Source organism: Lagenorhynchus albirostris, chromosome 4 (genome assembly GCF_949774975.1).
Source record: "Lagenorhynchus albirostris chromosome 4, mLagAlb1.1, whole genome shotgun sequence".
NCBI classification, from domain to species: Eukaryota; Metazoa; Chordata; class Mammalia; order Artiodactyla; family Delphinidae; genus Lagenorhynchus; species Lagenorhynchus albirostris.
The window spans coordinates 45390780-45679137 of record NC_083098.1 but is presented as its reverse complement, the minus strand read 5'-3'; the positions used below and the strand labels follow the sequence as shown (position 1 = coordinate 45679137).

Sequence of the window (288358 nt, the reverse complement as noted above, 5' to 3'; positions counted from 1 at the left end):
ATGGTATACAGCACTGGGACACTTTAGAAAAAGTGTCTAGCCATTCAACTTTAAACAAAACAAAACAAAACAGCCCATAAGCTTTTCTTCTTGGAAAAAAATTAACATTTGTTTTTTAAATTTTCAATTAATTTTTCCAACATGTAAAGCCAATTCGAACAAAAGGTCATTTTCCTTACTTTGGCATCATTTCTATCCTTCCACAGCCTGTTAGAAGAAGCTTTAGAAAAAGTGTGACAACTAAGCAGCCCTGTGTGGAGAGAGGCTATTTATTTAATATCCACAAGGAAGTGACCCCAGTAAAAACTGAATCTAAGGAAATAAAGCATCTGAGATCATTCTTAACCTCAATTTCCCTAAAATAGCAATTCATAAAATCTTAGAGGGGTTAATACCCTGGAGTTAAGGACTCTATCAAGCTTCATGACAAATATATACTGTTATTCCACTTTGCTTTGTTTTATTATTGCTGTTTTCCTGTCTCCCTGGACCCTAAAGAACTGTTTTGAAATCTCAACTGCTGTCAAATGTTGTCCAAAATGGTTGTATACACCAAAAGCACAAGCAACAAAAGCAAAGGTAAACAAGTGGAACTACACCAAACTAAAAAGCTTCTGCACAGCAGAAGAAACAGTCAACAAAATGAAAAGGCAGCCTACAGAATGGGAGAAAATATTTGCAAGTCATACATCTGATAAAGGGTAAATATTCAAAATATGTAAAAAACCCATGCAACTCAATAGCCCCCCAAAAATATGATTAAAAAATAGGCAGAGGAATTGAACAGACATTTTTCCAAAGAAGATACACCAATGGCCAATAGTACCTAAAAAGATGCTCAACATCACTAATTAGGGAAATTCAAATCAAAATCACAATATCGCCTCACACCTTTCAGAATGGCTATCATCAAAAAGACAAGAGATAAAAAGTGTAAGCAAGGGCATAGAGGAAAGGGAACCCCTGTACACTGCTGGTAGGAATGTAAATTGGTACAGCCACTGTGGAAAGCAGTATGGAGGTTCCTCAAGAAATTAAAAATAGAACTACCATATGATCCAGCAATCTTACTTCTGGGTATATAACTGAAGGAAGTGAAAACAGGATCTTGAAGAGATATCTGCACCCCCATATTTACTGCAGCATTATTCACAATAGCCAAGATATGGAAACTACCCAAATGTCCATCAACAGATAAATGGATAAAGATGTGAGATACAGCCATAGAGAAGAGACATGTAGTTGCTAAGGGGGTGGGGGAGGGAAGGATTGGGAGTTTGGGGTTAGCAGATGCAAACAATTACATATAGAATGGATAAAAACAAGGTCCTACTGTATAGGGAACTATATTCAATATCCTGTGACAAACCATAATGGATAAGAATATATACTTTACTGTATAGCCGAAATTAATACAACATTGTAAATCAACCATACATCAATAAAAATTTTAAAAAAGAAGATGTGAGATACATATAAAATTATTAATATTATTATTATTATATGAAATATTATTCAGCCATGAAAAAGGGAAATCCTGCCATTTGTGACAATATGGATGAACATAGAGGACATTGTGCTAAGTGAAATAAGTCAGACAGAGAAAGACAAATACTATATGACATCACTTATATGTGCAATCTGAAAAAAGCTTAACTCATAGAAACAGAGAATCGAGTAATGGTTACCCAGGGCCTGGGGGATGGGGAAATGGAAAGGTATTAGTTAAAAGGCACATATTTCTAGCTATACGATTAACAAGTTCTGGGAACAGCTTGGTGACTGTAGCTAATAATACTGTACTATATACCAGAAAGTTGCTGAGCGAGTACATCTTAAATGTTCTTACCACAAAAAAGAAATGGTAATTATGTGATGGGATGGAGGTGTTAGCTAATGTTATGGTGGTAATCATTTTGCAACATAAGTCAAACAAATCAATACATTGTACACCTTAAACTTATACAATGTTATATGTCAATTATATCTCAATAAAGTTGGAAAAAAATAAATGCAAATATTAAAGTCTAAAAAAAGGGGTCTTATAAACAACGTGTGGCAAAGACGATAATGCTTACCAAATAGTACATTAGCTTCCTCCATACTCAGCCCCCTAGTCCTTCAGTTCACTCCATGTTCAACACTCTGGTCTGTTGGTTCCACATGTGCTCAGTCCCCTTGTAGTCAGGGAGGGGCAGGTGACTAGTTCTGACCAATGGGCTGTGAAGGAAGTGAATGTGCATTACTTCTGGGCTATGGCAGTGAAAGTCCACTTGAACTCTCCAGTGCTCTTCTCCATTCCTCTATGGATGCAGAAGAAGCTCTTTATTCAGAGAGAAAAACAAGAGGGTCAAAGCAGCTTAGATAGCTGAACCATTGCTGGAAAACAGGTGCCCTGAAGAGCCGTCTAGATTTACAGATGACTTTGCATTAGCAAGAAATAAACCTTTGTCTCCTAAAAAAACTTCTGTTTTGCAGTTGTTCATTGCTATAAACTTAGCTTATCCTAACATGCAACCCAACAGAGCAATACAAATGTTCAATAATAGGGAGATGGTAGGTATAGTATTCCACAACTATTTGATGAAGTATTATGTAGCCATTGAAAAGAACTGTCACAAAACTATTAACAACATTAAGAATTATTATATTATTAATTGGAAAAAAACACAAAAAACAAAAATATGATTAGAAAGGTAGATGGGAATAAAAGGCAGGGCTTTCCCAGTAAAATTGACAGAATGGATGAAATTGTGATTCAGAATTCTCCACAAAATGTTTTCCAGAAAACTACTGACATATCAGAATATGTGTATTTACTGGGGAGGGGGAGTGAGGATGAAGAACGGGGTGGTCCCAGCTGAGACGAAACCCATATTCAGGCTTGTTCAGATATATGTTGACCTTCTGCTAAAGAAGGAGCTTCTAGGAAAAAACCCATTTTAAAGACGGACAGAATAAAGACACACATTTTGTTCAATAACAATTTATCAGTCTTTGGCGTGAAGGGGAACTCATGCCTGAGCCCTTGAATTTGTTCTCTGACCCAGATTCCTTGGACTCATGTCAACACTTGAGAGCTGTTTGTCACATGTCTCGATGTGCAATGTTAGAAGCCCAAGGCTGTGTTACTTTGGAAACAGGGTAGGGGTGGGAGTCAGAAATTCACTTGGATTCAGTGAAGGACAGCACTGATCCAGCATAACCTGGAGTCGGGGTGTAACAGAAGGTCGCCAAAGTCAAGGGCACTGCAATGACACCAGCAAGCCAAATTCCGGGGACAGCAGGAGGGCTATACATGATAGGCTCAGCATGATCCCAAGGGTACCTGTGGCTGAGAGGTGCCAGCTAACTCAGCAGCAGTGGGAAGCAGCTTTTGAGCAAGGGGCAGCACTCCTAGTGCAGACATCAGTGCTGTGGATGGCCACCCTTAGTTCCGGGACGGTAGTGACCTCAGAGGTCAGTGGAAGCTGCAAGAATTTATTCATGAGCTTTTGTGAGTGGTATCCTGGGAACTCTCAGAAGACAGAGCAGGAAATTTGCAATAAGTCAGAGAGACACAGAAGAGGGCAGGAGATCCCACAGTAAGTGGGGAGAGCTAAGCCTAGCAACCTTGTTTATTATTGCAGTGACCCCCATTTTCTGCCCAGACCGAACAGCTTAGGACATGTATGTTTCCAAATGACAGACACTTTAACAGAAGAAAAGAGATTAACCTGGAAACGGACAAATGAGAGTCAGGGAGGCAGCATTTCCTAGAACTTATCCCTCCAGCACCGTCCACAGGAGAGAAACTGATCTGGGGAAAAGGCTTTAGATCACCAGAGAAGGGTTTGCCAGGTCTATATGGAATCCCCCTCTACTAACACCCATTTTGACATTCCAGGTTCGCTGATACTTGAAATATGCTGCTCAGGAGAGTAACATGAATATTTCAATCACTGCAAACGAATCCACTGGTATGGACAGTGAATGATCAATGATAGTACAAAGTACATGGTCCCTTTCATAATCTTTAAAAAATAAAGAGGCATTCTGGTTATCAGGTCAGTCTCTTGGTTAAAAAGAACCTGTTCTCAAAAGACTGAATGCCCTTGGGTTACACTGATCAGATCATTTTTGAACCTACAAAGCTGAGATTTGTGACTCCAAAGTAATGTCACTAGGAGAGATCTGATCAGAGCTGCTGTCTAAATTGCTGATATCATTGGCATACTCTATAGCTGCCACAAAAATTGTGAAAAAAAAAAAAAGCAAAATCATCATTATTCAAATTTCTATAATAAATTAAATCGACATATATATGTACACATATATAAGAGAACAAAGGAAAATGCAGGAAAGAGGTGTGTTGGATACTGTTCCTCCACATTTAATCTCCACCCTTCCCCACCCTTGGTGGATGGCTTCCACTGACTATATGAACCCAATCTTTTCTCTGTGAACTTTGTCTGTGATGTCCTTCCAGGAACAGTTGATAGGGTCAGTTCCATCAACATTTTACCCTACAGTTTATGCTTTTAGGCCCTCGTTTTAAAAGGCCTTTCCTATTCCAAAAATTACAAAAATATTCTCCTGTGCCTTCAACTATTAGCTCTATGGTTTTATTTCACATTTATGTCACTTTCATTTATTTGTTTGTTTTGGCAGCACTGCGTGGCTTGTGGGATCTTAGTTCCCCAACCAGGGATTGAACCTGGGCCATGGCAGTGAAAGTGCCAAGTCCTAACCACTGGACCACCAGGGAAATCCCATATTTATGTTTTTAATCCTTCTGGGGTTCACCTTTATGTGGTGTAAGGCAGATATCCAACTTTTTCTCTACATAGTGAGCTACATATATAATATTTCTGGACTTTATTCTTTCATTATATTCTTTCCTCTCTATTTTTTTTTTTTTTTTTTTTTTTTTTTTGCGGTACGCGGGCCTCTCACTGCCGTGGCCTCTCCCGTTGCGGAGCACAGGCTCCGGACGCACAGGCTCAGCGACCATGGCTCACGGGCCCAGCCGCTCTGCGGCATGTGGGATCTTCCCGGACCGGGGCACGAACCCGTGTCCCCTGCATCGGCAGGCGGACTCTCAAGCACCGCGCCACCAGGGAAGCCCCTTTCCTCTCTATTTTGTTTCATTAGACTCTTTCACTGTTTTTATGAATACAGATTTAAGTATTCCTACTATCTGTCATATTTTCCAGAGTTGGCTTAGCAACTTTCATGGACCTTGATTTTTCCAAATTTTAGGATAAATTTGTTAAGTTTCTCAAATAAACTTGCTAGACTTTTCATTGGAATTGCACTGGGTTTATCAATCACTTTAGAGAGAATTAAATCTTTATAATACATACTAAATGAAGTAAGTCAGACAGAGAAAGACAAATATCATATGATATCACTGATATGTAGAATCTAAAAATATGATACAAATGAACTTATTTACAAAACAGAAACAGACTCAGAGACATAGAAAGCAAACTTATGGTTACCAAAGGGGAAATAGGGTTGGGGGGGGAGGAGAGATAAATTAGGAGTTTGAGATTAACAGATACACATTACTATATATAAAAAAGAAAAACAACAAGGACCTACTGTATAGCATAGGGAACTATATTCAATATCTTGTAGTAACCTATAATGGAATAGAATCTGAAAAAGAATATAATTTTGAATCACTTTGCTATACACCTGAAACTAACACAACATTGTATATCAACTATACTTCAATTTTTTTTTTTTTTTTTTTTTTTTTTTTTTTTTTTTTGCAGTACGTGGGCCTCTCACTGTTGTGGCCTCTCCCATTGCGGAGCACAGGCTCCGGACGTGCAGGCTCAGCAGCCATGACTCACGGGCCCAGCCGCTCCGCGGCATGTGGGATCTTCCCGGACCGGGGCACGAACCCATGTCCCCTGCATCGGCAGGCGGACTCCCAACCACTGCGCCACCAGGGAAGCCCAACTATACTTCAATTTTTAAAAATCTTTACAATATTATCTTGCCCTATCCAAGAATATGGAATGCTTCTGCATTTATGCCAGTATTCCTCTTTGTCACCTAAATGATTTTTAATTGCTCTTTTTAAAGGTATTGCGCATTTTTGTCAGGTTAACTCAATAATTTACATGTTTCTTGCTATAGGTAACAGTAAACCCTCTAAAACTGTTATAAAGAGGGTAAACTTTGGAAGTACATGTATACTTGAGAATTCTTTATTTCACTCTAAACTTAAATGATAGATTAGCTGGTTATAAAATTGTGGCTTCAGCATTCTTTTCATTTACTAATTTGAAATATTTTTTTCTCTCCAATATGTGTTTGGTATAATTCTTATTCATGGTTCTTAGTAGGAGGTCTTTATCTCTTGAGGTTTTGAGAATTTTTTTTTTATCTTTGATTTTTTAAATTTCATGGGAATTCCCTGGCAGTCCAATGGTTAGGACTCCATGCTTTCACTGCCGTGGCCTGGGTTCAATCCCTGGTTGGGAAACTAAGGTCCCATAAGTCATGTGGTGTGGCTGAAAAATAAAAAATTTCACAATATAATGTACCTAAGGACTTCTAGGAAAAAACACTCAATCTGAGGTCTTTCACTTTCTTTAAATCTGGAGAAATTTTGGTCATTATCTCCTCAGATATTTTCTCTTCTTTGTATATATATATATTTTACTCTTTTTCTAGCTCTACAATAAAACAGATGTTTACATAACTACTATGATCTTCTTAATTTTTTCTCTCATATTTTCTAACTCTTTATCTCTGTCTGATACTTTATGGAAGAATTTCTTGGTTTCATCACCCAGCTCATTCATTTATTTTTCAAATTGCATGCATTTTGGGATTCATCTCTATTACTGTTTTCTATTTCAATCATTTAATTTGTATATACATTATATGAATAGGCTGTCTCTAATAAGCATCTTTCACCCCACATGGTCTCAGGATATAGAAGGTGAGGTCAGGGTGAGGAAATGTCCAGAGGCTGAGGGTCTGTGGTATCTTTGCTATCGCGTTTTCCTTCCAATCAAACTAGAATACTGTTCTGATATCACCCTATCATTGAGTTTGCTCTTCCTTTCAAGACCAAGTTGGTAGAAAAAAAAGGGCATGGATTATAAAGATTTTCCCTGGCCTTTCTGCATCAAAGGCACTAGATCCTCTTCCATTCTGGGGTACCATTATCTTCTACACCAGGACTCAACTACCTTTATAGTTTTACCTTAATTTTTCAGCTTTGTTGACTTTCTTCTACTTCTGTGGCTTCCACAGGGCTAAGTTTGAGTGAGGGGGTAACCCTTCTGGTTAGTTTGCCATCTTTGTTGAAGTGGAATGGGGAAATCCTTTCTACGTTTAAATGCAGAATAAAAGCTGTTTTATATATATGAATCTGGCAACATTTTGTAGACATTCCTTGGGAATTCGCTGGTTAGCAGACCTAAGTCCATTCACAAAGAGACATGTTAGCACTACTTAAAAAAAATAAAGTTATCTTCAGGGACATTCAATACAATTAGGAGTGTTGACTTTGGTAGTAGAACTCATCACTAAAAATGCTCTATTATAAAACTTCCAAAGAAAAGCTTTGAGAGTAAATGGGAGAAGAGGAATGTCAAGGGGTTCTCCTTACATCCCGTAGAGAACAACGGAAACAAAGGACTGGAGCTTCTGTGTTCTACTGTGCCCCACAGAGGAATAGTATAGCGAGCAGGTGGGGACTGAAGCCTTGGCAGTCACTACTAGCTGGAAGGTGGGTTGAAAAAGAGTGGGAGTGAAGAAGGAAGAAGACAGGATTGAGCAGCAATATGGTGGAAAAAACATGTATATGAATAGAACAGGAGAGATATTTAATGGCTGGATGAATGTAGACATTTAGGGAATGGAAAGATTGATTAGAGGAAATCATTAGGAAGCCGTCTATGAGGTATGCTGTATAAACCCCCATAGGAAAGTCTATATTATTCCTCAAGACACCTGGAGTCTTATTTGTGTTTTCATTTCCTGTGACTCTATGTAGAGGCTAGGCTGCTAGATCCTTGGCTTTTATTAAAAATATTGATAAATAAAACCCTTGTCCAGGTGCAAATTTGTTTTACTTTGCTTTTCCAAGTCATCAGATCCTGAGTATCTCGTGTGTATACTTTAACACAGCACTTGCCAAAGTGAGTCCAGCAATTATAAATAAAGAGGGTTCTAGAGTCAAATAAGTTTGGGATGTGTAGGGTTATACAGTATTAACATGAGTTCTTTGCTTGCAAGATTTCTCAGAGCCATTAATATGCAAATATTACTATCATTTTCCAAGAAGGAGACATGGTATGCCCTATTTCTCAAATTTGACCATAGAATCATTTTTCTCAAGGCATCTTAAGATGCTACTGTTCCATGGACCAAACTACTTTGATGGATTGCCTACCTTTGCTTGAGTTATAATGTGGATTTAGCAGATGTAGTCAAGGGCAATTTTTTTGCAGCTGTTATGAAATAGCACCTTGCAAGATGCATTCTTCATGGTATTACAATCTAGCAATTGCTTTAACCATGAAAGTGTTATCTGTCATTTCCATCAATATGCATGATTATATTCAATTAGGTAATTTATTTCAAAGCCACTTGTATTGTTCTCTCTTTGTGGCACCTCATGTGGTTAGTCTTATTTTCCTAAGAGCGTGTAAGCTCTATAAAGGTAAGAATCATGCCTATTCCTTTACTGTATTATGCATAGCACTTGGCGCAGTGCTAGATGCAAGATCAAGATTCAGTAAGTACACTTTGACTGGAAAAAATAAAACTTAAAATGCAGCAGAAGCAAACTATTATAAACTTCCTATGTATTTGGTAACATATCATCTAAATACTTTTGTGCTTTAATTATCACTCACCACTTCTTTTTTCTCTCTGTTCCTTTTCAGCACTAAATACACCCTGGAAGGAAAATGGGGACAATAAATCTAAGCAAAGCAGCCCTGAAAAGTTTTTTTCTATTTGTTCCAATATTAAGAATAAATCTTTGGCTAACAACTTCAAACTATTCTGACTCATCTTTTTGCTTGATTCCCTCCCAGTTTATTCATTAATTGTTCAACATTTTTGCTCCTACTTTTCCATGGCTGTGTTCTCCTTTAAATATAAAATTCAGTATCTTTCAGAACACTTTCTTTGCTTTGCAAATCAGGAAAAATTTCCCTACCACCTCATTCTGAAAGCACTTGGCAGGTAAACTTCTATTATCATATCACTGTATCTGAAGGTCCTTAGCTTAGTCTAATGATGATTTGCCAAGTAAACAATTTATAGTCTATTATTTCCACTGGAAAGTCCCCTTTTCAAATTGAAGAATTTCACAATTAAAAAAAAAAACACTGGTCAAAGAAACCCCAAGTTCATCTTAGCAATGATATTTGGGGTCATCATTCATAAGACCAGGTTGATGACACCAATATATCAAATTTACAATGGAAATTTAGGACCAAACAGTTCTCTCAACAGCTCCATTGTTCCCAGTTCCCTTGTCTGCCTGCTCCCTCCCACATCTCCTTCATCGATGGACTCATTGGCCCCTCCATGGGAACCTCTCCAGATCCTGCCCTTGCTATCCCCTCAGCCTTACCCAGCCCGGAACTTGTCTCTTACCCTTGCTTCTTCCCATTATTGACCCTTGCTGGCTTCTTTCATTGTTCCTTCCCTTAACTCCATTAACTGTCCACATACTTCCTCTTTCTTCTCAAGTCTCTCAATTAGTGAGAGACTGTCTCCAACCCCAATCTAAACCCAAGCCAAGAGATGTGGCTGACATACTCCTCACTGGCGTTTCCAGACCATAGCACCAAACATTTTATCAATAATCCCACTTACTCTGCTCATGGATTCTTCCAACATTCCTACCACTGTCATTTCAGCCTCCAGGGCCAACCCTCAGCTTCGTTGATGCCAAGCTCACAGTTTTCATTCCTACTGCATTTCCTACCAGAGATGGAGTAGAGTATCAAAGTTGACTGTCCAACCAACATCCTGGCCTCCCAGCTTCAGACTTTTCCTCTTCTCTGACTTCCCAATCCACTCCAGCATGGTACCTCCCTACCACACATGCAAACACAGTCATGCCTTAGAGGTTTATATTGGGTGCTGACTAGGTCAAAGATCTTGTAATTGGCCTATCAAACAAGCTGGACTCAGTAGGGGTGACATTATAAACTAGCTTAATGTTTATTTTCACACAGCTGTCTTTGACTCCATTGCGCTTTTTCAGTCTTTGCCCTCCTGAATGAAATTTCAGGCAGATTCCACGTTTTCTCTGATTACTCTATTCCCAGCTATTAATAAATAGCTCCATCTTTGAGTTAGTAAAAAAATTCAATTAAATCTAAATCAAAACTTCAGTCTCTCAGTCCGTTCAAGTGTTTCCCTTCCCCTCTGTCAAGTTACTCTCCCTATTAATCTCCATCACATTAATCTCCATCACTCATTCTGATCCCTTGGGAAAATGAAGGGGATAGAAGGGAAAGATTTAAGGAAAAGGAGAAATATGACACTGATGCCACTGAAATCTCTGTGTTGCATGCCCCAATTCTGGCTCTTTTTCTTTTTAGTGTTTTATGAGTTTTTAGGAGACTCATTTACATTCTTTGAGCAAGGCTGATGTCTCCCCCTGGACTGTCACACATGGCATAGCTCTGCTCCTAACTTCTTGTGATCTTTGCTGGTCTGACCTTCCCACTCTTCCTAGGAGGCCTGTATGGCAGAGATTCTTTAAGACAACTCAGAAACAGCTACCCATAGCTCCACAATAACAAGACAAATGATCTATTTTTTAAAATGGACAAAGGGATTTGAATAAATTTCTTTAAAGAAAATATATAAATGGTCAGTCAACACGTGAAAAGATGCTCAACATCAATAATATTAGTGTAATGAAAATCAAAACCACAACCATATGTCACTTTATACTAAGGATAAAGCCACTAGGGTGGCTATAATTTTAAAAAGGTAGAAAATAACGAGCGTTGGCAAAGATGTAGAGAAGTTGGAGCTCTCATACACTACTTTCTCATTGTTGGTAGAATGTATAACGGTACAGAAGAACAGTCTGGAAGCTCCCCAAAAAGATGAACATAGAATTACATATAACTCAGCAATTTCACCCCCGGGTATATACTCAAGAGAATTGAAAACAGGCATTTAAACAAAAACTTGTAACACAAATGTTCCTAGCAACATTACTGATGATGTCAAAAAAGTAGAAATAACCCAAATGTCCCTCAACTGATGAATGGATTAAAAATGGTATATCCGTACAATGGAATATTATTTGGCCATAAAAGGTCATGAAGCACTGATTCATGCTATGACATAGATGAAACTTAAAAATATTATGCTAAGTAAAAGAAGCCATACCCCCTCAAAAAAGCAATATATTGTATAATCCAGGGGTCCCCCAGGCTGTAGACCACTACTGGTCCTCAGCCTGTTAGGAACCGGGCCGCACAGCAGGAGGCGAGCAGCGGGTGAGCAAGTGAAGCTTCATCCGCCGCTCCCCGTCGCTCGCATTACCACCTGAACTACCCCCTCCCCTCACCTCCCCATCCGTGGAAAAATTGTCTTCCATGAAACCAGTCCCTGGTGCCAAAAAGGTTGGGGACCGCTGGTGTAATCTCACTTATATGAAATGCCCCAAATAGGCATATCTATAGAGGCAGAAAGTAGGTTAGATATTGACTAGGGCAGTGGGGTAGGAGGAATGGGGAGTGACTCTTAATGGGTACAGGGTCTCTTTTAGTGGAAATGAAAATATTCCACAATTAGAAAATGATGATAGTTCCACGACTCTGTAAATATATTAAAATACACTGAGTTACACACTTTAAAAGGGTGACTTTTCTGCTAAAATAAAGCTGTGAAGAAGGAGGATAAGGAAGAGAAGGGGAGAGCAGTGGCTATATCAGGTCCATATCATCACTGCTGTGGTCCTCTCCTCACTTTAATGCCATTCACTCTCTAACAAGGCTTTCTCTTCTAGACTTTTTTTTCAGGAATGACTCAGGAACCAGTCACTGTGTTATCCCAATTTCAGGAAGCATATGTTAAGCTCTCAAGTGATTCTTTTGATGTCTCCCTCTCTTGGCTTCAGTTTGAGAATGAGGATGGGGAAAGCATCGCTTTGCTTTGCCCCACGGAGATGTAGCACACTAATTCTCCAAAGGAATCCTTACTGTGTCTGAGTGATTGTGAATTCTTAGCCTCCTCTTAAGAAGCTGTTAATGGGCTACTGGTGGGAGAGTCGGATTAGAACCACCCTCTTTGCAAGTCCTTCATAGATGGTGTAGCGCATGGCTAAATCAGGGGTCGGCAAACTTTGTGTCAAGAAGCAGACAGTAAAGGTTTCAGGCTTTGTAGTCTCTGCTGCAACTCCTCAACTCAGCCACTGTAGTACGAAAGCAGTCATAGACAAAACGTAAATGAATGAGCATGGCTGTGTTCCAACAAAACTTTCATTACAAAAACAAGTGGTGGCCAGATTTGGTCCATGAGCCTTAGTTTGCTGACCTCTGTTCTAGGGTCACTTGGAGGAGTTTAGATAGTGAAAGGGGATACTTGACGCCTTTTGTTTTGACTGAAGCAGAAGAGCCCATTTTAACATCCTGTTGTAGCATCAGATGATGAAAATCCTCTCTCCAACCATATTCTCTGGTCCAGCACGCTCAATGTTTTCCCAACCCTGAGCTTACACTGTGCTCTCCTTACCCGTCTTACAAGATGGCTCTCCTTACCCGTCTTGTCCCTTCACACTCTCCCATTTAGCTGATTGATGAGGTAACTGCCTCATTTCAGTCAATTCCTCACATCCTGGTCTATGATCTCAACTTTGCTATACCTTCCTCCTAGATTCACTTAGCCCCTTGACCTCCTACCAAACCTTAAGAATTCCCAACTTTTAGAAAATCCAGCTATGTGCTATTTTTCCTGCTCCTGGACTGCCCAGAGCTGCCAGGGTAATCTCACAACCACAGTAGTAAATTCTAGCACATGGTTAACCCTCTAGCTACATCAAGGCCTTGTCATAAACCAGCAGACTTTTCTCTAACTCTCAATCAGGATGTTTTTTAATTGAAGTATAGTAGATATACAATATCATATTAGTTTCAGGTGTACAGCATAGTGATTGAGGATTTTTGTGGATTATATTCCATTAAAAGTTATTACAAGATAATGGCTATAATTCTCTGTGCTATACAATATATCCTTATTGTTTATCTATTTTTTACGTAGTAGTTTGCATCTGTTAATACCATACCACGAATGTGTCCCTCCCTCCTTCCCTTTCCCCTTAGGTAACCACTAGTCTGTTTTCTCTGTGAGTCTGTTTTGCTTATACATTCATTTGTATTATTTTTTAGATTCCGTATATAAGTAAGATCCATATAGTATTTCTCTTACTCTGTCTGGCTTATTTCACTAAGCATAATATTCTGTAGGTCCATCCATGTTGTTGCAAATGGTGAAATTTCATTCGTTTCTATGGCTAATATTCCATTGTATGTATGTGTGTGTGTATATGTGTGTGTGTGTATTTATATGTTGGATATTAACCCCTTGTTGGTCACACCATTTGAAAATATTTTCTCCCATTCCATAGGTTGTCTTTTTGTTTTGTCGATGGTTTTCTTTGGTGTGCAAAAGTTTTTAAGTTTACATAGGCCCTCAACCACGACTTTTGATCTCTGTTTTGCATTGATGGTAGAGACCACCTTTATGAACTCTCATCCTCCGATTTAAAAGTGCTCTGTATCTTAATCTATACCTGCATGTGTACCAATATGGTGGCCACAAGCTACTTGTGGTTACTGAGTACTTGAAAAACATCTAGCTTAACTGAGGAGCTAAATTTTAAATTTTTATTTACTTTTAATTCATTTAAATGTAAAAACTAAAGCAGTGTAAGATATTTTCTGCTAAACACATGTATTTGTTTTAGTTGGACGGTTTCACTTTAACCACTGAAAATGTAGCATCTGAATTAAGATGTGCTGTAAGTGTAAAATACAGTTAATCCTTGAAGAACACGGGGCTAGGGGCGCCAGTTCTCCACACAGTCAAAAATCTGGATATAACTTATAATGGGCCCTCTGCATATGTAAGTTTCCTCCCTATGCACAGTTTGGCAACTGCAGATTCAACCGACCGTGATCATGCAGCACTATGGTATTTACTACTGAAAAAAAAATCCACATATAAGTGACCCACACAGTTCAAACCCATGTTGTTCAAGGGCCAACTTACACTGAATTTCAAAGACTTAGAAAGAAAAAAAGAATGTAAAATAATTCATTAACAGTTTTATATTGATTACCTTTTGAAATGATCATTTTTTGGATATTATTTCTATTGGACAGTGCTATGCTATACTCTTCTCAGTTCTTCCTGTATCAGAAGAATAAGTCACTTCATTTTTTTCCTTCAGGGCTATCCCCCACAAAATTTATGAATCCTGAATCCATTTGTCCTATAGAATGTCACATAGAATTCCTTTTCTCAATTATCATCAACCATTTGCTCTCTACTAGTTCATTTTTATCAACAAAATATCAAAAAAGAAGGAAGGATGTTTAGTAGCAAGTTCTGCTGAGACTTCCAGGAGGCATGAAGAAAATGACTTGGAATCAACTCAAAGAGCCCAAAGCTAAGGGCTGAAAGTCCAAATCAAATTTCTTTCTTTACCCAAGTGATTAGATATCAAAAACTGAAGGGCCCATTCCCAAAGACAAAATTGAAGAGACCCTCAGTACATGTGCATTACTACTGCATCTAGTTATACTGAGCTAAGTAATAAGGAGCTTGAATCAGAACTTAATCCAGAGTAGATTCTTAAAAATGGACTAATACTGTCTGCTAATTGGAATTTTGGAAAGGTGGCTACAAAAGGACATAACTACCTCCATTTCAGTGAAGGCCAACAACTATTAGTTTTTTGGGGCAATTTTTCACTGCTATTTCTTTTTTAATTTAATTTAATTTATTTTTAAAATCTATATTAGAGTATAATTGCATTACAATGGTGTGTCAATTTCTGCTTTACAACAAAGTGAATCAGTTATACATATACATATGTCCCCATATCTCTTCCCTCTTGCATCTCCCGCCATCCCACCCTCCCTATCCCACCCCTCAAGGTGATCACAAAGCACCAAGCTGATCTCCCTGTGCTATGCTGCTGCTTCCCACTAGCTATCGATTTTACGTTTGGTAGTATAGATATGTCCATGCCACTCTCTAACGTTGTTCCAGCTTACCCCCCCTCCCCGTATCCTCAAGTCCATTCTCTAGTAGACCTGCATCTTTATTCCCATTTTGCCCCTAGGTTCTTCTGACCATTTTTATTTTTATTTTAGATCCCATATATATGTGTCAGCAAATGGTATTTGTTTTTCTCTTTCTGACTTACTTCACTCTGTATGACAGTCTCTAGATCCATCCACCTCACTACAAATAACTCAGTTTCGTTCCTTTGTATGGCTGAGTAATATTCCATTGTATATATGTGCCACATCTTCTTTATCCATTCATCTGTTGATGTACACTTAGGTTGCTTCCATGTCCTGGCTATTGTAAATAGAGCTGCAATGAACATGGTGGTACATGACTCTTTTTGAATTATGGTTTTCTCAGGGTATATGCCCAGAAGTGGGATTGCTGGGTCGTATGGTAGTTCTATTTTTAGTTTTTTATGGAACCTCCATACTTTTCTCCTTAGTGGATGTATCAATTTACATTCTCACCAACAGTGCAAGAGGGTTCCCTTTTCTCCACACACTCTCCAGCATTTACTGTTTGTAGAATTTTTGATGATGGCCATTCTGACCAGTGTGAGATGATATCACACTGTAGTTTTGATTTGCATTTCTCTAATGATTAATGATATTGAGCATTCTTTCATGTGTTTGTTGGCAATCTGTATATCTTCTTTGGGGAAAGGTCTATTTAGGTCTTCTGCCCATTTATGGATTGGGTTGTTTTTTTGATGTTGAGCTGCATGAGCTGCTTGTATGCTTTGGAGATTAATCCTTTGTCAGTTGCTTCATTTGCAAATATTTTCTCCCATTCTGAGGGTTGCCTTTTCGACTTGTTTATGGTTTCTTTTGCTGTGCAAAAACTTTGAAGTTTCATTAGGTCCCATTTGTTTATTTTTGTTTTTATTTCCATTTCTCTTGGAGGTGGGTCAAAAAGGATCTTGCTGTGATTTATGTCACAGAGTGTTCTGCCTATGTTTTCCTCTAAGAGTTTGAATGGTGTCTGGCCTTACATTTAGGTCTATAATCCATTTTGAGTTTATTTTTCTGTATGGTATTAGGGAGTGTTTAATTTCATTCTTTTACATGTAGCTGTCCAGTTTTCCCAGCACCACTTACTGAAGAGGCTGTCTTTTCTCCATTGTATATTCTTGCCTCCTTTATCAAAGTTAAGGTGACCATATGTGCATGGGTTTATCTCTGGGCTTTCTATCCTGTTCCATTCATCTATATTTCTCCTTTTGTGCCAGTACCATACCGTCTGGATTACTGTAGCTTTGTAGTATAGTCTGAAGTCAGGGAGCCTCATTCCTCCAGCTCCGTTTTTCTTTCTCAAGGTTGCTTTGGCTATTCGGGGTCTTTTGTGTTTCCATACACATTGTGAAATTTTTTTGTTCTAGTTCTGTGAAAAATTCCATTGGTAGTTTGATAGGGATTGCAATGAATCTGTAGATTGCTTTGGGTAGTAGAGTCATTTTCACAATGTTGATTCTTCCAATCCAAGAACATGGTATATCTTTCAATCTGTATCATCTTAATTTCTTTCATCAGTGTCTTATAATTTTCTGCATACAGGTCTTTTGTCTCCTTAGGTAGCTTTATTCCTAGATATTTTATTCTTTTTGTTGCAATGGTAAATGGGAGTGTTTCCTTAATTTCCCTTTCAGATTTTTCATCATTAGTGTATAGGAATGCAAGAGATTTCTGTGCATTAATTTTGTATCCTGCTACTTTACCAAATTCATTGATTAGCTCTAGTAGTTTTCTGGTAGCATCTTTAGGATTCTCTATGTATAGTATCATGTCATCTGCAAACAGTGACAGCTTTACTTCTTCTTTTCCAATTTTGATTCCTTTTATTTCTTTCTCTTCTCTGATTGCTGTGGCTAAAACTTCCAAAACTATGTTGAATGAGAGTGGTGAGAGTTGGCAACCTTGCCTTGTTCCTGATCTTAGTGGAAATGATTTCAGCTTTTCACCACTGAGGACGATGTTGGCTGTGGGTTTGTCATATATGGCCTTTATTATGTTGAGGAAAGTTCCCTCTATGCCTACTTTCTTGAGGGTTTCTATCATAAATGGGTGTTGAATTTTGTTGAAAGCTTTCTCTGCATCTATTGAGATGATCATATGGTTTTTCTCCTTCAATTTGTTAATATGGTGTATCACGTTGATTGATTTGCGTATACTGAAGAATCATTGCATTCCTGGGATAAACCCCACTTGATCATAGTGTATGATTGTTTTAATGTGCTACTGGATTCTGTTTGCTATTATTTTGTTGAGGATTTTTGCATCTATGTTCACCAGTGATATTGGCCTGTAGTTTTCTATTTTCATGACATCTTTGTCTGGTTTTGGTATCAGAATGATGGTGGCCTCGTAAAATGAGTTGGGGAGTGTTCCTCCTTCTGTTATAATTTGGAAGAGTTTGAGAAGGATAGGTGTTAGCTCGTCTCTAAATGTTTGATAGAATTTGCCTGTGAAGCCATCTGGTTGTGGGCTTTTATTTATTGGAAGATTTTTAATCACAGTTTCAATTTCTGTGCTTGGAATTGGTCTGTTCATATTTTCAATTTCTTCCTGGTTCAGTCTCAGAAGGTTGTGCTCTTCTAAGAATTTGTCCATTTCTTCCAGGTTGTCCATTTTATTGGAATATAGTTTGCTTGCAGTAATCTCTCATGATACTTGGTATTTCTGCAGTGTCAGTTTTTACTTCTTCCTATTCATTTCTGCTTTTATTGATTTGAGTCTTCCCCCTTTTTTTCATGATGAGTCTGGCTAATGGTTTATCAATTTTGTTGATCTTCTCAAAGAACCAGCTTTTAGTTTTATTGATCTTTGCTATCATTTCCTTCATTTCTTTTTCATTTATTTCTGATCTGATCTTTATGATTTCTTTCCCTTTGCTAACTTTGGGGTTTTTTTGTTCTTCTTTCTCTAATTGCTTTAGGTGTAAGGTTAAGTTGTTTATTTAAGATATTTCTTGTTTCTTAAGGTAGGCTTGTATAGCTATAAACTTCCCTCTTAGAACTGCTTTTGCTGCATCCCATAGGTTTTGGGTCGTTGTGTTTTCATTGTCATTTGTTTCTAGGTATTTTTTGCTTTCCTCTTTGATTTCTTCAGTGATCTCTTGGTTATTAAGTAGTGTTTGGTTTAGCCTCCATGTGTTTCTATTTTTTAGAGATCTTTTCCTGTAATTGATATCTAGTCTCACAGCGTTGTGGTCAGAAAAGATACTTGATACGATTTCAATTTTCTTAAATTTACCAAGGCTTGATTTGTGACCCAAGATATGATCTATCCTGGAGAATGTTCCATATGCACTTGAGGGGAATGTGTATTCTGTTGTTTTGGGGTGGAATGTCCTATAAATATCAATTAAGTCCATCTTGTTTAATGTGTCATTTAAAGCTTGTGTTTCCTTATTTATTTTCATTTTGGATGATCTGTCCATTGGTGAAAGTGGGGTGTTAATGTCCCCTACTGTGATTGTGTTACTGTCGATTTCCCCTTTTACAGCTGTTACTGTTGCCTTATGTATTGAGGTGCTCCTATGTTGGGTGCATAAATAGTTACATTTGTTATATCTTCTTCTTGGATCAATCCCTTGATCATTATGTAGTGTTCTTCTTTGTCTCTTCTAATAGTCTTTGTTTTAAAGCCCATTTTGTCTGATATGAGAATTGCTACTCCAGCTTTCTTTTGATTTCCATTTGCATGGAATATCTTTTTCCACCCCCTCACTTTCAGTGTGTATGTGTCCCTAGGTCTGAAGTGGGTCTCTTGTAGACAGCATATATACAGGTCTTGTTTTTGTATCCATTCTGCTAGTCTATGTCTTTTGGTTGGAGCATTTAATCCATTTACATTTAAGGTAATTATCGATACGTATGCTCCTATTACCATTTTCTTAATTGTTTTGCATTTATTTTGTAGGTCTTTTCCTTCTCTTGTGTTTCCTGCCTAGAGAAGTTCCTTTAGCATTTGTTGTAAAGCTGGTTTGGTGGTGCTGAATTCTCTTAGCTCTTGCTTGTCTGTAATGCTTTTAATTTCTCCAAAAAATCTGAATGAGATCCTTGCTGGGTAGAGTAATCTTGGTTGCAGGTTATTCTCTTTCATCACTTTAAATATGTCCTGCCACTCTCTTCTGGCTTGCAGAGTTTCTGCTGAAAGATCAGCTGTTAACCTTATGGGGATTCCCTTATGTGTTATTTGTTGTTTTTCCCTTGCTGCTTTTAATATTTGTTCTTTGTATTTAATTTTTGAGAGTTTTATTAATATGTGTCTTGGCCTGTTTCTCCTTGGATTTACCCTGTATGGGACTCTCTGTGCTTCCTGGACTTGATTAACTATTTCCTTTCCCATATTAGGGAAGTTTTCAACTATAATCTCTTCAAATATTTTCTCAGTCCCTTTTATTTTCTCTTCTTCTTCTGGGACCACTATACTTCAAATGTTAGTGTGTTTAATGTTGTCCCAGAGGTCTCTGAGACTGTCCTCAATTCTTTTCATTCTTTTTTCTTTATTCTGCTCTGCAGTAGTTATTTCCATTATTTTATCTTCCAGGTCACTTATCCGTTCTTCTGCCTCAGTTATTCTGCTATTGATCCCTTCTAGAGAATTTTTAGTTTCATCTATTGTGTTGTTCATCTCTGTTTTTTGCTCTTTGGTTCTTCTAGGTCCTTATTAAACATTTCTTGTATTTTCTCCATTCTATTTCCAAGATTTTGGATCATCTTTACTATCATTATTCTAAATTCTTTTTCAGGTAGACTGCCTATATCCTCTTCATTTGTTAAGTCTGGTGGATTTTTGCCTTGCTTCTTCATCTGCTGTGTATTTCTCTGTCTTCTCATTTTGCTCAACTTACTGTGTTTGGGGTCTCCTTTTCGCAGGCTGCATGTTCGTAGTTTCCGTTGTTTTTGGTGTCTCTCCCCAGTGGCTAAGGTTGCTTCAGTGGCTTGTATAGGCTTCCTGATGGAGGGGACTAGTGCCTGTGTTCTGGTGGATGAGGGTGGATCTTGTCTTTCTGGTGGGCAAGTCCATGTCTGGTGGTGTGTTTTGGGGTTTCTGTGGCCTTATTATGATTTTAGGTAGCCTCTGTGCTAATGGATGGGGTTGTGTTCCTGTCTTGCTAGTTATTTTGCATAGGGTGTCCTCACCTGTAGTTTGCTGGTCATTGAGTGGAGCTGGGTCTTGGCGTTGAGATGGAGATCTCTGGGAGATTTTTGCCATTTGATATTACATGGAGCTGGGAGGTCTCTTGTGGATCAGTGTCCGGAAGTTGGCTCTCCCACCTCAATGGCACAGCCTTGATGCCTGGCTGGAGCACCAAGAGCCTGTCCTCCACATGGCTCAGAATAAAAGGGAGAAAAAAAAGAAAGAAAGAAGATGATAAAATAAAATAAAGTTATTAAAATAAAAATAATTATTAAGAAAAAAATTTTTAAGTAAAAAAACAAAAAAGAAAGAAAAAACGCCAGACAGAACCCTAGGAAAAATGGTAAAAACAAAGCTCTACAGACAAAATCACACACAGAAGCATACACATACACACTCACAAGAAGAGAAAAAGGGGAAAAAAACATATATATCATTGCTCCCTAAGTCCACCTCCTCAATTTGGGATGATTCGTTGTCTATTCATATATTTCACAGATGCAGCGTACATAAAGTTGATTGTGGAGATTTAATCTGCTGCCCCTGAGGCTGCTGGGAGAGATTTCCCTTTCTCTTCTTTGTTCGCACGCTCCCGGGGCTCAGCTTTGGATTTGGACCCGCCTCTGCTTGTAGGTCGCCTGAAGGCATCTGTTCTTCGTTCAGACAGGACGGGGTTAAAGGAGCAGCTGATTCAGGGGCTCTGGCTCACTCAGGCTGGGGGGAGGGAGGGGAATGGATGCAGGGCGAGCCTGCAGCAGCAGAGGCCGACATGACGTTGCACCAGCCTGAGGCTCGCCATGCGTTCTCCCGGGGGAGTTGTCCCTGGATCACGGGACCCTGGCAGTGGCGGGCTGCACAGGCTCCCGGGAGGGTGTATGTGGATAGTGACCTGTGCTCGCACACAGGCTTCTTGGTGGCTGCAGCAGCAGTCTTAGCGTCTCATGCCTGTCTCTGGGGTCCGCGCTGATAGCCGCGGCTTGCGCCCATCTCTGGAGCTCCTTTAAGCAGCGCTCTGAATTCCCTCTCCTCGCGCACCAGGAAACAAAGAGGCAAGAAACAGTCTCTTGCCTCTTCGGCAGTTCCAGACCTTTTCCCAGACTCCCTCCCGGCCAGCCGTGGCGCACCAGCCCCCTTCAGGCTGTGTGCCGCCAGTCCTCTCCCTTAGATCGACCGAAGCCCGAACCTCAGCTCGCAGCCCCACCCGCCCCGGCGGGTGAGCAGACAAGCCTCTCGGGCTGGTGAGTGCCGTTTGGCACTGATCTTTTGTGCGGGAATCTCTCCGCTTTGCCCTCCGCACCCCTGTTGCTGTGCTCTCCTCCGCGGCTTCGAAGCTCCCCCCCTCCGCCACCATCAGTCTCCGCCAGCGACAGGGCTTCCTAGTGTGTGGAAACCGTTCCTCCTTCACAGCTCCCTCCCACTGGTGCAGGTCCCGTCCCTATTCTTTTGTCTCTGTTTATTCTTTTTTCTTTTGCCCTACCCAGGTACATGGGGAGTTTCTTGCCTTTTGGGAGGTCTGAGGTCTTCTGCCAGCGTTCAGTAGGTGTTCTGTAGGAGTTGTTCCACATGTAGATGTATTTGTGATGTATTTGTGGGGAGGAAGGTGATCTCCATGTCTTACTCCTCCGCCATCTTGAAGCTCCTCCCCCCACTGCTATTTCTTATTGTTAATACTATTATTTTTTATCGTCCTTTGAGGATGTACGATGGGAGGAAATTATTGATATATTTCTCTCCCCCTGAGACTGACTGGGAGCTTAACCCAGCTTCCAAATGGAAGTAGAGGCCAACAGGTCAAATACCTGGGACTACCATAAAAAAGGAACTGCTAATCTTTACAGAGATCCAAGCTGAGCTCTTGCAGGTCCCTGATTCCTTTACAAAAAGGAGTACTGGATCCATATTTTGCTAGCATCTTATCGAAAGTCTATCAAAAAAAGGGCTAATAAAAATTAAAAAATAAAGCGCTAGCAGATTGTTTCATCTCTGAGTTTCATCTTTGAATGTACCCGAATTTTAAACAATTTCTTTTCAAATCTATGGTTTCAATCTATAGTCCCTGATAAACTTCTGGTATAGAGAAAAGGTCTTGTTGTTGGCAGCCTGGATTTTGAATTTTGAGACCTCTTTGTGTAGACCTTTTTGGATTTCTTTATGTAGAAATAAGAGAGAAGAGTGAATTTGTGTATTTACACATGTGCCTTCATGCATACCTATGTATGACACAGTACAGAAACTAATGCCAGAATAAAATTAAAATAGAACTGGCATTTCAGAGAAGTTTGAGCTGCTCTCAAAAGTAGTTCATCTGACTTCCTTCCAAAGAGAACAGTATGGAAAGGGGGAGAAGGAGTGTCTTTACAGTAAAGAAACGTGATAAACACTATCACCAAGCAGGTAGTCCAGTCAACATCAACAGTGATAAGCCATGTTGATAGTATGTACCCTTGATATGATGTAATGAGAATGGCCCTTTATCTCTGGGGCCTTCTTCCCCAAAACACATAACTCCAGTCTAGCCATGATTAAAAAAAAAAAAATCAGAAAAATCCCAAATGGGGGACATTCTGCAAAGTATCTGATGAATACTCCTCAGAAGTGTCAAGGTCATCAAAAACAAGGAGAGTTTGAGAAACTGTCACAGCCAAGAGAAGCCTAAGTAGAATGACAACTATACGTAATGTGGTGTCCTGAATGTCATTTTGGAAAAGAAAAAGGATATTAGGTAAAAAAACTAAGGAAGTCTGAGTCAATTACAGATTTAAGCTAGTAATAATGCATCAATATTGATTCATTCATTATAGCAAATGTACCATACTAATACAAGATATTAACAATAGGGAAACTGAGTGCGGGGTGTATGGGAACTCTCTATACCCATATTGTTCTAAAATGAAGTTTATTAAAAATTAAAAAAGAGAAATGCTGCTTGTTTGTTCCAGTGTAAATGCTGCTTGTTTGTTCCAGCTGCTTGTTTGTTCCAGTGTATTTTTTTTAAAAAATTAAAAAAGAGAAATGCTGCTTGTTTGTTCCAGTGTAAATTATTAAAAATTATTTAATAAAAATTATTTATTAATATTTATTAAATAAATAAAATATTATTTATTTAATAATCCCTAGTAGATTATTAAATAAAATGAATATAAATGACTTGTTATGAACCTTGCTGTAATAATGTCCTTGAGTTCATGCCATAGAACTACCTTATAAATATGATCATTGTAGGACAAGCTTCTGTTAGTGCCTTAGTAATTAAAAGTCCCAAATAGTATTACTCACCCCCAAGAAAAAGTGATGGATCCCTGGGTCACACAGGACTTAAACAGATAATAGCATCACCCTGGCCCATTGTATTGCCATTCTGCTGCTGGCTGAAACCTACTGTTATTCATGACATTAATAATTGGATTTTCTTGGAAAAAATATTTCTCAGTGTAATAAAAATACCATGAAATTCAACTCTGTGTAGTAACTCTTAATAACCCAATCTGCTCTCCATTGCAAAGTGAGCAAATTTGGAAAGAAGCTTGTAGACATACAGAATAAAGTATTTGTTTAATTTGCTAACCACAATTTTCTGTTCAGTTTTTCTCAATTTAGCTAATAAATTAAAGTTGCAGATTGACTAATACTACTTTCCAACTAAAAAGCAGAATCTCTATAATTTTAACCATTTCTCTTTTTTTTTTTTTTTTTGCGGTACGCGGGCCTCTCACTGTTGTGGTCTCTCCCGTTGCAGAGCACAGGCTCCGGACGCGCAGGCTCAGCGGCCATGGCTCACGGACCCGGCCGTTCCGCGGCATGTGGGGTCTTCCCGGACCGGGGCACGAACCCGTGTCCCCTGCATTGGCAGGCAGACTCTCAACCACTGAGCCACCAGGGAAGCCCCTTAACCACTTCTTTGATTTTAGAAAACAAAGCTAGATTTTTTTCAAAAGATGTTGCAAATTGAATAATTTGGTATTATGCTTTCATGGAAGATTGCTTTCAGAAAGAGTTTAATTATCATTAGGAGTGTGTGCAGTTTTTTTAATTTAGAGCGCAAAAATATGGTAATGAGAAAAACAGATCATTCATGCTGCTTATTCAGCAAATACTGAAACAATATCTGCTATGTCCCAGGCCCTGTGCTGAGCACATGAACATAACGGGGGCCAAAACAGATGCAGGCCATGCCTCTTGGTGCAGGATGACATTAACCAAGTAATTTATGTCAGACTATGTAACTAATTTGACTGAGCAGTCTCAACAACTTGGGTATAAACACAGAACTTTTATTTTTCCAGTAAATGTTTTCAATTCTGCTTTGTTAGTCCTCCTTTTTACTGGGTAGCAGGACCCCTAATATCATCTCAGTTCTGTCCCTTTCAGTTGTTAAAACAGGATGTCTTTGGTTATTAGGACTCAGTTCTCTTTCTTTTTAAATTTCAATCACGTTTGATAGAGGCTCCCCTTTCCTACCTTGCAAGCTGACTTACAGCTTAGGTGGGTAGAGGTGGAATGTGATTGGACCTTTCACACCACACCCCTCCTTCCTTGAAGTTTCCCTCCTTCCAAGCCCAGAGTGATAAGAGAAAAAGACATCTGCTTATGGGACAGACCAGGTGATGCTGATGTTCCCTTTCTCCCAGTCATCTGTACTGATCATGCTTGCTGCCCATAGACATGGTATTGACAACCAGTGCCCAACAAGTTCACTGATGAGGAATTTATCCCAAGTAACCTGCCTAGGTTTAGTGGTCCCTTGGGAGATTCAGCCATATCTTCCAGCTGGTGGCCTCAAACTGTACTCCTCTGATGTGCATGCCCCTGGAACAGCAAGCCTGCCACTCCAACTCTGATCCATGGTCCCAATTCTGGAGTGTATAGGAATGGGCAAAATTCATTTTCTGTACCTATCTGGAAACACAAATTTTCTACCTGGCTTGACATGACCAAACCTTATTTCCTCTCAGACCTCTTTCCTGATCTTTACCCTTCTTGGGCAGGAACAGGTCAACAAGTCTAGTAGCGAGAGTACATCCAAATAGGAAAGGAAATGTCAGTCTCCAGATGCCCTTTTAATTACCAGCAATTCTCTTGCCCACCACTCCCCACTTCCTGAGTTTCAGTGGAAACTAATCAAGCTTACCCCTTCCCTACAGAGAGATGAAAGAAAGGAAATATTCCACGCTGAGGCTTTCAATGGTCACTTAGTATATCAGCTAATTATGCAGTGGCCCATGCCCAGCCTGTGAGATGCCTGAAGCTTCTGGGCCTCCAGAGAGGAAATGTGGGAAATTACAGATGAAACGTATGTGAAATGTGCGCAGGAAACAGAGCCTGAGCAATCCAGATGCAAAGCATCTGTTTTTCAGTATCTATTAGAGCTGAACACATGCCCACCATATGACACAGTGATTTTACTCCGAGGTGTATACTCAACAAAAATGAGTACATAAGCACCCCAAAGGCACAACAGTGTTCATAAAAGCATTTTTCATAATAGCCAACACTGAAAATAAATAGTAGAAATTTATTAGAAAGGCTAAACAAATTGTGGCATTCTTTGAAGCAAAGAAAAGAGACAAACTCCTGCTATATGCAACATGGATAAATTTCACAAATTATAATACGGAGAGAAAGAAACCAGAAGCAAAAGAAAAATACATAATGTATGATACCATTTATATGAAGTTCAAAAGTAGACAACACTAAATGATAGTGCTAGGTGTCAGGATAATGATTACCCCTGGGGAGGAAAAGTGTATTAAAGTAGAAGAATGGGTGCTTCAGATGCTCTATTTCTTTTTTTGTTTGTTTGTTTTTTTGTTTTTGCGGTACGTGGGCCTCTCACTGTCATGGCCTCTACCGTTGCGGAGCACAGGGTCTGGACGCGCAGGCTCAGTGACCATGGCTCATGGGCCCAGCCGCTCCGCGGCATGTGGGATCCTCCCGGACCAGGGTACGAACCCGTGTCCCCTGCATCGGCAGGCGGACTCTCAACCACTGTGCCACCAGGGAAGCTCCAAATGTTCTATTTCTTGATCCAAAGTGTTCACTGACCTCTACACTTATAATCTGTGCAGGCTCTTATGAAGTGCATGAATTACACTTCAACAGAATGATTGTTAAAAAAAAAAAGACAATTTAATTCCTTCTCAAAAAAGTTAGTAGCTGCTATATAAAAACTATGCCCAAAAAAGCTGATTTAACACACGCAGCCTCAGAAGTTAGTATTGATACTTATATATCTTCAGGTGAAGCATGACTTTTCATTTCATTTCATTTATGAGCAAACTCATAAATTATCTTGTTCTTTTTCAATTCTAAGTGTTCTTTGCATGTACCAAAGTGAAGTGAGAATGTGTTGACTCCAACAGCAGAAAAAGTGTTCAATTATGTCAGTTTTATATCAAAGACTCCAGATGCTTCAGAGAGAAAGTCAGTTAGGATAAGTCCAAGAATAGTTCATTGTTTTCCTCCACTGCAGGGGATCAAGGCTGTAAGTTCATTACAATAAGTTCATTCACAATTGTGAAGTTCATTCACAATTGTGAATGCTATTGTAAATTCAGTTTAAAATTTCAACATTGAAGATAAATTTACTTGGTTTATACAGTTACAATATTTTGGTTTAATGCACATATATTTTTATTGTAAGTATTTTAAAATAGGACAATTTTATAGGCCTATCAATATAACAAAACCAATATGTTACATGGTTAATAAATTCAAAAAAATTATATAATTTTAATGATTTTAACCATCCCCTCTCAATAGTGTACCAGTTATCTTATATGTTATATATAAAGTTCACTTTCAAAAGTGTCCCAAGGGCTTCCCTGGTGGCGCAGTGGTTGAGAGTCCACCTGCCGATGCAGGGGACATGGGTTCGTGCCCCAGTCTGGGAAGATCCCACATGTTGTGGAGCGGCTGGGCCCGTGAGCCATGGCCGCTGAGCCTGCGCGTCTGGAGCCTGTGCTCCGCAACGGGAGAGGCCACAGCAGTGAGAGGCCTGCCTACAGCCAAAAAAAAAAGTGTCCCAAATAAGGAGTGACATGAACAAGATAACAGAATAAGAAGCCCCAAACCTCATTCCCCCACAGAGACAATTAACAACAATGTATGGTACAAAGGCTTTTTGAGAACTCCAGAAAATTGTTAAGAAGTCACAATATCCCAGGCAAGTGCAAAGCAAGAACAGCTGTATTGAAATGAGTGAAAAAAGCCGTTGCTTTTCACCTAAGATAAGCTTTCCTCCAAGCTAGCACACCTCAGTCTGATCAGGAGAAACTGCTCAGCTCATGGCTTCTCCCTCAGGAGGGAAAGACTAGTACATTCATCCAACATTCCAGCTTTTCAGGGGCTACCAAGGACTATTATCTGTCTAGCCTGATTTGGAACGCTGATGAAGAACTGACATACTTTGGGTGCCTGAGGGCCACTGAAAATGAAAGAGAGCTCAGTGGCTTGGTGCTGCACCAGAGAACCTGAGGTCCAGAGAGACATCAGAGGGAGCAAGAGATTATGAGTGCCAGAAAAAGAAACAGGCAAACCTCTCTACCTGGGAAATTACATGTACAAGGCCAGAGAAGACAAATCCTCAGAAAGTTTGAGAGGGCTCCTGAATCTCCACCCAGGCTGATTGGTGAAAGTGTTCCCCTGTACAAAGGCAGTCTGTAAAGAATGGGAGAGGTGGCTGTTCTTTCAAATACCCAAATCCCAGCAAAATATAACAAGGCATATGAAGCAACAGAGAAACATGACACAGTCAATGGAACCAAATAAATCTCCAGAAACTGACCCTAAGAAATGGAAATCAGTTAATTACGTGGTAAAGAATTTAAGATAACCATCTTAAAGAAGCTCAGTGGGCTACAAGATAACACAGACAACTAAAAAAAAAAAAAAAGAAAAAATCAGGAAATGATATACGACCCAAAATCAGAATATCAACAAAGAGAAAGAAACTATTAAAAAGAACCAAAGAGAAAGTCTGGAGCTGAAGAATACAAAAATTGAATTGAACGATTCAGTAGAGGGTTTCAAAAGCAGACTTGATCAAGCAGAAGAAAGTATCAGTGAACTCAAAGAATCTATAGGAAAGGAAACATTCCACTAGCAAAGGTAAACTCATAATAAAAACTGTGGATTAACCACTTAAATAAGATAGTACAAAGATTAAAAGACAAAAAAATTGTAAAATCAACTATAACTACAATAAATAGTGAAGGGATAAACATGAAGATATAAAATATGACCTCAGAAACACAAAAGCGGGGACATCCCTGGTGGTCCAGTGGTTAAAACTTTGCCTTCCACTGCAGGGCGTGTGGGTTCGATCCCAGGTCGGGGAGCTAAGATCCCACATGCCTCATGGCCAATAAACCAAAACATAAAGCAGAAGCAATATTGTAACAAATTCAATAAAAGACTAAAACTGGTCCACATCAAAAAAAAAAAAAAGCTTAAAAAAACCCCACAAAAGTGGGGGAGGTGAGTAAAAAAATGTAAATCTTTTAGAATGTACTTGAACTTAAAGGACTACCAGTTTAAAACAAATAGATATAGTTATAGGTCAACACACGTGAACCCCGTGGTAACCAAAAACCAAAAACCTACCATAGATACACAAAAACAAGACATAAAGGAACACAAGTATATCACTAAGGGATCCATCAAACCACAAGGGAAGAAACTAAGGGAAGAAGAAATGAACAGAAAAGAACTAAAAAAACACCCAGAAAATAAGTAACAAAATGGCAATAAAAACATACCTATCAATAATCACTTTAAATGTCAGTGGACTAAATGCTCCAATCAAAAGACATAGGGTGACTGACTGGATTAACAAACAAGACCCATCTATATGCTGCTTACAAGAGACTCCCTTCAGAGCTAAAACACAGACTGAAAGTGAGGGAATGGAAAAAGATATTTCATGCATATGGAAATGACAAGAAAGTTGGGGTAGCAGTTCCCTCATATCAGACAAAATTGACTTTAAAACAAAGTCTATAACAGAAGACAAAGAAGGGCATTATATAATGACAAAAGGATTAATACAAGAAGAGGATATAACGCTTGTTAACATATATGCACCTAATACAGGAGTCCCTAAATATATAAAGCAAATATTAACAGACATAAAAGGAGGAATTGACAGTAATAAAGTAATAGTAGGGGACTTTACCCCTCCACTTACATCAATGAATAGTTCTTCCAGATAGAATCCAGACAGAAAATCAATAAGGAAACAGTGAACATAAATGACACATTAGACCAGTTGGACTTAATAGATATCTACAGGACAGTCCATCCCAAAACAGCAGAATACACATTCTTTCAAATGAACATGGAATGATCTCTAGGGTAGATCACAAAAGAAGTCTCAACAAATTTAAGAGGATAGAAACTATATCAAGCATTTCTTCTGACCACAGCATCATAAAACTAGAAATCAATTACAGGAAGAAAAATGAGAAAAACACAAACACATGGAAACTAAAAAACATACTACTAAAAAAACCCACAATGGATCAATGAAGAAATCAAAGAGGAAATCAGAAAATACCCTGGGATAAATAAAAATGAAAACAAAACTTTTCAGATCTATGGGATGCAACAAAAATAGTTCTAAGAAGGAAGCATATAGCAATACAGGCCTACCTGAAGAAACAAGAAAAATCTCAAATGAACAACCTAACCCACCAACTAAAGGAATTAGAAAAAAAAAGAACAAACAAAGCCCAAAGTCAGCAGAAGGCAGGAAATAAAAAAGATCACAGAGGAAATAAATAAAATAGAGACCAATAAAACAATAGAAAAGGTCAATGAAACCAAGATATAGTTTATTGAAAAGATAAACAAAATTGGTAAGTCTCTAGCCAGGCTCATCAAGAAAAAAAGAGAGAGAAAATAAAATAAAGAATAAAATAAATAAATAAAATAAATAAATAAAATAAAGAAAATAAAAAATGAAAGAGGAGACATAACAATCAATACCACAGAGATTCAAAAAATCATTAAAGAATACTACAAACAGTTACATGACAACAAACTGGACAACCTAGAAGAAATGGACAAATTTCTACAAACACACAACCTTCCAAAACTGAATCATGAAGAAATAGACAAACTGAAAAGACCGCTCACTAGCAGTAAAATTGAATTTTTAATAAAAAAAAAAAACCTCCCAGCACACAGAAGTCCAGGACCAACAGCTTCACAGAGGAATTCTACCAAAAATATAAAGAAGAGGTAATACCTGCCCTTCTCAAACTATTCCAAAAAACATTAAAGAGCACAGAACATTCCCAAATTCATTATACAAGACCTCCATTACCCTGATACCAAAAGCAGACAAAGATACTTTTTAAAAAAGAGGGTTTCCCTGGTGGTGCAGTGGTTGAGAGTTCGCCTGCCGATGCAGGGGACGCAGGTTCGTGCCCCGGTCCAGGAAGATCTCACATGCCGTGGAGCAGCTGGGCCCGTGAGCCATGGCTGCTGAGCCTGCAAGTCTGGAGCCTGTTTCTCCACAACAGGAGAGGCCACAACAGTGAGAGGCCCGTGTACCGCAAAAAAAAAAAAAGAAAGAAAAGAAAATTACAGGCCAATATCTCTGATGAGTAAAGATGCAAAATCCTCAACAAATTATTAGCAAACCAAATTCAACAATATATAAAAAGGGTCACACACCATAATCAAGTGGGATTTGTTCCAGAGATGTGACATTGGTTCAATATTCTCAAATCAATCAATGTGATACATCATAATAACAAAGGAAGGATAAAAATCACATGATCAACTCAATAGATGCCAAAAAAGCATTTGACAAAATTCAACATCCATTCATTATAAAAACTCTCATCAATGTTTGTACAGAGGGAACATATTTCAACATAACAAAGGCCATTTATGACAAACCCACAGTTAACATCATACTCAAAAGTAAAAAAAGCTGAAAGCTTTTCCTCTAAAATCAGGAACAAGATAGGGATGCTCACTCTCACCACTTCTATTTAACATAGTATTGGCATTCCTAGCCACAGCAATCAGATAAGAAAAAGAAACAAAAGGCATCTAAATTGAAAGGGAAGTTAACTGTCACTATTTGCAGGTGACATGATTATATATATATATAGAGAGAGAGAGAGAAAACCCTATAGTCTCACACACAAAAAAACTATTATAACTAATAAATTCAGTAAAGTTGCAGGATACAAGATTAATATACAGAATCTGTTGCTTTTCTATACAGTAATAATGAACCATCAGAAAGAGAATTCGAGAAAACAATCCCATGTATAATTGCATCAAAGAAAATAATATACCTAGGAATAAACTTAACCAAGGAGGTGAAAGACTTATACTCTGAAAACTATAAGACTGATAAAGGGAACTGAAAATGGCAGAAATAAATGTAAAGATATGCCATGTTCATGGATTGGAAGGATTAATATTGTTAAAATGTCCATACTACCCAAATGTAAACCCACATAAAAATACCCATGATTTTTTTCACAGAACTAGAACAAATAACCCAAAAATTTATATGGAACCACAAAAGACCCCAAATTGCCAAAGCAATCTTGAGAAAAAAGGACAAAGCTGAAGGTATCACACTCCCTGACTTCAGACTATACTCCAAAGCTCCAGTTATCAAAGCAATATGGTACTGGCACAAAAAACAGACGTAGAGATCAATGGAACAGGATAGAAAGCCCAGCAATAAACCTACACATCTATGATCAACTAACCTACAACAAAGGAGGCAAGGATATACAATGGAGAAAAGACAGTCTCTTCAATAAGTGGTGCTGGGAAAACTGGACAGCTACATGTAAAAGAATGAAATTAGAACCTTTGCTCACACCATATACAAAAATAAAATCAAAATGGTTTAAAGACCAAGTGTAAGACCAGAAACTGCAAAACTCCTAGAAGAAAATATAGGCAGAACACTCTTTGATGTAAATCATAGCAATATTTTTTGCACCTGTTTCTTAAGGCAAAGGAAACAAAAGCAAAAATAAACAAATGGGACCTAACTAAATGTAAATGCTTTTGCACAGGAAAGGAAACCATCAACAAAACAAAAAGTCAACCTACTCAATGAGAGGAAAAAGTTTGCAAATGATATGATTAATAAGGGTTTAATATCCAAAATATATAAACAGCTCATATAACTCAACATCAAAAACACAAACAATCTGATTTTTTTTAATGGGCAGAAGACCTGAATAGACATTTTTTCCAAAGAAGACACACAGCTGGCCAACAAGCACATGAAAAGATGCTCAACATCACTAATCATCAGAGAAATGCAAATCAAATCCACAGTGAGATTATCACCTCACACTTGTCAGAATGGCTATCATCAAAAAGTCTACAAATAACAAATGTTGGTGAGGGTGTGGAGAAAAGGGAACACTTGTACACTGCTGGTGGGAATGTGAATTGGTACAGTCACCATGGAAAACAGCATGGGGTTTCCTCAAAATAATGAAAATAGAACTACCATATGACCCAGCAACTCCACCCCTGGGTATATATTCAAAGAAAACAACAACACTAATTCGAAAAGATACATGCACCCCGATGTTCATAGCAGTGTTATTTACAATAGCCAAGGTATGGTAGCAACATAAGTGCCCATCACCAGGTGAGTGAATAAAGAAGACGTGGTATATATATACAATGAAATATTACTCAGTCTTAAAAAATAATGAAATTCTGCCATTTGCAACAATGTAGATGGACCTAGAGGGTATTTTGCTTTGTGAAATAAGTCAGAGAAGACAAATACTGTGTGTTATCTTATATGTGGAATCTAAGAAATAACATGAATGAATATAACAAAAGAGAAACAGACTCACAGATACAGAGAACAAACTTGTGGTTACCAGTGGGGAGAGGAAAGGGGGAAGGGGCTAGATAGTGGTAAGGGATTTAGAGGTACAAACTACTATGTACAGAATAAATAAGTTACAAGAACATATTGTACATTACAGGGAATATAGTATTTTAATTTTAAATATAATGTATAAAAATTTTGAATCACTATGTTGTACACCTGAAACTAATATAATATTATAAATCAACTATATTTCAATTTAAAAAATAGATTGTTATACTATAAAATGTTTCAGATAATCTCCATGGTAGGAAAATACCTAGAGAATGAGAACAGAATCACAGTCTGCACTGTAAAAAACCAACCAAACACAAAGGAAGACACTGAGAGAGAAATAAGACATAAAGAAAAAATTGACAAAATGGCAATAGTAAGTCCTTCCCTATCAGTACTTTACATATAAATGGATTAAACGTCCCAAATCAAAAGACATCAAATGACTAAAATGGATTTTAAAAAAAGATTCAACTATATGCTGTCTACAAGAGACTCACTTTAGATGTAAGGACACACATAGGCTGAAAGTGAAAGAAGAGAAAAAGATAGTCCATGCAAATGGTAACCAGAAGAGAGCCGGGGTGGTAATAATTATGTCAGCAGAGACTTTAAGTCAAAAACTGTCACAAGAGATAAAGAAGGACATTATGTAATTATAAAAGGTCAATTCATGAGGAAGATTTAATAATTATAAATATATAGGCACTAACATCAGAGCACTCCAATATGTGAAGCAAACATTGACAGAAACGAAGGAAGAAATAGGCAGTAACACAATAATAATAGTAGATTCCACACCCCACTTTCAATAATGGATAGACCAACCAGACAGAAGATCAGTAAGGGGAAACAGAGGACTTACACAATACTAGAGACCAACTGGACCTAACAGATATACACAAAATTCTGTTCAATAGCAGAACACAAATTCTTCTCAAGGATATATGGAACATTCTACAGGATAGAGCACATGTTAGGCCACAAAAAAGTCTTAACAAATTTAAGAAGATTGAAATCATACTAAGTATCTTTTCCTTTCACAATGGAATAATATTAGAATTCAATAGCAAAATAAAAACTGGAAAATTCGCAAATATTTGGTAATTAAACAACACACTCTTGAACAACAAATGGGTTAAAGAAGAAGTCTCGAGGGAAATTAGAAAATATCATGTGATGAATGGAAATGATAATACAACATATCAAAACTTCCAGGATGCAGCAATAGCAGCACTAAGTTTATCGTTAGTAAATGCCTACATTAAAGAAGAAAGATCTCCACTCAATAACCTTACTTTATATTTCAAGGAAATAGAAAAAGTAGAACAAACTAAGCCCACACTTAGCAAAAGGAAGGAAATAATAAAGATTAGAGCCAAAATAAGTGAAATAAAGAATAGAAAAAAAGTCAATAAAACTAAGAGCTGGTTTTTGAAAATATAAACAAAATTGACAGACTCTTAGCTAGATTAAGAAAAAAGAGAGAAGGCAACACAAATAAGAAATGGGAGAGGAGATGTTTCAACTGATGCCACAAAAATAAAAAGGATTATAAAAGACTACTATGAACAATTATATGTCAGCAAATTGAATAATCTAGGAAAAATGAATAAATTCCTAGAAACATACAATCTACTGAGACTGAATCAGGAAGAAATAAAAAATCTGAACAGACTTATAACTAGTAGGGAGACTGAATCATTAATCAAAAACCTCCCAACAAAGAAAAGCCCTGGACTTGACAGCTTTACTGGAGAAGTCTACCAAACATTTAAAGAAGAATTAAACTAATCCTTCTCAAATTCTTCTAAATATTAAAAAGAAGGGAGCACTTCTAAACACATCTTATGAGGCCAACATACCAAGGCCAGACAAAGATACTATAAGAAAAGACAAATTCAGACCAATACCCCTGATGAATATTGATGTGAAAATCCTCAACAAAATACTAGCAAACTGAACTCAACAGCACATTAAAAGGATTATACACTACAACAGAATGAGATTTATTACGATCCTGGAATGAGATGAGATTTATTACTACAGTCCTGGAATGCAAGGATGCTTCAATATACAAAAGTCAATCAATGTAATATACTACATTAATAGAATGAAGAGGGAAAGGCCACGTGATCATCTCAATTGAAGCAAAAAAGCACTTACGAAATGTAACACCCTTTCATGATAAAAACACTCAACAAAGTAGAAGGAAACTACCTCAACAGAATAAAAGCCATATATGAAAAACCCACAGCAAACCTCTTATTTTTCTTATTTTGTGAAATAAGCCAGTCATATGAAGACAGATATTACATAATTCCCTACGAGGTATGTAAAATAGTTGAACTTTTAGAAACAAAACAATAGAATTGTGGTTGCCAGGGACTAGGGGGAGGAAGAAAAGGGGAGTTTCTGTTCAGTGAGTACAGAGTTTTTGGTTTTGCATAGAGTTTATACTATTGTATCGTACACTTAAAAATGGTTAAGAGAGTAAATTTTGTTATATTTTTTTACCACAATTTAAAAAAAAGTGTCCCAGTTAAGTTATATGTTATACCTAGGTTAAGTTATGTTATGTTATATGGTCTCCCTACCAATGACACATAGCTGAGCCATTCAAGTAATCTGAAGCAAGCCATCTCCAACACTCCTCCCCAACTTACTCCAGAGAATGAATCATTCAGATCTGTGTTTTATGATAAATCTGCCTGAGGTGGGGGAAATATTCAAACTTCCATGACTTTCCGTGCTCTTTGCGTGTGCTCTTCCCCAGTTTGAAAAGGGCATGGCTTATCTGGGGAACTAGTCCATCTGCTGTGGCAGGGAAATAAGGGCTGAAGGGTTAGGAAGAAGGTGAGTTTGGAAAGGTCCAACGTTGTGCAAGTCCTTTCAAAATCTGACCCCATCCAAAAAGTGGGAAGTTTATCCTCTAGTCAATGGAAAAATCTCTAAAAAGTTTCCACAGCAGTGAGTGACAAGATCCCATTTGTGTTTTTAGAAAAATAATTCTGACAACTGCAAAGGATGGATTGGCAAGGGCAGAGTTGGTATGACTCAGCTGGTGTCATCTATACTTTTGCAAAAACTTCTTAAAGAAATTGTGGAAGGGATGAATTTAGGAGATGTTTTTGAGGTAGGATTAAGAGGATATGGTGACTGACAGTAATGGAATGAACTGAAAAGCATTTGAAGGAATAAATGTAATTCACCTGGCATAGGGCCTGACACATAGTAGCAACTAATACATATTAATTTCCCCATTACTTAGAAGTACATATGCTTTACAAGTAGCATAATTGTTCTGTTACTTGGTTGCTGGAATAACTAGGATTCTTCTTTTAAAAATAAATACACGCATACCACATTTTATTGCACTTTGCTTTATTGTACTTGGCAGATATTGCATTTTTTAGAAATGGAAGGTTTGTGGCAACTTTGTGTTGTCAGATGACGGTTAGCATTTTTTATCAATAAACTATTTTTTAATTAAGGTATGTACATTGTTTCTTTTTTTTAGATACAATGTTATTGCACACTTAATAGACTATAGTATAGTGTAAATATCACTTTTTATATGCACTGGGAAACCAAAAAACTTGGGTGCCTTGCATTATTGTGATATTTGTGGTATGGAATCAAACCTGAATTACCGCCGAGGTATGCCTGTAATATATTTTCATCTGGGAAAAAAATTTTAATACAGTGGAAATAGAAACAACCAGTCAGGAAAACTTTTTGTAATCTTTGGCAAAATTGAGTCAAATTGAATATACTCATATCCTAAGACCATGCAACTCCACTGCTGTTTATAATCCCTGCAGAAAGTCTCATGTATGTGAAAACTGAGAACCAAGAACCAACCAAAATGTCCATAAAGAGGAAAATGGATAATGAACTGTAGACTATTCATATAATGGTATGCTATATAGTACTTATGAGCATGGATAAATCCCAAAAGTATATTAGGCAAAACAAAAAAGTTGCAACGAGATATGTATGATACCACTTAAGGTTTAAAACCTGTTAAATAATACTATGTAATAAATAAGAGAAGAGGCTTGTATAAAGGAGGAGTGCATAGAAGGTCTTAATTACAATTATGACATTTAACGTCTTTGAAAGAAGGGCTTGCACAGATAGAGCATAATGTTAAGATTTGATAGAGGTACATACACTGGTGTTCATTACCAGATTCTCTATACTTTTTTTTTTAACATCTTTATTGGAGTATAATTGCTTTACAATGTTGTGTTAGTTTCTGCTGTATAACAAAGTGAATCAGCTTCACTGATGTATACATGTATCTCTATATCCCCTCCCTCTTGCATCTCCCTCCCATCCTGCCTATTTCACCCCTCTAGGTGATCAAAAAGCACCGAGCTGATCTGCCCGTGCAATGCAGCTGCTTCCCACTAGCTATCTATTTTACATTTGGTAGTGTATATATGTCAATGCTACTCTTTCACTTCATCCCAGCTTACCCTTCCTCCTCCCCGTGTCCTCAAGTCCATTCTCTACATCTGCGTCTTTATTCCTGTCCTGCCCTTAGGTTCATCAGAACCATTTCTTTTTTTTTTTTTAATTCTATATATATATGTGTTAGCATACGGTATTTGTTTTTCTCTAACTTACTTCACTCTGTGTGACAGACTCTAGGTCCATCCACCTCACTACAAATAACTCAATTGCATTTCTTTATATGGCTGAGTAATATTCCATTGTATATATGTGCCACATCTTCTTTATCCATTCATCTGTCAATGGACACTTAGGTTGCTTCCATGTCCTGGCTATTATAAATAGAGCTGCAATGAACATGGTGGTACATGACTCTTTTTGAATTATGGTTTTCTCAGGGTATATGCCCAGAAGTGGGATTGCTGGGTCGTATGGTAGTTCTATTTTTAGTTTTTTATGGAACCTCCATACTGTTCTCCATAGTGGCTGTATCAATTTACATTCCCACCAACAGTGCAAGAGGGTTCCCTTTTCTCCACACTCTCTCCAGCATTTATTGTTTGTGGATTTTTTGATGATGGCCATTCTGACCAGTGTGAGGTGATACCTCATTGTAGTTCTGATTTGCATTTCTCTAGTGATTAGTGATTATGAGCATCCTTTCATGTGTTTGTTGGCAATCTATATATCTTCTTTGGAGAAATGTCTATTTAGGTCTTCTGCCCATTTTTGGATTGGGTTGTTTGTTTTTTTGATGTTGAGCTGCATGAGCTGCTTGTAAATTTTGGAGATTAATCCTTTGTCAGTTGCAAATATTTTCTCCCATTCTGAGGTTTGTCTTTTCGTCTTGTTTATGTTTTCCTTTGCTGTACAAAAGCTTTTAAGTTTTGTTAGGTCCCATTTGTTTATTTTTGTTTTTATTTCTATTTCTCTAAGAGGTGGGTCAAAAAGGATCTTGCTGTGATTTATGTCAAAGAGTGTTCTTCCTATGTTTTCCTCTAAGAGTGTTTTATAGTGTCTGGCCTTATATTTAGGTCTTTAATCCATTCTGAGTTTATTTTTGTGTATGGTGTTGGGAAGTGTTCTAATTTAATTCTTTTACATGTAGCTGTCCAGTTTTCCCAGCACCACTTATTGAAGAGGCTGTCTTTTCTCCATTGTATATTCTTGCTTCCTTTATCAAATATAAGGTGACCATATGTGCGTGGGTTTATCTCTGGGCTTTCTATCCTGTTCCATTCATCTATCTTTCTGTTTTTGTGCCAGTACCATACTGTCTTGATTACTGTAGCTTTGTAGTATAGTCTGAAGTCAGGGAGCCTCATTCCTCCAGCTCCGTTTTTCTTTCTCAAGATTGCTTTGGCTATTCGGGGTCTTTTGTGTTTCCATACACATTGTGAAATTTTTTGTTCTAGTTCTGTGAAAAATGCCATTGGTAGTTTGATAGGGATTGCACTGAATCTGTAGATTGCTTTGGGTAGTATAGTCATTTTTACAATGTTGATTCTTCCAATCCAAGAACATGGTATATCTGTGTTTGGATCATCTTTCTTTCATCAGTGTCTTATAGTTTTCTGCATACAGGTCTTTTGTCTCTCTAGGTAGGTTTTTTCCTAGGTAGTTCATTCGTTTTGTTGCGATGGTAAATGGAAGTGTTACCTTAATTTCTCTTTCAGATTTTTCATCATTAGTGTATAGGAATGCAAGAGATTTCTGTGCCTTAATTTTGTATCCTGCTACTTACCAAATTCATTGATTAGCTCTAGTAGTTTTCTGGTAGCATCTTTAGGATTCTCTATGTATAGTATCATATAGTGAAACTTAATGTCTTTTCTGATTTCTATTCATTTTATTTCTTTTTCTTCTCTGATTGCTGTGGCTAAAACTTCCACAACTATGTTGAATAATAGTGGTGAGAGTGGGCATCCTTGTCCTGTTCCTGATTTTAGAGGAAATGGTTTCAGTTTTTCACCATTGAGAATGATGTTGGCTGTGGGTTTGTCATATATGGCCTTTATTATGTTGAGGTAAGTTCCCTCAATGCCTACTTTCTGGAGAGTTTTTATAGATTCTCTATTCTTATTCATATGTTTGAGACATTTGCAGTAAGAATTTTAAAATGAAGTACAGTAGTCAAATGTCTACTGTCCTCTAAGCTGCAGAATAATATTGTGTCCAGTATTTGCTAAAGCTGCAGGACAGAAACTAGGTCACATTTTTAACCTTGAATGGTCTCTGTAGATACAGCAAACACCTTGGTGCACCGGACATGGAGTTCTGAGAAACTAGTGCTCATCTGGCTCTGATCTTGGGCAACTCAATAATTCTCTTGTGACCTTGAGCAATTCATTTAACTCTGGTCATCAATTTCCTCCTCTTCTTCAACCAGTACAGCTTAAATCCCCTTGAATTCAGAAGAGAGCCTGAATGTTACAGTGAATCTTAAAAATAATAACAAGGATAGCTTACCATTATTGCTACATGCCAGAGATTCTGGTAAGCACTTTAATTAGGAGGATTAAAAGGTACAATGCATTTGTGTCCTGTTATTATCTCTAATCTATACATCAGAAAACTGAGGCTTAGAAAGGTTAAATAACTTGCCAGTGACACACAGACAAAGCAGGAATTTTAACCCAGATGTATCTGTCACTTTCTCACTCTAATGCCCATGCATGGCCTTAACCAGACCAGAGGATCTTTGCTTGGTCAGACCCACACTATTAGTAAGTACCCCTCCTAATATTCGGAGTAGGGTGGCCACGTAACTTATTTGCCAAACTGCGACACTGAGAGTAAAAGGGGCACTATTAATAATTATGCCAGGCATAAACCAGGACTGTCCCAAGCAAACTAGAACACATGGTCAACACAGTTCTTACTCTCCAGCAAACAAGTTCCAGCAGGCTTTTTAGAGATTCCATACAAGCACAGTGGTTTTCTAGTAGCAATCAAACAGGTCATTTAGATGCCCAGTCTAAGCGTCTGCTGCTCTAGTAGCACCAGAAGTCCTCCCAACCCAGCTGACAGAAATAGATGCTGGAATGGTGCCTTCTGATGATGTCTTCATACACAGGTGTTGCCCACAGAGGGACCCAGCAGCTGTCCTTCCACAGTTTCTCTCTTACTGCCCTATTCATATTCTAGAACACAGTTTCTGCTTCCTCATTTGCTGAGGCATTTAGAAAAATCCTGTCTGCTGAGCAGGCTCTCACTCCTGGAAGCCTTGGATGGGATAATGTCGCCCTCTAGTGCAATCAAGGAGGCAGGGAGCACAGACCTGGCCAGGAGGAGGGTGCCTTACAGAAGTGAAGGCGAGGAAAGCAGTTTTTTTCAAGCAAGTATATTAACAAGTTTTCCTATTTAATTCTTACAACAACTTTGCAAAGTCCATTCTTATGTTATCCATTTTTAGAGATAATAGCAGTGCTCAGAGAGACTGAGTAACTTATTCCAGCTCACACTACTAGAAAATGGATAGAAATGTAAACCCCAGTCTCTCTAGTATTAAAGCCCATGGTCTTTCCTTGTAACATTCTGTAGGCCATATAAAAACTGGGTCTTCAAATATTCAAAATACATTTTGGAACACTATTTAATGCCAGAAATTGAAGTTGAGAATAGATTTATTTATTCCATAAAGAGACCTCAGAGTACTTTAAGATGAAGTATGTGTACCCATCTGTGTGTGTGGGGGGGGGGGAGGACCGGGGTCGGGGAGGAAGTGGAAACAGTCCCTAGGTGCCTTTCTTTATGTGATTCTTTCACTTATAATGGCCTTCTACATCTTTGTCAATATTTTCCTATATCATTCATAAAAATTCAGCGTTCCTTGCCAATCCTGTCTCTCACTTCTGAAGCACCTACCACTTTCTCTGTACCAGTTTTCTTAGTGAACTCAGTATTACAATCATCATCACATCGAATTCCTCCATCCACCATCCCTGTATTACTTAGTAGACTACCTGAGAGCCGAGACTGTCTTACTTCTTTTCCACTTCAAACCCTTAAACTTCTATCACAGTGCTCCACAAAGAACAGACCCTCAAGGCATTTGCAGAATTTGGACTGCAATAGATGTTAGTCACTGTCCTTGACGAGATCTTAATTCCAAGACATTAATAGCTTCTTCCAACTTGATAACATCCCACTGTGTCCTCTTACAGAGCAAATTAGCCAAGTTAAATGTCTAACAGTCTGGCAAGATCAAAGCTCTGCTAACTCACATCCACATACTGGTGAAATGGGCTGGAGCATGGAGGATGTGGGCCAGTGTTCCGCCATGCCTGTCTCAGTCTTCTTTCATTTCCTCGTCCTCCTCCCTCGGTATATGGTGGTTCTGTTCTACCCTAGCACCATCTACCCTCTCATTCAATTGCTCCCTTAAATAGAACCCCTCTGCTTTTTCCTTTCCCTAAATTGCTTTCACTGATCCTGACTGGTTTGTCCTCTATGTTTAGGGAAATGTGACTAACCTCCCGACCTCTAATTCTGCCACAGACCAGCTGTCTTCCATGTATTAACCCTGTTTAAGCAAGTATTTAAATTCCTGGGATGCTCAGTCAGCAGCATCAACATCAGCAGCACCATCTGCTGGGAGTTTTAACCCCTGGCTCCCTGGGTTGTAATGGTGGAGGTGGATTAGATACCCAAGTTTCACATGGGGCTAGGTCTGAGCCACATAATATCTTAATGCTCCTCTGCAATTCCAATCATTCTAAATGTTGGCAAAGTAAGTTTTGATACTGAAAATGTAAAATTTTAGTACATCTATGTTAGTCTCAGCGATATATATTAGCAAAATATTAGAAGCAATTTATATGTTCATTAAATATAAAATTCAACCGTATGAAAGCACAACCAAAACATTTTGAATGGCTTTATAATATTCTGTGGTTTTGAAGTTATATTTATTAACCTGGAGAAATGCTTAAGTTATAATGTTAAGTGGAAAAGAAGTAGGATATAAAAATGAATTAAAATCTAGTAACCATTTTGATGTATTTTCATCCATTTTTTCCTGCACCAATATTCTTAAAAATATAAAAAGAGAACTTCTGTTAGTTTAAAAAGCACTTTTACATATTCACAGTAATAAATCAATGCAATACGATAGCTCTGCTATAGGTATAGCATGTTAACCAGCATAAACCCACAGCTAACAGGCGAGCTAAACCATTTTTATTGTTTCCTCCAGTTCCTAGAACTCTTTTTTCTACTACCAATTTTTCAACACTACCACCATAAAAAAAAAAAAAATCAACCCTTTCAATTCTCTTCTTTCTTCTTTTTCTTCCCAAAGTCATCCCAGGCCCTCTTTTTTGCACCTGAGTCTCAGATAAGGGGAATAGAAAAGCGGATCACAGCAAACATTTCTCCCATTTCATCTTTTCACCAAGACGCTCCTCCTTGCATCCCTGAAAATACACAGGGCACTGTCACTAGAGAAAAACTGGTGGCCCATGAGTTCACAATTCCACTAGAGATGACAGTCCCACCACTGCAGTTTCAGACAAGATCAGAATTTTGTATAGTAATTGTGTAATTGCCTAATTCTGGCAAAAAGACAAATATTATACATGCTTTTAACAACTGTACTATAATAAGGCACTCTCAGACCTTTGGCATGTATGCTGAAAGGATTTCTTATTCCTTTCTCCTGTGTTTGTTTTCAGGATAGGAAGAGACACTGAGAGCTCATATGACATAACACTTGTCCCTCCAGACAGCTGAGTATTTTCCACAGATAGACAACGACATTTACTTGGAGAAGCTTCTTTAATATGCATTTAGACAGCAGATGTTTAAAACACAGTTCAGCCCTGTCAAACAAAGAGCCATTTCCAGTTGTTTCACTTGTATTCAGAATGTAATCAGGTCAGAGGAATACCCCTAGATAACATTAGAGTAAAAAAGACGTTCCATATAGGCCAGTAACAAAGCCCACCCAATGTGGCTTGGATTTGAGGAGGAAGTATGCAGAGAAGAGGGACAAGGAGGTATAGATTTAATCAATTCTTTGATAAGTTTTCCATTTTTATGAAACCCCACACTTGATTATTTTTTCATTGCTCATAATCTATTATAGCACGCACACATATACACCACCTCCCAACTGTGGAGATTAAGTTCCCAAATATCTACAAAATGGGAGCAGTTGAATTTGAGAAACTTAAAAGCCTAAAGCACTAAGAGTTGGCAGACCAAGTTTAGTATTGAACTTTTAGAAGTCCTTTACAAATAAAACTATAAAACAGCACAGTAAAAAAAGACTATCAATGACTTTTTGTACAATTTAAATTAGTAATAATAGATTTGTACTTAATAAAATAGAGAAGAGAAAGATAGTACTTATCAAGTCCTACTGGTCTTACATCTGTAATGTTGCTGACTGACCTCTTGCTTTCCATGGCTCCCCAAACCTTGGCCTACTCCTGACTGGAATCTTTTACTCACCCTACCTAAGAAACTAAGAGGAGGAACAGGACAAGTGATGGAAAGATTCATTTCATTTGGAATATAGTGAAATTCGTGTGCCCAAGAATTTCACAGAGGCAGTCAGAAATAGAGGACTAAAAATAAAGAAAGAGGGCTTCCCTGGTGGCGCAGTGGTTGGGAGTCTGCCTGCCGATGCAGGGGACACAGGTTCGTGCCCCGGTCTGGGAGGTTCCCGCGTGCCGCGGGGCGGCTGGGCCCGTGAGCCATGGCTGCTGGGTCTGCGCGTCCAGAGCCTGTGCTCCGCAACGGGAGAGGCCACAGCAGTGAGAGGCCCGCGTACCGCAAAAAAAAAAAGAAAAAGAAAGAAAGAGGTTGGGGTAGAGTTAGACGTTAGGGAGTCATCTATGGATGGAATAATGAAAAGGAAAGGAAGCACTAGGGCTGATGCTTGGAATAAGTCGAAGGTAGTGAAGAGAGAAAGAAAAGGAACAAACAGGGAAGAAATAATTTTTCCTGAGTCTTTTTCAACTCTTCTGAAGGTTCACAAAGGCCAAGAGAATGGAATTTTTAAGAAGTAATGGATGCTTATCATGAGTGAATGTGACACAAAGGTTGAGGGAAATAAGGACCAGGGTCATTGATTTGATGTCTGGGAGTTGGCTGACCACCTCTGGGTTTCTGGACCCACTACTCCACTAAGCTGCTTCTCTCCAGGTCCAGAGGGTCTAAAGAGTGAGTGAGAGAGGAGGGAAGCAACAAGAATTTTCCTTTCCTTCACTGTCAAATTTGTTATTTCCCTTTCTTTTGTCTTCTCTTTCAAGATGAGAAGGTAATGGAATCAAATGAACATTCTACAGAATGAAAGAGGCTTAATTACGTCCAGTTAAGAGTTGAACTACTTATTCAATTACTCATATACATAAATAAATTGGCCATTACATTTCCTTCAGTCCCAGTTATATTTTAATTCTTTGCATACTTCAAAGACATTTTTATTAATGACTATGAACATAACTATCTGAATGATAATGAAAATTGAAGATTCTATGAGTCTAAATGCCAGAGTTGGGAGGCCAATTAGTGGTCATCTAGACTTACTGTCTACAGAAACCATATTTTCTTCTATGGTGTTTCCAGAAGTAGTAGCAAGGAAATCTCTATGTGGTCTGTTTTTAAATACTTCTAATAATTTTAAAACTCTCCCATTTATTGTTCTGTGTGTCTTTAAAGGGAAGAAAACTAAGAACAGAGGGTGGCTATTAAAGAGAGGCTCAATAATTCCTCTCCCATATGATAACAGTTTTCAAACATTTGAAGGGCTGTCATATTTCTACGTCTTCTTGAATGAATTCATTCAATAAACATTTTATTGAGGGCACTGTGCAAAGATGATAAAAGCTGCTCCACCCTTTAAAAATGGGAAGTTGCAAAAGGAACCTAATTTTTTGTATCCTCTCACATCCCTCACTTAGCCTACACATTTCCTAATGGCTCCATGCCTTTTTTTTTTTTTTCCCCCCGGAAGTATGCCTACAAGCTGGCCTGCATCAGGACAGGAGAAGAAACATTTGTCTTTTGCCATCTTCACATTGAATCCAGTATTCAGTGTCATGTAGTTTGTACACGGTGAGTTTGTCAAGTCAGATGTTTGTGGTGATGGCCAAAGATATCCCCTTGATTCTAATGGAAGGCATTACTATATACAACTGAAAACCTGGTCATGTGGAGAGCATCCAAGACTGTTCAGAAACAACTGCTTGGCCAGTTGTGTTGAGGAGAAACCCAATCTGGAGGGTTAAAAGAAGTAGCACATTCTCATGCTGTCAGCCTCTCTAGCAAATCTTTCCTCCCTCCTATGGGGGAAAAAAATGGAAGCTGTTACATGGATCATTGGGTCAGTGCCTGAATCTAACATCCTGATCACAGTGTAGAGAATTCACATAGTCAAAACACAAAGTCCTTCTTTTTTAAACCTGGATAGAATGTAAACTTTCCAAACTTATCTGATTTTTGGTAGATACAGTTGACAAACCATCAAGGGTATAAGCAAAAATTTGGCAAGAGTATTTTTGGCTTAGAATAAGACTCTTAAAACAAAGAGTTCCCTTTTTTCCCCTCATAGAATATTTCATAGATGTGGAAATAATAAAGATTAAAGTTTCCACAGAAATAAATATCTCACAGCAGGATTCTCCATACTATTACCTCTCCATATGTTTAGTACCTCATTTTGACACATCATTTGTGGTCTACTAGATTTAGACAAATCACCTTGGCTATGTAGTTGCAAATTACTAAAGAAAGCCAAGCTCATGGAAGGGAAGGTGTGTGTTGTTCTTTGGGTTTTCTTAATTTTCTCTATTAACAGGTAAAATATTGAATAAAGTTGTCAAAATAAGGAAAGTACTTAGAATCGTATTTAAAAGCTTGCTACTTCAAGTAATTTCATGCCTCTCATAAGATGCTATTTATGGTGATTTCTTCTATATATAAAAAATATGTAGGTAGCCCTACCAGAAAATTAATGCTAGGATGACATAAGATTCATCTGGCATTCATGCTGTTACTACTAATGACATACAAATATAGCCATATGTTTGCAAGCTTTTCTGAAGCAAAGTCTGTACTGTATCGTCTCTATGACTCCACCTAGAGCACCAAGCGTGTACATAATTACAAAAAAGGGATATACTTCTTGTGTTGGTCATTTGCCTGCTTGCTCTCAGATTCATTCCCATTCTTCCTTAGTTCTGCCTGTATCTCAGGATCTACATTTCCCAGAGTCCCTTCACAAGTGGTTTCTCGGTAGGTTTGGCAAATGGGAAGCCTTGTTGGATTACTTAGGGGTAGGAGAGAGAAGTAGTCAGGGTATTTTACCCTCTCCTTCTCTGCTTTGGTGGCATCTCTGGCATTGGCTATGTTCCCTCCATAACACCAGTTCTCATGGGATAATCATTCCAATATATTTCAGATCTCACAAGATAGCCACTGAGGGGTTCCGGCTCTCAGTAGATGGCTCAGCTTCTGAGCCCTGGTAGCACTCTGTCCTCCCTACATTCCATCCACCCGAGTGGTGGTAGCAGTATCCTGCTTTTCCAAATTTTTTAGGATTGTCTCAATACCTTCTTATTTGGCTTCCCAGTTCTTCCATTTCCTGTAACCAATCCCCTGCACGAAATTTCTTCTGTTTGCAATGCCCAAAGTGGTTTCTGTTTTTCTGAATGGCTCCTTACTGATACAGCTCTTGGTATCAGGAATGGTGGCAGGAAACTGATATTCAACACGGAACCCTGAGATTGGGCTGTTATCTGTTTGACCAGGAATACAGTGAAGACCTCTTTATAGGCGATAAATGAACACCAGTAAGTTGTGGCGTGCAGTAGCATCATGATGACTTAATAAGCTGTGGTTTCTTGAGACTAGTACAGGGTTAAGACAATGCTTTGGCCAAGTAACTGATGCACTTGACCATTATGATAATAATCATGATTAACAAGAATTATTAGATGGTCTGGATGCTTCTGATTGCTCTGAAGAGTATACACAAAGAAAAAGATAAACCTAACACCTTAAAGTTTTAACATAAAACCTTAGGCTTCGCAGCCACATTCCATTGCTCTGGAGTCACAGGGCAGACATGGCTGATAATATAGATTGAAAAAGTTGCAACATTACTTAAATGTATGGTCCTATTAGTTATTTTATGCTAAGATAAGGGCTCTGGATGCAAAGGAGCATTTCACTGAGACTTTGGATGGTAACATTTGCACAGAGATGAGGCTGCAAACTCTGAACTTTCCAACTTCCTGAATCTTCCTAGCTAGCAGAAATAGTTCTCCCCTTGTCAATTTGTCAACTTAACATCCCACCCAAGGCAACCAACCTTCACTTGCATTAAACCTTTGCATGACTTCACTTGTGGCATTTGCCGGAGAAGAGGTTGCTTATTCCCCACAGAACCCATTCTAATCACCCCTCATTGTCTCTAGCCTCATAACAAAAGTTCTATCCCAACATAGCCCAGATGGAAAAGCTGGTACAGGACCTGCTCCAGTGATAGACAGCAAATACACCAAAGGAGCTGCAGAATTTTGTCAGTTTGTATTGAAAGAAGTCTTGAAAACATGTATAGGAATATGTCTTAATCCATTCAGGCTGGTATAACAAAATACCACAGACTGGCAGCTTATAAACTACAGAAATTTCTGACAGTTCTAGAGACTGGAAATCCAAGATCAAGGCACCAGGAACTTTCCCTGGTCGTCCAGTGGTTGGGCCTCCGTGCTTCCACTGCAGGGAACACGAGTTCGACCCCTAGTCAGGGAACTAACATCCTGCAAGCCACGTGGCGTGGCCTAAAAAGACAAACAAACAAAACCAAGATCAAGGCGCCAGCGTGGTCACCCTCTGGTGAGGGCCCTCTTCCTAGTTCACAGATGGCACCTTCTTGCTGTGTTGTCACATGGTGAAGAGACAAAGGATCTCTCTGGAGCCTCTTTTATAACGCACTAATCCCATTCATGAGGCATCCAACCTCATGGCTTAAGCCCCTTCCAAAGGTGCCACCTCCTAATATCACGAACCTTGCGGGTTAAGATTCAAACAGTTCTAGGTGACACGATCATTCAGACCACAGCAGAATATATTCTAAGGCTATTCAGAAGAACGAAATTCAGAAGACTGAATCGGTGTGAACGTATATGACATGGGTACACCTGCCTGGGATTCAGGATTAAATGTGTTGATTGAAGCACCAGGGGGTGGGACTAACCCTGTTAGGTTAGTAAAATAATGCCAAAAACATGTGAGGCAAAGATGGCAGAACGTGTTTGGCACATTGAAGAACTATCAGACAGAAATATGAGCCACGTATGTAATTCCTAGCTTTCTAGGATCCATATTTTAATCTAATATATTTTTTAAACTATCATTTCAAGTGCTCAACAACCACATGAGGCTACCTCAGTGGGTAGCACAGGCACAGGCAAAGGCATCTGGAGAATCCTAGAGATGAGACTCTGGAACGGGTTCAAAATGTACAAACTGCTTAGCCGCTCCCAACCATACCCTCACCTTGAAGGGCCCAGAAGGCATTCTTTTGCCAAAATATTAAGAAATACATCTGTGACAGGAGCATATTCGTGTAAAGGACACTGGCGTCCTGTTACATAGCAGCATTAGGTTGTGGTTGTATTGACACTAAAAATGCTTAGACATGAAGGAGGGTTCTAGGAAGATGGCAGAGTAGAAAGCACCAGGAATCCGCCTCCCCACCTGGACAACAATTACACTGGCACAATCTATCTGCGAACTCTGGAGTCTACTGAAGACTTGAAACTTCCAGGGGAAGGCTTGGAAGGTAAATCGGGGTGAATTTTGGTCAGTGTCAGCTCTTAGCATAGTAGCAGCTACCCCACCCCCAGCCTCGTGGCAGGCAGCTGTGCACCTGTTCCTGGAGCAGCCAGCACACAGCTTGCAGGAGGCAGGGTGAGCAAACAGAACCCAGTTCTCCAAATATTGGGGCTCTGTGCTCTGAATGCCAACTGCTGCCTCTGATCACAAAGGTGCAAACACAGGGAGATCAGCTGGGTGCTTTGTGACCACCTAGAAGGGTGGGATAAGGAGGGTGGGAGGGAGATGCAAGAGGGAGGAGACATGGGGATATATGTACACATATAGCTGATTCACTTTGTTATACAGCAGAAACACAACACTGTAAAGCAATTACACTCCAATAAAGATGTTAAAAAAAAAACAAACAAAGGTGCAAACAAAGTAAGAGGCAGCCAGTGCTGTTGCACCTCCCCTCATTATTGCAAGCCCCTCCCCCTCGGGCTGAAGTGACTTCCAGAAAATGTAAAGGGTTGGTGCCCTTCCCCCTGGAAACATCACAGCACAGCCTGTGCAGAGGAATACACCAGAAGAAAACCACTTTCCCAATGAATTATAAGACCTGGGCTAACATTATGACCAGGAACTGGAGAAACATGTGGAAGTGGATTTTGAAAGCGCTGGGCCAGAGAGACCTCAGTAAGAGTACATAAGAAACAATTTATTGACACAGTGGCACTCTCTAATGATTCAAAATTTAAAGTCTTAGCAGGGAGTCCTGGAGGCAGTCCTAATATGCTTCTGGAATGACTCCTTAAAACTTGGTGTGGCAGGTCCTGTCCCTTGGGAAGCATACTCTGAGACGGAGAGTAGTGTTCAGGAAACTTACTACTTTAGGAAGTGCTCTCAGAATCACACCCCGTGAAAGGAATTAGAACTGGACCAAGGGAGAAGTTGGGTTACAGTGAAGTCTCAACAGAGGCACCATGGGGAACTCTGAACATCTGGTGGGTTGGCCCTTCAGAGTTGCTGAGGTGTGGACTGAGACCAGGCCCTCATGCCCACACTGCCCAGGCACTGGATGTAGGTTGCCCCCAGGAAGGGGCCATGTGGGGCTCACCATGCTAGTGTTAAACTGCCATGAGAAAATACGGGTGCTACTACTACAAAATGGGAGACAGGAAGCAGCATGTCTGGAATCCACGGGATTCGCTGGGCAGCTCTTGGTAATTTCATGCCCAGGTATGGGTTAGCAGACTGTTTACCAATGGCCCAACAAGCACAATACACCTTGTTGGGATGAAGGTCTGGGTCACCCAACGTTAGGGAAGCAACCTAGACTACTGATGTGGTGGTGCAAAGCTAGATGTGGAATGCATGATGGAAGAGGGAGGATGACATTAATCATATATTAATTGTAGCCTCAGCTCCACCAAATGTTTCTCGCTTTCTGCACCATCTCCCACCCCATTTCTCCACTATTATTGTATGGGATACCTGCAGGAACCTGCTTAGTGGATTTGATAGGTGTACAAACATGGATAGGAAAAGGAATGAACACCCATGGAGCAACCCTTGCCTCATGGGAGATGAGACTCCAAAACACATCCTCTCCTCTCCTACCCCTCATGAAGACAATTTTGAGGTGCATTCCATTCAGCTCTTCAGAAGGTCAGTGGCACGTTTACGCCCCAGTTGCCCAGAGGATTAGCTCAACGGTGCATCCTTGACTTGGCTTTCCCTCCTTCCCTGTTTCATTCTTCCTAGTGCCCTGCTCTGTTTTCTTGGGATCCCTTCTTCAAATAGACCCCCTGCCTGCAAGCCCACGTCTTGGTGTCTGCTTTTTGAGAGAACCATTTCATGGGATTTAGTTTCTTATATTCATTTTACCAATGAGGATGTGTTTTGCCCAAGATCACATGGTGGAATGCAAGGTCACCTGGTGAATGTCTTGATTGCCCTGTATGTCTTCTTAGTAAGGCAGTATCCTGAAACCTGGTCCCTTCAAGATCCACTTCAGAGGTGAGTGATTCTACTTTTGGAGGACTTCCAAAATGCTGGCCAACATCAAGGCCTCTGTAAAGAGATGGTCCTCAGGGTCAGTGACAGGCTCACAATGGGTCCTTAGTAGAAAAGACAAATCAGTAGGCACTGAGCTTTCAGCCTAGAGATTTGATGTTCTTAGCAATCTGTTCCAAAATAATCTGTCAGTATCTTCCCTAAACACTTGTTAAACTGGGCAGTTCAGTTTTTTATTATGTTTCACTCAATAATAATATTGAATTATTCATTTAAAAATAATCTGGTCCCAATCACACCATGTGTTAATATCATTTTTCTACTGAATATCCTTAAACATAGTTTTCAGAATTCCTAATTATTTCACTGTGTGCCTTTCCCGCTCCTCTTCCAAGATTCTAAGATTTAAGATACCTTTAGCAAAAACACTTCATTATTTTCTCCTTAATCATAAATAGAAGAGGATTTGGAAAGTGAATTCTTGGAGGATGGGGAACCTGTCCATCTTGTTCACAGCAGATACTTAAATGTCTGTTGAATGAATTTACTCTAAGTCTTGGCAGGTTCACCTGCTGAGATTGGTCAATACTGGTAACTCGGCAGATCTGTCTGATAGTTGTCTATCAGTCAGGACCGGCTAGATTATGCTGTAATAACAAACGTTTATTGAATTAAGACACTGAGATTTGGCGGTTGTTTTTCACTCACACTACATGTCCTATGTAGTTCAGCAGGGGAGCTCTGTTCATCATTACTCAAGGATCTAGGATGAGAGGTTTGATCTCAACATAGGTTTCTATGATCATCAAGGCAAGAAAAGGGAACATGACAAATTGCACACTGGCTCTTAGAGCCCCACTCAGAAGTGACACATGGCCCTCTGCTCAGATTTCTTCAGCCAAAGTAAGTCTCATAACTACGACTATCTTCCAAATCTATTCTAAACAAAGTGTCACTTAAGTAGTAATGTAGTTTTCACCAGGAAAAAAAAAATGTAGTATGAATTTGAAATTTTTGCCTGACCTTGACGCCCAACTTCACTTTAGAAGAGATATGCTGACCTTAAAGCAGACCCTTAAACTGCACACATAGAGAGTAAAAAACCAAGACAAAAGTATGCAGTTGCAAAATGGCCATTTATTGCCTACAGGGGAAGGAATGGGAGGGAGAGAAGGGGAAGTACACAGGTGCGAGGAAACAAGCATATATTTAGCCCTATACATCATGTGTGAGCAGTACCCAATCTCCAAAATGGAAAAAAGTATTTTGTCATCTGACATAGTAGTTAAGGTTCTTAAGCACCTCCCTCCTGAGCTGCCACAAGATTTAAAAGGCAGGACTGCTTTGTTTAGTCAATGTTCACATTAATGAAAAAATACTACCACCCAACTGTGTCCTTTTGCACGCATATTTTGTACAGTGTCTATTGTGAAAAACATCTCAGCTGAGCAGTTTGGTCAAGATACAGACCTCATCAACTGTTTAACCGTAATAAATAGAAAAATAAAGCAGCTGGTGATTTTGTCAGAGAGAATGTGTTCCGTAAGAGTAGAACCACTTTCTCCGGGGATGACAGAGTGTTAAATGATTAGGACACCACAGAACCAGGCTATCAAACATTAAACACTAGTAACCCACGATTACATGGCACTTCATTAAATCTTCTGATTAAAAGAGAAGGAAGAAAATCTCAGATTTTAAATTGATTATTAGAACACGTTAACAAATTGATTTAGGGCTTGGCTTTTTCTTAGGACAAAAGCAAAGTAAATACACAACCTAAAACAGTAGAATCTGTCTTGGAATAGCATCAATAGAAACTACCAAGTTTGCAAGGAAACTTACCAAAACTTCTTGCTCAGTTTTAAACTCATGTGCTTTGCTTTCCAACCATGAAATTAGTTACAAAAACACTTTAGAGGCCACAGAATGACTCAAATGTATGCAAAACAATGGAGATTCATTTAATGCCAAGAAATTAAAATAAATGAGCCCTTCCCTATTCAAATGGTAAACTGAGTGGAAGAGTCAGTCATCTCACGGACAATTAGTTGGCACTTGTTTTATGGTTGAAAGAAATCACAATAGAAAAAAATATATAAATTAATCCACGGTGAATTTGACCAACACCCTGGCCCTTTCAGAGAGAAAAGGTACATACACACTCTCCAAAAAACCCCAAACAAAACCCACCTCCCTCCATGCCGCCCCACTCCACTCAGACAACAAAACCCAAAGGTGAAACATTCATCCCTCTCAAAATATACTAAGTACTCCAACGAATCCTACCCTTCAGCTTCTCCTAGATGAAAGAATTGCTTGCATGTGGACAACTGTACGAATGCCCATAGTGCACTTCTCAGTGCTGCTGGTGTTTAAGAAATTTGCCACTCACAACACTGAACAATTCCACACCCAGTGTGCAGCAACACAGCCATCCAAGTCATACCCCCAAAACCTGGCAGAGCACCGCTCAAGAATTTCAAAGGTAAGGAAATATATTTTAAGCAAATTAAGCACAGAGAAAGGACAGTACAGTTTCTGAATAAATACACACCCAGACTACTGCATCACTTACTGCGTCAAGATTTAAACAAGTAGCGGGAAACTAAGCCTGTTCGGTGAGAAGCAAAGCCATTGTTTGACACATCAACGCTGAGCCAATTGTGTGAGTTAACTCATTAAACAAATGTGGTACATATAACCATTGATAACTTGAAAGGAAACAGTCATATATCAGTAATTAGGAACTAACACAAAACTGAAATGAGCAAGAAAGGACCACTTCTGAGAGGGCTACCGTGATTCTTATGCTTTCGAGTTAAAAGTGACAGACATACGAATAGGGAAATTATCTAAATTTGGGGAGACTGTTGTAACAAAAACAACAACTAGTAGGCGCCAAACTATGCCTTCTGAAAGTTTCTGGAAGCTGAATACACCCAATGCTACTGTGCCAAAAGACTCGTATCACTTGGCATTTGCAAACACTCTTCATAATGTGATTTATTTCTGATGACACAATTTCTCGTGTCAGTACAATGCTACTAAATTTTATACCACTGCCATAGAAAATTAACATTTAATATGCAGAAATGTCCTTATTTCACATGCTTTGAAAGTGAAAATTATTTTACTTAAAATTCCATTACTTCGATGTCATAATGTTTGTTGAATAAAACCTCAACATGCTTGTTTTCCTTTGGTTCCAAGAATAACCAAGTCTAACCAAACAAACTTATGCCAAAAGAAATTACTAACTAGGCTAATAAAGCTTGCTTTTCCTGGTATTTCCCTATTTCTTATAGAACTTGTGATTTAACAGAGAAACTTACACAAGGCATCTGGTTAAAAACGAGAAACATGCACGTTCTCCCTTACCACCTTCCTGAAAAGAACTACCTTTTTCTTTCTGTGGATCTTGTTCAGAACACCCTGCAGTATAGGTATAAGAACCTTCTTTTTTCTTTTAAGCTTTAAGGTGACACACAATGAAGATGTATCATGTTGTAAAACACAAGATGTTCTTGGCATCCTGTTCTTAAACAGATTACAACTTTGGTAAGTAAACCAGGTTAAGATGAACTAATTTACTTAGGTTTGAATTCAAATTTAGTAATCATGATGCTGTTAAAAAATTACAATCACTCAAAGCAACCATAAGTATAAAAGTTCTCATCTGTCTACAAATTCAAAACTCTAAAGCTCCTAAATTAGAAAAATATTCTAATTTCCCTAGTTAATTTGTGTACCAATAATTCACAGAGTTCTACAAACAGGATACAGTTCAGAAGGAAAAGGTTAAACAAATCTTCTACACCTTAGAAAGGTGTTTTTTTTTTTTAAGGGGGAGGACAGGTAGAAGAGAAAGACTACCTTACAAATGTGAGAACTCACACTTCTGTGAGTGCTATTTTGAAAATGTGCACTAAAGTCTTTGCTTGCTAGGAAACCATTATTCTCAGGGCCTGCCAAATTTATCAGAAACTGATGACGTTTTCCGTGACTGAAGCTACTGATCAGTCAGTGCATTTTACAAAGCTATTAAAATCCCTCAGAAACTTAGAATACAAGACCTTAGAAACAAAGAACTAAGTACTGGGGACACAGTCAATTTTTATTGCTAGAAAATCTAGCCTTGGATTGGGAATGAAGAACCATATGCCTCTGGTTCCATCGAAGAACACATTTAACCTTTTTTTTTTTTCTTGTGCTTTCTCTATGCTTTGCTATTTGATTTGAAATTATACATGGCACTAGTGATTTTTAGAAACTCTTGGAAATGCAAATACAAACTTAATCTTTCACCCATTTAATGGTATATACTTAGGAGATACAATTTTAAAATGGAACACCATATGATTGCCCGTGTTCCAGTTTTAATGTGTCACATCCTCAATTCTAATACAACCCACCGTAGAATCAAGTGATATGAGCCTTCAGGATCTTTCAACTTTCTCCCTTGCTTCTCTGTGATTTAATAAGTAACTTTAAAACACCAAATAGGGACAAATAAGAAATGAAGCTTTATATTTCTGCAAACTACAACACTAAAACACAGTGGCTTCTGTAATACATTCACACAGGATGCTTATTAGTAAAATTAAATATTTGCCTATGAATAGCAGAAAAGTAATTTGAAAAGAAAGAGCTTGGAACAAGGCAAATGGGAGGGAGGAAAAGCTGGTCTCAGAACCCATTGTGCCATACCTGACTTTAACATGTGATATTCAAACGAACGTTCACACGCCTTACATCAAAGAAATGAAACAAAAATATTCAGCTACGTTGTACAAAAATTTTTTTACATAAAACATCATAAATCTTGAACAGATTTACTATATTTGAATTCTAAAAAGTTGCCTATAGAATGGTGCTGGGATTCTGTTCTCTGCTTGCTTTTAGGCAGTGCTGTTGCTTAAAAGTTGACACCAGGCACAATATTTTAAAACAAAGTCAACAAGCAAGGAGCAGTACGTGGATTTGAGCCTTTCCCAGATGTCAGTCCTGAGGATGCTGCAAGACTCCCCATCAAAATGTGTAAAGCTATGAGGCGGATACTGATGCCTGAGAGAGTGAGTGACGACATGCACTGTATGACTGCTGTAATGCCAAACAGTGCAGTTTTCCCCTCCTCAAACAGCACGGTTTCAATAAATTTAAAGAACACTCCAGTTCTTAGAAAAATATCAGAAATCATATTTAACAGTTAAAAAAAAACATTATCACAATCTAAAAATGCCCAAATTTTCTCTTATCTTCAGATAAAATATGCAGCAGCCCCACGGCATAAAGCTTATTAACTTATTCTGAGAACCAGAAAGTATATGAGCATAAATATTTTACTTTCACTGAATATATACCATATGTCATTCACCTCTTCCTTTTGGCTTTTCATGCCAAAGGTCCAAATGGCATGTGTTTTTAACAAGACAATACTGAGGAGAGCAGCATTTCTGATCATCTGAATTGGCAGCTCAAAACAGATACCACTCCTTTTACAAAGGGAACAAAGGGTGAAGGGTGTGTGAAATTTGGGCAGTGGGCTGAAGGGAAACCGTGCACATGAAATTTGGGTTACCATGCCCCAAGTGTGTTTGCCACCCAAAACAGAACACAATTACCTACTTTAACAGAGCTACTACCAACATTTACTAAAACCACATTAAAAATACACAGGATAATGAATGGTTTGAAAGAGTGCATTTGGAAGCAGAGAGAACCCAATTACACACCTTCCTGCAACAGAGTGCCTCAATCATACACAAAATAAACTTAAGCTGTTTACAATGTTTCCCAATTTTTTTTATTTTTCCCTCTACATTTAACTATTAAAAAAGGTTTTTTTATTAATAAATGGGCTCCTCTGTGGTTCATATACAATCATAAGTGAACTTTAAATTCCATTTTATACAAACATCTCAAAAAATATTGGGAGTGAAGTATGGTAAGAAATATTGCTCACATTGCTAATTAACATGCGTAGATGAAAGGAGGAAAATGTTTTGTTAGTGCATATACCTCCAGAGCAGAAAACCCACCCAAAACAAAAGATTTAAAATAAAACATACAGTAGCTGATTACAAAAAAAGGTAATGTCCACAAAATTAAGTTTTTCATGCTATTCTACTTTCCAGTACTATGTAATCAATTTGCATGGCTAGATGTTGAATGCTTGAGGTATATAAGAAGGGATACCTGCACATTGAGGAAAATCTGTCATCTTAAGGGTTGTTTCTTTGTTTATTTTGTTTATTCTGATATCTTGACATTTTTAAAAGAATATTTTATTTACATCAAACTTCACTCAACTACAATGACATTCCAATTATAATAGATGACAAACAACGCCTCTATCACTAGGCACTTTTAAAAGGGAGTTTAGGCTTTACAGAACCCTTCTGATGCAATCCCATATATGACATTACATCAACCCACCTCCCTCGTCGCACTAAAATTACCCTTCAGGGGAAATATCATATTATGTAGCCTGATTAATTTACTATGGAAGAAATTAGTATAAAATGACCACAGGAAATGCATCATTTAAGACTAATAAAACAGCCTAAGATGTCAGGTTTGAAAGAGGAAACAAATTGTATATATTTAAAACTAATTAAATAATTTAAATTTGACCTGTACTTTATATATTAGTGAAACACAAATATAGGCTATTTTCTTTTAAAATTTCATTCACATAATGGAAAGTTTCTTGTTTATTAAAAATATCACATTTTGAGACTAGAAACAGTAAAGTGCATGAAAAGTTTAAAATATAAATTTCAGAAAACTCTTATAGCAGCAAAAAAGCAGAATAAAGAAAAACTTAAAAACACAGACACAACCTTTTCCTGTTACTGTGCCATAATTAACATCAAGTAGCCAACCAATTTTTCCCCCATTAAATGGTATTTCAACCACTGCCTCTTGAGTCACAGATTTTTCAACTGGCCCCTCCTGGGCGAAAAAAGGATTCTAACATATCTAAAGAGCATCAACAGTTGGGAATAAACCAGTAGCTTCTTAATTCAACCCTGACAGACAACGGAAACAAAGATTAAAAGCATATAATGGCCATTTGGCAACTAGAGTCAGGAAAAATGATCCAAGGTTTTCAACTACTCCCTGTTCTCTCTCCCAAATCCTTTCCACTGTCACCTCAAAAAGCCAAAACCATCAGCCACTTGACCTACTCTGGGAAACACATGGAATATTTGTAGCTTTCTTCTTCTAAAACTTTGATCAGGGCCTTTTCATTCGGTAGTTATTTTTTAAACATTTGACCATAACAGCAAAAATGATACAGATCATATAATATCTGTTTTTTCCAGCACAACCAGGCAGAAAAGGGTGGATGGAAACAATAAAAAATACTGGACACTAATTTTGTGGGCACCCTAAATAGACCAAATTCTATTTTCAAGATGTGTGGCAGTAGAAATTACCCGTTGTTTTCCTATAAAGAAACTGAACAGACAGGCTTAGAATTAACACTTCTAGTAAGGTTATAACTAATAGGGGAACAAAATACAGAACGATTCCTCAAAAAACAAAACAAACAAATAAAAAAAACCAACCAGCACTTCCCCAACAAATTGTTGTGTGCTGTTAAATGCTTGATTTTGAAACCATATTGTGCAATCACCTTTCATTTCTCAGTTTTTCTCATTATGGCTAGTTTATGTACAGATCTAGCAAATTTAAGTGCTTTGTTAATGTGCAAATGACTGGGGAGCCAAAAATCAGTTTGTTATCATGGAAAACAGAAATTCAAGGCAGTTTCCTGCAAGGCATGCCATCATTCAGTTTAAAATCTTTTATTTATAGTTTTTAAAAACTGCCTTTCACAAAAATGAAAAATGGTTGGCTCACTTGAAACCATTCAAAAGAAAGTATTTGTTCTGGAAAAACAAATACCCTGTTGTTGGGCCTTGAATTGGTGATTTATCAATTATGAATGCTGACTCCTAATATAATATGAAGAAGGTCCAACTTAAAAACATGTTAAATTAAAAATCTGGAAAGAGAGTGATAATACTTTGGTTCCAGCCCTAGTGCCAAATGATACCAATATGCACAAAATTGTACAAAATCTTATAGCAAACACATAATGAAAGGAACCTGAAGAAGCAGCTTAAGGATGGCCATACTTCACTCCTACATACTTTGATTTACAACTGTACAGGTCCATAGTAACAGATCCCCGTCTTTGCGGGGCAGTACTCCACTACCTCCGATTAGGCAAGTGAACACCATTGACAAGAGGCAGGAGTGGAGGGTGGAGTTCAAGTTGTGTTAACAGTGAGAAGTGGTCTGAAGGGATGTGAGGGTGTGGACACCCAGTGATGTTGTTCTCAACCAGCCATTGAGGATCTAAAGGCCCCAGGACACCAAGCACGTTCATATGAGTCTTGGAATAGAAAATGTAGTCAATCACGCCCTGAAAAGAGATTGGGAGTTGGGAAAAAAAGAAAAATATATGCTTAGATAAAAGAAAAACTTAAGATATATAAAAGAACAATTCATAATTTGTAAAAGCCAAATACCTGAGTAACCTGTATTTCTGGTACACCTGCTGTCTTCACAATGGCTCAAATAGAGCTCAAATCTTGAATGGGTATTACATGAAATAAAGGTGGCTGGACAGGGAAACACAGTACCCTAGTGGAATCATAAAGTCTTGCACATGTGCATAAGTGGTAAGCAAATTGAGAAGCTAAGCACACCAAATCATGTCTAGGCATCTTTAGAACTGGCCTGCTTGGGTCAGTGAAATCTAATTTATCAGTATAAACAATATGGAAACTGCACTGACTCTGTTACAATAAACAGAAAATCAGAATATTTATACAAACATATACAAAGTTAATGAAAAGTTATGACAAGAATAATTCTTGTAATGATAACTGGTATGATATTCAGTTATTTGTACATCAATCAAACACATCTGAATGAAGCCACTGTAAAGCATCTTTTCAGATTTGCTAATCCTAGTTCAGCTTTCCCAAATTTTATACATATATACAAAATACTGCACACATTTAATCATTCTAATCTGTTCTTAAGTTTAGAATATTCATTTTCACAAATCCTGGTGTACTATAAATTCTGGATTCCTTGCTGCACAACAGTACCTCAGCAAAAAACATTCAGTAAAGACCTATCTATGTATTCAGTTGTATCTCTCAGAGCTAGATGATTCGGTTTATCTGATCAGTAAGTTTCAAAACTAGTGTGCTTTTTTTGCCCCAGGCTATGTATGCAAGAGTGTGAAGTCAGATTTCTTCCTTCCCACATCAAGAGAGCCTGAGCCCGAGTATGAAGAAAGAGTTCCACACCTGGAAATACCTATTCATAAATACTATACACAGGGAGTTCTAGCTAATATTTTTAAATGGTATCACGGTGAAATGGGCTACTTTATTAAAAGAAAAAAAAAGAATTCAATGAAAAAAATTATACTGTGAAATTTCGGAAACAATTACCTTAGTTTGCTGATTTTGACATGACCAAGACCAAAACAACAAAACAGTTCTTTTGAGGGAGAGGGCCTTATTCAACATTAGATACTATAACCTTACTTTACCACAGATTAAGGAACCTATGTGAATCCAGGGGAGTACTTTCTGCCATTAATGCTCCAAATCCAAATAGTCAAGAAATATTAGCGCAATGTATTTTTATCCCTTCATTTTGGCTAATGCCTAGTTTTGCAGTGACATTTTAGGAAAAGGTTTGACAAGAGTTTCAGTGGTTTTACTTTCTTTTATGAGACCACCCTTTGCTTCAGCAAACACATTTAAAACATTTGTGTTTTAAACAAAACACAAACAAAACATTTTCAGTTAGTTATGTTGAATAAAACCTCTTATATCTTATCACTTTATTATAAAGTAGCATTATGCACATTAGCTACTAGAGTCAGAGAATCCTTTGCAAACATAGGCCCCAATAAAGATGTTAAACATTCCAGAAAGTAAGAACTGGAGATATCACTTGTAACTGTTTTCTTGGTTTGAAACATCCAGAGTAAAAGCTCTTATCAAAATCCTTAGCAAGTTCATGTCTGAACTCGCCCAAGTATTTATACATATATACACCTGGTACACTGTATCATATTCACAAAGAAGGTTATAGACTAACGATTCTTAACCTTTTCTGATTCAAACTGTTTCTTTTTTTTAAAAGATCATAAAAAGGTGGGAAAAGTCTTTATATTAGTAAAGTCTATAGGTAAGTCTATAGAAGTGTATATGAGAAAAAAGTAAAAACAATGAAAATAGTTTGAGGTAACGTTATGCTAAGTTTTGTTTTGTAAAAGAATGCGAGAAAATTATACACTATAAATTTCACAATGTGTAACAGAAAGATTTACTACTTGACATAATAGGAAAACTGTCCTTCCTCTTCTCTTTAAATGGTTCAGACACACCCTTAGATTGGCGCGGGGCAGGAGGGGGGGCAGGTGATGGTGAAAGCAGCGGCAAGTTTGAATTAGGCTGTTTATTCAACTTATCTGATGTTACGAACTGAATGTTTGTGTTCCCCCCAAATTTCTATGTTGAAATCCTAACCCCTAACCTGATGGTATAAGAGGGTGGGGCTTTTGGCAGGTGATTAGGTCATAAAGATGGAACCTTCATGAATGGGATTAGTGCTCTATAAAAAGAGACCCCAGAGAGCTCTCACTCCGCCATGTGAGGATGCAATGAGAAAACAGCTGTCTGCAACCCAGAAGAGGACCCTCATTAGAACGTGACCATGCTGGCACCTGATCTTACACTTCAAGCCTCCAGAACTGTGAGAAATAAATTTCTGTTGTTTTATAAGCCACACAGTTTATGGTATTCTGTTATGGCAACCTAAACTCACTAAGATACCTTGTGTACAAGTAATTCTCCTAACTGCTTACCCTTCAAGTCATTCCAAATCAGTTCTAGATTAAATGACTCTGAGTTCTAAATACCACGTTTCTACATTTCTAATTTATTTGAGAACCAAGTAAGTAAAAAATGCTAAGTCAAGTAAACAAAGTTTAACAGTACTCCATTGATGCAATGGCAGAATACTATACTTCGATCTGTATTTAATGCTAATCACATGACATTTTTACATTTGATGTTACCTATCCCTTTTTACCAACTGCCTTCAATATTGGCACAGCACTAATTACATAAAATGCTTTGTAAGAAGTTGAAAAGTTTATTGTCTACTACTTGGACCAAAAGCTTAATTCTCTCTAGTCAGGTATGCCCTTAGTTTGTTCTCTGATCATCCTTCTTTTCCATCCTATTCCACCCTCCCATCCATCTACCCAGCCAGCCAGCGTTATTTATCCTCCCCATTCATGCCTCTCTCGCACGGATTTACAGTTCTGCCATTTCTCATCCTATCCTACATATGCTAACATCAAACACTCTCTGAACCATGCACTTTTGGTTCTTTAACTGTACTTCTTTAGACAACATAAATGCTTCAATAAGATTCTTTTATTCACTTATTAATACATGTAAGTTCTTTTGAAGGAACATCAACAAAAGATTTGAAAACAACTCAGATGATCGAGGAAGATGGCTTAGATTAATATTCTAAACATTATTTCCCTAATTTTTACTTTGTGGATAAGGTAAAAGTAACCTTTATAAAAGCCTAGTTAAGGTAGAAATGATTTGGTCTTTTTACCTATACACAAACCAAAAGAACAATAAGAGTTGTAGAATTACTGAACACTTATTTTAAGGAACTTTATTTTAGGTTTTCTGGGTTGTGCTGTGCTGGCAGAGCTGTATTATATACCACTGTATAAGATTTAACCTACAGTAATCTGTGTATCATTAAGTCCCAAGGTTCTCCTTTAAGCTTACACAAGAAGCCGTGGTGTGATAGAGTCAGCTAGTACTTGCTTTCTTAGCACTTCATCCCAACTCTGTGTTCAATGGTATGACGTTGGGAGCTTGAAATCTACTACAATGGGAGTGCATGTACCGCAGAAATCAGCAAACACTACAAATTCGGGCTTCTTTTTTTTCTCAGAAAACTGATTATTAAATATTTACCAGCACATTACTGCATATGAGTGATCTGAACAAAATCAATTATCTCTGAATAGTATTTTCTACTCTAACAGCAGAAATACTAAAATTAGACTCAACTTCTAAACAATTCTTTTCCACTTCTTGATTACAAAAACTGACCAATAACATAAGCACACAAATTTCCTTTCTTCCTACTATCTGTTTCTTGGAAAGGGGCTAACAAGCACTGAAAATGGAAAAAGGTTATCGGAGATGTGTAAGAGCCCAATTCATAAATTTCCTTTGGTATTTTATTAAATTCCCCATCTAGGATTCTTACTCCTAACCACTTTCTAACATCTACATTTTTTCAGGATAGTATAAGACTTTAGGATAGATGCCTGAAATGCCAGAAAGTCAAAGGTACAATAGAAGAGCTACAGGCAGAGTGATTAGAAAACTGTCAAAGGGAAAGGGACTGACTACAGAAAATCACTACCAATCAATGTTTCAAAAGAACAACTGGTTTTGTACAACTGGCCCTCTAATTTTTTTTTTTCTTATTTTGCAAAAAAAAAAAAATCTTTCTGGTCCTTTTACTAAGCTGGAATGGTCTACTGCCTGGGCATTGATTAGTATGACAACATGGATATAAAACAGACCCTAAGCACAACTTTCTCTAACCCATCTCACCAAGAAACCTGGAAAATTTAAAGATAAATAAGATATCAATGGAAAGTACTAAGAAAATTTTGAGGGAACACTCCACAAATTCATTCAAGATGAATGTAGCTATATCAGGTTGCTTATTATTTGGATCCTTACTGAAAGTTAGGGATGGTATGGACAAGTGAAGATTAACTATATTCATAAATATAAAGTGCTTTTGAACAGTGCCTGGCATACACAAAGTAAAGTATTTCGGAATTTTTTTCTATTATCATGGTTATTTGAAATTCGAACAAATAAGGGTTCAAAGAGAATTCTCAAGTCAACAATAACCACCACAAAACCTAAGAAACCTCCTTACATTACGTGCACACTTAGCCAAGACATTTTGAGAATGTAAAAAATCCTGACGATTACACTGTTAAGCATAAATAACACGTATCTTTCTTGTCACATGTTTGCATTTGACATAATTTCTGTGCCAACCCAGAGGCTGTCACTTACTTTGAAATCAAAGGTGTAATTGGTGTAAGGCATCAAGTTATTTTCATAGGCGCTCTTCAGTTGGAAGCCATGTGTGATTCTCCCTTCTGAGCTTCCATTCTTTCCGTTGCAGCTGAAGTTCATAAGACACTCATTGTACCTTAGTTCCTTGAAGTCTTTATGGTTGTCAGCTACTCCTCCATTGCTTAAATATTCCACAACACCTAGTAGAATAAAGAAGGAAGAAACACTACCATTTAGCACTTAGACCTTACAGAAGACTTCATGGCCAAAATCTGTTGCCAGGTGCATGCACCAAGTTCAGAGTGGTTTTATTACACTGAATATTTACTTTTACATAGGAAACTGCCTTTTTGTGGTTGATGCTAAAAAAATCAAATACCAGCAATTTCATATGGTTCCATCAAACTGAGGTGTATTTGCCTACTCCAGAGCAAAATATCCTGATCACCCAGAAATATCTTCAGTTCTCTTAATGGTTCTTCAAGCTGAAGATGATTCCCAGGGTCTAGGATGGCATTCACCAGGAGGGTCTTGACCCTAAATATTTTTAGAATGTTATTGCAAAGCACTATCTCTTTAGCATTTCAACATTCTATGCAGTCCATCAACAACTTCTGGAATATGTAAAATATAGCATACATAATAAAAAATTTTAAATCATTGACAATAAAAATAGATTTTGCATCTTCAACACTGCAATGTCTAGCTTCAGCTAGGCCACATCATTCTTTGTTTTGAGCTTCAGTGACACTAAACAGTACATTATACGCTGGAGGTATACCACTTGGTCAAAAATATTAGATGTGTCTAAAAAGCTGAAGAGAGCAGAAGCATTCAGAAAAAGCTCACCACTTCCACTGAATAAGTAAACATGAAAAAAGTACCACAACCCTTCTTATGAGGATGATGATTACTAAAGTTTGTCAGTCATCGCTTTCTATTTGTGATCAGGAATGACAGCAACATATATAATGAATAAATGATGAGCACAACATCAGTATTGTGAATAGCTGAAAAGGAGCTATCATTTATCTAGCAGTTACTACATGCCAGGCACTGTTGTAAGAGCCTTACACACTTAAACCTCACAAACAACTCTATGAAGTGGACAAAATGATTATCCCTTTATTTAAAAATGAGGAACTTAGCTATAGATTGCATAGCCCCTAAGTGGCAGAACCAGGATCCAGCCCTGACAGTCTGGCTTGAGTCAACTCGGCATGCTGTGATGCCAAATGATAGCTCATTGGCTTAATCAAATCAAATGAGATGGGGGAAACCTGTGCTTGAGAGCAATTTACTCAAAAAAAGAAAAGGATTAAAAAAGGAGGACATAGTTAAGGTGTCAATGAGCGTAGGGGCTGAATACAAACATTTGTGAAAGGATGATTTCGACATTTATTTGCTAAGGAGAAAAAGCAAAGGTGTTTTCTAGATTTGAGACTTTTATTAATATTACAGTTGTAGGCATTTGGGTTATGTTATATTTATTCTTGAGTGGTTATTTTAAACAATTTAAAGTAGACTTATTGAAAATATACAAAATTTAGAATATGCCTCAGTAATAGCAAAACTGTGATACTATAATGTTTTACATTTGAATTTTAATATCTAAGTGCAGAACTGATTTTTTACAAAGATCTAAAATAATTTAAGTTAGGACATAAAGTAGTTAAGTGGAGCTCAAGAAGTAATGTGAAATCCTAAGATAATTTTAATTACTCTTCTGCACCTAATATCAGAATTCAAGCATCATTTAATGAATTCACTTAAAGGTTGCCAACATTATTAAACTAGATAGCTACCTGTGCTGAATATTTTCTGGTTGCTTCTTCAGGTCACCCTTCTCCACTGCATTCTGTGAGGCAGGAGGCTGACCTTTACTTGCATCAACTGCAAACCCCTCCCCGCTCTAGCTTCTAGTTGGATTTGGTCAATGGACAGCAGTGGCGAGAGATCAGAGGACAGTAGCAGAGTCAGGCAGGGATATATATTCCCCTGGCTTGTCAGTTTGCAAGGGATTGATCGCATCCCAATTCAAATCCATCATTCCCATTACATGGCCCTCTCCTCGTAACTATTTTTTCCAAGTTCTGATAACAACTCCCACCACTTTTCCCCCTTAGGTGTACAGGTGGTGAAGGGTCCCTATCTCCCCTAGTAACAGGGTACTGCATCACTCATTGTTTTGTGCCCCTAACCCTGCACACACCTTTGGAAATAGCTTAACTAAATAAACTCTCCTCAATTACTCCATGTCCCATTCCTGGGATTCTTACTGATACACTCTCTAATTTAGAAGAGAAAGTCTCTACTCAAAAGTTAAGAGCTAACTGACCTTTCAACTAGAAGTAAAAACAAAACTGAAAGCGAAGAGGAAATGATGTTATAAATACCTGAATCTGGCAATGAGTTAAGATCTGCACATAGCACCAGCGGGATGGAATTAGGATCTGCAGTTGGGCTGCCAGGCCTACTTGAGGCTTTCTCCAGAATGTTTTTAACCTCTGAGACAAACATCATGGTCTGAATGAGTTTCACATCAGAATACTCTGGGTCCCAATGCATGTGGGCATTTGCCACTATAAGCAGCTGTTTGTCTGCAGCATGAATAGGCTTCATACCTAAATTTAAGCATTAGGGAAACAAAGGTTAAGATTATACTTTATGTATCAAAAAAGCAGTATCTTAAGGTTTTCTCCCCCAAACCCACAACCACTTCTTTATTCTTTTCCATTCATTTATATTTTCCCCTTTATCTCATAAAGTAGTTCTTAGAAGCTAAAGTGCTGAGATTCTGGTAATCCCAACATGGGGGTCGACAAACTGCAGCCCATGGGCTAAGTCTGGCCAACCACCTGTTTTTGTACAACCTGCATGAGCTAAGGCTGGTTTTACATTTTTAAAGATTCTATCAAACATTTTTTAGAAGATTGTGATAGAGGCCATATGTGGCCCTCAGAGCCTAAACTATTAACAACCTGGCCCTTTACAGAAAAAGTTTGCCAACTCCTGCTCTCTACCCAAGTTAGGAACTATACTGTGATGTAACCAACAATTAGTTAGAGTACCTTGACTTGCTGAGCTTAGTGTGAACAAGCAGCTTAAATATCTCTGTCATTTAAACATCACAATAACCTAGTGAGGTAGGTTTTCAGTTACTTGAATCACCTAAACCTTAATTTAAGTTCTTCCTACTGCCCAGTACGTATTCACCTTGCATTTCCTGAGCACACCAGTGACAGGGTCAGCAGTAAGAGGCAGTAACATTATATTAACCTATACAAAATAAAGTAAGGCAGTGAGTTTGCTATGAATCTGCTACCAAAACAAATTCATACCACACACCCAAAAGAAGTAATTTAAAAATTGAGAATTAGGGAGTAGTGTGCTCTCAAAGTCTGGACATGGGTTTCAGACTTGGCTTTATTACTAATTACTAACCTTTATTTCTAATCACTTAGCCATTCTGGTGTTCAGCTGAATACCTCATTTGGACAATGAGGTATTCAACTATAAAATCTCTAAGGTTATTTTTTCCCCTAAAATACTGTTTTATAATTCTGTCAAAATAAATATTAACATGGTGGATGAGGATAACACATTAAAAAACTTGCTCTTTCAAAGAGGCCATAAGCACCTCTGAAGGGGCAAACTGTGAAAACTGTGTACTGACAGAGAAAAAAAGTGTCCATAAAGTTTTTAAGGCTCAAAACTCAATATGCATGGTGCGATGCCATTTAAATAAAACTATACACATATACGTTAGTAATGTGTAAAGAATGAATAAGAGTTACTCCGAGAGGGTATGAATAAGATGAAGGGACTCTCACATTTTACTCTATATACTTTTGTACTGCTGGAATATTAGATACATACAAAATTATTTTTTCTATAGAATTTCTATAAGTATCTCTTAACATTTTCTATTAAAAATATAAACTCTGCAGAAAGACCTGATTTTCTTAGCCTACTATTTTGGTAAAGTTTCCGTCTTACCAAGTTATAATTATCTTTAATGTTGAGTAAACAAATAACTGAAGTATCTTTCATATGTGACAGAAATGGTCATTTTTAAAGCAATCTGATCGTTCTCTAAGCTCTCTTCTTTCCCTAGGAGTTTTACAGTGTCACTTTTGGCTGTAGATTAAATGTTCACTATACTAAATATTAAAAACTTGCCCCTTCAAAAAGGCCATAAGCACCTTCTATAATATTAAATTACTCTTCCAGGAGTATAAGAGAGAGGTATTTCAGAATGTGAAAGTTTTAACTATATAATTTGTAATTACTCTTCTGCAAATTAAAAGGAGAGTAAAACTAAAAGAAATTCAATGTTCGCATTACCAGAAAAAAGTACCAAACTTTTGAGAAGAATGAGACTGGAAAGGACATAAAAGTCAGTAAAAATGGAGAGGCTACAAAAGAAGAAGGAATTTAAAATCTCACATCAAAGACTGATTGTCTTTGATGATGGATAAACTGAAGAACAGTGAGAAAAGGAGGTTGGACAGATATGCATGGTCTGAATAATTCAATCAGTACTTAAGGCAAAAATCTTTTCTTCTACAGGTAGAAAAAAAATCATGGACATATATACACTACCAAATCTAAGGTAGATAGCTAGTGGGAAGCAGCCGCATAGCACAGGGAGATCAGCTCGGTGCTTTGTGACCACCTGGAGGGGTGGGATAGGGAGGGTGGGAGGGAGGGAGATGCAAGAGGGAAGAGATATGGGAACATATGTATATGCATAACTGATTCACTTTGTTATAAAGCAGAAACTAACACACCATTGTAAAGCAATTATACTCTAATAAAGATGTAAAAAAAAAAAAAAAGCCCTGATGTGGTCTTGACACCTTCTCCTTACTCTTACCTAAAATATAGTTAAGTAAACAATGAAATACTGAAAGGCAGGCAGTAGAGAGGGGGGAAAAAAAGGTCTGGATATGCAAAGTACATAATGAGTTTCTTACTTTGAAGGAAGCTATAAATATCTAAAGTGGAAAACAAAAGTACCAGGTAGATAAAAGATGCCGCTCTTACCCTGACAATGACTGAGATATAACAAAGAAATTAGAGAAAATGTGCCAAGTACTTAACCTTAAAGACAAAAGATTTCAGTCAAGAAGCTAAAAATATGGCTGAAAGGAGAACCAAATCATCATAATTTCCAAATTCAGCTTAAAACTATTCTTATTTCGAATAACCTTTTGGAATTAATGGCATAGTAAAGACTTTTCTTTTTACAGATTACCTGGCAAGTAATATTCCAAGATATAGATGACGTTTTACACAATTAGTGCTATTTTCCAGCCTGTTTCCCTTAACTTTCCTCAAAAGACAAGAAAATAACTATGCAATGAATATCAACAAGACTCACTGCACTTCAGATGGTGTTTATTTTTTGTAAGAATATTTTAAACTGCACTCACCTGCTCCAAATAGTTCTTTGTGGACCTCTAATACCACAGCGACACCAATATTATCTTTTGTCATCACTCTGTTCAGCATAGCTTCGGATCCATCTGAATTAGCCATTGCCACTTGGTTAAATTCCACTGTATGCTTCTGCACCAATGTAAATCTAAAAGGTACAATGCATGTTATTAGATAATTGGACTATCATGCTAAAAGCCATTAAATGAAGGGAGCACAAGATATAGATGCTACTCATTGTCTCCCTAGTCACTTTCTAGCTGCAAGAGGCCTTGTGATATAGTTCTGGCCAATGAGAGGAAAAAGGTCTGATTACTGTAGAAACTTTCTTGGAAGTGCCACCTAGCAAAGATGGTGTGTGTGCATGTATGTGTATGTGTGTATTCCTTTACCCTTTTACATCTCTGCCCCTGTGGTGAGAAACAGGAGGGTAAAAGACAGCCCACTCTGAATGGAGAAGCAGCTGAACCAGTTCTGGACTGCCATTTTTGGATTTCTTGTGTGAGAAAATTACTCTCCTCCTACTTCTTTAAGCTACTGCTGGGATTTTCTGGTATTCAAAGGTGAACACAACCTTAACTAAGTGAGCAGATTAATAAGAAAGAACAGCAAGAGGGAGGGGATATGGGAATATATGTATACGTGTAGCTGATTCACTTTGTTATACAGAAGAAACTAACACAACAATGTAAAGCAATTATACTTCAATAAAGATGTTAAAAAAAATAAGAATAAAATCTACCTACCCTGTTTGCAGTTTTATTCTCACCACATCAAGAAATCTGTCAAGAAAATGCAGGGACACACCCTTATCTCGGCTAAGTCGAAGCCGATTTTTCCATCTGGCTTTTACTAGAAAGCTGGAATTAGGTGAATGTAAGTGAACAGAAAGAAAGATTCTATAAGATGAGGAATGGCTCTCGCTGTGATTACAGCTTCTGCATCTGCACTAATATTTCCTTTCCTTAGTGCCAAAGTAGGTATTGTAGCATTGTAGGATTTAATAGAATTGAGTTTAGCACTGTCATTTAATAGCAGTATGACTTTGGTCAAGCCATTTAACCTCTGTCAGCCTAGTTTTATTAAGTTTGTGAAGTATTTATAAACAACCAAAACCTACTAAATATACTGTCTATGTTTCACTAGGTTTTAAGTGGAGAAAAGACATCTTTGCTCTTATAAAAGGTCACCACCCCATCTTCCTCCTAGCTTTGAAAGAGAAGCCTGCACACATTCCTTCAAAAATACTAACATCTTACTGTGTTGCAGGGCACTGCTAGACGAAATAATACTCCTCTCCTTGCTCCAATTCTGAATGTCTCAGATGCGCTGAGAAGAATAAAAGGTCGGGTCAGGTGCCTACTCCTAAGCCAGAGTGATTAAAGGGAGTGTAGTTTGCACCCTCTACCTTAAAGAGGGGATATTTAAACTGAAACATGAAGGATGAGGAACTACCAAGGTGAAGAATGGAATCAAGAGCATTCCAGACAGAGGAAGAAGTGAGAGGTCCTGGGTCAGCAAACAACTTTGTATGTTTATAGGTTAGAAGGGAATGGAAGGGTAGAAATGGTGTTGGAGATTAAGAGGAAGAAGACTGACTGAACAGGTTCTAAGCAGGGAAATGTTATTATTGATTTATATTTTTTAAGATCACTGCAGCTGCATTGTAGAGAATGAATGACAGGAGCCAAAGTTCAGGAATTATGAGAACAATCAGAAAGTTTCTGTGGTTGTTTGGATGACAGATGATGGTGGCTTAGGCTAAGGCAAGAGAAATAAAGAGAAGTAGGCAGATTCAAACTAAGTTCTACAGACAGAATTGATCATCCTCCGTATCAGACTTTTAAAAATGTCTTTAAGCAGTGGAATACCTTTTTCAAACAATTTCTGGTAAGATTCTTATACATAAAACAGATAAAGGCAGTATTAGGTTTAAATAAATCAATCACTGAAAATGATGAATCTGTTTTGATGATTATAAAAATTTGAAATCAGAGGGTATAGATGATAATTATAGTCATATCAGTCTCAGTACCCAGTTTATTTCTCTATTCTGTTTTGGTTACACAGCATTAATAATAAAAATCCTGATTGATTCACACAGACACACAGATACAAGTGGTAAATAACTGACTTTGAACTCTGAAAAAGAAAGCAGGCAAAAACTCAATTCAGAGGTCTGCAACAAGTCAACTAAGCAGCATATCAGGAACATGTTATCAATTTCCAAAGTGTCAAAATCTGGTATTTGAAACATCTGAGTGAACATGTTATTTTTAAATTACAGTTTAATTATTTGTATTTAATTTTTGAAATATCTTGTAAATATTAACTCTTAAGGCTTATTTATAGGAACCTAGGGTTCTGTAGGAAAGTTTGAAAATCCTATTTAATAGTTATATTTTTAATATTGGAATATTTTTCTTCTACCAAAGTCAGGCTATTATTTGGTAGGGGTTCTAATAATTAGATATTCTCCCCCCCACATCTAATATCTAATTATTAGAACTAATATATCTAATTATTAGAATTGTCTAATTATTAGAACTGTCTTCCCTAACTAAAATTTGTTTCCCTGTATCTTTCTTCCATCAAAACTAGATCTATATCATTTTTTTACAGGAATATGGAATTTCTTTTCCATTTGACACTACTTTAAATATCATCCCCAAGTCTTCTCAAGAAAAGAAATCATCAATTCTTTATATGATATATGGTGTAAAACAGTTGCTCATTTGAAAAACTCAAGTTCACCCAAAGGTGCAGTACCTAGAGCTGGGCAAAAATGAACTACTGCCTTCCTCATTTTGGACTGTATTTTTGTTAATAAAGACTGAAATTGCACTTGGGGACAGCCATGCTATTTATAAGCCAAATAAGTACTAATATATATCTAAAACTTTCTGGTTCTTTTAGCTCTTAAACCAGGTCTCTTCAGTTCTGCATTTATAGATGCTTAAAAACAAACAAGTGAAAAAATGATTTTAGTAAGTTACCTGTTTACTATGGAGATTTGGGGATGAGTTAAAAATATAAAGAAAATTTCAAGTCACTTGCAATCTAACACCCCCATCAACAAGTCAATATATTTCCCCAGACTTTTCTCCATGCACGTGCACACAAACATTTTTTATACAATTAGAATAATACTCTAGGTCTATATTAATGAACATTCTACCATGGATGTTTCCCTATAAAATACTATATGTTTCAAAAATCAATTTTTATGATTGCATTATAGTCCACTATATTCACCATAATTGAACTATTCTGTGTTGCACATTTACTTCTGATATGAGCTATTATAACTAATGCCGTTAGTTATAGTAATTAACATTTAGTTTAGTAATGAACTTTTTTGCATATAAATATTCTTCTGTGCTCTCAAATAATTTTACCTCTTCCTCTTTCCTTTCCTTTAATAATCTAAGAGTAGCAGACTTTATTTCTGTTGAGTATCATTTCATGAGCTTCTGCCCATTAGTTCACCCATTCAGATATTAAGGGTACTTGGAAACTACATTCTGTTTTTCCAAAAGATTAAATATCCCTGCCAGCTTTTCAGTTTTTATAAATCTTATATGTATATATATATGTCTTCTCTTAAATAATCAAAATTCTCAATAGGACAGTACAAATAATAATAATAAAAAAAATAAGGGGCCCGTTATTGAGGATCCACTTTGTATCAAGACCTGTGATAGGTAGGTACTTCATACATATTAGTCCTAAAATTTGTTAAAGCTTTGCAACGGGGTGGACATGAAGAGATGCTGCCCAGATTCCTCATCAATCCTTCAGGAATTGCTCCAGTTGCAGAGAGCTGCCTCACCAAGGTCAAGTACTTCTAGGAGTGGCACGTATCCAATTACAGATCAAAAGCAAAAGATAAAGGTCTGGGGATTTTGGTCCTTCCTGGGTTAACTCTCACAGGCCATTTCAGCTCTAAAGCTACAGGGTGGGGTCAGCTGAGGCTGTCCTGGTCTGCAACACAGCTCTACTCTCTATGCTAATTTCTGCTTTTTCCCCTTCCTTTCCACAGCTGTTGATCCTTAATAAACTCCTAAACACCGAAGTAACTTGGAGTCTTCTTTCTGGAGCACTCAAATTGCAATAGACAGTATTACTATTACCATTACGAAGATGAGGAAAACTGAGGCTCGCCAATTTTTTGAAAAATGAAGTGGTTTATTTGTCCCCAATATATTAGAACTTTTCCTATACACCAATATTTATGCCATCTATTGGGTTGGCCACAAAGTCCGTTCGAGTTTTTCTGTAACATTTTATGGAAAAAACCCCAACGAACTTTGTGGCCAACACAATACTCCTCTAATCATACTTTGGCAAGATATTTTAATACTATGGGGACATGGGATATAATTATATTGATATGGAAACCTAACTAGTTAAGGCACTTTAGTGACTCTCTCGGCTTACCAATCTCTTCTTGGTTTGCCAAGACCTTACCTGGTCTTAGTCTTTCCACTTTGAAAATAATTCTCCTCAACAGAGACCATGAAAGCAAAATAGAAGTTGCACACCTCTGGTTTTTTCTTGATCGTCAATTAGTGATGGCACAAGCCACATAGGTATACCCCTTTACAGTGCACACGTTATTTAAAATATCCTCCTCGTTGCCTTAACACTTTCACCCAATTTTCCCTTTTTCTTAATTTTCATGGCAAAGAACATAGGTTCATAAACTCTTTTTCTTCAACACATACTTGGTTATTGACTTTTTTAATCAAAAACAACAACAAAAAAACCCAAAACAAAAAACACTCCTTTTAAAACGAATCCTGAACAATTACCCTGTTCATTAGATGCCTCCAACTACCCCTCCAACTTTCTTCCTCATTGTTAGTATAATTTATAATTGTATTGCCCTAGTTTTGACTTTTGAAACTTCCCAATCTTCTTGAGGTATCTGCTTTATAATGTCTTTGGTTTCAAAAAGTTCAGAAAAATAAAACCAGTTTTCCTAAATAGAGCACATGTCATTATAACTTACACCTCCCTCCTTAGGGCTTAGAGATTCTAAAAGGGTCCGAGTTATACGCTCAATTTTATTATTTCAGCTTCACCAGTAGTTGAAGAACCAAAGAGATAGTTGAGATCTAAGGAAAAGAAAATTCCTTCTTTCCAGTGAGAATTAAATAAGAGCATAGATATACTCCTTGAACCATAAGAAATTTTCAGGGACTCTGCCTTTAGAAAATGAGATTTCTAGCACCAGTATAGGGAGTTATAATCTCCTATAACTTATCTTGTGTTTGTGTTTATTTTATTCTATATTTATAATACATTTATAAAATAGTAAGAAATAGTTATCCATATTCTATCCATACTACTTTAGAACAATACTACTTCTTATTTTCTCCCCTCCTACCTACAACCAAATAACCCTCACTCTGCTTCTACTTTCTGTTAACTACGACCCTTTCTGATCACGTTAAACTCACTCTTAAACCTAAACCAAATAGAAGTTTTTATTGTATATTCAGCATAAGATGCTATAAAATGTGTTCTTAGGTCCTTTCAAGTAATCATGGGAGTGCCAGAAAACAATTTGCTAGAAAAGGTAAGCTTAGAGAGTGAGATAAATAGGGAAGAAAAGAGGATATTCACCATCCTACCTATATTTGTACAACTCTTTTAACCACTAAAAGCATTTTCACATTCTTGATCATTTTAGCCCCATAAGAAACCTCTGAAGTTAGGCAGAACAGTTATTATTATCCATACTGGAAAGGTAAAGGAAACTGGCATAAAGCAATAATTTTATGTTTCAGATTAAATTAATGGGAAAGCTAACACTGGAAACCAGAAACCACAATCTCAGATTTTAAAATTCTAAACACAACCACCACCTATGACAGAAAAAATTAGTAACTGAGAAACTAGTAAGACAGGATTATCACAATAGGTCATTTTGGGACAACACTATAACCTCTGAATGACCTCTTCTCAACCACAAAACCACCTGTCATAATATAGAAGGAAAAACAAGGACTTGGCCTTGCCTGGTACCTCTGAGACAGACAGCAGAGGCAATACAGTAAGGACTAAGCACCATGACAACCTAGTTCCCAGTCCTATTGGAAGAGACTGCCTCTTCACAGTGTAATGGTCACACTGTTCTAAAACTGCTGTTTTCATCTTTCCCTTTCTCACTGATTTGAAACAAAGCATGATCAGATCAGAAATGCTAACCTCAGGAAAAGTAAGTAAGTCTAGATCTGGTTTCAGCTCCATTTTTCAACATTTTGGATTTCTTCAAATTGTGTATCGGGCTCCAAGACTCCATTTCTACTAACTGTTTAGTCTATAGGATAAAACATGGGAAAGAGAAACTTTCTGACTCTAAAAAACTTATCTATAATAACAGTCTCTTCTTACACACACACACAAAATACAGACCTATATGTATATGTCTCTTTTATAAAATATTTTGCACTGAAGAAAACACTTATTAAGATAAAGGACAAAGAAAAGGTGATTTCTGGCATCTTATCAACCCAAATTTCTATTTTCTGGTATCTTTATGCACTTAATTACCAAAAAAATGATGTTCATAATGATCAAAAGGTGCTACCAAATCTTGAAGTGCCTTCTGAATCCCCAAAGATTAAACTAGAATGTATACAATATAAAGTATAATGTATACAATATAAAATATAGGGGTTGGGCTTCCCTGGTGGCGCAGTGGTTGAGAGTCCGCCTGCCGATGCAGGGGACATGGGTTCGTGCCCCAGTCCGGGAAGATCCCACATGCCGCGGAGCGGCTGGGCCTGTGAGCCATGGCCGCTGAGCCTGCGTGTCTGGAGCCTGCGCTCCGCAACGGGAGAGGCCACGACAGTGAGAGGCCCGCGTACAGCAAAAACAAAAACAAAAAAACAATATAAAATATAATGTATTCTAATTCTCTGAATAATGGTCTGTGTCCCAGCCATTACTAAGCAATATACTATCCTTCCATCATGATGGATAAGAGATTTTTATTATAATATTTTGCTAAAAATAGTGATTATTATAGTTTCCATTTATTGTTACCCATTCTGTACCACTGTTTTCCATGAAGGGAAAAAAATTTCATCAATGAAGATGAGAAATTATCTGATACTCTGGTTTTAGAAGATTAAGACCTTGAGAATGAGTACAGAGAATTGAAGCACTCTTCTACAGCTATCTTTTAACTGTTAGTCTTGTAAATCATATAATTCTCTTACAAGGTAATACACAAATATGTACAAATGAGAAAATAAGCCCAGAAAGGGTAAGTGACTCATTCAAGATTATACTAAGCTACATAAGCAGGAAAACCACCTGGCTTCCAAACAGTCTTTTCTTTGCACTGCATCATTTCTCCAATCTGAAGAAGGAGTAGAAGAAATGCAGCATAGTATACTTTGTGTTAAATTCCAAATAGTTTGGCATTGGACATATAACATGACATCAGCAAGTTATCTGGCACTGTTCAAAACAGGTGGAATTTAACAACATATCACACTCAAGGTCTTCATCTGTTGCTGGATCCATGTTACTATTTAGGCAAAAAGTTGAAGAAGGAAAGAAATGCGAATGATGCATCGAAGTATTTCCTATGTATTTATCGCTTAAATAATTTACAGCATTTTTAATAATTCAAGTATCAGTTTTCAAATACTTGGTTGTTTAAAGTTTCCTAGACAATTGTTAGTTCAAAATCTTAATTACCTCTAGTAAATTATCAAGGCATTTTAGATTTTCCTCTCAAAACTGTAAAGGGAAAGAAAAAAATTTTATGTATTATCAACTTTCAGAAAGAAACAATGGCAAATGGAAAAACAGATTGATGTTACATGTCTCAATGTTATCAGTAATTCTTTTTTTAATTGTTTCAAGGAAATTTGTGCGTGAATACTGATAACAAATATCAAATTCAAGGCAGTATTTCCCAAATGAGGTAACCTTTTAATAGGTACAAGTGATATCGGAAGCTGAAACAGTAAGTCTAAAGATAAACAACAAGGACATACTATATAGCACAGGGAGCTATACTCAATATTTTGTAATAACCTATATAAGAATCTGGAAAAAAATATATATATATGTAAAACGGAATCACTTTGCTGCACACCTGAAAGTAACACAACATTGTAAATCAACTATACTTCAATTAAAAAAAGTAATAAATATTAAAAAAAAAAAATCTAAAGATGCAGTTTAGTACAGTGGTTAAAAGCATTGACTGTGAAGCCAGATAATCTCTATGTCTTGGTTTCCTCATCTATAAAAATGAGGAAATAGCTCTATTCCTACCTCTGAGGATTGCTTTAAAAATTAAATAAGATAATCAGTATAAATAAAAGAACCTGCGGACATGTAAACACTATGAAAGTAATAGCTATTGTTATTCTAAAATTTGTTAAAAAAAAAAATCAGCAACCCACTAGAAGAATTTAGCATATCCTGACCTCAAATACTTCAGGGCCCTGTACTACTAATTATTAAACAAATGAAAAATCTCTATTAAAAAGTCACAGAAAAGATATGAAAGTAGGTACAAATAAGTGAGAAGAAGGGGTTCAAATATCTTTCAAATTCACTTAATTCATTTACTTAAAATAACATGCCATGCTGGTAATAAATAGGCTTGTATCAATAAAAACACTGAAATGATTTGTTATAATAGGCACCAAACAGGAAAATATAGGAAAATAGTCACAGGCGTTTAGTAGATGATTCCCTATCTAATGTATCAAACCTAAGTTATTAACTACAGGATACAATCTCTATGAGAATCCATATATTTCAGTCTTCTATTGGAGGTTCCTTCAAATTTTCCACTGTAAAACTGGCAGCCTTTATGAGGCAAAAATATACTTCTCTCTTTTCCTCAGGATGATAACCAAAGGAATCTGCCTCTAACCATCTAGTCACTCAGCCAGCGTTCAACAGATAGCCTTCTATGAAATAATGCCATTTGCAGCAACATGGATGGACTTAAAGGTTATCATACTAAGTGAAGTAAGTCAAAAAGAGAAAGACAAATACCATATGATATCACTTATATGTGGAATCTAAAATATGACACAAATGAACCTATCTATGAACAGAAATAGACTTACAGACATAGAGAACAGACTTGTGGTTGCCCAGGGGGAACGGAAAGGGGGAGGGGCAGTGGGGGAGAGATGGATTTGGAGTTTGGGGTTAGTAGATGCAAACTGTTATATATATAGAATGGATAAACAAGGTCCTACTGTACAGCACAGAGAACTATATTCAATATCCTGTGATAAACCATAATGAAAAAGAATATAAAAAAGAATGTATGTATGTATAACTGACTCACTTTATTTTAACTCAACTATACTTCAATAAAAATAAATAGATAAATAAAAGAATGAAATAAACAGTCACAAAATAAACTCTTCACAACTCCAAACCAAAAAAAAAAAAAAAAAAAAAAAAGGGAGAGATAGCCTTCTAAGTGTGTTACGGCTCTGCACCCTCAAGTAGGAAATGCAGTTCCTAAATCCAATGCGCACAATATCATAAACCCAGTAAGAGAGAAATACTAATATTGCAAAGGATTACAGAAACAGAGAAATATGACAATAATATAAATATTTCCAGGACACTTAATGATTTATGAAGTACCTATCCATTCATTATCTCCTTTAATTCTTGTCGCTAACTCTGAACAGATAATCTTTTCCATTTTAAACTCAAGAATACTAAAAGCACAGAGGTCTCTACAAGATTGTTCATGTATTTTAATAAGCAGTCATCATCTTATCTTTGACTGTATTTTCATCAACTATATTACAGCCCTGAAAAAACAAAGGTCATGTTTTCTGTTTTCCATTTCAGGTCATGACCGCTTTCCATTGTCCTGTCTCACTCAATCCTTTAACTCCCTACCTCCATAAGCTCTGTGCGTGTCCTCCCTTATCTATCCTTGCATATCTCCACCTCATATATACCATACTAGATTGTGATTTTCCTACTAGAGCTCTGAGTGGGATAGAAACTGTATGTCTTTGAGACTATTGTGACTAGCACAGCATTTGTCACGAAGCAAATGCTCAGTAAACATTTAGTGAATGAATGACTAAATAAACATATAGAATGTTAATTTAAAAAGATGAAAAGTTCATAAAATGAATGATTCTGAAAAAGGTCAACTAGCAAAAAAATATCTACTTTCTTTTTTACACAAAAACTAATATTTTACTTCATGAAAATATATAAATACAGTATCATATTCAAGTATATACTCTTTAATATTTTTAATGTAATTTGGCAAAAGAAGCATAAAGAATAATACAGTAAACATTCTTATTTTCAATACACAGCCTAAGAAATAAAACATTACCAGTAGTTTTAAACTTTTATATTACCTGTCTATTTCAGGGTCAAACCAAAGACAATTTCAAATGTGTGGGAATTAAAGAAATAAGTACACTATTATGCTTCATTTCCTTAACTCACTTTTCTGTTTTGAAGAATATTGCACAACCATCCACATGCTTTCTCTCCTGCTCAGACATGATTTTGGCACGTGACTTTGGAGAAAAAAATCCATCATATCCACGCTCCTTCAATGCTGGCAGAAAGAGAGTGAAGTATTGCTCTGTTTCCACTTCCTGAGATGACAAAGAAACATTATCATTGACATGACAGAGGAAAACTAAGATATAAAAACGTGCAGCATTGTGAGTAAGGTGTGACCAAGTTAAAATACTTCACTTAAAAAATATTATCTAAGTACCTTATCTTATTGATAGCAGCCACCATTTGACAATGGCAGCTTTTTAAAACCTAAGAGAACCAGAAAATAATGTGATTTTCTCATGCTCACACAGGTAGTTGTTCCCAAGTCTCTTGACTCCCAATTTAGAATTCATTCCACTATACTTCACTTCCTCAACTGGTAAATGAACAATTGAAAGTTGGTCATATTATAGATTAGGTGGTATGGAATAGCAAATTTTATATTATAAAGAGGTAATTTAAAAAATTATTTCAAATTTCTCAACTGTGGTAGAAAGAAATGATACTCAAGAGTGAAAAGCTTAAGATCTACCAACAAAAAATTCTACTTAAGGAATTTTTAGATACCTGAATACCAATAATCCAATGGTCTGTGTTAAAGTAGTAATTATTAAGTTAGACCCATAACATATTTTTAACAAATCTTTCCAAATGAAATAATCAAGTGTGAAGATAATGATTTATGTATGCTAATGCTCATAACAACATGATTTTGTAACAGTGAAAACATAAACAGCCTGAATGTCCAACAGTAGGGAAAATGCTACATCAATTAATATATATTCATATAATTGGCTTTGAGGAATTTTAGTAACATGGGAAGTGTGTTAAGTGCAATAAACAAGGTACAAAATACATCAATGGTGTGATCTCTATTTTGAAAACATATCTGTACATATCTGTAAATAAATAGGCAAGTGAATTTTTTTTAAAGTGTACAAGAAATACTTCAGAAGTTTTAACCCAGCAACTATATTTGGGATATGGGATTAGGTGTTTTCCTCCATTATTCTTTTCTTTTTTCTTGCGGTACGCGGGCCTCTCACTGTTGTGGCCTCTCCCGTTGTGGACCACAGGCTCCGGACGCGCAGGCTCAGTGGCCATGGCTCATGGACCCAGCCGCTCGGCGGCATGTGGGATCTCCCGGACCGGGGCACGAACCCATGTCCCCTGCATCAGCAGGCGGACTCTCAACCACTGCGCCACCAGGGAAGCCCCCTCCATTATTCTTTATATTTTTTCAAAATTTCTAACTTCTCTAGAAGTTGTAGAAATATCTGAGGTGCTTATTAAAATTGTCCTTTTTTTTTAAGAGGAGAGAAAATAATTGCTTTGGGTTTTCCTTCGAACACAGGAACTCTCCCAAAAGTAAGATCTTCTATAATTTTTAGGTTCACCTTTAAGTTAAAGACAATTTAATTTCTATAGTGTTACCTGAAGACTAATGATATCTGCGTCACAGTTAACAATTTCTTCCATAATTCCCTTTTTCCTGTATTCCCAGTTTAATGCCCAGGATGGGCAATAGCCATATAGCTGCCGGGTGGCGTATTTATCACATAACACATTGTAACACATAACCGTGAATGATGCTAAGAAGTGGGAGAAAAAAACAAGACAAAAGGGAGAAAATTAGGCAATGTTTTCTAAAGCAATATCACATATACACCTACACAAGCACACATGCCACACAAACATACCCCAAATATCATCATCGTGAAATGCCTTGGGCACGATTCCATTAAACTATACCTATAAAACTTCACTGGAATCCATCACATCAAAGTCCTTTTACCAGAATTAGACTAATATTTCATATTTGTGATTTTTTAGAATATTTTAATAAAAGTTCAACTTTTAAATCAGAATGCCATTTTTTGCACATAATTTACTGAGCAAAACTTTTCTCTATAAATGGAATAAAAGTAAATTTTAATTTTTCTCGTTAAAAGGCTCTAATTTCATTCACTTGTATTAACAAAATATCCATACTTAATACTTTTTTGGGCCTCTTAATGCTCTCACTGCTCTAAGCCAGAAGAACATGGACTAACAAAGTTCAGTCATAAGAGAATCCTTTTTTACCAAATCAAATGTTCATTTCTAAAACTAAATTCTCATTTTAAAATGCCTATAAAAGGACTACAAGCAAACTAATAGGAAAACGCAGCTTGTATCCCTGCTACTCAAAAATGTGCTCTAAGTACCAGCAGCATCAGTTATCACCTAGGAACTTAGTACTGAAGAATTTCTGCCTTCACAAAGACTTAATGAATTGGAACCTGCAATTTAACAAACTCCCCAGGTGATTCAAATGCACACGCACACCAGTTTGAAAAGCCCTGATTTTTATCATTAATTCTCTATCTGGCTGTCCATTAGAATCAGTTTGTAGAACTTTTTCAAAAAAATGCTGATACTCAGCGCCCTACTCCAGACTAATTAAGTTAGTATATTAGGATTATATTTTAGGATTAATATTTTAAAACAGCTTCCCAGGTGATTATAATGGGCAGACACAGTTGAGAATCAAGTACTTAAATAAAAGGTGAGGAATCCAAGAATGAAGTAACACTTGACTGAAGTTGATTCAAAGTCAGATGATGGGAAAGGTATTAAGAGAAACTTAGTTCAACGGTCCCCTGGAAATCTGACTGGTGGCCATTTTGTATACTGGTACCTCTTTTCACTATCCGGGATTAATTCTTACATAGTTTAATTACCATTATAGTTTTGTGGCTATAAATCACCCTTAACCATTGTCAGTTATTATACACATCTCCCTATGCATCAGAAGTAAAAGGCATTTTTAGTATCTTTTTTTTTGTTTTTTGTAGCACCGATTCTACTCATGGAAGTCAGACATCCCAAGAAAAATCCATAGTGGTTTTTCAAAAAGGAAAACCCAAGAACACATTACTTGAGAATTCAACAACTAATGAAAACTTGTTTCTGTCGTTCCTCTTCTTAATGGAAATGAAGGTATGTGATATTAGGAAAGATCTTCTTCAAGATTATGTTAACTTGTGCTCAGAAAGGGATTACTTTGAAGAACTAGAAAATGGTGTTTTTAATATTATTTTAATACCAGAAAGGGAACAATTAATTACATATTAAGGAAGGCTAAACACAAAATAAATCTGCCTAACTTAAGGCTTTGTAGAAAAACCGAGGTATTCGTTTTACTCAGACCATCAATGTGAATCCTGATAACAGAAGTGTTATTCTTGATAACACTGATACAGTACCTCTTAGAACAGGCTGATACTATGGCTCCAGAGTGTGGTGGTTTTAAAATTATTACCTCTAGAAGATACAGAAATGTACTAATATGATAATATTTCTCAGTGCTATTAAAATACAAATAGAACCATGAACACATTATACTTCGCACATCTCCCAATACCTAAGCAAATGATTTTTTCTGAATCCTTCCACTTCTTAGCTTAAATTAAAAAAAAAAAAAAGTACATAATAAATTCTGTGGTTTACTCTTTAAAATTAAGTATCAGTATTCAGTGATTGGTTTGCCTTCATATTAAAAAATTTTCATTTTTAAAACAAAATTAGGTATCATGAAAACTATCACTTGTGATTAAGAAGAATATTAATTCATAACAACTTATTTTAAGCCGCATTCCCAATCATAAAATGTCTAATGAGCAGTAAGAAGCCCTATAAATGTCAAATCATCATTGGTCTGCACCAAAAGATAAAGGTTTATATTTCCTACATTACTGCAGTTCTAGAAATGCTAAATCATATAATTAAACTGCTCAAATCTTCACCCTGTATCATTTCTATACCCTTGGCCTGGTATCGTATTTTGTTTCCAATACAGTAAATTGAACTCAGTCTAAATTATCCTTCTACAAAGCATTATCAGCCTACCCACTCAAGAAAGATAAAGTATCTAAGTAGTTTAAAAATTTTTCAGAAGAAAATTCATTACTACTCATTTTTCTTAAATCACCAAACCCTATGTGAAGATGCCACTTGGAAAGCTCTATTACAAGAACTAATTTTAAAACCAAGAGCTGCATCATTGTGAAAGGTATGAGATCCCTGTACATAAGCCTTAGGGTAGACTTTTAAGTCTATTGATCAGTATTTTAAAACGCATCTACTCAGGGGAGGTAAAATGAAGGCCTGTCAATGTTATCACAAAGCCCAAATGGCATTTCAAGTATATCTGAAAAAAGTCAAGGAAGAATAAGAAAAACTGTTTACCTGATGGCAGAATTTGGTCTCGTTCTTTTAATGTAATCCATGGCCTCGGAGGAAGCTGCTCTGGATGAACTGGAAAAAATGTATATTCTTTTAAACATATTTTCATGTCTTTCTAAAATCAGTATCATTTGCTTTGTAATGTCAAATCAGCTTCTGTCTTCTCTTCAGCTATAATGCCTCACAAACTGACTTAAAAATATAGTACTGAAATATAACGAAGATTTAGAAGCTGAAGGAAGTTGACGAAGAGTTCTGCATAAAACACGTAACTAATATCCAAAAAGAACATGAGGAAATTCAGTAGTGGCATTTATACTTACACAGTATTTATTAAAAAGTACCTATTTAAAACCTTAAGTAAGGGTGCTTCCATGTCCTGGCTATTGTAAATAGTGCGCAGTGAACATTGTGGTACATGACTCTTTGAATTATGGTTTTCTCAGGATATATGCCCAGTAGTGGGATTGCTGGGTTATATGGTAGTTCTGTTTTTAGTTTTTTAAGGAACCTCCATACTGTTCTCCATAGCGGCTGTATCAATTTACATCCACCAACAGTGCAAGAGGGTTCCCTTTTCTCCACACCCTCTCCAGCATTTATTGTTTGTAGATTTTCTGATGATGGCCATTCTGACTGGTGTGAGGTGATATCTCATTGTAGTTTTGATTTGCATTTCTCTAATGACTAGTGATGTTGAGCATCCTTTCATGTGTTCATTGGCAATCTGTGTATCTTCTTTGGAGAAATGTCTATTTAGGTCTTCTGCCCATTTTTGGATTGGGTTGTTTTTTTGATATTGAGCTGCATGAGCTGCTTGTATATTTTGGAGATTAATCCTTTGTCAGTTGCTTGTTTGCAAATATTTTCTCCCATTCTGAGGGTTTTCTTTTGGTCTTGTTTATGGCTTCCTTTGCTACGCAAAAGCTTTTAAGTTTCATTAGGTCCCATTTGTTTATTTTTATTTTTATTTTCATTTCCCCAGGAGGTTGGTCAAAAAGGATCTTGCTGTGATTTATGTCACAGAGTGTTCTGCCTATGTTTTCCTCTAAGAGTTTTATAGTGTCTAAAGGCAGGACAGGAATAAAGACGCGGACACAGAGAATGCAGTTGAGGACACGGGGAGGGGGAAGGGTAAGCTGGGACGAAATGAGAGAGTAGCACTGACATGTATACACTACCAAATGTAAAACAGATAGCTAGTGGGAAGCAGCTGCATCACACAGGGAGATCAGCTGGGTGCTTTGTGACCACCTAGAGGGGTGGGATAAGGAGGGTGGGAGGGAGACGCAAAAGGGAGGGGACATGGGGATATATGTACACATATAGCTGATTCACTTTGTTATACAGCAGAAACTAACACAACATTGTAAAGTAATTATACTCCAATAAAGATGTTAAAAAAACAAAAACAAAAACTTAAGTAAGGTGTTATGTCTTAATTACACATATAAATTGTGTTGACCCAGCTTTGTTCCCAGCTGGTAAATCAAAGCTATGTGAAGTTTCAACACACTGACGAACAAAATATTCAAATATTTTTAAAATAAAAAAAACAAATATGCATGCATAATAAAAATTACTGAATTTTCTAACAGGGCTTTCATTTCCTAATTTTACTCTTTCTCTCTTTCATAATGTCAATGCAAAGCAAGAGATTAGAGCTACATTATACAGAAAAAAGGAAGGCACTGGTTAAACATTAACTGCTCAGATATGATTGTCAATACTATGGAACTAAATGTTACCAAACTATCAGATGAAAGAAAATTCCTAAATTAAGATTTAACTTCCTCTTTTTCTTCTCCCTTTTAAACACATTTGCAGTTACAGAACAATTTGATTAGAGTTTACAGATTTACCCAGGGAATCAGTGGATAAGAAATGTATTCCTTTAAAACAAAAACACTCCATCATCATCCAGCCATAGAAATTTTGACCACAGTATCCAAGACCTTTAAAAAAGTTTCACTTTACTAATCATTTTGATGTTCTGAAGTCTACCTAAAGGATGCCTGTTTTAGCAGCCATGCTTTTCACAAAGTGAAATGAACGTTATTTTGCACAGTCCACATGAAGGTCATCATAAGATGACAAACCAACCATCCAGCTGGTTCAACACACTGAATCCTGGAAAATAATCATGCCTGCTAGGAGTGCCATGCCAGAATCTTGGCAACTATCTCAAAAAATGGAAAGCTCATTATGTAAATATAATGAAGAGTAAACAAGGAACTTTTTAGCTGCTGGGATCCTTATTAGCAAATAGTTAAACATTCAGAAAGCACAAAAGATATCAAAATAAGACAAGTAAGGTGATGTCAACATTCTGACGCTTCCCATATCTTAACTGATACAGCACAACATATCAGTGTAAGTAAAACGTATAATATTCCCCAACAACAACCAAAGAACAAAACCATAGGAAAAAATGCTCTATCTCACCAGTAACCAGGAAACATTAAAAAATGAGATAGCATGTCTTTATCCAAATTGACAAAAAAAAATTTTAAGTTTACTAACATCAGGGTTGGTGGAGGGGATAAGAAACAGATACTTGCATGTACAACTGGTGGGAATACAAATTGGTACAGCTCTCTGGGAGGACAAACTGGCATCATCTTTTAAAATTCAAAACATTCATGTCCCTGTGACCCAGCAATTGTATTTCTTGGTATCAGCCCTATCTGCTTAAAGCAGCATTCAAATAGATATTCATTATGCCACTGTTTGTAACAGCAAAAGCAATGGTAAATGGTTATTATCCATTTCACAGAAGTCTATGCTACAGTTTAAAAGAAAAAAGATACATGTGTGCTAAAGTGGAAAGGTATATAAGAAATACAGTTGAGTGAGAAAAAAGTAGAAAAATATATATGATACATTTTAATTAAATAATAAGATACATTATAATAATAGGATATATTTTATTAGAAAAAAATTTAAAACACACATGCAAAGTAATACCATAAAACTTCTACTGGTATAATTTTTATATGTAATGTCTATAGACATGCCTACAAGGATACACACCCAACTTACAAGTGTGTTTACTTACACGGAGGGGACTGGAATTAAAGGTAGTGGTCAAAGGAAAATCTAGTCTTAACCGGAATTTAAGTATTTCTTACAAGGAGAATAATATATTCATGTGTGGCACATACTTAAAGTTGACTTTTTTCAAAGATAAAATTGCATAGCCGATGATATGACAAAGGAGAGGAATACAGAGTTATATGGGCCAACTATCAAATCAGATAAAGACTGTTTAATAGATAAATCTATATGGTCCTAGACACAGCACAAGGATTTGGATCAAAATTGAAGATAAGTCTATTCTCATTACGAAGAGAAGAACAGCAGTTGACATCTTAATACGTCTTTCAGCATCATACCTATAATGTGATAAAAACAATTCTCCCATTTTTATCTCCCACACATGCCACACTAAGTGCGAGACAGCCCTGAAGCCACCAGGAATAGAGCCAGGGTGGCGAGGCATGCAAGGAAAGTTCTGATTTCCCACACCTCCCAGTGGCTGGCAGCACTGGGCCTGGTCTCCCCACAGAGAGAGTGCCAGCTGAGCCTGGGAGGACCAACAGAACCCACATGCTAAACCTAAACTGGCTGCCTGCTATTGAGGTTTTTAAAAGGTCATGAATCTCCTAACAGAATATTCAAACTATCCAGGGCACAACTGAAAATCACTGGTCATACCAAAGACCAGGAAAATCACAACTTAAGTGAGAAAAGACTACCAACAGACAACAACACAGAGATGATTCAGATGTTGAAATTATCTGACAGAAATTTTAGAGCAGCTATCATAGAGCTGCTACGAAAAGTAATTACAAATTCTCTTGAAAACTGAAAAAACAGAAAACCCAAGGAAAGAAAGAAGTGGAAGGGCACAATAATAATGATAACCAAAGATAAAATGATTGAATTTGAGAACACATCAAGAGAATTTTTACTCAATAGGAACAATAAAAAGAAAACTGAAAAAAAAAAATGAACAGAGCTTGAGAAACCTGTGGGACTATAACAGAAGATCTAAGATTCATATCATCAGAGTTCAGAAAGAGAATGCAGACTTAAAAGTATTCTAAGAGATAATGACTAAAAACTCTCAAATTTAATAAAAACATAAATCTACAAGTTTAAGATGTGCAAACTTCAAATAATAAAACCAAAGTAAGCCACACCAAACCACATCATAATGAAACTGCTAAAAATTAAAGATAAAAACCTCAGAGAAATGACACATTACCTAAAGGGGAACAATAAGTTTCTTTTCTAAAATCATGGTGCCAGAGGAAGTGATAAAGTGCTAAAAGAAAAGAACTGTCAACCTCAAATTCTGTATCCAGCAGAACTTTCCTTCATAAATCAAGGAAAAATAAAGATGTTATCAAAGGAAAACTACAAGACTTTGTTGCTAGCAGACCAGCCCTTATAGAATGACTAGAGGAAGCTCTCTAAACAGAAAGAACGTAACACAAGAAATGGAACATCAAAATGGAAGGAACAGAGGATGACTAATATTAAGGATAAATATAACAGATTAACCTTCTCCGCATAAGCTTCTTAAATCGTATCTGACGGCTGAAACAAAAATTGTAACGCCTGTGTGGTACCTAGTACAGGTAGAGGAAATACTAGGGACAATAATATTTGAAAGTGGGGAGGGTGGGGGGCTTCCCTGGTGGCGCAGTGGTTGAGAATCTGCCTGCCAATGCAGGGGACACGGGTTCGAGCCCTGGTCTGGGAGGATCCCACATGCTGCAGAGCAACTGGGCCCGTGAGCCACAATTACTGAGCCTGTGTGTCTGGAGCCTGTGCTCCGCAACAACAGAGGTCGCGATAGTGAGAGGCCCGCACACCACAATGAAGAGTGGCCCCCGCTTGCCACAACTAGAGAAAGCCCACGCACAGAAACGAAGACCCAACATAGCCATAAATAAATAAATAAATAAAAATTAAAAAAATAAAAAAGTGAGGAGGGTGAAGGGACACAAATGGAAGTAGGGCATCAATAATTCACTTAAAGTGATAAGACACCATTATCAATAGACTGTACTACGTATGTATATTGTGATATCTAAAGTTACGACTAAGAAAACTATACAAGACAATATACTCTAAAACAGCATAAATAATATGGAATCCTAAAAAAATGTTTAAGTAACCCACAAGAAACCAAGAAAAGATAAATGAAGGAGAAACAAAGGAAACAAACAGAATACAAGTATCAAAATGGCTGATTCAAGTTCTACATATCAATAATTATTTTAAATGTACATGGTCTAATAAATACACAAATTAAATGAGTGGAATCTTGGCAGAGTAGATAAAAATCATGACATATAAGTCAACTGTACACTAATACAAGAAATTCACTTCACATACACATAGTGAAGCTGAATCTAAGAGTACGTAAACATTAAACAAACCAAAAAAAAAGCAGAGTGGTTATGTTAACATCAGATAAAGTAGACTTAAGAGCAAAAAAGATACTAGGAACAAGGGAGGTTATTACACAATGATAAAAAGATCAATTCATCAAGAAGATGTAGCAATCCTCAATATGTATACACAAACAACACCACTTCAAAATACATGAAGCAAAGACTGACTAAGCTGAAAAGAGAAACAGACAAATCCACAACTATGGTTGGCAATTTTAGCACTATAACATCTGGTAAGACTACTAGACAGAAAGTTACAAAAAATATAGAGGAATTAAATACCACCAGCAACCGGCATGATCTAATTTGCATGTGAAGAATACTCCACCCAACAAACCACAAAATATATACTTTTTTCAAGCACTCAGGGAACATTCACCAAGATAGACAATAAAACAAACCTCAAGAAATTTAAAAGAATTGAAATAATACAGAAGGTTTCCCAACTGGTCCCAAACTGGAATCAAACAAAAAGTTAGTAACAGACAACAGGAAATTAAGTAACATATTTCTAAATAATCCATGAGTCAAAAAGGAAGACTCAGAGGAAATTTTTTTTAAAATACACTGGACAGAATGAAAATGAAAATACAACATATCAAAATGTATGGAATACAGCTAAAGTAGTTCTGAGAGGGAAATTATAGTGTATAGTGCTACATTCTTACATTGAAAATGAGAAAAGATTTCAAATCGACCATCTAAGTTGTTACTTCAAACAAGAAAAAGAACAAAATAAACCCGAAGTAAGAAGACAGAAGAAACTACTAAGATATAGGGATACAAAAAAGTTTAACATAGAAAAAACAGAAAAAAGATATACAGTGCAAATTCTAACCAAAATAGAACTCACGCAGCTATATTTTTTCATGTAGCTATATTAATATGAAAGTAATAAGAATAGCATAATGATAAAAGCTTCAAATAACCAGAAAGATGAAACACATGAAAATATATCCTCAATATATATAATTAAAAGTTGCAAGAACTACAAGAAGAAATAAACAAATCTGTAATCAAAGTGGGATATTTTAACATAGCTCTATTAGTAATGAATAAAAACAAAGTAATCACTAAGTATATATAACACATTCAAATTAGGAAACTTTAATATACATAGGATGCTGTACCAAACAACTACAGAATTCACATTCTTTTAAAATACATATTTAACATTTATAAAAAGTAATTAAGCATGAGCTGGCTAATATATAACATATTTTTAGAATTTAAATCAGAGTACGTTCCTTGACCACAATGGAATTAAGCTAGGAATCAGTGACAAAGAAAACTAGAAAAACTCCCCTAAAAATAAAAAAATAAACTTCTAAATGACTCATCAGTCAAAGAAGAAATGAGTGCTTGGAGAAATATGCTGAACTGAATGATAATGAAAATTATACAAGTTAAAACTTGAAGGATACAGCTAAAAGTCATGTTTAGAGGGAGATTTATTAATGAATACATCAGAGGAAAAAAATGTCTAAAAGTGAAAGATTTAAGTGTTATAAGAAGTTAGAAAGAAAACAGCAAATGAAACCCAAAGAAAGCAGAAAGAAAAAATAAAGATAAGAAATTACTGATAGTTGGAAAAAAAGTATGATAGAGATGACCAAAAAAGCTAAAAACTGGTTCTTTTCTTCAAAGAAAATATTGATAAATCCCTGGACAAGATTATTCATGAAATAAATAGAGGCAACACAAACAACTAGTATCTGGAATGGAAAAGAGACATCACAATACATTAAATGGACATTAAAACCTCATAAAAAGATATTCTGAACAACTGTATGCCAATAAATTTGAAAAATTAGATAAAATATTCAAATTACCAAAAAAAACTTTCAGAAACTGATAAAAAGAGAAATGGAAAATCAGACGAGTATTATAGTTATTAAAGAAATTAAATCAGTAATTGAAACTGCCTACAAAGGAACCCCAGGCTCAGATGTATTCTACCAAATATTTAAGAAAGAAAGAATACCAATCTTAAATAAACTCTTCTAAATAACAGAAAATGATAAAATAATCCCCCAAAACTTTAATGAGGCCAACATAACCTTTATATTAAAACTTGACAAGAAAAATTACTGGCCAGTCTCGCTCAAACACACATGCAAAAAATCCTAAGGAAAAGATCAGCAAATAGAAACAGGGATATATAAAAAGAATAATAATATATTACAAGTTACTTGGGCTTATTCCAGGAATACAAAGGTGGTAATATGAAAAACCATCGATGCAATTACCAAATTAACAGAATAAAGGACAAAAATTTTATACTCATCTTAATAGAAAAAAAGCATCTGATAAAACTCAACATTTATTCATATTAAAAAATAACAGGGCTTCCCTGGTGGCGCAGTGGTTGAGAGTCCGCCTGCCGATGCAGGGGACACGGGTTCGTGCCCTGGTCCGGGAAGATCCCACATGCCGTGGAGCGGCTGGGCCCGTGAGCCATGGCTGCGGAGCCTGCGCGTCTGGAGCCTGTACTCCACAACGGGAGAGGCCACAGCAGTGAGAGGCCCGAGTACCGCAAAAAAATAAAAAAATAACAGACTCTCTTAGCGAACTAGGAAAAGAAGAAAATCCTTAATCTGATTAAACTATCAATATAAAAACTACAGTGAATGGGCTTCCTTGGTGGCACAGTGGTTGAGAGTCCGCCTGCCGTTGCAGGGGACACGGGTTCGTGCGCCGTTCCGCAAGGATCCCACATGCCGCGGAGCGGCTGGGCCCATGAGCCATGGCCGCTCAGCCTGCATGTCCGGAGCCTGTGCTCCGCAACGGGAGAAGCCACAACAGTGAGAGGCCCGCGTACCGCAAAAAAAAAAAACAAACAAAAACCACAGTGAACGTCCTACTTAATCATAAAGTATTAAAAGCTAATAAATTATGAAATTAAATGATACCCATTATGACCACTTTTAGTTAGCAGTTTACTGGTGGTCTTAGCAAGTGCAATAAAGAAAAAGAATAAAGGATATAAGAATTAGAAAAATAATATTAAAAGTAGAATTTACAGATGATATGCTTGCGTAAATTGACATTAAAATGCATTAGGATTAAAATGAATTGAGCAAAGTGGTTGAATACATATTTAGCAAGTGTTCAGCAAGGTGGGAATACCACGAAGTATACAAAACTCAATTGCACTCCACAAATCAGCAATATCCATTAAGATACTATTTATTTTCAAAAAGACTATAAAAGCATCAAAAAAGTCAATACCTAGAATAAATGTAATAAAAACGCACAAGACCAATACACAGAAACCTAAAACTAAATAATGAGATAAATTAGAGAAGGCACAATAAATAAAAGAATATTCTACACTGTTAGATTAGAAAACCCAGTGTTGCAAACACGTCAATTCTTTCCAAAGCAATCTACAGTTGACCCTTGAACAATACAGGGGTTAGGGGCCCTGACTCCTGTACAGTCAAAAATTTGCATATAACCTTACAGTCAGCCCTTCATATCCACGGTTCCACATCCACAGATTCAACCAAACGTGGATCCTATAGATCCTATTTTTGAAAAAAAAATCTGCATATAAGTGGACCCGTGCAGTTCAAACCTGTGTTGTTCAAGAGTCAACTGTATCCCCAATCAAAATCCCTACACTTGGGTGAGGGGAGAAATTTGAAAAGCTGTTTCTAGCAATTTTAATGAAAATACAAGGCAAAAGAAGCATGGGGCCAAAACTAGCCAAGACTTTATAATCAAATCAAGAGGGAAGACTTACTCTACTGTATCTCAAAACATTTTACAAAACTGCCATAATTAAGAACAATGTTATACTGCCATAAAGACTAGAGGAAGAGAACAAAAAATAGAGAATCTAGAAATACCATAAAAACACTGATGATTCATGACAAAGATGACACAAAAAAACAGTAATGAAAGGACAGTCTTTTCAATAAATGGCTAAGGGTTAATTTAATACACACATGGAAAAACTGACTCCTGTGTTACACAAACTCAATTCTGGGAAGACTATAGCTCTAAGTGTTGCAAGCAAAAAATGGAGTTTTTAGATACTAGCATAGGAGAATACATTCATGAGCTTGAGGTAGAGAAAAATTCTTAAAGAGAACACAAAAGCAGTACCACACTAGAAAGATCAATAAAGCAGAGTATGTTAAATTTTTTCTGTTCATCAAGAGACAAATTAAGAGAGTGGAAAATCAACAAGAGCACCAGAAAAGGTATTTGCAACATATGTATCAACAAACAGCTTATATCTAAAACACATGAAAAACTCCTTAAAAATTACACACACACACCACACATGCCATATGGCTGGGTCAACAGGCTATATCCATAGAGACAAGAGATACTTAATTTTTAAACAAGAAGGAAATAACATACACATACTTTGTATACAACTTAACAGCCACATATTCTTACTTTCTTACTAAAAGGACTTCTCTAATAAGTTTGTTATCTCTCTCTCATCAATCAACCAAAAAACTTTTAAATTACATTATTTGATTTACATTACATTAATTGTAAATCTTACGATTTTTTTTAAATTTTGTATGTAGGTGGGTGTCTTCTATAATACAATTAAAAAGAGTACAGCCAAAATATTGTGATGATGGCCTCTATTGGGATCTAGGTTTCTCTAGCTCTGTTTTAAGATTCTGTATTTCAGAAAGGTATTATTCCAAGAAAAATATCTGAATTTAGTAGCATCTCCATTATTTTAAATATATTTTGAGTGTTTAAACAAACAAACAAGTTTTAAGTCAAATACTTAATAGCTTTCTTACATTAAAAATTTTTCATTTGGAATACCACTATTTTGATCAGATAAATTTGGTGTTCTTAATTAAAATCTTGCTTTCAAAATTTCCACAGATGTGTAGTGAATCCAACAAGTCATTTCATTCATGAAAAATGTGCACAATATGTGGGTTCCAAACATTCTGCATCAAATTCAAACAATTGATAACTATGTATCTTTGTGATTAAGAGCAAAACAATCTTGAGTTCACAGCTCTGGCATTAATCAGCTGTGTACTTAGGTAAATTACTTTATTCTCTGAATCTCAGAATTTGCATCTGTATAATGCCAGTAAAAATTCCTACCTCCTAGATTCCTAAAAAGATTCAATAAGATAATGTAACTAATGATCCTAACATAAAGCACTCAGTACGTGAAAAGAAGAATGTCCCACTACCATGGAATATACTAATGCCAGGAACTTCAATCCTACAAGCAGTTATAAAACAATGGTCAGATGCCTCCAATAAAAAAATTTTAAAAATAATAATAACAACAACTAAAATAAAATGGTCAGAAGCTCTTAAGCAACATGTGATCTATTAGCTAACGGTAATATCTGTAGAGTTTACTGCTTTGTCATTAATATTTACCTGCAAGATTGTCAAGCATGAAGTTCAGTAGCTTTCGGGTTCCATCTGGGTCCTGGTATAAATTGAGAATATCCTGTGATAAAGGATTGCCTAAAGACAAAGAGAAAAATAAAATCTGTAAGAGTTACAATTGGAAGACAAAACAAATATACACTATAAAACAAAATACTAATTTTCTAAAGTGAATTTTACTGTACTTGATCTGTTACATAAATTTAAAGAAATCATAGGAACTAAATACTCTTTGTTGAGCAAGTCATAAAGAAAAACTTCAGAAGAATTATTTCTTTCAGGATTTCAGTTTATACTGTACACCTGTAATTTGGGTGTGTCAAATCACATATATACATACATACATACATACACACACACACATACACATATTAATCTTGGTCAGTTCTGAAGTAATATCAAAACTTGGCACCCTTAAGTAACCCATAGGTTCTACATTTATCTTTGAAGATAATACTCTAACTGAAAGAAAAACAGCCTTGTATGAGAAAGAACGAGTGATATAAACGAGGGTCTTCCTAGTTAGAATATTTATACTACACATGGAGAAAAGGAAGGTATTTCAAGTGAAAAGAAAACCTATCATTACCAAGATGAGTTAATGAAATGTAGAGGGAAATAAGAATTTTTTTTATGACAGTGATCAGGGGTATCTGAATACTGAGAGTACAGATTTATCAAATTTCAAAAAACAAACTACTGTTAACAGTCTATATATTCTCTTAAGAAATAAAGGCGGTATTTATTAAGACAAGCATGCAAAAATAGTCTAGCAAACAGATTTGAAAAAACAAAAATTGAAGACCTTTCAGAAATGAAGTTTATAACTATTAAAAAAAATCTTTGGAGGAAGATGGCGGAAGAGTAAGACCTGGAGATCACCTTCCTCCCCACAGATACACCAGAAATACATCTACACGTGGAACAACTCCTACAGAACACCTACTGAACGCTGGCAGAAGTCCTCAGACCTCCCAAAAGGCAAGAAACCCCCCCACATACCTGGGTAGGGCAAAAGAAAAAAGAATAAACAGAGACAAAAGGATAGGGACGGGACCTGCACCAGTGGGAGGGAGCCATGAAGGAGGAAAGGTTTCCACACAGAAGGCCCTTCACGGGCGGAGACTGCAGGTGGCAGAGGGGGGAAGCACAAAAACAGAGGTGCAGAGGGCAAAGCAGACAGATTCCCGCACAGAGTATCAGTGCCGACCGGAACTCACCAGCCCAGAGAGGCTTGTATGCTCACCCGCCGTGGCTGGCGGGGATGCGAGCTGAGGCTCAGGCTTCGGTCAGAGCGCAGGGAGAGGACTGGGGTTGGCGGCGTGAACATAGCCAGAAGGGGGTTAGTGCGCGACAGCTGGCCGGGAAGGAGTCTGGGAAAAGTCTGGACCTGCCAAAGAGGCAAGAGACTTTCTCTTCCCTCTCTGTTTCCTGGTGCACGAGGAGAGGGGATTAAGAGCACTGCTTAAAGGAGCTCCAGAGACGGGCGCAAGCCGCGGCTAACAGCGCGGACCCCAGAGACGGGCATGAGATGCTAAGGCTGCTGCTGCTGCCACCAAGAAGCCTGTGTGCGAGCACAGGTCACTGTCCACACCCCCCTTCCCGGAAGCCTGTCCAGCCCGCCACTGCCAGGGTCCCGGGATCCAGGGACAACTTCCCGGGGAAAATGCACGGCGCGCCTCAGGCTGGTGCAACGTCATGCTGGCTTCTGCCGCCGCAGGCTCGCGCCGCACTAAGTGCCCCTCCCTCCACCCCCCGACCGGCCTGAGTGAGCCAGAGCCCCCGAAGCAGCTGCTCCTTTAACCCCGTCCTGTCTGAGCGAAGAACAGATGCCCTCTGGCAACCTACATGTAGAGGCGGGTGCAAATCCAAAGCTGAGACCCTGGGAGCTGTGAGAACAAAGAAGAGAAAGGGAAATCTCTCCCAGCAGCCTCAGAAGCAGTGGATGAAATCTCCACAATCAACTTGATGTACCCTGCATCTGTGGAATGCGTGAATAGACAACAAATCATCCCAAATTGAGGAGGTGGACTTTGAGAGCAAGATTTATGATTTTTTCCCCTTTTCCTCTTTTTGAAAGTGTGTATGTGTATGCTTCCGTGTCAGATTTTGTCTGTATAGCTTTGCTTCCACCATTTGTCCTAGGGTTCTACCCGTCTGTTTTTGTTTTTTCTTAATAATTATTTTTTATTTTAATACCTTTATTATATTTTATCTTACTTTACTTTATTTTACTTTATCTTTTTCTTTCTTTCCTTCCTTCCCTACTTTAGACAACAAATCATCGCAAATCGAGGAGGTGGACTTTGAGAGCAAGATTTATGATTTTCTCCCCTTTTCCTCTTTTTGTGAGTGTGTATGTGTATGCTTCTGTGTGAGATTTTGTCTCTATAGCTTTGCTTCCACCATTTGTCCTAGGGTTCTATCCATCCGTTTTTTCTTTTTTGTTTTTTAATTTTTTTCTTAATAATTATTTTTTATTTTACTAACTTTATTATATTTTATCTTACTTTATTTTATTTTACTTTATCTTTTCTTTCTTTCTTTCTTTTCTTTTCTTTCTTTCTTCTACTAATTCTATCTTTCTACTTTTTCTCCCTTTTATCCTGAGCCGTGTGGATGAAAGGCTCTGGGTGCTACAGCCAGGAGTCAGTGCTGTGCCTCTGAGGTGGGAGAGCCAACTTCAGGACACTGGTCCACAAGAGACCTCCCTGATCCACATAATATGAAACGACGAAAATCTCTCAGAGATCTCCATCTCAACACCAGCACCCAGCTTCACTCAACAACCAGCAAGCTACACTGCTGGACACCCTATGCCAAACAAATAGCAAGACAGGAACACAAGCCCACCCATTAGCAGAGAGGCTGCCTAAAAACATTATAAGGCCACAGACACCCCAAAACACACCACCAGATGTGGACCTGCCCACCAGAAAGATAAGATCGAGCCTGACCCACCAGAACACAGGCACTAGTCCCCTCCACCAGGAAGCCTACACAACCCACTGAACCAACCTTAGCCACTGGGGACAGACACCAAAAACAACGGGAACTACGAACCTGCAGCCTGCAAAAAGGAGACCCCAAACACAGTAACATAAGCAAAATGAGAAGACAGAAAAACACACAGCAGATGAAGGAGCAAGATAAAAACCCACCAGACCTAACAAATGAAGAGGAAATAGGCAGTCTACCTGAAAAAGAATTCAGAATAATGATAGTAAAGATGATCCAAAAACTTGGAACTAGAATAGACAAAATGCAAGAAACATTTAACAAGGACCTAGAAGAACTAAAGATGAAACAAACAACAATGAAGAACACAATAAATGAAATTAAAAATACTCTAGATGGGATCAAAAGCAGAATAACTGAGGCAGAAGAATGGATAAGTGACCTGGAAGATAAAATAGTGGGAATAACTACTGCAGAGCAGAATAAAGAAAAACGAATGAAAAGAACTGAGGACAGTCTCGGAGACCTCTGGGACAACATTAAACGCACCAACATTCGAATTATAAGGTTTCCATAAGAAGAAGAGAAAAAGAAAGAGACTGAGAAAATATTTGAAGAGATTATAGTTGAAAACTTCCCTAATATGGGAAAGGAAATAGTTAATCAAGTCCAGGAAGCACAGAGAGTTCCATACAGGATAAATCCAAGGAGAAATATGCCAAGACACATATTAATCAAACTGTCAAAAAAGAAATACAAAGAAAACATATTAAAGCAGCAAGGGGAAAACAACAAATAACACATAAGGGAATCCCCATAATGTTAACAGCTGATCTTTCAGCAGAAACTATGCAAGGAAGAAGGGACTGGAAGGACATATTTAAAGTGATGAAGGAGAAAAACCTGCAACCAAGATTACTCTACCCAGCAAGGATCTCATTCAGATTTGATGGAGACATTAAAACCTTTACAGACAAGCAAAAGGTGAGAGAGTTCAGCACCACCAAACCAGCTTTACAACAAATGCTAAAGGAACTTCTCTAGGCAAGAAACACAAGAGAAGGAAAAGACCTACAATAACAAACCCAAAACAATTAAGAAAATGGGAATAGGAACATACATATCGATAATTACCTTAAATGTAAATGGACTAAATGCTCCCACCAAAAGACACAGATTGGCTGAATGGATACAAAAACAAGACCCATATATATGCTGTCTAAAAGAGACCCACTTCAGACCTAGAGACACATACAGACTGAAAGTAAGGGGATGGAAAAAGATATTCCATGCAAATGGAAACCAAAAGAAAGCTGGAGTAGCAATTCTCGTATCAGACAAATAGACTTTAAAATAAAGACTATTAGAAGAGACAAAGAAGAACACTACATAATGATCAAGGGATCGATCCAAGAAAAAGATATAACAATTGTAAATATTTATGCATCCAACATAGGAGCACCTCAATACATAAGGCAAATACTAACAGCCATAAAAGGGGAAATCGACAGTAACACATTCATAGTAGGGGACTGTAAAATCCCATTTCACCAATGGACAGATCATCCAAATGAAAATAAATAAGGAAACACAAACTTTACATGATACATTAAACAAGATGGACTTAATTGATATTTATAGGACATTCCATCCAAAAACAACAGAATACACTTTTTTCTCAGGTGCTCATGGAACACTCTCCAGGATACATCATATCTTGGGTCACAAATCAAGCCTTGGTAAATTTAAGAACATTGAAATTGTATCAAGTATCTTTTCCGACCACAACACTATGAGACTAGATATCAATTACAGGAAAATATCTGTAAAAAATACAAACACATGGAGGCTAAACAATACACTACTTAATAACGAAGTGATCACTGAAGAAATCAAAGAGGAAATCAAAAAATACCTAGAAACAAATGACAATGCAGACACGACAACCCAAAATCTATGGGATGCAGCAAAAGCAGTTCTAAGAGGGAAGTTTATGGCAATATAATCCTACCTTAAGCAACAGGAAACATCTCGAAAAAACAACCTAACCTTGCACCTAAAGCAAGAGAAAGAAGAACAAAAAAACCCCAAAGTTAGCAGAAGGAAAGAAATCATAAAAATCAGATCAGAAATAAATGAAAAAGAAATGAAGGAAACGATAGCAAAGATCAAAAAAACTAAAAGCTGGTTCTTTGAGAAGATAAACAAAATTGATAAACCATTAGCCAGACTCATCATGAAAAAAAGGGAGAAGACTCAAATCAATAGAATTAGAAATGAAAAAGGAGAAGTAACAACTGACACTATAGAAATACAAAAGATCATGAGAGATTACTACAAGCAAATCTTTGAAAATAAAATGGACAACCTGGAAGAAATGGACAAATTCTTAGAAATGCACAACCTGCCAAGACTGAATCAGGAAGAAATAGAAAATATGAACAGACCAATTAGAAGCACTGAAATTGAAACTATGATTAAAAATCTTCCAACAAACAAAAGCCCAGGACCAGACGGCTTCACAGGCGAATTGTATCAAACATTTAGAGAAGAGCTAACACCTATCCTTCTCAAACTCTTCCAAAATATAGCAGAGGGAGGAACACTCCCAAATTCATTCTACGAGGCCTCCATCACCTTGATTCCAAAACCAGGCAAGGATGTCACAAAGAAAGAAAACTACAGGCCAATATCACTGATGAACATAGATGCAAAAATCCTCAACAAAATACTAGCAAACAGAATCCAACATCACATTAAAAGTTTCATACACCATGATCAAGTGGGGTTTATTCCAGGAATGCAAGGATTCTTCAATATACGCAAATCAGTCAACGAGATACACCATATTAACAAATTGAAGGAGAAAAACCATATGATCATCTCAATAGATGCAGAGAAAGCTTTCGACAAAATTCAACACCCATTTATGATAAAAACCCTGCAGATTATAGGCATAGAGGGAACTTTCCTCAACATAATAAAGGCCATATATGACAAACCCACAGCCAACATCATCCTCAATGGTGAAAAACTGAAATCATTTCCTCTAAGATCAGGAACAAGACAAGGTTGCCCACTCTCACCACTATTATTCAACATAGTTTTGGAAGTTTTAGCCACAGCAATCACAGAAGAAAAGGAAATAAAAGGAATCCAAATCAGAAAAGAAGAAGAAAAGCTGTCACTGTTTGCAGATGACATGATACTATACATAAAGAATCCTAAAGATGCTATCAGGAAACTACTAGAGCTAATCAATGAATTTGGTAAAGTTGCAGGATACAAAATTAATGCACAGAAATCTCCTGCATTCCTATACACTAATGATGAAAAATCTGACAGTGAAATTAAGGAAACACTCCCATTTACTATTGCAACAAAAAGAATAAAATACCTACGAATAAACCTACCTAGAGAGGCAAAAGACGTGTGTGTATGCAGAAAACTATAAGACAGTGATGAAAGAAATTAAAGGTGATAACAAACAGATGGAGAGATATACCATGTTCTTGGATTGGAACCATCAACATTGTGAAAATGACTATACTACCCAAAGCAATCTACAGATTCAGTGCAATCCCTGTCAAACTACCAATGGCATTTTTCACAGAACTAGAACACAAAATTTCACAATTTGTATGGAAACACAAAAGATCCCGAATAGCCAAAGCAATCTTGAGAAAGAAAAACGGAGTTGGAGGAATCAGGCTCCTGGCTTCAGACTATACTACAAAGCTACAGTAATCAGGACAGTATGGTACTGGCACAAAAACAGAAATATAGATCAATGGAAAAGGATAGAAAGCCCAGAGATAAACCCATGCACATATGGTCACCTTATTTTTGATAAAGGAGGCAAGAATATACAATGGAAAAAAGACAGCCTCTTCAGTATGTGGTGCTGGGAAAACTGGACAGCTACATGTAAAAGAATGAAATTAGAACACTCCCTAATACCATATACAAAAATAAACTCAAAATGGATTAAAGACCTAAATGTAAGGCCAGATACTATAGAACTCTTAGTGGAAAACATAGGCAGAATACTCTATGACATAAGTCACAGCAAGATCCTTTTTGACCCACCTCCTAGAGAGATGGAAATAAGAACAAAACTAAACAAATGGGACCTAATGAAACTTAAAAGCTTTTGCACAGCAAAGGAAACCATAAACAAGACCAGAAGAAAACCATCAGAATGGGAGAAAATACTTGTAAATGAAGCAACTGAGAAAGGATTAATTTCCAAAATTTACAAGCAGCTCATGCAGCTCAGTAACAAAAAAACAACGCAATCCAAAAATGGGCAGAAGACCTAAATAGACATTTCTCCAAAGAAGATATACAGACTGCCAGCAAACACATGAAAGAATGCTCAACATCATTAATCATTAGAGAAATGCAGATCAAAACTACAATGAGATATCATCTCACACCAGTCAGAATGGCCATCATCAAAAAATCTAGAAACAATAAATGCTGGAGAGGGTGTGGAGAAAAGGGATCACTCTTGCACTGCTGGTGGGAATGCAAATTGGTACAGCCACTATGGAGAACACTATGGAGGTTCCTTAAAAAACTACAAGTAGAACTACCATACGACCCAGCAATCCCACTACTGGGCATATACCCTGAGAAAACCATAATTCAAAAAGAGTCATGTACCAAAATGTTCACTGCAGCTCTATTTACAATAGCCTGGAGATGGAAACAACCTAAGTGTCCATCATCAGATGAATGGATAAAGAAGATGTGGCACATATATACAATGGAATATTACTCAACCATAAAAAGAAACGAAATTGAGCTATTTGTAATGAGGTGGATAGACCTAGAGTTCTGTCATACAGAGTGAAGTAAGTCAGAAAGAGAAAGACAAATACCGTATGCTAACACATATATATGGAATTTAAGAAAAAAATGTCATGAAGAACCTAGGGGTAAGACAGGAATAAAGACACAGACCTACTAGAGAATGGACTTGAGGATATGGGGTGGGGGAAGGGTAATCTGTGACAAAGTGAGAGAGAGGCATGGATATATATACACTACCAAACGTAAGGTAGATAGCTAGTGGGAAGCAGCCGCATAGCACAGGGAGATCAGCTCGGTCCTTTGTGACCGCCTGGACGGGTGGGAAAGGGAGGGTGGGAGGGAGGGAGACGTAAGAGGGAAGAGATAATGGGGACATATGTATATGTATAACTGATTCACTTTGTTATAAAGCATAAACTAACACACCATTGTAAAGCAACTGTACTCCAATAAGATGTGAAAAAAAAAGCTTTAATGCAACACACACCAATCAGAGTAGCTAAAATTAAAATGCAATGACCAACGAAGTGGTTAGAAAGAATGTGAAGTACCTGGAACTCTCAGAAGTTGCTGATGAAAGTGTAAAATAGTACAACTATGGTGAAAATCTGGTTAGTAGCTTCCAACTGACTTGAAAGTGGGAAAAAGAAACTTCCTGGGTTGATGGAAATGTTCTACATCTTGAGTTAGGCAGTTACTTTTGTCAAAATTAGTCAAGCAGCATACTTAAGTATTTGGGTATTTTACTGTATGTAATCATAATTCAATAAAGTACTAGGGGAAAAAAACATGAGTGAGTTAGGCAGTAGATGACATACAGCTGAAAATAAAATAAGTGAACAGGAAAACTATATTCAAAGAAATTACCCAGAATGCATCACTGAGCATCAAGAAAATGTAAAATGTGAGACAATAAAAATATGGGAGTTAGAACAAGAAATCTTAATATACGTTGAATTGGAGCTCTAGAAAGAGAGAACAGTACTTTGGTTTCTGGTCTGACATGTAAAGAGACTGGAAGTTGTCACTCCCACCTCCACAACTGAGGTCACAGGGCAAACTGCTGTCCTGAACACAAGCAGGGCCCCACACTTTGGTGCGTTTTACTCCCCAGGGTCCTACTGGGTTCTCACTATAAATACTGGAGAAAAATCCCCCTGTGCTTCTGTTAGGGGAGAGGGAAAGCAATGTTCTCCTTAACCAATTCTGCCCACAAGGGAAACCATTTTACCAGAGTACAACCAAGTGGGGTTTTCCCAAAGCCTAACCAACCCAATATTTCTTTTATCCCACTCCAGCCCCCTCTAGTGTGTGGGGAGGGAGGATACCCAACTCAGACTCACCAAAAGACTGAGACCTAATCATAGGACTAGAGGACTCTTCCTCTCCTTCACACTTCATCACATCAATAGAGCTCCTATATAACAGAGGGTTAGAGCTCAAGAAGTGCAAGCCTCAGTTCCTAGCTAAAGAGTCTCTGGGAAAACCCAAGGATAACAGAGGCGACAAAAACAAGGATATGAGAGGAAATTTTAGACTCTGACACACAGATGGAATAAACAGTAAACACATTCCGACTCCTAGCCAGAAGGAGATTAGAGAGAGAGGAGAAATGAGAGAGGCAATATTCAAAAAGAAAAAGGCTGCAAACTTTCAAAAACTAACTTTTTAAAAATTGAATAAACTGATACAAGAAGCACAACATATACAAAGAAGTTTACGAAAACTTTCATTTTACATTGTACTGCAAACTAGAGAATGCCAATGGCAAATACAAGACTTTAAAACCAGATAGGGAAAAAGGATCAATTACTTCTAAAGAAAAAAATATGAGAATGCCAACAAAATTCATTAACAACAGAATACAGTACAGTAACAATACAGTAGAATAATATCTCTAAAGAGTTGCAAGATGGTATTTGAGACTTTAATACTCCTCTACCAGGCACCAATATAAAAAGTAGACAGAAAATCAACAAAGATGAAGAAGACCCTAACAACACTGTTAAACAACTAACTGATATCTACTTAATACTCTACTCAAAAACAGGAAGATATACATTCTTTTCGAATACACATGAATATTCACCAAGAAAGACCATACTTTGGGCCAGGAAACAAACTATAACATATTTAAATGAAATGAAATCACACAAAGCATACTATCCGACCATAACAAAACTAGAAATTGACAACAGACAGACATCTGGAAAATCCCCAAGTACTTTGATACAACTAAATCAGTGTTTAGAGGAAAATTTATAGTATCAAATGCTTATATTAGAAAAATCTAAAATCAGTGACCTAACCTCCATATTAAGAATCTAAAAAATAGAAGAGCAAATACACCCCCAAAGAAACCAAAAGGAAGGAACTAATAGAGAGCCAAAATCTATAAAATCTAAAATAGGAAAACAACAGATTACTACTGAACCCAAAAGATGGTACTTTGAAAGAGGCAATAAAATTGACAAACCTCTCTTTGACCAGGACAAAAAGACACAAACTATAAACATAAAAAACGAAAGATGGAACAGCCCTTGATACATTAAAAGGATAGAGAATATTAAAAAATATTTATGTGCATAAATTCAACAACTTAGAAGAAATGAATAAATTCCTTCTAAGACAGAAACTACCACACCTCAAAAAGAAATGGAGAACAGCAAAAATGGCAGAGAACTCCAAAATTTTGCCCCTCCACAAAAGCAGTAACAAAACCCAAAAAAGCTAGCAAAAATTGCAGACTCAACTATGTCAGAACTCTGGAAATTAACTAAATGATTACGGCAACCCAGGGGGTATTTATTCAAGAAAAAAAGGACAGTGATTTGTGGAGTTTTAAACCTTCTCCTGGTCCCTCATTGCCAGGGCAGCTTGGCAGCCACTGGAGCAACCAAAACTGAGCTGGAGCACTCTCAAAGCCTCATTCACAAACACTAGTCATTATCTGACCTGTGTGGTGGTTCCTCTACTCTTGCATAGCGTTAAAAGACTTCTTCCTGGAGGGGAAGGAGGAAACTATTACTGGAAAATGTTTTAAATTTGTAGGTGTCCAAGGTCATGGAAACAGCTGGGGCAAACAACTGACTAACCAAAAAGCTTAAAAGGAAAAACTTGGGAATGAGATGTCAGTACGTGGTCCAAAAAGCTCTGACATACTCCGGGGACTCTAGAAGGTCATATGGACATGGAGGCCTATGCACATGCTTAGGAAAGACCTAAAAATAGCCTAAGCTCTCACCTCTGTCTGACCTTGAGGCTTTGCAATGAAGGAAGTGAAGGACAAGGCGGAGTTATAAACTTCTTGACTGAGTAATGCAGGTGAGCCCCAAAACACACACCAAGCCACTTGGGCAGGAGTGGGAGACTTACTGGTTACAGGCAGTTAAGGAAATCTCTGTCCAACCATTAGCTGACCATAAACTGAATAAAAAGGCTTCAATGGCCACACATGACAAAGCATACAAAAATTACAGAATTAGTTCTGAAAAGTCAATAAAGCAACAAACAACAAATAAAACAAGCAGCAACAACAGACAACCCTGGGAAGGGGAGACAGTCTAATTCCAAAGTTGCTGCATTATTTTAAATGTCCAGTTCTTAACCAAAAAAAACCTATGAAACATACAAAGAAACAGGAGAGTATGTCCCATAAAAACGGAGAAGAGCCATCAATAAAAACTGTCCCTAAGAACAATAAAAATTGTACCCAAGGACTTAATAGAAAACACTTTGAAAATCCAGTATTTTAATATGCTTAAAGAGCTGAAGAAAACCATGTCTAAAGAATTAAAATGAAGTATGAGAATGATATCTCACCAAACAGAGAATATCAAAAAAGAAACCGAAATTATAAAAAGAAGCCAAATAGAAATTACAAAACAAAACAAAACAAAATCACTAGAAGGGCTCAAGAGCAGTATTGAACAGGTAGAAGAAAAGATCTGTGACCCTGAAGAGAGGTTAGTTGAAGTTACACAGCCTGAAGAAAAGAAAAAAGAATGAAGAAAAATTAACAGAGCTCAGAGATCTATCAGACAACAAGTGTACCAACATATGCAAAATGGGAGTCCCAGAAGAGGAGGAGAAAAAAGAACAGGAAAAAAATGTAAAGAAAAAATGGTCAAAAGATCCCAAATTTAATGGAAAGCATTAATAGAAGAAGTTCAATAAACTCCAAGTAAAATAAAATGTAAGTGAGATCTAGTCCTGGACAAATTATAATAAAACTGTGCAAAGTCAAAGACAGAAAGAGAATCTTGAAAGCTCTAAGACAGAAGTGACTCATGGTATACAGACCCTCAAAATAAGATTAACAGCTGGTTTCTCATCAGAAACCATGGAGGCCAAAAGGCAGTAGAATAACATATTCAAAGTAAAGGGGAAAAGAAACAAAAAACAAAAAACAAAAACTATCAACCAAGAATTCTATACCCAGCAAAAATATCCTTCAAAAATAAAGGGGATACTAAGACATTACCAAATAAACAAACAGAGTTTCTCACTAGCAGACCAACCCTGCAGGAAATACTAAAGAGATTCCTCTAGCTGAAATGAAAGGACACAGAACAGTAACTTGAATCCATATGAAAAATCAAGAGTACCAGTAAAGGTACTCTACATAGCACATACAAAAGACAGTATAAATGTAATTTTTGTTTTTAATTTTTTTCTCCTGATATGAGATAACTGCATATAGCAATAATTATAAATCTATGTCGATGGGCACACAATGTAAAAAGATGGTATTTGTAAAGATAACAGCATAAAAGAGAAGTGAATGGAGTTACAGGTGCAAAGTTCTTTTATATTATTGAAACTAAATTGCCATTGATCCAAATTAGATTGCTGTAAACTAAGATGTTAATTATAATCCTCAGGGTAATCACTAAGAAAATAACTCAAAATAACATAGTAAAAGAAACAAGGGAATTAAACTGTACACTGGAAAATATCCATTTAGCACAAGAGAAGGCATTAATTGAGGAACAGTGGAACAAAAAGGACATAACACATACAGAAAACAAATAGCAAAATGACTGACGTGAATCCTACTTTATCAGCAAATACATTAAATGTAAGTGGATTAAACTCTGATTAAAAAGCAGAGATTAGCAGAATGAATATTTAAACATGATTCATTATATGCTATCCAGAAGAGAGACACTATAGATCAAAGACATAAATAGATAGAAAGTAAAAGCACAGAAAAAGGTATGACATGCAAACAGTAACCAAAAGAGAGTTGAAGTAGCTACACTAAGACAGGGATAACCTCAATGTCTTATATCAATGAAAGAAACTGAATTAGTAGTTAAAAACTTTCCAACAAAGAAAATTTCAGGCCCATATAGTTTTACTGGAAAATACTACCAATAATATAAGAAAGAAATAATACAAATGGAAATGCTTCAAGAAAATAGAAGGGTTAGTAACACTTTCCAACTCATTTTACGAAGTCAGTAGTATCCTTATCAAGCTAGACAAAAACATTGTAAAAAAAATACTACAGAATGCCTTACAATCATAAATGTATAAATCCTCAACAAAATACTAGCAAATCCAGTAATATATTAAAAACAAAATACATTATGGCTAAGTGGTATTTAAAATGGGAATAGAAGGTGAGTTCTACCTCTTGATAGAAGTCTGATTATTAATGAAAAACCACCAATGTAAATCAGCATATAAACAAAGTAAAGAAGAAAAGTTATGATCATTTCAACAGTTGCAGAGAAAGTATCTGACCAAATTCAACTTGCATCAATGACAAAAATCCTCAGCAAAAGTGAAGAAATAGAAGGAAAATTTATTTAACCTGAAAAAGCACCAAAAAACTTGCAGTTGATATAATTCATGGTGAAAGACTGAACACTTTCTCCCTAAAGTTAAGAACAGGGCAAGGACATGCACTGTCATCACTTCTATTTAATATTGTCCTTGCCAGTGTGATAAGGCAAAAAATAAGGAAAGGAAGAAATGAAAAGGTCTCTATTCACAGATTAAAAGGTTGTAAAAGTTCCTAGAAGTAATAAGTTTACAAATGTTGCAAGGGATAAGGTCAATATACTTTTAAATGAATTGTGTTTTAGTTCTATAAAATATCAATGAATAACTGGAAATTTTAAAAGTAGTATCATTTACAATAGCATCAAATATCAAATAAGTAGCAAATCCAGCAACAATATATAAATCTAGCAAAATATTTGCAAGATCTGCATGCTGAAAACTACAAAACATCAAAAAAAAATAAAGAAGACCTGCGTAAATAGAGAGGTACACTGTATTCACAGATTGGAAGACTCAGTATTAAGTCTCAAGATTAACAAACTGATTCTTCCTCCAAACTGATCTACATATTCAATACAATTCAAATAAAAAATCTAGCAGGATATTTTGCAAAAATCATAATCTGATTCTAAAACTTATATGGAAATGCAAAGCGTTTAGAGGTGTCAACACAATTTTGAAAAATAACTACAGAGTTGGAGAACACATACTATATAATCTCAGGGCTTACCACAAAGCTGCAACAATCAAACATTTTGGTATTGGCATAGATCAGTGGACAGTTTATGTATCTAGCAGTAGACCCACCCACATAAATTTGGGTCTAATGAACTTTGACAAAGTTGCAAGAAAATCCACGTGGAAAGCATAATCTTTTCAACAAACAGTGCTTGGAATGACTGGATGTACATATGCAAAAGAACTAACTTTGTACCATATTTACAAAAATTAACTTAAAACAGACCACAGACCTATATGAAAAACCTAATTATAAAATTTCTAGAAGAAAACCTTCATGTACTTGGGTGAGGTAGATATATCTTAGATGTACTTGGGTGAGGTAAATACATCTTCGGTGTATTTGGTAAATACACCAAAGACATAATCCATAGATGAAAACAAGTGATAAATGGGACCGCATCAAAACGGAAAACTGCTCTTTAAAAGGCCCTGTAAAGAAAATAAACATACAAGCCACAGACTGGGAGAAAATATCTGCAAAACATACTTTAAAAAGGACTTGAATCCAAAACATATAATAAACTCTCAAAATCTCAGTAATTAGAAAAAAAGCAACTCAATAATAAAACTAGGCAAAAGATGTGAATAAATACTTCCTTCACCAACGAAGACATACAGATGGCAAATAAACACATGAAAAGTATAATTACTCATTAGAGAAATGACAAGCTAAACCACAATGATATTACATCCTACTAGAATGAAAAATTTAAAAAAAAAAATTGATAATACCAAGAAGTACTGACAAGGATGCAGAGCCAACTAAAACTCTCTCATATTTTTGGCAGGAATACAAAATGATAAATCCACTATGTTGGATTATTAGACAAACAGTCTGGCAGTTTCTTATGAAGTCCAACATACACTTACCATACCACCTGGCAGTTCCAGTCCTAGGTATTTACCCAAGTAAAATAAAACTTACTTCACACAGAAATTTATACAAATGTTTACAGTGCCTTTATTCTTAATCACTCATAACTGGAAACAACCCAAATGTCCTTCAACTTGTAAATAGATAAAAATCGGTGGTATATCCACACAATCAGATACTACTCGGCAACAGAAATGAGCTACTGAAATAGACAAGATGGATGAACCTCAAATACATTATGTTAAATGAAAGAATCCAGACTCAAAAGGCTACATACTATGTTTCTATATATGACATTCTGGAAAAGTAGTTGCCAAGGGCTAAGAGTGGGACAAGGTGTTGACTTCAATGAACACAAATGAATTCTGGAGGGTGACGGAACAGTTCTATTTCTCAATTGTAGTGGTGGTTATGCAACTGTACATCTGTCAACATTCACCAAATGTGAATGTCTGTCAACAAAGAGGTCAATTTTACTACATACATATAGTTCAGTAAAAAAGTTGCTAAAAATTTAATTTTTCAAAAATATATTCAAGGTATAATTTCAAGAGTGACCACTGAGAGTCCAGAAATAGAATGTACAAATCCCACACCAACAGAAGTATATAGATCAAGAAACAAACAAGGGGGGAAAAAATCTGTTTTTAGAAAGGCAAAAAGAAAACAAAAAATCACACAAAGAATGGAATCAAAAAGTAGGATGGCAACCAGACAAAAATATCAATAATTGCAATAGAGGTGAGGCAATTGGTCTGAACCCACACATTAAAATAAAGTCAGACTGGATTAAAAACAAAGACCAGTTATATACTTTTTGTAAGAGACACACCTAAGCATAAGTACACAGAAAGGTTGAAAGTAAACAAAGGAGAAAAGATGTATTATACAAACATTAACCAAAAGAAAACCTGCATAGCTATATGAGACAAAAAAGATCGTAAGATGAAAACCCTAACAGGAGGCTCATGACCTAATATCAGGTTCAATTTACCAGAAGGTATAGCAATATATAGGCATAGTTGGTATACCTAATAAAATAAACTCAAAGGCTATAAGCAAAAGCTGACTGAACTACATGGGGAAATGAACAAATTCAGCATTTAAATGGAAATTTTAGCATATATACCTTAATTATTAAAAGAGCAAACAGTCAAAAATTTATAAAGATACAGAAAATATGAGGAACACAGCTAACAAATTTGATCTAATGGAGAAACATATAGATCTGTACCTAACAATTAGAGAAACAATACTCCTTTCAGATGCAGTAAAACATTTATAAAAATTGATCACATACCAGCCCATAAAGCAGGAATCAACAAATGTAAAAGAACTTGTTCATACAGGTTACCCTAACAGCCTATAATGCAATTAAGTTTAAATTTAACAATAAAGAAAGGTAAATTTAAAATCACACGTGCATGGAAATTTTAAATAACTGATGAGTCAAAGAAGATATGATAACCTATATTAATAATACTTAGGCAAAAATGATGAGAATATTTCATATCAAAATCATGGGATGCCAAATAAATTTATAGTCTTGCCAAAAAAATTTATGGCCTTAACTGCTTATATTTATTTGAAAATAAGGAAATCTAAATATGAATAAGCCATATATCCAACTTAAAAAGAGAAAAAAGGAAAAAAACTATAATAAATCCAAACAAAACAGAATAAAGAAAAACAGAAACAAACCAGTTTTTTAAAAATAAAAGCCAATACTGACTCACTGAAAAGAACATAATTGACAAATCTCTGGGGAGACTAAATCAGAAAAAAAGATAGAAAGCACAAATAATCTTACTAATGAAGAAGGGGGTAATATAAACAAGAGTCTAAAAATATATCGAGAATATTATGAACATTTTTATGCAAATTTGAAAACTTTAAAAAGCAGAAAAATTCCAATATTACAGATACAGTCCAGAAAAACTGACTCATCAGCAATTAGAAAGACTCAATGATTCTTATAACTACAAATACATTGAGGTGATAGTTCTACCAGGCAATGGTAGTTTTATAGTCTTGTTCCACCAAAATTTCAAGGAACAGATTAATTCAATATTATACAAACTCTTTGAGGAAACTGAGTAAGAACAGTAAGAACACATGTCTATCTTATTCATGAACATACATGAAAAATTCCTTTAAAAAGTTATTGTGAAAGGCAGTCCATCAGGGTCCCTGTGCTTCCCCCCTTCATTCTTTGTGAGTGCAACAGATTCTGAGACTTATCTGTCTCTTGATACTGAGCAGTTTCTATAGCTAGTTAAATAGGGAACTAAACAGGTCAAGGTAACCAGAGCAATATTTCCATATAACTCTTTGTACCCCTGGAGAATCAGGATTAGTTGTTTTGTTTTGGTTTTTTTGCAGCTAGCTACAATATTTGCTGCTTGCTTGAAAAGTGCTGCACCTTTGGACTTAGATTACTCAATTGCAATGCAAACTCTTTGTGTATACAGCATGTGTCTGGGTCCACCTTGTTGCTTAAGTGATAACGTTCTTTGTCTCTGACCCAAGAGTCTCATGTCTTCTACCATTATCCATGAAGCAATAATTGGCTAACTTATTAGCTTGTAATAGGGTAAAATCTTAGAGCCTTAACAGTTCTTGACAAACACTATCAAAATAAATCCAGCAGTGTATAAAAGCACCAAGTTGGGTTTACCTCAGGAATCCAAGTGTGGTTTAAAGGGGCAGGTTGGGGGGATGCTTACATATAATTTACCACTTCAATATATGAAATGAGAAAATAATGTAATCATCTCAATAGATGAAGAAAAGCATTTAATAAAATTCAGCACCCAAATAAGGATTAGCAAGGTAGAAATAGAAGGAAACTTCTAGAACCTAAAAACTTTTTACCAAAAATATAGAGCAAATATTCTTAATGGAAAAATATTGGAAACATTTCCTTTAAAATTGTGATTAGAAGCATGCCCAGTATTAATGCTTCTATTCAATATTGTATTAAACATGCCAGTACATTACAATAAGGAAAAGAAATTATAAGAATTTGAAAGGAACAAAGTCTTTATCAGCAGATGAAATCATTATCTGCATATAATACCTAAAGAATTTGTAAACAAACTTTTAGGAAGAATGAGAATTTAGCCAAGAAGGCTTACTGTAAGATCTTTTTTCTTTTTAATGGTAATTCGTATATCCCAACAGCAAACAGGCAGAAAAAGCAACTTAAAAAAGACATGGTTTATAAGAGGAACAAAAAAACTTATAAAGTATCTAGAAACAAATCTACAAAAGATATGCCTGAACAGTGTGCAGAAAGTTATAAAATTTTATTCAAAGACATTAAATAAGATCTAAACAAATGGGGAGAATGCACAAATTCATGGATAGGAAGACTCAATGTAATTAACATGTCAATTTTTCTTAAATTGATCCAGACATTCAATGCAGTTCCAAAGTCCCAACAGCATTTTTTGTGAAACTTAACAAGCTGTTTCTTATGTATGAGGAAGATTCAAGGCACCCAAACTGCCAAGACATTGCAAAAGTAAAATGTAAAGGGACTTCCCAAAAGAGATATCAAATCTTAATATAAAGCCATAGTAACAATTATGACAATGTAGTAATCAGTGCAAGGTGAGACAAACTGACTGCTGGGTATAGAGAATGGAGATCCCAAAACAAGCCTACTACACATTGCTGATATATGAGAGAGGTGACTTTGCTGATCAGTGGGAAAAGGGAAAACTAGTCATTAAATGATGTTGAGACAACTGGTTATTCACAAGGAAAAGACAAAATGAGATCCCTCCCAAAATGAGACCTCTCATACCATATTAAAAAATCAACTCCAAATGAATGAAAGAATTAACTATGAAAAGCAAAACTTTACAACAACTTTTAAGAGATAATATAGAAAAACTATTTATGACTGGGGTAGGGCAGGATTTCTTTAATAAAACATAAGATGCACTAGTCACAAAAGAAAAGAATTTTAAATTCAACTACAATAAAAAAAAAACAAGGGCTTCCCTGGTGGCAGTTGTTGAGAGTCCACCTGCCGTTACAGGGGACACGGGTTCGTGCCCCGGTCCGGGAAGATCCCACATGCCGTGGAGCAGCTGGGCCCGTAAGCCATGGCTGCTGAGCCTGCGCGTCCAGAGCCTGTGCTCCGCAACGGGAGAGGCCACAACAGTGAGAGGCCCGCGTATCGCAAAAAAAAAAAAAAAATCAAATCTATTCATTAAATAATACCAACAAAGAAAACAGAAAGAAAAGCCAGAGTGGAAGAAGACATTTACAATACAAAATAGACAAAAGTTAAAAATTCCAAGTGAAAATAAGCAAAAGATATCAATAGCAATTTCAGAGAAGAAACGTGTCCAATACATATATGAAAAGATTCTCAGTTTTATTATCAATTAGGAAAATGTAAATTAAGAGTAGGACTAGAAACTGTTTCACACTTAATAACTGGCAAAACTTTAAAAATCTGACAATACTAAGTAAGTGTTGGGAAGAAGACAGAAAAATGGCAACTGTATTACTTTCGGGAGTATATTTTAGTACAGCTACTTTGTAAAATATTATGGCATTACCTAATAAACCTAAGAATGTATAAGCTTCTTTCTATAACCCAACAATTCCATTCCTAGGAACTCTATCAGGAGACATGTACAAGAATGTTCATGGCTACATTGCTTATAGTAGTCAAAAAAAGGTGGAAACAATCTAAATATCTATAGTGGAATGAATTACAGTATATTCATATAACAGAATACAACACAGCAATGAAACAGATTAACTACAATTACACGAATGTATAAATGTATGAATCGTAAATACATAAAGTCAAATAAAACCAAGTCACAGAAAATTACATTCAGTAGGATTCCATTTATATAAAGGTTAAAACACCCTTAACAGATACATATATAAGCTCAGTATCTGGCACATAGTATGTGCTCATCAATACCTGTTGGATGACCGAAAGAAAACTAACAGAATTTAGGACAGTAATAACCTCTGGGAGAAGTGATGAAGATGTAATCAAGAAAAGGCACACAGGAAACTTAAAAGATACAGGGGATCTACACCAACAAGGTTTGATTGTGCCTATTTCCCAATAATCTCACCAACAGTTAGTTTATCAAATTTTTGAAATTCATCCAACCTGATAGGTAAAAATTGAGTATAGTCTCAATTTGCATTGTTATTATTATATAATGTTGATCAACTTTCTAATTTTACAGCCATTTGTAAATTCTCTTATATGAATTATTAATATGCTCTCTAATAGACTGTCTTTTATTTACTGATTTCCAGAAGCTCATTATATAATACAGAAGAAAGTACTTTGCCTCCTATATGAGTGGCAATCGGATTTTTAAATGCATTTTTTAAAAAGGTACTGAGAACGTTAGATAATGGGTGTGTAGTTACTTATTGTATTATTTTCTTTAAAATGTTACTCTTTGTATATTATATTTCATGAATTAAAAAGTTTACATAGTAAAAGAATCTTCAACTGCCATGGTCCATTTTATTTTAAGGGAGATAAGTAATTCTTAGAAGGAAGCTAGAAATCTTCACAATTATTGAAGTTCTAAAGTTTTTATTATTTGGGGACATCAATGTTTAATGCCTGAGGACAACTGTTTGGCCCATATGTCAGAGAAAGTATTGCTTTATACCTTAGGACATGAATTCTAAATTATTTAAAAATAACTATGTGAGAATTGCTTTCACTTACACCTTTTCTTCCATAAAACTAATACAGTTTGGATTTTTCTTTTAAGTGACTTAAAAGGACATTTCCAACTTCCTGGACTGGCCATGTTGTAGTTTTTAAATTGGCCTTCTTATCCTAACTCTTCAAATACCCTACCCACCACACATACTCCTCAAGTCTCAAAATAGCATTTCTAAAAATTAACTTGTTGAGCCAGGATGATCAAATTCATTATCAAAATTTCAGTATCTATGTTTCAGAGGAAGACAGGAAATGGAAGAAAGGCACTCCTTTTTCTGGTTTCAAGACAAAAATGGAATCTTAGAGGCAATCCATTTTCATTGTTTCTTTTAAATATATCACAGTGCTATTTTAAGTGCTCCACTCTACTCCCTCCCCCTTTTTTTGGGCACAAAGTACCACTATGTGGTTATTAAAACTGATTAAGAAATTATTTCAAGTTTTACCTTCCTAAGAATATAAAGCTACCATTCATTAGGAACATTTTATTCCTTCAATTCCTTCATAAAATCAATCCTGTTTTTACCACCTTAAAGTTTTGAAAGATGGCAGGGAGGGCTCTGGCTTTCTTTCATTTCTAAAAGGTCTCTGCTCTTCTGTACTGATCACCTGAACATAAAATAGCACTGCCAGAAAAACAGATTCTCACAGAAGAGGAAAGCCTGCAGATAGGTATTTATATTGAATTTAAATTGAAGTTTAATGAAAAGGAATTTATCCATAGGCACGGACAAAGCTAAGTTACAGCTGGTAAAGCAGAGCTGGTGCCTGATTTGAAAGTCTAAAGTGAGATTTTAACAAATGTGGATCATCAGTGGACAAGGGACACTAGAATCAAAGTCCAACCAAAGACAGTAGTTTGGAAGACCAACATTTTAACTAGTAAAACAAAATGAAGAACCCAGGAGATAAAGGATATTCAGAAAGATTCATTCAGTTGATACTAAGCTAAATTTTCTGAGAACATGTCTTTTTCTTTTTTTTTTTTTTTTGCGGTATGCAGGCCTCTCACTGTTGTGGCCTCTCCCGTTGCGGAGCACAGGCTCCGGACGTGCAAGCTCAGCGGCCATGGCTCATGGGCCCAGCCGCTCCGTGGCATGTGGGATCTTCCCGGACCAGGGCACAAACCTGTGCCCCCTGCATCGGCAGGCGGACTCTCAACCACTGCGCCACCAGGGAAGCCCAGAGAACATGTCTCTATATGAGATAACATGGAATAGAGTTCTGAAACAGTAAGATATATAATATTTGCTTTTCCAGGAATGTTATGTGGTATGAAGGGTAAGTCCAACTGGGTTCAATACCAAGGTATTCATTTGTCATTGACATGCTCTCCATCAAGATTAGGAGGAGGAAAACAGCTGTTCTGATTGATGTTGAAAGTAAGAAACAATGGTTATCCTTGGAGACAAAAAATATACAATTTATTATAATCAGTATGAAAAGTGTGAATTCTGAAATCTAAGATTATAAAAATGACAACCATTCCATACTTTTTAATAGGCATGAACAGACCTGCCCCCACTCCAACTCTAGCTGGATGGCTGTTTCAGCTACATTTACAAGAATAAGATTTAGCACACAGAGAATAAGGCGAAATGTCCCAACAGTTAAATTTCAAATGCCTTGGGTTAATCCTCAAGAAAATACTTTAGATAAAAAGTATTCCCCATATGTCTAATTCATACATGATAAAAAGCATCAGTAAATTCCTACAAAGAACCTAAAATCACAAGAGTTAGACCATTCATATAATTATCCAACTTACGAAGGGTTAACTGTATAAGGAAGCCTAACACCACTTTTGTCATTTCAACAAATAATGTCAGCAATCTTACCACTCTTATTCAAGCTTCTTTCTTAACGCTCCACTATATGATTTAAGCAAACGCAAACAACACGTTCATGAGACTCAGTAGTCTTTGAAGAAGGAAAATAAAACATATGAAAGTGTATACTTTATAAGGCTTTAATGTTCCCTCCTCATTAGCACGGAAAATGTTTAACCAATAGAGTAAATCTGTATTTAGTCCTCTGCATTCAAAATAAACCCTTCTTCTTATGCTATGCTGTAAGAGAAAAATATACAAATCTCAGTATTTATGTGATTTGAGTATGACTTTCATTCCAAACTGAGATGATATCATCAGAGGAACATGCATTTTGGATTAATACACTATTTACAATAACTACACTTATTAGACATAGCTCATTTTTACTGTAATGTTTTCCCTCTTATAAACCTAATATGCCAATGCTATCTACTCTATCAAAACCAGACATTCTGGCTGAGGTTAAAATTCATTATGTTACATCACTGTTTTCAATTTTTTTAAAAAATGGGAAAAAAAACTACAGTGCTAAATGTTAAACTATCTCCTCTAAGAAATTTCAGTAAAATATAAAAACAAAACAAAACAAAAAAACCCGAAATTTCCCCCATACAAGTTTGTTAAAATGATGGCAGCTTGTTGAAATCGTGAAGTTCAATTTGATAGAGAAGAACCACTTTTCTTTCAAGAGTAATGTATAGTTACATTCTTGAAATTATACTAAAATCTGGCCTAATTGTAACCAAAATGGTCTTTAAAAGGCTAAGAAAACCTCAATGCTGAGTGCTAATGCTATCATTTTTAAAAAATCACTCACCTTTCAAACCTAGAGTTTGTAGCTGGAAGAGCCGACCAAGTTCATAAGGCAAAACCCGTAACAGATTGTTATTTAAAAGCAATTCCCTGTTTTTTAAAAAAAAAAAAACACAAAAACTGTTTTAGTTTAATATATCAAACTTTATTAATACCTACAGTCGTTGTTCTTAACCTGCCTTCTAACATAACATGAGTGATGTCTACATTCAGGGTGTATTTCTCTACATTCATCCAAAAATGTTGTAACTGCCACAATTATTAACAGTGTTTCTATGATTTACTCATTCTCTAGCACAGATTAAAGTTAAAGGTATAGGAACTGTATGTCATTCTCAGGCTAAATATGCTCCCTTTTCTCTCTCACCCAAAATGCCTCTCAGATGCAAATCAGAGTGACACATATTTTATGTACCCAAAGACAGCAGATATCCTTGAACCTAGTCTCATTCATAGAAAAAAGTAATATTTTTAAAATAAACTTCAGGATTTAACTATAGTAGCCAATTCCCTGTATCAATTTTTATAACAATACAACTATTATCACTTCAAGATACAACAATCATTGACACAGAATATAAACATTAAAAATAAAGCATAGGATAGTATAAATAGGATAGCACAGGTAAGATCTGATTTATGATTGTGAAATTCTGGGCAGACTACAGAAAAAATAAACAGCCCTTGTAATTAATTAATGACCAAAAGGTATAAAATAAATGACTAAAAAGTATAAAAAACAACAAAAACACACAGTAAGGGGATGGCAAAAAACAAGATTTTTAAATGATATTAAATATTTAACTTTAAACATGTGATGGCAATTTTTTAACATTACTATTCAGCAGATAAGGTAGAAAAGCGATCCTTGTTTTCATTGGGAACATTTATACAAGGTCTCAAGATTCCTATACAATTTTCTCCTATGAAGAAATTTCTTAAAGAATCCTGAAAGACTAGAAATAAATCTATTTATTATCAGGTTTTAAGATTTCCTTAAGGAGTTGTAATATATAAGCATAACTTGCCTTATAAAATAGATGTTTCTAAAACCTTTACTTATAAACAAATCATTTTCCCAATTATTTCTCATTAGTCTAGACTAGTCTAGCCCCAATTAATTCTGATGAGATTTGTCACTTGAGTGTAAAGCGAGACTTAGGTATTTTATAGCCCTATCCCACCTCAAGTCTGTCAAAAGAAATTGGTCATATAAGCACATTTCTAGCCAGAAACCTCCAAATTTAAAGGAAGAAAGGAAAAGAAGCATTCAATGGAGCCCAACTCAAGCACTCTGCTTAGACAATTTATATCATTTAACCTTCACATACATATGGAAATCCTACTGTAAGATGAGTAACCTTCCATAATATTCTTATTTGGTAAATTTAGAATTTTATACAGTGAGTCACATTTATATTTCCTCACCTGAGAGACACCATGTTTCCTAGTTCTGCTGGTAAACTTCTGAGTTTATTGGATGACAGATCCAGGTAAACCAGATTATGAAGCTTGGCAATATCAGGTGGAATGCGACTAAGGTAATTGTCATTTAGGTGCAGTGCTGTCAAGTGTGTCAATGACCAAAGTGATGTACTTAAGCTCCGCACTCTACCTAAAAGGCAAAATATTGATGCATTAAACTTCTAGGCCCAAGACAAAGACTGAACTACAAGGACTAAAAAGTGGGAGAAGAGCCCACAAATACATACAGATATTGTGACTCTGGCATTTTAATTTTGTATTTAATGCTACTTGACTGCTTCCAAACACACCTGGTCCTTCTTTAATTTCATGCCACTTTTTTCCGACAACCATTCTTTCTCATGAATCTTCCATGTATTAAATAAGATGTGGCATAATGAGGAGACCCTTGGAGTCAGGGTGATCACATGGTCTCAAGGAGAAAGCATGGGGCTGAATTGAGCTTTTGTAGTAGAACAGTCCTGAATTTTTTTTCTGTAAGTTATGATCCTCACAAAAGCACTTCTCACATACTTCGTGAAAATTAATAGTGCAAGGTTTATCTATATCTAGGGCCTGAATTAGTCCACAAACTTTAAATAGACAGGAGTAATTGCTATGATTTAGAACCAACCTTAGATTAGCCGCCGGGAAAACCATTTTACTCCCAAAGGAGACATCTTCCCCAGCCTTCTCATATTTCAATTATACATTAATAACTCTGGTTTAAGATTTTGCATTTAAGTGCAACATACTCAAGGAAATAGTCACTCATTAAGCTTTACCTATCAGTCAGCATCTGACAGCTATGGTAGAACATGTACTGGAAAAAGAAGACTTGGTTCACAGTCCTGATTTTTACCATTTGTTAGCCATATAAGCCTAAACAAATCACATAGCTTCAGCTTCTGTAAAATGTGATGTTATCTTAACAATAAACTTATATGAAGAGACTATGAAAACTTTACCAAAGTAAAATGCTAACAGATATTGATTAAAAGAGCAGTGGAAGGTAGAGACAGCAAAAAGTCTCAATAGGGAAATGTTATTTTTCATATGGCTATCAAGCAGTAGACTCGAACTTAGATCTTCTGTTCAGGGTTCACAGGTTCCTTCATGCTGTCTATAATCAGGCTTAAAGTGCCAATTAGGATTTTGCATTTTAATAGGAAACAAAGGTTTCAAGTGAAAAGAGGCTCTAGTAAAAAAGAAACATTTTAGTTTTACCCAGGGTTTAACCGAATGGTTCTCAACCAGGGGCAATACTGCTCCCCAAGGGACTTTAGCAATCTGGAGACATTTTTGGTTGTCAAAACTAGAGGGGTGCTACTGGCATCTAGTGGGTAGTGGCCAGGAATGCTGCTAAACATCCGACACGCACACAACCACTCCCAACCACAAAGAACTGTCCAGCCCTAAGTGTCAATAGTGCCAAGTTGAGAATCCCTGGGTTAACCTAATAGGATTTGCTCATATTCATTTTTTTTTAATTATCAATCACCTAACCACCACCTTTTAGCTAAAGATACAGGTATTTCTTGCTATTGACACCATAATATGCGTTTAACTCTTCCAAATGAAAGCTTACTGGGGAAAAAATTACATTCTAAATATAATCTGTATTGTATCAATTCATAAAAGAAAAACTGTACTTGTATTTTATTTTTAATAAACTTTTAAGTTTGTGATAATTTTAGATCTACAGAAAAGCTACCAAGATAATACAGTTCCTATATCCCCCTCATCCAGTTGCCCCTAGTACCAGCATCTTATATTACCACGGTACATTTGTCAAAACTAGGAAACCAAGATTGGTACGTAGTGTCAATATTAACTAATTTATAGACTGTATTTGATTTCACCAGTTTTTACACCCTTTTGTTTGAAGATAACTAATTTATAGACTTTATTTGAATTTCACCAGTTTTTACACCTTTTTGTTCGAGGATCTGGAAGATCATATTTTTTGCATTTAGTCATATGTCTCCTTAGTCTTCTCTCATCTGTAACAGTTTCACAGTCTTTCCTTGTTTTTCATGACCTTGACAATTTTGAGGATTACTAGCTAGGAATTTTGTGGAATGTCCTTCAGTTTGTCTGATGTTTTGCTCACTATTAGACTGGTTATGAGTGTTTAGGAATCAGATTCTATTTTAACAACTCCTAAACATGTAATTTATAGAATAAACAGATAGCTTCTAGGTTTCCCATTCTACCAACAATGGGATGATAGGAGGATGGCAAAGATATCAATTTGCAAAAATGATTACTCTGCAATAGCCAAAACAAAATCTATTATATCAAAGAACCTAGTTTTACTTAAGAAACTGAACTCCCAATGCCTTCAATTTTAGATGCCAACAGTGGCCCACAGTATTAATCTCAAAAGAAAGAATGGGAACAAAGATATTTAGTCACAGATAAATCAATAAGTTAAACACTAGTGCCTCAGCATCTTGTATTTTCTCAATTAATTCATCTAATTAAAAATGTACAGCAAAGAAATAAGTATAACACTCAACTCTTGTTCATCATTGCTATTATAGCCCAGATTAAATATTTCAGATTCCACTCACCCGAGATTTCTAATTCTGCCCAGTGAGATTTTTTCCCATTGGCTACCTCCTCTGCTGACATGATGGTATAAATTCTGCGAGGATCTGGAGGGTCATATTTTTCCTTTGGCATCCCTATTAGTCTGTAAGGGAAAAAAAAAATCAACAATTATAATCTAATAGAAAAAAAAGAGAGAAAGAAAAATGAGATGGTAAATTTTCTTCTTCTCCCCCCTTGCCAGGCTACTACTAAATTCTCACTAGAAGGAAAACACATCTAACGTATGCTAGGCTATTGCAGGTACTCAGTAAGAGATGTCTCAGGAAAAATGCAAAGAAGCAGGGACACTAGACTTCACAGAAAACATGGTGGTTGCTTCCCAAACATCCATTGCACCCCTTCCCCTTCATTTAGCTGCCTTGCTTCCCAAGACAGACTGACCCTATGCAAGTTTCCTGAATGGACTCTGACTGGCCTAAGAGAATCAGAGTAATCCTATCCTGCTCGTCTCAGTGATATTCAGATATTCCATATCTAAGACAATTAGCACATGACATTCCCCCTGTCACAGAGATTAGTTCAGAAATATTTAATAATCACTAGGCTTAAGACTCATTTTATGTTTATGGGAGGAGCAGGCTTCTCTCTCCTGCTGGTCATAAATGAAAAAGAATACAGCCCCAGCTATTGTTGGCAAGCATCCAACTATAAGGACAGCCAGTCGTAGCAGTCAAAGATGAGAAAATAGAGAAACAAAGCCAGAGTCCTCACCAAACCACACCTCTAGCACTCTCAAATACTGGGCTTTTTGGATACACAAGTCAATCTATTTTACTTATTGTTTAAACTACTAGTTTATGTTTTGTTACTTGCAATCAAAAGCATCTAATTAAGATTATCATGTATCTTGGTTTGCAAGGACCAGTCTTGGTTTATATCTGTTATTCTTAGGTAATTATTGATAACACTTCTTCACTCCCAAAAGTGTCCAATTTGGATAATGAGTTACATGGCCACCCTAATTGAAACTAGTATTAAACAGTTTTCTTCAGTTAACTGCCAAAATAATCACTGAACAATCATCAGTGATGACCAGCTAGACATAAACTCCTCAAGAACGCAATGTATGAATCAGACGACAAATGGCCATAAAAGTAATCATTCAAGAGGTCTAATACAAGAGTTACTGCTCGGTAATTGGCAGAAAATGAAATCCCGTTCAGATCTAACAAGAATAGCAAATTACAAAATCCTGAACCTAATTAAACTCCTGCATGCTATCAGTAAATACCCTCATAGTATTTATAGTTGGTTCTTTGCTCATATTTTAACACAGAGACATACAGACACACACGAAAACCAACTGCCTAAAACTGGGAGTGTTTCTAAGTAGTTTAGAAGTTCTATCTCAATGTAAGAGTTACTTTCAGATGGTCTGAAATTTGTTACATAAAGAGAACAAAGAAAAATAGGAAGTATTCTATCATGTATCAAGGAATCAAAGCTAGAAAAGAATACAATCAAAATTTCCCATACCATAATTTGTCCTCATATTGCGGAAGGAAAAACAGTCATTCCTTCCTATTTACTAAAAGGGGCAAAGAGAAAGTTTTCCAGATTTTTTCATCTGTTAACAGTAATTAGCTTCCAAATTTCCAGGTTAAGCTCTTCTGCTCTAACCTTATCACACAACTGGGTGATACTGAAACATATTTTATTTTCCATAAATGTCCCGGATCTTCACACAGCACAAAGAGTATGATCATTTTCCTCGGGAAAAGCTTGATTTTTACCACTTTGGGCCTATGTAAATTATTTCTGAATATAAAATTTTTAGGTAACAAGGTTTTCAGAATTTCTACTATGCACCATAAGGTACACGTGTCTCTGTGGGTACTCCTGCACACTAATATAAGATTCTACAAAAACACAAGTTAAAGCAAAAACAAATCAAACAGATTCAGATCCAAAGACATGCTACAAATCCATCATCTACAATGAGAATGGATAAAAAACTAAGACTGTGACATTTGCAAAAACTATGTTTCATTAATTTTAAATCACTTTTATAAAATATAGTGCATAGGTCAACTTAATTTGGCAGTTTTAATCATGGCTCCCACTAGATGGTGTGTTATTTAAGGGGACAATAAGTTGTTTCTGTGTGGAGGCATATCCTTTTTATAACTCTATACAGTTCCTACCACATAGTAGGCACTGAATATGTATTTGTGGAATGATCATATATGCTTTATAATCCTAAAAACTACCATCTTCCTCTCACCTTTCCCAATTAACAGTCAATGCTCTTCTAAAAATTAATCTCATGAAATGGTCATTAATCCACATGTTCAATTTCCCTAAATATTTACAAAATCTAGATAGGAGATTAATCATCATCATCTCTTCTGGCCCACTAATGCTAATCTCTAAAACAGCTACTATATAAGAACTATATTTCTTTTTCTTTAATTTTTCGTAAGTCTCCATCTTTGTAGGTCCAATAAAATTTATAAAATCTGTTCCTGCAAAACATATCCATAAAATGTTTACCAGTGTCTATAATATGTAAAAACCAAAGTAATATTAATACTGCTATATTAGGGGTCAAAGGTCTCCTTTGGATTTGATTAGGAAGTCAGTAAAAATACAAGTCACTTAATCCTTCAAAATGAAACTAAATTTGGATAGTCTAACTGAAGTTAAAACATTTTTCATTTGCATTAACTAAGTAATTTAGTAGAGTCTATAGATGAGGTGATCACTACTGTCCCAAACATCAGGTTTTCAAGCATGCTACTAAAAACTTAGCTCAAATTTAAGAAACTGCTATTATTGAATACTCCTATTCAGCTTTATCTTCCCTCTCAGTTCCTCAGCATCAACCTTCCATCCTGGAGACATACCATAAAAACCTAATTCAAAATAAATATATAAAATAATAATTCAAACGTAATTTACACTGTTAATGTGCTTTCTCAACAGTCTAAGATACAGGTCAGTCCAAGGCTTAAATACTGGATTGACACTTTTCATCCAAGAAAGAGAAATGTTTTATTTTGTAAAGCCTAGCAGCTAATTTCCTTTTCCTATCTTCTTTATCAAATTGATGAAGAGGCAGGTTTTTTAATTGTTTTTTCCAAGAGTTTCTAATTTCTGCAATATCTTACATCAGTTCCTGCTATACACCAAGGATCCTCCCATTATATCAACCTAATTTATATTGGGGATCCTGATCACATAACAAAGTAAACTAAAAGCCCCTTCACAACACAGCCTTTTTAACTTCCAGTCTTCAAACCCCATTTTGACACTATGAAAAATACTCCACATAGCTCCCCAAATACTGACTACATAAGCTTCTTTGAACCTACCATCCTCTCCACTCCACTCCTTGAATCTCATTTTATCACCAACGCAGCCCCCTCAGATTCTAGGGCAAAATTTCTGAGAGCAACCGTCAGTCCTGGAAAAACAACCTGATTATCTCCTACTTCTTAGTTTCTATGAACTATCCTGAAAGTAAACAAGTCTTAATCTCTGTAACTGAAGGATGATTAATTACTACATATAGTGAAGATTTTCGTTAATTTAGTTCTCAGTCTTCTGTATAATTAAGCAAAAACTTCACGTAAACCTGTAAAATACTGACTTCATGGAAAATGTATTCCAATCTTTTTTTAGCTGCAAAGCAACACTGTATGTAACACTAGGGCCACTTTGCCTTAAAAAATTTACCTTGGAGTTTCCAAAACTGTAAATAAAATACAAGATACTTACATAGCATCGTGTTCAGTGAATAGCACGTTACAATATACATATATGAGTTACGCCCAAATACACTGTTGCCAAGGATTCCCAAATCTCAGGTTTTATATCTGGGGCTAGGAAAATAATGTAAAATAACTCCTCCCTGCCCCATCCCCGAATAATAATAATCTGAGCCAAATCAGAGCAAACTGTTAAAGGCCAGAACTAAACTTCTGCTAATTTTGGTCATCTGAAGCATCTTATTAAAAAAACAGTGGGCTCTATAGTACATATAAAGATGTTAAGTCCTTATGGTGTTAAACCACAGCTTTCCTCTCACCACCTTCTCTAAATTTAAGATCATTTTCTCTCAGTCTATAGTTCAACACAATTAATACTATTTCATTTAGAACTCAGAATAAGAAAGAGAATGCTACAACCACCGAATAGTGCTTCATAACAAACCAGACTTCTAACTCAATGAATCCAAACCTAAAGTACAAGCCAGTAGACATGCACTTATATCCATAGAAATATTAATTGATCGTCTCAACAGTAGTTTGCAAAGCAACCTTAGGCAGAGATGCAGAGTTCCCAAAGTTGAAAGAAGACAAAATTAAGCCTACATTAGATATTTCTGCTTCCATTTTGGAGCAAGATGTAGTGACTTATTACACTTTACATATTCTCAGATAAATCTATCTTCTATCAGCATTTATTTCCAAAGGTTATGAACACATTGTTTGTTATTTATTGAATACCCACCGTGACTAACATCCATCCTTCCCAACTGCTCTTAAACATTAAGACCATTTTCCCTTCTGAGAAAATATGTCTAAGTTTACCTTTTTTAATAAAGCAAACTAACCCTTGCACTACAGCATTTCTGAAGTTTCTATTTCCTCATCAACATCTATTTTTAGCTATACACAAGTATTAATCATTACAACTGTCATACAAAATCTATACCTTCCCTAAATGAGCTCAAGAGCTGATACTAAAAAACAGCACCTAGCAAATCACACTGCATATAGTAGAATCATACTTATAAAGATTGATGGCAATCACAAGAGCTGAGAAGACACCCTGAGATAAATAACAATTTCATCCACATTTCCACTCCTCTTCTATACCAAGGGCCTCTGGATGGCATTTGTCTTCAATGACATATTCAACTCAAGTCCGTAGATGATGACAATGCAAACGTTCAGAAAGAATCCATTCAAAGTTTTCATGATATCTCCCAATCTGTCACCATTCTAAACAAAAACAAAGCAAAATAAAATCCGTGTTTTACAATGGTAAAGCCACCCATCATTATGGAAAAAATAACCTTCAGACTTCTGGAATTTCATGTTTCTGATCAGTTTAACATTTATTCAAACATTTACTGGAGGAGTACTGATTGTAATGTATTATACCACGCACTAAGACTCCGACAGTGAACAAGCTGAACAGCATCATTGCCCTCAGGTAGCTTATATCACTTTAATGGCACTACTTGAAAAATAAAGTAATAAAATATTCTACTTTCAAATACTTCTACGAAGAATTTGGCATTTCTTCTTGTTACTACTCTTTTTCCCTTTATCAGGTAATTGCCACTGCATAGGCATATATAACAAAAAATCCCCTGAATGAAAATGAGATAACTGTAATGATTGTTATACTCCTTTATAAAGGTAATCTGAAGAAAACTTTAGAGTAATCCAGAAAGATAACTTCTGACTCTGTAAAAGGGGAAGTGTCAGGGTTAGTCTAACTTGTCAGTTAAAGTACTATCATGAGGGAGAAAAAAGGCAGAAAGAATAAGAATGTAACTCCTTTTCTGCATATCTAGAAATTTTTTCCCCATATGTGGGATACCAGAAAACAAGAGCAGCAGCAACATAAAACATAAATAAATACTAAAAGGAAAAATGAAGACCTGCAATTACAAATCTACCAAGCACTTCAAAGCTCCAAAATAATGCTATTATTGGACAAGTTTCATTTTATTTCACTAGCAATCAATTTAGACAACCAAAGCTTATGATTCTATCATAATGTCCTATCATTCCAAATTAGGTCTTAGTCTCTAACAACGACAATGCTTTAATGTTTCTTGTATTTAATGCCTCCCACTTACCTAAAAACAGTGAATACAATCTATCTATCTTACAGAAAACAGGAGGTAATTAGACTAGATTAAAAATTTCAACATCAATTTTCTCAGGACTATGACTTCTTCCCCAAATCTCTATCTTTCCATTTTTTTCGTGTAGCCTGTGTTTTCTACTTCCTCTGGTATACACATTCTCATCTGTTTCAATGATGTCAAATTCCTATCCATCCTTCATGGTTTAAGTCATCTTCCATCTCTTTTTTAGAATATTTCCCAAACTAAAAATCAACAAGCTGATTCTAAAATTTATGTGGAAGGACCTAGAAGAGCCAAAACACTTTTGAGAAAGAAATATAAACTTGGATGTGCCCACTATCTGACGTCAAGCCTTACTAGAAAGCAATGATAATCCAGACAGTTTGGTACTAATGAAAAGACAGACACATATAGTTGAAAAAAATATAACTGAGAAACTAGAAATAGACCCACGCATATACAGTCAATAGACTTTCCACGAAGGTACAAAGGTAATTCAATAGAGAAAGGATAGATTTTTCAACAAATGGTGCTGGAACAACTGGACATCCATATGCAAAAATAAAAAAATAAGCATCAATCCACACCTTGCACCATACACAAAATTAACTTGCAAGGATCATAAGCTTATATGCAAAAGCAAAACCTATAAAACTTATAAAAGAAAACGTAAGAGAAAAATCTTTGTGACTGTGGATTAGGCAAATATTTCTTCAATAAAACACAAAAGCATGATCCATAAAAGAAAAATACTGATAAACTAGATTCCTTGAAAATTTAAAACATCTACTCTTGAAAGGTGAATGAAAAGACATGCCCAGAGATTGAGAATAAATACATGCAAAACACTTATATGAAAAAGCACTCTGGAATATACAAAGAATTCTCAAAACAAAATCATAACAAAGTCTAATTTTTAAAAAGTGGCAAAAGATTTTAACAGATACTTCACCAAAGATACACAGATAGAAAATAAGCACATGAAAAGATGGTCAACATTAGGCATTAGGGAAATGCAACTTAAAATCACAATGAGATATCACTACACAGCTATTAGAATGATTACATTGAAAACTTACGATAGGACTGACAAGGAAAACACACACGCGCACGCGCACACACACACACCCCATATCCTTGTGTGTATGCTTACAAATATATACATATTTGTACATAAATACACACACACTCACAACCTCAAATTTTTTTTTAACATCTTTATTGGGGTATAATTGCTTTACAATGGTGTGTTAGTTTCTGCTTTATAACAAAGTGAATCAGTCATACATAAACATATGTTCCCATATGTCTTCCCTCTTGCGTCTCCCTCCCTCCCACCCTCCCCATCCCACCCCTCCAGGCTGTCACAAAGCACCGAGCCAATATCCCTGTGCCATGCAGCTGCTTCCCACTAGCTATCTACCTTACTGCGTTTGTTAGTGTGTATATGCCCATGACTCTCTCTCGCCCTGTCACAGCTCACCCTTCCCCCTCCCCATAACCTCAAGTCCGTTCTCTAAGAGGTCTGCGTCTTTATTCCTGCTTTACCCCTAGGTTCTTCATGACATTTTTTTCTTAAATTCCATATATATGTGTTAGCATACGGTATTTGTCTTTTTCTTTCTGACTTACTTCACTCTGTATGACAGACTCTAGGTCTATCCACCTCATTACAAATAGCTCAATTTCGTTTCTTTTTATGGCTGAGTAATATTCCATTGTATATATGTGCCACATCTTCTTTATCCATTCATCCGATGACGGGCACTTAGGTTCACAACCTCAAATTTTACCAATGGGAAAGTACAATGGTACTGTCATTTCAGAAAACAGTTTTGTAATTCCTCATAAAATTAAACATACACTTATAGAACCCAGCAATCCCATTCCTAGGTATTTACCTAAGCAAAATTAAAACTTATGTTCATACAAAAGCCCATACATAAATGTTTTCAGCAAGTTTATTTATAGTCACCCCAAACTGGAAACAATACAAATATCCTTCAACTGATGAATAAACTGTGGAATAGCCATACACTGAAATACTACTCAGCAATAAAAATGATTGAATTACTGACACACACAACATGGATGAATGTCAAATGCATTATGCTAAATTAAAGACGCCATACTTAAAATGCTATATACAGTAAACTTCAACATAATAAAGGCCATGTATGACAAGCTCACAACAGACACCCATACTCAAAGGTGAAAACCTGAAAGCTTTTCCTCTGAGATCAGGAACAAGGCAAGGATGCCCACTCTTGCCACTTTCATTCAACATGGTACTGGAAGTCCTAGCCAGAGCAATTAGGTAAGAAAATGAAATAAAAAGGGATCCAAATCAGAAAGGAAGTAAAACTGTTTGCAGATGACATATTATATGTAGAAAACCCAAAAGACATTAGAATAAATGAATTCAGTAAAGTTACCGGATACGAAATCAGTACATAAAAATCTGTTGTGTTTCTATACACTAATAACAAGCTATCAGGGAAATCAGGGAAACAATCCCATTAACATTTGCATCAAAAACAATAAAATACTTAGAAAGAAATTTAACCATGATAAAAGACCTGTACCCTGCAAACTGTAAGACACTGATGAAAGAAAATAAAGACACAAAAAGACAGAAAGACATCCCATCCTCATGGACTAGAAGAATTCAATGCAATCCCTATCAAAATTCCAATGCCATTTTTTTACAGAAATAGAACAAATAATCCTAAAATGTACATGGAACCACAAAAGATCAGAAGAGCCAAAGAAATCTGGAGAAAGAACAAAGCTGGAGGCATCACTGTGAAATCACTTCCTGATTTCACAGTATATTACAAAGCTACAGTAGTCAACATAGCAGGTTTTGGGCATAAAAACAGACACACAGATTAACGGAACCAAGTAGAAGGCCCCAACATAAACCCAAAAATGTATGATCAGTTAATTTATAACAAAGGAGCCAAGAATATACAATGAGAAAGGACAGTCTCTTCAATAAACAGTGTTGAGAAAACTGAACAGCCACATGCAAAAAAAGCAAATGGACCCCTATCTTACACAATTAACAAAAACCAACTCAAAATTAATTAAAGATTTGAATGTAGACCTGAAACCATAAAACTAGAAGAAAACATAGGGGGTCAGCTCCTTGACATTGGTCTCAGTAATGATTTTTTGGATTTGACACAAAAGTAAAGACTACAAAAGCAAAAATAAACATATTGGACTATATCAAACTAAAACACTTCTGCTCGGTAAAGGAAACCATCAACAAAATGAAAAGGCAACCTACAGAATGGGAGAAAATATCTGCAAATCATGTATCTAATTAGGGGTTAATATCCAAAATAAATAAAGAACTCACACAACTCAATAGCACAAAAAAAAAAAAATCCATAAATGGGCAAAGCATCTGAACAGACATTTTCCCAAAGAGATATATAGATGGCCAACAGATACATTAAAAGGGGCTCAACATCACTAACCATCAGGGAAATGCAAATCAAACCCACAATGGGATATCAATTCACACCTGTTAAAACAGCCATTATCAAAAGGACAAGAGATAAATGGTGAGGATGTGGAGAAAAGGCAACCCTTGTGTACTGTCAGTAGGAGTGTAAATTGGTGCAGCCACTATGGAAAACAGTAAGGAGGTTCCTCAAAAAATTAAAAACGTAACTACCATACGATCTAGCAACTCCACTTCTGGGTATTTATCCAAAAAAAACAAAATCACTATCTAGAAAAGATATCTGAACCCATGTTCACTGCAGCATTATTTACAATAGCCAAGACACAGCAACAACTTACGTACCCATCAATAGATAAATGAATAAAGAATATGTGATACACACACACACACACAACACACAATGAAATATTATTCAGCCATAAAAAAATAAGGAAATCCTATCATTTGCAAACGGACCTTGAAGACATTATGCTAAGTAAGTCAGACAGAGAAAGACAAATACTGTATGCTCTCACCTGTATGTGGAATCCAAAATAAAGAAAAATAGTCATAGATACGGAGAACAGATTGGTGGCTGCCAGAAGTGGGGGTGGGGGCGTAGGCAAAATGGGTGGAGTCAAAAGGTAGAAACTCCCAGTTACAAAACAAGTAAGTCCTGAGGATGTAATGTATAACATAGTAACTACAGTTAACAATACTGTATATTTGAAAGTTGCTAAGAGAAATCTTAAAAGTTCTCATCACACACACAAAAAAATGTAACTGCATGGTGATGGATGTTAACTACACCTTTCTCAGTGCAATCATGTCACAATATACACATATAACAAATCGTTAACGTTGTACACCTAAAACTAATACAATGCTATGTGTCAATTATATCTCAATTTTTTATAAAAAGCTATGTAGTATACAAATCCATTTATATGACATTCCACAATAATCAAAACTATGGGAACAGAAAACTGGTTAAGTGGTTGCCAGGGGTTAGGGGTGGAGGGAGGGATAGACTATAATAAGCATAAGGGAATTTTTTTTTGTGATGATGTGAACTACATATACTGGTTAATCTATAATTACTCACAATATCATCATCAGAAAGACTCTTAGGAAATGAAATAATTTAATCATTCACGTCTCTTGGTAAAGCAAAACAACTTGGGGAAAATTGCTTTCCCATCCAAAACACCACTTAAGTGAATAAAAAAGGAAAATAAACAGAATATGATTCCATATCTCTAGCTTTACCACAAGGCATTTATAAATGTTAGCCTAAAAAGAGCATAAATTGACTTTAGCAAATCAAATCACAAAAGTTAAATCCATAGCATTTTGCAAACTCTTAGTAACAATGCCAAAGAGCTGTAATAAGTCAACTTTATCATTGAGTAATAAATGCTAACAGAGTTTATATGACCCAGGCCATCTGAAGAGAAGATCCCTCCCCCGCTACTCCCCCACCCAATCCTCACACACACACACACACACACACACACGTGCATGTGCTTGCAGGACAAGGGGATTACAAGCAGTTCAGGGTTGCTAAAAATATCACTGGAGGCATGGAGAGATGGTGCTGTATAGGTGGACAGAGAAAAGATCATGGAAAGTTCAAAAATCTGTTTATGCTTTCCTACAGAACATTTTCCTAACATGAAAAACTGTCAGCCATAGAGACTCTAATAATAAACATGATACTATAATCCTGGTTGCCTCCTTCATTCATTTCCTTTTACTTTCTTGCTCAACAGCATTTCTTCTAGTCACACTTCCAAGAGGTCCTATATCCTCTACTGATTCAGCTGTCACATTCTTAAATTACAAATTTATTAAAAAATAAAAATGAATAATAAAAATGCATAAATCATCTGAAAAAATTATAAATGCATTTAAAACCCTGTACTTATATGAAATATAAAATATTCTTATCACTTCCCATCATAAAAGCAAGACTATATAGCACGGTATTTGACTGTTATCACATTTAACCCAAGTTTTTCAGCATGCACAATTATAATGACTAGTGTAGTAAATAGATCCAGTTAGCCTAAGACCCAATTCTAAAATATGTACTCATACTCTTCTTTGAAATTGAGAGAATACACTTAGAGCAGACTAGCTCTAAATTCAGGATTCTTTAGAGTCAGCAACTAGCCTATATTCTAGTTCTAAAATACTGTAAATCCTTTCTTTCAGGTTTTGAAAACAAATGTAAGGTAGAAATCCAGATTTAGATTATTCCATCTAAAATCATGATTTTATGCCACAGAAGAAATGAAACAAAACCTCAAGCTTATGTCCCCAAGGTTTAATTTAAAATTCCCACTTAGTGATGGTTGGCTATAATTTTAGAAAGTTTCATTTATTAGGCTATCCCAGCAAATTTCTCTTCAGAAATTTCCGAATTAACACATATTTAATGAAAAACACTATTATTTAATGGCTACATTAAAAATATCATAAAATTTCTAAACTAATATTTAATGAAAGACACCGTAATTTAATTTTTATACGTAGATACATCAAATACAGGACTAAAAAGAGCTACAGCAATCCAAGTCCATAAAACTGAACTAGACAAATAAATTGTTTCAGGGGGAAAGTTTCTTCTACAGTTCAGTTTCCTCATGATTCTCTTTGAACAGGGAAAGTTATAATATACCAAATAATAAACTTCCTTGTTCTCAGGAATCAATTCCAAAGTGAATAAATGAAAAGGGACTCTCCCTTTGATGGTTAGGAAGTGATGCTAGTCATTCCAAAATGGTGACCAAAAATATGTATAATAGTAACTAAAAGATCATATATTCTATACAGTCTTAGTAAAATTAACTTTAACCAACATACATTGTTGTTTGTTATCTTTGCTTTTAAGAACTAGCCTCCAATAAAACCAGTAGCTCTTTTACACTGATAACAGCCTAATATAAGTTTCCTTTAATAACTACCTTAAAATCCCATGATTTACTTTAAAAAACACATGGTATTCAAATAATGACAGTTTTTCAAAGATACACAAAATATAAATACTACGGAAATTGGTTTAGCCAGAATTCTATTATTTGACCCTCTCTAATACCCAACATTTGTGCCAATCTACAATTCTACAATAAATAATCCTCAAGAATAACATTTATAATCAGTATAGAGTGGATGTTTATTTTTTTGTAGCCCAACCTGAAAGGTGGTAATCTATATTTAGCAAAAAGCACCTTTAAAAATCAGAACAGTCCATTCTCCAATTGTGAAAGGGCCACTCTTACAGGTGTGTAGCATTCACCATTATTTTACAAAGAGTTTTTTAATTAAAATTTTCAAAGACACCTGACATATATTTGAAGATATATGCAAAACTTTCACATTTTAAAAAATAATTTCTTTCATAATTCAGATAATAACCTAGCACATTATCAATGCTGATAAAGTTATATCCTACAGACATCTGCAAAAATATTAAGATAAATAACAAGCTCATACTGTAAAATACAAAGACTAATAAAACAAAAAACAAAATTCTGCCAAATAAGAAAGATAATTTAAGAATACCTAGATTCACATAATTAATGAGTCTTGTAAAGAGATCATTGCCCATTTAAACATCCATATTTTCTTTGATGAACAGCAGTAAATTCAAGCATTTTTATGCTTAATTGTTTAGTTATTATAAGCCTAACACTATAGAAGTATACTATGTCATATAATTTATCTAAGGTTTATTCATCTGTTGCACCAATACTTTTCTAAATTTTTTTCCATATTCTGGTTAAGGAAATTAACCTGTTTTGCTTAGTATTATTTAAACTATAAATATAGGATATTTTAAAAATCATTTGGTATTATGAAAAATATTCTGATAAGGCAAACCACAACTAAAAGAAACACTAGCTGGGGACTTCCCTGGTGGCGCAGTGGTTAAGACTCCACCTGCCAATGCAGGGGACACAGGTTTGAGCCCTGGTCCAGAAAGATCCCACATGCGCGGAGCAACTAAGCCCACTGCCACAACTACTGAGCCTGTGAGACACAACTACTGAGCCCGCGTGCCACAGCTACTGAAGCCTGCGTGCCTAGAGCCCGTGCTCTGCAACGAGAAGCCACCACAATGAGAAGCCCACGGCCCACAACAAAGAGTAGCCTCCTTTCGCCGCAACTAGAGGAAGCCCACGCACAGCAACAGACCCAATGCAGCCAAAAATAAAATTAAAATAAATTTAAAAAAAACACTGTTTTTAATTTATAGATTCAAAACCACATTCTTCCCAGAAAATGTACATAAACACACACATATCTGAAGCATAAAGATCATATTCAAAAGCATGTTTAAAAACTTACTGCCAATAACACTTTTCACTGTATTTACTCTTAAGTTGTTCAGTAATTTTAATTCAAATAGAATACCTTGCATTGTTATTTCTTTTCTTTTTCTTTTTAAGATCCTGTTTAAAGGTCACTTATGAATACCTAAGGACAACAGACTACCTCCAAGCAAAAAATTTCCTTTTTGGGGGTAGGATATACTTGTTTTCCCAGCCACCTCTGAACACAGCATAAGAAGTGGAATCATAAGACAGGTGACTTCCTATCTCTTTTTTTGAAAACAAAATGCAATAACATACAAAAAAGTTTAGACCTGGGTGCTGTTATCCATTGAAAAATTCCCTAGATGCCTAAATCCATTGCACCTTCATGGGCAAGAAAAGATTTTTTCAAGCCATCAGTTTGAGCAGTCACCAAAAAAAGAGAGATACCCTACCGACCAATCCCAGTAGCAGCAACTAATCAAGCAGCTATGCTAAAGTGAAAATATGAGAAAGATCTATTGAATAAAATTAGTGGCAATCTTGAAAAATAAGTACTGATTAATAAAACCGTCATGGCTCTCTCCAAGAAATACTAAAACAAATCACAGTTTCATATCACAGCACACACCTGAAGTCCCCTCTAAAAAAGTAGTTCTCAGCCAGGTGTGATTTTGCCCCTCGGGAGACATTTGGCGATGTACAGACTTATCTTTGGTTGTCACGACTTGGGGGGTATGCTGCTAATGAGTAGAGGTCATGGATACTGCTAAACATCCTACTCAGGACAGGCCCTCACACAAGAAATATCTGACTCAAAAGGTCAATAGTGCCAAGGTTGAGAATCCTGCACAAAAACTGAGTCCAGAGTATAGTGTATGTTAAACAAGTGTTTAGAGAAATCAAGTACTACTGCAAAAAAATCTCTTATGATAGAAAGGAAAAAGTCAAAGGTTATGAGTTAAATTATGAGTTACATTTATTCCTAAATTCTTGGCTAAGGACATCCTAGCCAATTGAAGTTGTCTCCAGGTGCTAAGACAAGCAGGTAGTTATTCCACCAAAGGCTGAGCATCTCAGCAATTTCCACGTAGAGACAAATATCAGGCTATAGCTACTACTCAATGAGCACCAACCATCTGAAAACATTATCCACAGTGTTTTACATATATTAATTCACTTAGTAATCACAAATACTCTAAGTTGTAGGTGCTTTAATTATTTCTATTTTGGAGAGGCAAGACAAACTTGCCTCTGGTTACATGGCTAGTGGGCAGCAGAGCTGGGATTTAACCCAAGCAGTCTGGTCCTACAGTCTCAGTCTTATCCAACACACCATTACTGCTTCATATGCTGGACCTGGGAAAGTCTGAGAACAGAGCAAGAGAGCAAAGAGAAACTTCACAATAACTAGAGCCTTCTCTTGAGTATTAAAGAGTAGCCATCAATTGCTGAGTGTTGGACAGGGAAGCTGAGAAAGACACAGCCAATATAACTAACTACAGGAATTGCTCCACTTCAGATGACAGATAAGCTCTTTTGGTGGGGAAGAGTGTGTGGTGTGAGGATGTGTATGTGGGGGGTGTGTGTGCAATTTGTTATGAATTTCACTAAATTAAAATGTGCCACAAAATTAACAAATAATCAAAAAATATACAATACTCATTATTGTAAATTTCATGTAACCAATTGACTCACACAATGTTTCAGTTCATTTGTTACTGAATTCTTGTTTCTGTAACTAACGTATGGTAGCAAATGACAAATGAATGCAGTTCCAACATGAATTATGGTTAACAATTTCATTTACATTAAAAAGATAAACAATAAATATCAGAACTTTACTTATTTTTGTCAATAACATGAGAAATTTCTTTGCTGATAATGGTTGTCTAATACTGCAAAAATATTTCCTTAATTTTTTTGTGCTACTCACAACAGACTCAGAACATTAAAGTTTAATCTGGATTAATAATATTTGCTCCATCATTTCCTAACAGTACATAATTAACAAACTGAGCTCTATTTGTAGCATTTGCTTATCTGTAAATCTCCCATATGAATAGCAAATTTCAAGTTATCAATAGGATACCCAGTAAACACAGCTTTAGGTTGTATTTCAGAAGTAAATAATCTCAAGAGTATAGGCACAATAGCAAAATAATTAGTAATTGATGAGTTTTGAGTATTATCTTTGTTTCTAATATGATTTAATTATTACATAATTTAATTTTCAATAGGTTGTATTTAATAACTGGCTTGCAAAATACCTTAAAAATGAACAACTGGCCATCTCAAACAAGCACAAGCCAACTCCAGCACACCACTGTAGCACACCACTGCCTTCCCCTCTCTTACAGATCCTCCGTTCCTTGGAGTCAATTCTGCTTCACTGAAAAATCCAAATCAAATCCAAATCCAAATCCAAATTAGTTTTCCTGTACCTAGCAAAACTAATTTACTTCTCCCACTCCACCTCCAAAGAACTTCATTCATTAAATAATAAAACACAGGAACTGCTCTTTATTTATAAGAATGTATGCATCCTATTATATGAAAAGAACAAAAGTAAATTTTAGAAATAGAAAGAAACAGAGATCATATGTAGTCCAGTACTTCTCAACCACAGTTAGTCTTTAAGGAAGAAACAATACAAATTCTACCCAAACTCTTCCACAAAGTTGAGATGAATATTACCCTAATACCAAAACCAGACAGTACATGAAATGTTTTTAAAATTTTTAGCAAATTGAATCCAGTAATATATCAAAAGGATGATATATCATAGCAAGTGGTGATTATCCCAGAAATGCAAGGTTGTTTAACAGTGAAAAAAAAAACAAAACTATATAATCCACCTATATCCAGACTAGTATATACAATAAACACACACACACACACACACACACACACACACACACACACACACACACAAAATCCTCAACAAAGGCACAAAATACATTTTAAAAAATCTAACAGCCATTCCTATTTGAAAAGAAAAAAACTCTCATTTCAAAAATAAAAAGAAACATACTCAGCCTGATAAATGGCATCTATGAAAAACATACTTATAGTGAAACTCTGAATGCTTTCCTGCTAAGATCAGGAACAAGGCAATGTTTCACTTCTTTTCAACTTTGTATGGATGGTCCTAGCCCATGCAATCAGGCAAGAAAAAGACATAAAAGTCATTGTGACTAGAAGGAGGAGTAAAAACCGATCTTTATTCTCAGATAACACAATTGTTTATATGTAGAAAATCCCACAGATTCTACAAAAAAAGCTACTAGACCTAATAAGTTTAGCAAGGTGGCAGGATATGATACAAATATATCCCCCCTCCAAAACTGCATTTTTAAAATACCATTTATAGTAGCACCAAAAATTATACAATACTTAGAGATTAATATGAAAAAAGAGATGTGCAAAACCTGTAAACTGAAAACAACACTGCTGAGAAAACTTAGAGCTAAAGTAAATGAAGATATACAGCATGTTCATAGAACATAAGACTCAACACTGTTACGATGTTAATTCTCCTCATATTCACCTACAGATTCACTATAATCCCAATCAAATCCCAGCAGGTAGTTTTTATAAAAATTGACAAGCTTATGCTAAAATTTATATAGAAATCTTAAGGACCTGGAACAGCCAAAATAACTTAGAAAAGGAAAAATAAAATAGAAGACTTATACTATCTGATTTCAAGAGTTATTATAAAGGTACAGTAATCATGGTGACATGGTATTAGCATAAAGATAAACAAATAGATGAAGAGAACTGAATAGAGAGTCCAGAAGTAAATTCACATATATATGGTCAATTAATTTAAAACACAGACGCCAAGGCAATTCAATAGGGAAAGGATAATATTTAACAAGTAGTGCTGGAGCAATTAGATTGCCATACTCAAACTAATGAATCTCAAACTTTACTTCATACCATATACAAGAATTAACTCAAATTCGCTAACAAGTATTAATTTACATGTATTATTAATTCACTTAGTAATCACAACTACTCTAAGTTGTAGGTGTTTTCATTATCTCTATTTTAGAGAGGCACAGAGAACTATAAACATAAAAGCTATGGGCTTCCCTGGTGGTGCAGTGGTTGAGAGTCTGCCTGCCGATGCAGGGGACATGGGTTCGTGCCCTGGTCTGGGAAGATCCCACATGCCGCAGAGTGGCTAGGCCTGTGAGCCATGGCCACTGACCCTGCGTGTCCAGAGCCTGTGTTCCGCAACGGGAGAGGCCACAACAGTGAGAGGCCTGCGTATCACAAAAAAAAAAAAAAAAAAGCTAAAATTACAAAATATCTAGAAGAAAACACAGGAGAAAATTCATAATCATGAGTTTAGCAAAGATTTCTTAAGCAAAAGAATAAGAACATGATCCATCAAGCAAAAAACTGGTAAGTTGACCTTGATAAAAATCAAGAACTTTCATTCTTTGAAAATCACTAGTAGGAAACTGAGAAATCAATCCACAGACTGGGGAAAATATTTGCAAATCATATGTGTAATAAAAAAATGTACTATCCAGCATAAACAAAGCATTCTCAAAAATCAATAATAAGAAAATTTTCTTAACGGACAAATCATCTTAATATATACTTCACCAAAGAAGATATGCGGATAGCAAACAAGCACATGATAAATACTCAATGTCATTAGAGAAATTAAAATTAAACCACAATGAGATACCATCTACTAGAACGGCTAAAATTTAAAGACTGACCAGGTGAGAATGTGGAGCAACGAGAACTGTCAAACAATGCAGGTAAAATGAAAAATAGTACCACATTGGAAAACAGTTTCACAGTTTCTTAAAAAGTTACATGTTAAATACATACCTATCAAATGACACAGACATTTCACTGCTGGATATTTACTCAAGAAAAATTAAAACACATGTACACTCAAAGACTTAACTGAAACCAAATGTTCTTGACAGTTTTATCTGTAATAGCCAAAAACTGGAAATAACCTAAATGTCTATCAACAGCCTAATAAATAGAATGTGGTAAACACAAAAAATGAAGTACTACTCAGCAATAAAAAAGGAATGACCTATACTATTAATACATAATGATCAAAGGATCAATCCAAGAAGAACACATAACAATTGTAAATATATATGCACCCAACAGAGGAGCACCTCAATATATAAGGCAAATGTAAACAGACATAAAAGGAGAAATTGACAATAACACAATACTAGTGGATGACTTTAACAACCCACTCACATCAATGGATAGATTAGCCAGACAGAAAATCAACAAGGAAACACAGGCCTTAAATGACACATAAGACCAGATAGACTTAACTGATACTTACAGAGCATTCCATCCAAAACCAACAGAATACATTTAGTGCACATGGAACATTCTCAGGATAGATCACAGGCTCGGCAACAAAGCAAGCCTTGGTAAATTTAAGAAAACTGAAATCATATCAAGCATCTTTTCCAACCACAATGCTATGAGGCTAGAAATCAACTACACACACACATAAACACAACCTGCAAAAAACACAAACACGTGGAGGCTAAACAATATGCTATTAAACAACCACGAATCACTGAAAACATCAAAGACAAAATAAGAAAATACCTAAAGACAAATGAAAACAAAAACATGACGATCCAAAACCTACGGGACACAGCAAAAGCAGTTTTAACAGGGAAGTTTACAGTTATACAAGCTTACCACAGGAAACAAGAAAAACCTCAAAAAAACAACCTAACCTTATATCTAAAGCAACTAGAGAAAGAAGAAAGGAAACCCAAAGTTAGTAGAAGGAAAGATATCATAAAAATTAGTGCAGAAATAAATGAAATTGAGACTAAAACAACAATAGGAAAACACCAATGAAACTAAAAGCTGGTTCTTTGAAAAGATAAACAAAACTGATAAACCTTTAGCCAGACTCATCTAGAAAAAAGGGAGAGGGGCCAAATCAGTAAAATCAGAAATGAAAAAGGAGAAGTTACAACCGACACCACAGAAATACAAAGAATCATAAGAGACTACTATGAGCAACTACTATGCTAATAAAATGGACAACCTAGAAGAAAGGGACAAATTCTTAGAAAGGTACAGTCTCCCAAGAATGAACCAAGAAGAAATAGAAAATACAAACAGAACAATTGCCAGTACTGAGATTGAATCAGTAATTTTAAAACTCTTAACAAACAGAAGTTCAGGACCATATGGCTTCAGGAGAATTCTATAAAACATGTATAGAAGATTTAACACCTATTCTTCTGAAACTATCTCAAAAAAAAATTCCAGAAGAAGGTTCTATGAGGCCACTATCACCCTGATACCAAAACCAGAAAGCTATCACACACTCACACACACACACACACACACACACACACACACACATCACAGGCCAATATCACTGATGAACATAAATGCAAAAATCCTCACCTAGCGGTCTTCCCTGGTGGCGCAGTGGTTGGGAGTCCGCCTGCCGATGCAGGGGACACGGGTTCGTGCCCCGGTCTGGGAGGATCCCATATGCCGCTGAGTGGCTGGGCCAGTGAGCCATGGTCGCTGGGCCTGTGCGTCCAGAGCCTGTGCTCCACAACGGGAGAGGCCACAACAGTGAGAGGCCCGCGTACCGCAAAAAAAAAGAAAAAAAAATCCTCACCTAGCAAGCTAAATCCAACAATACATTAAAAGGATCATACACCATAATCAAGTGGGATTTATTCCAGGGATGCAAGGATTTTCAATATGTGCAAACCAATCAGCGTGATACACCAAACTGAAGAACAAAAAAAATATAAACAATATATGCAGAAAAAGTTTTTGATGAAATTCAACATCAATTTATGATAAACACTCTCAGAAAGTGGGCATAGAGGGAACATACCTCAACATAATAAAGGCCATATATGACAAACCCACAGCTAACATCATACTCAAGAGTGAAAAGCTTAAAGCATTTCCTCTAAGATTAGGAAGAAGACAACGATGGACACTCTCACCACTTTTATTCAACATAGATTTGGAAGTCCTAGCCACAGCAATCAGACAAGACAAAGAAATAAAAGGAACCCAAGCTGGAAAAGAAAAAGTAAAACTGTCACTGTTTGCAGATGACACAATGCTATACATAGAAAATCCTAAAGATGCTACCAGAAAACTACTACAGCTCATCAATGACTTTGGTAACGCTGCTGGATACAAAAATAATACACAGAAATCTGCTGCACTTCTATACACAAACAACAAAATACCAGAGAGAAACTAACGAAACAATCCCATTTACCACTACATCAAAAATAATAAAATACCTAGGAATAAACCTACCTAAGGAGGCAAAAGACCTGTGCTCCAAAACCTATAAGACACTGATGAAAGAAATTAGAGGACACAATAGATGGAAAGACACACCATGTTCTTGGATTGGAAGAATCAATATTGTTAAAATGACCATACTACCCAAGGCAATCTACAGGTTCAATGCAATCCTTATCAAATTACCAAGTGCATTTTTTATGGAACTAGAAAAAAATTAAATTTGTATGGAAACATAAAAGACTCCGAATAGCCAAAACAATAGTGAGAAAGAAGAATGGAGCTGAAGGAATCACACTTTCTGACTTCAAACTATATTACAAAGCTACAGTAATGGCATGGTCCTAGCACAAAAACAGAAATATAGATCAATGGAACAGGACAGAAAGCACAGAAGTAAAGCAAAGCATCTATGGTCAACTAATCTACGATAAAGAATGCAAGAATATACAATGGAGAAAAGACAATCTCTTCAAATGGATTAAAGACCTAAATGTAAGACCAATACTACAAAACTCCTAGAGGAAAACATAGGTAGAACACTCTGACATAAATCACAGCAATATTTTTTTGGATCCACCTCTTAGAATAATGAAAATAAAAACAAAAATAAAGAAATGAAACCTAATTAAACTTAAAAAGATTTTGCAAAGCAATGGAAACCATAAACAAAATAAAACGACAACCTATGGACTGCGAGAAAATATGTACAAACACTGCAACCGACAAGGGCTTAGTTTCCAAAATATGCAAACAGCTCATACAGCTTAATATTAAAAAAACAACCCAAGCAAAAAATTGGCAGAAGACCTAGACATTTTGGCAAAGAAGACATATAGATGGCAAGCAGGCACGTGAAAAGATGCTCAACATTGCTAATTATTAGAGAAAGGAAAATCAAAATTACAATTAGGTTATCACCTCACAGCAGTCAGAATGGCCATCACCAAAAAGTCTATGAATAATAAATGCTGGAGAGGGTGTGGAGAAAAAGGAACCCTCCTATGCTGGTGGTAGGAATGTAAATTGGTACAACCACTATGTAGAACACTATGGATGTTCCTTAAAAAACTAAACATAGACTACCATATGACCCAGCAATCCCACTCCTGGACATATATCCAGAGACAACTCTAATGTGAAACTCTAGTGTGCACATCAGGACCCAGAGGAAGGAGCAGTGACCCCATAGGAGACTGAACCAGACCTACCTGATAGTGCTGGAGGGTCTCCTGCAGAGGCGGGGGGTGGCTGTAGTGAGGCTCACTGTGAGGACAAGGACACTGGAAGCAGAAATTCTGGGAAGTACTCTTTGGCGTGAGCCCTCCCAGAGTCTGCCATTTGCCCCACCAAAGCGCAGGGTAGGCTCCAGTGTTCGGTCACCTCAGGCCAAACAATCAACAGGGAGGGAACCCAGCCCCACCCATCAGCAGACAAGTGGATTAAAGTTTTATTGAGCTCTACCCACCACAGCAACACCAAGCTCTACCCACCACCAGTCCCTCCCATCAGGAAGCTTGCACAATCCTCTTAGATAGCCTCATCCACCGGAGGGCAGACAGCAGAAGCAAGAAGAACAACAATCCTGCCTGTGGAACAAAAACCACTTTCACAGAAAGACAAACAAGATGAAAAGGCAGAGGGCTATGTACCACATGAAGGAACAAGATAAAACCCCAGAAAAAAAACTAAGTGAAGTGGAAATAGGCAACCTTCCAGAAAAAGAATTCAGAATAATAAGAGTGACGATGATACAGGACCTCGGAAAAAAAAATGGAGGCAAAGATCAAGAAGATGAAAGAACTGTTTAACAAAGACCTAAAAATTTTAAAAAACAGAGATGAACAATACAATAACTGAAAAGAAAACTACACTAGAAGGAATCAATAGCAGAATAACTGAGGCAGAAGAACAGATAAGTGACCTGGAAGACAGAATGGTGGAATTCACTACCACAGAACAGAATAAAAAAAAGAGAATGAAAAGAAATGAAGACAGCCTACAACAACTCTGGGACAACATTAAATGCAACGTTCGCATTATAGGGGTCCCAGAAAGAGAAGACAGAGAGAAAGGACCTGAGAAAATATTTGAAGAGATTATAATCGAAAAGTTCCCTAACATGGGAAAGGAAAGAGCCACCCAAGTCCAGGAAGCACAGAGAGTCCCAGGCAGGACAAATCCAAGGAGAAACAGGTCGAGACACATAATAACCAAACTGAAAAAAATTAAAGAGAAACAAAAATTATTGAAAGCAACAAGGGAAAAATGACAAATAACATACAAGGGAACTCCCATAAGATTAACAGCTGATTTCTCAGCAGAAACTCTACAAGCCAGAAAGGAGTGGCATGATATATTTAAAGTGATGAAAGGGAAGAACCTACAACCAAGATTACTCTACCCAGCAAGGATCTCATTCAGATTCAATGGAGAAATCAAAAGCTTTATAGACAAGAAAAACTAAGAGAATTCAGCACCACCAAACCAGCTCTACAGCAAATGCTAAAGGAACTTCTCTAAGTGGAAAACACAAGAGAAGAAAAGGACCTGCAAAAACAAACCCAATAGGGCTTCCCTGGTGGCGCAGTGGTTGAGAGTCCGCCTGCCGGTGCAGGGGACATAGGTTCGTGCCCCGGTCCGGGAAGATCCCACATGCCACAGAGCGGCTGGGCCCGTGAGCCATGACCGCTGAGCCTGCGCGTCCAGAGCCTGTGCTCCACAACGGGAGAGGCCACAACAGTGAGAGGCCCGCGTACCACAAAAAAAAACAAACAAAAAAAACAAACCCAATAACAATTAAGAAAATGGTAACAGTAACATACATATCAATAATTACCTTAGGGCCTCCCTGGTGGAGCAGTGGTTGAGAGTGCACCTGCCAATGCAGGGGACACGGGTTCATGCCCCGGTCCGGGAAAATCCCACATGCTGCAGAGTGGCTGGGCCCGTGAGCCATGGCCGCTGAGCCTACGCATCTGGAGCCTGTGCTCCACAACGGGAGAGGCCACAACAGTGAGAGGCCCGAGTACCACAAAAAAAAATAAAAATAAAAAAATAATTACCTTAAACATGAATGGATTAAATGCTCCAACTAAAAGACACAGGCTCGCTAAATGGGTTCAAAAACAAGACCCGTATATATGCTGTCTATAACAGACCCACTTCAGACCTAGGGACACATACACACTGAAAGTGAGGGGATGGAAAAAGATATTCCATGCAAATAGAAATCCAAAGAAAGCTGGAATAGCAGTACTCATATCAGATAAAACAGTATTTAAAATAAAGAACGTTACAACAGACAAGGAAGGACACTACATAATGATCAAGGGATCAATCCGAGAAGATATAACAAATATAGATATATATGCACCCAACATAGGAGCATCTCAATACATAAGGCAACTGCTAACAGCTATAAGAGAGGAAATCAACAGTAACACAGTAATACTGGGGGACTTTAACACCTCACTTACACCAATGGACAGATCACCCAAACAGAAAATTAATAAGAAAGACAAGCTTTAAATGACACAATAGACCAGATAGATTTAATTGATATTTATAGGATGTTCCATCCAAAAACAGCGGATTACCCTTTCTTCTCAAGTGCGCACAGAACATTCTCCAGGATAGATCACATCTTGGGTCACAAATCAAGCCTCAGTAAATTTAAGACAACTGAAATTATATCAAGCATCTTATCTGACCACAACGCTATGAGATTAGAAAACAATTACAGGGAAAAAAAACATAAAAAACACAAACACTGGAGGCTAAACAATACATTACTAAATAACCAAGAGATCACTGAAGAAATCAAAAAGGAAAGCAAAAAATACCTAGAGACAAATGACAATGAAAACACGACGATCCAAAACCTATAGGATGCAGCAAATGCAGTTCTAAGAGGAAAGTTTATAGCAATACAAGCCTACCTCAAGAAACAAGAAACATCTCAAATAACAATCTAACCTGACACCACAAGGAACTAGAGAAAGAAGAACAAACAAAACCCAAAGTTAGTAGAAGGAGAGAAATCATAAAGATCAGAGTGGAAATAAATGAAATAAAAACAAAGAAAACCATAGCAAAGATCAATAAAACAAAAAGCAGGTTCTTTGAGAAGATAAACAAAATTGTTATACCATCAGCCAGACTCATCAAGAAAAAGAGGGAGAGGACTCAAATCAATAAAATAAGAAATGAAAAAGGAGAAGTTACAACAGACACTGCAGAAATACAAAGCATCTTAAGAGACTACTAAAAGAAATTCTATGCCAATAAAATGGACAACCTAGAAGAAATGGACAAATTCTTAGAAAGGTATAAACTTCCGAGACTGAACCAAGAAGAAATAGAAAATATGAACAAACCAATCACAAGTAATGAAATTGAAGCTGCGATTAAACATCTTCCAACAAACAAAAGTCGAAGACCAGATGGCTTCACGGGTGAATTCTACCAAACATTTAGAGAAGAGCTAACACCTATCCATCTCAAGCCCTTCCAAAACTTGCAGAGGAAGGAACACTCCCAAACTCATTCTATGAGGCCACCATCACCCTGATACCAAAACCAGACAAAGATACTACAAAAAAAGAAAATTACAGACCAATATCACTGATGAACTGATGCAAAAATCCTCAACAAAATACTAGCAAATAGAATCCAACAACACATTAAAAGGATCATACACCATGATCAAGTGGGATTTATCCCAGGGATGCAAGGATTCTTCAATATAGGGAAATCAATGCGATACACCATTTTAACTAACTGAATAAAAACCATATGAGCATCCCAATAGATGCAGGAAAAGCTTTTGACAAAATTCAACACCCATTTACGATAAAAACTCCAGACAGTGGGCATAGAGGGAACCTACCTCAACATAATAAAATCCATATATGACAAACCCACAGCAAACATCTTCTCAATGGTGAAAACCTGAAAGCATTTCCTCTAAGTTCAGGAACAAGATAAGGATGTCCACTCTCGCCACTATTACTCAACATAGTTTTCGAAGTCCTAGCCACAGCAATCAGAGAAGTAAAGAAATAAAAGGAATACAAACTGGAAAAGAAGAAGTAAAACTGTCCCTGTTTGCAGATGACAAGATACTATAAAAAGAGAATCCTAAACATGCCACCAGAGAACTACTAGAACGAATCAACGAATTTGGTAAAGTTACGGGATACAAAATTAATGCACAGAAATGTCTTGCATTTCTATATATTAATGATGAAAAATCTGAACAGAAATTAAGGAAACACTCCCATTTACCATTGCAACAAAAAGAATAAAATACCTAGGAATAAACCTACCTAGAGAGACAAGACCTGTATGCAGAAAACTGTAAGACACTGATGAAAGAAATTTAAGATGATACAAACAGATGGAGAGAGATACCATATTCTTGGATTGGAAGAATCAATATTGTGAAAATGACTATACTACCCAAACAATCTACAGATTCAATGCAATCCCTATCAAATTACCAATGGCATTTTTTTACAGAAATAGAACAAAAAATCTTAAAATTTGTATGGAGATACAAAAGACCCCGAAGAGCCAAAGCAGTCTTGAGAAAAAAAACGGAGCTGGAAGAAACAGGCTCCCTGACTTCAGACTATACTACAAAGCTACAGTAATCAAGCCAGTATGGTACTGGCACCAAAACAGAAATATAGATCAATGGAACAGGATAGAAAGCCCAGAGATAAACCCACACACATATGGTCACCTTATCTTTTATAAAAAAGGCAAGAATACACAATGGAGAAAAGACAACCTCTTCAATAAGTGGTGCTGGGAAAACTGGATAGCTACATGTAAAAGAATGAAATTAGAACACTCCCTAACACCATACACAAAAATAAACTCAAAATGGATTAAAGACCTAAATGTAAGGGCAGACACTATAAAACTCTTAGAGGAAAACACAGGAAGAACATTCCATGACATAAATCACAGCAAGATCCTTTTTGACCCACCTCCTAGAGAAATGGAAATAAAAACAAAACTAAACAAATGGGACCTAATGAAACTTAAAAGCTTTTGCACAGCAAAGGAAACCATAAACAAGACCAAAAGACAACCCTCAGAATGGGAGAAAATATTTGCAACTGACAAAGGATTAATCTCTAAAATTTACAAGCACCTCATGTAGCTCAATATCAAAAAAACTAACAACCCAATCCAAAAATGGAGAGAGGACCTAAATAGACATTTCTCCAAAGAAGATATACAGATGTCCAAGAGGCACATGAACAGCTGCTCAACATCACTAATTATTAGAGAAATGTAAATCAAAACTACAATGACGTATCACCTCACACCACTCAGAATGGGCACCATCAGAAAATCTACAAACAACAAATGCTGGAGAGGGTGTGGAGAAAAGGGAACCCTCTTGCACTGTTGGTGAGTAAATTGATACAGCCATTATGGAGAACAGCATGGAGGTTCCGTAAAAAACTAAAAATAGAACTACCATATGACCCAGCAAACCCACTACTGGGCATATACCCAGAGAAAACCATAATTCAAAAAGACACATGCACCCCAATGTTCACTGCAGCACTATTTATAATAGTCAGGTCATGGAAGCAACCTAAATGCCCATCGAAAGATGAATGGATAAAGAAAATGTGAGACAGATATACAATGGAATATTACTCAGCTATAAAAAGGAATGAAATTGGGTCATTTGTAGAGACGTGGATGGATCTAGAGACTGTCATCCAGAGTGAAGTAAGTCAGAAAGAGAAAAACAAATATTGTATATTAACGCATATATGTGGAACCTAGAAAAATTGTACAGATGAACCGGTTTGCAAGGCAGAAATAGAGACAAAGACGTAGAGAACAAACGTATGGACACCAAGGGGGGAAGTGTCGGGGGTGGTGGTGTGATGAATTGGGAGACTGGGATTGACATGTATACACTAATATGTATAAAATGGATAACTAATAAGAACCTGCTGTATAAAAAAAAAATTAAATTAAAAAATTTAAAAAAAGAAGATATGGTACATATATACAATGGAATATTACTCAGCCATAAGAAAACATGAAATAAATGGGAAGGAAATCTGAAAAAGAGTGGATATATGTTTACGTATAACTGATTCACTTTGCTGTAGAGAAGAAACTAACACAACACTGTAAAGCAACTATAGTCCAATAAAAAAAATAAAGAATGAAATAATGTCATTTGCAGCAACATGGATGGACCTAGAAATTATCATATTAAGTGAAGTTAAGTCAGACAGAGAAAGACAAGTATCATATGATATCACTTATATGGGGAATCTAAAAAAATGATACAAATGAACTTATTTACGAAACAGAAATATACTCACAAACATAGAAAACAAAGGGGATAGAAAGGGGAGCAGGGAGATAAATTAGGAGTTTGGGATCAACATATACACACCACTATATATAAAACAAATAACAACAAAGACCCCCTATATATGTAGCACAGGGAACTATATTCAGTATCGTGTAATAACCTATAATGAAAAAGAATTTATATATATAAATCACTTTGCTGTATATAAATCACTTTGCTGTACACCTGAAACATATACAACACTGGAAATTAACTATACTTCAAATTTTTTTTGAAAAAAAAGGTTAAAAGAATAAAAACTAAAATAAAAGAACTTTATGGAATATGAAAAAAAGACAGACCTATTGATACACATGGCAACATAAATTTCAAAATAATTTTTCTGAGTGAAAGAAATTAATTTTTCTAATCTCAGCAAACTCATTCTTAGGCAAATTGATTTTCAAAAAGTTGATCTAGAAACAGAAGAGATGAGGAGTAGGAGGTCCATACAGGCCTTAATTTTAAACCAGCCCAGCACAAGGCCTATATATTAATGAATTGCTAATTCAATTCCCATTTTTCTTCATATATACAGTCCCCTCAGAAACCCCAAGGACAGAGGAATGGATAAAGCAGATGTCCCCAAGGACAGAACAATGGATAACGATTTATGGTTGGAATATTACTCAGCCATAAAAAAGAATGAAATAATGCCATTTGCAGCAACATGGATGGACCTAGAGATTATCATACTAACTGAAGTAAGTCATATCTGGAATCTAATTTAAAAATAAAGGTACAAATGAACTTATTTACAAAACAGAAACAGACTTACAGATATATAGAGAACTTATGGTTACCAAAGGGGAAACATGGGGGGGTTGGTAGAAATCAGGAGCTTGGGTTGAATACACACACACTACTATGTATAAGATAACCAAGAAGGACCTACTGTATAGCACAGGGAGCTCTACTCAATATTCTGTGATAACCTATATGAGAAAAGAATCTAAAAAAGAATGAATATATGTATACGTATACCTAAATCACTTTGCAGTACACCTGAAACTAACACAACATTGTAAAATCAACGATACCCAGGAATACCCAAATCCTATTACAATCGTAACCCTAACATGCTGAATCCAAGTAACCTGAATGGAGTACATACTGACTCAGAAACAGTTCAATTTTCTGATACAGGCACAACAAATGTAACATCCATTACAGTGCGGCTTACTATTCAATAAACTTTGAGATAACACAGGGAAACAATGTTCCCATTTGTCTAATGAATTCTCACACTAGCAGTTCCTCTCTTTCATTTCCTACTTTAATCACAAATACAGACACTGACAAAATAAATAAGAAAAATGATTTGTGATTTTTAAAATTTGTACGCTTGTCCTCTAAATTCTCTATCAGCCTAACTCCAATATACCTCACATCCCTCTTTGAAGGGCAGTTGTAAGATATCCAGGATAAGCAGGAAAATTGCCACAGGATGACAACGAGGTTTCCACCCTGTTGTGTACTCAAGATGCTATTATGAAGTCAAGAGGGAACTATCCAATACATCTGGCAAGTGTTCAAGGATAAACACGCAAAGTCTATTCTCCAGCATTCTCCTTAACATACTAATCATCAAAGGTCACTCTATCTGAATGCTGGAAATTCTCCTTCGAAATCCTCTTCTCCACCATGGTTAACCTACTAAAGTTAAGTGGGAAGGGAAAAAACAGAAGCAAGAGTACTCTATTCACAAAGATGTCTACAATTTAAGATCAGAAAGTTTACTGCAAGCAGTCTCCTAAATCTCCTAATCAAAAAGTAGTACCCAAAGAAAAGTATTCTCCTAAATCAGTTGTCTGTGCAATCTAAACGAAGAGTAAACAAGAATCCACAGCAACGTCTGTTGCTTCAAACCTACCAGAAATGAAAAGATCTTTGCTGCTGTAAAGAAAGAGTAAATATGTTCAGACCCAAACTAAGACAGGCTGCAAGGGCAGTTTTAAGAGGATCACAGATCATCTAGATAAGCCACACTTTTAAAAGTAAGCGTATCAAGGGAATTCCCGTGGTCCAGTGGTTAGGACTCCCTGCTTCCACTGCAGGGGCCATGGGTTCAATCGCTGGTCAGGGAACTAAGATCCTGCAAGCCGTGTGGTACAGCCAAAAAAAAAAGTAAGCATGTCAAGAGTATGAGAGTTCCTATGACTCAAAATAACAAATCCACTAGAAAAACTGGACTCAGCACAACGTGTTAAATGTGAAAAAAACTGAAGTAACATGCTAACACTTCATAACAAAATAAAATACTTCATCTTTTCTTTCTCCTACCTTCTAATTTCAGGCTCTGCCTCTCTAGCAGTATGTAAAATCAAATAATTCACTAATATTTCACAAATATAATGCCTTAAGTCTGTTTACATAAGCAAAAAAAATCATCTGTGTATAAATTATGAATGTTGTATTGCATCAAGAAAATTTAAACACTAATTCAAAAACTCATTTGGGGGGCTTCCCTGGTGGCACAGTAGTTAAGTATCCGCCTGCCAATGCAGGGGACACGGATTCGATCCCTGGTCCGGGAAGATCTCACATGCCACAGAGCAACTAAGCCCGTGCACCACAACTACTGATCCCGTGTGCCACAACTAGTGAAGCCCATGCCCATAGAGCCCATGCTCCCCATCAAGAGAAGCCACCGCAATGAGAAGCCCGCGCACCGCAACGAAGAGTAGCCCCCCGTCGCCGCAACTAGAGAAAGCCCCCGCGCAGCAATGAAGACCCAATGCAGCCACAAATAAATAATTTATTTTTAAAAAATCATTTGGTTTTCATTACTAGAAAACTGAACATGATAGTAGTATCAAAAACTAAGGATTTGGGCTTCCCTGGTGGTGCAGTGGTTGAGAGTCCGCCTGCCGATGCAGGGGACACAGGTTCATGCCCTGGTCTGGGAAGATCCCACATGCCGCGGAGCGGCTGGGCCCGTGAGCCATGGCCACTGAGCCTGCGCATCTGGAGCCTGTACTCCGCAACGGGAGAGGCCACAACAGTGAGAGGCCCACGTACCGCAAAAAAAAAACAAAAAAAAACTAAGGATTTAACTAAAGAACACTTTTCATAATGAACAGCTTTTCTAATTGTTTTAGCTTTTCTATTTCTTTGGGAAAACAATTTAATTAAATCTTGAATACAACGTTTTATTGACTAACATTAAAGTCTGACAGTAATCATAATAGTTGTCCCATACTTTTTGACCTGAACCAAATTGCACAATGTTCCAACGTTAGATATACATAGCAAAATATACATAAAGAGGTGTTAAACCTAGTTTTACTTATCTGAGAACCAGGGTTTAGAATTTAGAAAAACCATATCTAAATCTACAAATCTCCATTAAAAAGAGAAATAAAACAGAAAAGCCTTAGTAACTAAACTCTGTCTGGGATAAAACTCGATAAGGCACAAAGAAAAGCTCCATCCAGGAAAGGGTTCCTAGGTGCCAGCATCTTAATTATGAAAGAATTTAAAAGGAAAGGCCAATGCAGACTCAGGCTGATCCAAAACAGATAGCATTAAACAACAGAGCTAATCCTTAACTTTTTGACATGAATAAATGCCTAAGGAGAGTACCCACTCTACTCATACAAATGACTGCCAATAAGGTGGTGCTTTGTGCTGAGTGGAAAAGGTTTGAAGGGAAGGGGTGTCAGCTTTAAAACAGCTCCTAAAATAGTTGCTTAAAAGGATAAAGAAAAAGAGAACTTACAAAGGCTTTGAGTCACGCTTGGTTCCAGGAAAAGGATACTTTGGCTCTATGTGAAAGCAAAAACCAGTCATTGTAAAATACAGATACCCAGATTTTGTCAGCAAAAGGAAGAGTATTGTCCATTATTTCCCACAAAGGCAGCAGAGCCTTTAACTTGGATTCCTATTTTTTCTTGGCAGGTAGATATTCTGCAAAAGCAACAAAGCAAACTAAATATAAAACTCTTCTGAAATTCAACCCCGCAGTCAAAATGCCAAATTCACAAACTCATCAAAGGTCACAGAGGAACAAATTTCCTGTTTTTTTACTTAAACTCATTACCTTCCTCCTGAGCTAACCAATACAGAATTTCCTTCTTCTTGTTCTGAGGCTGATAAAATGAGGACAGCATACTTACAACATACTAGGAACAATAGGCAGTTACCCAGAATCACAGAATCAAGGAATAAAATTTGCTATTTTCTAAAACCCAGTTGCACATAATGCATGTCTATTATTTCTCCATTTGAGAAGAGTGAATTGTTTTATTAACGATTTTTAAAAATTTTATTTCGAAGTTGTTTTACAAAAAGACTAAAAGAAAATGTAATGCTTTATAAACATTTATCAAAAATCCATTACTTTTAATTATTAGAACTATGTTCCTTGCCCTAAACACCTTATAGTCTAGGAAAGATGAGCAAAAGGTAAACAATGATTATTATATTGTAAACATTTATGTATTTCCCATCTCTTTCTAAAATGTATTTAAAGTTGCTTTCCACAAAGAATATTTAACAGTGTTTACAAATAACTGTAGTTCAATGAAGAAATGTGTGTAAATTCAATAAAAGAGCTGCTAAGAATAAAATTTGAATGGAGCAATAGTTCTTGACCAAGTTGATTAATCGTGAAATGTGCTACAAGTACTGTAACTTGTAAACTAATAAAAGTAAAAATGACCTAAGTTTGTGTACAATTTATACACACAATATATACTATATGTGTATTAGTACTGCTAATCCTATCCTTTTTTTTTTTTTTTTTTTTTTTTTTTTGCGGTACGCGGGCCTCTCACTGCTGTGGCCTCTCCCGTTGCGGAGCACAGGCTCCAGACGCGCAGGCTCAGCGGCCATGGCTCACGGGCCCAGCTGTTACGCGGCATGTGGGATCTTCCCGGACCGGGGCACGAACCTGTGTCGCCTGCAGCGGCAGACGGACTCTCAACCACTGCGCCACCAGGGAAGCCCAACACATTCCTTTTTAATCTTATTTATTTCATTCACTAAAAATCATTATTCCAAAAACGCTCCACAGACTTCTGCAGACTGCCAAAGAGTCCATACAACCAAACATCCACCCATATCCAAACATAACACCCATGCATTAGAGGGAGGAAGGGGAAAACCAATCCTGAGGGTATTCAGGCATAAAGTAAGTAGGGCCTAAATTCAGGCAAAAATAGAAATAATTCCAATTTTAATCAATTTGTCTAATATAAAATTCATAATTATCTTCCCCAAATTGTATCCTCCTTCTGATTTTTCAGTTATCTTTGACTTCTTCCTTCATATTCAACCACTGATGTCACTTAAAAGCTTTCTTTTCTATCCCAATTGACACATCTCTCTCCTGACTTACCACTTCATATTTTAATTTTAATTCTTTAAAAAAGAGCCTCCCTCCTCCCACACTGATCTCCGCAACTGATTCTGCATACCTCAACCAGATTAAACTTCTTAAATAATTATTTCCAAACTGCCACCAGCCTCTCAAAATCACTCAATGTTCCCAAAGCCTTTAATAGTAGTATTGATAATTACTTGATTCTAGAGCCATATCTGCAATAACTATTAATAACTATTAATCAAAACAATTATACAGCCATGTCCTATAAAATATCATCTAAACGATATTATGACATAAAATTCAGGCATTACTAAGAGAACCCCAATTTACAGATGTAAAAAACACACTTGGTGCTCTAGAATTAAACCTAGAATAAGACTTAAATTCCTCATTCAAACCCCTCCATAATAATCATGCTCCAATTTGCCTTATCACCTCCTTGTTCCCACTGAAGCTCTGGAAGTTAACCAGATATTAACTCAATGTCCCACTCCTCCTTGAATCTGGACTCATACCTTTTATTTTTCTTTTTAAAACATCTTTATTGAGGTATAATTGCTTTACAATGGTGTGTTAGTTTCTGCTTTATAACAAAGTGAATCAGCTATACATATACATATGTTCCCATATCTCCTCCCTCTTGCGTCTCCCTCCCTCCCACCCTCCCTATCCCACCCCTCTAGGTGGTCACAAAGCACCGAGCTGATCTCCCTGTGCTATGTGGCTGCTTCCCACTAGCTATCTATTTTACATTTGGCAGTGTATATATGTCCATGCCACTCTCTCACGTCATCCCAGCTTACCCTTCCCCATCCCCGTGTCCTCAAGTCCATTCTCTACATCGGTGTCTTTATTCCTGTCCTGCCCTTAGGTTCATCAGAAGCTTTTTTTTTTTTTTTAGATTGCACATATATGTGTTAGCATACGGTATTTTTCTCTTTCTGACTTACTTCACTCAGTATGGCTCTAGGTCCATCCACCTCACTACAAATAACTCAATTTCATTTCTTTTTATGGCTGAGTAATATTCCACTGTATATATTGTGCCACATCTTCTTTATCCATTCATCTGTCAATGGACACCTAGGTTGCTTCCATGTCCTGGCTATTGTAAATACAGCTGCAATGAACACTGTGGTACATGACTCTTTTTGAATTATGGTTTTCTTAGGGTATATGCCCAGTAGTAGGATTGCTGTGTCGTATGGTAGTTCTATTTTTAGTTTTTTAAGGAAACTCCATACTGTTCCCTATAGTGGCTGTATCAATTCACATTCCCACCAAAGGTGCAAGAAGGTTCCCTTTTCTCCACACCCTCTCCAGCATTTGTTTGTAGATTTTTTTTTTTTTTTTTTTGCAGTACGCAGGCCTGTCACTCTTGTGGCCTCCCCCGTTGCAGAGTACAGGCTCCGGATGCACAGGCTCAGCGGCCATGGCTCACGGGCCCAGCCGCTCCACGGCATGTGGGATCTTCCCGGACCGGGGCACAAATCCGTGTCCCGTGTATCAGCAGGCGGACTCTCAACCACTGCGCCACCAGGGAAGCCCTGTTTGTAGATTTTTGATGATGGCCATTATCACTGGTGTGAGATGATACCTCACTGTAGTTTTGATTTGCATTTCTCTAATGATTAGTGATGTTGAGCATCCTTTCATGTGTCTGGTGGCAATCGGTATATCTTCTTTGGGGAAATGTCTATTTAAGTCTTCTGCCCATTTTCTTTTTTTTTAAGCATCTTTACTGGAGTACAACTGCTTCACAATGGTGTGTTAGTTTCTGCTTTATAACAAAGTGAATCAGCTATACATATACATACATCCCCGTATCTCCTCCCTCTTGCATCTCCCTCCCACCCTCCCTATCCCACCCCTCTAGGTGGTCACAAAACACTGAGATGATCTCCCTGTGCTATGCGGCTGCTTCCCACTAGCTATCTATCTTACATTTGGTAGTATATATAAGTCCACCCACTCTCTCAATTCGTCCCAGCTTACCCTTCCCCCTCCCCCTCCCCGAGTCCTCAAGTCCATTCTCTACATCTGCGTCTTTATTCCTGTCCTTTCTGCCTATTTTTGGATCGGGTTGCTGGTTTCTTTGATATTGAGCTGCATGAGCTGCTTGTAAATTTTAGAGATTAATCCTTTGTCAGTTGCAAATATTTTCTCCCATTCTGAGAGTTGTCTTTTCATCTTGTTTACGGTTTCCTTTGCTGTGAAAAAGATTTTGTTTCATTAGGTCCCATTTGTTTAGTTTTGTTTTTATTTCTATTTCTCTAGGAGGTGGGTCAAAAAGGATCTTGCTGTGACTTATGTCATAGAGTATTCTGCCTATGTTTTCTTCTAAGAGTTCTATAGTATCTGGCCTTACATTTAGGTCTTTAATCCATTTTGAGTTTATTTTTGTATATGGTGTTAGGGAGTGTTCTAATTTCATTCTTTTACATGTAGCTGTCCAGTTTTCCCAGCACCACTTACTGAAGAGTCTGTCTTTTTTCCATTGTATATTCTTGCCTCCTTTATCAAAAATAAGGTGACCATATGTGCATGGGTTTATCTCTGGGCTTTCTATCCTTTTCCATTGATCTATATTTCTATTTTTGTGCCAGTACCATACTGGCTTGATTACTGTAGTTTTGTAGTACAGTCTGAAGCCCAGGAGCCTGATTCCTCCAGCTCCGTTTTTCTTTCTCAAGACTGCTTTGGCTATTCGGGATCTTTTGTGTTTCCATACAAATTGTGAAATTTTTTGTTCTAGTTCTGTGAAAAATGCCATTGGTAGTTTGATAGGGATTGCACTGAATCTGTAGATTGCTTTGGGTAGTATAGTCATTTTCACAATGTTGATGGTTCCAATCCAAGAACATGGTATATCTCTCCAACTGTTCGTTATCACCTTTAATTTCTTTCATCACTGTCTTATAGTTTTCTGCATACACACACGTCTTTTGCCTCTCTAGGTAGGTTTATTCGTAGGTATTTTATTCTTTTTGTTGCAATAGTAAATGGGAGTGTTTCCTTAATTTCACTGTCAGATATTTCATCATTAGTGTATAGGAATGCAAGAGATTTCTGTGCATTAATTTTGTATCCTGCAACCTTACCAAATTCATTGATTAGCTCTAGTAGTTTTCTGATAGCATCTTTAGGATTCTCTATGTATAGTATCATGTCATCTGCAAACAGTGACAGCTTTACTTCTTCTTTTCCGATTTGGATTCCTTTTATTTCTTTTTCTTCTCTGATTGCTGTGGCTAAAACTTCCAAAACTATGTTGAATAATAGTGGTGAGAGTGGAGAACCTTATCTTGTTCTTGATCTTAGAGGAAATGGTTTCAGTTTTTCACCACCGAGAACCATGGCGGCTGTGCGTTTGTCATATATGGCCTTCATTATGTTGAGGAAAGTTCCCTTTATGCCTACTTTCTGGAGGATTTTTATCATAAATGGATGTTGAAGTTTGTCAAAAGATTTTTCTGTATCTATTGAGATGATCATATGGTTTTTCTCCTTCAATTTGTTAATATGGTGTATCACGTTGATTGATTTGCGTATATTGAAGAATCCTTGCATTCCTGGAATAAATCCCACTTGATCATGGTGTATGATCCTTTTAATGTGCTGTTGGATTCTGTTTGCTAGTATTTTGTCGAGGATTTTTGCATCTATGTTCATTAGTGATATTGGCCTGTAGTTTTCTTTCTTTGTGACATCTTTGTCTGGTTTTGGTATCAGGGTGATGGTGGCCTCGTAGAATGAGTTGAGGAGTGTTCCTCCGTCTACTATATTTTGGAAGAGTTTGAGAAGGATAGGTGTTAGCTCTTCTCTAAAAGTTTGATAGAATTTGCCTGTGAAGCCATCTGGTCCTGAGCTTTTGTTTGTTGGAAGATTTTTAATCACAGTCTCAATTTCAGTGCTTGTGATTGGTTTATATTTTCTATTTCTTCCTGGTTCAGTCTCGGAAGGTTGTGCTTTTCTAAGAATTTGTCCATTTCTTCCAGGTTGTCCATTTTATTGGCATATAGTTGTCTGTAGTAATCTCTCATGATCCTTTGTATTTCTGCAGTGTCAGTTTTTATTTCTCCTTTTTCATTTCTAATTCTATTGATTTGGACTCATACCTTTCTGCTACTACGTATCTGCTGATGTAATTTCTACCATCTGCAATGCCATTTGATTCATTCATTCATTTAATAAACAGTTACTAAGCCCCTAAAATATACTAAACATTTAGTATATCTCTGCCCTTAAAAATCTCAGTCTAACGAGAAAGCAGAGACATAAACCAGGTAAACAAAATACAGTCTGGTAAATGTCATAAAAGGGGAATGCACAGGATGCTAGGGGAGCGCAGAGAAAAAGCATAAAGCAAAGACTGGAAGTGTGAGGCAAGGTTTCCTGGAGTAGGGAGCATCTAAGGTGAGTTATTAAGAAAGTCAGTGAGGTCGTAGAGTATAAGGTATTGTAGGCATGTATAAAGCACAAACTAGGCTATATCTAAGTCACTCAGTTGGCTAGGCTAGAGAATATGTTTGAAGGAGGAGGAGTAATAAATGATAAAACTGGAAAGGTACAAGAGGCCAGTAACATGATGGACCTTACATACAACGCCATGAAAGCGCCATTTTATTCTAAAAGCAATAAGCAGCAGGATACACTGGGAAGTATACAAGTAGAGGAATTCCCATGACCTAAATCTGAATTCAATCTCTTGTGTCATTTACTTGCTATGTGACTTTCATCAAATTTGCCTCTCTAACCTTCAGTTTCCTCAACTATAAAATAGGAATTAATAATATCAACTTTGCCAGGATTCTAACAAGAAGTTAATTCATGTAAATCTCCTAGCACAAGGGTCAGCAAACTATAGCTTGGTTTGCCAGCAATGAATAGTTTTACATTTTTAAAAGATTGTTTATTTAACAAACAACAACAACAACAATATAGAACAGAAATCTTCCATGACCCACAAGGCCAAAACATTTACTATACGGCCCTTTACATAAAAATCTTACCAACTCCTACCCTTAAGCTCATAATAGGCAACCAAAAAACAGTAACATTATTAAGGATTTTAAGTAGGGAATTTCAGCAATATTGAAAGAATTTTAAAAGGATTTCTCTGGTGACAAAGCCTACAAAGAAACAGAAGTTAAAGCAGCAATAATGGATGTTGGGAAACAAGCAAGGAGAATGCTGCAGTAATCCATTAACTTTTCCTTTCCTCCTAACTATAAAGGTGAGATCAACTTCCACCTCCTCTCTTTATCGCTGTAGGCTACAACCCCATATGTACTCTGCTATACGGTACAGCACTTAATGTTCTTTGTCACTTAGCATATTCTGCCTTCACTTGCTTGCTATTTATCCAGGCTTAAATCCCCTATAAGTGTAAGTTGTATAAGAGTAAATATTTTGGAGTCAAACAGATCGTTTTAAATATTAGTTTTATCAATATTTAAGATTTGTTATTTAACTCATATGGCTCCTAACAATAAGAAACAGTACAGCTAACATATATTGCGTTTTTTAGTTTTGTTTTGCTTTTTTACTTCAGACGTGCCGCATACTGTTTTAAGCACTTTACAGGCATTACTTCATTTAACCCTCCCAACAACCCTGTAGGATAAGGATTATTAATTACTATCTCCTTATTACAGATGAGGAAACTGAAGCATGGAGAAGTTAAATGAGTTTCCCAAGAGCTAGAAAGTGAAGGATCAAAGACTCACATTCTTAACCAGCTAGAGAATGAGAATCATACTGTCTAATTCACAGGACTTTTCTGAACACTAATTTTGATTACATATTTAAAAGGGAAGGTGATGACTTTCACAGTCCTTAGTACTCAGTAGTCTGATAAATATTAGTTCCACTTCCTGGTATAAAAGACTATATTCTGAACTTTTTATTCCCCAGAACCCTGAATTTAACAGTTTATAGCCAGTAGAAGCTTAATAAATATTCATTAATAGGTTAGATATACTTTTGGTGATTCAAATTCTTATTATTTCAAGGTTATCATCCTGTACATAATTCACAATATATTATTTCATGAATTTATATGTAGATTTTGCAGCAGATTGCACTACATATGAACCTATAGCAGAACATACCTTGTCAGTTTTTTGGTTTTGTTTAAATATAAACATTATGATCAAAGAGCTATGGATATACATGTAAAGATCCCAGCAAAGTCTGTGTATAGAAAGACATTAAGGTTGGTATATCCTAAATCTAGTTCTATTCTCTTATCAGTATTTGTAACTGGTATTATATAACTGAACTATTTTACTCATTTAGGGAATCTAAGTAATTTGGGGAGAGAAAAATAAAAAGATTCTAAACTATGAGATTACAGAGAGAGGTTCTCTCTGCAAAAGATGACTATTAAGAAAGATAAAGTGTCGTAACTTCTATTTTGTGTCACCAATTTCTACTGTTAATAAAGGAAAACAATATAAAAGACCACAATTACTAGGCGTCTGTCTATTCAGCATGAATGATGAGTCTCTCACACAGCAAAGTGAACTACTTATTTCTTCAAAAAATTAGAAATAAATTTTTACCTATAATGAGATTTTAAAGTAGACTGAAAAAAATTAATGAAAAGTAATAATCCTGCTACAAAAGAGGATACAAAACAAAAATTCTGTTACTACTTATCAATTTTTGCCTTGTGAACAGAAAGATTCTTGGCTAAACCCAAAGTTATTTGATTTCTGAGACATAACATGAAACACAGAAATTTTTTTTTTTTTTTTTTTTTTTGCGGTACGCGGGCCTCTCACTGTTGTGGCCTCTCCCGTTGCGGAGCACAGGCTCCAGACGCGCAGGCTCAGCGGCCATGGCTCACAGGCCCAGCTGCTCCGTGGCATGTGGGATCTTCCGGGACCAGGGCTCGAACCCGTGTCCCCTGCATCAGCAGGCGGGCTCTCAACCACTGCGCCACCAAGGAAGCCCAGAAATATATTTTTTTTAACATTACCTAATCATGGGGCTTCCCTGGTGGCGCAGTGGTTAAGAATCCACCTGCCGATGCAGGGGACACGGGTTCGAGCCCCGGTCCCGGAATTTCCCACATGCCACGGAGCAACTAAGCCTGTGCGCCACAACTACTGAGCCTGCACTCTAGAGCCCGTGAGCCACAACTACTGAAGCCCACACACCTAGAGCCCATGCTCCCCAACAAGAGAAGCCATCGCAATGATAAGCCCGTGCACTGCAACGAAGAGTAGCCCCTACTCGCCGCAACTAGAGAAAGCCCACACACAGCAACAAAGACCCAACTCTACCAAAAATAAATGATTAATTTTTTTTAAATTACCTAATCAGAACGCAGCTGCATGCAATTGTGTAATTAAAATTTCAAAAAGTAAATGAAGGATAATCACCACATCAAGTGCATCATAACCTTACCTTGCAGAGCAAAATTTCCTAAGAAATCTATTAAACTTTTTAGAAAACTATGCAGAAAACTTACAAAAGTGAAACCATTGATGCTGAAATGTTTTGGGAAAAAGGTCAGGTGACAGCCAGGTTCAAAGTAAACATGGAATTCTTCATTAACCATACATTTTTTATCACAAAGGTTTGTTCCCTTCTTTTTAACTCTATGTTTAGTGCTTCATTTATGATTTAGTTTCTCTCTGCTTCCTGTGTCCTGCTCCAACCTAGCTATCAAACTAAAAAAAAAAAAAAATTCTCCACACTGTTTTTAATTAATGTTTTTCAAAAGAAACAATATTCTCCACTGATCAAAAAACCCAAATTATTCAGAAAATCTTCAGTAAAGGATTAAGGGCCCTCCAAATGTGTATAGGGATTAATGGGAAGACAATGAGAGATCATGAAAGGGGTAGGGAAGAGAGAAAAGAAGGGAGAGGGAAAAAGAGGGGGGGAAAGCTAGCCCCTCTTTCCCAAACAAGTTAAGCATCATTATCTGCCATGTATCACTGGACTTAGCATCTTCACTTTTCTAACTCATATTTCATATTTCCCTCAAAACTCAACCTTAACACCCCTTCATGATAAAAACACTCAACAAACTAGGAACAGAAGGGAACTTCCTCAACCTGATAAACAGCATCTATGAAAACCCCATTAGCTAATATCAAATAGTGGAAGACTGAATGCTTTCCCCCCCAAGATCAGGAATAAGACAAGAATATCTGCTCTTGACACTGCTTTTCAACAATGTTTAGCCAGGGCAATTAGGCAAGAAAATGAAATAAAATGCATCCAGATTGGAAAAGAAGAAAAACTATACTTATTTACAGGTGACATGATCCTTGTTATACAGAAAAGCAGATGGAATTCATTTAAAAAACTATTAGAACTAATAAACAAGTTCAGCAAGGTTGCAGAATACAACATCAATACATGAAAGTCAGTTGTATTTTTTCATACTTGCAATGAGCAGCCCAAAAATGAAATTAAGAAAACAGTTCTATTTACAACAGCATCTAAAAGAATAAAATATTTAAGAGTAAATGCAACAAAAAAAGTGTAAAACTTTGAAGACTACAAAACACTGTCAAAAGAAATTAAAAATCTAAATATATGGGAAGATCCCACGTTCATAAATAGGAAGACTCATTTAATACTGTCAAGATGGTGACGCTCCCCAAATTATCTACAGACTTAACACAATTCCTATCAAAATTCTAGCTGGCTTCTTTGCAGAAATTGATAAGCTAACCCTAAAATTCATATGGAAATACAAGTAGATCAGTGATTGCCTAGAATTAGGGGTATGGGAGAATGAGTGATAACTCAAAAGAATACAGGATTTATATTTCACGTGACTAAAATGTTCTATAAATTTTGGTGAAGGCTGCACAAATGTGAATATACTAAACACTACTGAGATATTTTTTAAATGGGCTACTTCCATAAGTGAATTATATCTCAAAAAAGCTGTTACCAAAACAAATCTCTCAACTTTGAGTAGTCCCTGGCCCACCCACCATTCCATTTTATGTTACTCCCTCACAGAATGTCTGCAAACAGTTTATATTGTAGTGACTCGCACTTGTTCATTTATTGTTTTGAAACAACTAAATTATATGCTTTATTTACCTTATTCATAAGCTATAAGCTTCACAAGGGTCTCTTCTACTTTCTTTTTAGAACAAAGTATAATAATGGGTACAGAAGAGGCTCAAAATGCAAAACATTAGAAATACTTAGCATGGAGAAGTTAGCCAGACTACTCAAAAATCTTTCTTTTGGAGAATACAGACATATATAAAACTCCCCAGATTCCTAACCAAACTGTTCAGAATAAAGACAAATAAAAGTATACCCGGAGCTGAGGTTTCACTTTACAATAATCCTAGGCAGTAAAAGAGTAAGCTGCAATTCAATTAAAATTAAAGTCCAGAAATAAAATTAATGTATTATGGTTCAGTATTAGTGCAGGTGGTCAAAGAAAGTTGTAGTATTTTCATTATGAAACATGAACACAAGTTAATAATTGAGCCTTTGTTGTTTACTTGATGATTTTATTGTTCTTTCTGGGTTAAGCCTCACAAATATTAATTATAATGACTTTAGAATTACAAAAAACAGCAACAGAAAACACTAAAACACAGTAAGGTCCATCTAAATGATATTTTAAAACAATAATAATAGTAATGCTCTATCCCAACAGAAAAAAGAAAATTTAAAAATATGTTTCCCATGAAACTATACCTCAGAAACTGAAATTCAAAGTCAACTGATTTCAAAGTACAAAGAGAAATAACTCAAACAGCCAGAACCCAGTAGACCACAACGGCAAGCAGTAACTGGATGGCAAAGGAGAGACCCACTAAAGGTTATAAAATCCAATTGTAATGGTCTTTGTAAAATCTGTATCTTTAAATAGCTGCTGACGTTTACTTGTCATTCAAACCTACCTTGGAAGAAATGTCCTTCTTCTCCTCCTGTGGCTCTTATTCCTTCCCTTCTCTTCCCACTACTCCCCACCCCTTCACACAATTTTACGCTTTGAAGATGGAAAGCAATTTTTAGTATTATAATTTACCTTTCAGACATAATTTCACAAATATATGCTACCATCTAAAATAACATCATGAAATGCCCCAAGTTGTCCACCACCCAGGGACTACATTCCCATCCCCCTTGCATTCAAATAAGGCTCTGTGACAAATTATCACCAATGAAATGTGGGCAGATGTTTGTCTTTGGGGGTTCTTAAGAAATGTCCTGTGGGTAAGAGGCAGGGCTCCAAGGCTCCAGGGAATGGTGGAGACATAAGATGTAAGGCGTCTGGGTTCCTCAATTACCACATGGAGGTAAGCCACAAGCCTGCTAACAAGGAGCACCTGCACTGGACTGTTATGTGAGCAAAATACAAACTTACATGTGTTAAGCCACTGAAATTCTGGGGTATATTTATTACCCTAATTAGCATTACCCAAAGTAAAACATGCATAAACCTTAAGTATTTCAATTCCCCCTAATTAAAGACATTTATAAGGGATATTTTGGAAAGACTGTTTAAAAGGCCACTTAAGTAACATTAAATTTTAAAACCTAAACAATTTTCCACCTTGATTTTACTATAATTACTTTAAAATGATAGCAAGAGGAGTCCACTGTTAGTAATAAATTTCACTCTTCACATATCTTAACATATTATTTCAGTATCACCTGTTTTCATGATTATTACAGAAAAATGTCCTCCTCAATTCTCCCAATTAAAAAAAAATTACAAAGTGTTTTAAAATACCATAATTCATAATGTCTAATGAAAATTACCAAATACCTAGTTAAGGGCAAAATTCACTTCTATTTTATTGTTTTTAAAGTATTAAAAATTATCACATAGTTTTTAAATTAAGAATTCTTCCTTTCAATATAACCATATGGCAGATAATTCTGTTCACTGTAAACGCACATACACCCATAACAGATACACTTTAACAAAACCATGACATTTTGCATTCTAATAAAGTTCTCCCGCCTATCCTTCACAAAAATACTTCAAAAATGTGTTGAAATTTTAGTGCTTTACTAGGTTTTTTTTTTAAGCTTAACATTGCTGATATAAATAATAATGATATAAGGCCTAAGGAAACCCGGTGTTAGTAAACAGAGACATTACAAACTTAAACCAATGAAACTCCTCCCACATCATCTTCACCCTGCCGTCACCAAAAAAAAAAAAAAAAAAAAAGAGAAAAAGAAAAAACGCTTTATTTAGCCTTTCTGTTGTCTTTACCTTAAACTCCATACCATTATTTTTTCCAGCACAATACAATTAAAATTAAATGAACAGCCCACTTACCACTCCACACAGAATAATAAAAATGGAAAATTACTGAAAGTTGATAGAAGATTTTTGCTTCCGCTCAGGAAGATATTCCAAAAGTTTTTGTTTTGTTTTCTCCAGAATCAGTCAACATGAACTAAAACAATTACATAGCAATTCTGTGGCACTTATAGTTTGTGGATCTATATAAATAAACTCTAGGTCCTTGATCCTTTTTGATGTTTGATTGTATTGGAACATATATGTGCTATATTTAGCTTAAACAATTTTTTCCAGGGCTACATAGCAAGAACTCACAAAAACAGTAATGAAACTGAAAGATGGCCTATTCGAAAATATGAAAACAAATCAAGTATGACTAGATAGTCTCTATAAACTGGTACACTAGGCTATTTTAATGACAGTCAGTTCAAGGAAAAAGGACTTCTAAAATACATTTAACATTGTTTATATATACTTTATGCATATCAAAGGACTCAAATGTTCTGTTGTCTTGATTTTTAACTTAAGGTGACATAATATTTCTCTCAGTAATCCAGTAAGTATTTGTACTTATACATGTTTTTCAATGCCTACAGTCAGGGCTGCAAGAGGAAGAACTAGTATTTAACTAAGCAGCTATTATGTACCAAACATATGTTTTTTCAATTTATCCTCAGGACAACCTTACTATAAACGTCTTATCCCCTTGTTACCTATGAGAAAACAGACTTACAGACATTAGGTACCTTGCCTAAGGTAAAACAGCCAAGAAAAGTGGCATAGCCAGAGTTTTGAGGTCCCTAAAACAAGTCCTTTTTCCACTGAACAATATGTGTTGTTTTTCCAGTAGTGTTCATAGAAAACAGCTCTCCACCCCTCCTGCTCTTCTGCTCACTTCCCAGTGAACAGCAGGAAACATTTCTTTGTGAGACCAGGTTCAGAAAGGAGCAATCTCTGACCATTACACAGAGCATGGCCTGCAAGGATGGAATCTGTATGACGACTTCATCCATAGGGTTTTAGCTAGATGAGCTAACTAGACGCAAATAGAGGGTGGAGTAGATAAAGTAAAGAGCAAATAATCATTCAAATACCATTTATATTTGGTTCTGAAATGCACTGTATGCCTACTGACAGCAGATTTACCTCTACAGTTGCGTTCTGCTTAAACTACTCTCAAAATAGCCTTCGAAGAGCACACACTTGGAGTAGACCATACGGGCTGCCTGATCTAGGTTTCGGATACTGTGAGGGAAAACTTGTTTATACGTGACTATCTTGACTGACAACTAAGATAACTAGAGGCAATAAGGTAGTATCTCCTAAAATATAGTACTGTGCTTCCCATGTGTACAAAAGGCTCAGCTAAACTCCCTGAACACAATGCATCTAAACAGCCTAAGCTGAAGAGTCGGCTGTGCTAAGGAGGATGACAGCTCCAGTAACTTCCTCTTCCTCACCGACCTCCTCAGCTCGGCGTGTACACCCCTTTCCCCCTAGGAGGCAGGATAAAACAATTTCAAATGCACGAAATCCATCCAATCCTACCAACACCATAGGGCAGGGAAGCCAGCTTCCATTTCTTCCCCCGCCCCTCCGAGAAAAATTTTATCTTAAAAAAAAATGCGTAAGTATTATCAACGAAAAAGTATTTGCAACGAAAAAAGAGCTGAAAATATGTACTCAGTCCCTCCACACAGCCTTAAGGAAAGGATGAAAAAAAGGGATCTCGACACCGCGTCTTCTCGAGATTTACTGCTTTGATTCACTTTCCCTCGGGTCCCACCGCCGGCCAGAGGGTAGAGCTTGCGGTCGGAACGCCGAAATATGCCTTCGCCTCTCCTCAGGAGACGTGGGGGCGGCCAAGGCGACAGCGATCGGTGCGTCCCGCCTCCGACCCTCACCTGCCCAGGCCCTAGGCAGCGCCCTGGGCCCGCGCGGGCCCGGCGCCCCGGGAGGCGTCCGGGGAGGCTGGTGAGAGGCAGGCAGGCGGGCGGGCGGGCGGACGCCGAGGCGGTTAGGCCGCGCTGCAGGCCGGCGCGCTTCCTGCCGCGGCCCCGGGAACGGCGGCGCGGCCCCGACCCACAGCTCCCGGGCCCCGCTGCTGTGTGTGTGCGGAACACACACTCACCCTCTCCGGACCCCGCGGAGCAGCTCTCACCTGCGAGGCTCCTGAGCCTCGGCCACAAAGGGGGAGGGACACGCCACTCGGGGGTCCCAAACACACGGAACCCGCCCCCAGAGTCCCGGGCCCTGGGCGCGGACCACCCCCCCCAAACACACACACGCACGCACACCCCGGAGCCTTCGCCGCTTCAGACAGAGACGCGGGTCATCCCCGCACCCGACACACACCCACTCGCTGTGGGTCCTCAGGCCGCCTCCCCGGCCGCCGAAGTCCCAACTCGCACACCCCCAGGCACATCTGTCCTTCTCCCACCTCATTTCCCCGGGGACGCGCTCCTCTTCCCAACACTCTCGATCCTACTCGGAGGCACAAAAACACTCTACCTCATTCTCTTCCTCTGGCCCAGAAGGAGCAACAGCAGCCATTTCCCCGCGGCAGGGGAAACACACACACACAAACACGCGCGCGCGCGCGCGCGCCAGGCCCCCACAGATGCTTCCCCTCCGGAGCCGCGGCCGCAGACGCAAACACAAACACCCACTGGCGGGCCTCGCTACCGCCCGCCCCGAAGGGAATCCGCGGCGGCGGCGGCGGCGGGCAGGGCCCGGATCCCGACTCGCGGGCGGGCGCGCAGGGCGCCCGGGCCTGGGGTCGCCGAGGGCCTGCGCCCCCTCCTCACCTGCATTCAGCGCGCCGGGGTCCGGGCGGCGACGGCGGCGGCGGCGGCGGGGCGGCTGCTGCTGGTGCTGGTGCTGCGGCGGCGGGGGAGGCGGCGGCGGCTGTGGCGGCGGGGCTGAGGGCAGCAAAGACATGCAGGCAGCCCGCCGGGGGAAGAGGCACCGGCCGGAGGGGACGCGGGGCGGGCAGGCCGGGCCGGGCCGCCGAGAAACGGCAGAGGCGGCGGCGAGGAGGACGGCTGAGGGGAGCGAGAAGGCGACGGATGGGGGGCTGGGAGGGGGCCGCGCCGCCGGGCTTCGGGGACGGTGACCCTGGGCGCGCAGGAGAGGCCCCGCGGCCGCGGCCGCCGACGCGAAGGGCCCTGCTGGAGGAAGCTGCGCCCCCGCAGCCGCCGGAGCCGCGGCTATTACTCGGAGAGCCGCACAGAGCCTGGCCTTGGCCTTGGCCTCCTGGCGCCGGGGCTGCCGCCGCTGCGGGGGTTGCTGCTGCGCCTGCTGCTGCTGGAGCCGAGGCTGCTGCACAGAGACGCCAGCTTTTGGTGCCTCCGCTCTCGCTCACACACGTTCACACCCCCGAGGGCCGGGGGAGAGGCGTCCGCGCGCTATCGGTATTGAGATTAATAAGAAGGTGCAGAGAGTGCGAGAAGGAGGAGGGTTGATTGACGTGGAGGGGCTGGCGAGAGTCAGTCACTCCCAGGCGCGGAGGGGTGGGGTGAGGGGGAGGAGGCGGAGCTCCAGCGCCGCGCCTTGGCCCCACCCCCGGGGCGCCGCGTTGGGTCGTGGTGCGCGTGCGCGCGCGGCTGCCAGCTCTCTTACCCATTTTCTCCTTTACCCTTGCAGTTTCCTTACTCGCTTTTCTTGGCTTGAGTGACGAGCAGAGCCGGAGAGGCTGGTAGGTTATCAAAAAGCCACAGCCGCAAAGCTATGGGGGGTGGCGGGAAGACACTGGTGATCCCGCCTCCCCTGGTGTTCGTGCCCGGACTTGGCGCTGTTTACTGCCCGCTCGCCGGAGGCGGCCTGACCGCGAAGCCCAGCGCTGGTCTGAGTGGCGAATGGGACGCCAGGTGAGGTGAAGGAAGTGACCTGAAGGAAGAAAATGTTTCCTGACACCTTCAGTTGTTTAATTTTTTTTTGTAACGTGTAACGCCTGTAACTTACATAGCGAGGGGTACATAAAAGAACCTGTGACGCTCTACGATAATCCCGTCCTGTTTATTTTCTGAGACTCCCCTCTCACTGTAGAAGTACATTTGTTTGGCCGTGCCAGTTACAGAATGAAAACGGCAAAATGTAAACTAGGAATAGTAATGTTTACTTGGCGAATGTGGCCTTGACATCTGAAGTTTATGGGGTTTAATTTTGTTTTCGTGGGTCAGCTTCGGCTTTTACCACGAGCAGTCCAAAAACAAATTATACCAGCTCTAGAGGCGGAATACTGCTGTTGCAGTTTTGCATAATCTCTTTCCCAACGCATGCCCCGGGCTTGCGTACTTACCAGTGTTGGTCAAGGGTATATTAGCAGTGTTCAGGATTTCCACCCCCTCCCCACAGGGGTGTTGTTTAGCACACCAAGCACGTGGTGTTGGTTGCAGTTAATCTTAGGCCCTATTATTGAACGTGAAAGGCCTTCATCTCTTGGGGGGGAAAGTTGCGGTAAAAATGCAAATCATCATTTAGCCAGAACTGATAAGTTATTGAAAGAGTCCACCAGAAGAACAGTTGCATCATTTTCATCTTTGTCACCCGGAAGTGTGAGTGAGTAATTGGAGAAGCCCCTCAAGACATAGAAGACCGCAGGCTATACTTTGTTTCCCCGCCTCCCCCCTCCGTTAAGTTTCCATTTCCCTCCCTAGCAATATCACCCCCTTACCAGCTTCTGCAATGGATCTGAAAATGGCCATAATCCTAGAAGAAGTCCCACTTATTCCTAACTATCTTGATTCTAGGCTCACATATAATGAATAATCACCTTTGGCTTTGTAAGCAACAAAGCCAAACAAGTCACTGCAGGAGCCCAGAATAGGAAACCTGCCCCAGTGGCATCTTGCCACGGCATTTCTCCTTGGCGCAGAAACACTTGCCCCACGGAGAAATACTACCAAATGTTGAAGAAAAGAGGAAAATAAACACCTGAAATATATAAATCAGATGATGGGATATCCTCACACATTTAAGCTTCTTCAAATACCTGTAGGTATATAGATTCCTAGCTATTCATCCATATACCATAAACAAACATCTCTGGAGGGTGTATTATATTCCAGACATTGTATTTAGCATCAGAGACACAATAATAAGCATATGTAGTCCCTATTCTTAAGTAGCTCACAGCCGTTGTAGGGGAAACAGACCCATAAACAGGAAATTCTCAGAGAACAAACCAGAAATGAAAGTATGAAAGGTAACACAAAATTAATAGTCACAATGATGCCCAGGAGGATAAAGTTGATGGCACTAGCAATTTCACTTGAGCCACGTGATACCTGCCAATCTCACAGGCCGAGTAGCTGTAGTGACTGGGGTGAGGAAGGAGGAGAGAGCCTCTGTGGATGTTAAAGAAGCACAAATGAACGGTGCGGTTTGCTGGTCCTGAAGCTCATGTTTATATAGGCCATGTTCATTGTTGGCCTTTAAATTTTAAGTACTAAATGCATCACAATCCATTGAATAATTATAATTGTGACATTCAGAGTTAAGAATAGTGGATTTTATTATAAAAAGGTCAGTTGAATGCAGGTTAAGTTTAAATAATCTCTACTCTCTGGGTTGTTCTCTTTACACCATAGAAAATAGACTGACTCACTAAAAACAGGAAAGGAATATTTTCATATATTAATGAGTATAACCGTATCATCAAAAAATAGCTTGTTATTTTTCTCATTTGCAAGGAGATTGACGTTAAAGAAATAATAATTTTTAAATAGTTGACCCTGTACAAATGCTGAGAAATTAAGTCTTTGCTGATATTTTTTAAACTCCCTCATAAGACTCCAATTCAAAGACATTCCAACAACAAAAGAGTAGCACTTAAGTAGTTTTTAAAAAGTAGTTTTATAGTAGATCAAAGTTTGCAACAGAATAGTAACTTGATTTTGATAGCTTATTTCATGGGACTTTTTCATGTTTGACAGATATTGCAATGTTTAAATTAAGAGTAAAAAAGAAAACAATTCTATGAAAGAGAAAGTATAGAAAAAAAGTAAAGAGCTGATTTTGAACATTGCATTTTTAGGGAACTGAAAGAGAAAGAGGCATATACTGAAAAAAAATTTTTTTAATAAAATAACTCAATAAGAAAATATCTCTTTAAAGAAGCGATTTATCCAAGTAAAAACGTCTGGCTTATGTAAGGTCTTTTTGAACAAAATGGTTTAATAGCAGCACTGTGTAGGTACAACTTGTTCTGAAAATACTTATGTTTATTTGCATCATTACAGAATTGTTTCATTACTTCTCAAAAAAAAAAGTACTTGTTGTTCTAGTGACCACCTGCGTCTTTTCCAAATTAGCAATTAATATTTTATCTGAGTAAATCTGATCTCTCCATGTTTTTTCTGTTGGTAGCACAGGTAGCTAGACTTGTAAGATCCCTTGTAACTATGTTCCTTTGTCTGTTTTCTGAAATTCTGTTGAGCAGCTTGCTCAAAAGGCAAAGATTTAAATTTTGTAATTTAAGAATTTTATTACTATTTTATAGAGAAACAAATTTGATTTTACTGATTTTAGTACACACTTTTATACTAATAGCTACAAAGCTTTTCAAAAAAAGTGTTACATTTAAATTATTTAGTAATGTATAATTAATAAAATAATTAAGGGCTTCTCTGGTGGCGCAGTGGTTGAGAGTCCGCCTGCCAATGCAGGGGACACGAGTTCGTGCCCCGGTCCGGGAGGATCCCACGTACCGCAGAGAGGCTGGGCCCGTGAGCCATGGCCGCTGAGCCTGCGCGTCCGGAGCCTGTGCTCCGCAACGGGAGAGGCCGCAACAGTGAGAGGCCCACGTACCGCAAAAAGTAATAATAATAATAATTAAGTGTAATTTACCTGATATTCATTAGTACAACTTTTAAATAGGTATTAATCAATATGATCTTGAATTTTTACTTCCCAGACCTCCTGACAGGGTCTCCAAACTATATTCCAATGACATATTCTACCTTTTACTGAACTACATTCCTCTCCAACTTCCCATCTTTACTCATCTTATTCCTCTTCCTCTCTGCCCCTCTATCCCCATTTCTAATATTTTTTGAGGGCTTCCCTGGTGGCGCAGTGGTTGAGAGTCCGCCTGCCGATGCAGGGGACACGGGTTCGTGCCCCGGTCCGGGAAGATCCCACATGTCGCGGAGCGGCTGGGCCCGTAAGCCATGGCCACTGAGCCTGTGCGTCCGGAGCCTGTGCTCCGCAACGGGAGAGGCTACAACAGTGAGAGGCCCGCGTACCAAAAAAAAAAGGTGTTAATATTTTTTGAGGTACCAATATACCATGGGTATATTCATCCTAGAAAGGTGCCTTTACTCATTGCCTCCACCCCTCTTCCGGTCCATCAACTCTCTGTTTCCATCAACGTCCCATTTGTTCCTTTCTCTAGAATGACTGTGGATGACACCAAGGACAATTCCACTCTCTTGGCCAAAGATAAACATTTTCCACCATTTTTAATAGTGTGCCATATGATATGCTTATCCTAGATAAAATGACAAAGTAGGCAAAGTTCATTTTGGTGTCCTCCTGCCTCTTCTTTCTACACTCCCAGTCTCCAGTCCCTTGAGAACATTCAGAATCTCCACTCCAACCCCATCTACATCAGCACCATTCTTTCCAGTACTTCCCTACATTCCAAAAATGTTCTAGAAGGTAAGTACCACCACCACAAATAAATATCTAGTGCTACAATTTTTCAAGGATTTGGAGGCACCTGGCATACTAGCCAATAATAAAATCAGTTATTTTAATGTTGTACTCCAGTGATCTTCATGGGGCCTTCAGAGTTATGCTTCAGAAGCCACCTAGGGTACACAGAGAGGACCAGATAGGTGGATCTCAACTAGAAAGCCTCTGTTTTACATATTGACCATCTAAATTGACTGCATTAGAATTTTCCTTTTTTCATTTTCATGGTTCCATGAACCATGCTCCTTTTCTTTGGGGAAACTATTCCTTTCTGTACTATAAACAGGTGATTCTAGTGGCAGTTGCAGCTCAAGAGAGTCCCCCAACTTCTTGACTACAGGGTGGACATATGACTCAAGCAAAAGCAAGCAGACTTCTTCCCCAGAATGTTTTCAGATAGAACTAAGGGAAGAAGGGCTAGTTCACCATAGTGGTAGTCTGAGGCAAGAAAGAAGGAAAGAAAAAGGAAGCCTTGAGAGTAGCCAGCAGCTACATTCTGCCTTGTGTAGAGTGAATCCATCACACAGAGATGAGAAGTGTAGAGAGTGAGTCCTGGTGGTGCACCAGTGTCCGGTTCCAGTCATCCTTGCGGTCCAACTGCACATAGTGTAGTTAAATTAACTAGTAAATTCTCTTCAGATAAGTAACTTGAGTTAGACCTCTGCAACCAAACATCCTGACTAATACGTTGTGTTTCTGCATGAAAGGTCTTTCAAAGAAGGCTAACTGCTGCTAAATAAGTCTGAAAATTACTGAACTACAACAGGACAGTATTATTGTTTGAATTGTAGTCTTCAAGCGTTGAAGGTCACCTGGTCTTACTTCCTCATCTTCCACATGAGGAACCTAAAGCAAAGTGACTTGCTGAATATCACCCAGGCAGTCAATGGCAAGTCATTGGGTGATATTTCTAGATATCTAGTTCAGTTGTTCTCTTCATTATACTACCCTGTCATCTTAGTCTAATTCTCCCCAGTGGTATTTTTAAGAGGCAGTTACTCAGAGATACAACTGTAACTTAAAAGTATAAATCACAACAATGGCAATTTCAGACACTGCTTAGTGAGAAGATAGTTGGTGGCATAAGATGAGGCCATAATAGACCCGTTTTCCTCTTTGAGACTTCCATATATTTTTCTTATTGGAGCCAAGCACACTCTTGGAGTCTTAGATAGTCATATTTCCAGGTTTTAACTACCATCTTTATGCTTGTAACTCCCAGATCTACATCTCCAACTTAGGGTTCTTGCCACACATTCATATCTATATTGTCAATTTCCTCCTAGGTATTTCCATTTGGGCAGTCTTCATATGTCAAGATTAGTATGTCTAAAACTGAGCTCATTGTCTTTCCTCCAAAATCTATTCCTGGCCTTGTGTGACCCTCTCTCATTAAAAATGGTACCACCATGCTAATGGCCCTGTAATCATGTACATAGTCACCCAATGCAGAATCCTAGAAAGCATCCTTAACTTTTCTTCCCATCCTCCCCATGATCTACCAATGGACCTAATAAATATTTTCATTACTCTAGTCCCTCCATCCCAATGCACTGCTAATGTCTTAAGTTAGCCTGTCATCTCTTACCTGAGCTTTTGCATTTTGTCTATTAATGTACCCCTACTAAGTATAATCCCAGCATCCTCCAAGAATATATGCTATTCATGTGACTCTGCTCTTTAAAATCTTTCAGTGACTTCCTGTAATTGATAAACTAAAACCTAATTTCACAAGCATATCGGTCCCTTAATGATCTGCTTCTCACTTACCATCACCATCTGCAGCCACTTGACCATCTCTCTCACCCCTGGCCTTTAGTGAACTATTGCCATTTCTGAAACAGGACATGCTCTCTTACGTATCTTTTTTTTTAATTAATTAATTTAATTTATTTATTTTTGGTTGCATTGCATCTTTGTTGCTGCACGCAGGCTTTCTCTAGTTGCAGCGAGCAGGGGCTACTCTTCGTTGCGGTCCGCGGGCTCCTCATTGCAGTGGCTTCTCTTGTTGCAGAGCACGGGCTCTAGGCGCGCAGGCTTCAGTAGTTGCGGCACGCACGCTCAGTACTTGTGGCTCGCGGGGCTCTAGAGCGCAGGTTCAGTAGTTGTGGTGCACAGGCCTAGCTGCTCTGGGCATGTGGGATCTTCCCAGACCAGGGCTCAAACCTGTGTCCCCTGCATTGGCAGGTGGACTCCCAACCACTGTGCCACCAGGGAAGCCCTCTCTTAGGTATCTTTGCACATGATATTTCCTCAGTGTGGTGTGCTCTTTCCTATTGTGTCCTCCTCTTGAAATCACCCTTCATGATTTAGCTCAAGCATCCCTTCCTTTGTCAAGCCTTCTCTAAAAGCCCCAGTGTGTACTTCCTTAGCACACTATGCTCACCTCTATTACAATAAGTGTGATTAAATTAAGTAGTAAATTCTCTTCTACATCTAAACTAATTTGAGTTAGACCTCTACAACCAAAACATCTGAACGAATACATGGCGTTTCTGCATGAAAGTTCTTTCAAAGAAGGCTAACTACTGTTAAAATAAAATTGGAAATCACTGAACTAAACGACAATAAGGCATTATTATTGGTTGAATTGTAATCTTTTAAAAAAAGCGTCCCATTTGTGGAGGTCAACTAGAAAACCTCCCCCCTCTGGGTGAATGCAGTCTGTCAGAGCACAGCCCCCACTCGACTCTTGCCCAGATGTTTTATGCAATATGCAAACTGAACAACACTATCACAGTGTACTGCAATTATCCATGTAAGTACACATCTGTCGTTCACATCCTAGACTGCAAGCTCTGTCTTCATCCCTAGTACATCACAGCATCACAGAGTGTCTGACATATAATGCTCAAGGAACATTTGTTTAATTCATTAATTAATAGTAGCACTTCTCAAATCATACCATGTGTCTTAATTTACTAGCAATTAGCTGCTAGTAAAAGAAATCAGAAATAATAGTCACAAACAAAATAAATTTCATTTTTCTCTCACATAAAAGAAGTCTGGAAATAGTCAATTCAGGGCTGATATGGCACATCCATTGTCAGCAGGAACCCATCTCCTTCTCTCTTTGGCTTTGCTGTCTTTAGAACATGCCTTTCTTTCCTGCCTAATCGTCCAATATGGCTGCCAGGGCCACCTGATATGGTTGTGCAGTTTGTTTACTGCAAAGGCATCCAACCAAGAAGTGAGTGGTGCATCTATGCAGAGGAGGAACTTTTTCTAATTCATCTGCTAGGATGGGTGCTTCTTTCTATCAGAGATATTATGGCCGTTGGGATCCCAACTATCCTATCCATTTTCCTGGCAGGGCAAAAATTATCCCCACTCCTAAGCACTGTCCTGGAAGACCCACCCCAAAAATATTTGGTTCGACTTCATTGGCCAAAACTTAATGACAGGACACAAATAGCTGAAAGGGAAGCTGGGAAATAGTGTTTTAGTTAAACACACTGACACCAGAAATAAATTACTGGGCAGCCTCAGTATAGGTACAGCATATATACAATCCATCACCTCAACATTGACTGGATTGTGGATGAGTGCAAAGAAATAGAGTTAAAGCATTGTATTGAGTTTCATAACTAGTTTTAACTCTAGCAAACTTCTAATTATGTTTATCTAAATTAAAGCAAGATACTTTCACCAAAACTTTCATGCTCTGTTTTTAGAAACCAATAATTAATCTCTCTCTCTCTCTCTCTCTCTCAAAGGTCAGTAAACACGATCTATATTTAAATTCTCAGTCGTCAAGTAGAAGGACTCCATTACTCTTTGCAAACCAAACAAACAAAAAACTCCTCTTAAGAGGGTCATTCTCCTAACCCAGATACCATTGAAATTTTAGGACTCTTTGTTTTATATTCATACCCATATTTGTAAGCCACTGGTAGTAAAGACTCTCTACTGCCTTTTTTTCAAGGATCTTTATAACCTCAAACACCTTTCCAAATTTAGCACATTTACACTTCACTCACTTTAGGTTCCATCCAAACTTGTTCTCTACACACGCTCTGACTTTCCCACTCTATATCTTTGTTCACATTGTTCTTGGCCTACACTTCTCAACCTTTCATTTGCACACGATCAAAAGAATCACTTCTTTCAAGCACCAGCTCCAATGCTCCTTCATTCATAAAGCCTTCTGGATCCCTCTCCACCTCTACCCTCGCCCAACCAGATATACCTTCCTCCCCATCTGAACACCCACAGCACTTTGAGAGAGGAGACTCTGGCATGTTAACTTGGTGTAGTAGAAGTCTTGCGGCTTTTGGAGTAATACCATTCTGGGTACAAATTCTGGCTCTGCCATTTACTATATGATTCCAGGCAAATTGCTCAACTTCATCTGAAACATAAGTATAATATGTACTTGCAGGGTTGGCATGAAAACAAGTAAAATAGTAAATGTTAATCTTGACAAGAGTAGACAATATTTCTTGACGAAATTAATAAATATAGTATACAGGTTTGTGCTGACTTGTGTTAACACTGAATTTTTCAAAGGTATTTTCAAGGAGCAACTACCGTGCTTTCTTTCATAAGATTTTATCTAAAGTAAAAAAAGAAAAAAAATCATAAAAACAAAACACTGACATAATTAAAAGACATAACCACAAGTTGAAAATACTTAAAGCATGTGTTTAATTCATAAATCTCTTCACAAATAATCTCTAGGTAACCATAGCCTGAAAACTTGTAGAAATACACGTATCTGTTTGCACTGGGTTGGGAGGCAGGCATGATGTGTTCTGCTTCCAATTCTGTCATTACATAGTTTTACTACCTTTGGCAATTTGCCAGGATTTTCATTTCACAGCTTCTTTGTCTATCAAAAACAGGGGAACAAAAACAGGATATTACATACCCTAAACAACTTGAAGATGAAGATAGCCAAGTGAAAATATTATGAGAAATAAAAATAACAAAAAATGCTATATATTAAGTCTTGTAATTATGTTATTATAATAAGACAAATACATGGTTTTTAAAAGTATGTCTCTTTTGGCTCTCTTCCTGCGATGAATTTCTTTATTATCAGCTAAAATGACTTGCTTGCTGACAGCACACCCTAAGCAGTTCCCCAGAACCAACCTACCCACCTACCTTACTTTTTTCTTCCTCCTTCCTTCCTTCCTTTAATAGCACAGGATTTACAATTGCCTGATAAATTAATGTTTTTACCTGACCAACCCTTTTGGTGGATGGAAGAAGATTACATGCTAATGCCTGGGTTGACCCACATAACTGCTTTACCAAAAATACCAAATGTCACCGTGTTCTCTGGCTAAAAGCACTGAGGAAGGACATGCTTTTCTGTTTTCCTTGTTCTTGTTTTTCAGGGCAACCTGCAGTTCTGTGTGGCAAGCATGAGGTAGGGATTGAAATCCGAGAATGATTATATGACATCAACCCAGGCTTTACACTGTTATGTGAATCTGTTGATAAAGTTATAGTCAGTTGCTATAGGGATGATTTTTCAGATGAGAAATTTCCATGAAATTTCAAATTTCCAAAAGAATAAAGATGTTCAACCTTTGGATTTATTTTCGTTGGTATTTTTATTGCGTACTTTTAAATTAAAATATCAGCCCATTCAATAGAGAAGTAGAAGTGCCTAAAGAAACCAAGAAGTGGGAAGACAGTGTACATTTATCAAGATTTCACTGTCTGCCACATTACTCTGAAAGCATGCATGGTACCATAATTTCCCTGAAGGATTGTTAAGAATTGATATTTCATGTTCTCTAAACATTCCATTTGAAGCTTTTTTTTTTGACTGCACTCCTAGGCTTGTGGGATCTTGGGATCGAACAGGGTGCCCTCTGCAATGAAAGCAGGGAGTCTTAACCACTGGGCAGCCGGGGAATTCTGTGAAGCATTTTTGTATTTCTTTCAGAAACCAAGGACATTTTGGGGGGATTTTTCCCTGTCAACGAAGGACATTTATCATATAGCCTCTAAGTATATGTCCCATACTGTGCTACAGAGACTGTTGAACTAGCTACACTATTTGGGCTGAGGCCCAAGTCAGGGATTCTTTCCCACAGAAATGAAAATGGCCAGTTGGCTGACTTACCCTGCGGCACGTGAGAAGCTGGATCAGCAAGATAGAGAACGGTGGACAGGCAGGGACAGGTGGGACAGAGAGAGGATGGCAGTCCACGTCCTCACGATGAGAGGCACTGAGGAAGCTCTGCCCAGATGTCCAGCTAACATCTCGGAGCTAGAAATACAGTCTTCTCCATCTGATGTGAGAAAGAATGTGCGGAGCTGCACTTTAGATCCCAGCAGCCCTTCGCATCTTGTTAATATGGCTAAGTTCTCTCCTTATTTAACACTGTCAATTTTTTATGACCCTGACTTGTTGAAGGAGCCAGGACAATTGTTCTGGTTTGTCTAAAGCTTCCTTGTGTTCTCAATGAGTTTGTTCCACTATCCCCTGTGTTTTCTGTAAACCGAATGTTACATCCAAAAGTTTATTGGATTGAAATTAAACATTTTTGGCTCGACTACAGCACAGGTACATTCGGTGTGTCTTGTTACCTCCCATCGGAAGACACATACTACCTGGTTGACTCACAAGAAATGACAATGAATCTGGACCCTGGACTAAAGTGATTACAGTTTTCTCCCCCAGAAATCTAGCTCAATGACATTTTGCCTGTAGAGACCTAATAACTATTTGGTAAAATATAGACTTCTGTATTGTTTTTGCCCTTAAGGACTTTCTACGTTAGTTAAGCCTTAAGTTGGTTTTAGAACCCATTATCTGAGTGTTTTGTTTTGTTTTTATTTTGATGGTAGACTTACCTTCACGATTAAGTTTTACTTGGTATGTTATTAAGATTGGTTTTCATAAACCATCTTGTGCAGTAAACTGTGGCCCAGAAGCACACTGTATGGCAGGGCCAATAAACTAGATGTTAAAATTTTTCAACAGATATTCCACTCATTAAATAATTTGCAGTTTGAAATTTAAAACATGTAATCTAAAATAACTCTTGAAATGTCAAACACTGGGTTTTTTTTAACTGCTGATATACCTACACAAAACAAATTCAGTGAACTTCCACCAGCTGACCTTTAAAATAATCATCAGTTAAAGGAATAATGCTCTTTTCTGCGTCAGGGATAATCTTGTTATTTGTGTTTTTTCTAGAATTATTCTCCACTTTTGAATTTAGGTTGTCAATATTGGTGGCCTAATCCCCCAAAATAACCAAGAAAGCACAATATTTCTAATATTTCAAATAATCTAATTTCTTCCTATCTACTTTCCATATATAATATTACATTCCTTCTGTATCTACACTGTGCAGTTTTTCTATAAACAACTTTCAGACAACTATTTTGACTGAATGGACACACCAAATCTGGTTTGTTTTGTGTTCTTCTTGGACAGATTTTTGTTTTTGAAATAGATCAATCTTTTTTTTTTTTTTTTTTTTGCGGTACGCGGGCCTCTCACTGCTGTGGCCTCTCCCATTGCGGAGCACAGGCTCTGGACTCGCAGGCTCAGCGGCCATGGCTCACGGGCCCAGCCGCTCCGCGGCATGTGGGATCTTCCCGGACCGGGGCACGAACCCGCGTCCCCTGCATCGGCAGGCGGACTCTCAACCACTGTGCCACCAGGGAAGCCCTAGATCAATCGTTTGATGTGTAGAGAGCCTCTATGTCACCTTTCAGCTCTAAAATGACTCATGCTCATCTCACATTACAATTTGTGTTCTTTTGTTAACCTTTTCGGTTCCTTCCTTCTATTAACCTGAACTTAAAAGTTCTAATTTCGACATATTTAAGACAACCACTACACAAAACTTTTTCCTATTGCTTGTTATAATTTCTGAAAATTAACCATGGGGAGTCAGTCTTTTGAAAATAAAAACTTCTGTAAAATATATTAAAATATATATCATCCTAAATTAGTCTGTCCCAACACCTGCTATGCAGAACACTATTTCCTTGAGATTCTCAGGGTATAGGGACCAAGGAGAGTCTGTGGTCAAATATATACAGGAAATGCTACACACTGTACTTCTCTTGAAAACTCACAATATTCTTAAGCTTAACAAAAAAATTGAAAAGTCCTACCTACAGAAACATGTTTTACTTCATTTACCCCAGTGTTTTCTCTGATATATTGACCACAGAACTCTATTTACTTAACATCCATAAATGTCTCCGAGTAGAGCATAGCTGGGGAAACACTACCTAAACCTATAATCAGCAAACATTTGCTTTAGAATCATTGAACCAGAAAGCTGGAAATCTTGTGTTATTGATCATGTATCTTAAAGTTTTTCAGATTAAAAAATAGACCTTTAAGAGTTAAATGACTTGGCTTAAAAAATAAAGCCAAGATCAGAATCCATGTTTCGTTCCCATCTGATTCCTGCGAACTCAAAACAATACAATTCTATAATTCCCTAATTGAAATTTAAAAATTATTTGGTCAAAGTTCTGTAGAACTATAGAGCACATAGAAGAGACCTCTTCAGTTGGGTTGCTGTGATCCCATAAGATGTTACAGGAAAGGGAGTGTGAGTTTTTGTAAATTTTGTTTGTTTTTTGTTTATAAAAATGGGGTCAATCCATAGGTAATGCTTTGAATCTACTTTTTTCACTTGATTCTATATTGTTAATATATTTTCATGACATTAAATATAATTCTAGAGCACAGTTCTCAACCCCATCAAACCCAACACTCCCCTTTCATAGCAAATATTTTGTAATACTTTATTATCCTTAGATGAAATGCATAGATAATATATTGTATATACATAAACAATTTATAAGAAAGATAATGCCTTAGCTGTGATGTATAGGATAATTAAAAGCAAAGCAATTTATAATGAAATAATATATGAGATGCTCAGGCATGACTTCATTGGAAGGCAGAGTGAAAAAGTTAGATGTTTGTACCTATAAGTAGCTTTGTTATTTTTAATTTATTTTTTATTTCGGTAACACTAGTTTATAATACTGTATAAGTTTCATGTATACAAAGTTATATTTCTGCTTGTGTATACACTACAGTGTACTCACCACCAAAAATATAGTTTCTGTCTGTCACCATATGGTTGATCCCTTTTACCCATTTCGCCTTCCCTTCCCCTCGCTTCCCCTCTCGTATCCATTACTCTGTTCTCTGTATCTGCATGTTTGTTGTTGTTTGGTTTTGACTTGTTTCATTTTTGGTTTTGTTTATTTGTTTGTTTGTTTTCTATTCCACATAAGAGTGAAATCATATGGTATTTGTCTTTCTCCTGTAGTTTGAATGCAAATGTCGTGACTACAAAAGCAGACTGATAGACAGACGTGGTGATTTGTCATAGGAGTGACACTGGCAGGAGTCACATGATTTTACCAAGATGGTGAACTGCTCTGGGTAAAATTCCAAGCAAAACAAAATACGTTCTTTCTGTTATTTACATAATAACTGCAGTCCTAGAAAAGTTATATTAAAAACCGTGAAAAAAACCATTTATGCTTTAGGTAAAATGGAGTTGAGGTCTCGGTTCAGATCATATACATGGATTTTTTACCTACATGAATGTCTAGAGGGACATATGAAAATCACATAGGATGCAAGGGTATGCATCCTTTTAAGTGCAGAACTTTCCCGAGGATTTCAGAACATCTAGCATCTCCAGCCCCTGTCCACTAATCCAAAGTATCACTTCCCACTGCTACTCATGTGATTATGATGTCCAAAATCCTTCCCTACAAATTCTCAAAATGCCCTCACCCATGAGGGGGTACATACTAATTAAGGATTGCTATTGTAGAATGTGTTTTAAAGATTGCTTAACATTCCATTGAGTGGATTACCAACTCTTCACTAAATTCAAGGACACAGTCTGCTTAAATTACCAAATAATCATAATTATTATTCTACCAACTGAGAGCACACGATGTCCCAGACATTTTATTTGCATTTGGTTATTTAACCTTTACAATTGCCATATTAAGAGGTATTATTTTCCCCATTTTACAGATGAGAAACCTGAGGCTCAAAGATATCAAGTAACTTTCTTCAAGGGAGCCAGGATCCAAATCCAGGTCTTTTTGATGTATAAGTGCATATACTTAGCCACAACAATATACTGTCAGATGTAGTTTGTATTACTTCTTAGAGCAGCCATTCTCTTTCTGTTCAATTCTTTTCTTACCTTCTGATTCAGCTTCTCTTCATAATTGCCTTTCCTTTCTGATCTTTCTGGAACAATTCTTTTCTGGAAACAAGAGGCTGTTCTGCAGTCCCTCCTTCCCCTGCCTTTTAAAGTGGAGATCTGTGTTAGGTTTGGATCCGCTACAATTGGTTCTAATTAATGTCCCTACCTTCAGGCTGTCTCTGAATAAATGACTCAGTGTAACTGAGCAAATTCAATTTTTAAAGGAACTTGAGGATTTTTAACCTGAACTAACACATCCAGGGAGTATTCTATTACATGTTCATTGCTTATTTTTCCTCACCAGCCATTCATTTTTTAAATGACTAGATGGTTGCTTTCACTCCCCGACTATTGTCATATGAAATACTATTTCAGTGGCTATGAATGACCTCCTCATTAGTGGAGTGTTTTTTTCCTCCATTACTAGAGTGGAAGTAATTTGAGGACAGAGAACGTATGCAACTATGTTTCTACTATGTTATATTGTAATGCTTGTACCTAATAAATTCACAGTAAATATCTATTGAGTGATTACATGAAGCTCAATTCAGTCTAATTTAGCACAATAATTATAAGCCGAGCATGAATAGACTTCCTCACTTAGATCCTTGGTATTTTGTTTTCCACACCTATAAAACGAGCTAAATTCCTAGGACTGTTACTAAGACACATGAGGTATTTGTGTGTTGCTGGAACTATACTAGCACTAGGGGGAATTTGAGAAGAGTAGCTTCCTTTCCCCCTCTATCTTTTCCCTTCAGTCCCCTTCCCTTCACAGAGTACTTTGAGCCAAAGTGTTCAGGATTCAAATTTTGGACTTGGGTACATACAGAGTATTTTTTCTTTGTGTGTGACATGCGTATGGAATTTGGTGGGATATGTGGACACAACTAACAAACTTTTAGCTTTCTATTGTTATTATTTTAAAAGATATAGAGCACATTTCCCTAATTAGGAATGAAAGAAGACTCTAGAGCATATAGTACCCTCACTGTATGGACTAACTTTCTCATTATACTGCACTGTATGTATCTCTTGAGAGAATATTCAGCTTATTATGTTGTGGTACAGTCTGAAGGGCCAGGCTTTTCTTGTTGATAATTGTCAAGGCAAGAAGCTAGGTCTCAGACAGGATAGTTTGATTGAGTGGGTGCGCCCAAAACAGATATGCAATGAAATTTGATCTCCAAAGATCAGGGAGTCAGAATGTTTGGAAATGTACTCTTCATAATTAATATTAAAGATGGCACCCTGGGCTTCCCTGGTGGCGCAGTGGTTGAGATGCAGGGGATACAGTGGATGCCGATGCAGGGGACACGGGTTCGTGCTCCGGTCCGGGAAGATCCCACATGCCACGGAGCGGCTGGGCCCGTGAGCCATGGCCGCTGAGCCTGCGCGTCCGGAGCCTGTGCTCCACAACGGGAGAGGCCGCAACAGTAAGAGGCCCGCGTACCGCAAAAAAAAAAAAAAAAAAAAGATGCCTCCCTGATCCCCCATATGGGAAACAAGAAGGACGGACACAGGTAAGACCTGTTTGTGTTTTTTGTCTTTTTTCCACTCCAGGTTAACACATGAGCTTTGGAGGCAAGGTATAACTTCAACCCAGATTTTCCAAATTCATGCTGTTATTTAGCTTTATTTACCTTTTGTTATCCTCCAATCTTTAATAAACTATTTTATCTGGATTACAGAAAATGAAGGGGTCATTTGTCCTTGCTTGGACCAGACTGCCAAAAGGAGACTCTTCACCCCATCCTCCACCCTCAGCATGGCTGTCTCAATGGCAATCAGTTTAAAGACTCCAATGGCCATGGAAAGGCAGGGGAAACAGGCAGGGCCATGCGGTCTAACCGTCTCCTGATCATCTGGAAATTCTTCTAATGCTGAACTTGGAAGATCGAGGTTATATTTTTGTAAAGCAAAACAGAATCCAAGTACATATGACTCACTGCTCTATCCTCAGAGCCTTCCTAGTACATGGTGCTCACTAAGAATTTGTATAATAAATAATGAGCCAGCATATACTTACTGAGCTTTGTCTTTCTATGTGCCTATCACGGTGTTTCATAGCCAGCATCTAAACGGCAGTGCAGGCAACTTTTACTCCGGTTCAACTCAGTACCCTTTGAGTACCTTCTATGAGCAAGGAACTGAGTTAGCTGCTCTGGGAGACACAAGTATGAATAAAGTATGTCATCTTGCTTTAAGGAGCTAAGAATCTAGTGGTGGAGATAGACACAGACATAAATAACTCTTTCTTTAACGTGTAACCTCAGGGAGGTCTCAAGTTCCCTAACTCATTACCTTTCTCTCTTTTTGTAAGCATTTTTCAACTTCTCTTTCCCTTAAGAACACTCGTGCTTTTGTGCTTCATCTTCCTTGCCTTTTTCACTCCCTTGGCACCATTCTTATGTTCTTTCCTATCAACAATTCTTATTGTTCTAATAGCTCCCTCCTCCCTTTACTTAAGCAAGCTTTGAGCATATCCTTCTTGACTGGAGAAAAGACTTCCCTGGAGGCTTTCTTTGATTATCTTTCAAGTTTCGTTTCTTTTCATTTTTTTTTTTTAAGTTTTTCTGTACTGCAAGTTGGCAATTCTTAACTTCTGGTAGAATAGCCTTCTGTATATTTTCTTTTTTTTTTTTTTTTTTTTTGCGGTACGCGGGCCTCTCACTGTTGTGGCCTCTCCCGTGGTGGAGCACAGGCTCTGGACGCACAGGCTTAGCGGCCATGGCTCATGGGCCCAGCCACTCCGCGGCATGTGGGATCTTCCCGGGCCGGGGCACGAACCCGTGTCCCCTGCATCGGCAGGCGGACTCTCAACCACTACACCACCTGGGAAGCCCACCTTCTGTATATTTTCTCCAGAAGATATTTAGGAAATGTTTTATTAGTAAAGTGAAAAATCTGTACCTAGTGTGTTTTTCTCCCCCATCCTCCCTTAACACATAATATATTACAGAAGCTGGTTAAAATTCTTCATGGTGAATGTATGCATGCTGTCTATTATAAACAATGTTGCCTCATTAAAATCGGATGAGACAATAAAAATCATTATCTGACTTGTGTAGCAAAGATCCAACAAGATGAATTAAGGCAAAAAATATAATGCCATTCTAAACCTCACCAGTTTTTTCTAATTTTAGTGAAAGAAGAAAAATGAAATACTACTTTGCATTTTTAAACAAATATTTTATTACTATAGTTCTGATTTTGTAGAGCAGTTTACAATTTACAAAACTTTTTGATGTACTAGCAGCTCATTTGATCTTTAAAACCACATTGTTTTGAAAAAATCAGAGTTATGTCACAACTGTCATTTTTAGTAGATAAGAAAACTCAGAGATGCCAAATGACATTTTTAAACTCACAAGATCTGCTTATATGCGGCAGATCTAGATCTCAAATACAAGCATTCTAACCTTTAGAACATGATTCTTCTACATCTTCATGCTATACATTATTTCATAAGGCTATTTATATTTACGTTTAAATGAGATTTTAATTATGTCGAAATTTCTGAATCACAACCTCTATTGTAGAAATATTTTTCACTAAACACTTGTGTAGCAAATTAATATAGATTGTGTGGTTATCTAGTAGGACAAAACATTTCATCCTTTAGAATCCAGACTTTAGCAACTACTAACGCAGAGAGTGCTTCCTGAAGCACAGGAGCTGGAGGAACCCAGGAGACAGACTCTATAGGTCTAAATAATTGCCCTGAATCCAAAGAGAGCTCTTTAATGAGCTATATTTTGAAGACTGCATGAGAGTGAGAACACTTACCCAATTGTCTATGTCAATGAATTAGCACCAATTATCAAAATTTTGGAGAGTTCGGGGGCTATTATAGTATTAAATGAATAGAACAATGATCTGACTTTTCATTCAAATGAAGTTTTGTGGAATACGATTTATATCAGTGAAACAAATGGGGCAGCTACAATTACTTGAAATCAAGGTAAATGAATAGAAATCATCAGAGAGTTTTTAATTGAGATATAATTGACATAAAACATTAGTTTCAGGTGTACAACATAATGATTTTATACACACACACACATATATATATATAGCTAATCACCACAATAAGTCTAGTTAGCATCCATCTTCACACATAGTTACAAATTTTTCTTTTTTCTTGTGATGAGAACTTTTAAGATCTCCTCTTTTAGCACTTTCAAATATACAATACAGTATTATTAACTATAGTCACCATATTACACATTACAAACCCAGGACTTATTTATGTTATAACTGGAAATTTGTACATTTTGACCACCTTCACCCATTTTGCCTCACCCCTTACTCCCCACCTCTGGAAACCAATCTGTTCTTTGTGTCTCTGAATTTGGGGGTTTTATTTTTTCTTCTTAGATTCCACATATAAGTGAGATCGTATGGTGTTTGTCTTTCTCTGTCTAACTTATTTCACTTAACATAATGTTGTCCTAAATGGCTGGATTTCCTTTTTCTTTATGGGTAATAGTATTCCATTTTGTGTATATGTATATTCTCACATCTTCCTTAACCATTCATCCATCTATGGACACTTACATTCTTTCCATGTCCTGACTACCCTAAATAATGCTGCAATGAACATGGGTGCAGATATCTTTTTGAGTTTGTATTTTTATTTCCTTCAAATAAATACCCAGAGGTGGAATTGCTGGATCGTATAGTAGTCCTATTTTCAGTTTTTTGGAGGAACTTCCATACTGTTTCCTGCAGTGGCTGCACCAACTTACATTCCCATCAATCGTGCACAAGGGTTCCTTTTTCTCCATATCCTCGCCAACACTTGTCATTTCTTGTCTTTTTGATAGTAGACATTCTAACAAGTATGAAAGTGGTTTTGAGTTGCATTTCCCTGATGATTAGTGATGTTGAGCACCTTTTCATATACCTGTTGTTCATCTATATGTCTTCTTTGGAAAAATGTCTATTCAGATCCCCTGCCCATTTTTTAATCAGAGGTTGTTTGTTTCTCTATTGAGTTGTACGAGTTCTTTAGATATTTTGGACATTAACCCCTTATATGAGAGTTTTCTAATAGAAGGATTAGATGGGAATGACAAGCTAAAAGTAAAGTAAATATGAAAGATCTTAAAATGTATTACCTTCAAAAGTCTTCAGTAGTCTTGTATATGTCTAAGTCACATAAGACTAAGTCTTATAAGTCTCACAAGTACATAAGTCTCATGCACTTAGCTGCTTGTCATTCTGAAAGGCAAACTGCAAATCAGCCAATGATAAACACATTTTTAAAATCTCTTTCTTTAACGTATGTCTCACCTAAGACCAGCTCCCAAGTAACAAAAAAATTTCTTTCCAAAAATGTATTTTTAAGATAGTTGTCTGGGACTTCCCTGGTGGCGCAGTGGTTAAAAATCCACCTGCCAACGTAGGGGACACGGGTTCAAGCCCTCGTCTGGGAAGATCCCACATGCCGTGGAGCAACTAAGCCCGTGCGCCACAACTACTGAGTCTGCGAGCCAAAAGTACTGAAACCTGCACACCTAGAGCCTGTGCTGTGCAAGAAAGGGAAACCACCGCAATGAGAAGCCCGCTGGCCGCAACTAGACAAAGCCCACGTGCATCAATGAAGACCCAACGCAGCCAATAAATAAATAAATAAATAAACTAAAAAGAAAAGAAAAGAAGTGGCAACAAAGGCACCATATTAAAAAAAAAAAAAAGATGGTTGTCTAACAGCCTGTGTTTACATCCTGAGTGTTTGTGAATTGGATGTGTGTCACTCAGGGAGTACAACAATATCAAAATCAGGTAAGTAAATTCAGTAAGGTCATTCAAGATGTGTATTAAAATCTCTATCAGCTCTTATTTCTATTATACTTTTATTTCTATGATTATACATTTGCAGACTAAGCTGTGGCATAAAGCAAAGAAAGCATTAGAACAGAAATATATCAGCATCAGTTTTTCATATAATTGAGAAAAGAGCCTGATCCATGACGCTTAAAAAATGCAACAGGCTCTGCATATACTCCTAGAATTTAATACTGGGTTTTGTTCTGGCTGCTGGAAAGTCTTTTGATTGAAAACATCTTATGAGCAGTTCACATGGGGCATATAGAATGTCTTACTCAGAAAGAAGACTAATTTGTTAATTTTGCCTTTGATGTCTATTGTACATTGCTTTGTTTTTCCTGCTCTCAGTAGTAATTTCTTGAAAGTCATAAAGGATTGTTAAGCAACTAATCATGTTGTATTTTGTATATTTATCTTAAAATTTTATCTGTTTTTTTCAAATTTCATTTTGCTTTCTTTGGGAGTTAATGTCTCCTGGAAGCTTCTTTCCCTGCTATAGTACCCTAACCTGGGTACAGACCCAGGTCCTGAGTTGACTGCTTAACCAGCCAGATGTGTAATTTTGGAAGAATCTTTTCACCTCTTGGACCTCAATTTTTTACCTATAAAATGAGGAAGTTTGGCCTTGATATCCTCTCAGGGTATTCCTTCTTAAATATTCACTGACCTAAAGCAGGTGTTCAAAAAAACTCATTGAAGGAATAAACATTAGCCTGTTTTTCACATGCATGTTTGGCCAGAATTATGAGGGTCTCTCAGATCCAAATGAGAGTATAAACTGGGAAAGGGGATATACTAAAGGCCTCCTTGCTGGAAATATCCAATAGGTGGTATCATGTAGTTCAAGTCTAGCAATCACTAACAGGACAAGCTAAAGCCCTGTGAAGAGTGAAGACAAAATTTTGATACTGTGATTGTTTTGAAGTTTTCAACTCTTACTTTTATGGACATCAGTAGGACTGTGGAGGGGTTGGAGAGAGAGATATGTTCCTGTACCCTGCTACTTAAACACTAGAGTGAGAAGGAAATTCAACAGACCACTGACCAACTGGGAGAGGCACACAGTGTTGGCAGTCTTTGGGTAACAAGATTCTCTTGGGCTTTCACCAATTATAGAGGAGGTTTAACTCTCAAATTTCCCAGTACTTTGGAAATTTCTACTCTCTTGGGTCACCTACTATAATTTAGTGCATAGGAAAAAAAGTGCTGGATGAATAAACATGCTAACAGTGGTTATTCCTAGGGAGTGGGATTACTGGAGAGAGCCTTCCATTTTTACTTTACACACCTTAGAATTATTATATTACTTTTGTTATAAAAGTAATCCAGACATCCAGATACTTCAGGCAATGGGTATGATTCTCAGGCTGAAAAAAAACATACTTTCTTTCTTAAATTTTATTTATTTATTTATTTTTGTGGTACGCGGGCCTCTCTCACTGTTGTGACCTCTCCCATTGCGGAGCACAGGCTCCGGACGCGCAGGCTCAGCGGCCATGGCTCACGGGCACAGCCGCTCCGCGGCAAGTGGGATCTTCACGGACCAGGGTACGAACCCGTGTCCCCTGCATCGGCAGGCGGACTCTCAACCACTGCGCCACCAGAGAATCCCATTTACTTTCTTTTTTTAAAATAAATTTATTTATTTTTGGCTGCGTTGGTTCTTCGTTGTTGCGCAAGGGCTTTCTCTAGTTGTGGCGAGCCGGGGCTACTCTTCATTGCGGTGCGCAGGCTTCTCATCGTGGTGGCTTCTCTTGTTGCGGAGCACAGGCTCTAGGCGCCCGGGCTTCAGTAGTTGTGGCTTGCGGGCTCTAGAGCACAGGCTCAGTAGTTGTGGCGCACAGGCTTTGTTACTCCACGGCACGTGGAATCTTCCAGGACCAGGGCTCGAACCTGTGTCCTGTGCATTGGCAGGTGGATTCTTAACCACTGCGCTACCAGGGAAGTCCCTCCATTATGGTTTATCACAGGATATTGGATATATTTCCCTGTGCTATACAGTAGGACCTTGTTGTTTATCCATTCTATATATAATGGTTTGCATCTAGTATTTCAATTTCTAAAAGAATTATTAAATAAGCATTTTATGTTGACAAAACTCTTTGATATTATTTAATTAGGTTTTCCTCACGATTACTCTTCTGGTGCTATTACCTGAGTTTTAAAAAAGTTATTAAATGAATGAATGGATGGATGAATAAATACTTTGCTTAAGATCCTGAAGGTAAGAAATGGCAAAGACAGGTTAAAGTTCATTGACTCTGTCTCCCCAGACTACTGTTTGGCCCCCTGAGCCCTGTTGTCTCCCCAGAACAAAAAGGTAGTACTGCAATGCTTCTTTTCCCATGGCAGTAAATAAGTGGGTCATTTGCTGTAGTAAATGCTTGACAGGAAAAGATGAAAGAGTAAGCCAAATAAGAAATATCTACTTACTGCAGGTACAGCTTAGCATCTTGGTTATAACCTATCTATAAGAAATGTTATGGTCATCATTAGCAAGTCTTTACAGTCTTTAAATATACAAACTCACGTCTTCTCCAGTGCCAAAAAATAATTTCTCTGTGTTCTATGCCTGGGAAGAGAGAGAGAGAGAGGGATAGAATGAATAAAGTTAAAATGGATCTGAAATACTGAGATTTCTTTGCTATATTTTATTGAATTTCACATTTTAAAATTGAGTTGGAATTGTTCTTACTAAAAAAAATGGTATTGATGGATACACTTTGAAAAAAGAAAGGGAAAATTAAGGTTTTGGCAGTAGGTCAGTTTTTACTAAATCTATTTTCCTTTCTTTTTTTCCCTTATTACATTTTTATTGAGTCTTTTCCTGTAGTTTTTTGGGACTAAGCTAGTAGCTATAGAGGGAAACTTGTTTGTATGCACAAATGAGTTTTTTCCCCTACTTCCTTTGATGTTCATATGAATTTTTATTAAATTTCTTTGGCTTTAGATATTTACCTCTCTAGATCTTTTGTGTTCTGAACAGCATTTTCCTTTCCATCTATTGTTCATGTGAATTAGGCATTCACAGTTGCATTTACAAACTGTTGTGGAAATAAAAATTTTTCTTTGTGGCATGCAACTCTTAGAGCACAGTCCACTCTTGGTGGGTGCCAGTTATGCCTGGTACCTATCCCAGTCTAAGCACTAACACAGGTGGTTGGCTGACACCAATGTTGAATTACAGCCTTCGACTGATAGATACAAAATCCCTATTGTTTCATAGTTCTATTTGGAAACACAAATGTTCTTTAAATGATTTGTTTTTGTTTTTTTTTCTATTCCAAACTCTTTTTCTTAGCTTTATCTGCCTCTGAAATATTTGCCAGTGTTATGTCTCAGTATAATCACTGATAAATGTATATTATTATTGTGCTGACTTTACTTCCTTACTAAAATTTAAATATATTTGAGATATTATTAATACCCACTTACAATATTCTTTTGATTCTTAATATGGAACAAATCCTGCTGGATAACATTATACAAAACAGTGATTTGATTTACTAAAAGTAAACCTTAGTAATGAAAATTCCTACCCTTTGGGCTTATGAATTATTTTAAATGTCAAAATCTGCCGAGAAAAATCAACTGTATTCCCCTCCTAGGCAATTAGTTACGACCAGAAGCGAAGAAAAAATTGAAGTGCTTTTTAAAAAATATTGTTACAGCATTAAAAATTTATCTTGAGTTTCTAATACAGAATGCCTAATAGAAATCTCCCTGTACCAAAGATGCAACCCACTTGTAGACTTCTGTTTGGGAAAAGATCATTTAGAAATAATTGCTCTTTAGTACTGCTACATTAAGTTCTATTCTCATTTTTAATGGAATGTGGCAGATATCACTCACTTTCATGAGTGTCAAAGGAGTTTTGTGATGAAATTATTACAGTTTCTCCCCTGTCTTTATTAAAATCCTCAATCCCCAAGGATTACAGTGATAAACCAACTCAGTTTAGCAGGCCAGAGCTGCTCTTTCTGGTGGGTCTCCCACAAGTCTTCCCTGGTTTCCAAACTTCCTAAGCCACTTCCTTTCCCAGAATTCTCTCTGACAGTCTCGGCTCCTGGCAATGCCAAACCCCACGCAGAATCCCCTGTTGACCTTCCATTACAAACTCAGTGGTGAAATCCTCCCAAATACCAACCTTCTTTCCAGTTAGTTTGAGATTCCTCTAGGGCAGTGGCTTTCTAGTGTTTTCCCCTACAGGCAGCAGCAGTATCTCATCACCTAGGAAGTTGTGAACAATGGAAATTCTCCTGTCACATGCTAGACCTACTGAATTTGAAAGGGGTGGGGCCTATTGTGTATTTTAACCAGCACTTCTGGAGATGCTGACCCACAGCCCTAGGGCAGAGATCCACTAATCTCCATCTCACCCTCAGACTCTCACTTGTTTTCAGGGTAAGTGCTCAAGGAGGCTTTCATATGAAACCAATCCATCTAAACAAACAAAAACAGTTGCCTAAACTTGGTTAACTGAAATACATTAATCTGAAGCTAATTTTCCCAAAGCTTATTACTTAATGATGACAGCTGTTAATGACCAATTTACCTAAAATTCAGCCTCCTTTGAGTATTTTTTACCACCTTATCAGTTTCCACACCTACACATTCTTCAAGTTAATAATGAAAGTTCTACTTTCATTCCAAACCTGGGATTCTCCCCACCTGGGCTTAGTCTTTTTCTCTTATTTGTTCCCATAGTGAGTTAGCAGTAGGTTTCTCCCTTGTATAATGTTATACGTATTTCTTGTGAGCAAAACGCTCTTAGTTTTCTGGTTATGTCTCATACAATGCATTATGCATATTAGACATTTGACACGTGCTTGCAATGGCAGTACAGTATAATAGCTGAGAGTATAGCCTGGAGCCAAACCTTGTGTTCAGTTGCCACCCCCTTTACTTACTAGCTTTGTGACTTTGGGTATGTTTTTAAATACCACTCTATGCCTCAATCTCCTTACCTACAAAATGGGCATAATATACTAGTACTCAACTCATAGGCTGTCATAGAATAAAATGCTTTTATATGTAAAGCACCTAGAACAGGGCCAGCCATGAAGTATTATATAAGGGTTAGTTATTATTTCCTTAGTTTCCAAATTCTATTTCTGTTTTTATTCAACTATCTATGTCTTCATTTCCTTTTCAATGCCCCTTCTTAATTTACACCCTCTGCCACATTTGGATTTAATAGAATAATTTTGTCACAAAAAATAAAATGTTACCACTTTTAAAAAGTTAAGATGTATGCTTTAAATAGTTCCTATTCTCTGGTATAGTAATTGTTTTTCTAGAACTCTATTTTTTTAATAATAAAAATACTTAGCAAAATCTATGGATGAAAATATTCATTTTAACATTATTAATAATAATAGAGGGCTTCCCTGGTGGCGCAGTGGTTGAGAGTCTGCCTGCCGATGCACGGAACGCGGGTTCGTGCCCCGGTCCGGGAAGATCCCACATGCCGCGGAGCGTCTGGGCCCGTGAGCCATGGCCGCTGAGCCTGCGCGTCCGGAGCCTGTGCTCCCCAACGGGAGAGGCCACAACAGTGAGAGGCCCGCGGAACACAAAAACAAAAAAACCAAAAAAATAAAAGAGTCGGTCACCAAGGATACACTTAGCAGGGTGGACAGAATAAAGAAAGGATATAGTTGGTAGCAAATAGAGTATAACCAGTACAGTATTCTTTTAAAATAAGGAATTATCAATAATTAGCAGAGTATAGCAAGGAGAAACAATGTCAGGAAAAATGAGTATAAGATAATGAAGCATTTTTGTAGCAGGTGGATTTTTGGCAACATGATAAGGGCAGAACAGTTTTGTAAAAATAAAGCTTCCTTCTAATCTACTAAATTATTTGAAAGAGGCAACATAAATGACAAAGGAGGATTAGCCAGTGAGCATAATTTATTCAGATTTTGCCATGAATTGTGATAATGCTTTCTTACTGTAGACTATGAAGGATACTTAATTCTCATAGAATAAGAGATATGATAAATAGTCATAGATAACTTGATAAGATTTAGGAAATTAGACCAGGATTTCGTATTAATTCAGTTAATAGTAAGTTAAGATATATGGTCCAGTGTGTCATATTTTATTTTGTAAATTTTATTATATACTTTATAGAAAGGTACAAGGGAAAAAACCCTGCTAATCTTTGGCCAAAGAAAATTTAGAAGAATTAAACATTAAATGAAACCTAGTAAATAATTGCGCAACCTTATAAAATATAATCATACCTGCTTGTCTTACTCTCAGAGCATTTTCTGCACGCAGCTGGTGTTTTCCAGACTGAGGGTGAACTAGAATTTCAGTATTTCTCTGCCTTTAGGACATGGCCAATAATTATTGGTTCTATATTTCACCCTAAAATGCTCGCAAGCTCTCCCAAGTTCTGGATGGAGGTAAGGATTGTAACAAGGGAGCTTCTCCCTGGGTGTTCCCAAACACATTTGCTACTGCCTGGCATCGGCACTTTTTGTCCTCTTTGCTGCTTTTGGTTACTGTCTGTAAGAAAGGCGCCAAAGCCACCAAAGCTGTCCTGAGTGTGTCAATGCACATGGCATTGAAGAGTTTCTCTGATGTCCCCCCTGTTACCTGGTTCCCATAGACAAGAAGTTCTGTGCTCACAGGTCCCCCAGAGGTCTCAGTGCAATGTCTTTTATATATTTTTCTTTTGCCTCCCTGCCCAGATTCTAACGCTCGTCCTTGGAAGGCAGCATGTAGAAACAGGGCCCTGAAGAACACATCCAGAATTGCCTTCCCTTCACACTGGTCCTGTGCCCTTCAGATGCTCTCACCTCCCTTGGGATGAACTGCTCCTCAGAGCCATGCAAAACACACTGCAGGTCCTTTGTCCGTCCAACACGTGTCTGGATCTTAGGGTGCACACCACTTGGGTTAAGTGGAACCCTCCCGTAACATAGCCACTACTTCCTGAATCCGTTATGTGTGCTGTGTAAATGGTGAATTGTGGTAACCCTGCAGAAATCCCAACCCTCACGGTCAGCCATGGAAGGGGTTGGGCCTTTTCCTATAGTGGAGCCTTGAGCACTAGGGTGTCTTACTCTCCCTAACCTTCTGTAGCCCTCCCCCGGAGAGGGTTCAGGAGAGCGATGCATTCTTGTATCTTCTTGAAGAATCACATGTTTTCTGCCAGTTATAATGGTTCAAACTAATGAAAGATAAGCAATTACCAGTACATATTTTAGAACCTAAATTATGACAGTTGAAAAGAAATTTTATTCAGTATAAAATTTCCATTCTTATCTCTATGCCCAGCCATTATTATTTTCCTTTGATTTTTGGAGAAATCTATTTATTTTTCTAAATACAATCTATTTTCCCTGATGGGTCAGAAATGCTAATTACTCCCACCCCTTGGGTCCCCGCATATCCCTTTGACCTGTTGTGTTTTTGTTTTTGTTTTTTGCTTGGGTTAGAGCTCTGTCATCTGTCCCAGAGGAGCCAGAAAAGCATCTATTATTTATCCATTAAAAATTAACCCTTATCAATTATCCATAGTTATTTAGCATACATTCACAAGGTGTCACTGAAGCTGAGGAACTGCAGTGGAGAATCAAGTGCCACAAAAATGTTGTCATTCCTATTTTCAGATGGAAAAACTGAGGCACTGGGTGGGGACACAGCTTGCTGGGGTTGGCCATGCCACGAAAACCTGAACTGAACCTCTGGCTTCTTGATTGTTAAAGCCCGCTCCACTCTGAGCCTCTTTTCTTCCCATACCATCCCCTATTCCCTCCAACACCACCACTGTTCTACCTCTTCCACCCGATAACCATGGGAAGAAGAAAAAGGCTAACCCAGTAGCAACAACAGCAAAACTGATAGACGGAATAAAATAATTTAGACCAAGATGAGATGCTGCTGTACATGGGTGAATACTGGAGTATTTGATTCAATATTTTTCAGATAAAAATAACTAAGAAATAATTACTTAATCTTAATACGAGGATTATTAACTCCTTATTAGTCCCTAATCAGACCTTGGAAAGGAACTCAGCCTCTGTCTGACCTAATTTCAAAGAAAGGACCTGAAAGGAGTGCAACAACAAAATGTCAAGTTCACTTCTAAGTCAACAAAACAATAAAGCCACACAGCACAGAAGGGAGGACGAGAGTCACATCCTTTTAATCCTTACTGCTTCCTCTCATGAGTTTGCACACTCTTCTATAAAAATAAAACCTCTTCCTGAGAATTGCTTTGTTGCTATTGTTACTTTTCTCAGATTTATAACATTAAAAAAATGCATTGCCATGTTTTAGATAAATATTTCAAACAAGTTTTACCTCTGCGTGCATTAGAGATAAAAAAAAAAACTAACTCTAATTAGTGTTTTGTTGGTGCTTGTGATTTCCACCCTTGGCTTTGAAGAAAAAACATTATGTATAGGTGCTTATACATAATTTTTTACTTTTATACTTTACTTTTTTACATTTACTTTCTTCCACACACTCTGATATTACCTGGCCATTTTCTAATGTAAAACATTGGCATGAAAAATATTGAGTCAGGGCTTCCCTGGTGGCGCAGTGGTTGGGAATCCACCTGCCAGTGCAGGGGACGCGGGTTCATGCCCCGGTCCGGGAGGATCCCACATGCCGTGGAGCGGCTAGGCCCATGAGCCATGGCCACTGAGCCTGCTCGTCCGGAGCCTGTGTTCCATAACAGGAGAGGCCGCAACAGTGAGAGGCCTGCGTACCGAAAAAAAAAGAAAACTGAGTCATAGGTGTATGTATGTATAAACACCAGAGTTTCAGGGTGGCAGTGAAGCAGGAGGCAGGCGGTGGGGGGGGCTGATGGTCAAATGCACTGACTGGGTTGTTAGGCTCGAACACTACTTGTGTGGCCTTGGGCAACTCACTAAGTTTTCGGAGCCTCAGTTTCTTTATCTTTAATTAAGCAAGCTACTACATGCTTAGCACAAGGTCCGGCAAGAAATATGTGTGTGATACATGTATACTGCTGGTTACAAACATAGACTCTGGAGTCAGGCATCCTGGATTCAAATCCCAACTCAAGTATGCACTAATTGGGCAAGTTACTGAACTTCTCAGTACCTCTGTTCCTTCATCTGTAACCAGAAATTTGAGTATCACAGAGAGGGTTTATACATCTAACTTTTCAAACTCTGAGATTCCATGATTAAGGCTTTGCTACTAATTCTGGCAGAGAGCTGCCAATTCATGCATCTTCACTAGAATAACTAGAGTCCCATGATTTTAATTAGGTCTTTGTTGGTTTAGAAAATAAAGACATTCACTGGTGATAGCTCAAGAAAACAGGAGTTGTTGTAGGGATATATATGGTAGATACGGATCTCACAAGAAGGTAGGGAGAGGAACAGTGATACTGCAGGCTTGACAGAAATAGGAACTGAGGCAGCATTTGCTATCTTCCTCTCAGAGGCGGGTAGCTCTCTTTCTTCTTCATGATATTTCTGCTTTCCAAGGCATCCTCACTCCATTCTATTCTTGAAACTGACTGGCTTCATGTGACTCTACTCAGGCATCATTTCTGCTTGCTAATAACCCCAGCTTGCCTTTCAAGGCTTCTCTAGCCTTGAATCTATGCCATGACCTTACAACTTGAGTTCTCCCACCTAAATGTTTCAGCCCTTCATTTTCCCAATTCCAGTTCTGTGAGAAGGATGACTGGCCCAGCTTCTCTTTTCAAGCCAGATCACTGGCTACAGTATGAACAGATTTTCCTTGAGTCAGATGGTTTCCACTGATCCAAATAGCTGGGGCTTGTGGAATTTTATTTATGTGGGAGAGGAAAGTTTCCAACAGCAGCAGATGTAGGCAGGGCAGGAAGTTAGTGATATTTCTAGTATCTCCACTGAGTGATGGAGGTCATGGAGTTTGTACCTAGAAATTTGGGAATCCACTTAAGTTTATACTCTGTATTAGGAAGAGACCTATTCAGAAGGTTCTGGTTTGGGACTAACGATGGAAATATGAATTTTGCTCCAGGATGTGTTCTAGGGCCTTGCTACTCAAAGTGTGGTCCACGGACTAGCAGCCTCAGTATCACTCAGGAGCCAACAGATTTCTAACAAGAAATCAGAATCTCAGGCTCTACCTCAGACCTACTAAATTAGAATCTACATATTAATGAGATTCTCAGATGATTTGTATTCACATTAAAGTTTGAGAAGTGTGGCTCTAGGATGAATTGGTTTAGTGTAGGCCTTCTAAAAGTAACCAAAGGCTTTACTAAGAAACTTCCAGTAGTGCTGTAGTCATGTGAGAACCAAGTGCTACGTTGTCAGAATTTTGTGAGTTGGTTGATTTGATGTGTGACAGCTTGAAATCATCTATTCTGGGAATGTTTACACCATGGAGATTGGCAAATACTATAAATTTGTGTCTTTTGTACTGGAAGGCTGGTTGTCAAACATTTACCAGCATTCCGCTGGACAGTTCTAAACCTCCTAATTCAATCGAATTAAAACAATCTCCTAGGGTTTGTTGGACAGAGAAACTCCCATATATGGAAAGGACAAGACAAAATGAGTTTCAATTCTTCACCAAACTTTCAGTCTTCTAAGAAATTATTATTCTAGATGGTGATTTCTTTATTAAAACAATAATATGAGTATAAAGTAAGCACAAGGAGGGAAGGGAACCTAGGAGTTGGTAATACTTAAAATCCAGATAGGTAGGCAGGCAGACATTGAAAATTCTCCCAGCTGACAGCTGGACAGTTTTGGAGCTGAAATCCAGATGTGGAATAGCAGTTTCTGTGTAAAGGAGAAGATAAGAGTGGGTAGAGTCTGGTCCTAGAGACATATCCCATGGGGAAATTCATGCTTTTATTGCTTATATTATATCGAGTATAAAATTGTTAAGTAAAATGACTCCTCTCCAAGTTAATGATAGGTATGGATGTAAATGTTTCATGATATTACATAGGAAGTGGATTTTAAAGTGTGGTCTCTAGACTAGTATATAAGCATCACCCAGGAACCTATTATAAATGCAAATTAATGAGCCCTGCCCCAGGCCCACTGAATCAGAAACTCTGGGGGGTAGAGCACAGCAATCTGAGTTTTAGCAAGCCTTCTGGGTGATTCTGTTGCACACTAATGAAGTAGGAAATGTCACAGAGTTCCGTTTTTTGTCCAGAGTACTCATTTTCAACTTGAACTACAAATGGGAAGAGACTCTTCTTGCAAAGGAGTTTCCAGATCAATTGGAAGACAGTTGAGAAAGGCAGAGAACACAGATCAAGAGAACTATAAGGTTGGGCAAATATTGAGAAACTTTTCCCAAGGAAATTAGCCAAGCAGGCAGCTGGCATGATGCCAAGACTCCTGGAGAGTAAAAACCTTCCTAGAAATCAATTGGGAAAAGTTGCTTTAAAGTGAACTTTGAGGAAGTACATAAGCACAGCCTAAAGACTTTCTGAAAATACTAATGAGTTCTCATATAAAGAAGGTGACATCCTAGCACATATAGGAACAAGAATAGCATGTATCATATTAAGAATTAAGCAGATATTGGAAGAAAGGTTACTAGAACAGCGTATTCATTTTACCTCTCTGGTTAAGAGCTCTCCCTGGTTCCTTAGTAATGACAACATTTAACATTTAATGAGTGTTTACTCTGTGCCAGGTATGGTAGTAAGTACCTCAGTAAATTATCTCACAGGTGAGGAAACTAAGGCCCAGAAAGGTATAGTAACTTGCCCCAAGTCACACAACTAGTAAGTGATGATACTGGGATTCAAACCTGGGAAGTTTTGCTCCAGAGCACCACTGTTTAACTAAAACGCTCTATTGCTTCTCTTTAATGAGAACCTCATTGTGTGTTAAATATTTAGAGGCTTGGAGTTCTCATCTCAGAGTGTGCATTTTTGTGGTTTTTACAAGTCTCAAGCTAAATAACCTCTTTATATATTATTATATATAGATAACTGGACTCTGGACCCCACCTGACTAATGCTATCAAGTTCTGGTGCCCAAAGTGGACAATCAGGTAAGCTGCACCTCTACAGGACATTGCTTCAATAAAGCTACTACTACAAGCACATTAAATGTTACTCTAAATCCTAATATCGGATGTTTAAATTCTCTTATTATAACAGGAGACATAAAGAAGCACACACATGGGGGCCAACTGATCCCAGCTACGAAAAGGAAGGGATGTAGAGTCTAAGGACTAGAATCTCTAATCTGGATGTTTGGTTTTTGTCTGAGATAAATTAAGTGAAGTTGCTCTAATTCTGGCATTTACCCTTACATGAAATTCATTTTTAAGTATCATGAGAGCAACGGCTCTTTTATTCACCGTATCTGTGCATAGCCAAGCACACTGCTTGACACATGGCAGGCACTCATGTATTTGTGAAAGGAAGGGAGGAAGGGTAAGGAGGGAGACAGGAAAGAAAGTTATAAAGGTAGATTCAGTTTTTTCTAATTTTTTTTTTTGTATAACAGCCATAAATGGGTGTGGAACTTTTGAAGTAACTGCTTAGGTGTTGGCAAGGCAGGCAAATAAATTAGAAATCTTATACTTCATGTAGATGAGTACAGTATACAAATACAAAATAAAGCATTTATGTAAATCCTACTTTGATCCAGTCCTATGGGCAGCTTCATAGAAGCAAATTTGCAAGCTTGCCATTCTAATCGAGTCAATAATTCATGTGTGCATGTAATATTCACTTATTCAACAAATATTTGTTGAGAGCCTCCTATGTGCCAGGCAGGTAGTATGTGCTGAGTTTACAAAAATGAGTAAGACATGATTTCTGTTCCCAAGAGCTCAGATGATTAGTTGAGAAAAACAGATAACGTGATGGTCACACAACTCTATAAATATACTAAAACCCATTGAACTGTACAATTTAGACTGGTGAATTGTATGGTATGTGAATTATAACTCAATAAAATTGTATAAAACAAACAGATAAACAAAAACAGGTGTAAGCCTTGTACAAAACCGGGAAGAGGTGGCCATAAGTCAGCCTGGGAAAGGAAGAGGGAGGCTTCATTAGTGAATAAACCCTGAGTTGAAGTCTTAAATTAAAAAAATTAAAAAAAACAAGTTACCGAGGTGATACGGTACAGGACGTTCCAGAGGGGATAGAGTGAACAAAGGCCTGGAGGTGAGATACCGTGTGTGTGAATAGGGTTGAATGGGGGTGGGCTGCGGGCAGAGGGTTGAGGCCAGGGAGGTAGGCGGAGGCCAGAAGCGAGCTCGAGGTAGACACGCGAGGGTTTTATATTAAACCGGGAAGTGATATAATTCGTGATCAGATTTGTTTTAGATAAACTACACTGACAGTTGTGACGTAATGGAAAGGATACTGATTTCCCCTCCCCCGTCAGAATAACCTGTGCGTAGGTCTTAGATCTGCCATTTTAAAACTAGAAGTGTTATATAAATTTGTCAAGTTTTATTATTCAGTTGATCCTAATGGCACAGTTTGTCAGCAGCGGGAAAATGTAGAACTGCTTAATGTTCAGATTAACTGAAAACCACGCTGATCTTGCGATGAGTTCAAAAGAGTTTGTTAGTGAGTGGGACACGTCCCTTGGGTGGTAGTGGACAGCCTGGTTAATTTTTAAAAGTCTTTACGAGGCTGGAAACGTGGCGGTGGAAGCTGGTGAGATTATTCAGATTTTCTGTTTTTCATGCTCTCCTGGGTACTCTCACAATTTAAAATGATCGTTCTGAGTACACTTGCAGAATCAAAAAGAAAAAAATAAAAAGGAATAAAATAGTTGGAGCATCGCCAACAGGACCGTACTTTCCAGGAAGGGCACGTTTCCCTGAAGATGGTTGAACTGTCGAACCGGAACCAGGAAACACTGGGCTCTGCACAGCACGCAGGACTAACGGGAACACAGCCACGGGGCACCCGCGCGGCGCGCCCTCCCGCGCCAGCTCGAAGGCTTACTTTGGTCCCACCTCCTTTCCTCTTGCTCCTTCGAATCCCTTCCCCCTCCGCCGTTTCCGGATAGGAACACTTTGTAAATTCTTTCCAAGTTGAAGCGTGGGACCAATTTCGACAACACAATCCGGAATGGTCAACATGGCGGCGGCTGTAAGATGCCTCGGTAGAGGTAAAGCGAGGGGTCGTCTGGGCTTGCGGGGAAAATAGCTCTGGCGCCGGGTCTTCTGTGGCTGCACAGTGCAAGCCGGACTCTCCTAGGTGCGGATCTGCACTGGGGGCTCGATAAGCCTCTACTCTTTCTGGACTCTTAAGTTCTCTAGAGGGTCGTTGCTACTTAAAAACGACCTTATCAGAGGTTTCACTCCTTTCTGGAGCTGTCCACCCTAGGATGGGAGTGGGAGGGGGTATACATTGACACCCTTCCAGCCACCCGTAGGGACCGAGGCAGAGACTTGGCTCTGTCTCCGATGCTGGGGATGTGGGCTGCGGGGGGAAAGGAGTTTGATACGTGAAGAGAGATCTGGAATGGAAAAGGTGGTATATTTTAGTGGTTTACAACCATAAACTTAGAATACTTGGTGCTTTCGGAGCACATCGTTGCAGGCAGTTCCAATTCTTAAACTTCCAGATGTTGTCCAGTTTGGATTAACGTTTATCATTTGGAGGCTAGTTCTGTGATATTTCTTGCTAGCAACCCTTCTCAGCAGTTAATAAGGTCTAATTTGTTGGCTAGGATGACAACCCTTTTTGGGTACAATACTTAAAATTTTTTTATTTTGTGTTTTTGAAGTACAGTGATACGTATTGTTATTTAACTATGGTGGATTTTTGGGTGGAGGCAGCAGCCAGGAACACCCCCATTTTACAGAGGAAGAAACTGATTCTCTTAAGTATGTCGCCAAGTTCATATAACCAAGTGGCAGAGGAAGACTGAAGCTTAACTCCTAGACCAGTGATTAATTGATTTTTTTTTTTTTAACAGCATCATAGTCTTCTCTTTGAGCTTCGTAACAGGAAAGCTCAGTGTAAAGACCAGCATTCCCTGTTTGGGATAGTTGTTGCTTAAAAGATAGGGGTGACAAGAGATCACAACAGACCTTGATAACTGCTAAGTGAGCAAACTAAGAAGTATATCTTTACTGAAAAGAGATTAATGGCACTATCTTCATGTATGACAGAAATAACATTATGTTAGACAAACTAAAGGAACCAAAAGGAGAATCAAAGGTTATCATTCTCTCCTTGTCACATTTTCTTCTCATGGCTCTCAGGATGTCTCACTCTCTTAATTTTCTTTTTATCTCACTTGTCACTTCTCACATTACTTTGCTGGTTCCTCCTCTTCTTCCCAATTTCTTACCTTGGAATGTCTCAGAAGCAAGGATTCCATTCTTCATCCTCATGTCTGTTGTATCTAAATTCACTCTTTTAGTGATCTCATCCAACTTTTGTGGCTTTGACTATTGTCTGTATCTTAATGGTTCTCAAAATTATCTACAATCAGGACCTCTCTCCTGAACTTTAGATTCTTAAACTCATCTCTCTATTCTAGATCTCCACTTGTATCTCTAATCAGCAACCTAACACTTGTCTAAAATCAAACTGATGGTCATCGCCTGGAGTCTTCCCCATCTCATTTGACGGTTACTGCATCCTTTCAATTGCTCAGACCAGAACCTCAGAGTATCTTTGACTCCCCCTTTTTTTCTCACACATCACATTAAATGGTTGACAAATCCTTTCTGCTTTACCGCAAAATAAATCCAGAATCTGACTTCTCCTCACTACTTCACTGCAACTACCTTCCAAGCCACTACCATCCCTCACCTAGATTTCTCTACAGTGTACTCTCAACAAGTAGTCTGGTCCTTTAAGAACTTAAATCATGTTACTCCTATGCTCAAAACTCTGCAAAACCTCCCCATTTTTCTAAATCTAAAGTCCTTAGAATGGCCTACAGCTGTGCTGTCTATTTTGTTATCCACAATTGAACACTTCAAATGTGGCTAATCCAACCTGAGTGTATTAAATACACATTAGATTTTGAGGACTTAGTACCAGAAAAAGTAAAATATCTCAATTTTTTTACATTGATAACACGTTGGAATGATATATTTGGGGGTATTAGCTGTAATAAAATGTTAACTTTTATTATTAATTAATTTCCCTGATTTCTGTTTCACCTTTTTTTTAATGTGGCTATTAGAAAATATAAAGTTATGCATGTGGCTTATATTATACTTCCATTGGACAGCACTGGCCTAGGGTCTTCCATATCATTTTGTGCCTACCTTCTTCCACCTCCATTCACCCAGCTTACCACTCTGAGTTCTTCTCCAGCTGCCCTCCTTCTCACTCACTGTGCTGTAGCACATTGGCTGCTTTGTTCCTGAAACACACCAAGAACATTCCTTTGTTGGGAGGACTTTTTCTCCCAAGTGGAGTGGGCCTGGAACACTTTCTCTAGATATTTGCATGACCGACTTTCTCATTTCTTTCAAGCCTTTGCTCAAATGTCACTTTTTTTTTTTTCTTTTGCGGTATGCGGGCCTCTCACTGTTGTGGCCTCGCACAGGCTCCGGATGCGCAGGCTCAGCGGCCATGGCTCACGGGCCCAGCTGCTCCGCAGCATGTGGGATCTTCCCAGACCGGGGCACGAACCCGTGTCCCCTGCATCGGCAGGCGGACTCTCAACCACTGCGCCACCAGGGAAGCCCCAAATGTCACCTTTTTAAAAGGGCCTACCTTAACCTTCCTATTTAAAACTGCAACCCACTTTCCCCTTGATTCTCAATTCCTTTTACCCAGTGGGTTTCCTCTTACCAGTACCATTTTATGTTTGTTAGTATTGTCCATCCCTAGTAGGATGTAAGCTCCGTGAGGACAGGGATTTTATTTGTTTTGTTCACTAAATACTTAAAGCAGTGCTAGTGCATGTTTCGTTGGCATAATCGTTGTTTAATAAATAAATGAGTGAATGAATACATGGATCTTCAACAAAATGCCACCCCTCTTCCATGTGTTGTAATGAATATTAAAGTAATTTGAATCCAGTTTTTGCTCTCATTAGTTGACATTTCCTTCTTTCATTCAACAAATGTTTATCATGTCTTCATTTGCCAAACACTGTGTTTTGTGTTAGGAACAGAATAGTGAACAAGTTATATACACTCCTTGGCCATGCATGGTACTTATCATCTATTGAAGAGTGGTCATTCATTGTATAATTACTTTTTTAATTACAGTTGTCCTGAGTGCTGTGAAGGAAAAGTACAGGTTGTTATAAGAGTGTATATGAGAGACCTTAATCTATTCTGAGTCTTCAGGGAAGTCTTTTCTGAAGGAGTAGCTTAAGCAGAGTCCCTGAAAGATCATTGGATAGTTACGAATTAGCTATTGGACGGGGGAGTGGGAAGTAGTAGGGGAGAATGTCACAGACGGAGGGAAGATTATATTTGAAAATCTGAAGGTTGTAAAAACCACGGTGTGTTCAAGAAACTGAAAGGATGCCAGTGTATTTGAAGTGTGGCAAGCATGAGAGAGAATGGTGTTAGATGAAGCCCGCTAAATAGGTTAGAAGCAGCTCATGGAGGACCTTTTTAAGAATTTACTTTATTCAGAGAGCAAGGTGAAGCCATCCAAGTGTTGCAAGGGTATGACGAGATTTCGTTTTTAAATCATCCCTCTTCTTAGTAGGTGGAAAAGAAATGGAAAGGGCCAAGAGTAGAAGAATAGTTTGGAGTCTGTTGCAGCATTCCATGTAGTAGATGATGGTGGCCTGGACTACAGTGCTTATGGTGGGAAGGCAAAGACTACATAGATAAGATCTCCTGGGGAAAGTGAGGATTATAGAGTTAGGTTGAGAAACCCTGGGGAACTCTAACCTTTCAGTATCATGTTTACGAGAATCAGCTAGCAAAGGAGATGGAGTTATTTCCATCTCATTGCCACAGGGTAGGGGTGAGGATAACTTTTGAGAATGAGTGCAGATTCAGTTACGTTCCTAAGTAGTGGAGGAAGTTCTGAGGGCTTCTGTTTTCTCTGAAGTAGCGAGTGAGGTTATTTGCTAAGAGTGAGAGGAGAAGAAATATATTAAAGGAATATAATAAAATACTACAGATAGATAAATGGACTACAGAAGAATTGAAAATACAGATATCATGGCCTAGCAGTGCTATTTAAGTAGTGGTATTTTTGTAGTTTATTTTTCCTTAGTCTATAGCAGTTTGATTTCTGTTGAAAATTTTAATTTCTGGTTGTCATGACTGGGGATTCTAAAAGTAGTGGTTGAGTATTTTATAGCAGGTTGCAGTTGATGTATTCAAGAGAATTATTATTTTAAGTATCCTGCCAGGGTTGTGGGGTTCTTGTTTAGTACAATTAGAATTATTTTTTGGAAGTGTTTTCCAAATCTTGAGTGGATAATTGCTCTTCCATCATTTACCATATGTGATTTTTCAAGGTAGCTGGCTTCTTTAAAAATGTGGAGAATCTCCTCTTAGACTGTTGCATACCAGCATAGCCACTAAATTTGAGACTCTGGAAGTCAGGAACTGGATCTCATTAGTTTATTTCTCTTCTTTTTCCTAGCCGTTAAAGCCCCGGTTGTGGCTTTTGTGCCGCAGTAATAAACAGGTTTCCTATACTGTCCCAAATGTCGGACCCATATGTTCACAGAATTAACAGTCTTGGTGGCTGTCTTGTACTTCAACTTTGTTTTGGAAGATTAGAATTAGAGATGAAATTGAGTTGTTAGGCATGTGGCTTTGATGACGTTTGAGCTGATGATAAGGAGTAGTCCAGGGGAAGATAACGGAGCTGGTGCATCCCTGTCAGATGTAACATTAACTGTAAAGGCCCTGAGTGAGGAATTAACTTGAGGGACTCTAGGGATTCAAGGATCTGAAAGAAGGTTCATAGTGAGCAAGTAAGAGAGTGATATGGAGTGACAGGCAGGGGCCGGCTCACATAGGGCCTGTAGACCACAGTGAGGACTCGGTAGCTCTTCTGCGTGCGCAGTGCCCTGCACTTGGAAGCTTAACTCATGAAATGAATTCATTTGATGTGTAGACAAGTCTAACAGCTTACATGCTATTGGTCTATATAATGAGTGGATTTTAAGATATTAGATTTTAATAGTAATTTTACATGAAAACCTAGTTGTAGAGCGCTAATTTAAAAAGTTGAGTTTAGAGAGTTCCCTGGTTGCCTAGTGGTTAGGATTCTGGGCTTTCACTGCCATGGCCCAGGTTCAGTCCCTGGTCGGGGAACTGACGTCCTGCAAACCACATGGCACAGCCAAAAAAACCCAAAATTGAGTTTAAGCCCAATTAAACAGAAAAGAAAATATAGATGACCAAACATGAAAACATATTCAGCCTAATTCATAAGGAAATTTAAATTAAAACAACTCTGCATACCATCTTTCATCTACTAGGTTGACGAATATCAACGTGTTTGGTAACATACTATGTTGGCATGAGTGTATGGAAACAGGCAACCTTTTCATTGCTGGTTGAAATGTATATGGCACTGTTATTGTAGAGAGCAGTATTTATCAAAATTACAAACGTTCATATCCTTTGACCCAGCAAATTCCCTTCTTGAATTTATCCTATGAATATACTTGTATGTGTGCAAAATAATGTTTGTACAAGGTCATTCACTGCAGCACTGTTTATAATAGCAAAATATTATAAATGAACTAATGGCTGGTCACTGATTATGATACAACCACACAGTGTAGTACTTTTGCAGCTCTGAAGAGATGAAGTCTTTATGAACTGATATGAAATTATTGCTGTAATACATATGTATAAACGTACCTTTGTGAAAGGCATACATGAGATTATATATACACATCTCTTATAAATAATGTGTGTACATCTATATCTAATATATGTGTGAAAATGGGCTCTAATACCTTTACATGAAAAATAAAGGTATAGAACAGTGAGTAGAGTGTGCTACCATTTAATAAAAGAGTAGGGAAATAATATTTCTAGAGAGATGCATAAGAAATTACTAACGTGGGAGGGAAGCTGGGTTTTAGGGGTTGGAGGAAGACTTTACTTTTGTATATTCTTTTGTAACCCTTAAATAAAAACATTTTCCTAGTATTTCTACATACAAAAGATATTTATAACATATAAAGAATAATAACTTAAAATTCTGGATACTTACTAGTAAGCTTAAAAAAATAAAGAACATTATCAATACCTTCAAAGGCCTAAGTGCTTTTGTCTTATTTGATCTGTTTCTTCCCCAGAGGTAAGGCACTTTTCCTGAATTTCTATTTTATCACTCCATTGTTTTTCTGTATAGTTTTTTTTTTTTGGCTGCATTGGGTCTTCGTTGCTGTGAGCAGGCTTTCTCTAGTTGTGGTGAGCAGGGGCTACTCTTTGTTGCGGTGCGTGGGCTTCTCATTGTGGTGGCTTTCTTGTTGCGGAGCATGGGCTCTAGGTGCATGGGCTTCAGTAGTTGTGGTGCGTGGGCTCAGTAGTTGTGCTTCGGTTCAGTAGTTTTGGTGCATGGGCTTAGTTGCTCCACAGCATGTGGGATCTTCCCAGACCAGGGCTCGAACCCATGTCCCTGTGTTGGCAGGAGGATTCTTAACCACTGTGCCACCAGGGGAGTCCCCTTCTGTATAGTTTTAACACACGCACACACACACGTGCGTGCGCGCGCACACACACACACACACACACACACACACACACACACTCCTAAATACAATATTGATTACTTATGCATGTTTTTGAATTGAAATAATACCAAATGAATTCTTTTGCCAGTGACATTTTTGCTCAAATTATGTTTGAAAGATCCATCTATATATATGGTATATAGTTTATTCATTTTTACAGTCCTGTAGCTTTCCATTATAGGAATATACCACAAATTATTTACCCATCCTACTGTAGATACACACTTGGGTTCTTTTCTTCAGTTTTGCCATTTCAACGATGTGATGATCATTCTTGTCTCTTAGTACACGTGTGCAGGAGTTCCTCTAGGGTACATGCCCAGGAGTAGAATTGCTGCATCATTGAGGTGTGCATGCCCATCCTCTTTGGGTAATGCCTTATTGTTTTCCAAAATGGTATTCCAATTCATACTCTTAACTGCTATGTGTAAAATTTATCCTTATGTGATATTTTCAGCTATACAGGACTTTTAAAAAAGTTTTGCCAATTTGCTACATGTAAAACAGTGCTACTTAAATTATCTCATCTACAAACTGTTACCTGTCCAAAATAAGATCAAAGCACTCTTCATTGAGAAAGTCTTGTGGAAAAAAGTTTTGTCAGCTGCACTAAATAATATACTTACTTAGTGATGTGTTTGATTTACATGCTGGGTTAATTTTAATTTGGTAACAGATAGGCTGTAACAGGCTCACAGACCACTCTTTAAGTAGCACCGTAAAATGATATGTTACTGTGGTTGAAATTAACATTTACCTGATTACTAATAAGACTGTACTTTTTTTTTTTTTTTTTTTGCGGTACGCGGGCCTGTCACTGTTGTGGCCTCTCCCGTTGCAGAGCACAGGCTCCAGACGCGCAGGCTCAGCGGCCATGGCTCACGGGCCCAGCCGCTCCGCAGCATGTGGGATCTTCCTGGACCGGAGCACAAACCCATGTCCCCTGCATCGGCAGGTGGACTCTCAACCACTGTGCCACCAGGGAAGCCCAAGACTGTACTTTTTTTATATGTTTATGCATCATTTGTATTTCATTTTCAGTTAGAAGTCTATTCATCTCTTTTGTTTATTTTTCAATTGGGTTGATCTTATATATTCTGGATATTAATCCTTAGTCCAGTATGTATGTTACTATTATAATCTCCCAGTTTTTGGCTTGTCTTTTCACTTTCTTTAAAGTATCTTGGTGTTCTTAACACTAATGTAGTCACTTTTCGGTTACTGCTTTTGGATTTTTTTTGTGAAATTGTTCCCTTCTCAGAGGTCATAAAGATATTTTCCTACATTCTGAAATCCTTTAAGTTTTGCCATTCACATGTAAGTCCTTAGTCCGTCTAGATTTGATTGCTTGCATATGTGTGTGTGTGTGTGTGTGTGTGTGTGTGTGTGTGTGTGTGTGTGTGGTGTGAAATAGGGATCTAAATATACTCTTTTCCCTGTTGATAATCACTTGTCTTAGCACCACTTATTGAATTCTTTGCACAGTGATTTGCAATAACATCTCTGTCATATTTCAGTATCCATATGTACATGGGCTTGTTGCTGGGCTGTTTATTGTTTCATTAGTCTATTTTTCTTGTGCCAATACCAGTGTCTTAATTACCATAGCTTTATAACAAGTCTTGACCTCTGGTAAGACAGTACCCTCCACTTTCTTATCCTTCAGAAGTACCTTGGGCAACTTGAATGTATTATCTATACAAGAAAAAAAAAAGACTAAAATTTAAATTAAAAATTCAGGATACGTATTTGTAATCTATAATAATAGAGCTAACATACTTTGAGCCTGAACTAGACTAAGTTAAAAATAAATTAGGACAGAATTCTTCAATTAGATATGTCTACTTTACTTTAGTTTCAAGAAGTACAGTTTCCATTTTTACACTTTTTAAAGATTGTGGTTAACTCACAAATATTGAATATTTTTGTTTTAGAAAACACTGAGAATGTAAAAACTATGTATGTAGTGATTAATATTTTACATGTTTGTTTTCTTTCAAGTCCTGATACATCAGCAAAGGCATAGTCTTTCCAAGGTGGCTTCTCAGACATCTCTTTATCCTTGTTCTGTGTACGTTCTGGTGCCCAACAGACATTTTGCTGCTGCTACAAGGTAAGTTTTTTTGTTTTGTTTTTATTTTTTTAGTTATTTCATCTGCTATCATTTAAATCTTTGATTAAAAAACAAAATGCTTGGGGGGCTTTCCTGGTGGCACAGTGTTTGAGGGTCCGCCTGCCAGTGCAGGGGACACGGGTTCGAGCCCTGGTCCAGGGAGATCCCACATGCTGCAGAGCAGCTGAGCCCGTGTGCCACAACTACTGAGCCTGAGCTCTAGAGCCCACGTGCCACAACTACTGAAGCCTGCGTGCCTAGAGCCCGTGCGCCGAGGTGGGAGCAGTGGGAGGCCCGCGCACCACAGCGGGGGGTAGCCCCTGCTCTCTGCAGCTGGAGAGGGCCCGCGAAGCGGCAGGGACCCAACACAGCCAAAAATAAAATAAATAAATAATATATGCATGTTTTTAAAAAACTGTGAAAATTTATTAGCAGATAATTTTTTCCATGTCTAACAATGAGTTATTCAGTAGCTTGATGAGAATCATAGTATTCGCAATTTTAATTGTGTTTTTAATATTTTAACATATTGACTTTATGATATACTAAAAAAATAGTTTTTTCATGGCTGATTTTCTGTCAGGACCTGAGACAGGGTAGAGGGGCTTGTGCTTGCTTCTCTCTTCTCTCTTGCCACTCTGAATCTCCTCTCTTCTGCGTGTATGTGCATATACTCATGGTTTGCCAGTGGCATCTCTGACTCTGGTTTTGCTTCTCTCTTGACAATAGGTTCTTTTTCTTGCTTCTTTGTATATCTCAGAATATTTTATTGACTGCTAGATATTTTGTTCGAACAGTTGAGACTAAAGTACATACTATTTATGCCTGGAAATGGGCATGCCTCTTCTGTCACAGTGTTAAGTCAATCCAGTCAAAAGTTGAGCTGGGGTTTGGTTTTGTTACTGCTATGGTTACCACCACCAGCTTCAGATTTCTGTACTGTTACCTTGTGCTTAGGGTGGGGGCTGGGTTGCTGGAAGGTTTTTTTCCTCAGTGTTGACTGTTCCGTGCTCAGTTTTCAACCTTGCCTGTGCAGCTGTACCTCAGAAGGGGGTCACTCTGCATACTCTTGCTCCTCCCCAAGTAGAAGACTGCTATTGCTTATTACTCAGTGCTTGTCAGGCTGGTGATGGGTGCGGAAGGGATTCTGTGTTTTCCAAGTTCAGCCATTGTCTTAAGTAGGCCCACTGTTGCTGGTCCTTGGGCATGAGGTTTTCTCAGTATTTCTCTCCCTCCCCCCATGGTATGTATCTATTGCAGGTCTTGTGCCGTAGTGCCTGGACCCTTCCATAGCTTTATTGGTAGATGATACTGCACTCAGGACTATTTCCTGCCCCACCCCCGAGGATAAAAGTTTTAGTGTTTTTTCTCCTTTCTAGTGTTTTTTTCTTCTTTTATTTCTGTACATACAGTGGGTGTTTACCTGTGCCCTAGAGGGCTTCAGGGTTACTTGCCTTTCCGGCTGTAGTAGCTGATCTTCTCCATACTGCACCCTTGAAGGAGGCTCCCTAGTCCCCTGGCCTGCTCCCGTCTTTCCCGGGAGCATCTGGTGGAGGTCTGTGGAAAAGGCCCACGCAGTAAGTGTGAACTGCCCTTGTGTCTGGATCTCTCAGGGGGTTTATACGTTAGTGCTAAAAGTTTAGCTGATTTTTTTTCCTGCCTGCTTGCCTTCCTCTTATTCTCTGCTACAGGTGAGACCCTCCTGGCTGTATGCATATGGAGTGGGGTTGTGGGGAGATTTCAGACCTGTTTGGTTGCCCTACGATCTCAGCTCTGTGATGCGTTCAAGAAAAGTTGTGATTTTATCTGACTCTGTCATTGTTAATGCTCTTTCCAGCTTTTATTTGTATCATTATTGACTAGGCTTTATTCTGTCAGTTTTTACATTTTAGGTATAAGCAGAACTTCTGCATTTAGTTTATTTTTTTAAAATTATTTATTTATTTGGTTGCTTGGGGTCTTAGTTGTGGCAGGTGGGCTCATTAGTTGTGGCATGCGAACTTTTAGTTGCAGCATGTGTGTGGGATCTAGTTCCCTGATCAGGGGTTAAACCTGGGCCCCCTGCATTGGGAGCGCGGAGTCCTATTCACTGCGCCACCAGGAAGTCCCTGCATTTAAGTTTAATGAATAAACCAGCATCAAAGGTGGGTGTTTGTGATTTTATTTATGTGATTACACTGAGAAGTAAGAATTCCAAACATTGGCATTCCATTAATAGTTATATGCCCTAGGCATTTTCTCTTTAGTTCTGTTCAGTTCAGTTTAGTTTGACTGAGGTTGTGTACCCTCCTACCTCCACCCCAATTCCTCAAAGTAAAGGCTTCTTCAGCCTTAAAAGGACTTGGATCTCTGGGGTCACAGATCTTCAGGGATCTTGAAGTGAGCTTTATTATAGCACTGATTTTTTTCTTATCTTGTTTTATTTGGATATGACCGTGGAATTATTTTTTCCTTTCATTCTCTTGGAGGTAGGAGACAGGTGAAGCAGGGAGAAAGTTATTACCTGAAAACAGTCTCTTATTACTCATTTAATCTGTGTGGTTTAGTTACCCAGGTAACTACAGCTAAATTCTGTTCTCTCTAATTCAGACTGCCAGGTGTTTCTCCCTCATCTTCCCCAAAACCTTTCTAATATGATTATTTTATTCTCTGAGAATCATAGTATTTAAGTTCTCCTGATAGGGCCTTACATAATTGCATGAACAACAGAGTTCTTCTGGATGTGATTCTTATGAATAAAGGCAGACAATTTTTGGAGTGTCATGGAAAACAACAGGTGGTGGGTTTACAAAATTAATTATTATTGACAGATTTTATTCAATTGCAGTTTTTTATTAATTTCGGAAGACAGTATTTTCCTCAAAGTCCTATTTGCTCTGTGTTATAATGATGTACTTTATTTTTCTTTTTACTAAAATAGTGTTCTGTTTGTAACTTAATATTTTCACTGAACCGTCTCAAATATTTTGTGAAACAAGGTCTAAAGTATAAATAAGTAAACTGCTGTATATCCCAACTCAGTCTCATTATGTATCAGACTTATATTGGGTTTTGCAAATATTTATTACTTTAAAAATCATATTTTAGCCTCTGGGGACTTCATATTACTAATTGCAAATTAAATGGACAGGTTCAGTCATGGTTAAAAATATAGTGGTGTAATCAGCATTTACATAAAGTAAATCTGTAGGTTATAGTTACAATATTTATTCCTTTGTTAATCTTAGAGAGTTTATTACTAAAACAGGCTCTCTAGGCTCCTTCTTCTATCGGCCTCACTGCTCTTTTACTAAATATAAAATGTGATTTCTCCAGTTTGGAAGGTTTCAGGATTTTGTGGTGTACTCCCAAATACCATGGGGCATGTCACATCATCCACTCAGGCACCTACTTAGACTTGTCAGCAGTCCAGTGGTAGGACACCTGTGTCCCATTAAAAATGAGCACTGTAATTATCTGCTATTTGGTCAAATTGCTTCTTAGTTGGGAGGATACTCTTATTAGCTATGGTAATAGGGATTCATCCAGTGCTATAAGTGAGAATGGAATTATATGTTGGATTGGTTTTTGAGGTTCTTTTTTAAAATATCATTTTACTGTCATCCATTTCTTTTGCATAAATTTTCTAGGACCCCATATTGGTTTTCTGTTGCTGCTGTAACAAATTACCACAAACTTCGTGGCTTAAAACAACTCAAGTTTATTATCTTGCAGTGCCGCAGGTCAGAATTCTGACATGGATCTCACTGGACTAAAATCAAGGAGTCATCAGAGCTTCGATCCTTTCTGGAGGCTCTAGGGGAGAATCTGTTTCCTTGCATTCCCAGCTCGAGAGGCTACCCCTATTCCTTGGCTCATGGCTCCCCCTTCCTCCGTCTTCAAAGCTAGGAATGGCATATTGAGTCCTTTTCATGCTCAGATTTCTCCTGTCTCTTCCCATCTCTATCAGATGCGGATGAGAAAGGGGAAAGTTTCTCTGCTTTCAAGGACTGTGTGATTTGGGCCCACCTGGGTAGTCCAGGATAATCTCCCCATCTCAAATTCTTTAACCTTAATCCCATCTGCAGAGTCTTTTTGCCAGGTAGAGACGGACATCTTTGGGAAGCCATTATTGTGTCTACCTTAGAACCCAGACATCTTTCTAAAATATTATTTCACTAATTTAAAACTTTTATGGTTGAAAGATTAAAGGTGTGACTTGAATGAATGCTGAGAAAATATATCATCTCTAGCTCTGACTTCTTAACTTCAAACTCTTACCTGTAATTTTCTGTTGAACATATTTTCTTAGTTTGGAAGCATCTTGTTAGCATTTGCTATGTAACGAACTCCCTTATAATTAATTATCATTGCCCACACATCTCTGGGTGAGCTGAGCTAAGCTAGGTTTGGATGGGTGTCTCTGATGACCTTGGCTGGACTTGCTGTGCCTCCATGAGTCCGCTGCAGGTCAGCTGAGAATTGTCCAATCTAAGGAAGGGCTCTGTGGGGCAGCTGTGTTTCACACTTCTCGCCTCCTCCCACCTTGGGCTACCCCGGTCCTGTTCTTATGAAAATGGCAGAAATACAAACTTACAAGTGGAAACAGATGAAGCCTCTTATGCCTTAAGCTTAGAGCATAGAAACTGTCACTTTTGCTTTATTCTATTCGTCTTCTAGTCACATGACCAAATCAAGGCACTGAGAAATATACTCCACCCTTTTAATTGGGAGGAACTGCAGAGTCACTTAGCAGAGGGACTTGAATAGAGAGAGGGGGTAAGGAATTGGGGCCAGTGATGCAACTAACCCCACACTCAAACTCTGTTTACCCAAACTGAACTCATCTCTGCGACTACCTTCCTCATAAGAAACCTGTTTTGCTTTCTTTATTTCTGGTTTTAGTTAATGATACTACTCTAGTCACCTAAGCCAGAACCCTACGAAGTATTCTAGAGTCTTCTCTTTCCCCTTTCCCTCTCTTCAATATTTACCTTGTAAAATATCTCTGTAATCTGTCCAGCCTATTACCATCACTGCTCTGGTTCAGGCTGTCATACCTCCTTAAGAAGAGAGGGAGCGAGTTGTCTCTTAATTGTCTCCAATCTAGCTTCCGTCAAATCCATCCCTTATATTGCAGCCAGAATACTCTACCTGAAATACAGATCCCACTCCTGTTCAGTGGCTTCTCATTGCTTCTAGAGGAGGCTCTCTGTGATCTAGATCTGCCAACCTCATGTGCTGCTGTTTCCTGCCTTTTGCTTTACCTTTAGTTCAGGAGTCAGCAAAATATGGCCAGTGGGCCAAAAAATCTGGCCTGCCATCTATTTTTGTACAGTTCATGAGCTGAGAATGTTTTTCACATTTTTAAGTGATTAGGGAAAAAAAAAGGAAAAAAGGAACAGTATTTTGTGACACAGGAAAATTATAAAATTTAAACCAGTGTTCATAAATAAAGTTTTATTGGAACGGAGATACACTCATTCATTTTTGAATTGGCTGTGGCTGCTTTCACATTACAATGGCAGAGTTGAGTCATTGAGACAAGAGGCCGTAAAATATTTGCTCTCTGATCCCTTACAGAAAAAGTTTACCAACCCCTGCTCTAGTCAGCTAGAACTTATAATAGCTCCCCTTATGTACCATTCTGTTTATCATGCCTCAGTACTTTTATTACATTGTTTCTTTGCCTGGATAACTCTATAGCTTTATTGCTATATAATTTACGTACCAAACAATTCACCCATATAAAGTGTACAATTCAGTGGTTTTTAGTATATTCACAGCATTGTGCAACCATCACCACAGTCAGTTTTAGAACATTTTCATTATCTTCCCGCAAAACCTCATGCCCACTAGCAGTCGCTCCCCATTTCCTTAACCCTCTCCCCTGGCCCTAGACAACCACCAAATCTACTTTCAGTTTCTATAGATGTGCCCATTCTTGATATTTACTATAAATGGAACCATACAACATGTGGTGCTTTTGTGACTGGCTTCTTTCACTTGGCATAATGTGTTTAAGGTTTATACAAATTATAGCATGTATCAGTGCTTCATTTCCTTTCATTGACTATTAATATTCTGCTGTATGAATATACCACATTTTGTGTATCCATTCATCAGTTGATGGACATCTGGGTTGTTTTACTTTTTGACTCTTTTGAGTAATGCTGCTATGAATATTTGTGTACAACTGTTTGTGTGGTCATATATTTTCATTTCTCTTGGGTATATATCTGGGCTAATTCTTCCTTATCCTTCAGGAATTGATTTTGGGGTCATCTCTTTCAGAACTCTTCCCTTCCTCCTACGCAGGGTTAATGTCTTTTCCCTATGGCCCTGATAACATTCTCAAAGTATTTACCACATCATATTGAAATTATCTCTTTGCATGTCTGTCTCCTCTAAGTTTCTGGAGAGCAACATCAGTGCCTTATCCAACTTTGTATCAATTGCAAACAGTTCAAAAATTCACTTAATATTTGTTGCACTAGAAAAACTATAAAATAATCTATACTTTTGAATTAAAATAAACTTTATCTTTTGTCTTTTTTTGGTCTAATGTACATTGCCTTTTTTTTTTTTTTTTTGTGGTATGTGGGGTTCTCACTGTTGTGGCCTCTCCCATTGCGGAGCACAGGCTCCGGACGTGCAGGCTCAGCGGCCATGGCTCATGGGCCCAGCCGCTCTGCGGCATGTGGGGTCTTCGCGGACCGGGGTACGAACCCGTGTCCCCTGCATCGGCAGGTGGACTCTCAACCACTGCGCCACCAGGGAAGCCCCATTGCCTTTTTTTTTTAAGTCTCTTGGACTACATATTGAGATAACTGATCTTGAATTTTTTTTTTTAAGGCCTGCAAAGAAAACAAAAAAAGGTGCCAAAGAAAAAGCATCGGATGAGAAAAAAGATGAGATAGAAAAAATAAAGTCATATCCCTTTATGGAAGGTGAACCTGAAGATGATGTCTACCTAAAACGCTTATATCCAAGGCAGATATACGAGGTGGAGAAAGCTATTCACTTACTTAAGAAATTTCAAGTTCTGGACTTTACTAATCCAAAGCAAGGTGTCTATCTTGATTTGACACTGGATATGACACTGGGGAAGAAGGTATGTAGATTCAATTAAAATTTATTTGTGAACAGTGGTTGAAAATTGCCGTTTCTTCATTTAAACAATTTTTGTCGCCTGTAATAATTTTTAGAAAATCTTGTGCTCTTTCTGAACTTTAGGTTGAAAAATATGTTTGTTTGTCTTAATTATCCAAATATAAGATAAAATGTTGAATGTACTCTGCAGAGTTGATGAACATATATCTCCTCTTCATCTGAAAGTCACTGGTATAAATTTCAATAAAAGTAGTGTTAAAATTAATTGAGGTATTGCTGTAACTTTGAAAAATGACTTAGGCTGCCTGGGTATGTTGTTCCTTCTCTGTAAATGAGGACTTTGGATTAGCTTAGTAGCCTTCAGATGTGTTCCTTAGAATCCTAAAGTTGAGAGTAAGTTTGGGTGGAGTTCCAAGCCCCTTACTCTCATCTCAGCCAGAACCTTTCTACTTTGTCTGTTTATATATTGCAATTCCATGGAAGACTTGTTTATAAAATTCTAAAAGTGGGAAAAACACTAGATTAGATTTGAGGTCCATTACAGCTCTAAATTTTATAAGCTTCTCACTTAAGTCTGAGTTTTTTGGAGATGATATTTTAATTTTTACTCCGAGAATGTCTTTTTTGGGTCAAACTAGAAGGTATATAGTTTTGAATACAATTTAACAACCTCAACGACAACAATTAATTGAGCACGTAGAAGGAGGCAGTACAGCATAGTGCTTAAGAGCGTAGGCTCTGGAGTCGGGTTACAGTACAGGCCAGAATCCTGGCATCACCAGTTACCTGCTCTTTAAGCTTCTGGTTTACCTCTCTAAATCTCAGTTTTTTCCTTGTTTTATAAAGGGGAATAAAATGCTTATTAGTTCATTTGGTTATAGTGAGGATTAAATGAGATGATAGTGAAGGATTTGGTAAGAGTTTAATAATAACGATCAACATTTACTGGAAACTTTCTGTGTACCAGCCACAGTGCTAAATGCTTTGCATGCATTTGCTCATTTAATTCTATAATAATCTCAGAAGAGGAAGCTGAGACACAGAAAGTGAAGTAACTTGCTCAAGGTCACAGAGTAGGGGGTGGAGTTAGGATTTGAACCAAGGTCTGTCTCATTTCTTAGTTCTTATTTATTATAGTTCATACCAGCCCTGTTGTAATTTTATTTTATACCATAGTGTTACTGTTCTTTTATTTTAAATTGTTGTACTGTCCAAGATAATCACTTTCTCAGTCAACCATTAATGTAGTTTATAACGAAGTCTTGTATGACCACAGGTTTCATTTCATAAATGGAAGCCACTTATAAACTAATAACATTGGAAGGGTACAGTTGTTTTCCTGAGACATTTTTTTTATTGATAGAGTGCTTGTAAAACAAGCCAGCATTCCCCCAGGGGATGCTATTGTGATTGCTTGCCATTGAAAAATTTACTGAAGTCAGTTGTGACATGTTAATGGCAAAGGAATGCCAGTCAGTAAAACTGAGTTGCATGTCTGATATAAAGTGTGCTTAAGAGTTTGTGCCTTCTTGTCTGAAAAGAAATTCTCAGGAGGTTATCTCTATGCAAAGCTTTTCTAAAAATATCTTTCAATCGGTTTAATTAGGGAACAACTCCTTTTCTCTTTCTTCCAGACCTTAAGGCCGCACCAAAACTATGGGCCTAGAACTTGTTTCCCTGCGACGTCTCCCTAAGAGATCTGAGCCATAGGCCTAGACAGATCCTTGACCCAATGACTGAACATATTAGTTCTGAGGCCCTGTAGAAACTCCACCTGTATTAGGGCGCCTCACATGCATTCCATTATTTATTTGGGATTTTCCAACTGGCTTCTCAAATATATCTGAAAGTGGTGGGTGGTCCAGGTAATTTCAAAATAGACCCACTCAGAAGAGCCTTTCAGGTTTGGCAATCAATCTTGGATTTAAAGTTAATATCATCTGATTTACCTGATTGTTTAGAGCCAGTGATGGAAATTAGGGGTGACCTACTGAACAGATCAGCTGGATATTGTTCAATATGCATAGCTATATACATGTCCTGCTTGATGCTGTTAAAAAAATTACATGTTCTTTTGAATTTAATTCAGGGCAGCAAACATTTATTGGCATCCATCATGTGGAAAGCATTGTACTAGGTGCTGGGGAAGATATGGATTGTGCAAACTTATCTGTTATTAATATGTGAGAGACTGTGATGAACGATGTAGAGATAGAAGCCAAGTGCCGTGGAAGTATGGAGCTGGGGAGAGAGATTTAGATTTGTATTAGGATTTCTTACAAAAGAAATATAATCTCTTATGCCTTAAAGTGTAACCAGTGAATATTTCAGATGTAGAAAAGCTGAATGAATTTTTCATAATTGATTTTCCATTGTTGTGTATTTAGAAAAAAGTGGAGCCGTTTGCCAGTGTTCTTAGTTTGCCATACCCATTTGTTTCAGAGACCAGTAAAGTTGCTGTATTTACAGGGGTGAGTAACCTTTGTCAACTTTTTATATCGTCTAATTTTTTTTACATATCACATTAGTCAATGATTAGAATAACTGCATGAGGGCTTCCCTGGTGGCACAGTGGTTGAGAGTCCACCTGCCGATGCAGGGGACACGGGTTCGTGCCCTGGTCCAGGAAGATCCCACATGCCGCGGAGCGGCTGGGCTCGTGAGCCATGGCCGCTGAGCCTGCGCGTCCGGAGCCTGTGCTCCGTAATGGGAGAGGCCACAACAGTGAGAGGCCCGCGTACTGCAAAAAAAAAAAAAAAAAAGAATAACTGAATGAGTAGAGTTAGAGAAAACCTTAGCATTCCTCTAGACTTATTTTCCCCACATGAAGCTCAAAGCAATTAGATGACTTATTTGAGGTTGGTCCTTCTGATTAGCTTGAGAAAGAGCTAAGCCACAATGTTAACTTCATCATTATTCATCTACCATATTATGTTTCTCACAAGAAACTGAAGAGAAGTATAGAATTTATCCTACTAGCTGCTGCTTCCTATTGAAGCTCTTCAAACAAGAATAACATTGACATTAAAGCAGTGGGCCCATTTAGTGCTATGAAGACATAGAAACCACACTTTTAAAATGGTCTAGTCTGGAAAGTCAAGAAAGTCAAGGCGATAACAAGTGTAGTAATACAGCTCTTTGTCATTCTTTTTGTATTATAAACATTTGTTTATAACGTGTTCATGAATTTGTTTTATAAGGTGTTTTGATTCCTCTCTATCTGTCTCACTTTCAATGAAGAAATTCTTTACTCTTTTCCTAGGAAAGTAGAGAATATAGCTCTTGGAATGCCACAAAACTTGAGTAAATAAGGGAGTGATATGTTTTCACAGTAAAACCAAATGGCATGAATGGAACATATAGAAAAAAAAAACCCTAATACTGTGCATTTTTCTTTTGAATTTTCAGACAATAGGCTAAATTTTGGTTCTCGTTTCTTAAATTAAAAAAATTTTACTCTTATATATTGGTTTGATAAAATGTCTCCATTTAAATTAGCAAAACTAAATATGTTTTAATCTTTTACTTTTGGAAAATGATGTATTGATAGCATTGGAGACTAAGGACCACTTGGTGGGTTCCTAATATGCCATTTTGATGTGTTTCCTCATATGTTAAGTCAAGAAACACTTTAATCACCTCTAAACTAAACTTGTTCTGGATGTAATATCTCTGATGCATCTAGTTGAAAATTGATGCACATTCAATTAAAAGTAAAAAAAAAAAACCCAGTTTTTATTTTGAACTGTGGTATTATTTCTGACAAATACTTGAAAGCAGACTGAATTTGCTTAAAGATTGATGTTCATACTATTGTGTTTTGGTAGAATGCATCAGAGATAAAAATAGCAGAAGAAAATGGAGCTGCATTTGCAGGAGGAACTAATCTGATTCAGAAGGTACAGTATTGTTTTCATGTTCATTAGTTATAGAAATTGTTCTGTTATCTTTGCCATCTGTTGATTTATTACATGTGGAACATAACCACTCTGTTCATATCTTTTGATCAATGGTTAGTAGAGCTTTACAGAACAGGGGAAAATTTTCCTACTCTTCTGAGTCTCAAAATCAAGCTAAGAAAAAACTATCCAGACTTTCTTATATTAACTATGCTTGATTTATATTGTGATTTATTTTTCTTTGCTTCCTATATGTTTGTGAGAGTTCTGTGGGTAGACTGGAAAGGGCAGTATGACTCTTTCTGGTTTTGAATGTGAGATTTGAGATGAAGTGCAAAAGGTAGCACACATGGATATCTCTATTCACGTTTTGAAGGTCAGATATTTGTTTTGCTTTCTTGGAGTGAAAAGTGTGATTTGCTTTAGTAGATCACAAAGGATAGTATCTGACCGCTATAGTATGGTACTTTTAGTTACTCTTAACTTTTACCTCCCCAACTTCATCAGTTCAAGTAATGTAGGCTTAGCATGGAGGCAAAAAAATGATTATATAGCCTGCCTTGGGAAAATAACAAAGAATTTGTGGAGCCCATTTGAAACAAAGACAACATTTTTTTTTTTTTAAAAGAGGTGGGGAGGGGAATTTTCTGGTGGTCCAGTGGTTAGGACTCCTCACTTTCACTGACGAAGGAACTAAGATCCCACGTGGCCAAAAAAAAAAAAAAAAAAAAAAAGACGTGGGGAGAAGAGGCACATCTGTTGAATTTTGGGAGTTATTTCTGAAATACAAAAGATTTCCCTAACATTCTCTAAAATCTTCTCTTCTAAATTTAATCCTTTAGACTGTGGAATACTTATTGTTTTGTTTTTAGAACTGGAGGAAGTGATATGAAAATTTATCTTTTGTCCTGTATCCAGATTTTGATTTGGGGGAAGTTTTAACTGGACCATTAACTGGACCAAGCACAACAGTGCTTGTAGTGTGTTTTTTTCTACCCCAGTAGTTCTCTAAATTTGGTGTGGATTCTGGATTTTTAAGGAGAATCTCTAGAATTATTTGGGGAACAGAACTAATGGAAAATATGAAGAGATTGTACTTTCATACAGCTTCTCGGTCAAAGTCAGAGGGTGGTACCCAATTCTCTCTCATGTATCATAAATTTTAATTTAGTAAGATTATTAAAATTCTTTTAATATTAAAAAATAAACAATACCACATATTCTTTGGAATTTGAGAGTGTAGCTTGGACCCCGGAGTCAGAGAATGAACTATTCTTATTAAACTTGTGTACTGCCTTCCATCTGTTTTCTTCCGCAAGCATAAGAGTATCTTATAGAACAGTCATAGCAACAGTGGAGTTTGAATAGATATCTCCACTTCTTAAATGTTAAGTAAGAAGTTACTTCTCAAGAAAGAAATGGTATGGGAGCAGAAAGTATTCTGTATCATTAAGTTCATTAAATAAAATATTTTGAAAAAAGTAACCCAAATAAGGAAACCAGGTGCATTTTGAAATTATTTGGTAAGTAAAATTTTACAGGTACAGAATTTCTCTTTAGGTGCCCCACTGATGATCTATTATTAGAGGGAAAAATGCCACCTATATAAGGCATAAAAACCAATATATTCTTGCAGATTACCCCCTGGTATCTTTTAAAACTCATCCATTTTATTTTCAAAAGGTATTCAGGTTGTGAAGTAAATTCAGTACAGTTTTGTAAATAGTATCATGGCTGCAATTTTTTTTTTTACACATTCTTGTATTTTTTAATTAAATATCAATACTGTTTTACTTAGTGCTTATAATAGGTAAATGTAGGATGAATTTACTGAACTTTTAGTCATTTCTTAGGTAAGACTTTATTTACTAAATTCATTTTGCTTTAATTACAATACTTGTGAAATATCACAAGTGTGCTTGGTTCTGAGGGATTTTTAAATAGTTTCATTTTTACTTGTCTCTAAAGCATGCATGCTTTTCATCCATATAGTTTTATATTATTCAATGATATGATCTTAAGGTTAACTATCGCATAACTTTCAAACATAATTTTAAATTTAATTCAAAGGAACATGTTTTAGAATCAGTATTAGAAGATGTTGGAGTAGAAATGTCACATACAGTTCTTTTACATTTCAAAGTTGCCTCTGCTTTCATGTTTCTAGTGATGAGAGCCCTGGTTCTGGAACCACACTGCCTGTGTTTCAGTTCTGGGTCTGCCTCTTAAAAGTGCACAGATTGACTCGTCCTCCTTAAGCCCTCCATTTCCTTATCTGGAATGTGTGGTCAATAGTACTGTCTTTGTAGATTTATTGTAAAGACTTGATGAACTAAACCATGTATGATGCTTAGCAGAATGCTTGGCATGTTATAAGTTCTCTTTTAAAGTAAGTTGTTATTGTTGAGGGGAGCACAGTATGTTGTTTAGGGAGTAAAGAATTTGTAAAAAGAAGAAATAGTAACAGGAAGATAAAATTCCAGAATCACACTTAATTTTGCCAGGGTCCAGGTTTTTACAGTTCAGTGTGTAACCCCAAACCAAGGCTTTGAATGACATACTGTGATAAGACTTTATGCAAAAAAATCATTGGTAAAATATTTGTTGTCCAGGCAGTATTGTTCTAAAAAGTTGCTTCATTTTATAATCAACTGAATTTTTAAATGGAGTATACTGTAGGAGTAAAACAATTATTTTGGGTGCCTGCCTGAATTAATTTAAAATGTCTTTTAAAAATTGAAATTATTTTCTTTGCTCTTAGAATAGAAATAGAGTATGGATAATAAACTATAAGTAAACTTGTCTTTGACCATTCCACTCCTCTTTCATTTTTTGGAGGCAAAGAGAATTTTGGTTTCAATTCTTTGTGAAAATAATTATAGACTCAGTTCTCCTGATGCTCCAAATTTAGGGAAACAGTGTAGTTGCTAGTGATTTGGCAGCTAGTGGTTATTAATTTTACATGTGATCTATTACAAAATTTTCAACATACTCCTTCAGTTTTGATGGACATATGAATTCAACTTTGTGGGACTGTATGAGCCGTGTACACATCAGTGATATGGTCTAGCTTGTAACACTTTGCCACACATAACGCCATGGAAGAATTAAGCCCATTAAATGTTTGTTTATTTGTTTGTTTTTAATGGATGTAGCTATTTTTAAAAGAAAACATCAGAAAATGTTTTACTTCTGATGGTTTTCATAATTGATAAATGTGTTCAAATGATCCTTGTGGTTAAAGAATTGTGCTTAATAGCTGTTTTCTAAATTATAAGGGAAATTATTGCTACATTAGACTTTATTTTTAGAAGGATAAAGCTTTTTATACAATCTAAGGATATCTTTTCCCCCCTGATTTTTAGATTTTGGATGATGAAATTCAACCAGACTTTTATGTAGCTGTTCCAGAAATAATGCCGGAGCTTAATCCATTAAGGAAGAAACTGAAAAACAGATTTCCTAAGCTTACTCGAAGTAAGGGAGAATTCTTTTACTATTTCAACATGCTATCAACAACTTTCTATATATATGTTTAGTTAGAAAACAAAATTGCTAATATATGTGTAGAATAAATAATATGTTCTGGTGTTTGAGTTTTGTGTTATATAGGAACATATGGATTTAATATTTTTTTTCCTTTGGCATTAATATTGGTGATTTAATGTAATTTGAAGACCTAGTGACTTTATAATACCAGATCTTTAAATTTAGGCCATATTCTAGTTTTAAATTAGTGGAACATATTACCCACTACGTATGTTATCATCATACTATTTTATACCTCTTTATCAATATAACATGTATTCTCATTTATGTTAGCATTCAACATATATGTATGAATGCTTACTGTGTATGGTTCTGCAGTTATTTCCCTTGAGCAACTTTTCCCTTGTGGATATTTCCCCCTTATGATACCTAGTAAGAGAAGTAAGGGTGCTATATAAATAGCCTTGTTATAAAGTATGAAGTATTATATGATAAATTCACAAGGTGCTGTAGGTGTTCAGTAGAGGAGGAATTTATACATAGGAGGGGAAATCAGAGAAGGCACCCTGAAGGGGGTGACATTTAAACTGTACCTTGAATAATTTGGTGATCAGATTAAGGGGGATTTTATTTTAAGTGGAAAGAATCTGTTAATCATAGACACTGAAGTAAGTTAGAAATTATAGGCTACATCCCAGAAATATCAATTAGTTCTCTTTGGCTGTAGTGAATGGTACCCCTATGAAATGAAAGAGAATATGTTGGACAGGTAGATTGATGCCATGTTGAGCAGAATCGTGAATAAGATCCTAATAAATTTGGACTTCTATTCTGTATTCAGCAGGAATCTCTTAGAAGTTTTTAAGGTGGGGGATTCTCCAGAGCTTTAATTTAGCAAGAGTTTGTAAGATGTATTGGCATGAATCAAAAGTAGATGCAGGGAGACCAGTTCAGGTGCAATTGCCAGAGACTGATAAAGGTAATGTTTAAACTAAAGTCTTCATAATGAGACTGGAGTGAAGAGGACAGATGTCAAAGATAATAGGACTTTGCACTAAGTAGTTAGGAATGGACATGTTGAGAGAGAGAAAGGGAAGAGTCAAATGATGCTGAGATTTAAACCTTGGAATCTCTCCTAATAAGTTGATGTCATTAATGGAAACAGGGAGTAGATTTGGGAAGAAAAGTAAGTTCATTTGCAGACATTGTTTCTTTTAGATGGTGCTGGATATCTGCTATAGATAGAAGTTATTTCAAATAAAATTTTATGAGGTAAAAGAGCAAGTATTTTAAAATCATTTTAGTAGATTGGTCTTCAAATTTTAACTCTAGTTGAGCTAAAAAAAATTCTTCATACATGATAACCACTAATGCTCCTCTGAATTATAGATCATGTTCTATGCTGTAAGCAAATTCAAATGTACTCTTCAGTTTTGTTGTACTAGTGTTTTGTTTATTCTTGATAGCCTGCATTGAATAACACATCCTTTTGAGATATTGGACTGAGGTTTGACACTTTTTGTTAGGGATTTCCAATACAGTAGTGTGTGTTTTCATGGAAGCACACTTACATTCTTTCCTAAGTAGGACCTGAAATTGAACATTATTTTAAAAATTAAACCAGAGTTGCAGTTGAATTTGAAAATAATTCTCATATTTTTTTCTAATTAAATTCAAGCTCAACAAAGCCAAACAATATTAAATATAGTCAATTAAAACTGAAACTGAATACTGAATATATCTGTATTCAGCTTGCTCCTCGCTTTGCACGGTTAACTGGTTTTTCACAGAAATTAATTTTGTTACCTTTGCTGCTTTATCCATTCTTTGAATAACTCTTTTGGCCTCAATTCTCTTTAGCGTTGAGGTTTCTTATTACCATTTTTATTGCAAAATTTGGGACTGAAAGGTTTTCAGATAACTTATTTCTTTATTTCAAATAAGAAAAGTTTCTTTTGAAAATGTTTATTTTTACTAGTGGGCTTTGTTTCTGCTTTCATAATGAATCATAGCTTGTGTATACTATGGTCAAGTTACCTAGGTATGTTCTCTCCGCCCAGCCTCCCCAATTTGCTTAACAAATCATCTTGGAAAACCAGGCAGACCTTTCTCCTTCCCTAACTTTTTCTTTTCAGCCCCACACGATCTGCTTAACAGCATTGGCAAAACATTTGTGTTCTTTAAACATGAAGACAAATGATTAACCTGTCAAAAATGTGAAAGCAGAATACACCAGATGTGCATTAGAACAAATGAAGCTTGTATTATGCATTTTTAGAGCTTATTCAGAATCTTGTTTAGGAACATTTGATTCCCCTTACATCCAACAAAAGACGTAGGGTAAAATAGAAATTACGTTTTGAGCAAATGGATGGAATTAAAAAACAAACAAACAAGCCCCTGCAGCTGAGCTCATTAGTTTCCCATTTTATCTTACATTTTGTTTTTCTAGTGGGAGTGGGTGTAACCAACTTGGCTGGATTGAATGTGCACATTTTGCAGCATGTTTAATGCTGCAGTTTTATTTGTTTTATTTTAATTGCTTACGTAACTATAGGCAATTTCTCTATTTTTCCAGTGCACATTTGGCTTGTTTTCTGAGTATTTCTTTTTTATCTTATTAAAAAAACGACATTTAAAACTTGCTTTTTAAAATTTCTTGGAAGAAATTGGCCTTCATTTTGCATGTCAACTTAGCTTTTTTTTCTCCACAATACAAATGCCCTCTGAAATTCTTTCATATCTAATATAGATACATCTTATTGATATTTTTTGACTTTCTTTATTCCTAATCTTATTTTTTAGCATTTACTAAACAAAATACTAGTATGAAAAATATCTTGACTTAATGGAATCAGTTTTCTATTACGCATATTAAGCCATAGTAGGTACTATGGCATATGTGGAAATAGTTGAATTCTTTTAAAGCATGCTAAGTTGTTGGCAGGTAAGGGATATAATTAGAAAACTGGACCCACTACTGTGTGTTCCTCTTAACACATAGTTCTTAGGATTGAACATCAGTGCTCCAGCTGGAGTCTTGTCAAAAGGATATTCCCGCAGACTTGTCCAAAGAGTATTCACATCTACTGAGTAGGACACTGCTTTCTGTATGGAAGTTGGTATTGTATCATATTTGAGAGTAATGGATATAAAATTATTGAAATCTAATGTAAATTATTTTTAACTGATAGATTGACATGCTGTACTTCAGAGTATTGCTTGCATTATTGAAACAATTTGATTATATTAAGAAAAATGCTAAAACACAGGGAATTTTTGCAGGGTAACCAATTTGAAATTTTTCTAAATTTCCCTCTCTCATGTGCTAGTTTAAAAACTATGTGTAAAAGACTCCAATGATGATTAGGCATGATTATAATTATTATAGATGAATTATTGATATATTACAGCTGGTTCTGTTGCTCTCCTTCATTTCCCTTACTCCAGCCATAATGGCCTCTTTGCCCTTCTTTATATGCACTAAGTGTTCTTCCTTCTCAGGTCTTTGGACTCATTGTCCCATCTGTCTGTAATGCTCTTTGCTAATTTGCCTGGCTCACATTCTTATTCAAATATCACATTAAACAGAGAGCCCTTCTGTAACCATCCTATATAAAATATTAATCTCCACTTCCCATTATCATCGGATTTCTCATTATTGTGGGTTTTTTTGGCTGCGTTGGGTCTTCGTTGCTGTGCGCAGGCTTTCTCTAGTTGCGGCGAGCAGGGGCTAGTCTTCATTGAGGTGTGCAGGCTTCTCACTGTGGTGGCTTCTCTTGTTGCAGAGCATGGGCTCTAGGGTGTGTGGGCTTCAGTAGTTGTGGCGCACAGGCTTAGTTGCTCTGCAGCATGTGGGATCTTCCTGGACCAGGGCTTGAACCTGTGTCCCCTGCATTGGGAGGCAGATTCTTAACCACTGTGCCACCAGGGAAGTCCCCATGTATTTTTTTGAATTATAGTTTTGTCTGGATATATGCCCAGGAGTGGGATTGCTGGATCATATGGTAGTTCTATTTTTAGTTTTTTGAGGAACCTCCATACTGTTCTCCATAGTGGCTGCATATAATGAGATTTTCATATTGACTTATCATGGGAAGAGCTGCTGGAGACACACTGAGAGTGGTGTGTCTCTAGTGGTATGTTCCTTATTGTATTTCTTACCCTTCAAATAAATCACATTTTCTAGGTACAAAATAGAAATTTTTTCAGGTTAAGTTTTGGTATTGTGGAATATTAGAAGTATGTATGCAACTAGAGATTATCATACTAAGTGAAGTAAGTCAGAAAGAGAAAGACAAATACCATATGATATCACTTATTTGTGGAATCTAAAATATGACACAAATGAACCTATCTGTGAAACAGAAACAGAATCAGGGACATAGAGAGTAGACTGGTGGTTGCCAAGGGGGAGAGGGATGGGAGAGGGTTGAATTGGAAGTTTGGAATTAGCAGATGCAAACTGGTATATATATAATGGATAAACAACAAGGTCCTACTGTACAGCACAGGGAACTATATTCAATATCCGGTGATAAACCATAATGGAAAAGAATATATATATGTATAACTGAGTCACTTTGCTGTAGAGCAGTAGTTAACACAACATTGTAATTCAACTATACTTCAATAAAAAACAAATTTTAAAAAAGTTTAAAGTAAAACTAAAAAATATATATTATGTGTTGAATTTGAGTTAAAATGTTAATGATTAACGATTAGGAAGGTATAGTTTATGTTTGGAGTCTCCTCCATGGTCCTTTGAAAATTCTTAGTTTTTACCTTGATTCCATTTTTCTCCTTTCTTTATTCAGTTGCATCTTTTTTTCCACCCTAATGGAGGACAAAGTGACATTCGAATCCAATAAGGTCTCAATTCTTAACTCTTTCTTCCTGCCAGCTTCTGTAACCATTTGTGCAGCAATGAGCTGCTTCCAGATTGTACCACTCACTGAGGTATTATTTCTACTGCTAGATCTTGCTACTTTTCTAGTTCCTTCCCTTCTTTATGGTAAGGCAGGTCAGACAAATTTCACACAAAGGTAAGTAAAAAGTTCTTCAAAGATTTCAAGACTCCACTGTCAGCTTTTATCATGTGTTATTTTATAGGTTTTATTTTAATTTGTCATCAGTGTTTCTAAAGTATAAGCATCATCATTGTATATACTTATTTATTAGTTATTTATTACTGTACAACAATAATATCACAAATTTAGTGGCTTAAAACAACACACATTTACTGTGTCAGCTTCTGTGTGTCAGGAATATGTATACAGCTAAGCTAGGTTCTCTGCTTCAGGGTCTCATAAAGCTACAATCAAGGTGTCAGCTGGGGCTATGATTTTATCTGAGACTTGACTGGGGAAAGTTCCCTTCCAGATTCATGTGGCTTTTTGGCAGAATCCAGTTCCTTGCAGGTTTCTGGACTGAGGATCTCAGTTTCTTGACCCATGGCTCTCCATATGCCCTCACAACATTGTAGCTTGCTTCTTCAAAGCCAGTAGGAAGAGAGACTCCTCCAAGATAGGCATTGCAGTTTTATGTAATGTAATCAGGTATGCATAATCATACTGTCTCTTGCTTAGAAGCACGTTGCAACTCTCATCCATATGCAAGGGGAAGGGATAACACAAAGGCATGAACACCAGGAAATGGGCCACCCTAAAGGCTCTCTGCCACAAATCATTTTTTATATCTTAACTTGGTTGAATGTTTCTCTCTTTTTTTTTTTTTTTTTTTTTTTGCGGTACGCGGGCCTCTCACTGTTGTGGCCTCTCCCGTTGCGGAGCACAGGCTCCAGACGCGCAGGCTCAGCAGTCATGGCTCACGGGCCATTCTCCCAGACCGGGGCACGAACCCGTGTCCCCCGCATCGGCAGGCGGACTCCCAACCACTGCGCCACCAGGGAAGCCCTGAATGTTTCTCTTACTCAGTAATTTTTGCTACTTGTTTAGATGTAATGGTAACTTTGGATTTTCTCCTTTTCTAACCAGATTCCATTGGCCGAGACATCCCCAAAATGCTTGAATTATTTAAAACTGGACATGAAATTAAGGTAGATGAAGAAAGGGAGAACTTTCTGGAGACCAAAATAGGAACAGTAAGTTATAGTGAAAATTATTCAGTAACCCCTTTTATTTTTTGCTTAAGTGATTCATTAATAATTTATAACATACCAGCCCTTTGAACTTGTCCTTGTCAGTAGCATTAGAAGTGGCACTGAATATATACATAGATAATTTTTTTTATGAGTTGAATTCATAAATTTTAGTGGTGCTTTAGAATTACTTCTTTTCTAGAGTTATGTGCCACTCTCTGACATTTACTTGTACTTTGCCTTATTAGTCTATTCTATGTTATTTTTGCTAATATTTTAAGCATTTTGGGAGTTGGGTCTAGATCTTACATGTACCTTATAGAGTATTGCATAATGCTGAGTTCATAGTAAGTATTTAATGCTACTTTAATGGAATTGAGTAATTTGCTTTATTTTAATGAATTGTTTCTGATTATCCCTGCTTGTGTTTTAAAAGCTGTTTGCCCACTTATAGAAGATGCTGGAAATTAATTTCCAAAGCCATTTTTGGGACACTAATATAGCTAAATCAGATTTTTATAGAACTGTGTTTCAAAAGATATAGTTTTTTGCCAATATTTCTTAATCCTACAGAATTTCTAACGTGCCTATTTAATGTATGTAATTTTTTCCTGTGCAGTAACTATAGGAATAATAATAATATTGTTAGCCAAATTTAAACAGTGCCTACCAAGTGCTAGGTACTATTCCAGACATTTTTCATATATTCTGTCTTTTAATCCTGAACCCTATAAGAGGTAAATTATCATCTGTAATTTATAGGTGAAGGGATGGAAGCCCAAAGAGGTTAAGTAATTTTTCCAGTGTCTCACAGCTAGTATGAGGCATACTTGGTATTTAAACCTTGGGAGTCTCCTCAAGAGTCCAGGCTCTTCAGCCTGTCTTGCCTCATGACTGGAGTTATTTGAAGAGCTATTATTCCTCCTCCCATCCTACTCCTGAGAGCAATTCTGCATTATAGCCCACCACTGGTAGTCCAAACTCATTGAGCTGTACCTATTGTAAATCATCAGAAATATATAAAAGGAACTTATCCAGTTTTATGGAAGGAAAACTTGCTTTAGAAAGGGGGCAAAGCAAGTTTAATCCAGTCAGGGATTGGGAAACCCCCCTTCGCCTTCATTATCATCAAAGCTTAGCTCTAATTCAGTTGGCATTGAGCTCTGCTTGAATCTGATGTTGGAATTTCCTTGTTCCCAAAAGGCCCTTGGCAGTGTGTCTTGTTTCTCAGGGATGGCAACATTGCAGTGTGAAACACAAACAGAAAACCAAATACAAATTTTAAGAGACTATTCTAGAGCTATAGAGACTTGGGCTTGAATACCTGTTCTGCTACTTAAGGGATGGCAGATTTTAGACAAGTTTCTTTTCTTCTTTTTTTTAAATGTTTCTTTAATTGAAGTATGGTTGATGTACAATATTGTATAAGTTACAGGTGTACAATATAGTGACTCACAATTTTTAGAAGTTATAATCCATTTATAGTTATTATAAAATGTTGTTTATATTCCCCATGTTGTACAATATATCCTGGTAGCTTATTTTATATGTAATAGTTTGTACCTCTTAACCCCTTACTCCTATATTGCCCCTCCTCCCAAACAAGTTTCTTAATGTTGTTGTGTCTCAAATTTCCTCATCTATAAAATTTATATAGTAATATCTATTTCACAATGTGGTATCAAAGATTAAATAAAATTTTAGAATGATAACACCTATTGTTACTGTTTTAGTTGGTCTGTTTAGGTCTGTAAAGTATCTTTATAAGACTCTTTCTTCCTAGATGTATCTTTTTTCTTAAGTAATGTTTTCAGTATATTGAGTAGTGTTAATAGTTTATATAGATCCTAACTCAGTGTATAAGAAACAATGGCATCTCATTCATTCTTTTTAACAAATACCATAGTGATTAAGACATGGGCTCCAGACCAGACTACCTGGATCTTTTAGAGATATAATGCTTTTTCTTAATGAAAAAGAAATTAATCTGTGTGTCTCAAGAGAATCTTTTCTGAGTACTATTTAAATAGTATAGTATAGTAGGAGGTTAAGAGAATGGGTTTTAGATTCATACATGTGGATTCAAATCCTAGTTGCAGATTAGAACTGTGTTACCTTGCTCTCTGAGCCTCAGTTTTCCCCCATTCCCCATTTTCCCTATATGTAAAATGATGTTGATAATGATATATACTTTCTAGATTAGGAAGGAGTAGATGAGATAATGACCTAATAACTATTAAACAGAATTCTACTTCTGGCTAAGATGGAGTAACAGGAACCTGATTTACTCTCCCACCTAAAGCAATTAGCATTACCTTGATACCAAAACCAGACAAAGGAAATGACAGTCCAGCATCATTCATGAATGCAGATATTAAAATTATAAACTAAACTTTAGCAAATAGAATCCAGCAATGTGTAAAAATAATAGCATATCATGATGAGTAGGGCTTATCCTAGGAATTCAAGGTTAGTTTAACATTCAACAATCAATCATTATAATTTACCACATTAACACACTAAAAATCAAAAGTCATGTGATCATCTCAGTAGATACAGAGAAAACATTTGACAGAATCCAACACTTGATCCTGACTAAAATGTCTCAGAAAACTAGGAATAGAAGTTAATGTCCTCAACCAGAAAAAGGGCATCTAAGAAAAAGCAACAGCTGATATCATAGTGATGAAAGGCCGAATGCTTTCCTCCTAAGATCAGGAACAAGATAAGGATATCCACTCTCACCACTTCTGTTCAGCATTAATCTAGGGATTCTAACTGGTGTAGTCAGGCAAAAAAAAAAAGAGGCAGCAGATTAGAAAGGAAGAAGTAAAACTCATTTTTCAAAGGATGACATGATCTAGATACTAGAACAAGGAAGTGAGTTAAGTAAGTTGAAGGATACAAGATCAATATACAGAAATCAGTTTGCTTCTATATAACAGCAATGAACATTTACAAATTAAAATTTAAAACTAAGGAATACCATTTATAGTGGTATTAAAACATATGAAATACTTAGGGATAAATCTGACAAAAGATGTGAAAGATCCATACACTGGAAACTTCAAAACATAGTGGAGAGAAATTAAATAAAGAAGATCTAAATAAATGATGGAATGAATCATGTTCAGGGATTAGTAAACTTAATATTGTTAAGGTGTCTATTATCCCCAAAGTAATGTATAGATTCAGTACATTCTCAGTCAAAATCCCATTAAGGTTTTTTGTAGAATTGACATGATTCTAAAATTCATGTGAAAATACAAAGGATCTAGACTAGCCAAAACATCTTTAACAAAGGACAAAGTTGGAGGTCTATCTGATTTCAAGATTTATAAAGCTACAGGAATTAAGACAATGGGATGTTGATGTCAAAAGAGACAAAACAATCAATGGAGCAGAATAGAGAGTCCAAAAAAAAAGAAGGACAAAACACATATGGACAACTGATTTAAAACAAGATGCAAAAGCATTTTTAATGGCGAAACAAGTCTTTTCAACAAACGACACTGGACCAATTAGATACCTGTATCTGATAAAATGAACTTTGATCCACACTTCATACCATATATAATTACCTCAAAATGTGTCAAAGACCTAAATGTAAAGCTTAAAATTATAAAACTTCTGGAAGAAAATGTTGGGTCAGGGAATAATTTCTTAGATATGACACCAACAGCATGATCCACAAAAGAACAAATTGATAAATTGTACTTTTTAAAAATTAAAAGTTTTTTCTCTTTAAAAGATACTGTTAAGAAAATGAAAAGGTAAATTGCAGATTGGGATAAAATATTTGTAAATCATCTGTCTGATAAATCCACGATATATAAAGAACTCTTAAAACTCAACAATAAAACAATCCAGTTTTAAAAATCAAAAGATTTGAACACAACTCACTGAGGGGTGACAAACACATGGCAGACAAATGACAAACATATTGAAAGATGCTCAACATTATTGTTGTTAAGGAAATACAAATTAAAATCACAATGAGATATCATTACACATGTATTGGAATGACTAAAATTAAAAAGACTGATCATACCAACGTTGGTGAGGATGTGGAGCGACTGGAATGTTCATATGCTGCTGTGGGAATGTAAAATGATGCAACCTCTTTGGCAAACAGTTTCGTAGATTAAGAAGTTTAATACCCACCTACTATATGATCCTACTACTTCACATTTAGATATTTACTCAGGAGAAGTGGAAATGTATGGTTATGCAAAGATTTGTAAACAAATGCTTATATCAGATTTATTTGTAATAGCCAAAACTCAGAAACATTTCACGTGTCCATTGACAGGTGAATGTATAAACAAACTTTGTTATGTCTATACAATTGAATATTCTTTAATACAGTAATAAAAAGAAACAATTGATGCATGCTTTAACATGAATGAATTTTTAAAAAATCATGCTGAATGAAAGAAGCTAGACAAGAAAGAGTACATACTGTGTGATTCCATTTATGTAAAATTCTGGCAAATGCAAAGTAATGTATAGTGACAGAAACTAGACTGGTAGTTGCCTTGGGGACAGGGTAGCTGGGATGGGGTGGGGGAGGAGGGATTACAAAGGAGCACAAGGAATTTGGGGGATGATTGACATGTTTGTTATCCTGACTGGTGATGGTTTGAGTGTATACATATGTCAAAACTTAATAAATTGACACTTTAAAAATGTGCAACATATCCCTTGGAATACTGTTTAGCAATAAGAAGGAACAAACTATGGATACATGCTATGATGTGGACGAACCTCAAAAACATGCTTAGTGAAAGAAAGCAGATGCAGAAACCACATTTATGTGAAATGTCCAAAAAAAGGGTGAAACTGTAAAGACAAAAAGTAGATTAGTGGTTGCCTGGGGCGAGGGGTTGGGAGGAAACAGGCATTAACAGTAAATGTGCCTCAGGGATCATCAGTTTTAAAACTGATTTATGGTGTTGGTTGATAAACGTACTAAAAAGTCATTGAATTATAAATTAGAAAATGGTGAATAACGTAATATGCAAAATATGCCTCTATAAAGTTATCAAGTATACCTCAATAAAGTTGTTGAAAAAGGAATAAAAATCTGTCTACAATTGTATCTAATACAATATAACTATTCCATAAAAATATTTATTTTTATAATTATCAGAGGTAACAGATTTTTTTAAAAGATTTCAAAGAAAGTAATATATCTTCCTTAAAAGTTGGCGATTTCCCCGAGTGATGTTATTCTTATTACATAGTTGGAAATACTAAAGGTTTATTTTTGTTGCTGCTTTGTTTCTGTTGTTGCCACCTGTATGATACAAGGATTTGATTTAGAATGAGTGTGCAGATGAAGGGGCACTGACAGCATTACATGCCCATTCAGGGTCCGCCTCATTTTGGATAAAAGGGGGCTATCCAGAGCAGGGTCAACAAACGATGTTCGGCCATGGGCCAAATCCAGTTGTGGCCTGTTTTTTTTTTATAACCTGTGAACTAAGAATGTCTTTACAGTTTTAAATGGTTTTAAAAAACAAGCAAAACAAAGAATTTGCAGAGATTATATGTGGCCTACGAAGCTTAAAATATTTACTGTCTGGATCTTTAGAGAAAAGTTTTGCTGACTCCTAATCTAGAAAGATGTTTTGAGGGAGAGTGAAATGTATTAGTTTTGTGTTTTTATTTGCCTGTATGGGAGAGACTATCTTACTTTAGTTGAATCACCTAGAATTCCCTTGTTATAATTCTGTACTGCCACATTGCTTCAGGATCCAGTTCTAATACTGCTGTAATGTGAAATTGCTCTTGAGTAGTTTAAGCTGGTTTTTCTTCTGTATCAAAGTGATAAATACAATCAGTTGAATGATCTTTCTTAATTATCTGACTTGAGGATTAGCATCTTGGGTATTAGAACTCAACCAATAATGCCTTTGTATATCAGAACTCAACCACTAATGCCTTTGTATATCAGAACTTTACTAATGCTCTTATAGCCAGCCAGTATCTAACATTTGTCCGCATTACTTGCAGGTAAATTAGTTTCCTTCTTAATCTTTCCTACCATTTGTACCTATAGTTTACATATTCATGAAATTGTTTATGTCTGCACGCACTATCAGATAAAATACTCATATCAGTGAAAATGTCATTCAGATGATATATTGAACATCATGCTGACAGAACAGACTGTTGTTGGAATATTTTATTTTTCAGTCTCTTATATTGCTGTTATGTAATCATCATTTATTTTCTCTCTTGGCATGAAGAATAAATTGGTTGGGATAAAAGTGAGTTGCTAGGTGATCAGATTCAAGGGAAATGTCTTAAAGCATAAAACTAAAAATAAAGTTTACAGGGGAGAAAAAGCACATTTCTTCAACTGGACCTTAAGTTTTTTAAAAATTTAAATTATGACTCTTTCCATGAAATAGAAATGAAACTAAGGCAGATTCTCAAAAAATGAAATTGAGACATAATATGTCTCAGTATATATATTCTAAATGGCAGTTTAATTTCAGGTAGTAATTAGATAATTTACAAATGATTAATCTGAGTTTAATATTTAGAAAACAATATCATAGTAATAATTCTGCTGCCCAGATAAACCTGTTGACATTTTAAAATTTTCAAATTAAAGTATTCACTTGGTTAAATTAAAGCGGTTTACAAAACTGTATAAGGGAACACTAAATCCCATCTGTCTGCAATTGTTTTCTTATGGAACTCCTATTAATAGTTTTATCTTGTGCTTCCAGAAATGTTACAGCCTAAACACCCTTGTAAAAATATATATTATATATGGTGAATCAGTATTTTATTTTATAAAAATTTAATTTACACTAAACTTTTCAAACAGTCCTTAAAAGTAATATTGAAAGCGAAAATTTTCATTCCTGGGATTTCACAAATGAGAGTCAGAGTTAAAAATCTTGTCCTTTATTCATTATAAGAATGTTTAGTCAGGTGTATATTTTGACATTACACAAAAAAACTAAACAGTGTCCAGATATTATAGCAGAAACCTGCCAGAATAAAGACTTTGAAGTAATTTTTAAGGGTGTCTGTTAGTATTTTATAACATACCACAAATCCATTTTATGTCAGCTATGAGGCTCTCAGAAACATGCTTTGTTTTTTCTCAGTGATAGATTGCTTGTTTGATTTAAGAATCTTGGCCTCCAGCCTGCTTTTCCAGATCACTTGTAAGTGTAATTGTAAGCCAGTAAGATTGGTTTTCTTAACTTGTCCTTTATTATAAGGTAAAAGTTCTTTCCAAGTTTCTATTAATGTTGACTTTCCCATTTTACAGAGGCACACATAATATCATTATATTTGTCAAAAACTAAAATGTTCTCTCTCTCTCCCTTCTTTCACTTTTGTTAATATTGACTGCTTCACATTGTTTTGTTTTGTTTTGTTTTTGTTTTGCGGTACGCGAGCCTCTCACTGTTGTGGCCTCTCCCGTTGCGGAGCACAGGCTCCGGACGCGCAGGCTCAGTGGCCATGGCTCACGGGCCCAGCCGCTCCGTGGCATGTGGGATCTTCCCGGACCAGGGCACGAACTCGTGTCCCCTGCATCGGCAGGCGGACTCTTAACCACTGTGCCACCAGGGAAGCCCTGCTTCACATATTTTAAAATCAAAGGTGATAGTGTTGTTAGGTTTCATTTGCTGAGAGTGGTGGAGATCAAGAGACAGAACTTTTCACTAGGAAAAAAAATTCTACAGTTGTAAAATACGGTACATTAGGACTTGTAGTAGGGAGCATTTATCAAGAAGAAAGGACATGAACTGTAGTTTAAAGGAAGATTTGGAATGTGCCTATTTGATGTATTTAACCTATCATAGTATTTCTTACCATAATAAATTATGACTCTCATGGCCTATTATATATACTCCTAAAAGAGCCTGTAAAATTTGACCCATGTTTCTGTATATATGTTTTCAAGTAGCAACTAACTTTTATGTCTGAATCCAGTTCAATAGAATCTCACATATGTAGAAATAGTTACTGTAGTTTTCATGGGTTTTAGACTTTGATTTTCAAATCATGTCTAACCTAGAAATCTTCTGGGATTAATAAAGTTAGATAAAGTTTGAGGATAAAAATGTAGATTTGTGTTATAATGCACAATGGACCTTTTAAAGGGTGCAGTGTACTATAAAATCTACTCAGTTTCAGATCATTTTTTGTAGTTTTGGCCCCTTTATAAGTGCTTTGGTGTCAGCACAGAAACTTAGTGGGATTTTCCACACTTTCAAAAGAATGTTTAGTGAGGACCTGCTATATTTCCAATCAACATTTTTTTTTAATTGAAGCTGATATTTATGCAGATATTTGAGTTAGAATATGATTGAAATCCACATAAAGCCATTTATCTAGGGAAATACTACTTCACATTTCACTTCATAGAACATTAAAAATGAATAAGTACAAAGAAGAATGACTTCTGCATACCAGCTTTTATATTTACACAATTAAAACATCTACATATTTTTATTCTTAAATGCTTACAAAATCTCTATAGGATCATGTCCAATCAACTTTTTCTGTTTAATTTTTCACTTCAAAGTAATTCAAGTATACATGTACATGTATACTTTTAAAGTATACATGTATACTTTATACTTTTTAAAGCTTACATGTAAGCTTTTAAAAATGACTTTTCACTGTAATATTTTCTGAAACACCATAAAATCAGGAATCTTGATGATCTATCTTCATTTTACCTGAGAGCATTGGGGACTCCTTGGTTCATAGCACTTTAGAAAAGAAAATCTAAAGAGAAATTAAATCATATTCATAACATTTTAGGTAAGAAAATAATGAAACATTACATATTTTCTTGGAATTTATTGCTTAATAAAGCTTAGTTAAGCTCTTACTTGAAAGAGCTTAAGCTCTTATTTTTAAGTACCCTCAATGTCAGCATATCTTTTTCCTCAGTTTTTTATTTTGCAAAATTTTAGGTGAATGGAAAGGTTGAAAGAATAGTATAACAAACACCTATATACTCATCACCTAGATTCACCAGTTTTGTCACATTTGCTTAGAAAAACTAGGATAAGTAGTTTGCTTAGAGAAAATAGTAGATATTCTTTTATATTTTCTAAACCACTTAAAATTAAGTTGCAGACATCATAACACTTCATTCATCATAACACTTTTATTTGCATATAAAATACGCAAATATTTTATATGCATAATTTATATGTATAGCCTAAGAATAGGACATTCTTCTGTATATGTTTTTTTTAATTTATTTTATTGAAGAATAGTTGATTTACAATGTGTTAATTTCTACTGTACAGCAAAGTGATTCCGTTATACATATATATACATTCTTTTTTCTATTCTTTTCCATTATGGTTTATTGCAGGATATTGAATATAGTTCCCTGTGCTATCCTGTGTATGTTTTTTTAAAGTACTTTTGTTTTTTAGTGTAGTTTGTAGAATTTATTGCTATTTTTTTCTATTTATAAATTATTGATTTGCTTTTTCTTTATTATATTATCTTGAGATTTGTTTTGTTTTATAATTTTCTAAGTTTTATATGAGGTTTGTGAGGGTTTTTTTTTCTTAATAAGAGTTTAAATTTGTGAATTTGCCTCTAATTACATGTTTGATATTTAGTTTTCTTGTCATTATTTTCTAAATAATCTGCCGTGGGACTTTTTATTCTTATTTGGGAGAGTATTTTAAAATTTTGGAACCTTTTTTGACTTTTAAAATTTTTACTATATTCTAGTTTGACTGCCTTATGGTTGAAGACTGCATCCTTTTTAGTTTCTACTTCTAAAAAATTCCTCAAGACTTTCCTTGTGGCCCATAGTATAAGATTAATATTCTTTTTCCAAGTATCACATGGACACTTGAAAATAACATGTGCTCTGAGGCTTCCAGGTAAAGATGGATTGAATGCATACCACAGTAGTAACTGATTAGAAAATGTCAAATCTTAAGTCAGCAATGGAGAAAGCCAAAATATTAATATAATTTAAATTTCAGGATCTTTAAAAAGGCTGGGATCTGGCTCTAGATATCTCTGGAACTGAGTGTTAATGGTATGTGTGGGGATGGGGCAAGAACCTTCTGAAATAGGATTAGTTGAAAACTCTTGAAGAGTTTTACATATTTCATGACTCTGGGTAACTGCCCTTTCCCATGCTAGCAGATGGTGGGAAAGATTAAAACAAAGGTCTCTTACTGGGGGAGATCAGGAGTTGAGAAAATTGAAAACAGGGAGATTAAGTGAATATATGTATATGGAATGTTGAGAAATCCTTCCCTCCTCCCCACCCAGTCCTCTTCCCTTACTTTGCTCTCAGAATTCTGGCCACCAATCTAGGCAGGAGATTAGATGAGGATTAATTCAAGAATAATTATAATAGGCTTTTGAGCAGCTTTGTCATATTTTCCTTACCATTTGAACATTCATGGTGGTTTTACTTTTTCAGTCTCTGGATGAAGAAGTAGTTCATTTCTGGTACTTTGATGAAAATTGACATGATTTAAAAATAATTGTTATTATTTGTAGGGGTTTTTTTTAATGTAGTTTTTTTTTTTTTCCCGGTACGCGGGACTCTCACTGTTGTGGCCTCTTCCGTTGCGGAGCACAGGCTCCGGACGCGCAGGCTCAGCGGCCATGGCTCACGGGCCCAGGCGCTCCGCGGCATGTGGGATCTTCCCGGACCGGAGCACGAACCCACGTCCCCTGCATCGGCAGGTGGACTCTCAACCACTGCGCCACCAGGGAAGCCCTATTTTTTCCTTCTTTTAATAGCTCTCTGAAGTTTTTCTTTTCTATTTTCTTTTTTTTTTCTCTTCTCTACTCTTCCCTACCTCCTTGTTCATCCACCTACATGTTGGAAAGACATGAAAAATAGAATTAAATTTATGGGAAAATTAATGTGAATTAGTTGAAAGTGAATACCACACACTAGTTTTTCAATGAAATACAACTAACTTTGATAACATAGAGTATCTAATCCAAAAATGTTGCTTGATAGATGCTGCCTCGTTAATTATGCTATGTAATTAACAAATCAATGGTTTATATTAAAGTGTTTTTAATGTAAATGTTCTCTAAAGATGTTTAAATATTTTCCTGTAATCTCAATTCATATTCATTATATCACATTCATTACATCATATTCATTACATTCACATTCATTACATCATAAAACTTTTAAAACATATTTGACAGTCTTTGAATTATTACTAATTCCAAATTAGTGGCGTCAGTAAGTTTATTTGGAAACATTGATTCCTCCTGTGAGTGGAGTCCTACTTTTCCTGTTTATTTTCTTATGTCACAAGACAGATTCCTACTAGTATCCTGTGAAATCAACTTAAGTAAATAAAAGAGTAAAGTATTCTAAAGAAACTATACTTTCAAAATATGTATGCCACTTGTTCTGTTTTAATTTAGAAACTACTGCTATTTCTTTTAATTTATTAATATTGAATTAGAACATAAATTCTTAAATAATTTGGATTGAGGAAGACTTCTAAAAACTTCATTAAATATAATTGAAATTTTGAAGAACATCTTTTAAATGTAATATAATAGCCTAGCTTTGACATGAATGGTTATCATAGCATTAAAGGAAAAACAACTGGAACCCTTTTACAATCATGTAAATATCCAGATTTTGAAGACTTGTAAATAATAATGCTATTGGCAAATCAAACCATTTTCTTAAAAGAAAAAAAAAAAACAGGATAGGACATCTCAGATTTCTGTTTATAATAAATCATGCCAAGACCTGATTTAATTAGTGTTTCTTGTCTGGGTTTCAAATATACTTGGATCTTTGACATACTTAATATAAAGGCAGTGTCTTTGATGTGCTTTTCCCCCCTCTTTTTAAAGTTGTAGACATGGTCCATTCATAGGTGTGTATCACTATGTTTTGCTTGTGTAATAGTGAATTGTTTTGTGGCAAGAATATTGTCAACTTGCCAGCTGATAAAAGGTGATGTGTATGGTAACAAAAATAAACAAGTTCAGGGCAAGGGAATATAAACATAGTAAAATCTTTTGTTGAAATCAGAGCCTTCAATTTTAGCGAACATGTTAGAACAGGAAAAGTGAACGTGTCGGAGTTCAGTTAAACCAGTTGTGAGTAGTGTAGAGCGTGGAAAATGAAGCCTTATTTTGAAGCATCTAGATCCACAAGTTGAGAAAGTGGCAAGCAAGGAGTATTGCTTAAATCAATTAGATACAAACAATAGTTGGATACAAGGAGGCAGCTCATTGGTTCATGGCTCATTGCCACTTCCCCTCCTTTTTCCTCCATTTCTTCCAGTTGATGATTAACTTTTCTTTCATTGCATTATTTTTGGTATATTGCAGTGTACTGTGTCATAGATAAGGAAATTTAAAGGTGGAAAATAAACTGTAGAATATAAAAGTCAAATTCTGTACTTTTTAGTTCTCAATAAAAATAAAGGAGTTAGACTGGCAGTAGATCTTAGATTTCTAAAAGTATGGGGCTGAGAAAGAGGAGAAAATAATGTTTATCCTGGACCCAGTATGTGCCAGCATTTTGCTTGATGCTTTATTGTGAGAGATGTATATTTATTTAACTGGGATGAATAGTCTTTGTAGTATTTTAGGGTATATCCATTGTATGGATTTTTATCAGTGTTCTTACCAGTAGTCATATTAGAATTAAAAATAGTTTATTACCATTTTTAGTTTTCTTATCTATACTGTCATGAAATCAGATGATAATTTCCCAGAACTTTTGGGATGGGAAGTGTGACTCTCCCCTTCAATCAGATATAAGTAATAGCATAAGAAAAACCATACCATTTGAGAGAAACAGCTAACTTTGCTTTTTAAATCATTGCAGTAACTCAACAATGTAGTGATCATTGATCAGTAGAATAACACATGATGAAAAATATGTGACATAACATGCAGTAGGGAAGTAAACTGACTTGCTTTCCTTTGTTTGCCATCCCATTTGTTAATAAGTAATTGTCAGTACACTGCACACACAGCTTTCTTTTGTTAGCTTTAATTTCAAAAAGCAGTGAAAAGTATGATAGCTTTTACTGAATTCTGTCTTTATCCAAATCCTTGTAGAAGAAATTGAATGGATCTGAAAGATAATTCCCTGCGATTTTCATTAGTGTTACTTCTAAACAAATAATAGCATTTAGTAATATAGTATTTACAGTAAACAATAAAACATCTATAAGATCCTATTATGAATTATTAAATATATTAAATGTAATACAAAATTACGGATTTTTCAGACAACTTTATCATGAGCAATGATGAAGGCTGCTTTTGCCTTACAGCACCCATAGATTTTGGTAAAGATATTGATTTGTTAAAGTGATGTAAAGCATAAATCATACTACAACTTGTCTTTGCATGAATTTTTGTATACTTGGAGATAAATAATGTATTCTAATACAGGAGTTGGAAAACAATGGCTCTGTGGTCTGTTTTTGTACCACCTGTGAGCTTAGAATGGTCTTTTAAGAGGTTGTATAAAAAAAGAATATGCAGCAGAAATCATATGTGACCCTCCAAGCCTAAAATATTTACTCTTTGGTCCTTTACAGAAAAAGTTTGCCAACCCTAAAATATAAACATATAAAACCTAAGCCTGAGAAGTTCTGGTTCCAAGTGAGATGGTGTAATAATCACATGACACCCTATCTCTCTCAGTGAGTGCACCTATTATAAAACCTGGACAGAAGGCATGGAGCAGCTATTTGAAGACTCTGAAAAGTCAATAGTAGCAGGTGAATTAGGGAAGACCAGAATTTAAAGTACCACCAAACTGGCGGTGAGTTTGCCATTTTTCCTTTTGTGTTGTCACATGGCCTGGTCTCAACATAGCCTGAAACCGGGAAGCAGACATCAATGCAGGCAGAGAGCCCCAGGAGAGCTCTAGGAAAAGCCCTCTACCTCAGGCTTGGGAAATAGAGATCATGGCTCCTAACAGTGACAGTGGGTGCAGAGGAAGACACAGGTATCTAAAATTGAGAAATGGGGTTGCCTCACTTTCTGATTGGAGGATCTATGGTCTCAAGAGGTAGGGGCATGCACCCTTTTCTTATCTTCTCTGTCTTCCTGCCAGTTGGCCCCCACTGCCAAAACAGTTGGAGGAAGTAAGAGGCAAAATGTAAATAAAACCTCAGCTTTCTGGGCAGAGTGCTGAAAAGGAGAGCCTCAGGGAACCAGAAAGTACTGGGGATATCAAGGGGCGGGGTACTTAGGAAAGGGATCTCATAAAAATTATGTGTTAACTTCTGGAGCTGAAATTAATGGAGGTGACAGAGGAAAGAGTCAAAGAACTTGAAGGTAGATCATAAAAATTATTCAATCTAAAAAACAGAGATGAAAGATAGGAAAAAAAAAAAAAGACCATCAAGGCCCTATGGGACGATAACAAAGATCTAACTTTCATATTGGTGTCTCAAAAGGAAAGGAGGAAATATTGTGCAGAAAATTACTTTTTAAAAAAATGGCAAGATTATGGAGAAACTCTCATACATTGATGGTTGGAATACAAAATAATACAGCCACTCTAGAAAACAGTTTGATAATGTCTTGTAAAGCTAAATATACGTTTACTGTAAGGTCCACCAGTTCCATTCCCATAGAGTTGAAACATTTGTGGTGAAATCAAAACTTAACGTTCACACAAGTATCTGAACACAAATATTTATAGGAACTGTAGTGATAATCATCAAAAGATGGAAAAATCTCAGTTATCCTTCTATGTGTGAATGGATTAAAAAAAAAAAACATGTGGTACATCCGTATAATGGAGTATGACTCAGTGATAAAAAAAGGTATGAACTATTGATAGACACAACAATTTAGGTCAGTCCCAAAAGGTTACATACTGTAACCTGAGTGAAAGTAGTCTCAAAAGGTTACATACTGACACCAAAAGCACAGGTAACAAAAGAGATAAATTGTATTTTATCAAAACAAGACTTTTGTGCATCAGAGGACACTATCAACAGAATGATATGGCGAGCCACTGAATGGCAGAAAATATCTGCAAACTATATATATACCTGATAAGAGACTTGTATCTAAAATATATAAAGTACTCTTATAACTCAATAATAAAAAGATAAAGTGAGCAAAGTATCTGAACACACATTTCTCCAAATAGCCAATAAACAAATGAAAAGATGCTCAGCATCATTAGCCATCAAGAAAACACAAATTAAAACCAAATGAGATACTGCACTACACCTACTGAAATGGCTGTTACCAAAAGAACACACATTAGTGTTGGCGAGAATGGGGAGCATTGCTGGTGGGGATGTGAAGTGGTGCAGCTGCTGTGGAAGATGGTGTGGCGGTTCCTCAAAAAGTTAAACAGAATTACCATAAGATCCATCAATTCCACTTATAGATATATACCCCAAAGAATTGAAAGCAGGGACTCAGAGCGGTATATGTATACCCATGTTCATAGCAGCATTGTTCACAATAGCTAAAAGGTGGAAGCAACCCGAGTGTCCATCTAATAAGGCTGGACGGATAAACAAAACGCATATGTACATACAGAATATTATTCAGCCTTAAAAAGGCAGGAAATTCTGACACTTGTTACAACAAGAATGAGACTTAGAGACATCATGCTAAATGAAATAAGCCAGTTACAAAAGGACAAATATATGATTCCACCAAATATTTGTCCCAAAGGACAAATATTATATGATTCCAAATGTGATATGAGGTACCTAGAGCAGTTAAATTCATAGAAACAGAAAGTAGAATGGTAGTTGTCAGGGGCTGGGGGTTGAAGGGAATGGGAAGTTAGTGTTTAATGGGTACAGACTTTTAGATGCAGGGGATAGGGTTCTAGAGATAGATGGTGGTCAGAGTTGTACAACAATGTGAATTATGGAGGAAAGAAAATGAAGGTTACATGTAATTATTCCATCTGTATGACTTTTTTTTTTTTTTTTTTTTTTTTTTTTTGTGGTACGCGGGCCTCTCACTGTTGTGGCCTCTCCCGTTGTGGAGCACAGGCTCCACACGCGCAGGCTCAGCGGCCATGGCTCACGGGCCCAGCCGCTCCGCGGCATGTGGGATCTTCCCGGACCGGGGCACGAACCCGTGTCCCCTGTATAGGCAGGCGGACTCTCAACCACTGCGCCACCAGGGAAGCCCCATTTATAGCATCTTAAAGGACTGGTTTTATAGTTTAAAATGCTAAACTAAAACTAGTTTTTTTTTTTTAATCAACAGGTGATAACATGCACATAATAATAATATTTGAAAAATACTGAATAGCATAAATAAGAATATAAACGTTATTTTAAAATTGCAATTGGTAACATTTTAGTGCTTTTCACTACTGCTCTTTCTCTATGCATGCATTTGTGTGTGTGTGTAGCAGAGCAGAAACCTTATTCAGAAACCTTGATGAAGGAATGGAAAAGGGAAGCCTCAAGCCCTAAAAACACCTTCTCCTTGAGGGGAGGGGAGTAGATGAATTTTAAGGGGTAGGAGGCAGGCATATCATCAGGGCTCTAGGAAAGGGGAGGAGATTTCCAAGGCACTATGCATTTATTTTTTATGTAATTGCTGTCATACTATATATTGAGTTTTCTATTCTCTTTTCCTTAAATACTCTATCTTGAATATTCTCCAAAATCATTAAAATTCTTACAGAGTATTATTTTCATAGCTGTATTGTGGATATATCTTAATTTATTCAATTTTACTCCTTTTCTTGGGCATTTAGGTTGTTTCCAGTATCACTCATTATTATAACCATGATTCCTTTGAACATAAATTCACATAAATTCTCATGTGCACAGAATGCAGTCTGTGTGTAAATGTACAGCTCTATTGAAAAGTCTGAATTTAATGCAGTACAAACATGAAATAGTCTTCTCTATCCCCCGATTCCAAGTGTGCCATGTACAATTTTTCTTCTCTGTTATGCACAGGCATGTTAGGTGACAGGCATAATTCTAGTGGCTCTCAGTAATTAAAAGTGCAGTGAGATTCAGTTCAAAAATGTGATCTGCTATCCAGAGATTTTCCTTGTTCAATTTGGAACCAGGCTTTTATAGCTCGTGATCTGAAGCAGGGAGGGCTTAGTAAAATTTCACTCACACCTTCTCCCACTCTAGACTGTAGAGTGCTGCAGTGACTTGATTCAGTTCTAAATACCTCACCCTACTCCCTGTTCCAGGCCTAACTCTTCTGTGGTAGAGGCTTAACAAAGGGAATAAGGGAGAGGTGGCAACTTCCCCGTCTTATCTGCCTGTATTTGTGGTCCCTACTTTGGTTGTTGCCACTTCTCTGGCCAGTGACTGGCTCTTACTTATTTGATGTCCTTCAAGCATATGTTCAGCAAACTAGTATATTCTTCTGGCAGTGCCCCCAGTCTCTACACAAGAGCCTCTTGGAGCCTTGCCTCTTGGCCTGCTTCTCCTTAGCGTGGTTGTTGATTATGGTGAGAACTTTTCGGCCTTAATTGTTGGCATCTTTCTTTAAAATATAGGGCACGCACTACATGCCTTTTTTGCTTTCAGATTTAGGCCCTGGTCATCAGTCCTGAAGAAACTTCCAGAAAGGCCCCATGCAACATCTTGTTTCAAGTGCATATATAGAATTTACGGCAGTTGTTGAAACAGTTGCTAAGCATTTTTCCTACTTTTTTTAAAATGGCAATGCAATTCTTAGCTTGACAAAACATTTTTTTGCCTCGTCTGCATAATAGATGCATTGTACGATACCAAAAGTCTATCAGCACCCAACAAAGCTTTCTGTTAAACACAACACAACAAAAATCTTTTCTGCTTTAGCAAAAAGTAATGGTTTCTTTTGCCCATTCACTTTCTCAGACATCCTTTGGTCTATCTTCCACACCAGAGGTCTGCAAACTGTGGCCTGTGGGCCACTTCCAGCTCTCCAGCTGTTTTTGTAAGTAAAGTTTTCTTGAAGCACAGCTGTGGTCATTTGTTTATGTATTGTCTGTGATGACTTTTGCACCACAACAGCAGAACTGAGTATTTGCGACAGAAACCGTTAGGCCTGCAAAGCCCAAAATATTTACTGTCTGACCATTTACAGAGAAAGTTTGCCAACTCCTGTTTTACACCCTTCCTCTAAAATTCTTTCCAAAACGTAAACCAGAAATACCATTTGTCTGCTTAAAAACATTAAGTAGCTTCTCACTGTTGACAGAATATATTCTAAAATCTTTAGCTTTACATTCAAATCTTTTTATAATTTAGTGTCAAATCACTATGTCAAGTTCAAATTCAGGATTTCCTGTTATTTTCAGTGATGCAGCTTGAAGTCTAGAGTTACAAATTGGCAGCTTACAGGCTGAGTTTGGCCCCCAGACTTGTTTTGTTTTATTGATTCAGCATTTAAAAACTAGATAATGTCACATAGAAATCCAGATTTCTAGTTGTTCTTCACCAGTCAAGAGTTCTGATAAACCGGCCTCAGAGCCCTCAGTGTAACATTCTGTTAGCACTCAGTGGCTGCTGCCTCTTCCCTATGGAGCAGTGCTCTCCACCTATACACAGCCTGTGCCCCGAGGGTCCTGTATGCATATGCACTCAAACCCAGTCCTCTTCAATCATGCATGTTACCTGCTGTGGCCACTGTAGCCATTTGAGTTTGCAACCCTGGGCCTAGATATAGTGAGCTGCCTTCTGGTCACCTGATCCACCTGTTCTCACATTACCTCTTGCTGCTCCATCTGCCTAGAAGATCCTCTTTGTCCTTCAGAATTCTTCATCCTTTAAAACTCAATTTAAATATAACCTTTGTGAAGACTTCTCTGCCAAAGGCAGTCACTTCTTCCTCTCTACCTTTGTAGCACTTTGTTCATTTGATTAGAGTAGCACCTGTCATGTTGTATTTTAGTGACCAGATGGTGAGCTCCTTGACGTTAAGGTTTGTATCTTACTCATCTTTCTGTTCCTAGTCCCCAGCATGTTGCCCAACAAAGAGTGAAGGCCAAGTAAATGTTGCTGAATTGTACGCCGTTAACATCTAAAAACTGGGAAGGTAGGAAAGGATTCATTAGGTGCAAAGAAAAATTCGTATTTTTCCCACTTAAATGTATATTCTTTCCCTTTCAGTATTTCACTTAGTTTCCTCTTTTTCTCCCCTTAGTTTATAACCAACTCATTTGTGTTTCCCAGACAACTGACACTTTAATTTTCATTAAGGATTACCAACACTTACTAGCTGTGTCCAGGGTTACAAGCTAATAAATGGTGGAAATGGGGTTCAAAGTCACATTTCTCTGCCTTTAGAGCTCATGCACATAGCTGCTGAGCCACTCCTTATCATGTGCGTGCTTTTGAATAAGTTACAAAGTTTTCTAAGTCTCAGTTTCTAATTGTAAAAGAGGAATGATAGGGCTTCCCTGGTGGCGCAGTGGTTGTGAGTCCGCCTGCCGATGCAGGGGACACGGGTTGTGCCCTGGTCTGGGAAGATCCCGCATGCTGTGGAGCGGTTGGCCATGGCCATGGCCGCTGAGCCCTCGCGTCTGGAGCCTGTGCTCCGCAACGGAAGAGGCCACAACAGTGAGAGGCCCACGTACCGCAAAAAAAAAAAAAAAAAAAAGGAATGATAATGGTTCCCATCTTTTAGAATACGTGGGAGAAATGAATGCGAATATCTATGTAATGCTTAGAACAGAGTTTGTCTTAGAGTAAGCACCCAATAAATAGAGCTGCTCTAGTATTATTATTATTATTATTATTACTGCTGCCACTGCTGCTGCTACTACTTCTACTACTACTGTTACTTAATGTTGCATAGGAGATACACAGACTGTCTTGTCTTCCTTTTCTTGGTTTAGACTTTCAGGAGTCAAGGGAATTGAGTATTGGCCCACCTGCAGAAACCATTGCCAGGCTACCCTATTTGTAACCCTAGAACATTGCACTTGGAAGGGGTTTTGGAGGTCAGGTGTTCTAACAAGTGCTTATCCAAAGCAGCAGTCCTCTCTGCAGTTCCCAGCTAGAGATGATCAGTCATCTAGAGGCTGTTACAACATTTACAGTGACAGAAGCTGGCCACTTTAGGTGGAAAATATGATTGTTTAAAAACTGTGCACACACACTTTGCTTTTTCTTTTTGTCCTCTGTAAAATGTAGAAAATTAAGTTGAATCCTTTTTCCATACTGTTGTCCTTAGTCCTTCAAAGTATTTGAGCCAAATTAAACAGTGACACTGGTGGTTCTCAGAGTGTAGCCCTTTTAACTTGAGCCCCTTTCCTCAGGAGCCTTTCTTCTCTCTTCCCCTTTCTTTTATTCAAAGAATCCTCGAAGACCCTAAAAGCATAGGCTAAAATTTTTGTGTGCCTGTATGCATTTTTCTGGTGCAAGTTTTGATAACCCGAAAAAAGTTTAAGAATCACTGTCTTAGACACTCTCATGACTATAGTTTATCCTGCATATGTCTGCATCTCAAAGGGACAAACAATGGTTAAGGACCACAGTTTTTTAGTTTTCTCATAATGGTAGAGAGTGATTGAAAACAAAGGTTAGGAATTGCATAGAAAGAGGAAAATCTGAGAGTTAAAGCAAAGAGGTATAGCTCAGCTGTATCGATTGAGCCACCTCCCCGACATCTTTGGGCAGTCTTCCGTCTAGTCTGCTTAGGGAATTATTTCTGATATAATAAGGATGTTAAGCAGAAGGGAGGATTGAGTAAATCAGTCTTTTCTTAAAAACATTTATGCTACAGAACAAGGAATAACTATTTTGCCCTGTAGTGGACAATCACTTTAGCTAAACATAGGTACTGTTGTGACTATTATATATTCAAATACACACATATGTACACACACAAATACAGTGCTTAACATAGTTCAATATCGCCTTCAAGGTCACCCCCTTCCACTCCCCCAGCCCCCACTTTTTTCCTGCTTTGCCAAGTCTAATGCTCTGCTATTGAGAATCTAACAGATAATATATCCTCAAAATGGTCCTCCTTACCTTTGTCAGGCCACAGAATGTTACGGTGTGGAAAAGCACTACTGGAAGAACAGAGCAACTGAGATATAGTTGGAGAAGCTTGTAAATGTTGCTTTCCTGAGTTATCTCTAGATCATTGTCGGCCCAAATAAATTTCCTATGCAAGTTTTGATAAAATGCATGCATGCATGCATACATTTTTTTTACATAGCTCTTTGTCATCAATAGTCAATTGTGTAATCGAAGTTATGCCCATAAAATATATCTTTTTCATAATTTTACAAAATATCTAAAAGAAAAAGTAAAGTGAGGTATTATGGCTAAAAATATATTTTAAGATTCAGTAGAGAACATAGTACTGATAGAGGTGCTAAAATTTGGACAAAAGTGTAAACTATATTTTTGGGTTTTTTTGTTTTTGTTTTTGTTTTTTGCGGTACGCAGGCCTCTCACCGTTGTGGCCTCTCCCACTGCGGAGCACAGGCTCCGGACGCGCAGGCTTAGTGGCCATGGCTCACGGGCCCAGCCGCTCTGCAGCATGTGGGATCTTCCCAGACCGGGGCACGAACCCATGTCCCCTGCAACGGCAGGCGGACTCTCAACCACTGCGCCACCTGGGAAGCCCTAAACTATATTTTAAAACAATTTGTATATTTTAAAACTTAATGAAACCATTGAAGTCATCTGTTTTGCGTTTCTTTTTTGTTCTTCTTGTTGTTTGGGTTTTTTTGTTTTGCATTTCTAAAGCCTATGTTGTTAGGTTATTGTAAGAATGGCAATATAAGTCTGCAGAAAGTATAGTTACAAAAATCTGAGAAGTTTAGTATATACAGTCCAACAGTATAGCTTGTAACTATCAAGGAAGATATACTGGACCTCTTGCTTTTTCTTGTATCCATTGCTTTCCCAAATCTAAGGTAGGTATAGGTCTTTACAAAGGGTAAAGGAGCTCCTTAGAGCTGTGTTGGTTACTTAAGTTGATAATAGAAAGGAGGACGTTTTGAGGGAAAGTGGAGAATTAAGAGAGGAATGAAAGGACACATGTTGATACTCTTGGTGTTTTGTTTTGTTTTCTTTTTTTTACCATAGCAAATGTAAGGTGCCCTGTCTGTCAGTGAACTACGTACTTCAATACAACTTAAAGTCTATAAGTTCTATGGATTTAATAAGGAGAACTAAGCATTGCTTGATTTTTTTCCCTCTCCAAACTCCCACTTGTGGATTGGCATAAAGTGAAAATTCCTCCAGTAATGCCCAAGCCTTCTCATTTAGGGTTTGGTACTGCATCATGCCTAAGTGAATGTCGAACAAATGTTGTCTGATGATGATGAGAATAATTTGTTGCAGGACGAATTCTCTTTATGCTTATGTACTGCATTTCTCACAGTGGTCTCAAGAGTCATTGGAAAATAGAATTCTTGTTTGAACTCTTACTGTCTAATTTTTGCCAATTACACTATAATAAGTTTTATATGAATTTTAAAAACTGGATTCATTTGGCAAAGTGCAAAATCCTCTAAACATAGGAATGCAATAGAACTGATTTTAACTGGTATATTTAAGAAGAATAACATGCACTGAATTTGAATGGTAAACTCAAGGACTTTCCAAAGATGTGTGCTGGGTTTAGGTGTTTTATGAATAGGGCTCATTCACTATATATTTACTTACTGTAGCTTTTACTAAGTAGCAGGATAATTGTTACTGCAGAGTTAGAGTGTTAGCATAGCATCTTGAAAATGTCTCTGTGTGGGATACGTTATGTGAATGTGCGTTGTCAAGTAGTTTCATTTTGGACTTTTGAAAGCATTAACTTCTAAATATTTTCTTAGTTTATTTTAAAAAATAAACAACTTGAAAAAAAAAATCACTAATTCCTTGGTGGTAGGGAAAGGGTGGGGGGAATGGTGTATTCTGCCCCAGGATATGCTTTGGGGAAATTACTTGGAATTCAAGGAATCGCAAGTGGAGCAACTTTAAAACACTTTGCTATAATGTGTTCTAAAAGGTAATTAAGTCTTGACATGTAAAGACATGTTAATGTAGTATTCTGAAAAAAGTTATGGAAGTTTTTTTCTTTCACAGTAGGGTCTCCTAATACATAATTTGCACTAGTTGAATATTTGAAAAAACTGTCTGGAACAACTACTGATACAGTTACCAAAAATTGTATCATCATCTCACTTTCACATCATTAACATTATATATCCTTTTCTTTCAGCTGGATATGTCAAGTGACCAGATAGCTGCCAATCTGCAAGCAGTTATCAGTGAAGTTTGTAGGCAAAGACCGCTGAATTTGGGTAAGTGGTTCCCTGGGGTAGATTTCCTTGTAGCTCTGTGATACTTTAAAAATGTAAAATATTAAGAAAACAATCCAGTTAATATGCAACTGCAATAGCAATAATATTTCCAGGGATTAAAGAAATACAACTTAATTCTCCAAAGGATTCCTAATGACCTTATTAAGAAGTTGTAGTTGTTTGGAGAGGAGACCTCTTTAACATTAATAAGGAATACATTGTGAAACCTTTATAAATTTCCACATTATTTCTACCGTTAAATGTAATAAAGTTTGGAAGAAAACTGTAACAGATTGCCTTAAACTTACAATAGTGTTTAAGCAGAAACTAAAGTCATTTATGAGATAGATGATTTTTTTTTTTTTTTTTTTTTGCGGTACGCGGGCCTCTCACTGTTGTGGCCTCTCCCGTTGTGGAGCACAGGCTCCGGACGCGCAGGCTCAGCGGCCATGGCTCACGGGCCCAGCCGCTCTGCGGTATGTGGGATCTTCCCGGACCGGGGCACGAACCCATGTCCCCTGCATCGGCAGGCGGACTCTCAACCACTGCGCTACCAGGGAAGCCCGAGATAGATGATATTTTGAAGCCAGACCATTCACTTTGTCACTGGTACTAGCAGTTGGCTTTCTTAAATCTTATTTATTTTAGAAAAGAAACAAGGTTTTTAATCATGTCACAAGAATCACTATTTATAAAGGGGGTGATTCGTGGAGAACAGTGAAACTTGATGTGGAAGCTGTGTCATAGGCTAGGAACACGTGTAGTACCCACTGCATTACCTGCCATTCACAGTCCTTCCTCAGGCAAACGTGTTCTCTTTCCGCTGGTTGAAAGCAAGAGTCTGTAACCCTCATTTGACTATGCACTTACAGGCTTACTATTATAGGAATCTGTCATGTTTCATTTTATAAACCAAGTGTATAATTAAAACACAATCTCACGTTATGTTTAACCTTCTTTGGGAGTTAAACACACTGATGAATAAATACCTCATTTGTTAATTCTATTGTGCTAGATATGACCATAGTACTTAGTGATTGTATGTGTATAGATTCTTCTCTTTCATGGAGAACTTTGTTTTGAGTATAGGAGCCTCTGAACCTATATCAGGAGTAGAATGATGAACAGTAAATCTCTAAAAGCAATGTAGTTACCTTCTCTTTGCCATTTTAACTGAGGGTCCCTTAACATTGTTCTTATGAAACGCTTTTTAATTTTTAAGGAATTTTACTAAATGTTTGGTAACACAGAGTTAGCATCTGTGCTGTTTTAAATAAATATTTAGAATCTTGCCATCAAATGTAAATATCATCACCTGTTCCCTTTACTGTTGACTTTGCAATGAAATAAATTCTAGGTGATCACCTTCTGAAAGAGAGAAATGAATTATTAGTGAATATGTGTAGTTCCATCTGTAAATCTCTAATATACTATGGTACAGCTAGTTTGTCTTCTACTCTAGAAATGAAGCGATCTTCCCTTTGTTATAATTCAAAATAATAGTTCAGTAATATCAGTACTTTTCAAGTGAAAATATAACACGAGTCCTATAAAGTTTCTTGTTGTATGTTTGTATTTGCTCATTACGTATCTATGGAATAAAATGAAAATTGATTCTTATTTTTGTTTTCAGGACCCTTTGTGGTACGTGCTTTCCTTCGAAGTTCAACAAGTGAAGGTTTGTTACTAAAGATCGAGTCATTATTGCCTAAAGAAGTAGAACCCGAAGAAAGTGACAAAAAAGCTGCCTAAATGTGTTACATTGAGAAATTATTTTCAGTGGATCAAGAAACAACAGAGAAAATTAAAAACTGTTTAATTTCTAAGTTTGGTGTCTTGTTATTTCTTGATCATCATACTTGAAAGTAAATTTTAACACTGGAAAATCTTATAATACTTTCAAAACTAAGAAAATAAAATTTACTCTGTGTCTGAACCTAACTTTTAGATCATGTTAAATTTTCTTTCTTAGTATTCAGATTCTACAATCTGATAATTATAGCAGCAATTTCTAGCTTAATAACTTTCCCTTGAGAGTCATACCATCTGAGGGAAAAGTAACATCCTCAGTTCCCATAAGACAGAGAATGGCAGAGTCATGAGCTACATCACAAATATGACTATTTTCTGAAGAAAAAATATGGAAAATCTTCATTCTAATAATTCCTTAATGTCTTTTGTGATAGCATGAATATAGAAAATGATTAAGCCCTTAAAACAAGTGGGTGGAAAATTTTTTTTCTCTTAGGAATCAATTTATAGTATTTGTATTTTTTTGTAATAAGAATATTGTATATTTATTTATTTTTTAAAATATTATATATTTTAATGGTGCTTTGTAATATACAAGGCACTGTGTATAGTGTTTTTATATACTTTATTTGATCCTGAATTCCTCTGCTTAATAGCAAGTTGTTAGTGTTTGTTGAATGAATATCCCATGAGGTAGATAAAACAACTTAATTTATGGTTGAAGGATCAGGCTGCCAGTTTGCGTACTGGTGTTGGTCCTTAAGTGTTTACTGGTATGTGACAAAACAAAAAAAATAAGGATAATTTTGTCATGCAGTTGCCAACTGTCCTTTCTTGGGAACGATTTCTTTTACTCTGAGACTGTCTTCCACTTTTTTTAGGGGATGTTCAAGGGCTTTTTCTTATATGAAAAAATAGTCCTGATAAATTTGTTGGTGGGTTTTAATAACACTCACTTTGTAAAGAATATTTTGACGGCTCCATATAGGTCTCCCCAATTGTTTTTGAAATTTTAGTGGTCTGACAAGTCCAAAAGACTGTGAACAACCATTGTACTCCACTAAGCCTTTTTTCCCACAGGAAAATTAAAATTTAAGGGCTGTTTACCAAAAGCAACTGTAGCATTAACTATAAAACAGTAACAGCAGTTACCTTTTATTGAGTGCCTACTACTATCTTATGCTTTTTATGCATTCTCTCATTTCATCCTCGCAGGAGTTTAGTAAGAAGGGCGGTACTCTCACTTTACAGTTAAGGAAATTGAAACTTGTGTGAGGTCCTCTAAGTGGCAAACTAAGATTCAAACCTACATTTGTCTGATTTTGAAGCCTGTTATCTTAACCATTAGGCTATTTTACCTCCTTTTTATGTGTTCTAAGATAAACTATTTAACCAATTTTAAATTTTTAAAATATTGAATAATTACACTTCGGTTTCTCGGTATGTCTAGCTATGCGGTTATGGCACAGTGATGTGAAGAAAGTTGAAATAGAAGGGTTGGAGGAGTGGGATGAGAAAAAAGCAGTGCAGGATGGAGAGAAAAAAGATATCTACTTGTTTCCCACATTTATGGTCTTCTGAAAGTATACTGATGGTTATTTAAAGACCCTAGATCACAGAGTAGAAACTCTATTACTGTATTTGTGGGTTTTCTGATTAATAGAGTAAGTATACTCTTATTATAGAGAACTTTAGAAACACTAATAAATATAAAAAAATAAATCACTCAGAGTCCTACTACTCAGATAACCAGTATTAATATTTTGGTGCTTCCCATTATCTTTTTCAATTGACAGAGAATGAGAGACAGAGAAACAGAGGGAACATGTACGCACATGATGTTATATAAAGTAAGCATTTCCCCATATTATTTAAAATCTTAAAAGCATTTTAATGATTGAGCAATATTTCATCCTATTGATGCTCTAATTTATGGAGTCAGTTCTTAGTTTTGGCGCATTTAACTTGCTTTCAGGTCCCCCTTAACCTTATTATTTACAATACTTTGGAGAAAATCTTTGAGCATAATTTAGTTTCCTCTATATTTCTAGAACTGACCTTCCTGAGTTAAAAGGTATGATATGGCTAAAGGTCTTAATTATGTCTTAGAAAGATACCTTTCTGAGCAGAACAAAGGAACAAGGAAATATGGTTGGAAAACTTGCTCTGGGCAAGAGCATTCCAGGGTCTTATTAACTGGCCTATGACTAAATTATTCCCTAACCTTCCATTAGAGCGTTTTTCCTATTGGCTAACTAGAACTAATGTTGAGTGTTCATAATGGTATATGCTTCTGGAAAAATAGTAGAATTGCACTAGATTACTCTTCACATAAACCTCTCTCTTTTGTGTTATTAATGTATTTTCTTCTTAGAAAACAGTAAATTAAAATCTTACATTTAAAAAGTAAAAAGTTTTAAATAATTATGGTAAATATCAATACTAGTAATTCTCAAACATTAGCCTGCATCCAAATTACCTGGAGGGCTTGCAGGCACAAATTGCTTGGCACCAGTCAGCATCTGGGGTGGGCCTTGAAAATTTACACTTCTAATAAGTTCCTATTGCCAAACCCAATTCGTGCACCTCGTGCACAGTGAGGCCAAACAAACCAAAATGTTGGAGTTTGGAGCAGAGAAAGGTTTATTTCACGGGCCGAACAATGAGAATGGGCTGCTGGTGCTCAAAAAGCCTGAACTCTCCCAAGGTTTTTAGGGAAGAGTTTTTATAGGCAAAATGTGGGGGGAGGACTGAAAGGTGAGTGACCTTCCCCTGATTGGTTGGTGATGAGGTAACGGGATGATGTTCCACAAAACTCAATCATTAGCCTTCAGGTTCCAACGTGTCTGGGATCTAGAGCTTGTGCTCTGACTGAAGTTACCATCCTCTACCTGGGTGGTTTAGTTCCTGGAGAACTATCAGGTTATGTATAGCCCTTGAGGAGGAACCGGGACCCTGCCCCATCGCTGCACTGTTTCTTGACTGCCTTTCCTTTATTTCTGCATTCCTTCACTCTTCTGTTTGCATTTGCCCTCTGGAACTCAGGGATCATCTAGGAGGCTAAACCTTGTTCCTACAAGCAAGGAAGTGGAGGACAAGGAAAGGCTTTTGTCCACAGGGTCCTGCTCAGTTTCATTCGCAGGTGATGATGTTGCTGGTTCAAAGACTGTATTTTGAGAACCACTGATACTTACTAATGGATCTTTAAACCCTGGATAAAATCTCTGGCTTTGGTATCAGATTTAGTTTATTTTCAAATTTGACAGGTAATTCTTGTGCAGCAAGGTTGAGAATCACTGGTGTATGCAATTAACCAAGTTATAAGAGGTGAAAATTTTTTAATAAAAGTCAAGATTTTAAAAGACTGAGATGAAAAAAAAGATAATGCACTGAATTTAAGAGCCAGGACTAGTTTCTAGCTTCCTGGTCTATCCCTATGTGTAAACAATTTGAATTCCTATGGGAAAACAATTCAAAATCTGGGATCTTCTGTAAAACAAGGACATCATAAGGTGATCATCAATGTACTTTCTAACAAAAATTTTATGACACAGCTTTTGTAGTTGGCATTTCATGTTGTTAGAAATGATGTGATAAAACATTATTAATTAAAATTACTAATATAAACACACGTAAACATAAGTTTAATGGTATTACTTATCATCTTGTTAAAGACCAGAGGCTTGTGGTGGGATGGGGAGACCTACTCAATAGTGACTTTTTTTAATAGCAAGCAGTAATCGCAGTGTCCAGTAGGTGGCAATAGTAACCTTTCATACAACTTTTAAATAGTTGTGTACTTATTGGTAAATATTTGTTTTCTCATTTGACTATACAACTAAAATAGCAAAAATACTTTATAGACCCCTGGAGCTTTGTTTATTTATTTATTTTTTGTTCTGTTTTGGGCATGTTACAGAGGTTGCTTTAGTTGTCACTCTGCAATAATGCATTTTTAGAATTTAAAGAATTCGTTTCTGTTTTAACTTTTATTATAGAATTTTTTCAGATATACAGAAAAAAAGAACACCCATTTACTTACCACCCAGCCTCAGCAATTATCAACATTATGCTCTTGTTCTAGGTACATCTATCCCTTCCATCTACTTACCACTCCCTAGCTCGTCCTCATCCTTGCTAGAGTAATTAAAAGCAAATCCCTACAAAGAGTTTTAAGAATAATCAAGCTATAATTACAAGAAAATTTTAGGTCCATTTTTCAGAACCCAATGTTTTTGTGTTCTACTCTGGCCATTGAGGGCATTTAGGTTCTTTGGATTGTATTTTTCATGTAATAATGGGCAAAACACCTATTTCTAGTGCTTTGAGAACTTAAGAGTACATAGTAACAGAACTAGCCACAAAAGGTTGTATATAAATATCAATACTTTAAAAAATAAGAAGGAAGAAATTGGTATCTTAAATTTTTGTTTTTGAATCAAAATATGAAATTAGAAATGTAACTATTATAAGGGATAGGTTGAAATAATAGTTTTCATTCTGAAGGTATTGAAAGGAACAGAAAGTTTTACTATATTGCTTTATTTTTAAAAATAGAAGGACATTAAATAAATTGGGCAAGTAGAGAAAGGAAGAACACAATCAAAAATTTAAAGAAAACAATGACCCATAATTCCTTAAATAACTGCTTAACATTTCGTATACTTCCTTTTTTTTCTCTTCCCATGGGGAGGTCTCCTTTTTCTCCCTGAAATAACATGGTTGTGATCATGTTGGGTATAGGGTAGGAAGGGAGATGTCTTGGCTTTGGCAGTTTCCCACATCTCCAGCTCTTTAGTCACTTTTATTTGAAAAAAGCCAACCAAAAGCAATTTTCAAGTATTTGCTAAATGAAAGGTTTAACACTTCCTATATCTTGTCATATGTTGCATAAAACTTTATAGTATTGTTTCCTAAGTTGGTAATTACTTTAATGAAAATTAATTTATGTAAATTTTAAGTTGAATAACCCAGTGTTTCCCAAAGGGCAATAAGTGTACCAAGGAAGACAAAGAAATGAATTTTGATGGTAAGTGAGCCACATCTTTAAGGGTTTAGTATGTTTTACTATATTATAGGAAAATATAACTTGCACCTAAATGACCATGACTTCATGGGCATTGTTGCCTAGGATGACATTGCCTAGATGATTATTTGTAAAGTCTATTTAAAAATATTGTGTAAATTATGTAAATATATAAACTATATAAATGCTTTCCAAAGTGGTTATACAATTTTACATTCCCTCCAGTAGTGCATAAGGGTTCCAGTCTCTCCACATCCTTGTGAACACTTGGAATTGTCTGTCTTTTTTATTATAGCCATTCTAGTGAGTGTGTAGTAGTCATATATGTTTTAATTTGAAAATAAATTATTTTGCTGAGAAAGTGTTTGGGGATAAATGATAAAGTTTTAAATGTGTGCCATTTAGAAGATGGAGTATATTTATACTATGAAGCTCCAGAAGTAGAGGTAGGACTAATGTAGACTTTATAGGGAAACAAATTCTGGCAAAAAGTTAAGCAAAAGTTAAATACTATGGACTTTCTTGCAAAGTTGTAGTAACCTTTTTATTGAATATATTTACATCCAACTGTTTCAGTGTTTCCTCAGTTACAGTCAACAGAAATTAACCAGAGAAGAAATGTAATGTAAGGATATGTCGTGATTCACAGAATCTAAGGAAAAGTTAAACAACTGGTACTTGGAAAGGATAGGAAGCAGTGCAGCTTAAGGCATCTAAGTAGCAGGAACCAATGGACAGCTTCTTCAGAGAGCTACTGTCAAGATGAATTTGTTTTCTGACCTTGTGTCACTCTACTCAAGATTTAAATTTTAAGGAGAAAGAGTCTGTTTGGCCTAGTTTAGTTTACGCGCCCACTCCTTGGTCAGGAGAAGGCAGAATGGATAATCTCACCAAAACTGCATGCAGTAGGGTAGAAGAAATTGCCCAGGGGGAATATTGAAATGCCTTTACCAAAAGAAGGGGCTCACTGGGTGCTGGGCAGGCAAGACAAATAGATGCCCACTATACCACATCACTATCTCTGATGAATGACTAGGAGGAATTAATAGCAATGATAGGAGGGTCAACGAATCTCTAAGCGTCATTCATTCCTTGAATATTTATTAAATGTCTCTTCCTATGATTTCTATGAAATCAATGTATTTCTGTGAACTAAAAACATTTACTTTGTTACTCAAAGTATTTTTATATACATAGCAAATATTCTTTGAATGCAAAAAAAATGTTGCCCATTTATTTTTTGGAGGGGAGAAATGTCAATTTCATTTTATTAAACATAAATAGGAACACATGAACAGATGCCCATGGTAAAAAGTTTAAATCAGATACAGCAAAACTTCTATGATTCTCCCAATCAGCCTCCCTTATGGCTCCATGTGGATCTTCTATACTTGTACAAATTATGTTCCTACAGTTACAGTTAATTGCCTGTTGATATATGTAGGTTTTTCATATTTAGAAATAGATAGTATTAGCAAGTACTTCTTTAAGGTAGATTGCTAAAATAGTATAGTGGTTAAGAGCACAGACCCTAGGGACAAACTATAAGGATTCAAGTTCTAGCTCTCCTATGTAGCTGTATATTGTTGGTATTGCCCAGTAATTTTAAGGAAACTTTTTATTGACTTACAGCACAAATTCATAACTATGAACAACTTGATGAATTTTCCTAAAGTAAACATGTACCTAGCATATAGGTCAAGAAGTAGATAATACCAGTACCCCAGAAACCCCTTTGTTCCCTCCTTGAAAAATACTCCTCTTCAAGGTAACCACTATCATGACTTCTAAAAACATGTATTTGTTATTCCTCTTTTTGAACTTTATGTAAATGGAATAATAATTACCATATGCATTTTTTGGGGGAGGCCCAGGTTCACTCAGTATGTTTATGAAACTCATCCATGTTGTATGTATTTATATTTTATTAATTCTCATTGCTGTTTTAATATTCCATTGTGTGAATATATCACAATTTATCCATTCTGCTGTTGATGGACGTGTGGATTCTTTACAGTTTGAGGTATTACAAATAATGCTATTCTGAACATTCTTATACAGTTTTTGGGGGGAGATTTTAGGGATTTTACAAATAATGCTGTTTATTAACATTCTTGTTCACTTCTTTTGGTGAACATATGTATGCATTTCCCTTAGATATATACCTAAGAGCAGAATTGCTGGATCATAAGTTAGGTATATGTTCATTTATAGCAGATAATGCTTCACAGTCTTCCAAAGTAGTTGTACCAATATAACTTCCAACGGTGTGTGAGAGTTCCCACTGATCTATATCCTTGCCGATAATTGGTTTATCTTTTTCATTTTAACCATTTTGCTGAACGTGACGTGGTCCAGTAATTTTTGAAGAATGTAAAAATCCCATTAGTGGGGAAGACAGAATGTAGGGTGTCACTCCCCAGTGACTGAAGTTGGCTCTGAGGTCGGGCAAGGCCCAGGCTGGGCAGACCTGCCCTAGAGGTGAGGGGTTGCTGGCATGTCAGCACTCCTGCCCTTCTTCATTACCCTCTCTCTGTATTGGGGCCCACATGCCCTTTGGAAAAAGGGATCACCTGAGAAGCACAATACAAGGGCTTGTCCCTTGCATCTGGGCTGGTGATCTGGGCAGAGGCTGGGACAGGAGCCACAAGAGTCAGATAGTTTTCCCAGGAGAGGCCCAGTGCCTCCCTCCTTCCAAGGGTCACCACCTTCCTGGCTCCTCCTGCCTTGTGCCCCCTCAGGCCTTCCAGCCCCTTGTACCTTTACTGCTGTTTGGTTAAAGCCTCTATTTTGTTCCCCCCCCACAAAAAATTATCAGGTGATCTAGAGTTTTATGGGATTTATAAAATAACTTTTTCTTTAAAAAATTAAAAGAGATGGAAGAAATCTGTTATTCTCTGACTCCAACAAGTTCCTATCTTCTGGGGAAAGGATTAATTTGGTTTGGATTATCCTATGTAATAAAGGGCCCTCCATCAGACTCTAGAACCTAGTTTTGAACATTACCCCTTCTTTATATCTAAATCCCATGTTTGGTAAAATTAGGTGTTTAAGGTTTTAAAATTATTGTTCCTGGTATATTATGCAATTTCAAATATTAGTACTCTTACCCTAGACTGGAGACTGCAAATACCTGGCTCACATTTTGTCATCCCTTGTTTCCAACCAGGCAGACTGTGACAGATGACGTGACTCACAGTATGTTCTCCCACTGATTTCTATGTGGTCTCAGATTTTTTTTTCTCAGTACAGTGCTCCACGTAGTCACACTGTTGAATAGAAGTGTGATGGAAGATTAAAACACTCTTTTCATCTTGTACCTCAAGGTACAAGGTGATCAGCTGAGTCTTAAAATTTTCTTAAGTATTGCCATTGTTGGTTGGCCCTATATTATACTGAGAGAAATGTGACTCATTCTTAGAAAGCTGTCATTTAAATCTATTACTTAGTCATGCTAACTGAGGAGCTGGCTTACTTTTATTTTATTCTTGTTTAAAATTTTTTGTTTTCCTTTCTATTTTAATATTTAATTGATTTTTGTTTTCTTTTGGACTAGGAAAAATTCTGAGAAGTTTGCTGCAGCTTCATAGGTCAAAGTAAGTTAGGGGAAATGACTTGAAAGAGGAGGAAAGATGATGCAGATACAGGGTTACACGTGAATACTGACAGTTTGGGGGTTAGGGAGACCTTTAGAGGCCTCTGTGGTTTGGGAGTATATTGGTTATGGTGTGATATATATTGATTATAGCTTGCCACTTGAAATTAAAATTAAAATTAATTTATGGTAGTGAACTACAAAGTAGCATTTTTCAAAGCGATATGTTAGAGAATAACTTGCTTCTTTAAAAATTTTGACTATGCTAAAATGATAAAGCTGATGATTAAAACCTAAGATGAGAGATAATTAAAACCTGAAGGGAATCAAGACAGTATGGTACTGGCACAAAAACAGAAAGGTAGATCAATGGAACAGGACAGAAAGCCCAGAGACAAACCCACGCACATATGGTCACCTTATCTTTGATAAAGGAGGCAGGAATGTACAGTGGAGAAAGGACAGCCTCTTCAATAAGTGGTGCTGGGAAAACTGGACAGGTACTGAGAGTAGAGATTAGATCACTCCCTAACACCATAAAAGTATGAGATTAGATCACTCCCTAACACCATACACAAAAATAAGCTCAAAATGGATTAAAGACCTAAATGTAAGGCCAGAAACTATCAAACTCTTAGAGGAAAACATAGGCAGAACATTCTATGACATAAATCACAGCAAGATCCTTTTTGACCCACCTCCTAGAGAAATGGAAATAAAAACAAAACTAAACAAATGGGACCTAATGAAACTTCAAAGCTTTTGCACAGCAAAGGAAACCATAAACAAGACCGAAGGACAACCCTCAGAATGGGAGAAAATATTTACAAATGAAGCAACTGACAAAGGATTAATTTACAAGCAGCTCATGCAGCTCAATAACAAAAAAACAAACAACCCAATCCAAAAATGGGCAGAAGACCTAAATAGACATTTCTCCAAAGAAGATATACAGACTGCCAACAAACATATGAAAGAATGCTCAACATCATTAATCATTAGAGAAATGCAAATCAAAACTACAATGAAATATCATCTCACACCAGTCAGAATGGCCATCATCAAAAAATCTAGAAACAATAAATGCTGGAGAGGGTGTGGAGAAAAGGGAACACTCTTGCACTGCTGGTGGGAATGTGAATTGGTTCAGCCACTATGGAGAATAGTATGGAGGTTCCTTAAAAAACTACACATAGAACTACCATATGACCCAGCAATCCCACTACTGGGCATATACCCTGAGAAAACCAAAATTCAAAAAGAGTCATGTACCAAAATATTCATTGCAGCTCTATTTACAATAGCCCGGAGATGGAAACAACCTAAGAGCCCATCATCAGATGAATGGATAAAGAAGATGTGGCACATATATACAATGGACTATTACTCAGCCATAAAAAGAAACGAAATTGAGCTATTTGTAATGAGGTGGATAGACTTAGAGTCTGTTATACAGAGTGAAGTAAGTCAGAAAGAGAAAGACAAATACCGTATGCTAACACATATATATGGAATTTAAGAAAAAAAAATGTCATGAAGAACCTAGGGGTAAGACAGGAATAAAGACACAGACCTACTGGAGAACGGACTTGAGGTTATGGGGAGGGGGAAGGGTAAGCTGTGACAAAGTGAGAGAGAGGCATGGACATATATACACTACCAAACGTAAGGTAGATAGCTAGTGGGAAGCAGCCGCATAGCACAGGGAGATCAGCTCGGTGCTTTGTGACCGCCTGGAGGGGTGGGATAGGGAGGGTGGGAGGGAGACGCAAGAGGAAAGAGATATGGGAACATATGTATATGTATAACTGACTCACTTTGTTATAAAGCAGAAACTAACACACCATTGTAAAGCAATTATACCCCAATAAAGATGTTAAAAAAATTAAAAAAAAAAACCTGAAGGGGATAAAGAAGGAAGGAAGGATGGATGAAAAATAGAAGAGTTTGGTGATATAGATGAAACCAGGAGATAAGTTTTAGCAGTAGTAGTTTATGCTAATGTCATATTCCCGGCTCCAACCCTTACTAAGTATGTTACCTTGAGCATTCACTTGCCTTGTGAGCCTCAATCGTTTTGACTATAACACAATCATAAGAAAGGTCACCTTTATTAACTCAAAGTGTTGTGAAAACTACTCAGGTAATGTAAATGAAATTATTTTATAAAACGAAGGTACAATCAACTGCTGTCATCATAAATACTAGGATAATATGTGAGCCTCAACATGTAAATAGCTCAAACTAGGTTAAAAAAACAATTCTAGCTTTCCTTTTCTGCCCATAATGGAATAACATATACCAGACTTGCCCTCTACCTGTGAACAGCTAGAAAACTGGACAGAAATATTTGAAGCTACTGTTTGCTGACCTTTGAAAACATGCAGTATGGGTGTGTGTTCTCTGAATGGATGGAAACAAGTTGTACAAAAGCCTCAGCATTCTGCCTGATGTCACTTTCCAGACCCTGCACAGGAAGAGGGAAACCAAGGAAAGCATGGTGGTCTCTTTATAGAAGTCACTGAGATCAGATTTGGGGGAGGCTGTGGCAGCTTCAGTTTGTGAGGCATGACACCAGAGATGTAGGCGCTATGCAGGGAAGCTCCAGGACACTGCAGGAGGGTTCATTGAGACTTCTGTTCTGTGCTAAGATGGGCCTGCATAGATTGAAATGCCACAAGGCTAGACTAAATGCAATTATTGGGGAGCTTTAAGTTGAACAATTCCCAGAACTTATATGTGGCTGAGAGACATTTGAGTTTTGACCACCAGAGTGGCAAGACATTATTGAAAATCCTGGGCATTCAGTAGATACCCCAGAATTGTGCCTTCAAATAGGGCTAAAAGAGCTCTAGAGTAGAGGCTACTCTGGACCACCAATAACACTTTAAAAACAACCTCAGAAGGATCAAATTGACTGGCAAGGAAGTTAACTGCCTGCCAAATTCAACACTCTCTAAATGCAGAAAACAAAATCCAAAATTTTAAAAACATAACTTTTATGGTGTCTGGTACCCAATAAAAATTATGACATGCAAAAAGGAAGGAATATGTAAGGAAGAAAATCAGTCAATAGAAACTCAGAAATTATGGAGATGAATTAAGTAGCTGAGAGGGCTTTAAAACAACTATAGTAAATATGTACACATATATAATGAAAAACACGAGCATAATGAGGAGAGAAATGGAAGACATTAAAGAAGGCAAAGGGAGCTTTAGAGGTGCAATGCAATTTGGAAATGCAGTATCTGAACGGAAAATTCACCAATGGATTAACACCTATAGCCACTGCAGAAGAAACATGACTTAAAGATACTGCAATAGGAACTATACAAATTGAGGTACAGAATGAAAATAGTAATAAAAGACCAGATCCTCAGTGATCTGAGGAATATTCAAAGTGATCTAATGTACGTGTAATTGGAGTATCTGAAAAGGGCAAGGGAGTGGAGCCAGAAAATATATATTTGAAGTAATAATGGTTTAATTTTTAACAAACAGGATGAAAACTATGATTTCTAAATCTAAGTAGACGAACTTCAAGCAGGATAATTGAAAGGAAAACCATTCTAAGGCATATCATATTCAATTTGTTGAGAACCAGTGGTAACATAAAACTCAAAAGCAGCCAGAGAGAAAAAGAAACATTAAATACAGGGGTACCAAGATAAGAATTACTGATTTCTTGTCAGAAATAATGCAAGCCAAATAGGGAATGGAATGATAACTTTAACATGCTTAAAAAAAAGTTAATGTAGGGCTTCCCTGGTGGCGCAGTGGTTGAGAGTCCGCCTGCCGATGCAGGGGACATGGGTTCGTGCCCTGGTCCGGGAAGATCCCACATGCCGCGGAGCGGCTAGGCCTGTGAGCCATGACCACTGAGCCTGCGCGTCTGGAGCCTGTGCTCCGCAACAGGAGAGGCCAGAACAGTGAGAGGCCCATGTACCGCCAAAAAAAAAAAAAAAAGTTAATGTAGAATTCTATGTCAAGTGAAAATATCCTTCAAAAATGAGAGAAGCATAAAGACTTTTTTGACAAATAAAACACAGAAAATTTATTTCCAGCAGACCTGAATTACAAGAAGTGTTAAAGGAAGTCCTTCTAGAGGAAGAAAACTGATACCAGTATAAACCCAGTTCTATACAAATGAATGAAGAATGCCAGAAATGGAAAATTTGTGGGAAACTATGAAAAATGCTTTTCTGATTTTTATCCTTTCTTTTAAAAAAATTACCTTTTAAAAGCAAATGTAATAACAGTGTATGCACCATTGTAAAGCAATTATACCCCAATAAAGATGTAAAAAAAAATAAAAAAAAATAAAAAAAAAATAAATAAATAAAAAAAAATAAAAAAAATAATAAAATAAATAAATAAAAAAAAAACTCAGATCCATGTAATGGAAGAGGGTGTAGAAGGAATAAATTAATATGAAATAAAACAAAAAAAAAAAAAAAAAAAAAAAACAGTGTATGGTGGGGTTTATAACAGTTTGAAGTAAAATGAAGGAAAATAGCACAAAGGTTGGCCTGGTATATACTTATACTTGGCTTATTTCAGTTGTGTGCAGCTTTCTGTGTTCATCTCGTATTTTTAGTGGATGAAATCACATGTAAAATCAAAAGTCAAGTTAATACTAAAAATTTTTGTTATCGTGTTAAAACAAGTTTGCATTTTTGAAAACATTGTAGTAGAACTGATTGTATAGTTCACCTAGTATGACAAAAGTTCGCATCCATGTTACCATGGTGAAAATCAAGATACAGAAAATTTCCATCACCCCCAAAAGTTTACTTATACACTTTGTACTGATTCTTGCCTTCAGCTCCAAGCAACAGTAGATTTGTGTTCTGTCAGTATAGTTTCGCTTGCTGTAGAATTTCATATGGATGGATCATACACTGTTATGTATATGTTTTAATATTTTAAAATTCATCCACATTGCTGCATGTATCAAATAGATCATTCTTTTCTATTGCTGAAATATATTCCATTGTATAGATACGCCAAATGTATTTATCCATTCATTCACCTGTTGATGGGTATTTGTGTTGTTTCCAGTTTGTGGTTATTATGAATAAAACTTCTCTGAACATTAAAGTACAAGCTTTTTTTTGGTGGACATTTGCTTTCTTCTCCCTTGGATTAATAATGGAACTGCTAGGTCATATGGTAACAGCTTTCATAAGAAACAACCAAATAGGTCTCCAAAGTGTTTGTACTATTTTATACCCCCAACAGCAATGTCTGAAAGTTGAAATTGCTTCATATCCTTGGGAAAAGTTGGATTTTTAATGTTTAATTTTAGCTATTCTAGCGGGTGTGTAGTGATATCTCATTGTGATTTTAACTTGCATTTCCCTAGTGACTAATGATGCTAAGCATCTTTTTATGTGCTAATTAACTGTTCTTCTATCTCCTTTGGTAATTAGTACAAAGTGTCTATTCAAATCTTCCGATCTTTTGAAAAGTTGGATTGTTTGTCTTCTTTTTGAATTGTAAGGTTACTTTATATTATCTGGTTTCAAGCCCTTTGTCAAATATATGTATTGCAAATATCTTCTTCCAGCTGAGGGCTGACTTCATTTTCTTAGTTGTGTCTTTCAAAGAGCAGAATTTTATAATTTTCATAAAGACTATTTAATTAATATTTATTGTATGGTTAGAGCTTTCTGTGTCCTAATATATCTTTTCCCTCACAAAAGTTGCAAAATTTTTCTTCTGTATTTTCCTCTATTACATGTCTTTTATAAGGTTAATAAGTTTTAGCCTTTACTTTTAGGTTTATGATTTATTTCAAATAAATTTTTTGCATGATGTCATGAAGGGAGTATATTTGTTCCATACTGATATCCAGTTGCCCCAGCACCATTTGTTGAAAAGACTGTTTCCCTAGACTCTGCACCTTGGTCAAAAATTTATTAACCATATATGTGTAGGTTTATTTTTGAACTCTCTATTTTGTTCCACTGGTCTATTTGTCTATCATCATACTACTACCACATTGTCCTAATAACTGTAATTTATGGTAAGTCTTGAAGTCAGAAAATATAAGCACGCCAACTTTGTTCTTTTTTTAAAATATTTGTTCTGGCTGTTTTATATCATTTGTATTTCTACCTACATTTTAGAATCAGGGAATTCCCTGGCGGTCCAGTGGTTAGGATTTGACGCTTTCACTGCAGTGGCCCATGTTCGGTCCCTAGTTGGGGAACTAAGATCCCGCAAGCTGTGCAGCGCAGCCAAGAAAAGAAAAATTTTTTTAGAATCAACTTGTCAATTTCTACCACAAGGTCTTCTGGGATTTTGATTGAGATTTCATTGAATCTACTATATTCTAATTTAGAGAGAACTGGTACCTTAACAATACTGAGTCTTCTAATCCATGACTGGTATATCTCTCAACTTATTTAAATCTCCTTCAATGGCTCTCAGCAAGAAAAAGTTTGAGGAAATTCCTTTCTATGCCTAATTTGATGAGAGTTTTTGGTTGTCGTTGTTGTTCCTGAGTAGGTGTTAAATTTTATCAAGTGCTTTTTCTGAATCTATTTAGAAAACCACGTGGATTTCCTTTTTTAGTTTGTTAACATGGTGAATTTCATTGATTATTTTTAAAAGGTTAGACCAACTTTCTGTTACTGGGGTAAATCCCACTTGGTCATGATGCATTATCCTTTTTATATGTTGCTAAGTTAGATTTGATAATATTTTTTTAGGAGCTTTTCCAACTAGGCTCAGGAGAGAGATTGGTTTTTAATTTTCTTTTCTTGTGATAGCTTTACTTTTGGTGTCAGAGTAGTGGTGGACTCATAATAAGTTGAGAAGTATTCCCTCTATTTTCTGAAACTTTCTCTAAGACAACTATTATATCTTCCTCAAATGTTGGATAAAATCCACCAGTGAATGCATATGGAATTAGGGTATTTTTTGTTGGAAGATTTTAAGTTATTTCATTTATTCAGATGATATAGGGCTATTCAGGTATTTAATTTTTTTTTTTTTTTTTTGCCAGTTTTGGTTTTGTAAATTTTGGCTATCAAGGACTTGGTCTGTTTCTTATAAGTTGTCAAATTTATTGCAATAAATATGTTTAAAACATTTCTCTTTGACTCTTTTAATATATATGGAATCTATGGTGATATCCCTCTTTCATTTTTATACTGGTAATTCATGTCTTTATTTTTTTCTTGATTCTTCTAAGCTAGTTTATTATTTTATTGATCTTTTTAAAAAACTCAGCTTGAATTTCACTGGTTTTTCTCTGTTGTTTGTGCATTTTATTTTTAATTGGAATTTTCACATACCATGTAATTCACCCATTTAAAGCATACACTCAGGGTTGTTTGTTTTGTTTAATTTAGTATATTCAGAGTTGTACAACCATCACCATAATGAATTTGAGAACAGTTTCATAACCCCAAAAAGGAATCTATCCAGTCACTCTTCATTTTCCCCACATACCCTTCCCTAGTACCAGGCATCAACTAAACTACTTCATATCTCTATAAATTTGCCAATTCTGGACATTTCATATAAATGGAATCATGTAATTTGTGGTCTTTGGTGACTGGCTTCTTTCACTTAACATGTTTTCAAGGTTCATCTATGTAGCATGTATCAATGCTTCATTTATTTTTATTGTTGAATAATATTCTATTGTATGGCTACATCACACTTTGTTTATCCATTCATCAATTGGTGGACATTTGGATTATTTCCATTGCTTGGCTATTGTGAACAATGGTGCTATGTTATTTGGGTACAAGTTCTGTGCAGACATATGTTTTCATTTTGCCTAGTATATATACCGAGCAGTGGAATTCTGGGTCAAATGTTAACTCTGTGTTTAATCTTTGGAGGACATACCAGGTTGTTTTCCAAAGTGGCTGCATCAAATTATATTCCCATCAGCAGTGTGTGAGGGCTCCAATTTCTCCACATCCTTACCAACACTTGTTATTATCTGTCTTCTTGATTGTAGCCATCCTAGTGGATGTGAATTGGTATCTCATTGTGGTTTTGATTTGCATTTCCCTGATGGCTAAAGATGTCCTTTTTCTCCTCAGATGGAGTTTTGCTAGAGATTGTGTTGAATTTTTAGATCAATTTGAGGAGTATTGCTATCTTGATAATATTAAGTTTTTCTATCCATGAACACAGGATACCTTTCCATTTGTTTAGGTCTTCTTTATTTTCTTCAGTGATATGTTGTAGTTTTAGCATACAAGTCTTTCACTTTTGTTAAATTTATTCATAAGTATTTTCTTCTTTTTGATGTTGTTATAAATGGAATTATTTTCTCAATTTCATTTTTGGATTGTTCATTGGTATTGTATAGACCTTCAGTTGACTTCTGTGTATTGTTCTTGTATCCAGCAACCTTGTTGAACTCAATTATTACTCTTAATTGTGTGTGTGTGTGCGTGTGTGTGTATTCCTCAGGATTTTCTGTATTCAAGATTATGTCATCTGTGAATGGATATAGTTTTGCTTCTTTTTTTCCAATCTGGATGCCTTTTATTTCATTTTTTCCCCATAATCTGTCTGGCTAGAAACTCCAGTGCAATATTGAATAGAAATGTCAAGAAAGGACATCCTTGCCTTGTTTCTGATATTAAAAGGAAAGCACTCAATTTTTCATCATTAAGTTTGATTACCTGAGGGATTTTGTAGATGCCCTTTATCATGTTGAGGAAGTTTCCTTCTATTCTTAGTTTGTTGAATATTTTTATCATGAAATGTTGAATTTTTAAAAATGTTTGTTTTGCATCTATTTGGAAGATTCTGTGGGAATTGTCCTTTGTTCTATTGACATGATATATTAATTGATTTTTGGATGTTAAATCAACCTTGCATTTTTGAGATAAACCCTTGGTTATATTGTATGATCCTTTTTGTATATTGCTGGATTAAGTTTGCTAGTATTGTGTTGAGCAATTTTGCTTCTATATTCGTAAGAAATATTGCTGTATAGTTTTCTTTCTTGTGAAATCTTTGTGTGGTTTTGGTATTGGGGTAACACTGTCCTCATAGGATGAGTTGGGAAATGCTCACTCTTCTATTTTTACAATAGTTTGTGAAGAGTTGTTTTTTTAAAAAATATTTGAATTAACCAGTGAAGCTATCTGGGTCTCAGCTTTTCTTCTGGGTGATTTTTTATTTCTAATTTAATATCTTCACTTTTTCTAGGTCTATTTGGATTTTCTTTTTCTTCTTAAGTTAGTTTTGGTAGTTTGTGTCCTTCTAGGAAGTTGTCTATCTACGTTACCTAATTTGTTGCCATACATTTGTTCATAGTATTTCCTTACTATCCTTTTCTGTATGGTCAGAAATTATGTCTCCCCCTTCATTCCTGATTTTAGTAATTTGAGTCTTCTCTTTTCTTTGCTTGGAGAATCTAGTTTAAAGTTTTTCAATTTTGTCGACTTTTTCAGAGAACCAATGTTTGGTTTTATTAGTTGTATCTATTGTTTTTCTATTCTCTATTTGATTTATTACTACTCTAATCTATCATTTCCTTCCTTCTGCTTGCTTTAGATTTAATTTACTCTTCTTCTTCTAGTGTCTTAAGGTGTAAGTTTAGGTTATTGATTTGATATCCTTTTTATTTTTTAGTGTAGCCATTTAAAACTAAAATTTTGCTTTAGCTGCATTCCATAAGTTTTAGTATGCTATGTTTTCATTTTCATTCATCTCAAAGTATTTTTTAATTTCCATTGTGATTTCTTCTTTGACCCATTGGTTATTTAGTAGTGTGTTATTTAATTTCTATATCTTTGTTAATTTCCCATATTTGTTTGTTATTAATTTATAATTTCACTCAATTGTGGTAGTTGGAGAACATATTTGGTATGATTTCAATCCTTTTACATTTATTGAGGTTTGTTTTATGGCCCAGCATACGGTCTATCCTAGAGAATGTTCTACGTGCACTTGAGAAGAATGTGTATTCTCCAATTGTTGAATAGAGTGTTCTGTAAATGTCTTTTTTTTAAAAAAAAGTATCTATTTATTAGGCTGTGCCAGGTCTTTAGTTGTGACATGTGGGATCTTCGTTGCCATGTGCGGGATCTTCCTTGCATCCTGTGGGATCTTTGGTTGTGGCATGCAGGCTCTTAGATGTGGCATGCGGGATCTGGTTCCCTGAACAGGGATCGAACCTTGGGCCCCTGCATTGGGAGTGCAGAGTCTTAACTGCTGGACCACCAGGGAAGTCCTTGTAAATGTCTTTTAGTTCTAGTTGGTTTAAAGTTGTTGAAGTGTGCTACATTTTTATTAGGTAATATCTTTGTTTTTCTCCTCCTCCTCCTCCCCCGCTTACCCCTCCCTCTCCCCTCCCCCTTTCTCTCCTCCTCTTCTTGTGTGTGTGTGTGTGTGTGTGTGTGTGTGTGTGTGTGTGTGAATGACATAGTTTTCATTATTCTTCTAACCCCATTTCCCCCCGGGTCCTTTATTTTTTATTGAGGGGATGTTTATAGCACTATGATTTTTAGGAATACTTGGGCTGAGTTATAGAAGAACTGACTGTATACTTTAAATGGGTACTTTTTAAAATATAAATTATACCTCAGTAAAGTTGATTTTAAAAGAAATTAATAATTCTGGGTAAAAGTTATTTAAGATTGTAAATTATAGTTTCTTAGAGTAACAAATAATTGTATTGAACAGAAAGATTTTGAAAACTTACTCCCTTAAAAGAGATTTTTAAAAATCTATCCACCCTTTTTTAATGGGTATTTAAGTCTATTTTTCTACTTCCACTAAACTTGTCATATAAACCCAATTTTTCCCCACAAAGTTTGAATTATTCTTTTGTCTTAAATTGTTTAGTAAAATGCTTCTACCTTTATTATTATTATTTAAAGTTTAAAAAAGTTACTGATGATTGGCAATATCTGACCTTAAAATTCTAGCTGTGAACCATGTCAGGCTAAGAGAGCATATTTACCAGCAATTGTTCTTTTATTCAAAATACAATGTTCCCTTTATGTTCATTTAAAAAGGAAGAGTTGGTTCCAACTCTTACTCTTCTCCCAATATTGCCTGCAAAGTAGAAAGCAATTTTGCATAGATTAAAAGCCTAAGTTAACCATTTACAAAAGCATGTGGACTTGTCAAGTCATCTCAATGGATTCATTGAGAATTCAAAGGAATAAGAAACAGAGCCTTCATTACATGTCTTTAGCTTGGCTAATCATTTAGCTTTAGCTAATCATTTAACAAACATTTGTTCCCATGGGAAAATGATGTTTCGGTATACTAATGATAACCTTCAACATTGTAAAAGAATAAAATGCAACACAGCAAAACCTGTAGAGTGCTTACTAAAAGTAAGGTATGTTATGAATTTGGTTTAATGATAGTTTATAATTTTGAAAGCATGTTTTGAGACTCATAGCCAAGTTTTAATATTAAGGTCAATAGACATCATTGGGCTTCTAGTTGTGAGAACTAAAGTGATAGAGGTAAGTGAATAATGCTGTCATTGTTTTCTCCAAGTGTCTATTTTCATAGATCTGTCTCGGTTGGTTAATTCTTGATGATATTGATAAACTTCTGACTTGGTGATAGTTTGAAATAATGATATGTGTAAAAATGAATGAACATTCTCTAAAAATACACATCTTCTCAAAAGAGTGACCTGGTTTTGTTAATAAATTTTAGCTTAAACATATAGTCTAGCTGTAAATTAGGGAACCTTCCCTCCCTGTTGTTTTCTCATTAGATGCTGTTCTTCCTTTATAGTGCTTACTACAATTTATTTGTGTGTTCATTTATTCAGTCTATGTCCCATGTCTGACTTTCATGTATATATTTTTTACCACTCTATATCCAGTACCTAGAACCATGCCTGGCATGTAGTATACACTCTAAAAAAACTGTTGAATAGCCAAATAAATAAAATGTCAGGAGACCTACCTTGAATCCAGTGTTAACTCCATTCTGACTTAAGAAATAACTTGAGCAAGTGACTTGCTCTTACACTCTTTGTGCCTTTTTTCCTTTCTGTAGTTTAGTGATAATCGTACCTTACATATAATACATTATATCTCTATAATATTCAAAACATTTTCACAACATTCACTGAATGATTACTATGTGCCAGGTATACTTCTAGGTATTAAGGATACAGCAGTAAACCAAAAAAGACAAAAATCTGAGCTTCATTGAGCTTATATTCTGTTGTTTTGTTTTGGTCCTCACAACACCCCTGTGAGGTTACCGACAGGGGTGTTGATACTGATACTGATACTATTAATTTACTGATGTGGAAGTAGAGACTTGAGGTTAAGCATTTACTCCAGATCAATCAGCTGGTGAGTTCAAGAACCAGATATTTTATATCCGGTGCTTTTCCTTCCTCTCCTAACTCCCCATCTATCGTATAGGAATTTTTTGAGGAAAAGTAAGATCCAATTTATATATCTTCTGTAAATATGTTGCATAAATACAAAGTGATGGCATGATTCAGGTTTTAAAGTAGCTTTAAAAACTATGGCATTTCAAGATACCTTAAATCCAAAGGAAATTTAAAATTTAAGTATGAACTTCTTTGTTTGGATATGGCCTGCTGTTATTTATGTAGCACCTCTTATACCTAGACCCTTGGCTGTCGGAGTTGGGGCTTCCTGTTGTTAAATGATCTAATACTGTACATTAGTACGGAAATCTAGACGGTGCCCATAGTGGATAACATATTAGTTGCTAAGCAAGGGAAATTATTATGCCATCTGCTGCCTCTTATAAGGTGTGTTATTACCCGACTCATTTTCTGAATCAACACACCAAAGACACCATAAGTAATGTAAATTATAGTGGCTTGCACATTTTTTAACTAAATAAGCAGGTTATAAGAAAAAAAAATTTGTGCCTCTTCTCAATTTTAATGGATGCCGTGGAAAATTATTTTTGTCCTTCAAACTCTGTTTTTATGGGATAATCTTTTATTAGACCATCAGATATCCCATATTCAAACTTAAGCAAGAATTTTTCTTTGTAATGAACTTACAGCAGTTCTTTAGCATTGATAGTATGCTACTCATGGAAAATCTGGTATTTATTTTAATTTGATCACTTTAAATTTTAAAAAGCATAAAATTCTCCCACATATGCTTAGGCTTGCATAGAGGAACCTGGAAAAAATATATGTATTTGGCAGAAGTGATAAAGTAACTTCTTTATAAATATGCCCTAAAAACCATACATTTGATATAATTCTCTTTGACCTTTTATCCTACTAAAGGATTAGATTTCCCTAGAAAAACACTTCTCAAAGTGTGTTCCTTGAGTGTGTTTCTTAAGATGTTAACAAGTATTATTGGGAGAGAAGGAAGGTTTCTGTAGTCAAATATGATGAAAATGCTAAGTTAAATAGTTTTCTTCACTATCAGTCTTCTCAGAGCCTTTAGTATGTTAATACATTAGTGTGTATAATAATCTCTAGTGGGCAGTACTTTTCCCAACATTTTGCCACAGGATGTTCTTTTTCTTAGGAGTATCTTATGGGACTAATGTTCTGCAAAACACAGTTTGGGGAATACTGCCTTAGAGTATATGTTGGCATTTGCGTAATAGCCTATGAAGTCTATACTTGTTACAGGTTGCTCATTAGTCCTCTTCTTGCTCTGGGCACTCTCAATGGTACCAAACACTTTAAATGCCACATGTAATCAAGGATCCTCAAATATGTAAATTCACCAGCTCTGTTTTTTGAGCTCTACATCCATATATCTATCTGCATAACCAACTTACACAACTGGGTATTGAGGCTTTCAAATTTAACTATCCAAAACTGAACTCAGTATCTTCCTCTTAAATCTGCTTCTCTCCTATGTCATTGAAGATCACTAGTATCCATCTAGCTTGTATCCAAGCTAGATGCATGGGAGCCATCCTTAACTCTTGCCACTCATTGTCCTTTCTCATCCGGCCATCAGCATGACCTAACTATCCTAATTCTTTATATCTCTTAAGTAAGTCCACTTCACTTAAATTGTATCTAACTTAGTTTAAGCCTTCATCATCTTATACAGATTGCTAAAGTAACCCTTTAACTCAGCATTGTTCAATAGAAATACAATGCAAGCCACACACCCAAGTCACATACATAATTTTAAATTTTCTAATAGCCACATTAAAAAATGTAAGACCAAACAGGAGAAATTAATTTTTATAATACATTTTATTTAGCTCAGTGTATCCATATTATTATCATTTCAACATATAATCACTTCAAAATTACTGCTATACATATATATATAGACATATTTTAAATTATTATTTGTTGCACTGTTTGAAGTCCAGTGTGTATTTTATACTTTCAGCCATCTCAATTTGTGCTAGCTGTATTGAAGAGCTCAGTAGCCATATGTGGCTATAATAATAGGGCAGTACACCTTTAAGTGGTTTTCCTTTCTGCAGCTTCTCCGCTTCCTATCCATTCTTCCCATTCAGCCACATGGTATGTCTATATCTGATGGTATCATTCCATTGTTTAAGATCCTTCGTTGATTCCTTGTTGCTTCAGGCCTCAAGATCCATGATAATCTGTATTTACCTCTCCAGCCTCATCTCAACCCCACTTTAAATTCCTTACATACTGATCTATTTGTAGTTTTTTTCCAAAGATATCATGCCTTTCTTCTCTAGCCTTTGTACACATGACTCCTGTTTGGAATAATCCTTCCCAACCACTTTGCCAGGTAAACTCCTGTTCAGGTCTCAGCCTAGATTTCACTTCTTCAAGGACATCTTTCCTAAATGCACAAGTCTGAATTAGGTGCTACTCCTATGAACTCTCACTATACCATCTGCTTACCTAATATTAGTTGTTATTGCACTGTATTTTATTGTACTGTAATAACTTACCTCTAAGAGCTTGGGATTATGTTTGCTCTTAATTCCATGATTTAACTAACTAGACTGGAAGCTTCTTGAAAATCTTGTATATGCTTACTAAATAATTTTTAAATGAAAGAATGGGAGAAATAGAATAATGTAACAGCCAAAAGACCTCTGCCCCGCTTCTAATGATGACATTTTCAGTCTCTAATTCCCCACACCTGGAAGTATACATTCAGCAAGAATTTATTGATGTGTTGTATGTCAGGCAGTGAGTTAGGTATTTCCTGGCATAGTGGGAAATAGCCTGACTTATTGATCAACAATAATACATATTCCTTTTATGTTACTTTATAGTATGAAAGCCCTAAATTATCATGCATCGAAAAAGCACCATCAGTTAAAATTCTGTGACTACAAGAAACAGAACCAATTCTTTTTTAACAACAAAAGGATATTTATTGGAAGGCCACTGGAGGTAGGCCACAGAATAGAAGTACAGAACCAAACTTTAGAAAGTTTGGGGAAGGACAAGAACCAAGATAGCTTCAGATTTCTCAGCCTTAGAAATTCACAGGTATGGTTATCAAGTACGTTTCCATCAGCTGACTCAGGTAAGTCCTAGAGGTGTCTGCTCAAGAGTCAAATTCTTGGAAGAGAAAAACCGGCCCACAAGGAAAAAAAAAAAGAAAGCAAAAGCTGGTCCAGGATCACATATTTGCCTCACTGGTCAAGATCAGGAAGTAATTCTAGAAGAAGGACGGGTAGTAGGAAAGCATTCCAGGAAGACAAAAACAATATCTGCTACAGTTATGAAAATATCTCTCAGGGACTAAGGCTCTGGAGAAGGCATCTGAATGGCCTAGTCAATGTATTAATGGTTATTATTTTAATTAGCTATCATGTAGAAGAACAATAATCCAAGTAAGATTTCAGTCTTTGCATTTGATTCATTCGTTTATGATTTGCATTTATTCAAACATAGAGGACCTATCATGTCAGATACTGCTAAGAAACAGGGTTATAAAAATGAATTAAACATAGTCCCTGTCTTCAAAGAACTTGGTCTTGTATGAAAAAAGTCATATATAGATACTATGGAGAAATTGGAGTAAGCTATATAGCTTTGGGCTAGGATGAACATTCATTTACCCATTGGACAAGCAGTGGGAAAGAGGTCTACAGTTCCAACAGAGGGAGTTGCAGATGAGCAATCACCAAAACAGAAGAGAGGTACATATGCTTAAGAACTACATGTGATTCAGAATTTCAAGAATGTAATGTATCCCTATATTGTGTGTTGGAAGAGATGGGGGCAGAGAGAATGGTTAGTGATGAGACTGGATAGGCAAGTAGGAGTGAGATCTTGAAGGACTTTGCATACCAGGATCAAGGATCTAGATTTCATCTTGTGCACAGTGGGAATGCATGCAAAGAGTCCTGGGGAAGGAACTGTGATGATCGGATTTCTGTATTAAAATGAGTGTCCGATGGCTATGTAATCAACAGAGTGGATGGAAGAGAAATTAGAGTCAAAGGAACTTGCTAAGTATTATATGGTAAAATTAAGGAGAAAGGTGATAAGGCTTAAACATAGGCAATGACAAATGAGGAAGGAGAGAAGGCGGTAGATAAAGAACATATTTAGGTTGTACTATAAAAACCCCTTATGATGTGGAGTTTTTCCTTTAAAATTTTTTTGGTGTCCAGTAACAGAAAATTGAATTCAAATAATAAAGAAGTTCATTGCCTCACATACCTGGAAAATTCAGAGGAGGGCAGGTGTTAGGCTTAATAGTGTCACTTAAAAAGTTTATTATCAGGAATTCCCTGGTGGTCCAGTGGTTAGGACTCTGTGCTTCTACTGCAGGGGGCATGGGTTTGATCCCTGGTAAGGGAACTAAGATCCTACAAGCTGTGGGGTGCAGCAAAGTTAGTAAAGTACATGGAAATTTGTTTAAAATAAAGTTTATTATTATCTTGTATTTCTGCTTTCCATAGTGTCAGATTATTTCAGGTCTGGTTTTCTTTCTGGTGACAAAATGACTGCAGCAGTTTCATGCCTCTCCTCAGAAAAACACAAGATCCAGAAAGAGAAAGTGTGGGTAACCTTTTGGAGGCTTTCCTAGAAGAGAAAGAAAACCAAGTTATTTTGGCCAATTCATGACCTAATCCCCATGGCCAGGAAAATTTCAAATTTGCCTAAACCAGTTTATCTGAACCAATTACTTTAGCAAGGAGGATGAGTCCATGTCTGGGAATAGGGTCAACTTCCCACAAGCACAGGACTCTCAGGAAAGGAGTGGATCCCAAACTGGAAGCTTAGGCAGGAGGAGATGAATGCTGGGTAAGTCTACTCAGGGAGGATGTCTACTCTTTCCAGAATATTGACGGAGAGAAGAGGAAGATATATATAAAGAGACACAGGATGAAGGGAAGAATATTTTCTTTTTTTTTCTATTTTCTTCCATTCTCTCTTTCTTCCTTTCTTTCATTGAAGATAATTAAGCATGTTAATGGTTCACACTTCCATTTGGATCTCATTGGCCAGCATTGTGTCACATGGCCACATTCAGCTTCAAGCGAGGCTGAAGAAGTAGTGGCTATGTAGTAGAAAGCAGCAAGGGATAAAGGAAATGGGAGCAGCTGGTGAGTGAGCAAAACATAAAAATTTGCTTTAAGGACTTCTTTTGAAGTCTTTCTCTCCCCAACCCCCAAGATTTTGGGAGTGCTTTTTTGTTTGTGTGTTTGAGACATTGGAATCATATGACAATGCTGTAGGTCTGTTATGAAGTCTGAGTTCGACAATGTGGGGGGAAAGGAAATGTGTTCCTTTCCTTTCTAAGATTACAAAGTGAATGAAGTGGGAACTGTAGGCATACACTCCAGATTTACTTCGCAAGACAATGCTGAGGCAGGAATTTAGTTTTCTTGGGTGGACCTCCAACTCACATGACGTGAATGGCTCCATGGGGTAGAGATGAACCTTTGAGTCATAGTACATTAAGTCCTAGCAATGAATGTGTGAGACGCAGTAACTCACTCTTTGATTAAGCACAATAAGAACCATTCCCTTGAAGAAGTAAAGTGTCCGCTTATATATATGAAACTCTCATACCTGTATTGTGACAGCTGATTCAGATGGCTAGGTGATCCCAAATTGCTGAGCCTTGTTTCTTCAACCAGAGATAGCATCAGAAATGAAGATGAATGAAAATTGATCTATAATATAAAATAGATGATCCATCCAGAGCAGACTGCCTTCTCGCCGGCAGGAGTGCTGCTCTCACCGTGGTTCTGCTTTCTAAGCCAGCCTTCTTGATAGCAGCCATCCAGTAAGAGTATGATGCAAAAGCATCTGTGGGTCCTGCCAGCATCTATTGACCTAACAGGATTCTTTCTTTATCACTCATTTCCTGATACATAGAAACAAAGTCAGAATGATTGAGTGCTTTGAAAGGGTCAGTATTTCTAGTCCTGTAAATACACACTGCTTTGCTTCCCCATTTATTTCTCATCAGTGGATGTGCTTCAGCAGTTATCCAGCAGCCGGGAGACCATTATTGCATGAAAATGTTCCGTGACAGTGACATTCACTCAATTTTATTTTTTTTAATTTGGTAATATTTTATTTGGAAAATTTTATACAAATACAGTATTTAATATGTTCTTTAATTACTTTATATTTTATTTTTATAATTCTTTAATATAAAGAAAACATAATTACTTTTTCTATCAAGCCCCGTACAGATGTCCTCAAATCCCCTCCAGTTTACTTGAGCATGCCATAAAAATGTGAATGCTTCTTGTGAGTGTGATGACATGAAATAATTTAAGAGAAGGTATTTTTGAGCATCTTTCAGGTTTGGAAAAGGCATTTTGAGCATCTCACCATGCCCGGAGCCGTGCTGGATTCTTACACAGAGCTGTACATATGGTGTATTTTATAGTATACACAGGGACAGTTATTCACGGGAGATCTTTGTTGTTCCACTAAGGAAAGAACACCTGGCAAGAAGTTCTCAGCAATTTGCTCTGTTGGCCACAGAATTCATGAGCATCTTATTGAGGACAGGACCAGCCACAGAGCAGCGGGCCAGGAGGACTCAGTCTGAACAGAGTGATAAGGAGTCACTCAATTTTTTAAAGCTTAGCATGGGCCCTGGACTTGTGAATCCCTCTAAAAATATGACAAGCAACTTACATTTGAATAGTGATTAGACACTTAAAAAATTTGGAAAACTCAAGCTTATTCATATTTTGTGACAGCAATAGCTTATTTTCCATTCTGCAGGTAAAAAGGCCTGGAAGTGTCAAAGATAATTAAAATTCTCTGATAATTTCTAAACTTTATTTAATACTATTGTGTATACTTCCGTATTATCTTCTATCAAACCCTTTCATTAGAACTTATATGGAGTTGCAACACTGATGTTTGACCTCACCTTTCTGCC

At 36.9% G+C, this 288358-nt stretch overlaps 2 protein-coding genes and 1 non-coding gene across 9 annotated transcripts; 1 reads left to right on the top strand and 2 right to left on the bottom strand.

Annotated features, from left to right (window-relative positions):
- Positions 1-4675: 4675 nt before the first annotated feature.
- Positions 4676-4747, bottom strand: TRNAE-UUC (transfer RNA glutamic acid (anticodon UUC)). Its single transcript has one exon. It is a non-coding gene; the product is annotated as a tRNA-Glu (tRNA).
- A 47943-nt stretch (positions 4748-52690) lies between these two features.
- Positions 52691-171756, bottom strand: CNOT6L (CCR4-NOT transcription complex subunit 6 like). Of its 2 annotated transcripts, XM_060147972.1 has the most exons (13): positions 171201-171756; positions 123443-123564; positions 120831-121017; positions 119407-119492; positions 95831-95920; positions 84981-85049; positions 82185-82342; positions 80688-80842; positions 70952-71065; positions 70202-70353; positions 67160-67387; positions 64761-64963; positions 52691-60013 (listed from the first exon to the last, which is right to left on the bottom strand). In XM_060147972.1, exons 2-13 carry the CDS (start codon positions 123552-123554, stop codon positions 59801-59803), a joined length of 1767 nt encoding a protein of 588 aa, XP_060003955.1. In that variant the 5' UTR covers positions 123555-123564; positions 171201-171756; the 3' UTR covers positions 52691-59800. The 2 variants fall into 2 exon arrangements, with proteins under 2 accessions (XP_060003955.1, XP_060003956.1); XM_060147973.1 differs by lacking the exons at positions 70952-71065; positions 171201-171756 and adding an exon at positions 170834-170952.
- A 305-nt stretch (positions 171757-172061) lies between these two features.
- MRPL1 (mitochondrial ribosomal protein L1) lies at positions 172062-273322 on the top strand. Of its 6 annotated transcripts, none has more exons than XR_009540282.1 (13): positions 206128-206212; positions 214751-214862; positions 221697-221955; positions 224342-224425; positions 225782-225853; positions 229219-229330; positions 235339-235445; positions 258609-258690; positions 260324-260368; positions 262239-262292; positions 265429-265471; positions 269025-269064; positions 273131-273322. XR_009540282.1 is itself a non-coding variant. In XM_060147975.1 (10 exons), the coding sequence occupies exons 2-10, from the start codon at positions 204083-204085 to the stop codon at positions 260440-260442; spliced, it is 984 nt and encodes a 327-aa protein (XP_060003958.1). In that variant the 5' UTR covers positions 172062-172262; positions 204054-204082; the 3' UTR covers positions 260443-260535. The 6 variants fall into 6 exon arrangements, 2 of the variants coding, with proteins under 2 accessions (XP_060003958.1, XP_060003957.1); XR_009540281.1 differs by having other exon boundaries at positions 273128-273322; XR_009540280.1 differs by having other exon boundaries at positions 272565-273322.
- The last annotated feature ends 15036 nt before the right edge of the window (positions 273323-288358 follow it).

Bases quoted from the DNA above. Each gene is read 5' to 3' on its own strand.
- MRPL1 (XM_060147974.1), top strand. From the start codon at position 206,173: ATGGTCAACATGGCGGCGGCTGTAAGATGCCTCGGTAGAG. The intron at 214,863-221,696 runs GTAAGTTTTTTT...TTTTTTTTTAAG, and splicing joins CATTTTGCTGCTGCTACAAG to GCCTGCAAAGAAAACAAAAA. The intron at 224,426-225,781 runs GTGAGTAACCTT...GTGTTTTGGTAG, and splicing joins AAGTTGCTGTATTTACAGGG to AATGCATCAGAGATAAAAAT.
- CNOT6L (XM_060147972.1), bottom strand. From the start codon at position 123,554: ATGCCAAAGGAAAAATATGACCCTCCAGATCCTCGCAGAATTTATACC. The intron at 82,343-84,980 runs GTAAACAGTTTT...CCCACTTCTTAG, and splicing joins AGACCAAATTCTGCCATCAG to CATCATTCACGGTTATGTGT. The intron at 80,843-82,184 runs GTAACACTATAG...TTGTCATCTCAG, and splicing joins CAGATATCATTAGTCTTCAG to GAAGTGGAAACAGAGCAATA.